This window comes from Capra hircus, chromosome 11 (genome assembly GCF_001704415.2).
Source record: "Capra hircus breed San Clemente chromosome 11, ASM170441v1, whole genome shotgun sequence".
In the NCBI taxonomy this organism is placed as follows: domain Eukaryota; kingdom Metazoa; phylum Chordata; class Mammalia; order Artiodactyla; family Bovidae; genus Capra; species Capra hircus.
The window spans coordinates 10,172,137-10,423,320 of NC_030818.1; the positions used below are offsets into that span (position 1 = coordinate 10,172,137).

Below are 251,184 nucleotides of genomic sequence, written 5' to 3' on the forward strand. Positions count from 1 at the left end.
TATGATACAGATTCTTTAAAATTTACTAAAGCTTTCCCAAGACCTAGTTTCTGTGTTCTCTTTGTGTGCTCTTTGTAAATATTCCATGTGTACTTGAAAAAGCACACCCCTTTTTTCAAGTACAGATGGAATATTCCCCAGCACATGGCTTCCCTGATAGTTCAGTTGGTAAAGAATCTGCCTGCAATGCAGGAGACCCTGGTTTGATTCCTGGGTTGGGAAGATCCCCTAGAAAAGGGAAAGGCTACCCACTCCAGTATTTTGACCTGGAGAATTCCATGGACTATATAGTCCATGGGGTCACAAACAGTCAGACACAACTGAGTGACTTTCACTTTCCCTTTCCCCACCATACAGTATTTGAGGTTCCTCAATTTGTTTATATGTTCTTTTGTCATAATTTTTTTCATCTGCACTAAGGTCTTCCGCTGTGAGTATGAATTTGACCATTTCTCCTTGAAACTCTACCTTTTTATGTTGTGTACATTTTGAGGTTGTGTTCATCTTTTACTTTATAGATATGAAGGTGGAGGAGGAAGAGGCTGGGGTAGGGAAGCTGGACCCCACTAACTACAGGAGGCGATGTCAGGACCAGGAAGGTAAGCAAGGTCATAGTGAGAAATTGATGCAAATTCTCAGAGGGTCTAGACTTTCCTTGGATAGCTTTATAACAGCCCTTTCAGTTGGGGGAAACTTCAGAGCTTGTCCCTTTCCCCTGACCCACCCACAGTATCTACCCTAGATCTGGTGGGACTAGCTTTAGCCATATCTTAAAGGGACCACGTGGTCAGACTGGAGACCGGTAACTTGGATTTTGCTAGGATTATGGCATAGCTTCCCCAATATAAAATCAAACTCAATTTTACAAGCTCTACAAACCATACTAAATGCCAAAAATAAACATTTTATAGATTTTAAAAATAGCAGCTCAGTTAAAACCAGTAAAAGAGGGTATTGAGTGGTGATATTTTTGTTGCTCCAGAATTTCTTACCCAGAGACCCTAAGTATCCTACATTCTACAGAAAAGCAGCCACAGAGTTTATAAAGAGGCACTACCCCAACCTTTTTGGAAGGAGGTAGCAATCTTACTAACCAGCTTGATGCTCCCTGAGCTGAAGAACGTGTAACACCACTCTGGGGCTGCTGATGGAGAAGAATGGGGTGAGAAGCTGGCAGTCTCCTGAGCCAAACTACAAAATGTTCACAGGGAGAGAACAGGTCGTACGAGCAAAGAAAGAAGATTTGGAGTGGGTTAGTGAGTCCCTACAGTTCACCAGTTGAACAGCCACACTCTGATGATTATAGTAGAAAAAAATAAGACAAGTTAGATCCAGGGCAAAAGCAAAATATGTCTCTGACAACCATCTCCCCGATTTTTTTTAAAAAGGATGCTCTTTGCACGGTTTTCATAATCATGTTCCCATTCACCATTCTATTCTGCCTTCTCAAAAACCATGCCTAGTTAGTAGAGAAAGAATTTTTATTCCTGCAGTATCGGTGAGAACACTGAGTCCCAGGGCGCATGGTCATACAGCGAGGGAAGAACAAGCCAGGGAGCACCCAGGGCAGCTAACACTGGGTAAAGGCCTTTCTGATACATCTGCTGCTTCCCATCTCCATTCCTGGCCTTAGGGCGGAGAATACAATCTCATCATTGAAAGAATCAAGAATGCTAAACCTTTAGAGTAGAACTGCCTGCCTGCCTACCAAGTCACTTCAGTTGTGTCCGACTCTGTGCGACCCTCTGGACTATAGCCCACCAGTATCCTCTCTCCATGGGATACTCCAGGCAAGAATACTGGAGTGGGTTGCCATTTCCTTCTCTAGGGGATCTTTCCAACCCAGGGATCAAACCTGTGTCTCTTTGTCTCCTGCACTGGCAGGTGGGTCCTTTATCATCAGCGCCACCTAGGGTAGAACTGCTTACCTCTAAATATTGGTGTCCGTGGCTTACCTCAAATTCTAGCTTTGCTCAGGCTTAGGGTGGGGGACAGAAGGAAGGAAAAGCATGTCATTCTGATACTGGTTCACTAGGAAGTGAGGCTGCACTGCATAAAAATGTCTACCTCACATTTCTCATTAACCCCATTAACCCAAGGAAGACTGAGGATCCAGAAGAGCAAGCAAGGATGTGGTGGGGTGAGCTGGAATTCTAAAGAGATCTGGACACTAACATCCGGGTAACTTTATTCTCCAGTGCCTAGGACTGCACCAGCCAGAGCAGGCACACACAAATCTGCTTAGCAGAGTGGACACCCAACATGTCTCTAAAAGGTTTAGACATGCTTCTTCAAGGTCAGCTTCATGTGATTTCACTGTGACATGTGCAGTCCATGATGCCCAAGCATCTGGTATGTCAGTTTCAGGAAATTGAATCAAGAGGTAGCCTCTTCTCCAGAAAAAAGCTACAAACAGCAACAACAGAAAAAAAAAACAAAGTTAATGTAGAGCTTGATGTAAGAACACAAAGTCTAATTTCTCAGTCTGCCACAGTCTTTCAAATTTTAGTTGTTGGATTTCCCTGGTGGCTCAGAGTGTAAGGCGTCTGCCTGCAATGCGGGAGACCCGGGTTCGATGCCTGGGTTGGGAAGATGCCCTGGAGAAGGAAATGACAACCCACTCCAGCACGCTTGCCTGGAGAATCCTGTGGATGGAGGAGCCTGGAAGGCTACAGTGCATGGGGTCACAAAGAGTTGGACACAACTGAGTGACTTCACTTTCTTTCCTCCTTCCTTTCTTTCTTGGGCCTCAAAAATAGTCATAATGATCAGCTGCTGATCAATAGTCAGTTGCCGATCAGCCCTAGGGAAAATTTTTATCACAAATTAATCAATGTGATATGCCACATTAATGAAATGAAGAATAAAAATTATATGGTCATCTCAATAGATGCAGGAAGAGCATTTGACAAAATGTAACATCCATTCATGATTTTAAAAAAATCACTCAACAAACTGGGTATAGAGGGAATGTATCTCAATATAATAAAGGCCATGTATGACAAGCGCATAGCTAACACCATAGGAAAGGAAAGGAAATTGAAGCCACTCAGTCATGTCCAGCTCTTTGCGACCCCATGGACTGTAGCATACCAGGCTCCTCCATCCATGGGATTTTCAAGGCAAGGGTACTGGAGTGGGTTGCCATTTCCTTCTCCAGAGGATATTCCTCACCCAGGGATTAAAACCAGGTCTCCCACATTGCAGGCAGACGCTTTACCATCTGAGCCACCAGGGAAGCAAAGCTGAAACTTTTCCTGTAGGATCAAGAATAAGACAAAGATGCTCACTCTTGCCACTTTTATTCAAAATAGTACTGGAAGTCCTAGCCAGAGCAATTAGACAAGAGAGAAACGATAAGAAGAAGAAATTTTAAATTTGAAAGGGAGAAGTAAAACTGTCTGTATTTGTAGATGGCATGATATTATAAATAGAAACCCCCCCCCCAAATTCTACCAAACTGTTAGAACTAAAAAAAATTAAGATTTCAGCATACAAAATCAATATACAAAAAATCAGTTGCATTTCTCTATACTAATAATGAACTGTCAGAAAGAGAAATTAAGAAAATAGTTACATTTACAATTGTGTCAAAACCTAGAAATGAATTTAACCAACGAAATTAAAGATTTGTACACTGAAAACTGTAAAACACTGATGGAAGACATTTAAGACAACACAAATACATGGAAAGATATTCCATGCTCATGGGTTGGAAGAATGAATATTTCTAAAATGTCCATAGTACCCAAAGCAATCTACAGATTCAGTGGAATCCCAAGCAAAATTTCAGTGACACTTTTCCCCACAGATACATTTTTTAAAAATCCACAAATTCATATGAAACTATAAAGGACCTTGAATAACCAACACAATCTTGAGCAAGAAGAACAAAGCTTGAAGATCACACTTCCTGATTTCAAACTATGTTACAAAGCTTTAGTGTTCAACATGATATTGGCATAAAACCAGACATATGGATCAATAAAGATCAGTAGAGAGCCTGGAAATAAGCCCACATGTATAGTCAATTAATTTACAACAAAGAAGACAAAATGTATGATGGGGAAAGATAGTCTCTTCAATAAATGATGTTGGGAAAACTAAACAGCTACACGTAAAAGAATGGAACAGGACCCCTATCTTAAAACATACAGGAAAGTCAACTCAAAATGGCTTGAAGACTTGAAAGTAAAACACGATACCATAAAATTCTTATAAGAGAACATAAGGGGTGAACTCCTTGATGTCAGTTTCAGTGATGATTTTTTAAATTTGATATTAAAAGCAAAAGCAGCAGGATAAAAGATGAGTTAAACTACATCTAGCTAAAAAGCTTCTACATAGCAAAGGAAACTGTCAATAAAACAAAAAGTCAACCTATGTAATAGAAAATATTTGCAAATCATATATCTGATAAAGGGTTAAGTTAATATATATAAAGATCTTATGAAACTCAATTACAAAAAAAAAAAAAAGACTACACCATTTTTTAAAAATGGGAAGAAGGACTTCCCTGGTGGTCCAGTGGTTATGAGACTGCCTTGCAATGCAGGGGATACTGGTTTAGTCCCTGGTCCGGGAAGATCCCACATGCCGTGGAGCAGCTAAGCCTGTGTGCCACAACTATTGAGCCTGTACTACACAACAAGAGAAACCACTGCAATGAGAAGCCTGCACACTGCAAAGAAGAGTAGCCCCTGCTCACTGCAAATAGAGAAAGCCTGTGTGCAGCCAAAAATAACTAACTAAATAAATACTTTTTTTAAATGGGAAGAAGAAATGAATAGAATTCATTCCAAAGAAAACATACAAATGGTCAACAGGTACATGAAAACATGCTCAACATCATTAATCATCAGGGAAATGCAAACTAAAACCACAAAGAGATATCACCTCCCAACTGTTAGGATGGCTATCATCTAAGACAAGGGATAACAAATGCTGGCAAGGATATGGAGAAAAGGAAACCATTTTGCATCATTGGTAGGAATGCAAATTGGTGCAGACACTGTGGAGAACAGTATGGAGACTCCTCAAAAAATTAGTAACAGAAATACTGTATGATCCAGCAATTCTACTTCTGGATATACAGTCAAAGGAAATGAAGTCATTATCTTGAAAATGTATCTGTACTCTCATGTTCATTGGAGCATTATTTATAATAGTCAGTTCAGTAGAGTCACTCAGTCGTGTCCGACTCTTTGCGACCCCATGAATCGCAGCACGCCAGGGCTCCCCGTCCATCACCATCTCCCAGAGTTCACTCAGACTCACGTCCATCGAGTCCGTGATGCCATCCAGCCATCTCATCCTATGTCATCCCCTTCTCCTCCGCCCCCAATCCCTCCCAGCATCAGAGTCTTTTCCAATGAGTCAACTCTTCGCATGAGGTGGCCAAAGTACTGGACTTTCAGCTTTAGCATCATTCCTTCCAAAGAAATCCCAGGGCTGATCTCCTTGCAGTCCAAGGGACTCTCAAGAGTCTTCTCCAACACCACAGTTCAGAAGCATCAATTCTTCGGCGCTCAGCCTTCTTCACAGTCCAACTCACATCCATACATGACCACAGGAAAAACCATAGCCTTGACTAGACTGACCTTAGTTGGCAAAGTAATGTCTCTGCTTTGAATATACTATCTAGGTTGTCATAACTTTTCTTCCAAGGAGTAAGTGTCTTTTAATTTCATGGCTGCAATCACCATCTGCAGTGATTTTGGAGCCCCCAGAAATAAAGTCTGACACTGTTTCCACTGTTTCCCCATCTATTTCCCATGAAGTGACGGGACCAGATGCCATGATCTTCGTTTTCTGAATGTTGAGTTTAAGTCAACTTTTTCACTCCTCTTTCAGTTTCATCAACAGGCTTTTCAGTTCCTCTTCACTTTCTACCATAAGATTGGTGTCATCTGAATATCTGAGGTTATTGATATTTCTCCCAGCAATCTTGATTCCAGCTTGTGTTTCTTCCAGCCCAGCGTTTCTCATGATGTACTCTGCATATAAGTTAAATAAGCACGGTGACAATATACAGCCTTGACGTACTCCTTTTCCTATTTGGAACCAGTCTGTTGTTCCATGCCCAATTCTAATTGTTGCTTCCTGACCTGCATACAGATTTCTGAGGAGGCAGGTCAGGTGGTCTGGTATTCCCATCTCTTTCAGAATTTTCCACACTTTATTGTGATCCACACAGTCAAAGGCTTTGGCATAGTCAATAAAACAGAAATCGATGTTTTTCTGGAACTCTCTTGCTTTTTTGATGATCCAGTGGATGTTGGCAATTTGATCTCTGGTTCCTCTGCCTTTTCTAAAACCAGCTTGAACATCAGGGAGTTCACGATTCACATATTGCTGAAGCCTGGCTTGGAGAATTTTGAGCATTACTTTACTAGCATGTGAGATGAGTGCAATTGTGTGGTAGTTTGAGCATTCTTTGGCCTTGCCTTTCTTTGGGATTGGAATGAAAACGGACCTTTTCCAGTCCTGTGGCCACTGCTGAGTTTTCCAAATTTGCTGGCATATTGAGTGCAGCACTTCCACAGCATCATCTTTCAGGATTTGAAATAGCTCAACTGGAATTCCATCACCTCCACTTGCTTTGTTCGTAGTGATGCTTTCTAAGGCCCACTTGACTTCACATTCCAGGATGTCTGGCTCTAGATGAGTGATCACACCATCATGATTATCTGGATTGTGAAGATCTATTTTTTACAGTTCTTCTGTGTATTCTTGCCATCTCTTCTTAATATCTTCTGCTTCTGTTAGGGCCATACCATTTCTGTCTTTTATCGAGTCCATCTTTGCATGAAATATTCCCTTGGTATCTCTAATTTTCTTAAAGAGATCTCGAGTCTTTTCCATTCTGTTGTTTTCCTCTATTTCTTTGCATTGATCACTGAAGAAGGCTTTCTTATCTCTTCTTGCTATTCTTTGGAACTCTGCATTCAGATGCTCATATCTTTCTTTTTCTCCTTTGCTTTTCGCCTCTCTTCTTTTCACAGCTATTTGTAAGGCCTCCCCAGACAGCCATTTTGCTTTTTTGCATTTCCTTTCCATGGGGATGGTCTTGATCCCTGTCTCCTGTACAATGTCATGAACCTCCATGCATAGTTCATCAGGCAATCTATCTTTCAGATCTAGGCCCTTAAATCTATTTCTCACGTCCACTGTATAATCATAAGGGATTTGATTGAGGTCATACTTGAATGGTCTAGCGGTTTTCCCTACTTTCTTCAATTTGAGTCTTAATTTGGTAATAAGGAGTTCATGATCTGAGCCACAGTCAGCTCCTGGTCTTGTTTTTGTTGGCTGTATAGAGCTTCTCCATCTTTGGCTGCAAAGAATATAATCAATCTAATTTCGGTGTTGACCATCTGGTGATGTCCATGTGTAGAGTCTTCTCTTGTGTTGTTGGAAGAGGGTGTTTGCTATGACCAGTGCATTTTCTTGGCAAAACTCTATTAGTCTTTGCCCTGCTTCATTCTGCATTCCAAGGCCAAATTTGCCTGTTACTCCAGGAGTTTCTTGACTTCCTACTTTTGCATTCCAGTCCCCTATAATGAAAAGGACATCTTTTTTGGGTGTTAGTTCTAAAAGGTCTTGTAGGTCTTCATAGAACCATTCAACTTCAGCTTCTTCAGCGTTACTGGTTGGGGCATAGATTTGGATAACTGTGATATTGAATGGTTTGCCTTGGAGACAAACAGAGATCATTCTGTTGTTTTTGAGATTGCATCCAAGTACTGCATTTCGGACTCTTTTGTTGACCATGATGGCTACTCCATTTCTTCTACGGGATTCCTGCCCACAGTAGTAGATATAATGGTCATCTGAGTTAAACTCACCCATTCCAGTCCATTTTAGTTCACTGATTCCTATAATGTCGACATTCACTCTTGCCATCTCTTGTTTGACAACTTCCAGTTTGCCTTGATTCATGGACCTGACATTCCAGGTTCCTATGCGATATTGCTCATTACCGCAGTGGATTGCTTCTATCACCAGTCACATCCACAGCTGGGTATTGTTTTTGCTTTGGCTCCATCCCTTCATTCTTCCTGGAGTTATTTCTCTACTGATCTCCAGTAGCATATTGGGCTCCTACTGACCTGGGGAGTTCCTCTTTCAGTATCCTATCATTTTGCCTTTTCATTCTGTTCATGGGGTTCTCAAGGCAAGAATACTGAAGTGGTTTGCCATTCCCTTCTCCAGTGGACCACATTCTGTCAGACCTCTCCACCATGACCCGCCTGTCTTGAGTTACCCCGCGGGCATGGCTTGGTTTCATTGAGTTAGACAAAGCTGTGGTCCTAGTGTGATTAGATTGACTAGTTTTCTGTGATTATGGTTTCAGTGTGTCTGCCCTCTGATGCTTTCTTGAAACACCTGCCATCTTACCTGGGTTTCTCTTACCTTGGGCGTGGAGTATCTCTTCACGGCTGCTCCAGCAAAGCACAGCCGCTGCTCCTTACCTTGGATGAGGGGTATCTCCTTACCTCCGCCTTTCCTGACCTTCAACATGGGATAGCTCCTCTAGGCCCTCCTGCGCCCGGGCAGCCACCGCTCCTCGGGTTGCTCCTCCCGGCCACCGCCCCTGGCCTCGGGCGCAGGGTGGCTCCTCAGGCCCACCACCCCTGCCCTCAGGTGCGAGGTGGCTTCTCCCAAATAGCTTGTGTCCATCAGCAACTGAATGTTTAAAGAAAATGTGATATACACATGAATATTATTCAGCTATTAAGAAAGGAAGAAATGTTATCATTTGCAACATGAATGGACCTGGAAAGTATTATGCTATGTGAAATGAGTCAGAGAGACAAGTACGCTATGATTTCACTTACATATGGAATCTAAAAATCCAAAGACATAGAGACAGAGAACAGGTTGGGGGTTACCAGAGGCCGGGGGTGGAAGGTGGCGAATTGGGTGAAGGCGATCAAAAGGCACAAACTTTTATTTATAAGATACCTGAATGTAATGTACAGTATGGTGGCTATAGTTAATAATACCATATTATATGCTTGAAAGTTGCTAAGAGGCTACATTTTGAAAGTTTTCATCACAAGGAAAAACTTCATATCTTTGTGTGGTGATGGATGTTGACTGAGCTTATTGTTGAGGTTGTCATTTTGCAGATACACATATATCAAATCATTATATTATATGCCTTAAATTAATATAATATTATATGTCAACCATATCCAAATTTAAAAATAATAATAGGGAAAATTGTGGAGGTGGCACTATTGTTGAACTTAAGTACATGGAACTTAATGTACTGTCTGCTCAATTATTCTGTAAATCTAAAATTGTACTAAATGAAAGTGAAAGTGAAGTCACTCAGTCATGTCCGACTCTTTGCGACTGCATGGACTGTAGCCTACCAGGCTCCTCCATCCATAGGATTCTCCAGGTAAGAATACTGGAGTGGATTGCCATTTCCTTCTCCAGGGGATCTTCCCGACCCAGGGATTGAACCTGGGTCTCCCACATTGAAGGCAGATGCTTTACACTCTGAGCCACCAGGGAACCCAACAACTAAAATTTTTAAATTGCACTAAAAAGCTATTAATAATTTAAAAAATTGTTGACCAACTCAAGATAATATAGATGAGAAACCAATAGTAGAAGGTCTTTCAGGACTGCTGAGGGGATTCCAGTTGCCTCTTTGAGCACAGATTTAGTAGTGGCTTCTTAGAGGAATTCTGAATTAGGGTCCTTGCTAGCTCTTGAAAATTCTAGCTTACAAAATCATTTTTGAGAAATCCTTAATAACTCGCTTCTCTGATAAGTAGTAGTTCACATGGTCCTTGGTTGTTAGTAAACATGGCCTTGATGGAAATGCATATGATTTTCCTATTAACAATCAAAGCTGAGACTTGGCATTTTGGACTAAATACATGACCTTCTAAAGGCCTCTCTCCTGGCCCATGTGTCACAAATCATATGTAGTTATTGCTGCTCTGGACTAGCAAGAATGGGGAGATGGGAATTCTGTTCATTCTGAAAGAATTCTATCTATAGTCCCAAAGGTCCCCCTTTCAGCAACTGCTGAGTTGGTTCAGAATTGCAATTCTGTCAAGCCCAGTGGCCCCGTCCAGGAATCCCATGTCTTCTGATCTTTTCCGGTGGCCTCAGCTCTCTGTAACTGGAGGATATTAAGAAGAAATGCCAGCTTTCAGTCACTTTGCCTACCCTCTCTTTTATTCTGTGCCCACAGACTGCCGTTCCATTCACATCGGGCTTTCCGTTCCCAGTTACCCTCACAGGAAAAGAGACCAGAAGGGACATCTTCCAGGCCTGCAAAAGGCCCGCTGGGGCTTGCGGCCAGACAAGCCTCAGCAGGGGCTGGCCAGTGCGGGCAGCGGTGTGGACCGTGTCAGCAAGACGCGTGAGTTTGGGGAACATTCTGGGAGCCATCTGCTGGGGGGTCCAGACAGGGCAGGGCAGGGGAGGGGGGGGAATCTCAGGAGAATGTGAGGAATGCCCCTTGTGGCTCAGGCCTCTTAGGCGCCTCTGCTCTGCTGCCACAGGAGACCAGCCCCTGCTCAGAGAATCCCTTCAGGCAGGCTGAGCCCCTGTCATCTCTGGTAACTTTGAGACCTCTGCTCTGCCACATTCCACCTTGATTTCATGGTTTAATTCTCAGAATTATTTCCTGTTTCTAAATTCCCAAGGGCAAATTTCCAGCCGCCCTAAGAACCAACAACAAACGTGACTGGTGTGAGGTGTTGTGCTCAGCAAATCGAATTCTTTGTTGCATTATCTCCACCCTCTCTCTTCACCTGAGCTTGAAGGAATGGTCTGGAATTGTCTGGGCGCTCTGCATCACAGTTTCCAGAGTCCTGGAGGCCTTCTCCCAGGTCAGCAGAGCCCCTGAAGCATGCCTCTGCTGCTGCAGGAATCAGTTCTGGGCTTGTTAAAAAGCAGTCTTTTGTTCTTTCCTGTGGAAAGAAAAATATCAGTCTTGAGAGGAGCGAAAAGACTAGAGCACAGCTGCTGTGACATTTTATCCCTTAGCGTCTTCCCTGTTTCTAGGGATATGACTTCACCTGCAGCACATCCCAAATCTGTGAAATAAATAGCATCTAATTGGTTTCTGCTATACATTTCCATGGTCTTGAACAAAGCAAAATGAGCTGTCTTACCATCTGAACCTTCAAAGGAATGTCAGGCAGTAGCAGCCTCTTAACATTCCTGTAGCAGATGGTGACATACACACTGGCAAAGACCATCTGAGTCACCCCCATCCCAGCACTGCCCTGAACAACTGCGGTTATTGGCACCAAGTCTGCCAAGGCCTATGACTTCTCCTGTGCCTATGTGGGAGAGGGATTAATGGGGAGTCCTTTGGCAGTGTCTAGTGTAAGAAATGAGCTCTGACACACACGTACACACAGACGTGCATACACAGGCGTGGGCACACTTACCTATTTGGGGGTTGGCATATCTGCGACCCAAAGGAGGGCAAGCCTGACAGGGAGGCCTGCTCCCCAGGTTGGGTCTGGATGCCCCCCACTTACTCTCTGGAGCATTCCCCTGTCACCCCACCACATTCAGGGATGCAGTCACCCTTTACAAGTGGAGTCTGCTGGGTCCTTCCTCAGTCAGGAAAGAGGAAAGTGGGTTAGAGCTGGTACTCTCTGCAAATGATATTTATTGATGCGACGCGGTACTTCACAGAAGTGGTCATGAATGGTGGATTTTGTGTTGTTTGGGTGGTTTCTGGTTGAGTTAAGGTGACACTGGTTTTAACTGGAAACCAAAGGGGAGAGAAAGGAGAATCCTTTGGTACATTTGCACATTCAGTCCATCCCTTTACAGCCTGCCCTCCTCACGCGCGGCACGTGGCATGGCTGTGGAACAGGGGAGACAGTGGGAAGGCACAGGAAGACAGGGAACTTCAGGCCACGTCTTTCAAGCTTGGGTAAAGTAAGAACTTCTTTTAAAGGGAAAATAACTTATTGTAGATTCATGAAAGTGCATTTGTATATTTGTAGAGCCCCAAGGGACCATAAAATCCCAGTTTGAGAAATAATGTATTAATTCATTAAGGCTTTTTCCCATAGTATATCTTATAATTTTGAATTATAAGTTTTATCCTTATAGCTAATAAAATAAATCTTTTAAAGATTATCTCCAAAATGGAAACATTAACTTTAACAATTCTGATAGAACCCACCTACCTCTAAGAATACTTTCCAGGCCCCAGTTACAGATATTCTTGATTTGAGGGAGCCAAAAAGCCTGCAAGCCAAGTCAGCAATCACAGTGAGTTTTCACCCATGGCAGCTGAACTTATTCCAGCCATTCTGTTAGGGGTGGTAGAGGTCCACCCCTCTGTCCTTCACTTGTTCCAAATCAGAGGGGGCATTGTGTGTGTGATGCAAATATAAACCCTACTCTATGGGATCCCCGGGTCAGTGACAGTGACCTGGGGAAAGGAAAACAAACCAGTGCCCAAATCATTGCACAGCTTCATCTAGGTGACCACCTGAATCTGCCACTTTGCTTTGCTGCAGGGCAACTGACCAGATATGTTTTTCCTCTCTGAGTGCCTCGTCTATTCTGTGAATCCATTCGGACATTTCAGCTGGCCACAAAGTCCAAGAGGACCTAGCTTTACAGAAGAGAGGAATTGTGCAGAATGGGGTCGGGGGTGGGCCAGGCACGGTGGCTAGACATAGCTAGGCCTGAGAGTAAAGCAGGCTGTGTAGTTGAAGGATTGACAGGTGACTCCTTCAGTTCCTGCCTCACAAACAACAACAGGAATCCAGCAAGGTGATGTGTGTGAAAGAGATGTATACCATGAAATGGCATTTCATTACAATTTTGTTTACTGAATGTGTCACATTAATAAAAAGGAGATATTATTATCCTCATCTTCAGATTGGGAAATCAAGTTTCAAAGAGATGTAGTGTGGCACAGCAGGAATCAGTGAGGCTAACAGTTGAAAACATCAGTAGACTCCAAAACCCTTGTGTGTCTCTTCCACTACGCTTCTGCCCTTTGTAAGTCATCACCAGTCAGTCATGACCAGTTGGACATGGGCTAAGAATTATATTTTTTCAAGCAGCCAAACTACCTTATGATGAAAGGGATAGGTAGATAGTACATACCCCAGAATATAATATGCCATAGCATAGGGTTATTTGTCCCACCTCCACCCCTTCCTCCAATATGAATATCATTTTGGCCACCCCTTCCTCCAGTTTTGACTCTAGCAGAACATATACAGGGAATAGAACCATCAAGCTGTGTTGAGAATCAGTAAAAGCCATGCTTCCTTCCCTTGAAAGAATGCATTCTCTGGCTCTGAGAGCCTCTGGAGAAGCTATTAGGAGAAAGGGGGTGAAGAGCAGCTGTAGAAATATGACTGCTCTTTGGCTTTTCTTGGCTGGTGCTAAGAACTGGAGCCAAGATCTAAGAGAAAGGAGATGGGCCAAGCCCAGCCTGGTGTGTAGGCTCTGATGTGTGAAGGCCTCAGTGCCTTCATCTGTAGAGTGGAAGATTGTTGTAGGGTGACAAACTGTTGCAGTTTGCCTGGGATAGAGGGCTTTCCCAGGACAAGGGACATGGAACTGTCAGTGCTAAAGGCGGTCAGTTCAAAGAAAATCAGGATGTTGGTCACGTTGAGCTGTGAGCTCCTAGATGGAATAAAAACAGACACAAAGTCCTTCACACGGTGCATGGTACATTACAGGCACTTGACATACATTACTTCAATTGGTTTGTGTTAACCCAGTTTCAGAGCAAGGAGCCCAGATCTTTTTTCCTTTATGAGTAGACCTCTAATTTGGCTGTTCTCACTGGTACTGAGAAGCTAATGAGATCCTTCCGGTGGGAGGGGTGTGAAAAAGTATTAACGTTTTCTGCTACTTGCCGAGCTCTGAACAACTCTAGAGTCACTGAAAGATCAAAACCACCAAGACGAGCAGTAGGGGAGAAAACAGCTGTTTTCTCACCAGGTGTTTGAGACTCATGTGACTTTAAGACTTTTGGACCAAAAATAGATTTCATATGGTCTTTCCCATTTCTGATAAGGAAGGTGTGAGGGTTGGGACAGAGAACAAATTTATCTCTAAAGCATCTCCTGCACTAAGGGACTCCTGAGACAGGCTTTGTTTCCAACATAGGAACAAAGACAATTGGATTGCTTTTATTTCCTGGAATTATCAACATATACAACATTCAAACAAACACAAACCCCTATTGGAAGAGAATCCTGAGTTAGTGAACTTTACACCTTAAGGGGAAATTAAGGTTGAAAGTTCAAGTTTGCAAGGGAACCCATTAAAGTTCTGATAAATACAAAGTGATCAGGGCTTTCCTGGTGGCTCAGTGGTAAAGAATCCGCCTGCAAATGTGGGTGACACGGGTTCGATCCCTGATCCGGGAAGATTCGCACGCATGGAGCAACTAAACCCCTGTGCCACAACTATTAAGCCTGTGCTCCAGAGCCTGAGAGCTACAACTACTGTGCTCACATGCCACAGCTTCCGAAGCCCAAGCGCCCTGAAGCCTGTGCTCCACAACCGGAGAAGCCATCGCAATGAGGAACCCGCACACTGTAGCTAGAGAGTCTCCCCTGGCCCGTGCAGCAAAAAAAAAAAAAAAAAAAAATTATATATATAAAGTTATTATAACACATATGGTACTTGGATTTACCTTATTCCTTGAGAGTTAGTGTCCTCGCCTCTGCCTAAACTTCTGTGAATTTCCAGAGGTGTCCAGCCCCAGTAGCACTCCTGCTACAAGACCTGTGTGCTGGGCTCACAGTCTCACTGTGTCTCACTTCTTGTACCTGTTATCTGTTCTCACCTCCAGGCAAGCTACAGCTCAGGAATGGTGTTCAGTCCTCATTTGGTCTCCCCCAAATTGGTCACATACCACATGTAAGTGAGGAGCAGGCTTTCTTGAGGTTCTGAACCATGGAGCCTTTCACCTTGCAGAGATACACAGTTTTTAAAGAGAGATACTAAATATTTGGGCTTCCCTTGTGGCTCAGCTGGTAAAGAATCTGCCTGCAATGTGGAAAACCTAGGTTTGATCCCTGGGTTGGAAAGATCCCCTGGAGAAGGGAAAGGCTACCCACTCCAGTACTCTGGCCTGGAGAATTCCCTGGACTGTATGTCCATGGGGTCACAAAGAGTTGGACACAACTGTGTGACCTTCACTTCATTCACTAAATATTCCCTTTCTTAAAAATCCCCTTGTCACTTGAAATTTCCTACTGGCTGCTTTTCTCTACCATATTTTTAGCAACTCCCACCTCCCTCACTGTGCCTCACCAGTCCCATCACATCTGATTCTCTTCAGCCACCTCCAGCCCAGCTTCTCCCTTCCCTCTCAGTACACTCACTCCCCTCACTCACTTTTTGGTCACATCAGTTTCCCTCAGCCCCACCTTAGCTCACCACCCACTTTTGCACAGCTGAAGACACACAGAGTTGGATACAACTGAGTGATTGAGCACACACACACACACACAAAGTATTAACTAAACACAAAATCTGTCTCATCTAAGTTTAGCCCTTTAGCTAGACTTAACATCCTTTTATAACTCTAAACTTGCCGTTTTTGAGAAGGAATACAGAAGAAAATCTCCATGCCCTAGAATTTCGTATGAGGGAGACTCATGATACGGAATTTAGAAAGATGGTAATGATGACCCTGTATGCGAGACAGCAAAAGAGACACAGATGTGTAGAGCAGACTTTTGGACTCTGAGGGAGAGGGAGAGGGTGGGATGATTTGGGAGAATGGCATTGAAACATGTATACTATCATGTAAGAGACGAATCGCCAGTCTAGGTTTGATGCAGGATACAGGATGCTTGGGGCTGGTGCACGGGGATGATCCAGAGAGACGATATGAGGTGGGAGGTGGGAGGGGGGTTCATGTTTGGGAACTCATGTACACCCATGGTGGATTCATGTCAATGTATGGCAAAACCAATACAGTATTGTAAAGCAAAATAAAGTAAAAATAAAAAATTTTTTTTTAAAAAGTAATTTGATCTCAAGTATCAGAACCTCCTGGAGAAGGAAATGCAACGCACTCCAGTTCTTCCCTGGGAAATCCCATTGACAAAGGAGCCTGGCAGGTTACAGTCTATGGGGTCTTGAAAGAGTCAGATGCAACTTAGCGACTAACCAACAATCAGAAACCTACTTGAGCTGTCTTGAGCAGGGAGGGAGTGAGGGAGAGTAAAATTTCATACTGCATGAGTAAAGGAGTTTCTCACAGTCCCAAAAGAACAACCAACCAGGCTCAGCAGGAGGATGAATACCCTCTCAGTCCCCTCTTTGGGACTCATGGCCTTCCCCCTGCTTCTTCTATAAGTCTGCTTCCTTTTTCGATGTGTATAGCCTTTACTGCCTCTCCGTGCCTTCAGCTTTCAGTTTATATGCTCCTTCCATTAGGAAACACCCAGCTATCTCGGAAACCAAATTCAAAATTCCCAGGCTACAGTCAGGTGTCCAGTTAACTGTTCCTGGTTCAGTTAACCGTGGCCAAGAGGCGCAGTTCGAGTACTCCACAAACGCAGCCACCAGAGCGTCATCCCTTGGGTGAGGGAGTGTGTGGGCCAGCAGATGACCCGAAGCTACGGACAGGACGATTCCCATAAACACTACAGGTTCGCAGATTCTCTTCTCTGCCTTCCCAGAGAGCACATTTTGAGTTTATGGACTGCTTTCTAGGAGAAAAAGAAAAAAAATCCCTACTGTCCATGAAACGAGGACTTGGGGCCTTCCTGTCTTCTCTTGAAGACCACCTCAGATGGATGCAGGCATGACTTTGGAGCCTCTGTTTCTGTCTCCCCCACTCCTCAGAACTTGGGGTCCTTGAATTGTTCTTGATCCCCTTTGTTGCTGTTGTTCAGTTGCTCTGTCATGTCCAACTCTTTGTGACCCCAAGGACTATAGCACACCAGGCTTCCCTGTCCATCACCAACTCCCAGAGCTTGCTCAAATTCATGTTCATTGAGTCGGTGATGCCGTCCAACCATCTCTTCTTCTGTCATCCCCTTCTCCTCCTGCCTTCAATTTTTCCCAGCATCAGGGTCTTTTCTAATGAGTCAGCTCTTCGCCAAAGTATTGGAGCTTCAGCTTTAGCATCAGTCCGTCCAGTGAATATTTAGGGTTAATTTCCTTTCAGATTGATTGGTTGGATCTCCTTGCAGTCCAAGGGACTCTCAAGAGTCTTCCCCAACACCACAGTTCGAAAGCATCAGTTCTTCGGTGCTCAGACTTCTTTATGGTCCAAATCTCACATCCATACATGACTACTGGAAAAACCATAACTAGCTCCATTTCCTTGTTCCCAGCTTCTTTCCGCTGAAGCTGGTCCTTGCTGATATACTCGTGAGTGTTAAGCAGTGAAATTCATTCACCTAGCAAATGTTATTGAATGCCCATGCTGCGAACCCTTTTCTGGGGCCAGTAACCAACGTAAGCAAGACAGACCTTGACCTCACCAAGCTGGGTGTCCAGTGACTCATGTGGAGCCTGGGAGAGGGTGCTTCTGAAGAGACTCTGAGCTGAGGACCCCAGGCCCTCACACTGAGGTCTTAAACACCTCCTGGGTCTTCTAGGAGTTGAATACCTGCAGGCTGCAGTCCAGCTGCAATCCATGTGATTTTGTGCTTTGCTCAGCTAATGACTAGACAGATGCCCCCTCCCTGCCACCAGTAAAAGCACGATTCTGTTTGCTTCTTTTTGTGTGTTTCCTCAAGCTTGGTCCTGCCAAGGTTGGATTTCTTCCAGAAACTGCTAGTTTAGTCCACTTGGGCCATCACTGTGTAACTGTTGCTGTGAGCTCGTGACCAGAGGGCCTCTCATCTGCAGCCTCTCTCATTTGTGGATGAACTTGCGTATGGGACCTGGAGTGCATTGGAGAGGCAGTGAAACCCTGAGGCATGAACCCAGCACATCACTGGGTTTCTGAGGACCTGAGGGAAGGGAGATGGGGAGGGGTAGCATGGGAGTAGTAGTGTTCAGAAGCTGAGAAGGATTGAGCTCTTGGAATGTTTAAAAGAGCTGTTATGAGGGAGGAAAATGTCAGGCCTGTTGGCAACATCAATCATAGCAATGTTTACTGGGTGACTGGCATATGCCAAGCACTGTGCCACTCATATCACATACATCATCTCATTTGATGGTCACCATAATCCGGTAAAGCAGGAGTGACTATTCTCACTTTATAGATGGAGAAACTAAGACTCAGACTGCTTAATGCTTTGCCAAGATCCCACTGCCAGTAGTTATCAGAGTCAGGAGTTGAACCCAGGTCTGAGCTCTTAAAGCACCACAGGAATAAAGAGAATCCTCTGGCGTCCTTGGTGATCTCTCTGTGGGTGTTCCTCTGGGGTTTCGAGATCAGACACAGCCCCTGACTCAGTGTGGCGTGCAGGGTCTGCCTAGTGGTGTTCAGAAGGAGATGGGCTGGTGCCAGCCACAGTGCAGTACAAACAGCAGCCGAGACCCTTTAGGGGCCCATCTCTTCACCGCTGCCGCTACCGCTGCTGCTGCTAAGTCGCGTCAGTTGTGTCCGACTCTGTGCGACCCCATAGACGGCAGCCCACCAGGCTCCCCCGTCCCTGGGATCCTCCAGGCAAGAACACTGGAGTGGGTTGCCATTTCCTTCTCCAATGCTGAAAGTGGAAAGTGAAAATTGAAAGTGAAGTCACTCAGTCATGTCCGACTCTTAGTGACCCCATGGACTGTAGCTTACCAGGCTCCTCCGTCCATGGGATTCTCCAGGCTAAGGAGCCCGCCAAAGCCAGAACTCCTTGGTGGTGGCATTTTCTTGGGGGGTCCGACCTAATCACACAGCCCTGAGCCTCTGCTGCTATGTTCTCGGGTTTAAAGTGGGCACACTTGACTTTGAGTCTCAGGCCTGAAGATGTGGTAAGGGAGCCGGTGGCAGAGGCAGGGGCTTTGGGGGTTGCAGTGCGGGCTGAGGGTGTCAGCAAACTGCTCTCCCCTAGGCTCCCATAACTGGGGGCCCAGTTGGGCCTTCTGCGCTATAAACCAGTTCTCAGATTTCTCATCCGTTAAGTGTTTGGATTCAACCATCGCTCAGCTTTCTCCCAGCTCTGAGACTTGGCAAATTCAGGGTTCAGAGCTTCTTGGAGCAGCAGCCACTCATGACCTCTAATCAACCTTGGCACATTCTAAGTACTCAGTAAGTACTTGTTGAACTGAACCCAGGAGATTAGGAGTTTCTCAGCAGAGCAAAATAATTCCCCAGGGGCGTTCACCACTTACCCTGAAGTGACCAGCTCCCCTGTCCATGGGCTCTCAGAAAACACCCACCAAGTGATATTTGGCATTTTGTCTTAGAAGCAGACTTAGATGGAAAGGATCAGGACTTGGGTTGTGAAGTTGGGGAAGGGAAGAAACCAGCTTCAGGGGACATTATTGACCAAGGGCAGTTGCTGTGAAACTTGAGACCCCATAGCACCTCTCCTCATACCACCCCACCTCCACCCTGGGGCTGGATGACTGAGAAAGGCTGGGCCAGAACCTGCTCCAGCCAGCTCACCTGCAGCCAAGGCCCTAAGGAAGCTCCAGGGAGTCTCAAGGAAAATCCTACCTCTGCCTTTATAAAGGGGCCTGAGGAGAGGTGCCTGGGCTCCCCTAGGGCCCCCAGGCTTGGTGGGAAGGGCTCATGGGGGAGGGGGCAAAAGGGCAGTCCTGCCAGGCCTCTCAGCGCCGGCAGGTGCCACCCCCCTGCTGCTGCGGAGACCTGGCTGCCTGCGAGAGGCTCTGCCTCGGCCACCACCGAGACCTTCTCTCCCCAGTGCATCTGAGAACCTGAGTCTTTCCTCTCTTGCTCACTGCTCACTTGCTCTTTCTCTCTCTCACACGCGCGCGTGCGCGCACACACACACACACACACACACACACACACTTCTCTTATACTTGGAGTATCTTTAACGCACTCTCGGTAGTTTTTCCTCTCCCGTTTACTGCATCTTCTCACATAACGCTCTCCCCACTTCCCCAGTCTTTCTCATATTCCTTTTCTCTCTCTCTCTGTCCCTCCCTCTCTCTCTCCCTTTCCCTCTCTTTCCCTCTCCCTCTTCTCCTCTCCCCTACCTCCCCTGGTGCTTAACTGGAAACAAAAGTGAGTTTGTTGAGCCCTGCTGGTGGGGAAGAGGAGCAAGCGGCAGCAGCCAGGGTGGCAGCAGCAGAAACAGGCTGGGGCCAGAGGCAGTGTCCACAGCCGGAGACCCCAGCGCTCAGCTCTTCCGGGCAGCAGGTAATGCCTCAGACAGAGCTGGCTCAGGGGTCCTGCTCTTTGTCCTGTCTCATCCTCTCATACCAGCTCCACTTATCTGCCTTCTAATTTGGCCTTGAAGGGGGAGGGGGATTGAAGATTTAGGGAATGGTACACAAAAGGTCCAGGGAGTCACGTGCTCTCCTCCTCGGTTCTCCGTGTGTGGTCTGATGTGGCTGGAATCCAGGGCATGTGGGGTCAAGCAAGGGTAGCTGAAGTTAGGTGGCTGGGGTGTCTGGATGAGGGGAGTGACAGAACCTACCCAGGCAGGTTAGGGCCAGATCTTGATGGATGTTTAGAGCCAAGTCATAGACCCTAGGCTTTAGATCCTAGAGAGCTATTGAATATTTTTCACCTGAAGAGTAACATGACCAAATCTACATTTGAAGGGAGTAGTACTTGAACTCTCATCCCACGGAGAACTGCTTTACCCTCTCAGAATAAAGCAGTCCTGGTCTTCTCCCAATTTAAGGAAAAAATAAGGTTATTTGTTCAACTGTTAAATTTTCTTCTATAAAATTTCTGTAAACCTTTGATGCCTGCCAACAAGTATCAATAATCAATAAAAAGGATGTAAGTTTAAAGTAGTAGAAAAATTGAGAAGTAAAAAAATCATTTAAGTAAATGCAGTCCTTTAAGCTATATACAGATAAATTGGTAGTATTTTCTGCTAGTAAAATTATTTCTAACTCATATGCACAGTATTTTATGGTGCTGCCCCCCAGAATACCATGACTCCCAGGAGTTTGCCAAAGGAGCAGTCAGTTAATGCTAACTCTGCTGCTACCTAGGGCATGGGATGGATGGGGCAACCAGAGACAGTGGGAGCAGTAGGTGGTTATTGTGATGACAGGATATGAGACAATAAAAACCCGAATAAAGGTGGTGGCAATGGTGGGGAAAGGGAAGGGAGCCAAAAAAATAGTCAGGAAGTGAGTGAAAGAAGTTAGTGTCTGATTAGACATGGATGATGAGAGAGAAGGAGGCTTCAAGAGTGAGCCCCAAATTTCTCCTCTAGATGGCTGGATAGCTAGGGGCTGCTGCTGCTGCTAAGTCGCTTCAGTCATGTCCGACTGTATGCAACCCCATAGACGGCAGCCCACCAGGCTCCCCCGTCCCTGGGATTCTCCAGGCAAGAACACTGGAGTGGGTTGCCATTTCCTTCTCCAATGCATGAAAGTGAGAAGTGAAAGTGAAGTCGCTCAGTCATGTCCGACTGTATGCGACCCCATGGACTGCAGCCCACCAGGCTCCTCCATTAGCTAGGGGCTCTGTCGATCAAAACGGAGGAGGATGAATCTGGGGTGACAGAAGAAGAAGAGGCAGAGCTGCCTTGAATATGTTGAGGCTGCCCTGAGAAGACTGCCACAGCCCCAGATGGAGCAGGACAGTTGGCAGTTGGAAATGCTCAGTACCCTTAGGACCTAGAGACGCTGGTGACCTCGGTTACAGAATGATGCCAGAAGCAATATGAGATGGTTCAGGAAGAGTGTAGAAAGAGGGGAGACAAGAAGGCCCAAGAGGAATCCTGAAGAAGACCAAGATTTAAGGGAGACCTGCAAGAGGAGCCAGGTAAGGACACTGAGAAGGAGTCCTCAAAGAGATAGGAAAAAATATCTAGAAAGTACTGCCTTAAAACAACCACGAGCATCTCAGTTCAGAGGATGCAGTCAGCATCACCGATATCCCAGAGAGATAAGCCAGACCATAGCTTCACAGTGCTGTTGATTATTTTATCTTATCGACTTACTGATTTGAGAATAAGACAAAAAAGAGAGAGTTGAGAACAGAGTTAAACTTGGGTGCTTAGCATAAATGAGATTAGCGGTATAGTAGGGAGTAGTGGGGACTGTGGCAAAGTAAAATGCATATGCTTATCCATCACTCAGCTCTAGCTGATTGCTGCCAAGTAGAAATACGGGCACTGTCATCAGGGGGTCTGAATTTTCAAGAAAGGTCTCTAGATTTTTACATGAAATCTCATAATTCTTTATGTTATCAACAATTAAAAAAAACTATTGTCATCTATGAGAGCTGAATTAAACACATCTTTGCGCTGCCAGTTTAAAATCTCTGCCTTAGTCAATGTCTTTAGTGTGGTGGGGATGAACCAGTTGCAGCATATTGGGAAGTGATTGGTAAGGAGGAAGTAGAGACAGTGAGTGTTAACCACCTCTTCAAGAAGTTCAGGGGAGAGAGGGAAAAAGAGAACAGGATCAGGTAGGAAGAGCTGTTTACAGGCTGAGAGAAAAAGGGTGGAGGAGAGAAATTGAAGACCCAGGTAAGGAAAGGCTGGTTGAAGAAATAAGAATTCAGTAGAAGGGAACAGATAGGGCCAGAGATGGGCTAGACGAAGAATTCTTTTGTTCAGAGATAGACTGCAGCAATGGTAAGGACACAGAAGGACTGGAAGGGAGGAAGTTGATGGATTTCATGCCTGGAGGCCTTATTTTCTAGGTGAAGTGAGGTAGGAGATGCATCAAGAGGCTTGCTTAGAGGGACATGGGAAAGGTCACTGACAAGAATGAATGGAAGTGACTGTACTCCTGAGACCTGATAACAGTGGAAACCCTCATTGGTACAGCTGGGGGCGGGGGGGCTGGGTTATGCAGAGGGGCTCATGAGCCTGGGTGCTAGCGTTGGTGGCAAGGGTAATTAGCACCTGTTATATTCCAGGCCCTGTGTCTGGTGTATTATTCTCCCTATCTGATTTATTGGGACAACAACCTTGTTCGCTCAGACTGAATTCACTCATGAGTAAGTAGCACCTCTGAGATTTGCACTGACATCTAGCTAGATTGAAAACCCAGTGGGCACCTTGCATCCACCGTACCATTGTGTACCACACTGCCCCTCCCTGCACCCCAGGACACCCTGGCAGAGGTAGAGACTGGGTCAATTAGTTCTTGTTTGGGCATCAGCTGTCTGGTGTTACTGGGAAGTCAAAGAGTAAGAGGGTAGAGTCTGTGATGAAAGAGTAGCTAAAATTATTGACAGTTGGGAGTCAATGCAGAAATGAGTGAGGGCCAAAGGGGATGATAAAACTAAAGAAACAAAAGCTTGGAGGGAGAGGAAGACTTGATAAAGCCCAAAGACAGTCAAAAGCAGAGACATTACTTTGCCTACAAAGGTCCATATAGTCAAAGATACTGTTTTTCCAGTAGTCGTGTACAGATGTGAGAGCTGGATCATAAAGAAGGCTGAGTGCCAAAGAGCTGATGCTTTTGAAATGTGGTGCTGGAGAAGACTCATAAGAGTCTCTTGGACTGCAAGGAGATCAAACAGTCAATCCTAAAGGAAATCAACCCTGAATATTCATTGGAAGGACTGGTGCTGAAGCTGAAGCTCCAATACCCTGGCCACCTGATGCAAAGAGCCTAAAGAGACTCTTTAGAAAAGACCCTGATGCTGGGAAAGACTGAGGGCAGGAAGAAAAGGGGGTGGCCAAGGATGAGATGGTTGGATGGCATCACTGACTTAATGGACATGAGTTTGAGCAACCTCCAAGAGCTGGTGAAGGACAGGGAAGCCTGGTGTGCTGCAGTCCATGGGGTCACAAAGAGTCGGACCAACTGAGCAGTTGAACAGCAACAGCAAAAGAGAGTCAGTGAGAGACTGAACCAGGGCAGAGGCAATGGAATTGGTGAGGAAGGAAAGGATTCTCGAAAATTTTTAATGTGGGAGTGGAGCTAAGAGAAAGAGGTGAGGTGAGGATGATCCAGGGTGTCCACCTATGCAGCTGGGTAGACAGTCATGCTTGTGATGTCACGTGGTACGTCTCTCTGTCTCTGGCTCATCATGCTCTGGGTACCCTAACCAGCGCGCTCTACCTCAGACCTTAGGCACACTCTCAGCACTTGTGGAAGTGGCTCATTCTCATTTTTCAAGTCACAGGTCAAATATACCCTCCTCAGAGAGGCCTTTCTTGATCTTGCTATCTAATGTAGCTTCGTGGTCTTTTCTTTTTTCTCAGAACACTTATCACTGCCTGCAATGACTGTTTCTAGATTTGTTTACTTGTTTATTGTCTGCATCTGCCACTGGAGAGGCTCAGGAGATCATGGATATCTGGGCCTTCTTCACAGTTTTGCTTCCTTGCACCTAGACCAGTGCCTGACACACAGTAGACATTCATCATATATTAAGCGAGAGAAAGAAGGTAGGGAGGGAGCATGGGAGAGAAGGAGGCAGGGAAGACTGGAGAAGTACGTTTGGGGAAGGGCACGTATTCTGTGTTTGAATGCCGACCTGAGGTGCCTGAGAGATCCCTGAGGCAACACCCGCTGGGCAGCTGGAGAGCACACTGGGAGGTCAGGGACAGACTGTCATCGTGCTGTGAGGAAGGTGGGCCCGCACGGCCCACTGGTGCAAGCACATCGTTTCACAGGGCTGATCGCCCCTTTAAGGCCGGTGTGGGAGGTGACTCTTTGGGGCCCAGTGGAAAAGGGATCCCTCCGTTATGCTGAAGTTGGGACAGAGTTTTTCTCACCGCTTATCTGTTCTGTTCCCTATCCTCGCTGCTGCCCTGGCTTTGGCTATTTTCCATCTTTCTTCAGTGTTGGCTCCAAGTCCCTGGAGTCTGAATACAGACTAAATCCTCTCATCTCTTTTATCTGGGAGAATATCCCACCCACATCCACCCACATCCAACTCTAGCTTCACCCGGAAGGTGGACTTAGTCTTACTGAATAGGAAATACTTTCCCCTTGCCCTTGGCTTCTGCTCCATTTCAAGGGCCTTCACCTCCCACAGGGCACTCAGCCGAGCTCGCTGCCCTCCTTTTGCAGGGTCTCCAGCTGCTGAGCAGCTCCAGGACATCCTGGGGGAGGAAGATGAGGCTCCCAACCCCACCCTCTTCACAGAGATGGACACTCTGCAGCATGATGGAGACCAGATGGAGTGGAAGGAGTCAGCCAGGTGAGTCCCTCCCTGGAGGGTGGCAGAGGGGGCTTCCCACGGCAGTCTGCCTGGGCCCTGAGCTGTCCAGCGGCACCTTGAGTCCTGCCAGGGCACTTCCTGGCCCCCAGAGACCCACCTACCTGCCTTTCCTTGGTGTCCAGAATTGGTGTGGACGCTAAGGAGCAAACAGAGACTTATGATTGTCTCATCCTCGAAGAAATGAAAATCCAAGTGGGAAAGTAGAACAGACACCCGTGAAGCTTTGAGAGAATAACACAAGGGCATATGTCCTTTCACGTCAAACTGAATGTTGTGAAAGGGAGAGCACCAAGCAGGCTGGCATAGGTGTGAGTGCTGCCTGGAGGAAGGAGAACATGTCCCAGGAAAAATTCCGTCGGGTGCTCCAGTGGGCACTGAAGCAAAGGAACTTGGTCGAGTCTGTGGCAGGACAGAGTGGAGCTATAGAGGTACACGGGGATCAGGAGGAGCTGTGTGTAGGGGCAATAGAAGAGAGAGGAGAGCCAGACGGCTGGAGGGGACCCACACAGTGAAGTCGCAGAGCCAGCGGAGAATCAGGGTAAGGAATAGTGCTGACCGTGCCCGTGCCTGGGGCACAAAGGCCTCTGAATTAGACCAATTAGCAGTGCCAAATGCTGCCCAGGGCCCAGGGAGAAGGCAGGATATAGGAAGGGGCAACAGGAAGGGCTGCGGAGAAGAGGAGGAGCCCTGGGACAGAAGTTGAGAGTCTAGAAGACAGGATATAACAGTGTCCTCCAGCTTTTTTGCACTAACGCCCCACACCCAAATTTGTAATTAAAATTAACTTTGCTCAAATAGAATTAATTTTTTTTTTCTAATGAGACAAATGCAATGCTAAGAAATTATATTTTTTCAGGTAGGGTTGAGCTTTGGAGCCCCACAAACAATATTTTAAACTTTTTTGCTCCCTTAAGAATGCATTTTTGCCCCCCTGGGGCTGATATTGCCCCAGTTGAGAATGTCTGGACTTTACTGCCAGCTGTGCCCAAGGTGGCTCTGCCTGGAGGCCACCACAGTACCCAGAACGTGGCTGCACCAATCAGAGCCTGGGGCCCATCCTCACCTACCACACTCACTCACCTCAGTAGTTGTTCTATAGAATGACGGGCAGATTTTGACATTCCCAAGCTTCCCCCGCTCCAGTCTTTCCTGGGAGGAAAAAGAGGCCATTGAGTGACTAGCAAATTCCTGCAGGCTTCAGAAGGATTGAATTCCTAGCCTCATGGCTGGGCCCAATCCCTGTCCGGAAGGTATGGAGCCTCTTCTTATCAGCCTGTTCAAGGAGCCCTTACTGCATGCTAACAATTCACAGGCTCCTCTCATTCAATCTGCACAATGACCCTGGGGAGGCAGGAAATATTATTATCCTCATTTCGTAGTGGACGATAGTGAGATTAATAGTCAAATCAATGCGAGAGTCAGAGCCTGCAGGTAGCCAAATCTGGATGCCAGTCCAGGCCTGTCTGAGTCTCCAACTTGAGTGCTTCTGTGCTTCCTTCTGTTTTCCCCATTTTCCCAGCCACCTCTCTCCCCTTCCTTCAACTTCTAGGAACTCTGTTCTGATTTCCAGGGGAGGACTTAAGTCTGGAGGGAATTTGACTGCTGTGAGAGAGAAACAGGGACAGCCACAGAGCCCAGGACATCCATCTGGGGCTGATAAGTGAGGAGACGATTTTTCAAATGCCCAGGGCCCAGTGTGAGCTATTGTGGCTTAATGCTTCTGAAGGACTTATAACTCCCTGGGCAAATGCCTTTCTTGCCCAAAGAAGGGTATATTGAGAGAACAAAAGTTGAGGAAGGCCTTCTCCAATGCCCAGTAGGAAGAGGGTGACTTCTCCCCATCCTGGGCAAGGTGTGGATTCAGAACCCTTGGCAATAATTGCCAGGACCAGGCCCCTGTGAGTGCCTGTCACTCACATACACAGAACCTTTTCTGAGAAGGCCTGAGGCCCTCAGACACATGGCTGTTGCCATAGATGAGATACCCAGTTTCTAATCCGAGTGTGGATCCTTAGAGCCTTGCACACTATAGACCCTGAAGGAGAGTGATAAACTGCAGATAATGATGTTTCTGGAAGAAGGCCCCTTATAAAATATAAAGGGGCCTGGCATTGCCACTGCAATGGGTGTGGGTGTTTTTCCACAGGCAGCTTTCCAAGGACAGGATTTGAAAAGACCTGGGAAGGACCCCCAGTGTAACCCGAGCAGCTCCTCACACCCACAGTGAAAGGAACCTGGAAGCTGGAGGAAGTCTAACAGCTGAACCCAGTGCCAGGCTGATGGAAAGAGTAGCATCTTGAGGGTCATTTTTGAGGAAGGAAACATTCGGGGGAGAGCCACTCAGTCCTCCTTCTCTTGAGATCCTTTCTCCAGCCTTCTTGCTATTCCCTTCTCCAGGGGATCTTCTCAATCCAAAGATCAAACCTGTGTCTCCCACATTGCAGGCAGATTCTTTATCATCTCTCCAGCTCACTCTGGCTGGTTTGCAGCTCACTGTTGGAGATCTGGGCAGCAGGCCTCTGCAGAGTTCAGAGACAAGATTTGTTTGCTGGCCAGCCAGTCCGCCTTGGCCTGGGCAGCTGTACTGGAGGCTCCTCCTGGCAGGCTGCAACAGGAGAGGTCATGGGGGCCTGTTTGGGGCCTGTCACCCCCACCAGAGAATGGTAAGAATTGCCCTCAGCTGACAGGCTGTGCAATCTACTTAGGGAAGCCAGAGGTCTCAGAAGTTTCCAGAATCTAAGAACCAGCAAATCCCAGTAGGTTCTGAGACTCCTTGGAATAACAGGAAAAAATGATAGGAAGCAGGAGCGACCTCTCCCATGGACACTCAGACCCTGAGAGGGTTGCAGGTCTGTACCCGCATCAAAGAGATTGCAGGAGGGCACCCTTTAATAAAAGTATTTAATTTGTTGGGAGAGTGCTTGCTTTATTGAGTTAGGAGATTAACAGAGTGAAAATCTCAAATCCGCAAGGAATTTTCCCCAGCACTGCTTTCTGGGGGTTATTAATTTGGGGGGATGTTTTGGGCCCTTAGAGAAGGAATCACCACTGGACAGATTTAAACGGCTTTTTGAGCTCTGCTGAGCCTGGTCTGTGTGCGTGGTTGGGAGTGTGCATGTGGGCGTCATTTCTAATGTGATCAATGCTGGTAGGTCAGGCTGTTAATAAAATAGATTTTTATTAAGTTTGTCTCTTTAGGGTTCCCGGGAGGGGAGTGCAGCTGGCTCTTTGCTGATACTGACCTTGCCTGAAGGGAGGGTTGGATGGATGGGCTCGGGGGGACTCCCTCACTGTGAGCAAACAATTTACCCAGGATTCCATTGTCTCTCAAGCTTGGATCTGCCTGACCACAGGGGAGGAAGGGAAGGAGGATGATCTGGGCTGGAAGCCAGGCAGCTCGTGGAGGGACTTTTGGGGTTACTCAAAAAATAGACATCGGAGCCTTCCCTGAACTCTGAAAGCGAACTCCAGATCCAAGCTGCCTCTGATCTCAACTCAGCAAACCTTGAGCTGAACTTTCCAGAATGTTCTTATAAGGCACATACACTCTGATAATATTCCTGCCATGATCAGGAAAAGGCAGAAAGAGGGGCAGGAGAAGTAGGTCAGCTTAGTTGCGTCAGACCAGATCAGTACATTTTCAAAAGCCCTGAATGGTTCTCCACACACAGGCAGAGATGCTTTCTCACTCTGTACCTGATGGAAAAGGAAGCCTGAATTTTGCTTCAACCCTGAAACTGCTCCTGCTTACAGCCTTGTAGAATATTCTCCTAACATCATCTGCCCTCTTCGTCTGCACCCTAGTCCGCTTGGTCTTGCCACTCACTTGGAATCACCCTTAAAGGGCCTGAGATGCCTTCTCTATGTAGAAAGCAGAGAAGGGAGCTGAAAGTTCTTAGCACAGATATTGACAAATGTCACTCATTCATTCAACTACTATTTAGTAAGCATTTACTGTCTCTAAGACGTGAACCACATGCTTAGAGGTCCGAAAAACATGGCAGATGCCGTGCCTGTTCACTCAGACTCTCAGTCTAATGGAGCACGGAGGCAAATAACTAGACGCTTGGTGATGGGGTGCTAAGAAAGAGCAGTGTAGGGGCGCCTAACCCAGACAGAAGGGACCAGGGCAGGCGTACAGGAAGAACAGCTGTTCACATAGACCCCTGAAGGACGAGTCAGGTTAGCCAAGAGAGGCACAGAAGGGGGAAGGGGCCCCCGGAACAGGTGGAGCAGAAACAGGGCAGAAGTTCCCTGTAGCTGCCCTAGAGAGAGTGGCCGATGAGGCAGGCCCTGCACAGACTGTGCTGTGCAGTTTGAACGTGATGCTGAGAACTCTGGAGGACTGCTGCGGGAGAGGGACTAAACTGTCTGTCTGAGAGAGATCACTCAGGTGTCAGTGTGAGGCAAGCCTGGGCTGGTTAGGAGGCTGGTCCGGGGAGAAGTGATGAGGTGGTGGGGTGAGGTGAGGTGGTGCCATCTGAACCAAGACGGTGATCATGGAAATAGAAGGTGTGGACTTGAGACATATTTTTTGAGTATATATCTGCATTTCCTTTCAAATATACTTTATTTAGAGCAGCTTTAGATTCACAGCAAAATTGAGCAGAAGGTAGAGTTCCCATGTGTGCCCTGCCGCTACATATTCATAGCCTCCCCCATTATCAACATCCTCCACCAGAGTGGTACACTTGTCTCTATTGATGAACCTTGCTGTTGTTCAGTCACTAAGTCATGTCCGACTCCTTGCAACCACATGGACTGCAGCACACCAGGCTCCTCTGTCCTCCAGTATCTCTTGGAGTTTGCTCAGATTCAGTCCATTGAGTCAGTGGTGTTTTCTAACCATCTCATCCTCTACCTCTCCTTTCTACTTTTGTCTTCAATCTTTCCCAGCATCTGGGTCTTTTCCAATGAGTCAGTCCTTCACATCAGGTGACCAAAATGTTAGAGCTTCAGCTTCAGTTCTTCTAATGACTATTCAGGGTTGATTTCCTTTAGGATTGACTGATTTGATCTCCTTGCAGTCCAAGGGACTCTCAAGAGTCTTCTCCAGTACCACAGTTCAAAAGCATCAATTCTTTGGTGCTTCTTCATCAAGCCTTCTTTATGACCTAACTCTCACACCCATACATCACTGGAAAAACCATAGCTTCGACTATAGGGACCTGTGTTGGCAAAATGATGTCTCTGCTTTTTAATACACTGTCTAGGTTTTGTATTACATATATAAATTGTATATGTATGCTGCTGCTGCTGCTAATTCGCTTCAGTCGTGTCTGACTCTGTGCAACCCCATAGACGGCAGCCCATGAGGCTCCCCCATCCCTGGGATTCTCCAGGCAAGAACACTGGAGTGGGTTGCCATTTCCTTCTCCAATGCATGAAAGCGAAGAGTGAAAGTGAAGTCACTCAGTCGTGTCCGACTCTTAGCGACCCCATGGGCTGCGGCCCACCAGGCTCCTCTGTCTATGGGATTTTCCAGGCAAGAGTGCTGGAGTAAATTATATATCTACCAAAAGTTCTTATGAAAAATTTCAAACACAAAAAGTAGAGAAAATAGGGTAATAGTGAACCCCCATGTATCCATCATTCAGCTTCATCAGTGATTAATATTTAGTCTCCAAAAGCAAAATATTTTGTTTGTTTTTAGGGATTTTGTTTTGTTGCTTATTTTTGCTAGAATGTTTTAAACAAAACCCCAGATGTTGTAAACATTTTAGTACACATCTTTATGAAATTAGACTTCTTTTGTAAACACAATCACAATGTCATTATATCTCCTAACAAAATTAAGAATAGCTCCTTAGTATGATGGGAAATCCAGTCTAGATTCAAATGTCCCCTCTTGTGATGGACAGGGAGGCCTGGCGTGCTGCAATTCATGGGGTCGCAAAGAGTCAGACACAACTGAGCAACTGAACTGAACTGAACTTATCTCAAAAACATCTTTTCACTGTTGGTTTATACAATTTAGAATCAAAACAAGGTATACACACTGATTTGGGTGGTTCCATCTCCCATCTTGTTAGGATCACAACCTTCAGACTCAAGAGGTGCTAAAGGAATTGTCCTCTCTGGAAATCCTTTGTCAGGAGTTCTAAAGTCAAGAGCCCCCGCCCACCCTCCCAATCGGATATGTCCACGTTTGCAACTACAACCCAAACTCAGGTGAGCTGTCGGAGCCTGTGTATGATGTTCAAGGGAAAGAGAAGTGCCACTTCATTGGCAGGATATTTTAAATGCTACTGTCATTGTCAGGAAATTTTAGGCTGTAAGAAACAGAAGCCCATTTAAGCTAATTTATGCAAAAACAGGGAGCGTCAGCAGAACACGGGATAACCTCATGAAACGCAGGGACAGTCAGATCTCTCAGGGGCTGGACCTGGGAAGTCAGGCTGTCCTCTATCTCTGCTTCTGGTCTCTGCCTCTCTCCGGGTATCTTTTTTCAGTCTGCTGCAGCCAGCTTCTTCACTTGTCCCTGCCCTAGGCCATTCCTCAGCCTCTGTATTCACATCTACTCTACTCAAGGGTCCATCCTAGAATGTGTTCCTTAATCTATCAATTTGTAATTCTTCAGAGATAATCTAATTTGCCCAACTTTGGCAATTTGTCCCATCATTGTGCCTCAGATCAGAGTTACAGGAAAGCATGAGAGGGCTGACCATAGCCTGGAGACTACATCCATAAGGGTGGCAGCAGAGCAGACACCCCAAACATACCTTTTACACATATGTGATAGTAAATCTATGCACTTTGTGTTATCTCTTCATTGGCCACAGCTGTGCTCCTCATGACAAACAGAACTTTCAGAATTCTTCAAGTTTCCCATGAGAGTATAGGTAGTGGAGTCTTGCAAACCCTTTCGGACGGGAACCTTAGGGGTGATGCCCTGTCTTTGAATGGACACCAGTGATGTCACTACAACACCACACCAGTCCCCAGGGTAGTGGAAAAGTGGAAGCTCTAACCTGTGTGTCTAGGAGGACTTCAGGAATCTTGTCTTATCCACCACACACTTCTTCTTTCAGTCTAAAAACATTTTAGGGGCTGTTATGTTAGGTTCTGTGGTTGAATTAAAAGGATTAAAATATGAGACTGTTCTCGAAATGCTTCTTCTCTGGTATAGGTGTCAACAAATTTTTCTGTTAAGGGCCAGACAGCAAATGTTTCAGGCTTTTGCTTATACATGATCTCTTCTTCTTCTTGCTTCTTCTTCTCCTTTTTTCCCCACAACTCTTTAAAAATTTTAAAAGCATTCTTAGCTAGCTGGCCATATAAAAAACAATACAGGCTAGATCATCGTTTTCCCAGCCTGATCTAGAGTAAAAGGCAGATAGGACTGAGCCACTTGAGCTGGAAACCACAGTTATATCTCTGGTTCTGCCCTCTTATTTCCCCTGCATACCCAGTCAGTAAGTTCAGAATGCACCCATGTATGCTAAGTCACTTCAGTCTGTATGTGACTCTGCGACGCCATGGACCAGCCAGTCTCCTCTGTCCATGGGGATCCTCCAGGCAAGAATACTGGAGTGGGTTGCCATTTCCTCCTTCAGGGGATCTTCCTGACCCAGGGATCTAACTCACGTCTCTTATGTCCCCTGCACTAGCAGGTGGGTTCTTTACCACTAACACCACCTGGGTAATAGTCAGTCTTAAACAAAAGCTGCTAAAATGTTCTCTCCATTCCCATTTTCTCTCCTGTATTATTGCTGCATTCTCCACAGGTCTCCTTTTTTCTAACCATTTTTGCTGCTGCTTAATTTTATCTTTCCAAACCATATCTTTGGTTTTATGTCTTACTACTACTTGTTTTGGGCTTCCCTGGTGGCTCAGACGGTAAAGCATCTGCTTACAATGCAGGAGACCCGGGTTCAATCCCTGGGTCAGGAAGATCTCCTGGAGAAGGCAATGGCACCCCACTCCAGTATTCTTGCCTGGAAAATCTCATGAACGGAGAAGTCTGGTAGGCTACAGTCCAGGGGTCCCAAAGAGTCGGACACGACTGAGCGACTTCACTTTCACTACTTGTTTCAGAGAACAGTGCCTAAAGTGTTTTTCATCCTAGGTTACCACCCATTACTATAGATCATGAAGTCAATTTAGGGGGTTAAATTAGCCTTTGAAAGTTCAGTCACTCAGCCATGCCTGACTCTTTGTGACCCCATGGACTGCCGCACACCAGGCCTCCCTGTCCATCGCCAACTTCTGGAACTTGCTCAAACTCATGCCCATTGAGTTGGTGATGCCACTAGCATTTAAAAAGCTAAGTAAAACAGAATAGAGTGCATGGCACATGGACTGGGAAGTATTCTTTAAGAAACTTAAGTTTTAAGCACATAATCATGACTATAGATATATATTATATAAGGATAAAAACAACAAAAGGGCAGTACATGTGAAATGGTGAGAGAATGGCTCTCGTGAGGGCAAGAGGCTTGCCCTCAAACCCTGTCTCTTAGAAGCTGCCTTACCAGCCCCTCATCTTCAAAGAGTCTCCCTACCTATACAGTTAAAGTAGTAACAGACCTCAGGGATTGGCTTGCTGATTAAAGGAAATAATATATGTAGTGTCTAACATAGCGTCTGGCACATAGAAGGGACTCAGTAAGCTTTAACCATTGTTGGTATTATTGTGCATGTGACAAAGTGAATGGGAATCAGAGGAAGGAGAGGTCTCTTCAAGCTGGGCCCCTGGGACACCTTGGTCATGAAGGAGGTGGCCTTTGAATCAGGCCCTGGAGAGCAGAAGGGGAACGGGTTTCCTCAGTGGCTCGGTGGTAAAGCGTCCGCCTGCAGTGCAGCAGATGCAGGTTCGACGTGTGTCCCGCATGGACATGATTTAGTGATTAAACAAGCGAAAGTGGAAGAGAGAGCGCCCAGGAGGAGGAAGGGGCCTCTTCTTTGAGGCAGTGAGGAAAAGGCGCTGGCTGACTCTGAGGAAGAGTCTATAGACACTGACAAGTCTATAAATGACAGAACCATGAGGTAATTACAAATACCCCCGGACATCCAGACGAGTAGCCTTCAGAGAAGTTTGGCTCCAGAAATCTATCCTGAAGGAGCTAGTTCAGAATTTGCTGTAGCTTTTTCTGTTGGCATTCACTTAGCCATGGCCTCCTCCTTACCCCTGAACGAAGATGTAATGTACAGCAGGATGGGCCCTTCACCAAATGCATGAGCTGGGTGCAAGTCCCCGAGCCCCTTTCAGTTCTTCACACCTCCTAAAATTCCACACCTCTGCCCCATCCCTGCCACCTGTACTACTGGGTACACTTTTGGGGAAGAAGCAGTTCTCCAGTAATGCCTGAATTGCACTGCATAACTGAGGATCCTTAGAAGAGACTCCCAGGTTTGCAAGAGGAAAAACTTTCAATCACCAGGAGTTAGTTGGCCATGGAAGCTCATAGGTTCTTTCCAGAACAGCCTAAGACAGAGTCTGCCTGTCTAGACCCAGTCCCAGGCAACTCTCATAGAGGATTCCAGGCATCTTATTCTGAGTCTATCAAACGTTTGAATCACTTAGCTAATGTGCCTCATTGTGACTGTATGATTTTCTAATGATAATTTGACTTTGCATGTATGGCTGCCTATAAGGAGAGAATGCAGGGGCTAAAAGATAAGAATAACTAACCCTTCATTATTGTTGTTGTTCAGTCGCTAAGTAGTATATGACTCTTTGTGGCCCCATGGACTGCAGCATGCCAGGCTTCCCTTTCCTTCACTGTCTCTGGAGTTTGCTCAGACTCGTGTCCATTGAGCCCATGATGCTCTCTAACCATCTCATCCTCTGCCACCCTCTTCTCCTTTTGCCTTCAGTCTTTCCCAGCATCAGGGTCTTTTCCAACGAGCCGGTTCTTCACGTCAGGTGGCCAAAGTATTATATCTGTTGTAAATCCTATTGTAAATTAAATAAATTGGCCTATGGGTTTATATAGCAACCCTTGTGAACTTGGTTATTGTTTGTCAGTATCTCTGGACCTAATCATCTCTGGGACAATGTAAAGGCAAATTTCTGAATCTAGTCTGGAGTGGATATTCCAAGAAGCCTGTGGGGACTTTCTGGTGCCTTCAGCTCCTGTTTATACCTTCTAAATTCCTACATATGCTTGTTGACCCTTGACTCATACCTCCTTGCTCAGTCTTACATAATTCAGTTCACTTCAGTCGCTCAGTTGTGTCCGACTCTTTGCGACCCCATGAATCGCAGCACGCCAGGCCTCCCTGTCCATCACCAACTCCCAGAGTTCACCCAAACTCATGTCCATTGAGTCAGTGATACCATCCAGCCACCTCATCCTCTGTCGTCTCCTTCATCTCCTGCCCCCAATCCCTCCCAGCATCAGAGTCTTTTCCAATTGAGTCAGCTCTTTGCATGAGGTGGACAAAGTACTGGAGTTTCAGCTTTAGCATTGGTCCTTCCAATGAACACCCAGGGCTGATCTCCTTTAGAATGGACTGGCTGGATCTCCTTGCAGTCCATGAGACTCTCAAGAGTCTTCTCCAATACCACAGTTCAAAAGTATCAGTTCTTCAGCACTCAGTTTTCTTCACAGTCCAACTCTCACATCCATTCATGACCACTGGAAAAACCATAGCCTTGACTAGATGGACCTCTGTTGGCAAAGTAATATCTCTGCTTTTTAATATGCTATCTAGGTTGGTCATAACCTTCCTTCCAAGGGGTAAGCATCGTTTAATTTCATGGCTGCAATCACCATCTGCAGTGATTTTGGAGCCCCCCAGAATAAAGTCTGACGCTGTTTCCACTGTTTCCCCATCTATTTCCCATACAGTTGGGACCACATGCCATGATCTTCGTTTTCTGAATGTTGAGCTTTAAGCCAACTTTTTCACTCTCCTCTGTCACTTTCATCAAGAGGCTTTTTAGTTCCTCTTCACTTTCTGCCATAAGGGTGGTGTCATCTACATATCTGAGGTTATTGATATTTCTCCCGGCAATCTTGATTCCAGCTTGTGCTTCTTCCAGCCCAGCGTTTCTCATGATGTACCCTGCATATAAGTTAAATAAGCAGGGTGACAGTATACAGCCTTGACGGACTCCTTTTCCTATTTGGAACCAGTCTGTTGTTCCATGTCCAGTTCTAACTGTTGCTTCCTGACCTGCATACAGGTTTCTCAAGAGGCAAGTCAGGTGGTCTGGTATTCCCACCTCTTTCAGAATTTTCCACACTTTATTGTGATCCACACAGTCAACGGCTTTGGCATAGTCAATAAAGCAGAAATAAATGTTTTTCTGGAACTCTCTTGCTTTTTCCATGATCCAGCGAATGTTGGCAATTTGATCTCTGGTTCCTCTGCCTTTTCTAAAACCAGCTTGAACATCTGGAAGTTCACAGTTCACATACTGCTGAAGCCTGGCTTGGAGAATTTTGAGCATTAGTTTACTAGCATGTGAGATGAGTGCAATTGTGCAGTAGTTTGAGCATTCTTTGGCATTGCCTTTCTTTGGGATTGGAATGAAAACTGACCTTTTCCAGTCCTGTGGCCACTGCTGAGTTTTCCAAATTTGCTGGCATATTGAGTGCAGCATTTTCACAGCATCACCTTTCAGGATTTGAAATAGCTCAACTGGAATTCTATCACCTCCACTAGCTTTGTTCATAGTGATGCTTTCTAAGGCCCACTTGACTTCACATTCCAGGATGTCTGGCTCTAAGTGAGTGATCGTGATTATCTTGGTCATGAAGCTCTTTTTCTGTGCAGTTCTTCTGTGTATTCTTGCCACCTCTTCTTAATATCTTCTGCTTCTGTTAGGTCCATACCATTTCTGTCCTTTATTAAGCCCATCTTTGCATGAAATGTTCCCTTGGTATCTCTAATTTTCTCGAAGAGATCTCTGCTGCTGCTGCTAATTCGCTTCAGTCGTGTCCGACTCTGTGCGACCCCATAGATGGCAGCCCACCAGGCTCCCCTGTCCCTGGGATTCTCTGGGCAAGAACACTGGGGTGGGTTGTCATTTCCTTCTTCAATGCATGAAAGTAAGTGAAAGTGAAGTGCTCAGTCATGTCTGACTCTTAGCGACCACAAGGACTGCAGCCTAGAAGGCTCCTACATCCATGGGATTTCCCAGGCAAGAGTACTGGAGTGGGGTGCCTTTGCCTTCTCCTTGAAGAGATCTCTAGTCTTTCCCATTCTGTTGTTTTCCTCTATTTCTTTACATTGATCGCTGAGGAAGGCTTTCTTATCTCTCCTTGCTATTCTTTGGAACTCTGCATTCAAATGGGAATATCTTTCCTTTTCTCCTTTGCTTTTTGCTTCTCTTCTTTTCACAGCTTTTTGTAAGGCCTCTTCAGACAGTCATTTTGCTTTTTTTGCATTTCTTTTCCATGGGGATGGTCTTGATCCCTGTATTCTGTACAATGTCATGAACCTCCGTGCATAGTTCATCAGGCACTCTGTCTATCAGATCTAGTCCCTTAAATCTATTTCTCACTCCCATTGTATAATCATAAGGGATTTGATTTAGGTCATACCTGAGTGGTCTAGTGGTTTTCCCTACTTTCTTCAATTTAAGTCTGAATTTGGTAATAAGGAGTTCATGATCTGAGCCACAGTCAGCTCCCAGTCTTGTTTTTGTTGACTGTATAGAGCTTCTCCATCTTTGGCTGCAAAGAATATAATCAATCTGATTTCAGTGTTGACCATCTGGTGATGTCCATGTGTAGAGTCTTCTCTTGTGTTGTTGGAAGAGGGTGTTTGCTATGACCAGTGTGTTCTCTTGGCAAAACTCTATTAGCCTTTGCCCTGCTTCATTCCATATTCCAAGGCCAAATTTGCCTGTTACCCCAGGTGTTTCTTGACTTCCTACTTTTGCATTCTAGTCCCCTATAATGAAGAGGACATCTTTTTTGGGTATTAGTTCTGAAAGGTCCTATAGGTCTTCATAGAACTGTTCAACTTCAGCTTCTTCAGTGTTACTGGTTGGAGCATAGACTTGGATTACTGTGATATTGAATGGTTTGCCTTGGAGACAAACAGAGATCATTCTGTCATTTTTGAGATTGCATCCAAGTACTGCATTTCAGACTCTCCTATTGACCATGATGGCTACTCCATGATATCTACACAATAGTAGGTATAATGGTCATCTGAGTTAAACTCACCCATTCCAGTCCATTTTAGTTCACTGATTCCTAGAATGTCAACGTTCACTCTTGCCATCTCCTGTTTGACCACTTCCAATTTGCCTTGATTCATGGACCTAACATTCCAGGTTCCTATGCAATATTGCTCTTTACAGCATCAGACCTTGCTTCTATCACCAGTCACATCCACAACTAGGTATTGTTTTTGCTTTGGCTCCATCCCTTCATTCTTCCTGGAGTTATTTCTCCACTGATCTCCAGTAGCATATTGGGCACCTACTGACCTGGGGAGTTCTTCTTTCAGTAGCCTATCATTTTGCCTTTTCATACTGTTCATGGGGTTCTCAAGGTAAGAATACTGAAGTGGTTTGCCATTCCCTTCTCCAGTGGACCACATTCTGTCAGACCTCTCCACCATGACCCGTCTGTCTTGGGTGGCCCCATGGGCATGGCTTAGTTTCATTGAGTTAGACAAGGCTGTGGTCTGTGTGATCAGATTGGCTAGTTTTCTGTGATTATGGTTTCAGTGTGTCTGCCCTCTGATGCCCTCTTGTAACACCTACCATCTCACTTGGGTTTCTCTTACCTTGGATGTGGGGCATGTCTTCACAGCTGCTCCAGCAAAGCGCAGCCACTGCTCCTTACCTTGGACGAGGTCACATACTTCACAGTCCTTCAGATTCAATGTCATGTTTGGTTTATGAACATATTACTGAACTCAGATTCGGCTGCTCAGTACTCAAAGGCCAATACTCAAAAAGACAAGTGCTAGTAGGAATGGAAAAGTTGCTTTATTCGGGAGGACCTGGGGAGATGGCAGACTCCTGTCCAAAAGCCTGTCCCAACCCCAAAGATTCTGATCATGAAAGTTTTTTTTGTTTGTTTGTTTGTGTTTGTGATCATGAAAATTTTTAAGTGGAGAATCATTTGGGAGGGGTATCAACATCTTCATTATCCTCCACTGTGTGCAGACTTTCTTCTGATTGGTTGGTGGAAAGGTAAAAGGAATCTGGTGCTCACCCTGAAGTTACCGTCCTCCACTTGAGTGGAGGCTTTTGTTCCTACAGAAGAGCTTAAAAATATTGTTATGTATATTCATTGGGGCTTCCCAGGTGGCTCAGTGGGAAAGAACCCACCTGCCAATGTAGGAGACACAGGAGATGCCAGTTGGATCCTTGGGTTGGGAAGATCCCCTGGAGAAGGAAATGGCAGCCCACTTCAGTATTCTTGCCTGGAGAATCCCACAGACACAGGAAACTGGCAGGCTATAGTCCATAGGGTCACCAAGAGTCAGACATGACTGTTGGAGGAAGGGGAACCCCTTCTATGATCTGAGAGTGGGCTCTTATCTAACACTTGGAAATGAATTGTCCAAGGAGACACACATGCTGACGAAGCAGGAGACTTTATTGGGAAGGGGCTTCTAAGTGGAGAGCAGTAGGGTGAGGGAGCCCAGGAGGAACCCAGGACAGAACTGCTCTGTCTCATGGCTCACAGTCTCAGGTTTTATGGTGATGGATTAATTTCCAGGTTTTCTTTGGCCAAGCATTATGACTCAGAGTCCTTCCTGGTGGTGCACGCCTTGCTCAGCCAAGATGGATGCCAGAAAGGATTCTGGGAGTTGGTAGGATATATAGTGATTCCTTTTGACCTTTTCTGAACTCTTCTGGTTGGTGGTGGCTTATTAGTTCTATGTTCCTTACCAGGACCTCCTGTCATAAAATAACTCATGAAAATGGTTACTGTGGTGCCTGGCCTGGGTGGATGGTTTCAGTCAGTGTGTTTCCCCTAACATGACTGTGGCTGAGCATGAGCACAGAGTTGCACGCATATTTCTTGAGGAGGAGCCAGGACCCTGCCTTACGGTTGTACTATTGTTTCTTGTCAATTCCTCCTTAGTTTCTGCATTCTTTCCCTCCCCTAATAAACAACTACTTTAATCTGCTCTGTGGAATTCAGAGAAGGTCAAGGATACTGAGTGAAGCTTATTCCCTGTACAAACAAGAAATGGGGGACAAAGAATTTGTACCCAGGAGGGCCCCACAGGGTCCTGCTCTCTTTTGTCAGCTTAAAAAATGTTCATAACCTAAAAGTTGAGGATTATGTTTTATTCATCGGGAAATTTTAGGACTTCAAGTCCAGGAGATAGCATTTCAACATCTCTCGTTTCTCCCTGAGAGATGCTCTGAGATCACAGATATTCTCCTTCCTGAGTGCCCTTTGGGCTCACCAGCTCCAATTGCAGGGCTGCAATCACTGAGACTGTGACATCCTTGTTTACTGATATGGCAGGAAATATTCCATTTTTCACTTTTAAAAATACACATTATATGTGTAGTTCTAATCAGTTGTGTAAATAACTTTTACATTATTTCAAATACACATTTTAATGCATGTGCTTGTCATCATGTAGCATGAATTTGCCAAATAAACTGTAGGAATGGGTTTAGGAATTCCTCTTTCAAAAAGCTTTTCCTCATCTCTTGGTGCTCTGTCAAAGACTGAACCTAAGAAATATCTAACAGTTCCTCAGATATCGCTAGGAAAGCTCTTCATTGGCCCATATAAGAGAATTAAAACTGGCTTTTGGTTTCTGCTGGAAAATTCAAGGTGCTGGTTAAGACTCAGTGTTAAAGAGCTTTGCTGGATAGTGGGGAAAAACTGGTTACTTTTAAGAAATGAATCTGTTAGAATCACAAAATTTATTACAAATCAGCACAGGCAGAAACTGACAACACTGTGTTTTGATACTTTGTAACTAATACATGTCAGTCAAGTTTCAGGAGGATGGATGATGGGATAGGGATGGAAGACTTACAGGATAAAAGTCAATGAGGCCATGTAGATAGAGAATTACCACACTGTGTGTATGTACTTTACACCTTTGAGGTGAGTAAACTTCATCTGAGAAATAAATTTATATAGTTTTAAATCTTAAAGCAAGTGTTTAGAGGCTATGTAACCTTATCATTAAAGATTGCATTCTATAGGAAATTACATTTTTTTTTTAAAAAAATCTTTAAATCAGGATGTCCTAAGGGGAAATTTTCAACAACTTAGCCAGGGCAAACTTTAATGATAGTTATATGCAAAATAAGTGCAGAAGAAAGGGACAATCGCTCTAATTGATTTATGTATATACACACATGGCAGATTTTACTCTGATTGAACCACACATAAGAGCTCTCCTGGTGGCTCAGTGGTAAAGGTCTGCTTGCCAGTGCAGGAGATGAGGGTTCAGTCCCTGGGTTGGGAAGATCTCCTGGAGAAGGAAATGGCCACCCCCTCCAGTATTCTTGCCTGGGAAATCCGTGGACAGAGGGGCCTGGTGGGCTACAGTCCGTGGGCTCACAAAGAATTGGACCCGACTTAGCAACAAAACAACATCATCAAACACACTTAATGGTCCATTCATTGCTTTGTCTTCTCAAAGGCCTGTGTGTCCCTTTTAAAAAGCATTGGTATCTGATTCTCAGCCCCCTAGATTCTGATGTCATTAGTCTGTAGTCAACCGGGATGTTGGAATTTCTTAAAAATTCCCTGATGATCCTATTGCAGCTGAGGGTGACGGCCACGATACACACGCTAGTCAGGGCAGGGCCAGTGAAGATTATAATTTGTTTCCATCTGAGCATAGAACTAGTTTAGGTTTGTCAGTTTTCTGCCCTTTCTGGTTCCTTAAAAGGAGACTTTCCTATCTGGTGATTTGGCAGTGCTTAATAGCTACCACTCTTGGAATTAAATGAAAAACATCTTCCACTAATCGTATAGTGACCGAGTTACTAGTCACAGAAAAGGCCTCAGTTCTGGACCTTAGTTCAGTCACCTTTGCGTGACTGAGAACTGCTTTCTGTGACATGTGACTCTTCAAGCTTCCATTCTGCTCCATCCCAGCTGGGAGGGGCACTTTGTGCCTACCCTGGCCTGGACAAAATCTCTGAGAGTTCCTTTCCAGCCCAGAGATTTTCTTTCCACTTGACCTGCTTCTCCAACTCTAATTCCCCACTTTTGAAGCCGACCATGGTATAAAGGTCACTTTGCAATGAGCTGCTTGGGATTACACATTAACCATTTCATCAGGCTTCCAAGAGTTTTTAAGCCCAGCTTTGGCCAGAGGCTTTTTAGAGTCGATTCCTTTGAAACCATGTGACTCAGATTGGGATGTGAATCCACACAGCCAGGACTCAAACCCAGCCAAAACCCAGCTTGGGACTTGAATTCACAATCTTTTAACTGAGATCACATACCTGGTTTCAGGACTTAATGAGGCTCAGGTTCTACATGTCTTATTGCATAAAAAAATTCAGTGCGAGGCAAAGTGATAGCTAAGAAGTACATTTATTTAGAGTGAAACACTCCACAGAGTTGGGCCATCTCAAGAGGTGAGAGCAGTCCCCAAATATGGCTTGGTTAGTTTTTACGGGTTGGGTACTTTCATAGGCTAATGAATGGGAAGATTATTCCTACTATTTGGGGGAAGGGGTAGGGATTTCCAAGAATTGGGCCACCACCCACTTTTTGATCTTTAACATGCAGCCTTGGAACTGTCATGGCACTGGTGGGTATGTTACTTAGCTTGCTGATGTGTTATAGTGGGTATACACTGAGGCTCAAGGTCTAGAGGAAGTCAACTCATCTTGGGCCTATTTGGTTGTAATCAGTGTATGCCATGTCCTCAGACTATATCATTCTTTGAAAGTTTGTGCCCTGCCCCATTCCCTCCTGTTTCACCTTTATTCAGTATAAAATGTGAAACTTCCCTGGTGGCTCAGACGGTAAGGCATCTGCCTAAAATCTGGGAGACCTGGGTTCAAACCCTGGGTCAGGAAGATCTCTTGGAGATGGAAATGGTAACCCACTCTAGTATTCTTGCCTGGAAAATCCCATGGATGCAGGAGCCTGGTAGGCTACAGTCCATGGGATCACAAAAAGTCTGACACGACTGAGCGACTTCACTTTCTTTTCTTTCAGTATGAAAAGCAATTAAATGTTTTATTATGGAAAATTCAAATTTACGCAAAAGTGATTTGTAGCCGAATGACCTCCCTCAATGTACCCATCACCCAGCTTTAATGGTTACCAGCTAATTCATGCCTAATCTTGTGCCTCTATTTCAACCCACTACTCCAGATACACACACCATGTTATGCTGAATCAAATCCCACACACCATATCAATCCATCTGTCAATATTTTAGTAGGCGACTCTGAATGATAAGGCTGTTTCTTTCTTCCCTCATTTTTTTATTATGGTAAAAATATGCTTAATATAAAATTTACTGTCTTAACTACTTTTAAGTATGTAGTTTAGTGGTGTGCATGCTCAGTAGCTTCAATCATATCCAACTCTTTGTGACCTTCCAACAACACAAGAGAAGACTCTACACATGGACATCACCAGATGGTAAATACCAAAATCAGATTGATTATATTCTTTGCAGCCAAAGATGGAGAAGCTCTATACAGTCAGCAAAAACAAAACTGGGAGCTGACTGTGGCTCAGATCATGAACTTCTTATTGCCAAATTCAGACTTAAATTGAAGAAAGTAGGGAAAACCACTAGACTATTCAGGTATGACCTAAATCAAATCCCTTACAATTGTACAGTAGAAGTGACAAATAGATTCAAGGGATTAGATCTGATAGACTGCGTGCCTGAAGAACTATGGATGAAAGTTCATGACATTGTACAGGAGGCAGTGATCAAGACCATCCCCAAGAAAAAGAAATGCAAAAAAGGAAAAATGGTTGTCTTAGGAGGCCTTATAAATAGCTCTGAAAAGAAGAGAAGTGAAAGGCAAAGGAGTAAAGTGAAGATATACCCATTTGAAAGCGGAATTCCAAAGAATAACAAGGAGAGATAAGAAAGCCTTCCTCAGCGATCAAATGCACAGAAACAGAGGAAAACAACAGAATGGGAAAGACTAGAGATTTCTTCAAGAAAATTAGAGATACCAAGGGAACATTTCATGCAAAGATGGGGACAATAAAGGACAGAAATGGTATGGGGCTAACAGAGGCAGAAGATATTAAGAAGAGGTGGCAAGAATACACAGAAGAACTGTACAAAAAATATCTTCATGACCCAGGTAATCAAGATGGTGTGATCACTCACCTAGAGCCAGACATCCTGGTATGCGAAGTCAAGTGGGCCTTAGGGAGCATCACTATGAACAAAGCTAGTGGAGGTGATGAAATTATAGTTGAGCTATTTCAAATCCTGAAAGATGATGCTGTGAAAGTGCTGCACTCAATATGCCAGCAAATTTGGAAAACTCAGCAGTGGCCACAGGACTGGAAAAAAGTTAGTTTTCACTTCAATCCCAAAGAAAGGCAATGCCAGAGAATGCTCAAACTACCACACAAATTACACTCATCTCACACACTAACAAAGTATTACTCAAAATTCTCCAAGCCAGGCTTCAATAATATGTGAACCATGAACTTCCAGATGTTCAAGCTGGATTTAGAAAAGGCAGTGGAACCAGAAATCAAATTGCCAACATCCACTGGATCATTGAAAAACCAAGAGAGTTCCAGAAAAACATCTACTTCTGTTTTATTGACTATGCCAAAGCCTTTGACTGTGTGGATCACAATAAACTGTGGAAAATTCTGAAAGAAATGGGAATACCAGACCACCTGACCTGCCTCCTGAGAAATCTGTATGCAGGTCAGGAAGCAACAGTTAGAACCAGACACAGAACAACAGACTGGTTTTAAATCAGGAAAGGAGTATGTCAAGACAGTATATTTTCATCCTGCTTATTTAACTTATATACAGAATTCATCATGCGAAATGCTAGGCTGGATGAAGCACTAGCTGGAATCAAGATTGCTGGGAGAAATATCAATAACCTCAGATATGCAGATGACACCACCCTCATGGCAGAAAGTGAAGAAGAACTAAAGAGCCTCTCGATGAAAGTAAAAGAGGAGAGCACACAAGTTGGCTTAAAACTCAACATTCAGAAAACTAAGATCATGGCATCTTGCCTCATCACTTCATGGCAAATAGATGGGGAAACAAGGGAAACAGCAACAGACTTTATTTTGGGGGCTCCAAAATCACTGCAGATGGTGACTGCAGCCATGAAATTAAAAGATCCTTGATTCTTGGAACAAAAGATGACCAACCTAGACAGCTTATTAAAAAACAGAGACATTACTTTGCCAAAAAAGGTCTGTCTAGTCAAGGCTATGGTTTTTCCAGTAGTCATGTATGGATGTGAGAGTTGAATTATAAAGAAAAGGCTGAGTGCCAAAGAATTGATGCTTTTGAACTGTGGCGTTGGAGAAGTCTCTTGGGAGTCCCTTGGACTGCAAGGAGATCCAAACCGTCCATCCTAAAGGAAATCTGTCCTGAATATTCATGGGAAGGACTGATGCTGAAGCTGAAACTCCAATACTCTGGCCACCTGATGTGAAGAACTGACTCAGTGGAAAAGACCCTGATGTTGGGAAAGATTGAAGGTGGAAGGCGAAGGGGATGACCAAGGATGAGATGGTTGGATGGCATCACCGACACAATGGACATGAGTTTGAGTAAGCTCCGGGAATTGGTGATGGAGTGCTGGCATGCTGCAATCCATCGGGTCGCAAAGAGTCAGACGACTTAGCGACTGAACTGAGCTGAACTTACGTATGGAAAGATGAAAGCATTTCGACTCACAGAAATCATTCCCTTCATATGCATCTCAGCTACCTGGGACCAGCGTCCTGCTTCTTGATTTTTTAACATCCTTTGTTCCTCACCATAGGGAGTGGTGGCAGCCAACAACTCTTGGATCAAAGACATGGTTCTCACACTTGGGCACTCTCTTTTTAGAAACTCATATTCGGAGGCCTGAAATCACTAATGGCTATGACATCCTTGTTTACTGATAAGGTAGCAAATATTCCATTTCACAGTCCACACACTCTATTTGGGAGATTTATCTTCTACATCTTTTTCAATCTACAGGTCCCTTCTCTTTTATTTTCCCCTTGCAGTAGTCATTATTTCTAAAGAAACTGCGTTGTTTTTCCTATATGGTTTTCTAAATACTGGATTTTGTTAACTGCATCCCTGCAGCTGAGTTTTCCATGTTCCTCTGTGCCTGTTTTTCCTGAAAGTGCAGTTGAGTTCAGACTTATTTGATTCCTAATTGACTTTTCCACAAGACTGTTTCACAGGTGGTAATGTTTGCTTCCATCAGAAGGCAGCTCCTGTCCAGCTGACCTTTGTGTGTATGTCTGTGATGTTACTAGACTCTGATGATCATTGCTTAAATTATTTTGAAAAATCTTTTTAAAAAGGTGGGGGGCACTTCTCTGGCAGTCCAGTGGTTAGGACTCCACGCTTCCAATGCAGGAGGTGTGGGTTCAGTCCCTGGTAGAGGAACTAAGATCCCACATGCTGCTCAGCATGGCCAAAAGTTTATTTTAAAAAAAACAACCCAGTTAAACCCCATGATTGTTGAGAGCTCTTTTTCCCAGTCATTTCCTCATAGCCAGACTTCACCCAAAGTAATCATTGAGGCCTCACTACCTCAAAGAGGAAGGAGCAAGCATTTAATGGAGCTACTCTGGGTAGGAGACCAGAAAGGACAGCAGGGAAGAAATGATGGTCCCTGTTCTCAAAAAGCCTGATGTCTATTTGGAGGGGCAGGTATACACTGAAACAATGAGCAAAGATGGCTGACTAAAAATTAAATGTCATTTTAGCCTCTGGGCCCTGGAAGTCAGGAACTTTACTTGGAACAATCTGTAGCAGAGTTGCCTGTATCTGACCCATATATTCTGAGGTAAACTGGTCTAGGATAAGACCTGGACATCAAGATTTTAACACATTATTGACTGAAGGAGTTTTTGCAGAAACTTACGCCTGTGGCATTAACATGTCTCTAGTCACTAATGTGTTAAAAGTATTCGAAGGGACTTCTAAGGTGGCGCAGTGGATAGGAATCCACTTCTCAATGCAGGAGACATGGGTTCAAACCCTGGTTCGGGAAGATTCCATATGCCTCAGAGCAACTAAGCCTGTGTGTCACAACTACTGAGCCTGCGCTCTAGAGCCCGTGAACTGCAGTTGCTGGGCCAGCCTGCGGCAACTACTGGAGCCCGCCCGTCTAGATCCTGCGCTCCGCTATGAGAAGCCTGTGCATTGAAACAAAGAGAAGCCCCCGTTTGTGGCAACTAAATAAAAAGCCCATGTGCAGCAACAAAGCCCCAGTGCAGCCCACAAAGGGTATCTGAGGGGTTTTGTTTGTTTATCAGCTCGGGTCTTCGTTGCAGCTTGCGAGCTCTTTTGTTGCAGCGTCCTGACTTAGTTGCCTCATGGCATGTGGGGTCTTAGTTCCCTAACCAGGGATCAAACCCACCTTCCCTGCAATGGAAGGCAGATTCTTAACAACAGGACCACCTGGGAAGGCCCATCTCAGGTATATTTATATGCAACTAAGTTTAAGAATCATCATCCTAGGATAGCAGTTCTTAAAGTATGGAATATTACTCAGTCATAAAAGAGAATGAACAGCAACATGGATGGACCTGGAGATTATCACACTAAGTGAAGTCAGACAGAGAATGACAAATAGCATATGATATCACTTATATGTGGAATCTAAAAGAATTATACAAGTGAACTTATTTACAAACCAGAAAGAGACTCACAGACATAGAAAACAAGCACAGTTACCAAAGGGGAAAGCGGGTGGGGGTAGGGGATAAATTAGAGCTTTGGGATTAAAAGATACACACTACCGTATGCAAAATAGAAAAACGACAAGGACCTAATATATAGCACAGGGAACTATAGTCAATATCTTGTAATAACCCACAACTACACCTACAGTGTGTTTCCACCTACAGTCGAAAATAACCTAAAAAAGAATCGCTTTGCTGTATACCTGAAACTGACACAACCTTGTAAATCAGCTATACTTCAGTAAAAAACTTTAAAAAGAAATGCCGAATTTGGACCCCTTCCCAGACCTGCTGAGTTAGAACCTGCATTCTAACAGGATCCCCAAGGTACTTGCATGCTCACTAGAGTTTGAGATATGCTAGTGTAGAGGTATGCACTCTACTTTAAAAATCAGAGAAAAGAAAGTATAGAATGACCAAGCTGGAAAAGAGCCTTCAGAGATCCACTCGACCTCTTCAGCTGGGGTTCTCAGAGCCATTCTAAGGGAAGAGGCCATATTCCCTTCCATATAAAAAGAATGGGATCCATGTGCACAGAGCTCTCTACCAGCATTGGGACCTCAGACAAGCCCAGCTATCCCTGAGCCACGCAGTTCTATATGACTGTAGGGTAGAGGCTCATGCAGGGCACAAATAACCTAGGAGCTTCTATGGCCAGGCTACCCTGCTCGTGGTGTGTACTGAGGCAGCAGGAATTTTAAAAATCTCTTTGCTGCTGCTGCTGCTAAGTTGCTTCAGTCGTGTCTGACTCTGTGCAACCCCAGAGATGGCAGCCCACCAGGCTCCCCTGTCCCTGGGATTCTCCAGACACCTCTTTAGGCAGTTCTAATAAACAGTCAAAGTTGAAAACCAAGCTACAGACCTTGGGTTCTCTCCATGTTTCTATGTTCTACTCAAGGTGAAAGGGAGCTTAATTTCTAGCTGTAGTCATTAAAAACGCAAAATCAAGTTCAGGTCTTGGGCTTACTGTTTCAATATCTGGATTCCCAAAATAGTAGCAAGGACAACTGAAGACATATCCATAGTGAAGCTGTTGAGTATCCTGGACTTTTTTAAAAATTAAGTTCTCAAGGGATTCTGGTAGCAGGAGTCTAGTTCTGACATTGCCTTGAACCTGGAAACAGATAATTTTGCTTTTCTGCAGACTGTGCTCAGGTTGGTTGAGACCTTGTCTGCATATAGCGCTTTTTTAAAAATGAAGGTAATTTTTGAGATAAAAATTGGCAATATGAGTGATTAAATAGGAGAAAGACTCTCAGGAAGAAGGGAAACCATCTCCTCACCAAAACATTTGGACCTGTCCTTTGATTTCTTCCTTGCAAACCCTTATGTTTAGACAACTTTTAGAAAAACTTTGGAGGGATATCATAGAGGCTTGGATCTAGCATAATTTAAATAATGTTGTCCCAAACATATTTCCCAGTTAAAGATGTCCGCTATACCTTTGTGAGTCTCCAAGGTAAGTCCTTGAGTCTCTGCTCCAGCCCCATGTTTTCAGTCTTCACCTCCCAGGACTCCTCTAGTCAAACTTTCCCATTCTTCAGAGTTTGAAATAGTTAGCAGTTGCAAGCTATCATATATACAATGGATAAACAACAAGGTCCTGTTAATAGCACAGGAAACTTTATTCAATGTCCTATAATAAACTATAATGGAAAAGAATATGAAAAGTTTATATATATATATATATATATATATAAACCCCATGGATCACAGCACACTAGGCTTCCCTGTCCATCACCAACTCCTGGAGATTGCCCAAACTCATGTCCATTGAGTCAGTGATGCCATCCAACCATCTCATCCTCTGTCATCCCCTTCTCCTCCTGCCTTCAATCTTTCCCAGCATCAGGGTCTTTCCCAATGAGTCAATTCTTCACCTCAGGTGGCCAAAGTATTGGAGTTTCAGCTTCAGCATCAGTCCTTCCAATGAATATTGGATCTCCTTGCTGTCCAATGGACTCTCAAGAGTCTTCTCCAACATCACAGCTCAAAAGCATAAATTCTTTGGCATTCAGGTTTCTTTATAGTCCAACTCTCACATCCCTACATGACTACTGGAAAAACTATAGCTTTGACTGTATGGACCTTTGCTGGCAAAGTAATGTCTCTGCTTTTTAATATGCTGTCTAGGTTTGTCATAGCTTTTCTTCCAAGAATCAAGCATCTTTTAATTTCACGGCTGCAGTCACCGTCTGCAGTGATTTTGGAGCCCAATAAAATAAAGTCTGTCACTGTTTCCATTGTTTCCCCATCTATTTGCCATGAAGTGACAGAACTGGATGCCATGATCTTAATTTTTTGAATGTTGAGTTTAAGCCAGCTTAAACAGTCAACAAACACATGTATATTAGGAAAAAAGTCCTCTTCATCCTGTGTCCCTCTAAGCCCCTAAGGTCCTTCCAGGCTCCCAGTTAACTATTCTCAAATGAATGTATTGAATCAGGATGTTAAACATTGATATAGCAAAGTACTCACACAATTGTGTGAAGAGGAAATCTGACAAAGGAAAAGATATTTAACCTCACATGTAGTCAAAAGAATGCAAATATGATATAATTTTTCAATTACTAAATGAGCAAAGTTGAAAAGGAATGACAATATTAGAGTCTGAGAGACTTGAGAGAAATGTGAGGTCTCCTGTACTCTAGTGGAAATAAGAATCGGCACGGCTTTCTGGAGAACAGTTTGACAATGTATGTCATACACGTAAAAATGTGCAGACAGGGGCCAAGGATATTCAAACCAACCTTATTTACAATACAGAGTAATTAGAAATCATGTAAATGTCTACCAAATTAGGATTATTCACATAAATTTTGGTCTGCTCATACAGTGGCATGCTAAAGAGCCTTTAAAATGATATGAATATTTATAGGTTTTATAGAGATAAAATGTCTAGCAGGTAATACGGTTCTTTAGCACTGAACATGGACTTCCCTGGTGACTCAGATGGTAAAGAATCTGCCTGCAATGTGGGAGACCGGGGTTTGATCCCTGGGTGGGAGGAAAGCATGGCAACCCACTCCAGTATTCTTGCCCTGGAGAATTCCGTGGATAGAGGAGCCTGTCCATGGGGTTACAGTCCATGGGGTTGCAAGGAGTCGGACGCGACTGAGAGACTTTCATTTCATTTCATAGATGTGAAAGGGTATCCATTAGATACCACGTCCTTAATACTGTCATTAATGTAAAATGTGTGTGTGCGTGTGCATGCTCGCATACACAGAGATCTAATATGCAGGTCATCATAATATCAACCATAATGTCGTCTGGTTGGAAGAGCCTTGAATGCTTGTACTTTCTTATTTGCTTATTGTCTCTCAGTTTACAAAAGCAATGCTCTTTCCTTTTACATTTGCAAAGCTGACAGAATGTGCATTATGTGCCAGGCGCTTCTCTAATTGCTATAAATTATTATTATTCCGGAAGGAAACAAAGGTGGTAAGAGATTGAGTAACATGTTCAAAGTCCATAGCTAGTAAATGTGAAGCTGGGATTCAAAACCTGGTTGTCTTGTTCCACAGGCTGCACTCTTACTATACTGAAAGTGAAAGCGTTAGTTACTCAGTTGTGTCTGACTCTTTGCAACCTCATGGACTGTAGCCCACCAGGCTCCTCTGTCCATGAAACTCTTCAGGCAAGAATACTGGAGTGAGTAACCACTCCCTTTTTCAGAGGATCTTCGCCACCCAAGGATCGAACCTGGGTCTCTTGCCTTTCAGGCGGATGCTTTACCATCTGAGCCACCAGGGAAGAAAAGTCCATAGCTGGTGAATGTAAAGCTGGGATTCAAACTGGTTGTCTTGCTACGTAGGCTGCACTCTTACGATACTAATTAACACAATAGAGTGAAAATGTCTTAAATCTTGCCCCCAACAACCTCATACCTCCCTTCAGAAGTAATCATTTAACCATCTGATAGGCATCCATCCAAAAGTGCTGCCGGATTTGTTCAGACACAGGTGTAAAGACCCCCATGCACACATGCATGTGTTTTTCTTCTTGTTATAAAATGGGGTGATATTGTCCATCCTGTCAGTACATAGTTCATCCTCATACTTTTTATCTCTGAGGGGTATTCCGTGGCATGGACATATGGAACTGATACGACAAAGTCCTTACTGAACACTGGTGGTTTCCAATTCTTCACCCTAATGGACAAAGCTGAAGTGAGTGTCTCCTAGTATCCACATTACTGTGTGCAGATGTGCGATGCTACTCCTGTGATAACTTCCTAGAATTTGAACTACTGGGTTGAAAGACAAAAGAGGCTCCCCAATTCCTCACCCCAAGAAGGCTGTGTGGCTGCACTATATATATACACACACGATATATATATACAAACACACATGATATAAATATGCACACATACTATGTACCTACATACAGTATATGAGTGTCCACCTCCCCATGTTTCCACCCACACAGGAAGTTGTCAATCTTTTAAATTTCTGCCAATATGAGAAGCAAAGGATGTTGTTTCATTTGCAACACCATTCATTTTAAATTTGTCCATTTTGGGTAGTGCTGGGTCTTTGTTACTGTGCAGACTTCTCTCTAGTTGCGGTGATCGGGGGCTGCTCTCTAGCTGTGATGCCTGGGCTTGTCATGGCAGTGGCTTCCCTTGTCGCTGAGCATGGGCTTAAGGGTTGCATGCTTCAGCGGTTGCGGTAGGTGAGCTCAGTAGCTGTAGTTCCTGGCCTCTAGAGCACAGGCTCAATAGCTATGGCACACAGGCTAGCTGCTCCTCGGTGTGCGGAATCTTCTGGGATAAGGGATCAAACATGTGTCTCCTGCATTGGCAGAAGGATTCCTACCACTGGGCCACCTGGGAAGCCCCCACAACATTCTCTAAGTGTTCTCGATTAGTAGGAAAGTTGAACATCTTTTCAGAGGTTTATTGCCCACCTTCATTTCTTTTCAGAATTGTTCACTTTTCAGTTGGGTAATTTGAGTTTTTCCTATTGTTGTGAAGAAGCTTCGTGGATTTCCCTGCCAGTTCAGTGGTGAAGACTTGCACTTCCAATGCAGGGGTGTGGGTGTGATCCCTAGTCAGGGAACTAGATCCCACATGCCATGGGGTGCAGCCAGAAAAAAAAAAGCCTTTGATGTCCTGTTTGCGGCAAATATTTTCTGAGTATATTGCATTTCTTTGAACTTTATTTATGTCTTACTGTGTTATGCACAGGTTTTAGTATATTTTTGTATAACAAAGTGCCCATTTCTTTTCCTTTATGGTTTTACATACTGTTTAGGAAGTCTTTCTCCCCAACCAAGGATATAAGAATATAATATTATAATAAGAATTATAATATATTATATTATATAATAATATATAATATGTATTATATAATGTTATAGTAAGAATATAATATTCCCCTATATTCTCTTCTAGTATGTTTATATTTATGTTTATAGATTTTCACATTGTTATTTAATTGTGGCAAGATAGATATAACATAAATTTTACCATTTGAGCCATCTTGAAGTGTACAGTTCAGTGACATTAAGTACATTCACATTGTTACAGAACCATCACTACCATCCATCTCCTGAATGCCTTCATCCAGCAAAACTGAAACTCTATTGCCCTTAAACAGCAATTCTTCCACCCGTCTCTCCTCAGCCCCTAGCAACCACCTGTCTCTATGAATTTGACTACTCTATGCCCCTCATATAAGTGGAATCTTACAATATTTGTCCTTTTGTGGCTGGCTTATTTCCCTTAGCATAATGTCTTCAAGTTTCATCCATGCTGCAGCATGTGTCAAGACTTCCTGTTTTTTTTAAGGCTCAACAATATTCCATTATAGATTAATTTTTTGTTTAGCCTTTAATCCATATAGAATTTAGTAGTGTTTGGTAAGAAGTAGGGACTTCATTTGTTTATACTTAGGTTGGTTATCTTTTACTTTTTATCATTGTATTTATTTATATATTGGCTGTGCTGGGTCTTCATTGCAGCACGTGGCCTCTTCATTTCACACAGGCTTCTCTAAAAGCATTGCATGGTTGTGGTGCATGGGTTTAGTTGCCCACTGGCACATGGGATCTGAATTCCCTGAGCAGGGATTGAACCCTTGTCCCCTGCATTGGAAGGAGTACTATTAACCACTGGACCACCAGGGTAGTCCCTGCTGCTGCTGCTGCTGCTGCCGAGTCGCTTCAGTCGTGTCCGACTCTGTGCGACCCCATAGACGGCAGCCCACCAGGCTCCCCTGTCCCTGGGATTCTCCAGGCAAGAATACTGGAGTGGGTTGCCATTTCCTTCTCCAACGCATGAAAGTGAAAAGTGAAAGTGAAATCGCTCAGTCGTGTCCGACTCTTAGTGACCCCATAGACTGCAGCCTACCAGGCTTCTCTGTCCATGGGATTTTCCAGGCAAGAGTACTGGAGTGGGGTGCCATTGCCTTCTCCAACGCATGAAAGTGAAAAGTGAAAGTGAAATCGCTCAGTCGTGTCCGACTCTTAGTGACCCCATAGACTGCAGCCTACCAGGCTTCTCTGTCCATGGGATTTTCCAGGCAAGAGTACTGGAGTGGGGTGCCATTGCCTTCTCCAAGGTAGTCGCTAGTGGACTTTTAAACAACTCCTCCATCAAAACCCAGACCCCCATGGGGGCTCAGGTATATTTCTGGGCTGTTTTCTAGATCCCTTTGTCTATATCTGGGCTGGAATTATAATGCTTTAATTACTCAAGGTTTTCAGTAAGTTTTTATATCTGCAAAAGGCATGTCCCATCCCCATTCTTCTTTTTTAGACTTTCCCTAACTATTCTCTGACATTCCCCAACTATCCTCTTTTTCAGAGGAACTTTAGAGTTAGTCACAGCCCAAAAACATTCCCATAGGATTTTGACTGGAATAGTTTGAAGCTACTCAGAAATTTGAGGTCAATATTTAATAAAACTGAGCTAGCAGTTCTCCAGCCAGGAGTCTCTGCCTCCTTGTGGCTCTACAGGCTGTCCAGTGCTGCCCTCTGCAGAGGAGTTACAGGCCAGCGCTGCCTCTGCCAGTGGCCCGAGGCCTTCCCACGTGGCCACCCCCTCAGCCTATGATCCCGAGGCTTCTAGAAAGGACAAATTCTTACACATCTTTGGTTTAATTTCTTTCCTCCCATAAATTACATTTGGATTTTACCCTGAACTTTCAGAACCAAAATCTGAGTGTGATTCATGGAAACCTCAGGCCCTACAGTGGAACTGTGGGGAAACGATCCCCTCTCCCAGCAAACCATACCCTCATAAGACAGGCACTGAAAACACATGTGACTGGTAGACAGGTAACTAGGATCCAGTGGATGGTTTGTTTTTTAAAGAGCTCTATTATTGTAGGATACCATAAAGCTCCCCTGTTTTAAGTGTATTAATTAAACGATTTTTAGTAAATGTGCAGAGTTGTGCCACCATCACCAAATCCAATTTTGCAACATATCCAATAAAGCAATTATCCTCCAATTAGAAAATAAATAAAAGGGGAAAAAAAAAAAGAATAGTTTTCACACCCATTTATGGTCATTCTCTGCTGCCACTTTGCCCTGAGCATGGCCACATCAGGAGTGAGGGATGAGTCCCCAGGAGACCCTCTGCCTGTGAGTAGAGGGCCAATGCCCCCACAACGTGCAGAGCATGACCTGCAAGCCAGCATCCCTCTCCTGAAGAGGCCCAGCTTGGGGCGTCTCCTGAGGGCAAAGGCCATGCTCAGCCCCATCCTTACCTCTCCAGGTGGATAAAGTTTGAAGAAAAGGTAGAGGAAGGAGGCGAACGCTGGAGCAAGCCCCACGTGTCCACGCTGTCCTTGCACAGCCTCTTTGAGCTCCGCACCTGCCTGCAGACGGGAACCGTGCTGCTGGATTTGGACGGTGGCTCCTTACCACAGATCATAGGTGAGGCAAGGACTGCTGTGGCCCCCGCAAACCAGGCAACATCCCCCTTCCCCTGCCCCATCTCTTGCCCACCCTTGGTCTAGGTGGCATGCCCACCTCTGATGCCTGCCTAATTCTGCGGAGACCAGGTTTTGGGTCTGATGCTCCCAAAGCAGCATCACGGTTGCTCCTAGTTTCAGATGCCTATAGAGAGGGCAAGATCAGCCTCTGAAATGCCATTCAGCAATGGAACGAAAGGGAGAGCGCTTCTGAGCCTGGTTGGAGACACCCATTGCCATGGCAACCTGTTTCTTATCAGGGTAAATGGATCATCACTCATCTTCAGGAAATTAGCTCTCGTTTGATGGAGTGACAAAGGAAGGGAGTAGCTTGCCTTACTGTCCCTGAAACTCCTTATGAATTTTGTTTTAGCACATTCAGTTTTACCAGAAGTATGCTGCCCCAAATATTTTTCTAAAAAGAATTCACACTGGGACTAAAACCACTTGGCATAGTACCTTGTGCTTCTTAGGGTCTTTCATGGCTATAATTTCATTTACTTTCCACAATATTATTGATAGAGCAGAGAATCCTATACCCATACATGCGTGCACACACGTGCCCACAATGCACTCACATGAACCACATCTGCACACATGCACCCACGTGCACACACATGCACGAACTCCCACAGACACACACTTCTACCTATAAGGAGCCTGAAGGTTCATGACTGGTCCAAATTTTCAGTTTGTGGCAAAGGTTGGGACTGTTTCTACCTTCCATGCCTCCTTTAGTTCACTTTTAATCCCATAAATAACAGGTGAAACTGAAGACCCCCGCACCCCTGGTCATTCTGTCCCCTGTGGACAAGGCATGTTTGTTTCCCACTTAGACGACGTCATTGAGAAGCAAATTGAGGATGGCCTCCTTCGTCCAGAGCTCCGCGAGAGGGTCAGCTACGTCCTCCTGAGGAAACACCGCCACCAAACCACAAAGCCCATCCACCGCTCCTTGGCCGACATAGGAAAGGCAGTCTCCTCCACCAGCAGTGAGTTGGGCCATAACGCTTGTCCTCTGCATGCATCTCAAATCTCCAACCCTCCACTCTTGATATCCCAGAGTCGAGATGCCCAGACTCGAGCCTCGCTGGACCTGTCAGATAAGTGCTGGAATCAGTACAAAACTGATAATGCTGCTAGCTGAAAACAGTTGAGGAATCTCTGTAGATCAATTATTTTAAAGTGGAAAACATTTAGCCTGCAGCAGGTACATACCAGCACTTACCCTGCACCAGGCAGGAGTGCTCCCTAGGTGTAAACTCAGTCATCCTCAGGAGAGGCCCCAGACCAGCAATTGTTCTCACCACCCCCAGGGCGGGAGGCTGAGGCATGGAGAGGTTACGTTACTTGCCTCGGGCCCAATGATCAGTAGTTGTGGAATCAGGAGTGAACCTAGGTCATCTACAACACCTGATGCCTATTTAATCAATTGTGTAGCTATCCCACTTTAAACAGTACAGGTATTTTCTCTAATCACAGTCACACTATCCACTTGCTTCAAAAGATTCTGAAAAACAAAAACAAAATCCAAAACAACCGAACCATCCTTTCTTCCTCGAAGGGGAAGAGATCTGTCCTGTAGCCTAGCTTTATTCAGGTAAAGTGATTGTAAATGAGGACTGTGCTAATGTGCGTCACTGCAGCAGGTCTGCTGGAGTTAAATCCCTCCGTGCCTCCCAGGTCGAAGCCCAGCCCGGAGCCCCAAGGCCGGCCCGAGCCTACACCACTCCACTGAGGACCTGAGGGTGCGGCAAAGTGCGAATTACGGCCGTCTGTGTGAGTTTCTCCGCCACGGTGCAGCCCCTTCGTTCTGGCTGGGGGCACTCTGAAGTCAATTATCACACTTGTCATAGCAGAGGGGGTAAAGACCAGGGTCTGTCTAGAATTCTCAGGTGTCAGAAGAAATCTAACATTCACCCTAAACCCTGGGCTGCCCTCATAGTCTAACTTACTACCAAAATTTTCTAAATAATTATTCCAAAAAATGCAACTCTGAATCAAGCCCTGTCCTAAAACCCAGTCCCATGTGCTCTGAAGCAAGCCCTGTCCTAATACCAGTCCCCTGTGCTCTGAAGCAAGTCCTGTCCCATGTGAAGGATCTGGGCACCCTTCACTTGGTCTAAGGCTTTGTCGTCACACTAATCATCAATCCCGTTTTTGGTGACAAGTCTTCCTAGAAACAGGATTTAAAGCAGGCTACATCTGTCTTGCAGCCCAGCTTTTCCTCCAGGACAGTCTGAGGATGTTCTCATCCTGCCTGACAGTCTTGGCCCCCCGTAGTGAAACACTGGGGGAGCTGCAGCCCCCACAGGGGCCTGGGCGGGGCACGGCCACAGGCCACGCTCTGTCAGGCAGTTTGTCAGGATGGACAGACGGGTGAGCCATGAGCCAAAAAAAAAAAAAAAAAAGGGAATTTGGGAAGTGAAAATAAAAAGCAGTGCAAAGGAGTATTTTCCTTTACGCGCTTTCACTAAAATGACAAGGTATGAACAAGCACAGCCCAGGGCTGTGCCGCTGACCAGGCCAGGGGAGTGCTTTGGGACCGCAGTGGCGATGTGACCAGAGCGACAGCTGGGCTGTGCCGCGGTCGTTTCTGAGAACAGTCTCAGTGACCCCAGGATGTGCTTAGTCTCCCTGGTCTTGGTTATTCCGCAGAGCAGTGCTGGCAGTCAGAGGCTGTGAGTGGCTTTGGCATATGAGCCTTCTGCTCATTTATTCACTGTGTATGAAGTCGTCCTGTGCCAACGTTGTCGTGGTGGGAACCTGGATAAAAGGCATGAATAAGCGGTTACAGCTTTGTGTGCACACACCGCCCCCCTGCCCCACCACAGGACGGCACCTGGGAAGGCTCAGAGAGGAGGAGACACTTGCCTGAGTCTTGGAGAATAAATAGAAGTCTTCCAGTAGCATGGTCTTTAGAACAAAGGAAACACACAGCAGGGGAAGGGAAGGCGCTGGGAAGGGCACCGCATGTATGGGGAAACAGAGTGATTCTGCTCACCAGGGATGTAGGATATAAAGGAAAGAGGGTCCAAATCGAAGGGGGCCTATGTGTCTTGAAAAAGGTCCCGGCCTTTATTCTGAGGGTAATGAGTTCTCCTGGGAAGTCTGATGCGGGCACATGTCATGATCAGAAATAAGCTAGAAGGGACTGAATGACTGGGAGCAAGAGATGAGGGCCGTGTTCAGGCAGCCAGAGCGAGAATGGAAAGGGAAGGACGCTGGTGGAATTCAGCGAATGGTGGGAAGTGGGAAAAGGGAAGAGAGGGGAGTTGAAGCTGGCTCCAAGGTCTGCTCTGATTGCCCGTGAACACGTGGGATAGGGCACTGGGGGATCTAGCGTCGATAGAGGGAGTGTGATTTGATGGAAGACAATGAGTTTTGTTTCCTACTGTGCAGAGTCTGAGGTGCCAGACGGGGCTGCTCAGAGAAATCTGGAGCTTAGGGGAGAGATCTGGGCTGGAGATACAACCTGGGCACCCCCGGCACAAATGTAGATGGGGAAGAATCGGAAGTGGATGGGATTGAGCAAGGAGGAGGGGGTCAGCGCTCTGAAGGGTTTGAGTGCAAAGCAAGGCCCTGAGAAAAGCCCAGCCTGAGAGGATCCTCGATGGAAATAAAGGAAAGCAGAGTCTGGCAGTACAGGGACTCCAGAGGCCACAGAAAGCCTGAAGGGGCTCGCTGGATTTGGCTGCTGGTGGGAAATGAGAGGTGGCCTTCTCCTGCCTTCATGCAGCAAGGAACTGTCGGCCCTGGGGAGCCCCACCTACCTCTCCTCTGCCAGCCCAAATCCCAGCCCTCTTTAAAGACTCCCATGGGTCAGGGCAGACAGACGTGAAACTGCTCTCCTCTCTCCAACAGAGACGAAGCTTGCTGACGCCTGGCTCCTCACCCAGTAGCGCGTCCGTGTCCCTCCCCACCCTCAGGGCCTGTGCAGAGCAGATATCTTAGTCTCTAAGAAGACAGGGCAGCGGGCTGGGACCAGGGAGTAGCATATTGAGGAGTGAGAAGAAAGCAGTAGAACCTGGGGTCCAGCAACTCTTCTAAGAAAGCTGCCATTGAAAGGAAGAAAAGAGAGAGGATGCTAGCTGATAGGGGCTGCAGGATAACGGGGGAGTTTGCTTTGGTTGTGAAGATGGAACAAGCCTGTGTAGAGACCAAGAGAAAGGGTTCTGCGAGAACCCGTCTCCCCTGATGGACTTCCTTTTCCTTTTCTCCTAGGTCACGCCCAGAGCAGAAGCATGAATGATATTTCTCTCACCCCAAATACCGACCAGGTACAAAACCCCTGCCCTTGGCTGCAGCAGAGGGCCAGGGCGGGAAGAAGTCTTTGGTTTTAGGGGTGGGGAACCCCATGGGCAAAACTCTAGTCCCATGAAAAAGTGGGGTCCCTAGTAAGGACACAGGTGGGGCTCTGGGCAGCCATGGTGACTGACAATCCTTCACTGGGGCTGTGTGCTAGGCCCTGGGGACAGAGAGATGTGATCAGATGAGGTGTCAGCTGTCCTTGAACTGGGGATTTATTGAAGAGACTGCCACACAGAGTCTGCCTCTGCCATGACCCCCACCCACAAGCACTCTGAATGGTGAAGTGGGGACTCGGGTGGGTAGAGAAGCAGTAAGGCCTCCCCATGGAGACATTAATGATAGTGGATCAGCTGGACTGCACAACAGTGTGTCTTCTCCTTGGCTGGTGCTGGATAAAGTCAATTCTTGTTTCTCACCAGCTTGGCTGAAACCTTGACAAGGTCAGAAGCCCGCAAACAGCCCGGGAGCCCCATGACTATGCCCCTGAGGGAAGCGCACAGGCAGTTGCCCTCAGTTCCAAACACTCACACCTCAGGGGCAGAAGGTCTCAAGGTCCCCTTGCCTGTGCCCCCAGGAGTGGAAAGGAAGGTGAGGAAGGGCATCTGAAAGTTGGTACCAACTTCTCAAGAGCTCGGGCGACTTCCGGGGCTCAGGCAGCCCCAAGTTTGGGAGAAGGGAAAACAAAAGCATTCCCTCAAGTCAGTGAAGTCAGTGTCTGGATGGCCTTTTGGTGGCCAGAATATTTATAAAACAACAATAACAACATCAACCACCACTTGAGGTCCACATATTGGATGCACTACACGGTGCAGGGCGTTTCCTGTGCATCATGAGGGTACTATGCCATGTTCCCTCTACAGATGAGGGCATAAAAGAGTGAAATAATATGCCCAAGTTCACGCAGCTGAAAGGTGGCATGGCCATGATTTGATCCAGACAGTCTGACTCTAGAGCCCTTAATTTGGGGCTGACTTAGGAACGAGTGCCCTAGAATATTATTTAGAGAAGAACCCCACTTTACTATAGGCATGGGCAGACAGTTGAGCAGTGACAAGAAAGCACTGGCTAGTGAAAGTTTTCCACAACCTATTTTTTTTCTGCCTAAGTGGTGACAAGAATACTATCCACTACTTTCCCCAAGCAGAGTTACCTTTAACTGAGGGACTGGAGCCCAACACCAGGCACCAGCGTCCAGTTCTCCTAAGCGGTTGTAGGATGCTGCTTCTCGGTGTTTGTAGCAGCAGTTGACTTGTTGTGGGGACAGCAGTTTTGTACAACAGAGGGTTTCTTTAGGTGCATCTTTTTTTTTACCACTCCACATTGGCCCTGAGTTCCAGTGAGTTCCCAGTGGGCAGAGATGGATTCAGACAGTGTGGCCATGTGCAGTGACTTGGCAGAGCTGGACTAGAGTCCCCCGGGTTTAGGCAGTGGGGTCAGCAGGACCCTGGTTAGACAGGCCCACGTCCAGACCATCGCCCAGCCAGAACGCTCTCACGGTCCATTGCTGGGGTACTACCACCCCCGCCTCCTTACTGGGACCACAGGCTCTGTTTTCGCTCCTCTCTGCTCCTGGTTACACATGCTACATGGGCTATCCCAGAGCACTGTGGTTCCAAACCCTTGTTCTCCAGGACACGCCTACCACCGACCTCTCCTCCAGTCCCCTAGAGCTTCTCCCTGCCTGGTGCCCAGGGACATGAGTTGGCAGGGGCACAGTGGCTGCCCTGGTATCCTCAGCCCTCCATCCTGAAGAGCCTGCTTATGAATCAGCTGACAGAGCTTGGGACAAAGGGACCTTTTGAGTCCTGGGGATTCTGGCCTTCCCATTAACACCTGCTGTTGCTTCTTCTCACTACATTAGGGTCCTTGGTGCTGTTCCTGGGTGGTTATAGACAGTTTTATGTTTCTGAGTGGTTTTAAGAGATTATAAGGGTGTAGCCCTTATTCACAGAGCCTTATCGAGTGCTGGCAGGGCCCCAGCCCAGTCTGTATCACACACTCCATGAGTCAAATCAGGAAATGGCTGTGGGCCCAAAGGGGTAAGACCTGTTGGCCATGCCCATGCCTACAGCTGACCCCTCTCCAGGGACAGTGGAACTTATCTTCACTGAGCTTCTGGGCTCACAGGAGAGACTCCCATCAGGTGGGGAGTGGGTGGCAAAATTGTGGCACCCAAGGATCTCTCTGAAGCACTTGCCTGCTCCTCCTGGGCCCTTTCTTCCTTTGTCAGCTACTATGGACTCCCACCAGCCCTGTGCAACCCAAACACCCCTTCCCACCTCTTTCTCTGAAACTGTATCTGTCCCTTGCCCACCTCTTGCTACCTAGAGGGAAAGTGATCTGAAAAACTAATGCACCCTAAGATGTTCAAGATGAAGAAGAGCATGTATGTGACCACCCCTGGGCGTTTTCTTCGTCTGAGGGGTCTTGGGAGGAATCAGTGTCTTATTCATAGAATGGAAGTTATAACCACAGAGAGTGGGCAGGCGGCTTGTCTCCAGCACCTCTCACATCAGACCCCACTCACTCTGCCTATTTGACCTTTCTGCCCTAAATAAACACCAGCCAGAGGGACTGGCTGGAGGGCACTTCAATAGTCTCAGCTGGAAAGGCTCAGAAGCTATGAGTTTCCTGGGAGGTTCCCTGGGGGTGACTTGGGGGCACAAAAGTCTCCCATAGACTTGGATCCACAGGTACAGGGATTCCCATCAGCCGGAATGCTGGTGGCAAAGAGAAAACAAAGTCCGTCCACTCTGCCCATCAGGATGGTTTTCTTCCTCCCATAGCCACTAGGGTGAAGGAAAAGACGAAGGGCTACGCAATGGAGTAAATGAGCCAAGACCCCCATCTGCTTGAGCTGCAGCTGGGGGATGAGACCTGCTGTCCAGCAAGCCTGGCTCTCTTCTCTGACCCCTCAGCTCATACTTCAGTAGAACAAGGAAGTATGGGGGGGTCAAGTCATTGCCAGCTCCTTCCCATCTACGAAAGGCTTAGCTGGTCCCTGGGGTTAACCAACTTTGAGTTTCCTCATCTGCAGACTGCAGGAGAGTGTTGGGCTATTTCCTTCGGTCTCTAGAGAAACGCTGGGAGAATTTTGTAAGGTTAGGCCTCCAGAGTAGTCTGAATGAGCTAAGTAAGAGCCAAAACCACTGCGTATGAGTACCCATGGGTATCTCATGTCCCCCTCACTGACCAGCGGAAAAACAAATTCATGAAGAAGATCCCCAAGGACTCAGAAGCCTCCAACGTGCTTGTGGGCGAGGTGGACTTCCTGGACCAGCCGTTCATCGCTTTCGTGCGTCTCATCCAGTCAGCCATGCTGGGAGGTGTGACCGAGGTGCCTGTGCCCACCAGGTGAGAACCGTTGACATCCGCCCACGACACTCACCCTTGGGTGGCCGGCTGTCCATGCAATTAGCCAGCAGTGCTGCTGGAGACACCCCTAAAATGAAGAAGGAAAACTAGGGAACTGGCTGGGGAGGGAGAGCTGACTGGGGAAGAGGTTTATAGAATTTATTTAAAATAATCATAGACAAGAAGTAGCCAACAAGCGGAGAAGGCGACGGCACCCCACTCCAGAAGGCAGTGGCACCCCACTCCAGTGCTCTTGCCTGGAAAATCCATGGATGGAGGAACCTGGTGGGCTGTGGTCCATGGGGGCGCTAACAGTCAGACACGACTGAGCGACTTCACTTTCACTTTTCACTTTCATGCACTGGAGAAGGAAATGGCAACCCACTCCAGTGTTCTTGCCTGGAGAATCCCAGGGATGGGGGAACCTGGTGGGCTGCCGTCCATGGGGTAGCACAGAGTCAGACACGACTGAAGCGACTTAGCAGCAGCAGCAGCAGCAGCAGCCAAGTGGAGGGGGGTTGTTGGGTGAGTTCTGGGACACCAGGGCATGGTGAGGATGCCTAGGCAGAAATGAAGAGGAATGTATCTCCAAAGCAAATATGGGATTCATGGGAGCGAATATGGGAGATGTTTATGGTCAGTTAAAAAGCTGAGAATGGATACTATTTCGGACCAGAAAATCCTCTCCATCTGGTTTTATTTTTCCTTCTTGCTTTCCTCCTCCTCCTCCGTCTTCTTTGCAGATTTCTGTTCATACTGCTGGGACCCTCTGGGAGAGCAAAATCCTACAATGAAATTGGCCGTGCCATTGCAACCCTCATGGTGGATGACGTAAGTGCCACGAGAAGCAGGTACTCCTGAACGTCATGGCTCCTGCATCAGACATTGTGCCTTCATTCATTCACTTATTCAACAGTCACATTTGAGCATCTCCTGTGTGCCAGGTCCTGCACAGGTGTGAGGAGTATGACAACGAGGGAATAGTCACTGCCCTTTAGGAGCACCAATCAAGTGGAGACACAGCCCGACAACCCGAGAGTGAACCACATACCAACTGCCCAGGCAGTCAGGGGGCCCTTCACACACGATGGAGCTTCACAGTTAAGGATGAGCACAAGCTTAGGAGGCAGGCATTCCAGGCAAAGGGAACCAGGGCCACGGCTCAGAGATGGAGAGCTGGATGGGAGTGGTTTGATACAGGCTCAGTGGAAGGGTTTCAAGAGCAGAAGGTGACACCAAAGAGAGGAGCCAGGGCCTGTAGGCAGAGCTGAGAGTTGACCATCTGTGATGGGGAGACTAGGGGAGTTTAAAAACCAGCATGACCCAGTCAGATCTGTAAAGTCAGAAAGAACATGCTGGAGACGGTGCGGAATGATGCAGCCTGACCCTCCAAAGATGAAGGGCTGGGATGTAAAACAGAGTTGAAATACCTGAGCTCCTTTGATTGGGCTGTCCACAGGTTTTCTGATGAGCTTGCTCTGTGGGAAACTGAGAGCAGGAAGGTAACTCAACTCAGGTCAGATGACTGGAATACAGAGACCTGGCTTTCAGGCCCAGGAGGCACCTTTCTTTGAAAGTATATGCAGTGTGCCCCAAGGAGGTGGATGAGACGGGGACGGCAGCAAGGCAGCGGCCCTCTCTCTCCCTACACCTCTCTCCCTGCCAGCTTTTCAGCGACGTGGCCTACAAGGCCCGGAATCGAGAGGACCTGATCGCGGGGATCGATGAGTTTCTGGACGAGGTCATCGTGCTTCCCCCGGGAGAATGGGACCCGAATATCCGAATTGAGCCACCCAAGAAGGTGCCTTCTGCTGACAAGAGGTGTGTGAGAATGAGCGGCGGCAAGCGGGGAAGTCGTCCAGAGGGAGCTTTCAGTCTGTTCCTTTCTTATTTGGGTTTGAAAAGAGACGTCAACATACACAGGTTTATACTTTTTTTTCTCCAGTTTTATTTCTCTAAAAAAAAAAAAAATATATCAGAAGCAAATATGCTGAATGTGAGCATCTGTAAAACCTGGGTGACCTGTGAGGGGTATTGCTGGATCCTTTAATGTATTTTTCTCTGTATTTGAAGATATTTGATGATTGTAGCTGAAGAGGTTAAGCCTGATGAGGCCAGTCCTGGGGGTGCTGAGCTCTTCGTAGGATTGGGAGCCCTACCTGCCCCCTGTCCCCCTTCTCCTTCCAGGAAGTCCGTGTTCTCCCCGACTGAATTAGGCCAGATGAACGGCTCCGTGGCGGGAGGCAGCGGCGGGGCTGCTGGAGGCGGCGCTGCAGGCGGTGGCGGCGGCGGCGGCGGCGGCGGCGGGGCCGGCGGAGGGAGCGGCGCGGCTGATGGAGAGATGCCAACCGCGCATGAAATCGGGGAAGAGCTGATCTGGACAGGAAGGTGCCCACTCCAGGCCTGCCGGCCACTCCAGCTGTCTCAGATTTCTCTGCTCCTTTCAGGAATCTTCTCCTCCTCTGTCTGCTGCACCCACTTCAGGCCTTGGGGTCTGACAGCTGCACGCTTTTCCTCCCCCGCCTGCAAAGCTCCTCCAGGATCCGACAGGAAAGGGGAAGCACGCATAAAGTGAAGGAACCCAGACTTTTCTTAGAATACCCTCTGTTAACTGTATTCGTTTTCTAGGGCTGCGGCAACACATATCACAGACTAGGTGGCTTAAACAATAGAAATTGATTCTCTCGATGTTTTAGAGTCTAGAAGTTCCAAATCAAGGTGCCAGCAGGGCCAGGCTCCCTCTGACTCCTTCCTTGCCTGTCCCGAGCTGCTGCCTGCGGCCAGCAGTCATTGCTGCTGCTTGCCTTGCATCCTGCCTGTGTCCTCGCATGCTGTCCTGCCTGTGTTTCTGTCTTCATATCGCATTTTCCTCTTCTTCTGAAGATACCAGTCATATTGGATTAGGATCCCCCTAACGACTTCGTCTTCGGAGAAGGCAATGGCAACCCACTCTAGTACTCTAGCCTGGAAAATCTCAGGGACAGAGGAGCCTGGTAGGCTGCAGTCCATGGGGTCGCTAAGAGTCGGACACGACTGAGCGACTTCACTTTCGCTTTTCACTTTCCTGCATTGGAGAAGGAAATGGCAACCCGCTCCAGTGTTCTTGCCTGGAGAATCCCAGGCACGGCAGAGCCTGGTGGCCTGCCGTCCATGGGGTCGCAAAGAGTTGGACACGACTGAAGCGACTTAGCAGCAGCAGCAGCAGCAGCAGCAACGACTTTGTCTTAACTTGATTTCATGTGCAAAGACTCTGTTTCCAAATGAGGTCACATTTACAGGTTAGAATTTTGATACATCTTTTTTGGGGACACAATTCAGTCCATAACAGTACCTTTTGAATTTTTCAACCTTATGTTACCTAGTCAAAAAACTTGTTTTAAAAGAAAACAATAGATTTTCCTGGCTTGTTTGGGTTTCTTTGCCAGCTTTTAGAATAACTTGGTTTGATCTGAATTTAGGAAAGGACAGAATCAGTCCTGCAAAGCTGTGACTTTGAGAAAGGAGTCACGTTTTATATGCCTTTGGCTGTCTGCCAGCCAGTGTTTCCCAACTTTACCCATTCCCTACCCTGATCCTTACCCAGGGGACATCTGGCAATTTTCAGAGACATTTTTGGTTTGTCCCAATTGGAGGGGAGACGATACTGTTATCCAGCAGATAGAGACCAAGGATGCTGCGCAGTGTCCTCTGATGCATAGGACTGCCCTCCCCATTAACAAAGGATTATCCAGCCTAAAATGTCAGTAGAACCAAGGTTGAAAAGCCCTGCTGTATGCTAAACCCTGCTTACTGTGTTTGGAGCTTTGGAGAATAGCGTCCCCAATAAACACTCTCCTAAACCTTAAATTTTTCCCACTTGTTTGTTCCACGAAGTGAATAAAATAAAATAAGGTTCAGAATCTGTGCTTGATGAATCTGCTATAAACCAGGATCTCTCCATCTCCTCCTAACACTGGACACACATTTTCCAAGCACAGAAATCCTGCAGATAATCAGGGACACAAGGAAGATAGCCATCATTGGACCCCAGGAGTTTCATTCCCTGTAGAATGTTAGGTCTGCCCCTAAGACATGATCCCATAAGGCCTTCCCTCTCCCACTCGGGCTGTCTGTGACCACCCTTCCCAGTGGAGATGGTGGGTCTAAGGAGATAATTCTTTCCTGGTGTGAAATGTTCTGGTGAAAAGATCCCTTCCTCTATCCATCCCTAGTCAAGTTCCCTTCCTTGCCACAGGCCCTGCAGGCTCCTGGGACTAGCTCTGCCCCTACACTGGTGTTTGTGGTGAGAAAGCAATCCCTGGGCCTGTCTTGAGCAGGTTCTTCGGTGGCCTGTGTCTTGATGTCAAGAGGAAGCTGCCCTGGTTCCCAAGTGACTTCTACGATGGCTTCCACATTCAGTCCATCTCTGCCATCCTGTTCATCTACCTCGGCTGCATTACCAACGCGATCACCTTTGGTGGGCTTCTGGGAGATGCCACTGACAATTATCAGGTGCGTGCGTAAGTTGGAGACGTGAGTGCAAATCTCAGAAAAATCTGTTGCCACAAGGTGGTGGTAAGGAGCTACAAACCATAATCCCGGAACCAAGGTAAGGATTCCATCTACCATTCAGGGGCAGTTCATCACTTTTTGCAATCCTTTACACTTCAAAAAATAGTAATAATAATAATAGCAAGCTGACATAATTGAAAAATCTGAAGCTAAGTCATATTACTAAAGACAAAATTTAAAGATGACGTAAATAGATCAAATGTTTAAGGGGAAATCATCTGCTTTGGTATTTGATATTTTTCCTACCGATGCTTGAATTTAATCATCACAATTAATTGAGTGGCTAATTGTGACCTTCTTCCTGTACTTAAAAAAAAAAAAAACCTCACCTTAAATTATTAGCTTGAAGTTAAGATATTTTTAGAAATGTCTATCATGACAATAAGACAGGTCTCCCTGGGGAAAACAGTTCAACAGCGACACTAGACTGAGACCCAGACAGGGGCCTTCTCTAATGGGGGCCTTCAGGATAGCACCACTGGAAAGCTCGAGCACCAAGGTAAAGACCCATTTTCCTAGATAAATTGAAATGAGTGCCTATCTCCAGCCCACACCACGCTCCTGAGCAGCAGGTTCAATATCCAACTGCCTCCTGGGCATGTCCATATCGCTGCCCCTTGGGATTCCCCAACTCACAGGACCAACATTCCATCTATTGTCTTCCCTCCAGACCTGATGCTACCCCAGCCAACGAGCAAGACCATGGTTGACCCAGATATTCACACATCATCCTTGACTCATGAATCCTGGGGTTGCCCCGTAGGTCTCATGATGTGGTCCTGCTTGCCTTTCAAGCCCCATCCCCCATTTATTCCCCTTCTCAGGTTTCTGTCCTCGCTCATCTGCATTGTTTTCCATCAATCCTGATCATCTTTCAGTTTTTCAAAGCCAGGCTCCCTTTCAGCTCCAGCCTCTGTACACTCTGTTCTCTTTTCCCAGACCACACTCTTTCTCATCACTCCACTTATCCTATGCTCCTGGTCTATTCTCGGCCCAATTTTGGGGTCTCAGCTTCGGTCTGTCTACCTCTTGGGAGGCTTTCCTGACCACCCTTCACTCCTGCTGTGTGCTCCTGTGACACCCTTATCTTATCCCAGCTTATCACATCCCTTGGCAGTGGTTCTTAATAAGAGACGATTTTGACCCCTAGGAGACATTGGGTAACATCTAGAGACAATTTGAGTTATTATAACTGGGAGGTGAGGTGCTACTGTGATGCTAATAAACATCCTACAATGCACAGGGCATCCCCCGCCTCACCCCACAACAGAGAATGATCTAGCCTGAAATGTAAGTAGTGCTGAAGTTGAGAAACTCTTCTGTATGGAAATTGCCTAGTTACTTGTCTGTATCTCTCACTAGAATGAAGATGTATTTTCTTGTTTGCCCGTGGGTCCTCAATACCTAGCACAATGCCTGATGCATAGTTGGCCCTTAATGGATTTTGAATGAATGAATGATCTGATCTCTAAAATCACCTACTAGATCTTTGAATGAAAAAATGATTGGGTAGATGAATGGGCTGTCCTCTGGGAGTAAAACGGGTATGGGGTACAAGCACAACCACTGGCAGCCCTGTTTTTGAGGCCCTGCTGCTGCTGCTGCTGCTGCTAAGTCGCTTCAGTCATGTCCGACTCTGTGCGACCCCATAGACGGCATCCCATCTGGCTCCTTGGTCCCTGGGATTCTCCAGGCAAGACTACTGGAGTGGGTTGCCATTTCCTTCTCCATTTGAGGCCCTAGCGTGCCAAAAGGAAGTCATATGGGGCCTAGAATTAGGGAGAGTGATGCTGGCAACTGTGGGAGGTTGTGGAGTCAGAGATGGGGAGCAGAATTTGAGGAGGAGAAGACCTGGGACAAAGGACAGGCACTATGGCCTGAGCCCTTGCCAAGATAGCTGGGTTCCAGCTTGTTGGAGAGGCCCCTTCTCATGCCTGTACTGAGCCTCACAGTCCTTGTGCCCCCAGGGAGTGATGGAGAGTTTCCTGGGCACTGCCATGGCTGGCTCCTTGTTCTGCCTCTTCTCGGGACAGCCTCTCATCATACTCAGCAGCACGGGACCCATCCTCATCTTTGAGAAGCTCCTCTTCGACTTCAGCAAGTAGGTGCCCTTCCCGCCCCACCCCGCCTCCCAACGCACCTGCTCCTCACTTGCTGCAGTTATGCGGCGGGTGGGGTAGGGGAGGAGCCCCGAGAGGGAGATGGGCTGAGAAGGCACCCAAACTATTAGGAGGTGCTGCGAGGCGGTCCATCCTGACTCCCCTCCGCTACCTGCCTTAAAGCCATTCTAGTGCATATTAGCAAAGCGCATAGGGAGAAATCCAGGCAAGACAAGAAGAGAGCATTCACACCACTAGCAGAGTGAGCAATTATGACTTGAAAGCCAATGCAGTGTATAAAATGTTTCAGGCTGGAGGCTGGAAGGCTATACCCTGACTCGGGCAGCTCTGGGCTCAGTCGCTGCACCTACAGCCTGAGCCCATTTCTAAGGCCTGCTCCAGCTCGATCATTCTGAAATTCCCTGTTTTCATTCGGTCTGGCTGTTTGTTACCAAATGTTTCAGAACGGAAGTGTGTGAGCACCTTTTTGCCACGCCATGAGATCCTTGCCCCAGAATTCTCTCAGGCCAGACAACCCCACCCAGGACCTGCCCACAGTCCCAGTCCTCTTGCAGTTCCTAGGGGGATATCTGTGCCACAGAAGGAGCAGATGAGCCCCCCAGGGTGGGCCTGGGGAGCTGAGCACAGCCCAGAGCCCGGGCTGGAGGTCTTCGCTTCCCTCTGCCTTCCAGAGGCAACGGCCTGGACTACATGGAGTTCCGCCTCTGGATTGGCCTGCACTCAGCCGTCCAGTGCCTTATCCTGGTGGCCACGGATGCCAGCTTTGTCATCAAGTATATCACCCGCTTCACTGAGGAGGGTTTCTCCACCCTCATCAGCTTCATCTTCATCTACGATGCCATCAAGAAGATGATCGGTACCTTCAAGTACTACCCCATCAACATGAACTTTAAGCCTGACTCTATCACCACCTACAAATGCGAGTGCGTCGCCCCTGACACAGGTGACCGGTAACCCCAGAGGTGCTCTGGGCCCTCACCCACCACCCACTCCCCGACAACATCCAGACCCCTTCTGTCCCCGTTTCTCTACTCAAATGCAGGAGAGTGAAGCAGCTTGGGAGGGGCAGTTCAGCCAAGGGCTTTCTATCCCAAGGGAGCAAGTACAGGAGCTTAAACCAGTTTTTGGAAGGAATCCAAGGGGACAAGAGCTCTAATGAGGGTCAAAATCCCAGAGCCTAGGGTTATAATCAGGAGGGAGCAGTGGTAGTGATACCCCGGGAGAGGAAGAAGGCATGCTTGGCCTCAGCGTGGGGTGATGCGCAGCGTCAGGAGTGCTGCTCAGGGGTTCCTGCGTCAGGCCAGAGGTAGACTTGATGGGACCTCAAGTCCCTCCCAGTTACATGAGTTCATGACACTGTGAGCTCTTCCTGACACATCTCTGCACATCTCTGCTCATCTCATGCCGAAGGATGAGCATCCCTGCAGATGGTGACATGTCCAGGGTAGAGGGCCAGTCAGGGTGAGGAGAGCCTGGTAACCACGCCACTGCAGAATGATTGGAGAACCTGGGGCTAACCAGATCTTAGAGTGGTATGAGAGGAGGACTGTCATGTCACAGAGGGGCCAGACTCAGCCTGTGTAACTATAAGATGCAGAAGGAAGGCTGAGGAATGAAAGCTCCAGGAAGCCAAATGCTGGCTGAATTCAAGGTATAACTTACAGAGGTGGGAGCCACCCCCCTGAGAGGTACGGGTCCCCTCGGGTAGTAGCAAACAGCTTGGACACTACCTGGATATCCATCTGCCAAAGGTATCTTAGAAAGGACCCCCGCTCTGGGTGGGAGGCTAAATCAACCAACGTCAGTCCGATAATACTCAGTGCCACTCCTGCGAAGTTCCTTTCTGACCAAAAAAGCATCATCCGTAATGTTAGGACTTTCCATTCGTGGACCACTGGCCTCCTTCACAGTCGTAATCACGCCCCTAGCAGCCCTCAGAGGGATGCACCCAGAGTGCCCAGGATGCTATAGAGCAGTGCCTAGAGGGACATCCACGTATCTCCTAGCACCACCAGGCTGGACTCACAGAGCAAACTGAGGTCCAGAGACACCCAAGGTCACACCAGTTTCTTAGCTGTAAAAGACGGGTATCAGTGCTGCTGGTCTCACGGGATGCTTGTGACATTTTCATTTCTATACTCAGATTGGGTTGGAATTGCACGTAAGTAGACACTGTTGTTCAGCACCTTAATACATATGATTGATTAAAAATAATTGATCATAAGTCAACCAAAATATTTGTTGCACAATTGCCATGCCCTCAACTTTAGGCTAGGGATTCCCTGGTGGCTCAGACGGTAAAGCGTCTGCCTGCAATGTGGGAGACCTGGGTTCAATCCCTGGGTCAGGAAGATCCCCTGGAGAAGGAAATGGCAACCCACTCCAGTACTCTTGCCTGGAAAATTCCATGGATGGAGGAGCCTGGTAGGCTACTGTCCATGGGGTCGCAAAGGGTCGGACACGACTGAGTGACTTCACTTATAAAGATAAAGTTTTCTGACCTCAGAGAATGTGGTTTTGGTTGTACACTCTCACCTTCTGTCACTGCACTGAATTTGTAAAGCTGTCTAGACCTAATTTTTTCTTTTTTTCCTCTATCATTAATTTTGAGGTATTTCATTAAAATCCAGCAGGAGGTGAAGCTGTCCTTCACCCTGAGCCAGGGCATGTCGCTTGCCCAGGAGACTGAGGAGATCCTACCTGCTGGCTCTTGTCATCATGCCCAGGAGCAAATCCTGCCTCTGTGGGCCAAAGCCCCACTGGGGCACTTTCATTTTCTGCTCACACCCTTTGAACTACAGATCCATTGCATTAAACACACATGTTCCCACAAACATGGCTTTTAGAACTACACGTGCTTGATTTCTTTCAGAAATGATCCAAATTCTGAGGTCATATGGACATTCTGGGAATCATCTATCCACAGGAGAAACCAAATATAGGGGTTCCCTAGGAACAGGGGACCCACTCCAGTGTTCTTGTCTGGAGAATCCCAGGAACGGGGGAGCCTGGTGGGCTGCCATCTATGGGGTCGCACAGAGTCGGACACAACTGAAGCGACTTAGCACAGCAGCAGCAGCAGGAACAGGGGATGTAAGCATGAAAAGACCTATAAGGTAGGATTTGAGAACCATTTTCGAATCCACCTAACTCCAAATAGCATCTGGCCTGGCCTGGCCCAGGTCCCTGATGTCACTGCATTCTTTCAGGTCATGCTATTGCCTTGGTTCTCAAAGTTGGTCCCTAGAAGCATCATCAATACTATCTGGGAACTTGTTAGGAATGCGGATTCTCAGGTACCACCCCAGACCTGCTGAATCAGAAACTGGGGGGATAGAGCCAGCTGTATATTAACAAGCCTTCTGGGTGAGTCTCATGCTTAAGTTTGAGAACCTAAGGATTTAGCTCTATTAAACCAAATCATTATTAGCAACTAGCCCTAGTGAGATTAGGTTTTCCGTTTCTTCCTGAAAAGTAAAGGAACAGGAAACAGGACAAGTTAGTTTTGATTAGGGGAATATGAAAGGGAAGATTCTAGATGTTTAACAGGCTGGAGTGAGGGAGATAACTAGGATGGTTTCTTTCCCAGTCCATGGGCCACTCATTTTCTAATAGTTCCATAATCCTAGTGGTACTGCAAAACCCAGTTTGACCATGGCACTCTCACTCTTTATCGTAAGAGCTTGTTTGGGGGCACTATTTTTAATTTAATCTTGTTTCCATTGTAACTGATTTGTATTCTATTTATGGATGCTGCATACACTGACTTGGCTGCTTTCAATCCCAAGTGAGTACCACTTTGTAAACACTGGAATTTAAAACTAGTTGACAGTTGGACCTTTCCTGGGATTTTCCATGTTATAGTTCTACCTTCATCTCCAAGTGGCTTTCAAATAAACCTTATATTGTTCTCAATATCAAAGAATGATAAAGCCTAAGCAGAAGACATCAAAGGAAAATCTGGTCTGACAACTCGGGCAATTGAACGGCGCTGCACTCCCCAGCTCAGGTGTTAGCTGGGAGTCCTGCAGCATTTGTGCGAGCAGCCCTGAGTCAGCCTTCCTGCCTGCCTTCTCTGCTCCGCTGTTAACTGTGCATCATGTTCTTTCGGTCAGTCATGTGAGGAAAGGCAGCAGCTGTCCTTGATTTGCCCTGGGTTTGTAGAACTTCTCAGAATATTCTGCTATGGGTCAAGACTGAATTCCTTAGCCACTCCCAGCCCCAAATGCCCAATTATGGGCCACATTAAAGGGTCCTTGATCACATCCACCCCATGACTGTTTATTGGAGGTTGCAGGATGCTTCAAGAATAGCCTCTTCTTCCCTCTGGGTTCCTAACCAGAGCTAGAAGGAGCCAAATGGGGCTTATGATGGATTTCAGGTCATTGCCAGCCAGCTGGCTGGGCCTCCTTCCTTCCTGCTCAAGTCAGCCACAGAGGAAGAGCTGAGTCAGCCTTCATTTGGAAGGCAAGGAGGCTCCAGCCCTGCTCCTTCATCTGTGCGGTGCAGGAGCAAGAGAGATGGCAGCAAGCAGCCCTCCAAAGCTGCCTTTTAATAAATGGCCACATCTCATGGCCCCTGAAAGGAACCCTCCTCTGCTCCACTCACTCAGGGACACTGAGGCTGGGGCAGGGGAATGCGGACTAGGGATCCAGAGTGAAGGCTGAGAACAGCACCTCTGGGGTCCTAATTCTCCTTCAGGTCCTGGACCCAGCTTTAATTTTCCTCAGCAAGCATTTAAGGGGAAGATTAGGAAAGATATCAAACAAGTTCTTGCAGGCCCAGCTGACCTAAAAAACCAAAGCAAAACACATATGGAGAGCGCAGGAGAGAAGGGAAGTGTAATTTGAAAGGGAGCAGAGCAGGAAAGGAAGCTTGCTGTCTAGAGCTGGGAGGTGTGTCGGCTCCAGCCAGCCTGTCTGGGATAGATAGTGGCTCCTTCGAGTAGGAATTGTGTGACCTTGGGCAAAGGGCAGGTTACTTAGCCTCTCTGGGCCTCAGTTACCTCATCTTTAAAATGGGGAGATTTCTTGGGGATTTAGGAACTTAGCAAGATGATGTGTTTAAGCGTTTGGCATAACGCATGGCAAAGAGTAAGTTCTTTGAAAATGTTTTTTAAAGTCTAAGAGCAGAGACATTGGTCAGGTGAGTGGTAGGGTTCCATAAGGCAAATTATTTACCCACTTGTGTCAGAGTTTTGTCTTGGCAGCAGTTTTTAAAGCCAGCCCTTTGAGATCAGACAGGATCTGTCCTAACCCGATGCAGCTAGTCTATCAGAACTGTGGCCTAGGGTCTCTCCTCAGGCAAAGTGAGAAGAGTGAAGCGGGGCAGCTACCCTCACAATGAAAACAGTCTTTGGCCCTAAGGAACTGGAAGGAAATATGAAAGGGCGGGGCCTGGGGTGGGGTGCAAGCTCCCCACCTGGCAGTTGATGACCCTTCCCCATGCCCTTTGCTCATCCGCAGTGAATACAACCCTGTTCAATGCTTCAGCCACGCTGCCACCAAATACCAACACTTCTCTGGTAAGTCCTTTCCTCTTATTTCAGACATTTAAGGGTTTTTGTCTGTTAGAGAACTGTGGATATCACATTGCAAAGGTGTGTGAACATAGGGTGGCCTGATTCATTGGGGACCTTCATTATATCAAACTACCACACGTCTCAATACAAACATACAAAATGGCTAGTGGCAAGCATCTGTGTAGTTCATTATGCGGGTTCCTGAATATTTGCACATTAGTTTTTCAAAATATAAATTTTTAAACAAATTACTCTCCTTTTATTATGCTTAGAGACATGTATATGGATGTGTGTACACATACATACTTAGGAACATATATATATATGAATAAGTATAGGAATATATATTATATACACATATGTAATTGTTTTGTGTGCCCTGGATTTTAAACCTCTGGGACACCAAAGGTCAGGTGACTGAAGTGACTAACCTTACAGAGGTCTGACACAGGTGGAGTGTGAGCCCCAGTATGTGAAAGGGTGTTCAAAGAGGAAGGAGAGGGGAGGGTACATGTGAGACACTCCAGGAAGGCGGTGTGCACAGGACCCATGGTTGACTGGCTGGGATGGGAGCCAGACCTGCACTTTCCTCCTAACACAGCAGTACCTCCTAGAACACAATGAAGAAGCACGTGTCAGCTTCTGACCTTCCCAGGGAGCCTCCTGCTCGTCATTCCTTGAAACAGCCTGTCCCCAGAAGCATAACTCTGTTGCTGGGCACCAATATGGGGCAGGAGAGCTGGGCCCCCCAGCCCCCGTGAGCATGGGAAGGCTGTGTGGGCTGCCTGGAAACTGCAGGTGGAGGGACGCAGCTGACCTGCCAGGAAGGCCCTGACTGTTTCTCTCCTGTCTTGGTCTCCAAGTACAACCCCTTTAACCTCACAGCGCTGGACTGGTCCCTGCTGAGCAAAAAGGAGTGTTTGAACTATGGTGGGCGCCTACTTGGGAATTCCTGCCAGTTCATCCCAGACCTGGCACTCATGTCATTCATCCTTTTCTTCGGGACATACTCCATGACCCTGACCCTGAAGAAGTTCAAATTCAGCCGCTATTTCCCCACGAAGGTAACTTCACCCTGCAATTAGAAGGGGGCCTCTAGTCAGACAGTCCACGTGGCAGCCTCTGCTGAGTCCCTGAGAGGGTTCTGGTCTGTGTGATGGGTCCACATCAGCGCTTGCTCACTGAGGGGTTTTTTGTTAAGAGCACAGACTTTGTAGTCGGAGAGAACTGGGTTCCTTTGTTGTCAATGACAATGTCGCCATGACAACACTTGATATTATCAGACTTTTTGCTTTAGCCTAGTAGTATATTGTGGTTTTCTTCATTTTATTTCCCCAGCAACTAATAAGTTGAAAATCTTTTCATGTGTTTATAGGCCATAAGACCATTGACTTTCTTCTTGTAAGAGGCTGTTTCCATTTCTTGCATATGTTCAACCGGATTGTCTTTTTCTTTCCAATTTGCAGCTCTTTATACAGTCTGGATAGAAACTTTTTTGTGATCATGTATCTTCTGCTCTGTGACTGGCCTTGCTACTTTGCTGATTGTATCTCCTTTCTGTTTTTGGCTGCGCTGGGTCTTCATTGCTGCACAGGGGCTTTCTCTAGTTGCAGTGAGCAGGGGCTACTCTGTAGGTGTGGTGCACCGGCTCCTCACTGTGGCGGCTCTTATCGTGGAGCATGGGTTTAGCTGCTCTGGCGGCATGTAGGATCTTCCCGTGTCCCCTGCATTGACAGGCAGACTCCCAACCACTGGACCACCAGGGAAGTTCCCTAATGGTATATTTTGATTAATGGAGATTCTTAGCTTCACATTTTTCCTCAAAGAAAATATTGGATAGGAAATATTCTATGTTATCTTCTAAATGCTTCATTGTTTTTCCTTTCATGTTAAATCCGTAATTTTCCGGGATTGCTTTTGATGTTACGTGTGAGAGAGTGGTTTTATTTTGATAGCCAATTGCTCCAGCACTCTTTTTTTAAAAGAGGCTATCCTTTCCCCACTGCTCTGCAGTGCTTCCCTTGAAAGTGTGTCCAGCTCTTTGCGACCCCATGGACCGTAGTCTATGGAATTCTCCAGGCCAGAATACTGGAGTGGGCAGCCTTTCCCTTCTCCAGGGGATCTCCCCAACCTAGGGATGGAACCCAGGTCTCCTGCATTACAGAATTCTTTACCAGCTGAACCACAAGGGAAGCAGTGTGTCCCTTGCCATATACCAAATGTTCATATGTGATGGGATCTGTTTCTAAGCTTTTTATTCTGTTTCACTGATTTATTTTATGTCAATATCAGTCTTCATTTCTAAGACTGATTAATACATATGTATAGCTTACAGACCAAACTTTCCCTCTTTGTCCTTTTTTTCCAATAATGCCTTGGCCTTTTGCATTTCCACATAAACTGTAGAATCTTAAATCCAAAATAAAAACTTGTTGGAATTTTGATAGAATTATGTTGACTCTAAATGTCAACTTGAGGAGAAATGCTGAGTCTTCTGATCCATGTATATGGTATGCTTGCTGTGCTTAGTCACTCAATCGTGTCTGACTCTTTGCAACCCCATGGACTATAGTCCACCAGGCTCCTCTGTCCATGGGATTTTTCCGGGAAAGAATACTGAAGTGGGTTGCCATGCCCTCCTCCAGGGGATCCTCCCAATCCAGGGATCGAACCCAGGTCTCTTGCATTGCAGGTGGATTCTTTACCAGTTGAGCTACCAGGGAAGCTCCCGTGAGTGTGGTATGCCTTGCCATTTATTAAGGTCTCTTTTCTCATCATAGTGTTTTATAAGTTTTGATCTTGAGGTCTCGCACATTTTTTATTAGATTTATTCTTAGGTTCTTCTTCTTCTTCTTTTTTTTTTTTTTTTACCTATTTACTCTTTCTAAAGAGTCTTTTATTTGGCCTTTACAAAATACAACTTGAGTAAAAAGTAGTGTACTTGCAACATAAATGCATTAAAACAAAGTCCTGGGACGTCCCTGGTGAACCAGTGGTTAAGACTTTGCCTTCCAAGGCAGGGGGTGCAAATTCAATTCTTGGTTGGAGCTAAGAGCCCACATGCCTTGTGGCCAAAAAACCAAAACATGAAATAGAAGCAATATTGTAACAAACTCAGTGAAGACTTTTAAAAAATCACCGCCTTTTCCGCTGTCAAATTACTTACAAACCACCACATTGCCCCTTGAAATTCAGTGTTGCAGAGAAGAGTGAAAACATACCATTTCACAGCTGTCAGATTTGTAAAAACACAAAGGTTTTAGAAAACCAAGTGTTGGAGACAAAAAGCAATGGGCGGGAGTGTCACCGGGACCATCCAGCCTAGAGAGCAGCTGGCCCTCTCTGAGACAGCTGAAGGTGGGTGTTCTGACTCTGGAGCTCAAGCTCCCAGCAGTTCTCCTCTTTGCTGCTGGAGGATGATATCTGCCTGGAGTGAGCAGGAGCTTCTCTGACTTGCTCTTCTCTCTTTTGCAGATTCGCGCCCTAATAGCTGACTTTTCCATCATCTTCTCCATCCTGCTCTTCTGTGGAATTGATGCCTGTTTCGGCTTGGCAACCCCCAAGCTGCTGGTGCCCAGCGAAATTAAGGTTTGCTCTGGAACCCTGCTCTGGGCATTTTTTCTGCCTGCCCCCCAGCTGCAAATCTCTTGCCCTCTATGCTGATCAAGTTTTTAATGTACTCAGCCAAGGGGCCACATCAGTTCTCTGTATATGCTTCACACTTTCACTACATAGCCTCCTGGGGGCAGTCCTTTGCAGTGGTGGCTTGCAGATATATCCATGATGAATTTCTGCTGTGTAGCCACAGGATAAAGGGAAGGTGCTGGAATCCACCCTCCAGTCCAGCTAAGGCCGCTTGATTTCCACTTACAGGTCTACAGTTCCCTCTGAGTGAACTCTGGGAGTTGGTGATAGACAAGGAGGCCTGGCGTGCTGCGATTCGTGGGGTCGAAAAGAGTTGGACACGACTGAGCGACTGAACTGAACTGACAATTCCCTCACTCGTGGTAGTCTATAAGATGAGCCACTTGGGATCTGTTGAAAATGATCCTTTAAAACAGTGATCCTCAAGAGTTCCCTGGTAGCTTAGTGGTTGGGATGGTGGGCTGTCACCACCATGGCCCAGGATCAGTTCCTGGTTGGGGAAATGAGATCTTGCAAGCCACAAGGTGAGCAAAACAAACACAAACCAATGATCCTCAGAGTGTGCTCTGAAAATCTGGGGGTGGTGTTCAGCACTCTGCATTTTAACAAGTCCTCCAGGAGCTTCCACGGCCTGCTTAGTTCAGTTCAGTTCAGTCGCTCAGTCATGTCCGACTCTTTGCGACCCCGTGAATCGCAGCATGCCAGGCCTCCCTGTCCATCACCATCTCCCGGAGTTCACTCAGACTCACGTCCATCGAGTCCGTGATGCCATCCAGCGTGCTTAAGTTTCATAAATTTCCCATTGGTAGTGGTGGTTTAGTTGCTAAGTCGTGTCCAATTCTTGTGACCCCAGGGACTGTAGCCCATCAGGCTCCTCTGTCCATGGGATTTTCCAGGCGAGAGTTCCTTCTCCAGGGGATCTCCCCACCCAGGGATGGAACCTGGGCCTCCTGTGCTGCAGGCGGACTCTTCACTGACTGAGCCATTGGTCCAGAGTTGGTGCGATTTGCCTGTAGCTCTGCTTGAGCCCTGCTCCCCCACAAGGAGCACAGCCCACCTCAACTGAATTGGGAGGCAGAGGTTCTAGAGCTGACCCTCCCTACTTCTGAGGGCTTGACTTTTGCAACATTATTTCAGCTTCAACATCTCATAAAAACTCACATTGGCCTTGAAATTTAAAGCACTTCTTTCTCTTAAATAAGCAGAATATAAACTCCACCCCAGCTCCTGCACAGATAATGCCTTATTCTCAATGTGCAAGTCTGAATTAATGGTTGGTGTTTTACAGACAACACTATAACACTCCCCAGACAGATGACCCAGAGGAGAGGCAGAAAGTGCCAGGCACTGGGCCTCTCATTTTCTTTTTTCTTGCTTTTAGGCCTCATTCCCATTTCTTGTTGGCATATTTTGCAATTAGTGACCACAAACTCTCTCCCAGTGTCCTCTGACTCTCACCACCCTGTTTTCCAAACAAGCCCAGGGCAGCTGCAACAAATCATCTCCTTTGTTCTGTAGACACCACATCCTTCCCAAGACCCCTGTGCCTCCTGGATCTCCTTAAAGTTGCAGGTGCCTAATGGCTTTAAGGAGAAAGAATATACTTGAAAAGTACTCCAGGTGTGGGAATAGCAGAGGTCTGGGAGAGTGGGCCGGACAACAAGCGCTCCAGGACAAGGGAGCGAGGAAAGGGCCCTCTCCTTTGCTCTGTTCAGCCCACACGGCCTGACCGAGGCTGGTTCGTGGCCCCCTTTGGGAAGAACCCGTGGTGGGTGTACCTAGCGAGCATCCTGCCCGCCCTGCTGGTGACCATCCTGATCTTCATGGACCAGCAGATCACTGCCGTCATAGTCAACCGGAAGGAGAACAAGCTGAGGGTAAGCCTGGCGCTAGCAGGCAGGGGCACAGCCTCTTCCCACAGAGTCAGAAGGGACGAAGGAGGGAGGTGTTGCTTCTTGCAGAATGTTGGGCCATTTGTGAAGCAAGTTTGGGGGCAGGAGACTGGAGTTCCGGGGGCAGGGAGGGCAGGGGGAATGTAACCTCCAGATGTGGATAAAGCCAGAGGGCCAGGGGAGGCTCCAAGAGCCAGGGCCAAACCCAGGTTGGGCCCCTGGGCATGCGCTTCTCACTTCTCCCAAAGTGACTCTCCCAGCTCTGTCTCCCGACATTGAACTTGGAAGTCTGAACAAATCCTAACAAGGGGCTTTTGATCCAGAACCATAGACAGAGGAGCATTCTTCACCTTCCTGGCCCCTCCAGGCTCCTCTCCCTGCCTCTGGGTCTGAGGAGACTCCAGCTATCCTCTCCCTCATCCCAATCTGGACCACTCTAGGCCTGAGCTAGACATGCCCCATTTGGGGCCTCTCATTAGGGAATTGTAGAAACATTGCTTTGCTGGGTAGAAGACCCTGCTTCCCAAGGACCCAAACCCAGGGCCTCTCCAAGCCTGAACACCTCTCTCCTCCCTGACCTGCATCAGTTCCCTGGCTCACCAAACTCTGGGGGTGGTAAGGCCTGACCCCCTTAGAGTGGCAGTCCTTGCAGAGAACTGTCTAGAAGGCTGAGGAGAGCCCTCAAAACCTCTTCCGCAAAATGGCTGCTTTGGGAGAGTTCTGTCTCTCCCACCCCACCCCAACAGGTGGCTGGGAGCAGGCTCCCTAGACAGCTTCCTCCCTCCCATTGCCTCTGCAGAAGGCGGCTGGCTACCATCTGGACCTGTTCTGGGTGGGCACCCTCATGGCCCTCTGCTCCTTCATGGGGCTCCCCTGGTACGTGGCTGCCACGGTCATCTCCATCGCCCACATTGACAGCCTCAAGATGGAGACAGAGACCAGCGCCCCTGGGGAGCAGCCCCAGTTCCTGGGGGTCAGGTAGGTGAAGGTCAGGGCCTGGTGACCACCCGAGCAGGAGTTGGGGTCAGTCTGGGGGGTGGGGAAGTGGGTTTTTCTTACCGTCGAGGTATTTGGGTGAATAGGGCCCCTTCTCTAACAATCCAGGAACCACAGGGATGGGAGTGATAGCTCTGAAGGGAGGGAAGGGGGAGACAAAACTTCAGCTGTCGTGGGGTTTTTTTAACAGATTCCCAGCAGTGCACCCCAGCCCCTTCACACGCTCTCACTTCTTGCCTATATAGGCCACTCAAGGGTTCCTACAGAGCACCTTCTGACCTGGTTTTTGCCCCCTCTTTAAGACTCCCTGCCATGCCGTCCCTCAAACCCCCAAATCAGGGTTCACGTCTTCCTCAATCTCACTCCTCCAGAAAGCCTTTCCAGGACCACGTCTGCCCCTGGGCTGTAGCCCATGGCCTGTCACTTCTGTCCCTTCCCTCGCCCCTCCGCTCATGCCCAAGTCAGGTCCCTAACCTGTTTCAGGCAGGGAAGTGCATCTTCCAGCCCTTAGGAGCTCTGGGGTGAGCCCACATCAGACACTGATGTTCTCATACATGGCTGTCCTAAGAACTTCTGCCCATGGCCTGAGAATACCTGGGCCACCCAGCAGGTCCCAAGCGGTTCCTAGGGTCAGGGCAGCGTCCTCTCTTGGATCCCCAAGCCCCAGATGTCTGGGCCTGAGCAGTCTGCCACAGAGCCCCAAGCTCCCTCCAGGCTTGTGCCTGGGTCTGAGCACTCCAGAAAACACACCTGTCCTGCAGCGCCCACACCTGTTCTGCCAGCAGCCTGGTCCCCTTCCCCTACATCCTCATCAGTCATGTCCCACAGACGTGAGGTCCTGTTACAGTTGAAAGGCAGGGATAATGAGCACTTCATCTCCCACTTGATCCTCACAGCAACCCCTCAGGTGGGCGCCATGAAATACATTCTCCTGATGCTGAAGACGTTTAGGACCTTGACTGATGCCACATGGCTAGTAAGTGGCAGAGCCAGGATTAAACCCAAGTCGGTCTGGCTCAAGCACCCCCTGAACGGCCTCCTGAAGGCCCCTACAAATGCCCTCACCTCAGTCAGATTCACTCTCTACACATGTGCTGGGCAGCTTGTCCTCAGGTCACTGGTTTACTCTCTGGAATGGCAGAGCAAGGCAGAGCCCCGGGCCTTGGACACAGCCTTCAAGTGCCCAGACGGCTGGGATGCCATGGAGCGCCTCCCAGCCCACCCTGACCGTGTGCTCTTCTCTGCCAGGGAACAGAGAGTGACTGGCACCATCGTCTTCATCCTGACAGGGATCTCCGTCTTCCTGGCTCCCATCCTGCAGGTGAGGCTCCGTACCCTCTGCGAGGGCCCTGTCCGTCTGAGAAGGTGCTGGCCTGATGCTTCAGAGCGTGGAACAGGCTCTCCACGTGGCCCCTAGCAGGCCAAAGACATCCCATCCTCGCTGCTGTTTTCTGTAATATCTCACCCTTTACATCTCTGTTCCCTGGACCTGCCCGGTGGCTCAGACGGTAAAGCGTCTGCCTACAGTGTGGGAGACCTGGGTTCAATCCCTGGGTCGGGAAGATCCCCTGGAGAAGGAAATGGCAACCCACTCCAGTACTCTTGCCTGGAGAATCCCATGCACAGAGTGAGCCCGGTAGGCCCCAATCCATGGGGTCACAAAGAGTCAGACACGACTGAGTGACTTCACTTCTACTATCAGCACCAGCACTATCTTACCCCTCCCAGGGTCCACCCTCACCTTTCTGGAGGACACTTCCTTCAGAAAGTTCTGCCAAGTTCCATCCTTGCTTAAATCAATGGCTTCTTAAGTTGGTTTTTTCCATTTTGCGGGTTTTGGCCTCCTTGTTAGCTTGTTTTCTGAAGCTTAAAACTTGCAGGGGGAGGCTTCTGTCACTGCTCTTGGGCCTGTTTTCCGCTCCTCTGTCTTGCATGTCTTGGGCATATAAGTGACTTTTTCCTCGTACTATAGCTTCAAATAGTCCCTTTAGATCAGCCGGAAGAGGTGATAGCGATGAGGAATATATTTGGAGCATATATCTCCCAGAATGGCTCATTCAGGGGTGAGCTTGTGGAAACAAAAAAAAAAAGACTAATGAACCATGATGTTAATTGATTTATGATGGGAAAAATTTCTGGCTTGAGAATTGGTGCTGAACACAACCAAAAAGTATTGAATAATTTTTTAAGGGATGTTTCCATTTTGCAGGAAACAGATTACATACAATGGGGGAGAGAGGGACGTTTTGTTAATTTAAAAGAGTATTCTAAATGGTCGGGGAATATTTGCTTTTACAGAGAGGCTCCCAAAGAACCGTTGTGCCTGTCAATCCCAATACTGTCTAACAGCTGAGTGTGTGTGTTAAAAAAGCTCCAACAGGCACTGTAAGAGCCAAACGTTCCTACGAACGCTGCAGGTGCAGTGTCTGCCTCCCTGAGAGGCCTGCTGCCCCAGCTGTTGAGTGTTCAGCTATTTAGTCATTTCTCACAAGCTCTTGTTTGTATTTGAATGGAACATAAAGCAATTAGAAAATTCCACTCATTTCCCTCCTTTTGTTCCATTTGCACTTTAATCAGTTATCTTATGGACACATTATGAGTATAAATCTTCCAGGGTTTTGTACTCATGTTTGCTGTGGGCTGTGCTTAGTCTCTCAGTCATGTCTTACTCTTTGTGACCCCACAGACTGTAGCCCGCCAGGCTTCTCTGCCCATGGGGATTCTCCAGGCAAGAATACTGGAAGGGGTTGCTATGCCCTCCTACGGGGGATCTTCCCAACCCAGGGATCGATCCCAAGTCCCCCACATGCAGGCAGATTCTTTCCCTGACTTTAGTAAACTTTTGTTTTTGCACTAATATTGTCTATCTTCTTAACATAAATATCAACAGCATGCCCAGGGAATACACTTAAAGTATTTGGGATGAAAATAGTTCTGTGCATAAGATATGCTATTGCCAAGGCCTTTGATGGTCATACTTTAAACGATGTGTAGTCATTGCTCATTCTTTGGCAAAATAGAGTTTCCTATTCTAAGCAGTAATGGAAACTCCTTTCTGCTGCAATTTTCCACACAAAAAGCTTGTGGACTGAATTTATTTATTAATTTATGCATCTTATAAAAACAAATGAGGGGACTTCCCTGGTGGTCCAGCGGGTAAGACTCTGGGGCTCCCAATGCAGGGGGCCCAGATTCAATCCTTGGTCAGGAAACTAGGTCCCACACATGCCGCAACTAAGACCCAGCACAAATAAATAGATATTTTTAAAATGAGGGACATTCCATTGTGTGTGTGTGTGTATATATATACATCTCCACAATTTCTGTATCCATTCATGTGTCAGTGGACATCCAGGCCACTTCCATGTCCTAGCTCTTGCCAAAAGTGCTGCAACAGACACTGGGGTGCACGCTTCTCTTTCAGTTATGGTTTCCTCAGGGTACATGCCCAGTAGTGGGATTGCTGGGTCATATGGTAGTTTTTTTCCTAGTTTTTTAAGGAATCTCCATACTGTTCTCCATAGTGGTTGTATCAGTTTATATTCCCACCAACAGTGCAAGAAGATTCCCTTTTCTCCACATCTTCTCCAGCATTTATTGTTTGTGGTACATATATACAATGTGTATTACTCAGCTTTAAGAAAAAGAATGCATTTGTCAGTCCTAATAAGGTGGATGAACCTATTATACAGCCTATTATACAGAGTGAAGTCAGAAAGAGAAAGACAAACGTTGTATATTAACGCGCGTGCATGGAATCTAGAAAGATGGCTCTGCTGAGCCTGTCTACAGGGGAGCGGTGGAGCCGCAGGCCTTGAGAACACACATGCGGCACTGTGGGGGAGGAGCGGGCGGGGCAAATGGAGAGGGGAGCGTGGAAACATACATCACCACGTGTGGAATAGCCAGTGGGGATTTGCTGTGTGACTCAGGGAGTTCAACCCAGTGCTCTATGCCAGCCTAGAGGGGTAGAAGGGGGTGGGAGATGGGAGGGAGGTTCAAGGGGGAGGAGACATATATATATCTGTGGCTGATTCATGCTGATATATGGCAGAAGCCAGCACAATATTATAAAGCAAGTATCTTGCAATAAAAAATTTCTAATAAAATTTCAGCCCTGGTGGGGGGAAATGAGAAAATTCCCTGGCAGTCCAGTGGTTAGGAGTTGCAGTTTCATTGCTGTGGCCTGGGTTCGATCCCTGGTTGGAGAGCTGATCTCACAAGCCAGGCAGTGCAGCAAAAAGAAGAGAAAAACAGGCTCTATAAACAGGGTAAGATGCCATCTATGGGGAAATGTTCCTTATTGCTTTAGCTGTCATGAAAAAGTTTTTATGGGGTTTATTATAGCTCCAAATGCTCTGATACTGTTATTGCATTTTCTCACAGAAGGATTTGAAAAATCTGGCTGCCACCCTTTTATAATGAGTTGAAATATACACATATATAAAATCATTTAATCTTTTTGACACATTTTATAACAGGAAAGACATCTCAAGTCTTATTGACCATAAGATTTAAGATTTCTGATTTAATTATATCAAGGTCTATATCAAGGATTTCAAAATTGTTAGATGATTAAAGCATTATCACTAGTTTGTAGCTGTTGTTTAGTCGCTAAGTTGTGTCCAACTCTTGTGATCCCAAGGACTGTAGCCTCCCAGGCTTCCCTGTCCGCGGGATTTCCCAGGCAAGAATACTGGAGTGTGGGTTGCCATTTCCTTCTCCAGGGCATCTTCCTGACTCAGGGATCGAACCCACATCTCTTGCAATGCAGGCAGATTCTTTACCAGTGAGCCACCAGGGAAGCCACTGGTTGACACCAGTACTAAACATGAGATTGATTCTAGGTAGAGATATTTGGTATAGCCAGTTCAAGAAAAATACAATTTTAAAACAGATTTGAGTTACTAGATACAATCCCAGAATTTATTTCCAATCAAGAAAATTTTCCATGAAGCTTGTTTAAGTTTTTGCAACTCTAAATTTTCCTACTTCTATCAACATAGGCAAGTACTAGACTCATTGAGAACTTACACTAGAGAACTATTTACCCAAGGCCATGCTTTAGTTGAAATTTTTAGTTTTTATTTATGTAGCCAAAAGAGAAGATGCTGCAGATTTTGAGGGTGTAAGTTAGATCCTAGTTGTTAGTGTTTCTATTGTTATTATTGTTTCTATATTATTTATTAACCTCACCTATTTCTGGACCAGTTCCTCCCGTAGAGTTCTGTTCCAGGACTTCTCAAACTTTCGTGTGTATTAAAAATCATCTGGAAATTTTGTTAAATGAAGATACTGATTCAATAGCTGTGTGGGGGCCCCCAAATTCTGCATTTTTAACAAACTCACCAATGGTACCAAATCATGCTGGTCCAAAGACCACACTTTGAGCAGCAAGGAACAAAACCACCTCCTACCCATCTCTCTGAATCAATGAATGGTTAGACTGACATTAGATACAGTGATGTTTATTAGAGTATCAGTGATAATTTTCAGTCCTTCCATCACCAGTTTGCAAATATTTGGTTATCTTGCCAAACAAGGGCACTGGGGGATGAAGTGGCTGTGTATCTGATGGGCAGCATAAATGTCTTGCATACTCAGTTCTGCAGATTCTCAGTTCATTCCAAGCCCCAAAGGGTTTTTCTTGTTTTACTGTTTTCTTTGCAACTCACCGCAGCTTGTCAGGATTGTGAATTTCTGCATACTGCCTCAGAGGAACTCCTGATCATATCAGAAGCTTCCCCTTTTGTCCCCATATTGTTCTCACAGTCTCAGACTCAAATTGTATAGGAAGGCCTTATGTTTGTAGGACTGTGATCCTTGTTCTTTGCTTTAGCAAGTGGTATAAAGCTGACACCAGAGGCACCTTTTTGCCACTTTACTCTGTCATTAATATTTGAGAAAAACTCCTCCCTGGATATCCAAGAAAGATTGGCATCAATTAATCTAGAATTCTAGATCACAGCCCCGTCACTGGTCAGAGTGTAATGTCACAGGCCTTTCAGATTTTCTGAGAAAGCTCTTTCAGCCTGCAAATGACAAGATGTTCAGTTGCTAAGTGGTGTTTGACTCTGCAGTCCCAAGGACTGCAGAACACCAGGCTTCCCTGTCCTTCACTATCTCCTAGAGTTGCTCAATTTCATGTCCATTGAGTCAGTGATGCTATCTTACCATCTCATTCTCTGCCACCCTCTTCTCTTTTTGCCTTCAATCTTTCCCAGCATCAGGGTCTTTTCTAATGAGTCGATCCTTCACATCAGGTGGCCAAAGTATTGGAGCTTCAGCTTCAGCATCAGTCCTTCCAATGAATATTCAGGTTTGACTGGTTGGATCTCCTTATAGTCCAACAGACTCTCAAGAGTCTTCTCCAGCACCACAATTCAAAAGCATCAGTTCTTTGATGCCCAGCCTTATTTAGGGTCCAGCTCTCACATCTGTACATGACTACTGGAAGAAACCATAAGTTTGACTATACGGACCTTTCTCAGCAAAGTGATGTCTTTGCTTTTTAATACACAAATGGCAAGACTGGAGACAATTCCCTAGGCTTAATAATGAGGTGATGATAATCAGTCACTGGTAACTGCAAACTAAGACAGTCCAGTTCTTCTGTTTGATGTGGTTTTCACACTCGTTAGAGCAAAACAGAAGTTTTAAGCCATATTAAATTTGTGTCAGGCTTCCCTGGTGGTCCAGTGGTTAAGAATCTCCCTGCCAATACAGGGGACATGGGTTCGATCCCCAGTCCCAGGAAGATTCCACAAGCTGTGGGGCAACTAAGCCCATGTGTCACAACTATTGAAAATGTGCTGAACAAGAGAAGGCACTGCCGAGAGAAGCCTGCAGCTGCAACCAGCGAGTAGCCCCACTGTCCTCAACCACATGCAGCAACTAAGACCCAGTGCAGCCAAAAATAAATTAGTTAAAAGATTTGTGTTACAGATTATAGCTTAATCTTTTATTTAAGATTTCATTTCTCTCTTCATTGCCCCCACACTATGAGGCTGATTAGGCCAGATTTTTTTCAGACTATTTTCCATTATAAGTTATTACAAAATATTGGATCTTGTCTGTGTTGTACTGTAGATCCTTGTTGTTTAAATGTTGTATATACAGTAGTGTGTATCTGTTAATCCCATACTCTAACTTATTCCTCCCTCTCCCTTCCCCTCTGGTAACAGTAAATTTCTTTTCTTCATCTGTGAGCCTTTTTGTTTTATACAGATTCATTTGTATTATTTTTTAGATTTCACATGTAAGTGATGTCATATATTTGTCTGACTTAGTATGATATTCTCTAGGTCCATCCATGTTGTACAAATGGCAATATTTCATTTATTGCTGTGTAATAGGATAATATTCCATTGTATGTACGATGTATACATATCTGTAGATATATAGAAATATACCCACATTTATTAAACCAATTGTCTGTTGATGAGTTGAAATTTTTACCTTATTTAATAATAAGGCAAAAACCTCCTAAGTCATATACAAATGGAATGATGTCATGGACCCATGTTTCCTTTAAGTTCAAATGTTGTAGAGTAACGTTTATAGCATGCGGGTCCAAATCATGCTTTGTGTTTAAAAAATGAACACAGCCTAGTTTATTTTAAATGAGAGGCTGCTGATTTGTTTGGATTTGCCAGCATTCTTAAATGGACTTCTAAAAGTTGGATATAGGACTTTGTGTTCTTGCAAGTGTTCAGCACAGCAGCCCTGGGAGGGAGCGAACCAGCCTTGTGCAGGTAAAGAGAAGGAGAAGAGAAGGAAAGACTCAGCTTAGACAGTGGAGACGTACCTCAGAAATCTTCTAGAGTTACAGTGCCCACTGTAGACCAGTATGAGTGATATGATCCCATGTTTGAAAAAGCGAACTGCCCGAGAGCATGATGGGAAGGACAGCTACCCACAAAACCATCAGCAGTTGGTTGTCGCCCAGTGGCGGTCACCTCATACACTCTGTTCTGCTTCTTTTTTACCTGATTGTATACATTGCATGAGTTTTGTTCCTCAGCAGGTACTCCCCACTAATAGGTAAGCTCATCGAGTGTCACCAGCCCCCTGCAAGCCGAGCAGTGCAGTTTAGGGGGGCCCTTAGCTGGGGCTGGAGGTGGGAAGGGGCTGGCACGAACGAGCAGTCTGTAGAGATTTGCCATGTTCCAGAAGGTTAATCTTCAGCTGGACTACACGGCTTCTGTAGGGCATAAAGATGGTGGGGGGTGGGGAGGCTGGGCGAGCAGCTGCTCACTGGGCTGGAGAAGGGGCAGCAGAGCCCCAGAGACCATCTCCTCCCCCACGGACACTCTGGCTCCAGATGTGCTCACAGACGCTTCGTTCCTCCAAAATTCCAGCTCTTCCAACACTTGGGGGAAAGCCGAGGTTGACCAGGCTGCCTCCGTGACTTGGCAGACACTCCCATCCTGAACAGAGTGGCCAACAGCCTGCTGTGGGCGCGGCCCGGTCCAGAGCTCTGCCTCCCCTCTCGTTTCAGTACATCCCTTTGCCGGTGCTGTATGGAGTCTTCCTCTACATGGGTGTGGCCTCCCTGAATGGCATACAGGTAAGGACCCTTAGGTCCTTAGGTCCTCAGTCTACAGGTGAAGAAACAGGCTCAGAACTCAAAACCCAGATCACGCTGATTCCTACGAGCATTTCCACTACCCCTCTCTCTTCGCTAAGGCAAGCTGCATGGAAGAAAACATTTTGTTACTTACCATGATATACCAGATGTCTTGGATAGCTTGTGTTGCTTTCAAGTTGCATTTTCCTTGAAAGTGGAGTGTTTTTTGGGGCCTGCACCAGGGCTGTACCCCTCCTCAAGAGCTCAGCAGCCCCCCATAAAATCTCATGATACCTCCTCCTAGACCTCCATTCCCCCTCCTTTGCATCCTCGAGACCTGACCAGGGGCTCCCCTCAGTGAGACCCTGCTGTGGCACCCATTCTACCAGATCCAAGCCCCCAGCAGGGCCAGCAGGGTCCCCAAGGCCTGGCTGAGGCTCACACTGTCCTCACCAGTTCTGGGATCGCTGCAAACTCTTCCTGATGCCCGCCAAGCACCAGCCAGACCATGCCTTCCTGCGGCACGTGCCGCTGCGCCGGATCCACCTCTTCACCCTGGTGCAGATACTCTGCTTGGCTGTGCTCTGGATCCTCAAGTCCACAGTGGCCGCCATCATCTTCCCAATCATGGTAAGATGGGCACAGGCTTCTCCCTCCTCGCTCTGCAGGGTCAGCCAGGGAAGGTGTCCACGGGGAGACCCACCCTAGTCTCCTCCACAGTGACCTGACTCTCTTGGGGTCACAAAGGCAGGCACGGATCAAGATTCGGGTTGTGACTCCAGGCCAGATGGAGCTGGGGGGTCAATGGTGGAATGCAGAGGCTTAGAGGGGGCAGAAGTTGTGTGTGGTGGGTGGATACTGTAGTGACAATGCACACGCCTGCCTCCACCCAGCTCAGGTCAGGGCCGCTCAGTGAGAACGCAAAAGCCACCCAAACTCCCCTTCTCTGTGGTGTGATGGAGCTGGGCACATTCAGCAGGGAGACTGAGAGCCCCACCGCCAAAATTCAAACCAAGTGCAGAAGTAGAGCTATGCTAAGTCCACCTTTCCATATAACTGAATTTGAAAAAATGAAGGGGGGGGATAGGGAGAGCTAGAATCAGAGATTTAGAACTTCAAAGTTTAATGTCATTAACATGTCATTGTTTGGAGAGGCTGGGGAAAGTATGTGAGAATTCTTTGGCTATTCTTGAAATTGTGGGTAAGTTTTAAATTATTCCAAAATTAAAACGGAAAAGGAGAAAAGCCCACAGCACATTGCATCTGTCCTCGTGGGGAGCAGTGGGCTCTGCCCCTGCTGGGACCTGGGAAACGGAGGGGGTTACCGTGGGCTAATGCTCTGGGGAAGCCCTAGGTAGGCCCCAAAGCCTGCAGGGCTGGAATAGGGGCCAAACTGAGGACACAGAGGAGATCGGAAATATCCTGGGAGGGCTCTAGTCAGTGCTTCTTGACCCTGGCTGTTCATAAGAGTCACTTGGGAACTTTATAAAAGTACATGTGGGCCTCACCCACAGATCAATTAAGACAGAATCTTAGAAAAACCCAGGCATTGGTGTTTGTAGTAAGTTTACAGGTAAGCATAAATCTGCATCCAAGGTTGAAAACCACCACTCCAGGGAATGTGAAATGGATCCTCTCCAACAGTGGGGAGTTCAAGAGTGATGAAGGGCAGGGACTGAGTGCTGTTTCATTTAGTTGTCACTGGCCCTAAGAACTACTAGTAACCCCATTTTATACGCTGGAACCCTGAGGCTGTGAGTGACTCAAGTCATACAACCAGAAAGGACTAGAGCCAAGACTCATCCCTTCCCCCACATTGATGCTTTTTAATTCACATGCAGTAAAATTCACTCTGCTATTCTATGAGTTTTGATAAATCACAGAGTAGTGATTCCACCACCATAGTCATGAAACAGAACAATTCTGTCACCTCTAAAATTCTGTGCTGTCCCTGTGAAGACAGCCCTTCTTTCCACCTTTGCCCCTAGTAACCATGATCTGTTTTCAGAGCCAGGATATTTGAAAACCAGGTCTGTCCAACTCCCCAGCTCTGCTCGCTCCCGAGACACAGGACCCAGTGTTAAATGTGGCTGGATGGTTTTCTCCCTGACCTCATTTAATGGCCAGTTCTTGGGGGTGAAGGGACAATATTCAAAAGTAGCTACTTGGACCCACTGCGTTTATTAAAAGGTCAGTGTTTAATCTTCTCCAAAGAATGCATGTTTTGCCTTTGTTTATCCTGAAAAAAAACACAAACTTTCTAGCCTTTCCTTTAAATATGGCAGCATCCAGCTTCTGTTAGCAGAGAGATTGGCAGCTCTTAGAAATGGGGACATAGGCACAGTTGATCTCAGAGTCTAATTCCTGAATCTGCAGCATGAACACCTCTGCCAGGAGATGCAGCCTCTTGTCAGAGATGCAGATCTGTGTGTTAACTGTCCGCCAAGTGATCTGATGCAAGTTCAAGTTTGAGAACCACTAATTTAAAGAATAACTAGTTCTCCACCCATGGTCCCCCTCTGGCTTCCCACCTCAGCTGTCCCTCAACTGAGGAAGGGCCAGATGAGAGGAACCAAGATGGGTGGGAGGGGAACCATTGTTTGGGGGAAGTTTTGAGAAGGTTCCAAAGATACCAGCAAAAGTCCCTAAACATAGCTGACTGAGGGAGGGGGAAAAAAAAAAATACCGGAGTGTGGGGCCTTGAACCCATGGTTTTCTCTGAACTCTCACCACAGATCCTGGGTCTCATCATTGTTCGAAGGCTTCTGGACCTCATCTTTTCCCAGCATGACCTGGCCTGGATTGACAACATCCTTCCAGAGAAGGAGAAAAAGGAGGCGGATAAGAAGAAGAGAAGGAAAGGGGGCCATGAGGACAGTGACGAGGAGGTGGGGAGGATGGGAGGCCTCAGCTGATGGGAGGGATCAAGACCCTCCCTCCACCTCTGCCATGGCTGGGGAGGGGTGGCTTCTCAGGGAGCCAGGGGGCACTGCCCAGGCCCAGCTTTGGTCTGATGTGCTGAGATCACGTGTCTCTGTGAATACCATTAGTGTAGGCCAGAATGTATGAGCCCCCTCACCCAGGGAAAAGGTGGGCCAGGCCTACTGTCTCCAATTCCTGTGGACCCCTGGGCTCACTGTAACACCAATACAGGCCCCAGAGGGGACAGCGCAGAAGCCTCAGGAGGCATCATCAAGGTTATGACTACTGACCTCCAAAGGACACAGCAGGCCTGGGGGAGGGTGCTAATGGGGACTCATTAGTAGACTGGATTCCTGGGCAAGTGGAAAGACTGGGGCCGAGTCTTGCTCGGAGCTGTCCCTAGGGTCCTGGGGAGGGAGGTGGGGGAAGAGGCACAGGTCCTCACTGAAAGAGTAACCCGTTCCCCAGATGTCTGGGACCTCTCAGTTGTCCCATCAGCCCCTCTCTTCTCCCATGTTCTTCCCCATCTCACCCTAAAACAGTGAGTCAACAGACGAGAAGCCAGTCCTGAATTTATAGTAAATCACAAAATATTTGGGGATAAGATTGTCTACTTCAAGTGTTCATTACAAATGATGAAACTGTCCCCAAAATGGAAGTGACTCATCCAAGATGGTCATGTGTAGGAGGGAATAAGAAAACCATTCCCCACTTTGATCATTTCCCATATACTAAGCTGCCCATGCCATTCCTAATAACCATGTCTGGCTCCCATTCTCCCAGTCTGAACCAAACCCATATCCCTGCCTCTACCATCAACTATTCTAGCAACCCTGCCTTTTGCAGATCAAAGTTGCTCATAGGCAAGCCCTTGCTGACTGACTGGTGATGATTAAACCATCTTCTGATGATAGTGATAGGCCCAAACTCCCCTGGTCCTTGATTACTGTCCTCTTCCAGGAAGGTAAGAGGCCCATAATCCCTGTCCACATGTTTTTCATTGATTTCCACCCCCCCCCCCCCCCCCGCCGCCCCAAAGGGCTATGCTGCACAGCTTACAGGGCCTCAGCTCCCCGACCAGGAAATTGAACCCGGGTCACAGCAGTGAAAGCCCAGAATCCTAACCACTAGGCCCCCAGGGAACTCCCCTGTGTGAATGAGTTAGATGATTTGAAAGTTAGGTTCTGCAAACAAAGAAACCGGAGTCTAAGTGCCTTTTAAAGACAAATATTCTTTCATTGATTCATTCAGTAAATATTTGAATACCTACCACATGCCAGGAATTAGTTCAGTTCAGTTCAGTTCAGTTCAGTCGCTCAGTTATGTCCGACTCTTTGCGATGCCATGAATCGCAGCACGCCAGGCCTCCCTGTCCATCACCAACTCCGGGAGTTCACTCAGACTCGCGTCCATTGAGTCAGTGATGCCATCCAGCCATCTCATCCTCTGTCGTCCCCTTCTTCTCCTGCCCCCAATCCCTCCCAGCATCAGAATCTTTTCCAATGAGTCAATTCTTTGCATGAGGTGGCCAAAATATTGGAGTTTCAGCCTCAGCATCAGTCCTTCCAATGAACACCCAGGACTAGTCTCCTTCAGAATGGACTGGTTGGATCTCCTTGCAGTCCAAGGGACTTGTAAGAGTCTTCTCCAGCACCACAGTTCAAAAGCATGAATTCTTCGGTGCTCAGCTTTCTTCACAGTCCAACTTTCACATCCATACATGACCACTGGAAAAACCATAGCCTTGACTAGACAGACCTTAGTTGGCAAAGTAATATCTCTGCTTTTTAATGTGCTCTCTAGGTTGGTCATAACTTTCCTTTCAAGGAGTGAGCGTCTTTTAATTTCATGGCTGCAGTCACCATCTGCAGTGATTTTGGAGCCCAGAAAAATAAAGTCTGACACTGTTTCCCCATCTATTTCCCATGAAGTGATGGGGCCTGATGCCATGATCTTCGTTTTCTGAATGTTGAGCTGTAAGCCAACTTTTTCACTCTCCTCTTGCACTTTCATCAAGAGGCTTTTTAGTTCCTCTTCACTTTCTGCCATAAGGGTGGTGTCATCTGCATATCTGAGGTTATTGATATTTCTCCCAGCAATCTCGAGTCCAGCTTGTGCTTCTTCCAGCCCAGCGTTTCTCATGATGTACCCTGCATATAAGTTAAATAAGCAGGGTGACAATATACAGCCTTGATGTACTCCTTTTCCTATTTGGAACCAGTCTGTTGTTCCATATCCAGTTCTAACTGTTGCTTCCTGACCTGCATATAGGTTTCTCAAGAGGAAGGTCAGGTGGTCTGGTATTCCCATCTTTTTCAGAATTTTCCACAGTTTATTGTGATCCACACAGTCAAAGGCTTTGGCATAGTCAATAAAGCAGAAATAGATGATTTTCTGGAACTCTCTTGCTTTTCCATGATCCAGTGGATGTTGGCAATTTGATCTCTGGTTCCTCTGCCTTTTCTAAAACCAGCTTGAACATCAGAAAGTTCATGGTTCACATATTGCTGAAGCCTGGCTTGGAGAATTTTGAGCATTACTTTACTAGCATGTGAGATGAGTGCAATTGTGCGGTAGTTTGAGCATTCTTTGGCATTGCCTTTCTTTGAGATTGGAATGAAAACTGATCTTTTCCAGTCCTGTGGCCACTGCTGAGTTTTCCAAATTTGCTGGCATATTGAGTGCAGCACTTTCACAGCATCATCTTTCAGGATTTGAAATAGCTCCACTGGAATTCCATCACCTCCACTAGCTTTGTTCGTAGTGATGTTTTCTAAGGCCCACTTGACTTCACCTTCCAGGATGTCTGGCTCTAGGTGAGTGATCACACCATGGTGATTATCTGGGTCGTGAAGATCTTTTTTGTACAGTTCTTCTGTGTGTTCTGCATTAACAGTAAGCAAAACACATGGTGTCTCTCCCTTCCCACTTACTACTAATCTTCCACCTCTTCCTCAAAGGTTTTCATGTTTAACTCAGATCTATTGGTCTTAGGACTCCTGTGCTAGACATAATTCAAAGAGAACTAGGCTATAAGAATTGGGACTCCAACCATATGGAAGCCCCAAATCAGACTATATAGATTTCAGTGATCTTCACTTTAGTGTGGGCAAACCTCCTCTTTCCTTCCTTACCCCCTATGCCCCTAGTGCCCCCAGTTGCCCATGCCACCAGCCTGCCCCCTCTTGCATTGTTTCAGATGCACTAATCCAAACATAACCTGTTGAGCCTCGGACGTTTTCCCGTGATTTTTGAAATGATTGAGAGCTCAGATCCCAGCTGAACTGCTCCCTTTGGGAGAGCAAGTAGCATCACACTAGGATTATAAATTAGTCAAGGTCTTAGGGGTTGGTCCCCAAGATTCTGAATGAGTCACAAGCACCTTCCACATGTTGAAAGGGGACCCACCCCGGAAGGATCAGATGTGGCTTATGAAGAGCCTGGGGGATTTCTTTTGCTGTCTTTACCCACTCCCAACCTCAGCTTCCTATCGGTGGACAGTCCTGTCATCAAGGCAACATAGTCTATCCTGGGCATAGTCTGAAAGATCGCAACATGAGTCCTGACCCTGGTGCTCCTGAGGGCTTGCCACTTTCCCATTTTAGGGATCCTGCCAGCCCCCACAAGGGCCTTCCAGCAAAGGGGCTTCCCATTATGTTCTCCCACAGAAGCGCTTCTTCCTTTTGCATTTCGCATTCTCCCCTCCTCTCTGTATACGTCCACCTCCCTTCCTCATTTCCCCCTGGCCCTTGCCGTGCCTCCCACCTACCTCCGGGTGAAGGAATAACTGAAGTGGAAGCCACCCATCTCCGGGGTCCCTGCATTCATCTTGTGTAGCACTGGCCATGGGGTCAGAGAACAGAAAGGAGAGGAAATGGGGGAGGGAAGCACTGGAGAAACAGAGTGTTCTCCAGGATGGTTCTCAACCTGCTCCAATCTGACACTTCAATTTTCCTGCCAGGACAAAGATCTTCCAGTTGGAGTTACTCACTCTGATTCTTCCTTCAGTGATTCAGAACTTGACCGAAGGTAATAGCCATGAGACAGACTCTTTGGGTGTTAGCTAAGAGAATAAGCCATGGCTTGAACGACTAGGATTTCTCAAGCCAGTGTCTCAGTAAAGGGCCTTTGCTGCTCCACCACAGGACGCAAAGGCACAGACCTGATGAACTATCAGATAACAAATCTGTCCTCTTACTGACATAATGTGATGACAGCACACAAGGGTATTCAAGTTTGGTAAAGGAAATTATTATAAAATAGTAAGTAGAATGAAAATTGAAAGTAAATATTGAAAAAAAGACAATAGAAACTAGACATGATTTGAGTATATATTATTGAAAGCCAGGATAAGTGAACTTTAAGGATCAAAACACCAAGCACTTTAATACTCTGTGGAATAAAATAACAGCATGGTTAATTAGCAAAGGTGAGAAAAGGTATCAAGGAAAATAAATATCAATGATCAAGTGGATATAAAAATAGTCAAGAAAGAATTCAAGGCTCAGCAACTCGCATGCCAACAATGTGATTCCTTGCTGTTTTTAATGAGAAGCCACCCTCAAAACAGGTGGGACTGCTTGATGACTGAAAACAAGGAAAGGGATCAAAAATGGAAAAGAGGAATTGAGGGTCAATAGAGTCTGCCTCAGTCATCACTATGGAAGACGGTGAGGGCAGTCATAATCCCACAGTTCACCCTAAACCGGACCGGAGGCACCATGCTAGATCCAACGGGACAAGCATGGGCTGTCCCAGGACCAGAGGCAGCTGACTCCAGATATAGATGGCACCCACCCAGAAGACTGTCAGACACATGTACCAGAGAGTGTAGATCACCCAAGGGATCTTCTGAGTTATAAGTCAAGCTGTTATCACATTGCCCAGACGAGATTTATCACCAGTACAAGCGTTAGGCCCAAGGCTACTGCAGCCCAGGAGTGTCAAGTCCAAATGACATATCTGCCTGCCACCTCATCCCACTTCCTGAGCCAGGGCTCCTGTGCCCCTCATGCCACTGATCTCTATAAACAAATGTGCTAGGAGAAAAGCACTCTGTCTACCTTGATTTATTTTCATTTTAAAGTAGCCTATAGAAAATTGAATCTCCAATTGCTCCAATTTCAGTTAATGGAGAGAGAATTTGGATCAGGATAGAATATCTCCAAAACCCTGTCAAAGCATAGGACAAGGTCAAAAATGCAGAATATTTCATAAATGGTAATGGTACCTCAACTACACTGGTATTTTACTGAATCTATGAAAGTAGATGGAAGCAAAGATGACTAAACAGCAGGATTCCATTTCAGTGAAGAAAAGAAACTCAGCAACACGACCTAGTTTAGCAGGTTAGCATCCATGATCTACCAGGCATGGTGCTTAATCCCTGGGCCTAGAGAAAGACAGACGTATGAACAAAGATATACACCACCCTGTGCCAAGAACAACGGAGCACACCTCAGAGAAAGGACAGGAATCTAAGGGAGGGATCAGCCTTACCCAGAGAATCTGGGAACAATAAATAGGAGTCTACCGGGTGTGCACAGAAAAGGGAAAACGAGAGAAAAGGCCCTGCAGGTACCGAGAAGAGGCCTGAAATACTACAGAGACACAGGGCAAAGAAGAGGGCAAACTGCAAGCAGAAGTTTGAGCAGAGAAGGTTCTTGTCTCACCAGGCTAAGGAGCATGAATTCTCTCCTTTGAACAATGGGGGACCAGTCAGGTTCATGATCCAGAAGTTCACTCTGGCAACCATGTGGAAAATAGGTTGAAGTAGGGCAAGAGCAGTAACTGTGACCGCTGAAGGCCGAGCAGATAGGATACTGCTAGTTCCTGTGATGTGCTAAGAGATCAACAGCAAGACAGAACCGTTTGCCCTAGAACCCTGTTCTGGGAGATAGCATTTAAAAACACCATACCCTAGAAAAATCATTCTTCCCTCCTCTCTTTCTCATTCAGCATCACCCTGCACTTCAAAATCTCCTGTCCAGCCTCACCTGCCTTCAGCTACTCACAGAGCCCCGTCTTCATGGTGCCACAGGTGAAAATAGAGATGGAGCCAGAGTGTGACTTCACAGACATGGACAGATACGGGAGAGAAGCTGACGGCGAGACCACCCTCTAGGAGGAGGAGCTTCCCCTGGACACGGCACCGTGAGGGCCTGTGTTAGTCTTCAGCGTGAGGGTCTGGGCCAAAACCCTTCACTTTTCCAAGCCTGTTCCTGTATTTACCAAGCAGAGAGAGTCATCCTGCCTGATCGGTGAAAACTGGAGATCTGTCGTGCAAAGACCTTTCCTTCCCTTTGTAGTTATGAAAATAACGAAAGCTTACTGGTACACCTTATTTTAAAATGCAATCCAGCATAGAAATGATAACATTTCTTTTGAGATGAAAAAAAATGCTTGCCTCTCAAAACTGTAGATAAGGTAAAGGGGCACTAGTCAGTTTTTATTTAAAACAAATATCAGTTAAGATTTTTTTTTTAATGCTTAGATTTTAAATTATCTAGATGGTCTTAAAAGAACTGTTAAAATACTTGTACTTCAATAGACCAAGGTTGGAAATTTTGTTTTGCATATTAAGAAATGCGAAAAAGGTCCTCTTATCTCTCCATCCCATTCAGTTTTCTATGAAGAGTTTGAACCATCTGCATTCTGGGCCTTGTGCCAGCACAGAAGTGTGACTGGGGCTTTCCCAGTTTGACAGCTAGTTCTGAAAGTCTGGCTATGAAAGAACCAACACATTCGAGTGGATGTTTTAAAAACAAGTGAAATTTCAAATCACATGGCAAATCAACCAAATGATCCTTTAAATTAGTATCACTGGTTTTTCAAGCACAGAATCACATTTCCTGATGCATTTGGGTAGCTCTTTCCTGAAAGTTTTCAATGGCCTGATTCCCAAAGTCCAACTAGCATTCACATGAACACTGCATGTTAGGCAAGGCTAACATGAAATTTTGGAAGATTATAACTCTGTAGTACTAGTCAGACTAGTACTTTAAGGAATAACTGGAAACAAACTGGGTAGATTAAAACTCATTAAATCACAGACCTTGCTTAAGAGCAGTCTTTTTAACTTCAATTCACACTTAACAAACACCAACCATGTTTATTTACCACCTCTGTGTGCCTGATAGCCACAGTGCATCTGACATTTACCTTCTCCAAAACGACTATGGATTTGAATCTTGGGTAAATTACTTTAGTTACAGTTACCAGACTTACTCAAGATGACAAATGCAGGTGCTTTTTCTTTATTCCTTTCTATTTTTTAAAGGTACAAATGACACTAGACTCATTAACCAACTTGAATATGTGGATAGCTAATTGCCTCTGATCCCCAGAGCCAGTATAGTGCCTAGTCCATAGAAAGCTCTCAGTGTTTATGAAATGAAATATCAGAAGTCCCTTCTAAGGATACTGCCATGAGGTAGAGCTCTAAACCTCCACCACTTTTACTGAGAGCAGCAGAATCACTTAGCTGCTCACTAATCCAGAACCATTGCCTGAGTTTAAGTATAAATTCTTTGTCTTCATCTACACCAATTCTGGGAGAGCTGACAAGCCACTCTTAACATTGCAGTTTTAAAACCTGGCTGATTTCCAATAGCACTTTGTCCAACCTGTGTTGTAGAAATGGTATGGATTCAGGATTAAATGTGCTTGATTAATCAAACAAGCTGGAAAGCTAAAATGTTGATTCTTTTTTGTTGTAAATTGATCACTGTAATTTTTACCTTGTATGTTATTTGCATTTTGTATACATACACAGGAACATTTTAATTTTAATAGCTTTTAACAGGTTGACATATTGTTACTTCTTCATACAGGTAATACTTTTTTCCACTTGTAACTACAATTCAATAAAACTTAATCCCATTTGCTCATCTTGCTCCACGTTTAATAATTTAGGTGAGTCAGTAGGTATGATGTACGGACAGGAACTATACCTCACTTACAAAAACATCTCTAGAACTATCACCCCTCTTCATCTCCAGAAAACTGTCAAAAGCATAAAGGCAGCAAAGGAACAAGCAGGGGAGAAGGGCGGCTTTGCATTGCTCTCCTTCCTCTCGCTGCCTCGAGCAGCCTGGAGTGGGAGCTGCTCCTGCCTTTATGAAAGCCAACTACTCAGCCCTGAGCAGAACACACAGGACCTATCCGAGCCGCAAATATGCCTGCCAGGCAAATACTTTCTGATCTGTGCAATCAAACTAATGTCTTAAACACACACACACTGGAAAAAAATCTGTATATATAATGTGGAGGAGGGGGAGATTTGGCAAAACATCAAGAAGTCCTGCGTACATTGAACATATGGTTTAAAATACTCAGAACAAGACTAACCACTGAAATGAATCTTACAGAGGAAACTTCTGGCTTGGGATGTACAATTAAAAGGACTAGGCTGGTTTCTCCATAGCTCTTTACACCAATTTGTTAAAGGCATAGGATTAGATGTTACCAAATACAGGAATATTTAAATTGATTACATCCAATGAGAAAAATTAGGTCACAAGAAGACAGTAGAGGAAAGATGAAGTATTTCAGAAACTCATTCCATATCAGTCAGAAGTGTTTTATTTAAAAAATCAAAATGATGCAAAAAAAGTCCCTTAATAAAGTCTGATTAAATTCAGTATTAACTCTCATTATCAAAAATTGATCAAGGAAAGCCAACAGGTGCAGCCGAGAAAAGCTGGCAGCTGTTGACAGTTCTTTGGTGGAAAAGTAAGTTGCATACTTATACATAGCTGCCCTAATGATTATCAAGCCCAAGTTATGTTTTCCAAAAATAGGTTTCAAGATACACTAAAGAAACCATACAGACACCTCTAACAGTATAAAATTTGACAATGAAGTTTGAGGATATAGGAAAACTCAAATATGACAACACACACGAGTAATTTATAAAACAAGCCTTTCAATCCTAGGAAAGTAAAATGGGGAGATCCCAAGCGCTAATGAACATAAAACAAGGGCTAACAGCAAATGGGAAAAACCCAACCATTTTCCCAATGACTGAGTCACAAAATGATAGCTTAGGAGACTATTAACATGCAGTTTTCCTTCTGTTTATCATCAACACATATATAAATTAGGGTAAAGTTTTTTCTACTCAATTACCATCATTTCTTTCTTTTTTAACTTTTCCCTAATTTTCTCTAGCAACATTTTTCCTTTGGTTTGACCAGTTGAACTCAAAAGGTTTGGAACCTAAAGTGAGTATCAACTCATTATTGGAATAGCACTTGGGAAATGTAATCACAGAAAAGACAAGTTTGGGCAGCATTGGTGGTATAATGGTGAGCACAGCTGCCTTTCTAAAGAAGACAGATTTCAACTGAAGCGGACTGACGGAGTTAAGCAGCCATTCTCAGTGTGACAGGGTTCTCCCTGTTCATCTCTAGGGTAATGTTTCTCTTGGTTGGATCGCATGACCCAGCACGATAGTGGCATGCTCCCTGGTAGGTTACTGCAGAGCTATGTGTGCAAACACACACTCATTTAAGCTTACAATAAATACGAAGTATTGTTTAAAGCCATGTAAGTAAAGAAAAAATATTGCATTTCTATTGACCTGGTTTTCCTCTTGAACTGGCTTGGAGTCCTGTTCATGACACAGAAGACACAATAGTTAATTACTTGCTGCTCCAAGTTCCTTAGACTTCAGTACTTCCCGTTCTTCGAGCCTCAGCACTTTTTTTGCAGCAATAATGGTATTCTTCATCAGCATTGCCACAGTCATGGGACCAACACCCCCAGGGACTGGAGTGATGTAACCTGCTTTCTTCTTGACTCCTACACAGAGATCAGACAGGCAAACTCTTTAATTATGGCAAAGGAACTCTAAGGACTTTAACATATCATGGAAGAAGCATTCAAACAAAAAGCCATAATATACACAAGCATCTCAATAAACCTCAAACTCATTAAAAAAAATCACATCTACAATACCCAAGAACAAGGGCTTTTGAACATATTAACAAAGTAACACACATTTAGGGATTTCCCAGGCGAGCCAGCAGCTGGGACTCTGAGCTTCCACTGCAGGGGGTACAGGTTTGATACCTGGTCAGGGAACTAAGGGCTTTCCCGGTGGCTCAGTGGGAAAGAATCTGCCTGCAATGCAGGCAACACAGAAGTCTTGGGTTCAATCTCTGGGTCAGAAGATCCCCTGGAGGATGAAACAGCAACCCACTCTGGTGTTCCTGCCAGGAAAATCCCATGGAGAGAGGAGACTGGTGGGCTATAGTTTATGGGGTTGCAAAGAGTCAGACACGACTAAGCAACTGAGCGCTCACAGGGAACGAAGATCCCACATGCTGTGCAATGTGGCCAAAAGAAAACCAATAATAGAAAAACATGCATATAATAAGCAGAGTTGTTCAGTGAATATACTTAAATAACCAGCCACACTTTTCCTCCATATTCAGTTCAGTCAGTTTAGTCGCTCAGTCGTGTCCGACTCTTTGCGATGCCATGAATCGCAGCACACCAGGCCTCCCTGTCCATCACCAACTCCCGGGAGTTCACTCAGACTCACATCCATCGAGTCAGTGATGCCATCCAGCCATCTCATCCTCTGTCTTCCCCTTCCCCTCCTGCCCCTAATCCCTCCCAGCATCAAAGTCTTTTCCAATAAGTCAACTCTTCGCATGAGGTGGCCAAAGTACTGGAGTTTCAGCTTTAGCATCATTCCTTCCAAAGAAATCCCAGGGCTGATCTCCTTCAGAATGGACTGGTTGGATCTCCTTGCAGTCCAAGGGACTCTCAAGAGTCTTCTCCAACACCATAGTTCAAAAGCATCAATTCTTCAACGCTCAGCCTTCTTCACAGTCCAACTCTCACATCCATACATGACCACAGGAAAAACCATAGCCTTGACTAGACGGACCTTAGTCGGAAAAGTAATGTCTCTGCTTTTGAATATGCTATCTAGGTTGGTCATAACTTTTCTTCCAAGGAGTAAGCGTCTTTTAATTTCATGGCTGCAGTCACCATCTGCAGTGATTTTGGAGCCCCAAAAAATAAAGTCTGACACTGTTTCCTCTCCATCTATTTCTCATGGAGTGATGGGACCAGATGCCATGATCTTCATTATATTAAATCAATTTAAAAAGAAACATCTCAGTAGTTAACTGTATGGAAGTGTAACTATAATAATAATAAGGATTACTTCAATTAAAACCTGCTTACAATATTTTCTTAATTTTATTCTATTTATTTAACTATACTGTTTGCCCAAAGCACCAAGCAAAGTAATTTTCTGAAAAGTAAAAAGATTTTTTAAAATCCTATCTAAAGGGAAAAATTACTTAGATACCTAGGCTTGGGTCTGACTGCTTGAGAATAGAAAGCTAGAAATAGAATTATCAGCATAAAATTCAGATAAATTCAGACCTGAAAGGAGAAATCTATCAGTGAATTCTAAAATTTTAGTAATATGGCTTTTTCCTGGACTTTTAATATTGCAAGTCTGGATCTCTCCTCTCAATAGGAAAATGAGAAGTGTGTAATACTTTTTAGGAGACTCAATGGTTTAGAAAAATCACTTCATTAAATTTTCAGACTTATTAAAAGTCTTGTTTTCTTAATAGAATAACCCTAAAGAGAAGAAAGAAATTTCCTGAAAACTGTTTTGTTCTCCATAATTTGATGATACAAACACCTAAAATTCTAGAATGACTAAAATTTTTTAAAAGATTTCTCTTAATTATCATGGAAAGCATGATAATAAATGGTAATAATGATAATAATAATGGTAAAAATGATAATAAACGGTAATAATCAAGGTAATATAAGTTTAAAAGCTAAAGAAAAAGTAAATAGTCTGCCCTGATTGTCCAATAAAAGTAGTATTTATTGATTTTTATATTTTAAAAAGTTACCTTCAAAATCCACATCTCCAACCAACTTGGGTTTAGCAGTTGTGGGATCTTGAATCCTATTTATTCCCACATCAATGACAGCTGCTCCTTCCTTGATCATATCTGCTGTGATCAGATTTGGAATACCTAAAAGAGGAGATAGGAATGATCAATTTAGTACTGAAAAGAATATTCCACCTGTAAGATTCTTATCAATTTCAAGATACCTGCAAGAATGAATTAGCTTGTTTTATAAAAACTCATAAAAAATATTAACCAGGGAAACAATTAAACTTCATATAGTGAACAGAAATATTTTGAGGCTGTAGAAATAACATTTATCCATCAAATATATAATGGAATGCCAGAAATCAGTATTCCAACCACAACTCTCATCTTTGTAAGCAGCTTTGACATTATGGTCAAACCTAGGGGAATATGAAATAAAACGACAGGGCAGCAGGCAAATTCGAAGATAAGAGGTCCACCTTCATCCTCTGAGCAAGGTACTTCCATGTCCTCCCTGGTGCTCTTACCTGCAGCAGAGATCACAATATCTGCAAGAGCCGTATGTTTCTTTAGCTCCTCCTTAGGAGTGTATCGATGAGATATTGTGACAGTGGCATCACCTATGAGTTAAAAAACAGATGTCTTGATTTCTGAATCAAAGGTAGGAATGGATTAGATCTCAGTTAGGCAAACCATGCCAGAAATCCAAGACCTCTGAAAAAATAGTGGACAAATCTTACACCATATTTTCTGGGCAGCCAATTGTCATTAAAAAACAACAGCAACAACTAATACTCAATTTCTTGTAACTCTTACCTGTTGGTCCTAGCTCTACCCTTCGGAGTCCTATATCATTAGATTTATTCCTTATCCTTCTTAACAGTCTTTCTGAACAAAATGTCACTAGAATTACTCAAGGATTTTTCTTAAAAGTGTGCTGAAAGATATGTGGAAATATTTCATTCTGATATATTTTATCTCTCATATAATCATGTATGGTCATATTATGATAATCATATAACTTTGATTTGAGAGTTTTTCTCAAATTAACAGAATTTGACAGGATGATGACACATCACAGTCATATGAAGTTAATCCTTTGCAATGGTCTAAGATCTTTTTTTCCTGTCAAATGGCACAGATCAGGATACTAATTTTGAATAAGTTATACTTCTTAACTCCAACTGTCAAAGCCATAACTGAAAATTCTAATTGTCTATAACCATGCTTACACTCAAAACTCAAATTTCTGAGACATATCTATTTCTGAACTAGTTCCATACTAGTGAATATAAATTAACTCATCTTCTTCCACAAAGATTACTCCCAAAGTACCTATTAACAAAATTATAACAAAGACAAATAAAGCTTAACAAACACTTCCAAGCATCCACAGGGCAGTCTCTCTCACAAGGGAGAGGAGGACACCCTCCTGAGAGCAATATTCTTACCTCCAGGCCGTTCATGTGCCCCATCTGTGTGCAGTAACATTGCAATGGGCATTCCAACATTTTTTGACCTTCCGGCCACAACCACATTCTTTCCTAGGGTTGGAATGCCTATGAAAAATAAATATATTTGCGTTTCACATAGTGCCAGATTATCTTAGAGCACCTAAGAAAAAGGAAGACTGACACCTTAAGATGTGACTCTAATTGTGATAATGAAGGAAATCACCAGCTTATTGACTCTTCAGTCAACTGAACCATCACTTGCTACCCATAGTGAAAGCTGAAAGGGAACATAAGCTGCAAAATGTTATATGAATGTGCACTATCAACACTATCAAAACTTAAGTTTCCTTCAGAGTTTTCTGGATCAAGCAGCAAAAACAGTTGTAGGTAATTGCTAAGGGAGTTAGGCTCTGGGGAGTAGGACTAGATGATCTGAGGTGGGGGTTTCCACTGTTTGTTCCGTAGGAATGTTTACCATTTCGTTAGTATGTTTTGATGATACTGAGATGGATATACCTACCAGTTCGCTTAATTATTTCCCACACTCCCCATGGAGTAGCTGGTAACATGGAACACTGGTCCAAACACATTCGCCCTACATTAATTACATGAAAGCCATCGACGTCTTTGTCTGGAGAAACGGCATTGCAGACCTTTCTCTCATCAATGTGCTCTGAAAAAGAAATCAGAGCAGTGGTCAACTCACCGCTACATAGTTAGCACTGCTTGACTCCAGCTTACCCGGTTTGTGGTAAAAACCCATTCCCCGTCTAGAACTCACCCCGCAACTTATTCATCTGTGCGTTGGGAACACACAGCAAGCAAAGCCAAATGCCAAGACCAAACCAGTGTCCTCTTGTCCTCCCCAAACTGCTTCCCTCCACTGTCCTGTGTATTAAGATCTCAATACCAAGTCAGGGAGTAATTGGTATTCTGAGTAGGTCGGTCCCATATCTAACAACATACTCACTCTCTTGAGTTTACCTCCCCTTTCTTTAAGACAAATACACATGAGGAGCCAATTGTATAAACTAAACAAGCCTCTCCGCGCCTCAGAAATCATTTTAAATAGTGCTATATAAATCTCACCTGGAAGAGGCAGCTGAACAAGGAGGCCGTCTACATTATTATCATTATTTAGTTTATTGATTAAATTCAACAGTTCTTCCTCTGAAATTGAAGCTGGTTTCACAATGGTCTCACTGTTAATTCCTATAAGAAATTTTCAATGTTAAAAAAAAATAGATTATGGAAGATGGCGGAGTAGAACACGCAGTTCGCGTATCCTCACGGTGTGTCAGAAGTGCGTCGGAGAAGTTCTTATGGAGCGCATGCTGGACACTGGTGGAGGGCCTTGGACACCTAGGGGGATGGGAGGAGTCCCAGCGCAATCTTTTTTTCAGGAAGGAAAAAAATTTTTTTTGCTTTTCTGTTTAGCGCCCTTCCCAGGTAGGGTGTGGGAAGGAAGTGGAGAGCAGTGGAGGCAGGATAGGACCGGCACCCCTGGGGGAAGCTGGGGGAGAGGAAACAACCCCACTCAGGGAAGCATGCTCACAGTGGGGGGTCAGCAGGGAAAGGCAAGGAGCTTAGGGGGACCTCAGGATGGGAGGGGAATGCAGCAGCCAGTGTCGGGGTGGGGCAGGATGGAGTGAAGCCTGGGCATGCGGTCCGTGCTGCAGCCCTTCGCACCCCAGTCTGTGTGTCTCATGGTGGGGAGGAGGGCTGGGTGCTGCAGAGTGGGATTCGGGGAGTGGATCCAGGGAGGGGACAGCAGTTGGGGATGGCCTGGGGTGTTGGTGGGGGCAGGGTCTTGGGCCACACTGGGACCAAGGCACCACTGTTGAGTGGCACATGAAGGGTGGGGCCACCACTGCAGAACCTTTCCTGGCCCGCCAACCCAGCTTCCTCGGGCGGTGATGGGAGCACACGCCTGCCCAGCAGCCTTGGCTGGGTGAGGTATGGCAGGCTCCCTGACCCCTCAAGCACAGTCTCCCAGTCTGCTCAGGCCCTGGCAAGCCTGCTGGGGTTCCAGGCTGAGCCCCACCTCCACCAAGGCCTCTTCTGGCTGCTGGGGTCCCAGTGGACCCAAACACCACCCCTGCTCAAAGCCTCCGTGAGTCATGGGTCCAGGCAGGCAGAGGGCTGCCCCCTCCAAGGCTTCTTCCAGTTGCTCCAGCCCCTGCGGACATGCCCACGGAAGCCTATGCTCCAGTCAGCCTGTGCTGACACGTGTGCTCTGGGCCAGCTTCAAGAGCAGACCCTGGTGGAAGGAGCACACACCGAGCTTTTATTTTAGTTTGTTTTTTTAATTTATTTTTTCTTTTCTGTTTAGCTTTCAGTTTCAGTTTAGTCACTCCCTACTGTCCGACACTTTGTGACCCCATGGATTTCAGCACACCAGGCTTCCCTGTCCATCACCAACTCCCGGAGCTTGCTCAAACTCATGTCCGTCGAGTTGGTGATGCCATCCAACCATCTCATCCTCTGTCGTCCCCTTCTCCTCCCACCTTCAATCTTTCCCAGCATCAGGGTCTTTTCCAATGAGCCAGTTCTTCACATCAGGTGGCCAAAGTATTGGAGTTTCAGCTTCAGCATCAGTCCTTCCAATGAATATTCAGGACTGATTTCCTTTAGGATGGACTGGTTGGATCTCCTTGCAGTCCAAGGGACTCTTTAAGAGGCTGCTCCAACACCACAGTTCAAAAGCATCAATTCTTCGGCATTCAGCTTTCTTTATAGTCCAACTCTCACATCCAATACATGACCACTGGAACAACCATAGCTTTGACTAGATGGACCTTTGTGGGCAAAGTAATGTCTCTGCTTTTTAATATGCCATCTAGGTTGATCATAGCCTTTCTTCCAAGGAGCAAGTGTCTTTTAATTTCATGGCTGCAGTCACCATCTGCAGTGATTTGGGGACCCAAAAATATAAAGTCTGTTACTGTTTCCATTGTTTCCCCATCTGTTTGCCATGAAGTGATGGGACCAGGGGCCATGATCTTAGTTTAGGTTTGTTTTTATCATCAGTTTTGGTTTGGGGGTTCTCCTGTTTGTCTTTTTGTTTTTTTGCTCTCCTTGTTTTTTTCTTTTTTGTTGTTGCTGTTGTTTGTTTATTGGTTTGTTTTCTGGTTACTTGGATTTGTTTTTATTACTTGTTGAGGGTTGTGTGTGTCTGTTTTCTTTTTTTGTATATTTGTTCCAGTTTTGTTATTATCCACCTTGGGCTTTGCTTGTCTGGTTTTTTTCCTTTTTCTGCCACACCACACAGCTTGTGGGGTCATGGTCCCCAGGCGGTGGGTCAGAAGCTCCTGTAGGGGGAGCTTCAAGTTCAGGCTTCTGGACCACCAGAGATCTCCAGAGAATACTAGTTGGCATGAGCTCTGCAGAGGTCCTCATTCAGCACCAAGACCCAGTTCCACCCAACTGCCCACAAGCAACAGTGCTGGATGCCTCAGGCCAAACAGCCACCAAGAGAAACACAGCCCTCTTCATCAACAGAAATGAGACAACAGAGAAATATGTTACAGATGAAGGAGCAAGGTAAACACCTACAAACCAAGTAAATGAGAAAATAGAATCTACCTGAAAAAGAATTCAGAGAAATAATAGGAAAATGATCCAAAATATTGGAAATAAAATGGAGGCATGGACAGCCTGGATGGGAGGGGGGTTTGGGGAGAATGGATACATGTATATGTATGGCTGAGTCCCTTCACTGTTCACCTGAAACTATCACAGCATTGTTAATCAGCTATACAGCGATACAAAATGTTTTTGGTGTTAAAAAATTAAATTAAATTAAAAATTTTAAAATGGAGGCCTGGATTGAGACAATACAAGAAATGTTTACAAAGGACCTAGAAGAACTAAAGAGAAAACAAACAGTGATGAATAACACAATAACTAAAATGAAAAATACAGCAGAAGGTATCAATAGCAGAATAACTGAAGCAGAAGAATGGAAAAGTGAGTTGGAAGAGGGAATGGTGGAAATAACTACTGAGGAGCAGCATAAAGAATGAAAAGAAATGGGGACAGTCTCAGAGATCGCTGGGACAACTTTAAATACAACAACATTCAAATTATAAGGGTCCCAGAAGAAGAGAAAGAGAAAGGGTTTGAAAAAAAATTTGAAGAGATTACAGTCAAAAACTTCCCTAACATGGGAAAGGAAATAGCTACCCAAGTTCAGGAAGCACATAGAATCCCATACAGGATAAACCCAGGGAGGAAGCACACTGCGACACATATTAATTGACCTAATGAAAATTAAATTCAAAGAAAAAACAGTCAAAGCAGCAAGGAGAAAACAACAAATAACATACAAGGGTATCCCCTAAAGTTATCAGCTGATCTTTCAGCAGAAATTCTACAGGCCAGAAGGGAGAGGCAGGATATATTTAAAGTGATGAAAAAGAAAAACCTACAACCAAGACTACTCTACCCAGCAAGGATATCATTCAGGTTCAGTGAAGAAGTCAAAAGCTTTACAGACAAGCAAAAGCTAAGTGAATGCAGCACCATCGATCCAGCTTTACTGTTAATGCTAAATGACCTCTACGTGAGAAACTTAAGAGAAGAAAAAGACTTACAAAAACAAACCCAATGGGCTTCCCAGTTCAGTGGTTAAGAACCTGCCTTGAAATACAAGGGACACGGGTTTGATCCCTGGTCCGGGAAGATCCCACATGCCATGGGGTAACTCAGCCCATGCACCACAACCACTGAAGCCCACAAACCCTAGAGCCCGTGTTTTGCAATGAGAGAAACCATTGCAATGAGACACCCACGCACAGCAAGAGAGTAGGCCCCACGCACCACAGCTAAAGAAAGCCTGAACATAGCAATGAGGACCCAGCATACCCAAAATAAATAAAACCCCAAACAATTAAGAAAATGGTCACAGAAACATACATATTGATAATTATCTTAAATGTAAATGGATTAAATGTTCCAACCAAAAGATACAGACTGACTGAATGTATACAAAAATAAGACTCATTTATATGCCAAAGAATACTCAAACTATCCCACAGTTGCACTCACCTCACACGCTAGCAAAGTAATGCTCAAAATTCTCCAAGCCAGGCTTCAACAGTACATGAACTGTGAACTTCCAGATGTTCACACTGGTTTAGAAAAGGCAGAGGAACCAGAAATCAAATTGCCAACATCCGCTGGAGCATCGAAAAAGCAAGAGAGTTCCAAAAAAAAACATCTACTTCTGTCTTATTGACTACGCCAAAGCCTTTGACTGTGTGGCTCACAACAAACTGTGCAAAATTCTTAAAGAGATGGGAATACTAGACCACTTGACCTGCCTCTTGAGAAATCTGTATGCAGGTTAAGAAGCAACAGTTAGAACTGCACATGGAACAATAGACTGGTTCTAAATTGGGAAAGGAGTACATCAAGGCTGTATATTATCACCCTGCTTCTTTAACTTATATGCAGAGTACATCATGAGAAATGATGGGCTGGATGAAGCACAAGCTAGAATCAAGATTCCTGGGAAAAATATCAATAACCTCAGATATGCAGATGACACCACCCTCATGGCAGAAACTGAAGAAGAACTAAAGAGCCTCTTGATGAAAGTGAAAGAGGAGAGTGAAAAGTTGGCTTAAAACTCAACATTCAGAAAATGAAGATCATGGCATATGGTCCCATCATTTCATGGCAAATAGATGGGGAAACAATGGAAACAGTGACAGATTTTATTTTTCTGGGCTCCAAAATCACTTCAGTGGTGACTGCGGCCATGAAATTAAAAGACGCTTGCTCCTTGGAAAAAAAGTTATGACCAACCTAGACAGCATATTCAAAAGCAGAGACATTACTTTGCCCACAAAGGTCCATCTAGTCAAAGCTATGGTTGTTCCAGTGGTCACGTATGGATGTGAGAGTTAGACTATAAAGAAAGCTGAGTGCCAAAGAACTGATGCTTTAAACTGTGGTGTTGGAGCAGACTCTTCAAGAGTCCCTTGGACTGCAAGGAGATCCAACCAGTCCATCCTAAAGGAAATCAGTCCTGAACATTCATTGGAAGGACTGATGCTGAAACTCCAATACTTTGGCCACCTGATGCGAAGAACTGACTCATTGGAAAAGACCCTGATGCTGGGAAAGACTGAAGGTAGAAGGAGAAGGGGACAACAGAGGATGAGATGGTTGGATGGCATCACTGACTCAACGAACATGAGTTTGAGTAAACTCTGGGAGTTCATGATGGACAGGGAGCCCTGGCGTGCTGTGATTCATGGGGTAACAAAGAGTTGGACACGACTGAGCGACTGAACTGAACTGAATATGCTATCCACAACAGACGCACTTCAGACCTAGGGACACATACAGATTGAAAGTGAGGGGGCGGAAAAAGATATCCCGTGCAAATGGAAATCAAAAGAAGGCTGGAGTTGCAATTATCATGTAAGACAAAAGAGACAAACAAGGACACTACATAATGATCAAGAGATCAATCCAAGAAGGTATAACAATTATAAATATCTATGGCCCCAACACAGGAGCACTTCAATACATAAGGCAAATGCTAACAGCCATACAAGGGGAAATTGACAGTAACACAATAATCATGGGGGACTTTAACATCTTATACCAATGGGCAGATCATCCAGACAGAAACTAATAAGGAAACACAACTTTAAATGACACATTAGGCCAGAGAGACTTGATATTAACAGGACATTCTATCCAAAAGCTGCAGAATACACTTTCTTCTCAAGTGCACATAGAACATTCTCCAGGATAGATCACATCTTGGGACACTGATCAAACCTCAATAAATTGAAGAAAATTTAAATGGCATCAAGAATCTTTTCTGACCACAATGCTATGAGATTAGAAATCAATTACAGAAAAAAAAAAAAAAACTGTAAAAAATTCAAACAAATGGAAGATAAACAATATGCTACAAAATAACCAAGAGATCACTGAAGAAACCAAAGAGGAGATGAAAAAAGACATAGAAACAAATGACAATGAAAACGCAGTGACCCAAAACTTACGGGACGCAACAAAAGCAGTTCTAAGAGGGAAGTTTATAGCAATACCACCATACCTCAAGAAATAAGAAGAATCTCAAACAACCTAACTCACACCTACAGCAACTAGAGAAAGAAGAACAAACAAAACCCAAAGTTAGCAGAAGGAAATAAACCATAAAAATCACAGAAGCAATAAATGCAATAGAAATGAAGAAAACAAACGCAAATATCAATAAGACTAAAAGCTGGCTCTTTGAGAAGATAAACAAAATTGATAAACCTTTAGCTAGACTCAAAGGAAAAAAAGGTAGAGGACTCAAGTGAATAAAATTAGAAATGAGTAGGAAAAATTACAACTGATACCACATAAATACAAACAGTCATAAGAGACTACTACAAGCAGTATATGCCAATTAAATGGACAACTCAAAAGAAATGGACAAATTCTTAGAAAGGCACAACTCTCCAAGACCAAACCAGGAAGAAACAGAAAAATTAACAGACTAAGCACAAGTAATGAAATTGAAAATATGATTAAAAATCTTCCAATAAACAAAAGTCCAGGACCAGATGGCTTCACAGGTGAAATCTATCAAACACTTAGAGAAGTGTTTGATAACACCCATCCTTCTCAAACTCTTCCAAAATACTGCAGAAGAATAAAAACTGCCAAAATTATTCTATGAGGCCACCATCACCCTGATACCAAAACCAGACAAAGATATTACACAAAAAAGAAAATTACAGACCAATACCACTGATGAACATAGATCAAAATACCAGTAAACAATCCAATAACACATTAAAAGGATTATACATCATGAGCAAGTGGATTTTATCCCAGGCATGCAAGGATTCTTCAATATATACAAATCAATCAATGTGATACATCATATTAACAAATTGAAAGATAAAAATTATAATCGTCTCAACAGATGCAGAAAGGACTTTTGAAAGAACTTAACACGCATTTATGATAAACTCTCCAGAAAGTGGGCATGAAAGGAATTTAGCTCAACATAATAAAAGTCATATACAACAAACCCACAGCCAACATCTTTCTCATGGTGAAAAACTGAAAGCATTTCCTCTAAGATTGGAACAAGACTCAGATGTCCACTCTCGCTGCTATTATTTAACATAACTTTGGAAGATGCAGCCATGGCTATCAGAGAAGAAAAAGAAATAAAAGGAACACAACTGAAAGAAAAGTAAAACTGCCACTGTTTGCCGATGACGTGAATCTATACATAGAAAATCATAAACAGGTCACCAGAAAATTACTGGTACTAATCAATGAATTTGGTTAATTTGCAGGATATAAAAGTAATGCACCAAAATCTCTTGCTTTCCTATACACTAGTAAAAAGTTCATGCATCAAACCTGGACTAGTGATTCATTTCTTATATGATATTATACATGTTTCAGTGCCATTCTCCCAAATCATCCCACCCTCACCCTCTCCCACAGAGTCTAAAAGACTGTTCTATACATCTGTGTCTCTTTTGCTGTCTTGCATACAGGGTTATCGTTACCATCTTTCTAAATTCCATATATATGCATTAGTATACTGTATTGGTGTTTTTCTTTCTGGCTTACTTCACTCTGTATAATAGGCTCCTGTTTCATCCACCTCATTAGAACTAATTCAAATGTATTCTTTTTAATGGCTGAGTAATACTCCATTGTGTATATGTACCACAGCTTTCTTATCCATTCCTCTGCTGATTGACATCTGGGTTGCTTCCATGCGCTGGCTATTATAAACAGTGCTGCAATGAACAGTGGGGTACACGTGTCTCTTTCAATTCTGGTTTCCTCGGTGTGTATGCCCAGCAGTGGGATTGCTGGGTCATAAGGTTTGATGCATGATACTGGATGCTCGCGGTTGGTGCACTGAGACGACCCAGAGGGATGGTACGGGGAGGGAGGAGGGAGGGGAGTTCAGGATGGGGAACACGTGTATACCTGCGGCGGATTCATGTTGATGTATGGCAAAACCAATACAATATTGCAAAGTAATTAACCTCCAATTAAAATAAATAAATTTATATTTTAAAAAATAATAATAAAAATAAAAAGTTCAGAAAGAGAAATTAAGAAAACAATCCCATTTACCACTGCAACAAAAAGAATAAAACACCCAGGAATAAACCTACATAAGGAGGCAAAGACTTGTACTCAGAAAACCATACGATTCTAATGAAAGAAACCAAACACCACACAAACAGAGAGACATACCACGATCCTGGGATGGAAGAATCAATATGGTAAAAATAACTATGTTATCCAAAGCAATATACAGATTCAATGAAATTTCTTTTAAATTACCAATGGCATTTTTCACAGGATTAGAATAAATTTTACAGTTTGTATGGAAACAAAGACACTGAAGAGCCAAAGCTATCTTTAAAAAAAGAGTGGGAGGAATCAGGCTCCCTGACTTCAGTATATAAACAAAGCTACCATAACCAAGATAGTATGTATGGTATTGGCACAAAAACAGAAACACAGATCAATGGAAGAGGCTAGAAAGCCCAGGGATAAACCCATGCACCTATGGTGACCTAGTGACAAAGGAGCAAACCATATACAATGGAGAAAAGATAGTCTCTTCAGTAAGTGGTGCTGGGAAAGCTGGACAGCTACCTGTTAAAGAATGAAATTAGAACACTCCCTAACACCAGACACAAAATAAACTCAAAATGGTTAAAGACCTAAATGTAAGGCCAGACACTATGAAACTCTTGGAAGAAAACATAGGCAGAACACTGACATAAATCAAAGCAAGATCTTTTTTGACCCACCTCCTAGAGTAATGAAAATAAAAAGCAAAAATAAACAAATGGGCCCTCATTAAACCCAAAAGCTTTTAACAGCAAAGGAAACCATAAACAAAGTGAAAAGACAACCTTCACAATGGGAGAAAAGATTTGCAAATGAAGCAACTGACAAGGGGTTAATCTCCAAATATACAAACAGCTCCTGCAGCTCAACATCAAAAAAACAAACAACCCGATCACAGAACGGGGTGAAGACCTAAACAGATATTTCTTCAAAGAAATAAAGATAGCCAAGTTCAATTCAGTTCAGTTGCTCAGTTGTGTCCGACTCTATGCGACCCCATGAATTGCAATGCAACATCACTAGTTTTTAGAGAAATGCAGACTAAAAACTACAATGAGGTATCACCTCACACTGGTCAGAATGGCCATCATCAGAAGATCTACAAACAATAAATGCTAGAGAGGGTGTGAAGAAAACAGAACCCGCTTACATTTTTAGTGGGAATGTGGATTGGTGCAGCCACTATGGAGAATACGGTGGTGGTTCCTTAAAAAACTAAAAATACAGCTACCATATGATCCAGCAATTCCATTCCTGGGCATAATTCCAAAAGATACACTATTTACAATGTGACCAAATGCAGCACTATTTACAATAGGTGGGCTTCCCAGGTGGCCCTAGTGGTAAAGAACTTGCCTGTCAACCCGAGAGATTTAAGAGACATGGATTTGATCCCTGAGTTGGGAAGACCCCTGGAACAGGGCATGGCAACCCTCTCGTATACTTGCCTGGAGAATCCCGTGGACAGGAGCCTGGGGGGCTACAGTCCATAGGGTCGCAAAGAGTCAGACACAATTGAAGGAACTTAGAACATTTTACAACAGGCAGGAAATGGAAGCAACCTAAATGCCATCAACAGAGGAATGGAAAAAGTAGATGTGACACAAATATACAACAGAATATTACTCAGCCATAAAAAGGAACAAAACTGTGCCATTCGCAGAGTTATGGATGGACCTAGAGACTATCATATGAAGTCAGTAAGAAGAGAAAAATAAATACTGTATAGCAAGGCATATAAGTGGAATATAGAAAAATGAACCTATTTGCAAAGCAGAAATACAGACACAGACATAGAGAACAAACCTATGGATACCAAGCAGAGGAAAGGGGAGGTGGAATGAATTGGGAGGTTGGGATTTACGTATATACAGTCAGTTCAATTCAGTTGCTCAGTCATGTGTCTGACTTTGCGACCCCATGGACTGCAGCACGCCAGGCCTCCCTGTCCATCACCAACTCCTGCAGCTTGCTCAAACTCATGTCCATCGAGTCAGGGATGCCATACAACCATCTCATCCTCTGTTGTCCCCTTCTCCTCCTGCCCTCAATCCTTCCCAGCATCAGGGTCTTTTCAACTGAGTCAGCTCTTCGCATCAGGTGGCCAAAGTATTGGAGCTTCAGCTTCAACATCAGTCCTTCCAATGAATTCAGGACTGATTTCCTTTAGGATTGATTGGTTTGATCTTCTTGCAGTACAAGGGACGTTCAAGGGTCTTCTCCAACACTACAGTTCAAAAGCATCAATTCTTTGGTGCTCAGCTTTCTTTAAGGTCCTCTCAAACCCACACATGACTACTGGAAAAACCATAGCTTTGACTAGACAGACCTCTGTCAGCAAAGTAATGTCTCTGCGTTTTAATATGCTGTCTAGGATTGTCATAGCTTTTCTTCCAAGAAGCAAGCATCTTTAAATTTCATGGCTGCAGTTACCATCCACAGTGATTTTGGAGCCAAAGAAAATAAAGTCTGTCACTGTTTCCATTGTTTCCCCATCTATTTGCCATGAAGTGATGGGACCAGATGCCATGTTCTTAGTTTTTTGAATGTCGAGTTTTAAGCCAGCTTTTTCACTCTCCTCTTTCACTTTCATCAAGTGGCTCTTCAGTTCTTCTTTGCTTTCCACAATAAAGGCAGTGTCATTTGCATATCTGAGGTCATTGATATTTCTCCCAGTCAATAACCTCAGATATGCAGAGGACACCACCCTTATGGCAGACAGTGAAGAGGAACTGAAAAGCCTCTTGATGAAAGTGAAAGAGGAGAGTGAAAAAGTTGGCTTAAAGCTCAACATTCAGAAAACAAAGATCATGTCACCCGGTCCCATCACTTCATGGGAAATAGATGCGGAAACAGTGGAAACAGTGTCAGACTTTATTTTGGGGGGCTCCAAAATCTCTGCAGATGGTGATTGCAGCCATGAAATTAAAAGATGCTTACTCCTTGGAAGGAAAGTTATGACCAACCTAGATAGTATATTCAAAAGCAGAGACATTCCTTTGCCTACAAAGGTCTGTCTAATCAAGGCTATGGTTTTTCCAGCAGTCATTTATGGATGTGAGAGTTGGACTGTGAAGAAAGCTGAGAGCCAAAGAATTGATGCTTTTGAACTGTGGTGTTGGAGAAGACCCTTGAGAGTCCCTTGGACTGCAAGGAGATCCAACCAGTCCATTCTGAAGGAGATCAGCCCTGGGTGTTCTTTGGAAGGAATGATGCTAAAGCTGAAACTCCAGTACTTTGGCCACCTCATGCGAACAGTTGACTCATTGGAAAAGACTCTGATGCTGGGAGGGGTTGGGGGCAGGAGGAGAAGGGGATGACAGAGGATGAGATGGCTGGATGGCATCACTGACTCAATGGACATGAGTATGAGTGAACTCCAGGAGATGATGATGGACAGGGAGGCCTGGCGTGCTGCAATTCATGGGGTCACAAAGTGTCGGACACGACTGAGCGACTGAACTGAACTGAACTGAATCTTGATTCCAGCTTGTGCTTCATCTAGTCTGGCATTTCACATGATGTACTCTGCATATAAGTTAAGCAAGGTGACAATATACAGCCTTGTCATACTCCTTTCCCAACTTGGAAACAGTCACTTGTTCCATGTCTGGTTCTAACTGTTACTTTTTGACCTGCATACAGATTTATCAGGAGGCAAGTAAGGTGGTCTGTATAAAAGAGATACTGAATGAGAACCTACCATGTAGCACAGGGCTTCCCTAGTGGTTCAGTGGTAAAGAATCCACCTGCCAAAGCAGAAGATGTGAGTTTGACACCAGGGTAGGGAAGATCCCCTGGAAAAGAAAACGGCAACCCACTCCAGAATTCTTGCCTTGGAAATTCCATGGAGAGAGGAGCCTGGTGTGTTACAGTCCACAGGGTTGCAAATAGTCAGATACGACTTGGTGACTAAACAACAACAAGAACAACTGTCTAGCACAGAGAACTCTACTTAATGCTCTGTGTGACCTAAATGGGAAGGAAATCCAAAAAGGAGAGGATACATGTATACATACGACAGCTCTACAAATAGCTGAGGAAAGAAGAGACGCAAAAAACAAGGGAGAAAGGGAAAGGTATAACCAACTAAATGCAGAGTTCCAGAGAATAGCAAGGAGGGACAAGAAGGCCTTCTTCAATGAACAATGCAAAGAAACAGAGGAAAACAACAGAAAGGGTAAGACTAGAGATCTCTTCAAGAAAATCAGAAATATCAAAGGAACATTTCAATTCAAAGATGGCCACAATAAAGGACAGAAATGGTAAAGACCTAATAGAAGCAGACGAGATCAAGATGAGGTGGAAAGAATACACTGAAGAATTGTACAATAAAGATCTTAATGACCCAGGTAACCACGATGGTGTAGTCTCTCACTCAGAGCCAGATATCCTGGAATGTGAAGTCAAGTGGGCCTTAGGAAGCACTGCTGCCAATATAGCTAATGGAGGTGATAGAATTCCGGCAGAACTATTTAAAATCCTCAAAGATGATGCTATTAAAGTGCTGCACTCAATATGTCAGCAAATTTAGAAAGCCCAGCGGTGGCCACAGACTGGAAAAGGCCAATATTCATCCCAATTCCCAAGAAGGGCAGTACTAAAGAATGTTCAAATTACTGGACAGTTGCATGTCCCATGCTAGTAAGGTTATGCTCAAAATCTTCTAAGCTAGGCTTCAGCACTATATGAACCGAGAACTTTCAGATGTTCAAGCTGGGTTTAGAAAAGGCAAAGGAACCAGAGATCAAACTGCCAACATTCACTGGATCACAGAGAAGGCAGGGGAATTCCAGAAAAAATCTATCTCTACTTCATTAACTATGCTAAAGACTTTGACTGTGTAGATCATAACAAATTGTAGAAAACTCTTAAAGAGATGGGAATACCAGAACATCTTACCTGCCTCCTGAGAAATCTGTACCCAGATCAAGAAGCTACAGTTTGAACCAGACATGGAACAAGTGACTGGTTCAGGATTGAGAAAGGAGTATGACAGGCTGTTTATTGTCACCCTTTTATTTAACTTATACACAGAGTACATTATGCAAAATGCCAGGCTAGATGAAGCACAAGCTGGAATCAAGATTGCCGGGAGAAATATCAACAGCCTCAGATATGTGGATGATATCACTTAAACTGCAGAAAGCAAAGAGGAACTAAAGAGCCTCTTGATGAAGGCAAAGGAGAGTAAAAAAGCCAGCTTAAAACTCAATATAAAAAAAACTAAGATCATGGCATCCAGTCCCATCACTTCATGGCAAAGTGAAGGGAAGAAGACAGAAGCAGTGAAAAATTTCCTCTTCTTGGGCTCTAAAATCACAGTGGATGGTGACTGCAGCCATAAAGTTAAAAGACTACTATTTTTTGGCAGGAAAGCTATGACAAACCTAGACAGTGTGTTAAAAAGCGAAGACATCACTTTGTTGACAAAGGTCTATATAGTCAAGTGTGTGGTCTTTCCAGTAGTCATGAAGAGATGTGAGAGCTGGACAATAAAGAAGGCAGAGCACCGAAGAACTGATGCCTTCAAAATGAGGTGCTGGAGAAGACTCAGAGGCCCTTGGAAAACAAGGAAATCAGACCAGTCAATCTTAAAAGGAAATCAACCCTGAATACTCATTGGAAGGACTGATGCTGAAGCTCTAATACTCTGGCCACCTGACGTGAACAGCTGACTCATTGAAAAAGACCCTGATCCTGGAAAAGATTGAGGGCAGGAGGAGAAGAGGGCAAAAGAGGATGAGATGGTTGGATGGCATCACCAATTCAATGGACATGAAGCTGGGCAAACTCTGGGAGATGGTGAGGGACAGGGAGGCCTGGAGTATTGCAGTCCGTGGAGTTGCAAAGAGTCAGGCAAGACTGGTGCCTGGAGAACAATGACTGATTCACTTTGCTATAACAAGAAAGGAATACAACACTGTAGAAAGAATTATACTCCAATAAAAATGTCTTTAAAATTTTTAAGCAAAAGTATCTGAAGAATAAAAGAATAAAATAAAATAGAGGCATTTACTGAGGCAAGGCTACACTGCTTGCCACACTATCAGCAAGGCTTTTAATCATCACAACTGTCCTGGTAGCTGGAAAGTTTGAACAGGCTCACAGGTAACCTTGAGTAACTTCTCAACACTAAAAGAGTACTAGCTTGATACTTTCTATCTATTATGCTACATAATTATCATTAACCTCATCTTATAGACAAGGCTCAGAGAAACTGAAACATAAGCCAGCTAGTGACAAAGCCAGTCTTTGTGGTTCCAAAGTCCACCTTCTTTCCACTATACCACGCTACCTCCCATTCCAAGGTCTTAGAAAGCCATAGCTTACTAGCTTCCAGACGTTCTAAAGGTTTTCCTTTTCTAATTTTGTTTATAATTACTTTGGCCGTGCTGGGTCTTGGTTACTGCGTGGGCTTCTCTCTAGTTGTGGTCAGTGGGGTCTGCCCTCCAGCTGCAGTGCACAGGCTCATTGCAACAAGGCTTCTCTTGTGGAGAAGCTCAACAGTTGCGGTGCATGGGCTTACCAGATCCATGGCACATGGGCTCTTCCCAGATCAGGGACTGCACTTGTGTCTCCTGCATTAGCGGGTAGATTCTTTACCACTGAACTACTAGGGAAACTCTAAAGGTTTTTCGATGAAGAGGGCAGGGGGCCTCAATCCTCAGTGATAAAAAACAGAGTATGCCAAGGGCTCATGGTGCAGTGGTCTCACAGCCCTTCAGAAGGGCGGGCACACAGTGCTCAGAACACTGACCCACAGAGAAGCCCCAAACCTCCCATCACTCAGACCTACTCCTTCTGCATCCAAACTTTCAACCATGTCTAAACTGTATGATTTAATTGGCTTTGGAACCCATTGGTGGAGAAACCACAGCCTATTTCAAGGAAGCTAGAGTCATTTCCTGCAAATCCATGACTGTATTCTAGGCCACATCACTGAGGTCTCCTCAACCAAGTGCTCAGATAGTTTAGCCACAGACTCATTGCTCAAGGAAAGCAGATGTAAACAGTGGTCAAGGTTACTTATCAAAGTGAGCCTGTAACAGAATTTAAATTACATTCCAGAAGACACCGAGAAACCAACCATATTCCTCCAGTCCTAGTCTATAAACCTCCTCCCCAACATACAGCCTGATTTCTTTCTGACAAATATTTGGATTCAGTTGAATCACATTAGTCTCCTCTGTTTGGGTTTTCTGAGCAGAAAAAAGAGCAGAAAAAAGAAGTGTAAGTTACAATAGAGTTCGCCTCAGATTAAATCTCAATTTAACAGTAGTTGGGGTCTGAGAGTGACACATACCCACGCTGGCAGCTGCTCTGGTTTTGTTGAGGACATAGGACTGACTTGCAGGATTCTCTCCAACCAGAACCACACTCAGGTGTGGCCGCCTGTTGCCTGACGCCACCCATTCTTCCACCTCCTGCCGCACTTCCTGCTTGATCTGCTCAGCAAGTTTCTTTCCAGAAATGATAACAGCTTCATTTCTGCAGAAGGCAATAGAATCACAAAAACAAATAGCTTGAATTTTTGTAAAGAATAAAGACTACAAAAGCGTTATTAAGTACCAAAAACTTTGGGTGGAAGGGGAGGAGGAATTGGAAGACGGTCAAAAGGCATAGTGGGCCCTTCTATTTATTGGTCCCCCATTCAAGGATTCACCAACCCATGGGTTGAAGATACTTGGAAGGAAATTCCAAAAAGCAAAACATGAATTTGCCCTGCACCTAGCAACTATTTACATAGCATTTACATTGTATTTATAACTATCTACACAGCATTTACATGGTATTAGGTATTTTAAATAAATAATCTAGAGATGATTTAAAGTATTTGGAAGGATAGGTTATATACAAATACCATGCCATTTTATATAAGGGACTTAGAGCATCTGGGAATTTTGGTATCCTTGGGGTTCCTGAAACAATCCTACTCATATAATGAAGGATGACTGTACAAACTTCTAGTTATAAGATTAATAAGCACTAGGGACATAATGTACTATATACAGTGAAGACTTTAGTTACCACTGCTGTATAATATATAGAAAGCTTGTTAAAATAAGAGATCCTAAGAGCTCTCATCACAAGGAGAATTTTTATATTTTTTATTTTTATAACAATATCTATATGAGGGTTTCTCTGGTGATCAGTGGTTAAGAATCTGCCTTGCAATGCAGAGGACACAGGTTTGATCCCTGGTCCAGAAGATCCCACATGCCACAGGACAACTGAGCCCATGGGCCACAACAAGACAAAAGCCACCGCAATGAGAAGCTGGAGCACCACAGCTAGAGTAGCCCGGCTTGCCAAAACTAGAGAAAGAATGCGTGCAGGAAGAAAGACCCAGCACAGCCAAAGATCACATAAATATTTTTTAAAAACATACATCTATATGAAATGATGAATTTTAACTAAACCTATTGTGGTAATCATTTCACAATGTATGTAAATCACACCATCAGGCAGTATACCTTAAACTTACACAGAGATGCATGTCAATTGTTGTTGTTAAGTTGCTAGGTCATGTCTGACTTTCCTGAGACCCCGTGGACTGTAGCCTACCAGGCTCCTCTGTTCTTGGGATTTCCTAGACAGAATACTGGAGTGGGCTGCCATTTCCTTCTCCAGGGGATCTTCCTGACCCAGGGATCAAACGTGCGTCTCCTGTATTGCAGGCGGATTCTTCATCACCGAGTTACTAAGGATGTGATGTATGTCAATTACTTCTGAGTAAAACTGGAAAAAACTAACTTTCCCAAACTAAAAGTTTAGATTAGACTACATAGTTCCTAATCAAGGGACAACTAAAATCTGAAGGAGAGGTTCAAGTGGTAAATCTGTGTCCAGCTACATATTTAAGAAAATAAAATTGATTGAAATAATTACTACCATTAATTCTAAACTTGGAGAATTTAAGTAACTGATAACTACTACTTGACATAATGTCATGTCACTAGATGTCATGTGTAGCTCTTCTGAATCCAGAGTCTAGGTTCTTAATGCTATACCATCCTGCCTCCTGATGTCTGACAACTGTAGGCAAAAAAAAAAAAAAAAGTTGCTAATTTGCAATGTTGTTAATTTGTTTGATCTCTCACCACTATGATGTTAGTTTGTTCTCTATGCTTATATGCCATTTGTAGTTTATATTTTGCCCATGTTAGCATCTAGTCATATGTTTTGAATCATTTCCCAGTTAGTGAATTGGCTTTTAATCTACATGTACTTTAAAATATTTAAATAATATTATGCAGTTAAACCAATAAACAATATACTGGACAATACCTACTGTAAAATTTCAGGCTAAAATTTAAGAAAATCAGGAAAACCACTAGGCCATCCAGGTATGACCTAAATCAACCCCCTTATGATTACACAATTGAGGTGACAAATAGATTCAAGGGATTAGATCTGGTAGACAGAGTGCCTAAAGAACCATGGATGGAGGTTTAACATTGTATAGGAGGCAGTGATCAACCATCCCAAAGAAAAAGAAATGCAAGAAGGCAAAGTGGTTGTCTGAGAAGGCTTTACAAATAGCTGAGGAAAGAAGAGAAGCAAAAAGCAAGGGAGAAAGGGAAAGATATACCCGACTGAATACAGAGTTCCAGGGAACAGCAAAGGGAGCTAAGAAATTCTTCTTAAGTGAACAATGCAAAGAAATAGAGGAAATTAATAGGATGGGAAAGACTAGAGATCTGTTCAAGAAAACTGGAGATATTAAGTGAACATTTCATGCATGATGGAAAGTACAAAGAACAGAAAGGGTAGGGGACTCAACAGAAGCAGAAGAGATTAAGAAGTAGTGGCAAGTATACACAGAAGAACTATACAAAAAAGGTCTTAATGACCTGGATAAAGTGCTACACTCAATATGTCAGCAAATTTGGAAAACTCAGGAGTGGCTACGGGACTGGAAAAATTAGTCTTCATTCCAATCTCAAAGAAGGGCAACACCAAAGAATGTTCAAACTACCACACAATTGCACTCATTTCACATGCTAGCAAGGTAATGCTCAAAATCCTTCAAGCTAGGCTTCAGCAGGATGAACTGAGAACTTCCAGAGGTACAAGCTGGGTTTAGAAAAGGCAGAAGGACCAGAGACCAAACTGCCAACATTTGTTGGATCACAGAGAAAGCAAGTGAATTCCAGAAAAACATCTAATTCTGCTTCATTGATTACGTACACTAAAGCCTTTGACTGTGTGGATCACTACAAACTGTGGAAAATTCTTCAAGAGATGGGAGTACCAGACCATCTGACTTGCCTCCTGAGAAATCTGTATGCAGGTCAAGAAGCAACAGTTAGAACTGGACATGAAACAACAGACTGGTTCCAAATCAGGAAAGGAGTATGTCAAGGCTGCGTATTGTCACCCTGCTTATTTAACTTATATGCAGAGTACATCATGAGAAATGCTGGGCTGGATGAAGCACAAGCTGGAATCAAGACTGCTGGGAGAAATATCAATAACCTCAGATATGCAGATGACACCACCCTCCTGGCAGAAATTGAAGAAGAACTAAAGAGCCTCTTGATTAGGGTAAAAGAGAAGAGTGAAAAAGGTGGCTTAAAATTCAACATTCCAAAAACTAAGATCCTGGCATTCAGCCCCATCACTTCATGATAAATAGAAGGGGGGGAAGTGGAAACAGTGACAGATTTTATTTTCTTGGGCTCCAAAATCACTGCAGATCGTGATTGCAGCCATGAAATTAAAAGACACTTGCTCCTTGGAAGAAAAGCTGTGATAAACCTAGACAGCATATTAAAAAGCAGAGACATCACTTTGCCGACAAAGGTCCGTAGTCAAAGCTATGGTTTTTCCAGTAGTCGTTTACAGATGTAAAAGTTGGACCATAAAGAAGGCTGAATGCTGAAGAACTGATGCTTTTGAACTGTGGTGCTGGAGAAGACTCTTGAGAGTCTCTTGGATGGCAAAGAGATCAAACCAGTCAATCCTAAGGGAAATCAACCCTGACTATGCACTGAAAGGACTGCTGCTTGAAGCTAAAGCTCCAATACTTTGGCTACTTAATGGGAACAGCCGACTCATTGGAAAAGACCCTGATGCTGGGAAAGATTGAGGGCAGAAGGAGAAGCGTGCCATAGAGGATGAGTCAGTTAGATGGCATCACCGACTCAATGGACATGTTGCTGCTGCTGCTAAGTCACTTCAGTCGTGTCTGACTCTGTGTGACGCCATAGACGGCAGCCCACCAGGCTCCCCCGTCCCTGGGACTCTCCAGGCAAGAACACTGGAGTGGGTTGCCATATCCTTCTCCAATGCATGAAAGTGAAAAGTGAAAGGGAAGTCACTCAGTCATGTCCGACTCTTCGCGACCCCATGGACTGCAGCCTACCAGGCTCCTCCATCCATGGGATTTTCCAGGCAAGAGTACTGGAGTGGGGTGCCATTATGAGCAAACTCCAGGAGATGGTGAAGAACAGGGAAGTCTGGCGTGCTGCAGTCCATGGGGTCACAAAGAGTCAGACACAACAATGACAACTCCTCTCCATAGTCCTTCCTCGAAAAGATTTTTCAGAAGGATAGGGATTGTGGACTTCCCTGGTGGTACAGTGGATAAGAATCTACCTTCCAACGCAGGGGACACAGTTTCAATCCCTGATCCAGGAAAATCCCACATACCTCAGGGCAGCTAAGCCCATGTGGCATAGCTAGGAAGCCATCGCTCTATGGCCTGTGAGCTGCCCCTACAGAAGCCCACACACCTAAAGCCTGTGCTCTGCAGCAAGCCATGCCACGCAATGAGAAGCCTGTGCACCATAACGAGGAGTAGCCCCCACGTGCAGCAGCTAGAGACAGCCATCGCACAGCAAGGAAGACCCAGCACAACCAAAAATTAATTAAAAAAGAATAGGGATTGGAAGGGGGACTAGGGCGAATACATCTCATCGATGGCAGTGTGCTCTACCACAAGACCTCAGTTCCCCATCCACAGCTGACACACCAGGAGTATCTGATGCCCAGAACAATTTCTAGGCTGGCCTACAGTCTAGCTGGTGCAAAAGCTTATGCATCAGGAGTAGTGGTAGGGAACCAGATCAGTAAGAGCCTCTCTCTGACCTACATTCACATACGAGAATCACAGGGATGAGAAACTGCTTCTTAGGGGACAGACAACAAGACAACTCAGATCTAGAAGAACCTGTAGTCCCTCAGATATGTTCAAATCTCTGAAAGTCTGTCTCTCCCTAATCACAACTGATTATGCAGCTCTTCCTGGGTTCCAATGTGGAAGATTCCTGGCTTTCTTATTTCCACATATATCTGTACAGTAAAGTTCACATGACTTCAAGTAGAACAAGAAAGTGTACATTAAGAAAAAGAACCCCCACTGAAAACAAGACTTTCCCTTCATATTTTTGTCCCCAGTGTCATAAGGAATGCTACAACTCAACATTAATTGAGAATATAATTCTTTGAAACACTGAAACAGTCTATTTCCCCTTATAGCACATAATTTTTTTAACAGCACATATTTAACACTCAGGGATGACATCAAGGTACTGGATATTTTGTGTGGTCAGATAGAATTAATTTGCCAGGCCACTGTTAATTAAAAATGTTAAAGCTAACGCTCTACCAGTCTAAGTCTTCAATGCCTGCTTTTAAGTTGCATTGTGATTAAATACCTACTTTAAACCAAGTCTCAGTGTCTTACATGTAATGCAGTAATTTTATACCTAAACCTTATATTAATCTGTATTTCCATCTTTTGAGATATTAAGATGGTATCAACGGACTTCCCTGGTGGTCCTGTGGCTAAGAGGAACCCACACTACCAATGCAGGGGCCCCGAGTTCAATCCCTGGTCAGGGAACTACATCCCACATGCCACAACTAAGAGTTTGCGTGCCACAACTAAGATCCCACATGTAGCAACTAAGACCTGGAAAATTAATTAATTAATTAAATAAACATTTTTAAAAGATACCACAATTTTATAGCAAACCAAATGCTTTTACCTAGATTTTACTTGATAATACTAGTGGATTGTAAAATATATAACATTTCTAATATATTCATGGGAAATTAAGGAAAACACATTAATATTTACAAATCCATTTCAGATTTAGGGTTGAAGGGAACTTCTTCAAAAGGGCTTTGCTGATACAAGTACCCCTGGCAACATTCTTGATCTATGATAATACCGAAAATATCTGTCCTGGGACAGAAATAGAGTGAAAGATTAGTTTAAAAGGGCTTAGGACAGTAATTTATATTGAATGAAATAAGATATAAAGTACTAAGCATATATGTTAACTAAAAATTAATTTCTAACTCTCTTCTGTTGGTTAGATTTACAGAGACACATCTTTAACAATACAATAGATATATTTATTTATTTATATACTCATAAGGATCTATAAAAAAATATTGAGTGAAGTTAGATTTCACTTCATTAAAAAGTTCCTTTTGAAAGTAGTAAACGTAAGAGAAAATGGTAGCAGCACATTTGGGCTAAGCATGATATAATAAGGCTAAGGACACAGGGTTCTGGGAGAAACCAGTGTTCCAAATTTCAGAGGCTAGTTCTGGATGTTATGCCAATTTGCTTTAAAAAAAAAAAAGAAAAAGAAAAAGTCAAACAGTAACAAGAGCCAAAACAAAGCCATAGTGCAATAAGTATTGTTCATAATACAATTGTTTTAGCTTTCCTCCTTGGACCACAGCTCTGCCAAATGTGAAACACAGTCCTATGAGGGCTTCATTACCTAATTTCCCAACTTTTTAACTTTTTTTGCTGAAAAGCAGATAAAGTTACTGCTGCTGCTGCTAAGTCGCTTCAGTCGTGTCCGACTCTGTGCGACCCCGTAGACAGCAGCCCACCAGGCTCCCCCATCCCTGGGATTCTCCAGGCAGGAACACTGGAGTGGGTTGCCGTTTCCTTCTCCAATGCGTGAAAGTGAAAAGTGAAAGCAAAGTCACTCAGTCGTGCCCGACTCTTAGCGACCCCATGGACTGCAGCCTACCAGGCTCTTCCAGCCATGGGATTTTCCAGGCAAGAGTACTGGAGTGGGGTGCCATTGCCTTCCCCGAAAGTTACTGCTACCCCAGAATAAATGGAAATGGAGACTGAATTAGTCCACAGGGAATCCAAAATGTATTAACCATATTAGCTAACATTTATTTAGAAGTGCTTTCACAAATGTGTTTAGGAAAATTTCCCTTAAAATTATGAATCAACAGACTAGAAAGGACTGAAGGACTGTCCAAATAAAATTAAAAACCAAAATCTGTCAGTGGCATCTTCACTCTCCTAATTTAATAGATTATAGTACTAGATTTTCCATGAAAAATTAGTATCAGATATAATTTACAATTCATGATCATGACTTATTTTGGAACGAGTTTTGTTATCTACTAATTAGTCAGTAATGAGTGAACAAAGACACAGAGGGAGATGGAACTCTATATTTATTAAACACTAGACATTTCAGTTAGAGCTTTACATACATTACTCTCAGTTACTTCAGTTCAGTTCAGTCGCTCAGTCGTATCCGACTCTTTGTGACCCCATGAATCGCATCACGCCAGGCCTCCCTGTCCATCACCAACTCCCTTAAATTAGTTCACTTGGTCACAGAAATAATTGTATTGGTCTCAGTTACTTGGGACTATTATAATAAGCCCATTATACAGAACAAGAAACTGAAACAATAGTAACAAAATTCAAACACAAACTTCTGCCTCCAAAGTTCTTTTTTTTTCCTATACCCCATGGTCTACAATACTATCTAACCATGAAAACTCTCACACTACCCCCACCCACCCACCCACAGGAACACATGCAGACCTATATTTTTAAAAGACATTTTATTTTTACCAACTAGCAGTAATCAAAGCAATACATCAGAAGCCTGAATACTAAATGTACTTACTACCTTTAGAGATGTGGAAACCTATTCATCCAGAAAAGTGAAAGGAGGACAATGGTTAATAGACAGCGTGAGCAAACTGTTCCAGTTCTTTAGATTACAAATTGGAAGCTCCTTATAAATCTCCTTCCAATCATGGAACCATATGCGGCCAGAACTCAGGAAGGGAGTAAGAGGGAGGAGAACAGAGAGTAATAAAACATGGGGCTGGAAAGGCAGATCAGGGTCAGACTAAGAAAATCCTTGAACGTCTCCTCGGAAATCTTCCAACAATGCATTAGAGATTTCCCTGATGGTCCAGTGGCTAGAACTCGGACCTCCCAATGCAGGGGGTCAGTTCCATCCCTGGTCAGGGAACTAGATCCCACTTCCCGCAACTAAGACCCAGTACAGCCAAATAAATTAATATTTTCATGTTAATGAATTAGTTTTATTTTTGGTTGTGCTGGGCCTTCATTGTTGCCTGCGGGCTTTCTCTGGCTGCGGCAAGCAGGGGCTACTCTTTCTTGCCAAGCACAGGCTTCTCACCGTGGTGGCTTCTCTTGCGGCCCTGGGAGCACAGGCGGCCAGGAGCACGGGCTCTAGGGCTTGTGGGCTTCAGTAACTGCAACTGGCAGGCTTAGTGTTTGTGGCACATGGGCTCAGCTGCTCCACCGCATGTGGAATCTTCCCCGACCAGGGATCCAGCCTGTGCTTCTTCGTTGGCAGGTGGATTCGTATCCATTGTACCACCAGGGAAGTCTCAATTTTTTTTTAAAATGCATTAATCCCCATTCTGTGTTCCAACAGCACCTTGGAAAACATCTCTAACAGCATTTTTACACTGATTAGAAATTACACTGTTCTGCCCCTTGACAGGTAGGGAAGTTCCACTAAAGAAAGAGCCGTTCTTTTACCATCTCTGAATAATGCACAGCCTAGCACAGTACCTGGATAAAGGGGCTGCTGTTACAAATAAGTTCTAAAGACTGAAAGGAAAGAGGGTGCATATATTTAGGGAACTGAAATCACAGCTCTCCCTCCCCCCAAAACTCTTCAATCTATGTTTAGAATGGGAATTTGTGGTCCAGAAAGATCATGAAATATGTATAACCTCCCAAGATGCTGGGAGGGATTGGGGGCAGGAGAAAAAGGGGACGACAGAGGATGAGATGGCTGGATGGCATCACCGACTCGATAGACGTGAGTCTGAGTGAACTCCGGGAGGTGGTGATGGACAGGGAGGCCTAGCGTGCTGCGATTCATGGGGTCGCAAAGACTAGGTCACGACTGACCGACTGAACTGAAGTGAACTGAAGAAAACTCAAACAGAGCTTTCCCTCTTCTCTTCCCGGGTGTTCACCACCTCAGTTTACTTGATCTGGCACTGACCAACTCCAGGCGGGCTGCAGTCAAAGTCCCGGTGACCACTGCACATTGATTATTCTCTTGGAAGGGAAAGGAGCAGCTTGTAGAGCAGCGTGAGCCACATCCACAGCCTGGAGGAAGAGGGAAGTGCTGGTACCGGGCTAGCAAAGCTTGTGGATTTCATCAGACTGCTTTAACCCTCTCCGCCGCTAGGGTTCCGGGAAGGGGCGGGTCGCAGAAGGCTGCTTACTTACAACTCTCACTCGCGCTCGCCAAAACGTCTCGGCTTTCCAGCTCTCGGTTTCACGGCCAAGGTCGGTCCTGGCCTGTGACTTCTGTATGCTCCCACGTAAATCGTGGCGCCCCAGAGCCCGCCTGCACCTCTGCTCCACACCGTGGGCGCCGTCCCACCGGCGGACTGGCCTCGGGACAGGGCAACGCCCGGACCTTGCCGGAGACCGGCTCCTTCCCGAAAGGCGGGCTCCCGGGCTCAGCCCACACGCCGAGAGAGCCCGAGCGGTACACTGAGGCCGCGCTGAGCTGCCGCGTCGCCCCGCCACACCCCTCTCTGTGACCACCACCACCCGGGACCGAGATGCTCCAGAAAGGCGTACCTAGGCGGGCCGGCTCTCAGCTCCCCTCGGTTTTCCGCACTGACCCAGCCCGCCGACCCTCTTACCGCACTGCCGAGAGGTGGAAAGGGCGTTGATGGAGGCGGCCACTCTGCGCGGACCGGAGCAGTCGGGTGACCAGAGTGGTTATAAAGGAGGCTGCGGCCATCGTCAGCGCGGGGAAAGATAAGCGCGCTGACCGCACGGTTATACCGCTGCAGCGTGGCAGGCCTCGCCTCCTGCCGGCACCCATTGGTCCCTGCCGCTCTCCACTTGCAGTCTGTTGGGCCGCTGGAGCTGAAGGAGCCAATCGTTGCCTTCCTTTACCTTGGAGAAGCCCCGGCGTGACTCTGAAGACTGGAGAGCTTGCCTAGACTGGCTGAGCAAGGCAAGCGCCCCTGGCAAAAGTCGTCAGGGATGCCCGGCCTTGTCATTCATTCATTGAGCAAATATCTTGAGTGCCTACTGTGTGCCAGACGCTGTTAAGAGTGGATAAAAAGATAGGAAGACGGAATAGCAGCTAGTATATGTAGAAGAAAGGTGCAGTTAGAAAACAACTATTTGGCAAAATCATAGTAAAAATTGAGACATCAGTGAATGTCAAAACAACTGAAGTTGGATGAGGAACAAGTGATCTATATTATAGATTTGCTAGATCTTGCAAACAAAAATACAAGATGCCCAATTAAACTTGGGAGGACGAGTCATACTTTACTAAAAAAGCTTTCATCTGGCGACTTCCCTGGTGGTACACTGGTTAAGAGTCTGCCTTCCCCCCGCAGGGTGCCAGGGTGCCCATCCCTGGCCCAGGAGCTAAGATCCCATGTATGGCAGGACAACTAAGTTCGTGCAGAGCAACTACCAAAGCCTGCCAGCTCTGCAAGAAGAGAAGCCAACGCAATTAGAGAGTAACCCCTAGCTCACCTCAACTAGAGAAAGCCCTTGCCTAGCAACAAAGAACCAGCAGAGTAAAAAAAAACAAAAACAGTATTTATCTGTTATCAGGAATTCAGATTAAACTTGGCTTCCTGTATTTTATCTGTCTGGCAGCCTTATTTGCATAGTCTCAAAGTATCTCTCCCACAAAGTATTTTTATTAATAGCAAACGTGGGAAATGGCACATTTACAGTGGAGAAACCTGACAGTCATTACCTTAAACAAGTGATCAAAATTAACACCACCAGTAACAGGACAAGCACACATTATATGAAGGAGGACACATCACTTTATAAGTCATAGCCAGCCTGAATATTGAATGGAGTGATTTTCTTAAACCATTGAATTCCCTAAACTCATTACAGATTTCTTATTTACACACATAGAGGAGAGATCATAGACCTGGAATGTTAAAACAGGAAAAAGCCACAGTCCTGAAATTTTGGAAGGTATTAGCAAATCTAAACACAAGAAAGTATCAGACAAGTCAAAACTGAGAGAGGTTCCACAAGAAAAGCACCCAGTACTCTTCAAAAACGTCAAAGTCACGAAAGACAAAGGATGAGGTATTTTTCTAGATCAAATGACCCTGAGCATGATACTTAACTGTAACACGTGATTCCAGCCCCACCCCACCCCCACAATTACTTTTCTTTTTCCTTCATTCTTCTTTTTCTCTCTTTTTTTCCTATAAAGGACACAGCAAACTCTGGGAGATGGTGAAGGATAGGGAAGGCTGGCATGCTGCAGTCCGTGGGGTCTCAAAGAGTCAGACACAACTGAGCAACTGAACAAGAACCTCGATATTCCACGTTCCAGGATCTACTAAGGCTTCTACTTTAGCTTCAGATTTTCTTCCTTTCCACTTTCTGTTAGAATCATTAGATGATGAGTGTGGTTCTCTCACCCATCCAGAAACAAGAGCGGCTCCTAACATAGTTAATAAACCTCTTCCCTTTAAAGGGATGGGAAAATCAGGCACAAACAGCAAGGAATGTAGAAACCATTGGCCACTGATGTTGCACATAAGGCATTCCAGGAAAGTGAACCCCTGCCTCTTCCCTGACACCCCCTCACTCCTTATGATTGCTAAGGTTTCCAGTTCTTCAGGTTAAGACTGAAAATGTTGCACTGTTACAGGAAAGAAAATCCTTTCTAGGGCCCCTGTGTGGGCTCTTAGCGAATACTCAGAAATTGTCTAAGGAGACACATGTACTGACAAGTCAAGAGACTTTATTGGGAAGTGTCTCCAGTCAGAGCTTCAGGGTAAGGGAATCCAGGAGAACTGCTTTACCATGAGGCTCACAGTCTTGGGTTTTATGGTGATGGGTTGTCTCTGGCCAATCATTCTGACTCAGGGTCATTCCGGGTAGCGCACAAATCACTCAGCCAAGAGGGATCCAGTGAGAAGATTCTGGGAAACTGGTAGGACATATGAACTAGTGTCTCTCCCTTTGACCTTTCCCGAATTCTTCCGGTTGGTGGTAGCTTGTTAGTTCTAGGTTCCTTACCAGGACCTCCTGTTGTAAGTGGTTAATGTTGTGTCCAGTCCAGGCAGACAGCTTTTGTCAGTGGCTCCCCTAACAGCACTAGTATCTGTAAGGAATTCTTTCAAGTAGCCTGCTACATCAATGACCACCTCAGGCAAGGCATTAGTTATGTAGATGGTATCTCTAGGCAGAGTCTCTTTTGGCCTTGGGCCCCCTCAGTCTTCTGATTGCAAAACCCTCAATGGCTACGGGCCCCGGAGGCTCTCTGGTGTTTGAGGCATTCCCTCTTCCAACTCCCCACAGGGCATGTTTATTACTATCCTCCCTCCCGTGCCCCTTGTGTCCACACAGGGTACACTGATCCTATCCAGGTACCCATGGGACTAAGGGTCTGCAAGGATCAAATCGGTCCAGAAAAACCAGTTTCCCCTTTGTCGGCCTTTGAGTGATCAAAACCACTGCCATCATCTGGGCCTTTTGCATATTTCTCTGGGTGTGTTCAGTCTTTTCAGCCAGATCCCTATTATTGAAAAACAACTAAGCCAATTGGAAGAAATCATTCATCAGGAGTCTGGGGATCAGCAGTTGTTTTCTGAATTTTGTGCCTAATGTCTGGGGCACTGTGGGCTATGAAATTCATAGCCAAAATATTTTGTACCTCAGGGAGGAGGGAGCTTTGTTTGTATGGGATCCTGACCCTGTAGGCTGGGTCAGTTAATATGTCCTCTGTGTCCTTCCTAAAGTTATACCTCTGAGCTACACATGCCTTAAATTCCTTTTGGGTTCCATTGCCAAGATACAAAATTTGAATATCTCACTCCACTTAAATATCCTAACTCATATTGTGGCCAAATCAGATTACATAAGCTAGTAAGTTTTTTCTGTTTTAATTCCTGTTGTCTTAATTTTTCCCAATCCCATCCCAGAGTATACGGCCCAGAGGGGACAGGATTGATACAGCCTGACCCGTTTCAGGCCTGAACCTGAGGTGATTTGCTAACTCCTGTGCTACCTAGAGGTTTCATTCTGCCGTCAAAACTCACCATTTCCTTCCCTGGCAGTCTAGTAGTCAGGACTCCACACTTGCGGTGTAGAGGGTGCAGCTTCAGTCCCTAGTTGGGGAACTCAGATCCTGCAAGCTGTGTGGTGTGGCAAAAAAGAAAAAAATCCACCAGGCACTTATGAGTTTAGATGTTATCCCTTCCAGGGTAGTCTCCCAATCAGATGTTAGTGCCCAAAAAGTTGTTGCAAAGGAATGGTACAGAAGCTATCACTCAGTGTGGATGATCAGCAGGAGTTGACCTAGCTGCAAGTTGGAAATAAAGGGTCAGCACTTGTCAACAGAGGGCTTCCCAGGTGGCGCTAGTGGTAAAGAATCCACCTGCCAAAACAGGAGACATAAGAGATGCGGGTTCGATTCCTAGGTCCTGAAGATTGCCTGGAGGTGGGCGTGGCAACCCACTCTAGTATTCTTGCCTGGAGAATCCCATGGGCAAAGGAGCTTGGGCTACAGTCCATGGGGTCACAAAGAGTTGGACATAATGGAAGCAACTTAGCACACATGCACTTGTCAACAGAAAGTACATCTTGGTAGCCACGCCAGTGTTCTGGGGTTAAGAAAAGAAAGAAACGGAATAGGAATGAACACAGAAGAAAAAGTTCAGAGTCAGAAGAACAGTATAAATTATCAAAACCTCCAGCAATATTTCTGTCCTAGACCTGCTGTTGGATGTGCATAAGCATAGCCATTCCACACCATCTTTCTATAATAAACCATGTTAATTGCCATCATTCCTCTAGTCTGGACCTAGGTTCTGCATTAGAGCCCCAAAGCATTCTCGGTTGACCAGCCTGATAAAATGGGTACACATCAGCAGAGCGTCCTCCCTGGTACACCTGGCTCATGTGTCCCACAAGCCCATCTAGGACCAACCCCCAATTCTCAATATTTTCTTATCTTATTATTGTCCCTTCATGGCTTGCCAGCTGAAAACCTGCAAGCTAGATTGGGACTTGAACCCATGGTCTTTTTTCTTTTATTTACTTATTTATTTTTATTTTTGACTGTGCTGGGTCTTCATTGCTGTGCACGGGCTTTCTCTAGTTTTAGCAAGTAGGAGCTACTCTTCATCGCAGTGTACAGGCTTCTCATTGTGGTGGCTTCTCGTTTCAGAGCACATGCTCTAGGGTGTGCAGGCTTCAGCTGTTGCAGTTCAAGGGTTCTAGAACGCAGGCCCAGTAGTTGTGGTGCACTGGCTTAACTGTCTTGCAGCGTGTGGTCTTTTTGGACCAGAGATTGAACCCATGGCCCCTGCATTGGCAGGCAGGTTCTCAACCACTGGACCACCAGAAAAGTACCCCATGGTCCTTTAATTGAGATCACACACCTAGTCTCAGGATCTAATGAAGTTCAGGTTCTTGATATCTTGTCACAGGACAAATTCAGTGAGACACAAACTGATATGTAAGAAGAGGACTTATTTAGAAAGCAACAGACTCCACAGACAAGGTGTGGGCCATCTCAGAAGGCAAAATACAGCATGATTGGTTTTTATGGGCTGGGTAATTTCATAGGCTAATGAGTGAGAGGATTATTCCAACTATTTCAGGGAAGAGGGGATTTCTAGGAAATGGACCCACTTTCGGGCCTCTTCCAGTTGGTCTCAGAATTGTCATGGCACCTGTGGATGTGTCACTTGACATCCTAATGTATTACAATGACTATATAATGAGGCTTAAGTTCCATTGGAAGTCAAATCTTCTGCCATCTTGGACCTAGCTGGTTCTAACCAGTTTTTCTCATATCCTATGGCTATGTCAGGGCTCCCCTGGTGGCTCAATGGTAAAGAATCCACCTGCCTATGCAGAAGATGTGGATTCAATCCTTGGGTTGGGAAGATCCCCTGGAGAAGGAAATGGCAACCCACTCTGGTATTCTTGCCTGGGAAATCCCATGGACAGAGGAGCCTGATAGCCTACAGTCCATGGCGATACAAAAGTGTCAGACAGGACTTAGCAACTAAACAACAACAGCAACATGGCTATGTCATTCTTTTAAAAGTTGTGCCGTGCCCCCTTCCCTCCTGTTTCAATATGATGTGGGCTTATTAAACCGAGACCATTCATATCTCCTGACTCATTTCATTTATGCAAGTACAAACCTCCTTTATAACCAAACATCCATTAACAATCCTTCTAATAATAACTAAGCTTTACTGAATACTTGCAATGTGTCAGGCACTGTTTTATGACCTTTGCATATATTATCCTATTTAACTTTCACAGTAACCCTATGAAGTAAGTGCCATTATTACCTCCATCTTACAGATAGGGAAAATGAGGCATAGGAAGTTTAAGGAACATGTCCAAGGTCAGGGAGCTAGTAAGGGGAGGGCAGAGATTGATGCCAGACAGACTGGCTCCAGAGCCCATGCTCTGCTATTAGCTACAATTTATTGAGCACTTCTTTGGTGTCAGACACTGGGTTCTCTTGGACTGCAAGGAGATCAAACCAGTCCATCCTAAAGGAAATCAGTCCTGAATATCCATTGGAAGGACTGATACTAAAGCTGAAACTCCAATACTTTGGCCACCTGATGCAAAGAACTGACCCACTGGAAAAGACCCTGATGCTGGGAAAGATGGAAGGCAGGAGGAGAAGGGGACGATAGAGGATGAGATGGTTGGATGGCATTACCGACTCAATGGACATGAGTTCGAGTAAGTTCTGGGAGTTGGTGATGGACAGGGAAGCCTGGCATGCTGCAGTCCATGGGGTCACAAAGAGTTGGACATGACTGAGCAACTGAACAGAACCGAATTGGGTTCAGAAGCATCTTCTTTGATCCCAACAATCCTGTGGGGTATATATTATGCGGAAAGAGCTGAGACTCAGCTCTTGCCTGAAGTCATTCACCAGCAAGATAAGCTAGATGGGCCTGACATGGAAGCCTTGCCTCTAGCCCTCCACTTCATGTGGCCTGAATATTTAATAAACAGATAAGGAGAAACCCAGACTACACCCAGGCAAAGTAACTTAGAACAATAAAGGGGTGAGAGAGAACAGTGGGGCAGACAAGGCCATTGTGGTAGAACCCACAGAGTTGGTAGCTAAACTCTAACAGTGTTCCATGTCTAGAAGGAACCCACAGAGATTATGAACACCAACCCATTCCACCACCCATCAAACCTCCAGCGTAACTGATTTACTTGAAGAAATCAAGGACTCATTATCATCCCAGAGCAATTTCTAAGTAAGGATTATGCCAGGCATCCCTCGTGATCTGGAACTCATAATGGCACCAGAACAGCCACTACAGTTGTGAAACATTGAAATATTTCTGTATCAATCAGTGAAACCTGCTCTCCTAAGCTCTCTGATTGTCTACCACACCCTGGCTTCTCTCCCTAGGGAAATCAATATTGACACCCAGACCATGATCCTGTTTTCACACTAGGCCAGTTTAGAACACGTCTATCCATCTCATATCCCCTGAATTTCTCTCATCTTGGAACATACTATTTTTTGGCCAATGTACCTTCTATTTTAATACCACTAAAGTAGATAGCACTAAGACAGGCAGACCAGTCTCTAGAACATTCGACCAGAGAGAGCCGTGAATTTTTTCTTACTATGACAGCAATGTGTGTTCTTTATTTAAAACACACACACAGGTGTAGAGTTAGGTTGTTTATTTGACTTTTTTCTTGTTTCTTGAGGTATGCCAGGATTGCTATGAACTTTCCCCTTAGCACTGCTTTTACAGTGTCCCACAGGTTTTGGGTTGTTGTGTTTTCATTTTCATTCATTTCTATGCATATTTTGATTTCTTTTTTGATTTCTTCTGTGATTAGTTGGTTATTCAGCGGCATGTTGTTCAGCTTCCATATGTTGGAATTTTAAATACTTTTTCTCCAGTAATTGAGATCTAATCTTACTGCATTGTGGTCAGAAAAGATACTTGGAATGATTTCAATTTTTTTGAATTTACCAAGGCTAGATTTATGGCCCAGGATGTGATCTATCCTGGAGAAGGTTCTGTGTGTGCTTGAGAAAAAGGTGAAATTCATTGTTTTGGGGTGAAATGTCCTATAGATATCAATTAGGTCTAACTGGTCTATTGTATCATTTAAAGTTTGTGTTTCCTTGTTAATTTTCTGTTTAGTTGATCTATCCATAGGTATGAGTGGGGTATTAAAGTCTCCCACTATTATTGTGTTATTGTTAATTTCCCCTTTCATACTTGATAGCATTTGCTTTACATATTGCGGTGCTCCTATGTTGGGTGCAAATATATTTATAATTGTTATATCTTCTTCTTGGATTGATCCTTTGATCATTGTGTAGTGTCCTTCTTTGTCTCTTTTCACAGCCTTTGATTTAAAGTCTATTTTATCTGATATGAGTATTGCTACTCCTGCTTTCTTTTGGTCTCTATTTGCATGGAAAATCTTTTTCCAGCCCTTCACTTTCAGTCTGTATGTGTCTGCTGTTTTGAGGTGGGTCTCATGTAAAAAACATATATAGGGGTCTTGTTTTTGTTTCCATTCAGCCAGTCTTTGTCTTTTGGTTGGGGCATTCAACCCTTTATGTTTAAGGTAATTATTGACTAAAGACCTATATATAGAAAACTATAAAACACTGGTGAAAGAAATCAAAGAGGACACTAATAAATGGAGAAATATACCATGTTCATGGATCAGAAGAATCAATATAGTGAACATGAGTATACTACCCAAAGCAATTTATAGATTCAATGCAATCCCTATCAAGCTACCAACAGTATTTTTCACAGAGCTAGAACAAATAATTTCACGATTTGTATGGAAATACAAAAAACCTCGAATAGCCAAGGCAAACTTGAGAAAGAAGAATAGAACGAGAGGAATCAACCTGCCTGACTTCAGGCTCTACTACAAAGCCACAGTCATCAAGACAGTATGGTACTGGCACAAAGACAGAAATATAGATCAATGAAACAAAATAGAAAGCCCAGAGATAAATCCATGCACCTATGGACACTTTATCTTTGACAAAGGAGGCAAGAATATACAATGGAGTAAAGACAATCTCTTTAACAAATGGTGCTGGGAAAACTGGTCAACCACTTGTAAAAGAATGAAACTAGAACACTTTCTAACACCATACACAAAAATAAACTCAAAATGGATTAAAGATCTAAATGTAAGACCAGAAACTATAAAACTCCTAGAGGAGAACATAGGCAAAACACTCTCAGACATAAATCACAGCAGGATTCTCTTACTACCCACCTCCCAGAATATTGGAAATAAAAGCAAAAATAAACAAATGGGATCTAATTAAACTTAAAAGCTTCTGTACAAAGGAAACTATATGCAAAGTGAAAAGACAGCTTTCAGAATGGGAGAAAATAATAGCAAATGAAGCAACTGACAAACAACTAATCTCAAAAATATACAAGCAACTTATGCAGCTCAATTCCAGAAAATAAATGACCCAATCAAAAAATGGGACAAAGAACTAAATAGACACTTCTCCAAAGAAGACATACGGATGGCTAACAAACACATGAAAAGATGCTCAACATCACTCATTATTAGAGAAATGCAAATCAAAACCACAATGAGGTACCACTTCACACCAGTTAGAATGGCTGCGATCCAAAAGTCTACAAGCAATAAATGCTGGAGAGGGTGTGGAGAAAAGGGAACCCTCTTACACTGTTGGTAGGAATGCAAACTAGTACAGCCACTATGGAGAACAGTGTGGAGATTCCTTAAAAAACTGGAAATAGAACTGCCTTATGACCCTGCAATCCCACTTCTGGGCATACACACCGAGGAAACCAGAACTGAAAGAGACACGTGTTCCCCAATGCTCATCGCAGCACTGTTTATAATAGCCAGCGCACGGAAGCAACCTAGATGTCCATCAGCAGATGAATGGATAAGAAAGCAGTGGTACATATACACAATGGAGTATTACTCAGCCATTAAAAAGAATACATTTGAATCAGTTCTAATAAGATGGATGAAAGTGGAGCCGATCATACAGAGTGAAGTAAGCCAGAAAGAAAAACACCAATACAGTATACTATCACATACATATGGAATTTAGAAAGATGGTAACGATAACCTTGTATGCAAGACAACAAAAAAGACACAGATGTATAGAACAGTCTTTTGGACTCTGTGGGAGAGGGAGAGGGTGGGATGATTTGGGAGAATGGCATTGAAACATGTACAATATCATATATGAAATGAATCGCCAGTCCAGGTTCGATGCATGATACTGGATGCTTGGGGCTGGTGCACTGAGATGACCCAGAGGGATGGTACAGGGAGGGAGGAGGGAGGAGGGTTCAGGATGGGGAACATGTGTATACCTGTGGCAGATTTGTGTTGATGTATGACAAAACCAATACATTATTGTAAAGTAATTAACCTCCGATTAAAATAAATAAATTTATATTTAAAACACACACACACATATGCATGCACACTGGAAACTACCCAAAAAAAGACTAAGAAGGAGAGACAAAATAACACTCCAGCACCAATCAGAAACACTCAGGGTTAGGTAAATGGCACTGTGCTTGGACGTAAGGATATTTTTTTTTTCTAATTTTTGGAAATATTTTTATCTGCATTTTAGTTTTTTTGCCTTATTACTTTCTAATACTTTAAAATTAAATTGGTTTTCATATAATACCTTAAGTTTGAAATTTATTTATTTATTTTTATTTATTTATTTTTTTAATTTTAAAATCTTTAATTCTTACATGCGTTCCCAAACATGAACCCCCCTCCCACCTCCCTCCCCATAACATCTCTCTGGGTCATCCCCATGCACCAGCCCCAAGCATGCTGTATCCTGCGTCAGACATAGACTGGCAATTCGATTCTTATGTGATAGTATACATGTTAGAATGCCATTCTCCCAAATCATCCCACCCTCTCCCTCTCCCTCTGAGTCCAAAAGTCCATTATACACATCTGTGTCTTTTTTCCTGTCTTGCATACAGGGTCATCATTGCCATCTTTCTAAATTCCATATATATGTGTTAGTATACTGTATTGGTGTTTTTCTTTCTGGCTTACTTCACTCTGTATGATCGGCTCCAGTTTCATCCATCTCATCAGAGCTGATTCAAATGAATTCTTTTTAATGGCTGAGTAATACTCCATTGTGTATATGTACCACTGCTTTCTTATCCATTCGTCTGCTGATGGACATCTAGGTTGTTTCCATGTCCTGGCTATTATAAACAGTGCTGCGATGAACATTGGGGTACATGTGTCTCTTTCAATTCTGGTTTCCTCGGTGTGTATGCCCAGAAGTGGGATTGCTGGGTCATAAGGCAGTTCTATTTGCAATTTTTTAAGGAATCTCCACACTGTTCTCCATAGTGGCTGTACTAGTTTGCATTCCTACCAACAGTGTAAGAGGGTTCCCTTTTCTCCACACCCTCTCCAGCATTTATTGCTTGCAGATTTTTGGATCGCAGCCATTCTGACTGGTGTGAAGTGGTACCTCATTGTGGTTTTGATTTGCATTTCTCTAATAATGAGTGATGTTGAGCATCTTTTCATGTGTTTGTTAGCCATCCGTATGTCTTCTTTGGAGAAATGTCTATTTAGTTCTTTGGCCCATTTTTTGATTGGGTCGTTTATTTTTCTGGAATTGAGCTGCATAAGTTGCTTGTATATTTTTGAGATTAGTTGTTTGTCAGTTGCTTCATTTGCTATTATTTTCTCCCATTCAGAAGGCTGTCTTTTCACCTTGCTTATATTTTCCTTTGTTGTGCAGAAGCTTTTAATTTTAATTAGATCCCATTTGTTTATTTTTGCTTTTATTTCCAGAATTCTGGGAGGTGGATCATAGAGGATCCTGCTGTGATTTATGTCTGAGAGTGTTTTGCCTATGTTCTCCTCTAGGAGTTTTATAGTTTCTGGTCTTACATTTAGATCTTTAATCCATTTTGAGTTTATTTTTGTGTGCGGTGTTAGTAAGTGATCTAGTTTCATTCTTTTACAAGTGGTTGACCAGTTTTCCCAGCACCACTTGTTAAAGAGATTGTCTTTACTCCATTGTATATTCTTGCCTTCTTTGTCAAAGATAAGGTGTCCATATGTGTGTGGATTTACCTCTGGGCTTTCTATTTTGTTCCATTGATCTATATGTCTGTCTTTGTGCCAGTACCATACTGTTTTGATGACTGTGGCTTTGTAGTAGAGCCTGAAGTCAGGCAAGTTGATTCCTCCAGTTCCATTCTTCTTTCTCAAGATTGCTTTGACAATTCAAGGTTTTTTGTATTTCCATACAAATCTTGAAATTATTTGTTCTAGTTCTGTGAAAAATATGGTTGGTAGCTTGATAGGGATTGCATTGAATTTGTAAATTCCTTTGGGTAGTATACTCATGTTCACTATATTGATTCTTCCGATCCATGAACATGGTATATTTCTCCATTTATTGGTGTCCTCTTTGATTTCTTTCATCAGTGTTTTATAGTTTTCTATATATAGGTCTTTAGTTTCTTTAGGTAGATATATTCCTAAGTATTTTATTCTTTTCGTTGCAATGGTGAATGGAATTGTTTCCTTAATTTCTTTTTCTACTTTCTCATTATTCGTGTATAGGAATGCAAGGGATTTCTGTGTGTTGATTTTATATCCTGCAACTTTACTATATTCATTGATGAGCTCTAGTAATTTTCTGGTGGAGTCTTTAGGGTTTTCCATGTAGAGGATTATGTCATCTGCAAACAGTGAAAGTTTTACTTCTTCTTTTCCAATTTGGATTCCTTTTATTTCTTTTTCTGCTCTGATTGCTGTGGCCAAAACTTCCAGAACTATGTTGAATAGTAGCGGTGAAAGTGGACACCCTTGTCTTGTTCCTGACTTTAGGGGAAATGCTTTCAATTTTTCACCATTGAGGATAATGTTTGCTGTGGGTTTGTCATATATAGCTTTGATTATGTTGAGGTATGTTCCTTCTATTCCTGCTTTCTGGAGAGTTTTTATCATAAATGGATGTTGAATTTTGTCAAAGGCCTTCTCTGCATCTATTGAGATAATCATATGGTTTTTATTTTTCAATTTGTTAATGTGGTGAATTACATTGATTGATTTGCGGATATTGAAGAATCCTTGCATCCCAGGGATAAAGCCCACTTGGTCATGGTGTATGATCTTTTTAATGTGTTGTTGGATTCTGATTGCTAGAATTTTGTTGAGGATTTTTGCATCTATGTTCATCAGTGATATTGGCCTGTAGTTTTCTTTTTTTGTGACATCTTTGTCAGGTTTTTGTATTAGGGTGATGGTGGCCTCATAGAATGAGTTTGGAAGTTTACCTTCCTCTGCAATTTTCTGGAAGAGTTTGAGGAGGATAGGTGTTAGCTCTTCTCGAAATTTTTGGTAGAATTCAGCTGTGAAGCCATCTGGACCTGGGCTTTTGTTTGCTGGAAGATTTCTGATTACAGTTTCAATTTCCACGCTTGTGATGGGTCTGTTAAGATTTTCTATTTCTTCCTGGTTCAGTTTTGGAAAATTGTACTTTTCTAAGAATTTGTACATTTCTTCCACGTTGTCCATTTTATTGGCATACAACTGCTGAAAGTAGTCTCTTATGATCCTTTGTATTTCTGTGTTGTCTGTTGTGATCTCTCCATTTTCATTTCTAATTTTATTGATTTGATTTTTCTCTCTTTGCTTCTTGATGAGTCTGGCTAATGGTTTGTCAATTTTATTTATCCTTTCAAAGAACCAGCTTTTGGCTTTGTTGATTTTTGCTATGGTCTCTTTTGTTTCTTTTGCATTTATTTCTGCCCTAATTTTTAAGATTCCTTTCCTTCTACTAACTCTGGGGTTCTCCAATTCTTCCTTTTCTAGTTGCTTTAGTTGTAGAGTTAGGTTATTTATTTGACTTTTTTCTTGTTTCTTGAGGTATGCCTGTATTGCTATGAACTTGCCTCTTAGCACTGCTTTTATAGTGTCCCACAGGTTTTGGGTTGTTGTGTTTTCATTTTCATTAGTTTCTATGCATATTTTGATTTCTTTTTTGATTTCTTCTGTGATTTGTTGGTTATTCAGAAGTGTGTTGTTCAACCTCCATATGTTGGAATTTTTAATAGTTTTTCTCCTGTAATTGAGATCTAATCTTAATGCCGTATGGTCAGAAAAGATGCTTGGAATGATTTCGATTTTTTTGAATTTATCAAGTTTAGATTTATGGCCCAGGATGTGATCTATCCTGGAGAAGGTTCCGTGAGCACTTGAAAAAAAGGTGAAATTCATTGTTTTGGGGTGAAATGTCCTATAGATATCAATTAGGTCTAACTGATCTAATGTATCATTTAAAGTTTGCGTTTCTTTGTTAATTTTCTGTTTAGTTGATCTGTCCATAGGTGTGAGTGGGGTATTAAAGTCTCCCACTATTATTGTGTTATTGTTGATTTCCCCTTTCATACTTGTTAGCATTTGTCTTACATATTGCGGTGCTCCTATATTGGGTGCATATATATTTATAATTGTTACATCTTCTTCTTGGATTGATCCTTTTTGATCATTATGTAGTGGCCTTCTTTGTCTCTTTTCACAGCCTTTGTTTTAAAGTCTATTTTATCGAATATGAGTATTGCCACTCCTGCTTTCTTTTGGTCTCTATTTGCGTGGTATATCTTTTTCCAGCCCTTCACTTTCAGTCTGTATGTGTCCCTTGTTTTGGGGTGGGTCTCTTGTTAGCAGCATATAGAGGGGTCTTGTTTTTGTATCCATTCAGCCAGTCTTTGCCTTTTGGTTGGGGCGTTCAACCCATTTACGTTTAAGGTAATTATTGATAAGTATGATCCCGTTACCATTTACTTTATTGTTTTGGGTTCAGGTTTATACACCCTTTTCGTGTTTCCTGTCTAGAGAATATCCTTTAGAATTTGTTGGAGAGCTGGTTTGGTGGTGCTGAATTCTCTCAGCTTTTGCTTGTCTGTAAAGCTTTTGATTTCTCCTTCGTATTTGAATGAGATCCTTGCTGGGTACAGTAATCTGGGCTGTAGGTTATTGTCTTTCATCACTTTAAGTATGTCTTGCCATTCCCTCCTGGTCTGAAGAGTTTCTATTGAAAGATCAGCTGTTATCCTTATGGGAATCCCCTTGTGTGTTATTTGTTGTTTTTCCCTTGCTGCTTTTAATATTTGTTCTTTGTGTTTGATCTTTGTTAATTTGATTAATATGTGTCTTGGGGTGTTTCGCCTTGGGTTTATCCTATTTGGAACTCTCTGTGTTTCTTGGACTTGGGTGATTATTTCCTTCCCCATTTTAGGGAAGTTTTCAACTATTATCTCCTCAAGGATTTTCTCATGATCTTTCTTTCTGTCTTCTTCTGGGACTCCTATAATTCGAATGTTGGAGCGTTTCATATTGTCCTGGAGGTCTCTGAGATTGTCCTCGTTTCTTTTAATTCGTTTTTCTTGTTTCCTCTCTGATTCATTTATTTCTACCATTCTATCTTCTATTTCACTAATCCTATCTTCTGCCTCCGTTATTCTACTATTTGTTGCCTCCAGAGTGTTTCTGATCTCATTTATTGCGTTATTCATTATATTTTGACTCTTTTTTATTTCTTCTAGGTCCTTGCTAAACCTTTCTTGCATCTTCTCAATCCTTGTCTCTAGGCTATTTACCTGTGATTCCATTTTGATTTCAAGATTTTGGATCATTTTCACTATCAATATTCGGAATTCCTTCTCCGGTAGATTCCCTACTTCTTCCTCTTTTGTTTGGTTTGGTGGGCAACTCTCCTGTTCCTTTACCTGCTGAGTATTCCTCTGTCTCTTCATCTTGGTTATATTGCTGCGTTTGGGGTGGCCTTTTTATATTCTGGTAATTTGTGGTGTTCTTTTTATTATGGAGCTTCCTCACTGTGGGTGGGGTTCTATCAGTGGCTTGTCAAGGTTTCCTGGTTAGGGAGGCTTGTGTTGGAGTTCTGGTGGGTGGATCTGGGTTTCTTCTCTCTGGAGTGCAGTGGAGTGACCAGTAATGGGTTATGAGACATCAAAGGTTTTGGAGTAACTTTGAGCTCCCTGTATATTGAAGCTCAGGAGTGTTTTCCTGTGTTGCTGGAGAATTTGCGTGGTATGTCTTGCTCTGGAACTTGTTGGCCCTTGGGTGGAGCTTGGTTTCAGTGTAGGTATGAAGTCATTTGATGAGCTCCTATTGCTTAATGTTCCCTGAATTCAAGAGTTCTCTATGTTTTCAGGCTTTGGATTTAAGCCTCCTGCTTCTGGTTTTCAGTTTTATTTTTACAGTAGCCTCTAGACTTCTCCATCTATACAGCACCGATGATAAAACATCTAGGTTAAAGATGAAAAGTTTCTCCACATTGAGGGACACTCAGAGAGGTTCACTGAGTTACAAGGAGAAGAGAAGATGGAGGGGGTAGTTAGACGTAACTGGAATGAGATGCGGTGAGATCAAAAGAGGAGAGAGCAAGCTAGCCAGTAGTCACTTCCTTATGTGTGCTCTATAGTCTGGACTGCTCAGAGGTATTTACGGAGTTATACAGGGAAGAGGAGAGGGAGGAAGTAGACAGAGGTGACCAGGAGGATAAGAGAGAGGAATGAGAAGGAGAGAGACAAATCCTGCCAGTAACCAGTTCCTTAGGTGTTCTCCACCGTCTGGAACACACAGAGATTCACAGAGTTGGATAGAGAAGAGATGGGGGAGAAAAGAGACAGAGGCCACCTGGTGGAGAAAAAGGAGAGTCCAAAGGAGGAGAGAGTGGTCAAGCCAGTAATCTCGCTCTCAGGTAAACTTGGGTAGTGAAGTTTGGGTTTTTAAATGTACAAAATTGACAACAAAAACCTAAGAGCAAAGATTAAAAATCTAGAGTAGAGGTTGAATTTTCAAAAATACAATATTAAAGAAAAGAAGCAGAAGGAAAAAGGAAGAAAGAAAAAAAAGAGAGAGAGAGAAAAAACAAACAACAATTATTTAAAAAACAAACAAACAAACAAACCACCAACAACCATCCAAAGACTATATATGGTGTTTGCCTTAAAAAAAAAAAAAGTCTTTTTTTTTCTAAATAGTAATAGTAGGTTATAGAAATAAAAATTAGAGGAGAATTAGAAGACTTAACAATTGAAAAAAGTTAGAAAAAAAAAGAAAAAAAAGGAATGATTTTAAAAATAGTAAAAATATATCTAGCCCTTCTCTGATGTTGTGGGCCGTGTGGGATCACTTCCAAGGTGGTTCCCTCTGTTTAACTTCTTCTGTTTGCTGGTTTTTTAGGCTCACTAGTTCAGTCGCGCTGTGGGGAGGGGGGATGCTGCAAACAAATAGCACTGTTGTGTGCACACAGTGTCTCAGCCCCACTTGACCTGTCCCTTCTCGTGGCGCACAAACTGCTCCGGCTCTACGATGCTCAGCCGGGAACCATCTGGGGCCGGCCCTAGGCTGCATGCACTTCCCCGGTCCAAGCCGCTCAGGTTCGGCGCTCAGGCAGCCCTCAGAGGCACCGATTCGGCTGGGACTGCGCTTTGTGCCCTTCCCAGGTCCGAGTAGCTCAGGAGTTTGGCGAGCACGAGCGCAGCGACATGTCACCTTTTCTGCCACTGCCGCTCAGCTCTCTGGGTGGACTGCTGGCGCACCCCGTGAGGCAGACTGTGACTGTCCAGCACCCCCAGAAGTCTTAGCAAAGGAGCCTGCTTGCAGTTAGGTAAGTAAAGTCTCTCCGGGTCTGCAATTGCCTCTTTCCAGTCCTTACGGCTCTGGCTGCCTGTCCCCGGCGGGGGATAGTCTGCAGCTGGCTTTTTCAGTTCCGTCCTTTGTTCTGTGCTCGGTCCTGGCGGTGTCTTATGTTTGAGCTTTTCGGGCTGTAGCTATCCCACAGTCTGGTTTGCTAGCCCAAGTTAGATCGTTCTCGGATATTTTTTTAAAAGTTGAAGAAGTTGCACACTGGTTCTAGCCCAGTGAGGTGGAAGACAAATCATGTTAATAGTTGAGTAGGTAAGTGCCAGAGGTTTGCCCAGGGGTCTTGAGAAGCTGAGTAGAGGGACCCCTGACTCTAGGCAAAGTACTATCCTTGCTTTTAGACTGGAGTCATCTTTATGGCCATAGGGAAAGTGTAGCCTTGGGGAAGCAGGCTGAGGAGCATGTTCAGCCTTTTTGAAAGGGCCATAGAGCAGATAAAAAAAAGGAGAGCTTACAGCTCACAGGCAATAATTCACCTCAACTCATAAAAGCTGAGAACTTTGTACAGAAGACTGCACAGAAGGCTTCAGTGATTTACAGGCCCACTTTGCATATCTCCTTCATGAACCATTATGGGGTGAAAGGCATCTGGTTAAGGATCCTGTGGCTGGAGAATACCAATCTCAGAATTTCCAGGATTTAGGTTGTTTCTTCAAGTCTTCTCTTTCTTATCTTTGAACTGGGGGTGACTTCTGTAAGGCATTCCAGATACTGGAGGAGTATGTGTCGCACCCTGACTATTACAGAGAGGAGTCTATTCTTACTCTATGATGGATCTGTTCCTTTGACTTTAACCTTTGCTTTTTGTTGCTTTTGTTATTATAATCATACATAATAGCCTGCCTTTTCATGCTGTTCATGAAGGGAACACTGCCCCTCAGCCTGGCTGTAAACTAATTGTTCAGCTCACAGGGAGATGATCTGACCCTGCCACCTGTGAATGACAGTAAGAATGAAGAGATTAACACATCCTCTCCCTGAGGCTGGCCATTCCAGGAGGTATTGGCAAGATAATGGCTTCTACTTTACTTCCTCAACTCATCCCCCTCTCTGTTCTATAAGAGAAACTGGGATCCAGACCCCCCACAAGATGGTTACCTTGAAACGTTTGTCTGCCATCTTTTTGGTCAGTTGACTAAAGCCGTACTACTTGCCTCAACAGCTCATCTCTCGGATTTATTGACCTGCTGAGCGGCAAGCAGAGCGAGCTTGGACTTGGGTAACATGAGGAGATGCAATTCAGTTTTCTTCTGATTTCAAAAGGAAGCAAGGAACCTTATTTGACAGGATGGGAAAGTGGGCAGAGAGTCAGAGTGTGGAGAAAAGGGAACTAAATTTGTAGACAATTAACCATGTGCAAGGAACTGTGCTAGAAACTTCCCCTATATCTACTCATATAATCCTAATATTTCTGTGATGTCAATATATTATTATAACTATTATAAAAGAAGCAACAAACTCACAAAGTTAGTTTGTCCATGACCACCAGCTAGTAATGGCAGTGCCAGGATTAAACATAGGTCTGTCTCCATCCAAAATTCATGTTCTTTCACAAAATGTGTCAATCACAGCTGTGTGAGGTCAGTTTGAAGAGAGGTCTCTTGTCAGAATGCAGTGGTTGTGTGAGAAGAAGCACACTGACTAAAACCATCCACCCTGGTCAGGCACCATAATAAACATTTGTGTCAATTATTTTACTACAGGAGGTCCTGGTAAGGAACACGGAACTAACAAGTCACTACCAACTGGAAAAGTTCAGGAAAGGTCAAAAGGAGACACCACCTCCCACCTACCAGAATTCTCAGTGGCATCCATCTTGGCTGAGCAATGCGTGCACCACCTGGAAGGACCCCTGAGTCAGAATGATTGGCCAAAACAACCTGGAAAGAAATCCCATTATCATAAAACTTGAAACTGCAAGATACGTGGCAGAACAGTTCTCCTGGGTTCTGCTAGCCTATTGCTCTAAAGAACCCTTCCCAGTAAAATCTCTTGCTTTGGCAGCACGTGTGTCTCCTCTGACAATTCTTTCCCAAGTGTTAGACAAGAGTCTACTCTTGGGCCCTGGAAGTGGTCCCCTTTCCTGCAACAGTCAGAAGGGAACAACTGGAACAAGGACGGCTGACAAGCTTGTGGACCATTTAAGGACATGATCCTCCATGAAGGTTGTATTAGTACTTTACTAGCCTGCCTGCCCTCTCGACTTCTTCTTTTCCTTCTCATCTTTTTCCTCCTTTTTCTTCTTTTTGGCCTGCCAAAAAGAACTCTTACTAAATGTTTACCATTTACAAAAGTTTTGTATGGTTTTTTAAAGGAGAGAGATGATTTTTAATCACTTTAACCAAAGTGGTTAAAAATTCATGTTTCTGACAGCAGTACTAAAACTTGTTATGAAAAATATTGTTTTCCATTTTTTTAGACTTCAGTACTTATTGCCAATTCATCATGTTCTTGTTTATTATCTCCTTATAATTAATTACAAATAAATCAAAACATTTTATCATGAAAAAAATTCTACACATTCTACTTGTCCTCATTTTATTACATTCAAGATTAAACGTGGTGGTAATAATGAGGGAGATGATTAGCTGCAGACAGCAACATAACTAACAAGTAGCACTTACTATGTGCCAGCACTGTTCTAAATGCTTTATGCTTCATAACTCATTTAATCCCCACCATAATCCCATAAAGCAGTATACTGATATTATCCTCATTTTGCAGAATATGAAACTGAGGCACAGAGTGGTTAATAACTTCCTGAAGATCACACAGCTAGTAAATGGCAAATCTAATTTTCAAATCCATTTTCTTTCTTAAGAAACTAGAAAAATGGCTTTTGAATTTTAGTGAAAAAAAAGATGTCAGCAACACAATGTTTAGTTTCTGAGACTAATAATAATAGCCAACATAGACTAGCACTGTTCTGAGTATTCTGCATCTATTGACCAGTCCTCTTATCAGTCCTATTATTGTCCCTATTTTACAGACGAGAAACCTGAGGTACAAAGAGATTAAATAACTTGCCCTAGGTGCATAGCTAGTAAGTGGCAGAGTTAAAAGAGCAAACGAAAAGGGCAAAAATAGACGAGAAAAGGCATTAAAAACTTTATAGAGTCATTGGGGTCTCTGTGACTGAGGACAATATGACCCAAATTCTTGTCACCTTGTCTCACTCAGGAGTACACTTTCAGTGGGCTTATATGAGACCATGTATATGAAATTTTTGAAATTGTAAAGAACTACAGAATTTAAAGAATCTTTCGTGTGATTAAAAAGACTGATGCAAAAAAGAATGCACTTTCAGAGAAGGCTGCTCTTCACCGCAGGACATGCCTGGGTGACAAAGGTTTTCATCGGTACATCTGGTTTCTGCCTGACTCTCTTCCCCCTCACTGATGGCATTTACACAGCCTCTCACCTAATCACCACAATGGAACAAGAAGATGAAAATGCACTCAAAAGATTTCCCCAAGGTCACCACATTTATAAACTCTCCGTTTGGTTCTCTTCCTGGAACTTTCAAGATTAGTCATAAGTTGGGATTTCTCTTTCACCACTTGTGGTCTGAGTCCTAAGATAACAGGTAGGGACAGCTTAGCTACTTCACTGTCTTGTCTTTTTTCATCCACTTGTGACAGGGACTAAAACACAGGCTGTCAAGAGCACAGACATGCTGGGAGGGGTAGGAACTTTGCTGTGACCAAAGAGGGAAGGCAGACTGGCTTGAGCAAGGTTGTGTTCAGGCAAAGCTGGAGTTTACCAAATGATGAGACAGGGCATGAAAATGCAAGGTTGCAAATCCTGCCCGAGGGAGCTGGAAAGGGGAACTGTGTGATGAATAGGGGTGGGCAGGGGAGGTGTGGGAGAGGTTCAGAAAAGGCAATATTGGCTGCGGTATAATTTGCTGCTTAGCTTCTGCTTTCAGCATCTGCTGTGACCAGATGGTGTGCAGTGATCTCTCTGGCTAACTGAGCCAAGAAAGGAGGAAAACCTCACCAGTATTTGTAAACTATAGACTGTGTCTGCGGGGAGCAAATTACCCTGTAGCAATTAGAAATTTCTATTTCAATATTTTACTCTTTCTCTCTCTCAGAAGTCTTATCATTTTTTTAAACTTTTTTACATTTATATTTTATTATTTTTGAAATTGAAGTGTGATTGCCTTATAATTTTACATTAGTTTCAGGTCAATATTTTTATACATAAATGATCACCACCATAAATCTAGTTACCAAGCAAAGTTATTAAAATACTATTGACTATATTCCTTATGTCCTGCGTTACATCTCTATGACAAAATAAATTATTTCGACTGGAAGTTGGTATCTGTTAATCTTCTTCATCTATTTCACTCATCTCCCCCTACCCTCACCCCTAGCCCTGGCAACCACCAAGTTGCTGTGTATATGAGTCTGTTTCTGTTTCATTATGTTTGTTCATTCCGAAATCTTATGTTTGGTCCCTAAGTGGTCTATATTGATATCCTGGTCAAAGTTTGACCTGGGATGTTTCCCGAATTCTTAAGGCTCCCCCACCTCCCCTCTGCTCTCAAATCTAGCTATCTGGAAAGGTTTTCTAATAAATGGCTGGCTTTTCATATCCTCAGTGATTCTCCAACTTAGAGAACAATTCCAGTAAAAGGGAGAAAAACTTTCATGAATTTCCTTCTCCTCATGTTGTCTGGAAATATTTTTAACAACAATTACATTATTTAAATAATACAAATTATTATGAAAGTATAAATTTCCAAATGTACTTACGGTTATAGCTTTTAAACAGTTATCAAATCACACAGTTATAAATTAAACACCAACAAAGCTAATAAAGGAAAGTTAATCAAATCAAAATAACATCTGTCGACTAAAAAAAAGGTGCAAAATGAGGACTGCAGCCCAGGAGATAGCACCTCAGATAGCGCTAAGAAACTGCTCCAAAGAGGCCGCCAGGGAAGGTCAATATCAATATAAGTGGTGAAGGGGGAGGTTCAATGCAATCAAGCATATATCTTACAAAAGATTTTTTTGCTAGTCACGAGGAACAGATGTCACTATGAAGGGATTTACTGCTTTTCTACATATGAAGAAATGCAAGGATTGTGAAATCATGATCATGAAACTGATCATGAAATCAGTTCCTGAAATATCTTAACTATCTAAAGACCTGTTCCACCAGTTTTCCTGACACACAAAGTGCCTCATTCTCCACCCTGAACCCCCTTCAGGGCATGCCAAAGGTCAACAGCTGCAGCAGCATAGGATTCAATCCCCTAGAGGCAGATGGCGACTGTCCTTGGCAAGTGCCAATTTGTAGTTGACACATCATTACTCAATGTGACAGGTAATATTTGGGTGAAATAAAATCACCTGCAATAAGAATGCAATAGTGATAGGTACATAACAAACACTTTTGCACTGGGCATCCAGAACCACTATTTGCAGAGCTATCCTTCAGTTCAGTTCAGTTCAGTCGCTCAGTCATGTCCAACTCTTTGCGACCCCATGAATCGCAGGACGCCAGGCCTCCCTGTCCAACACCGACTCCTGGAGTTCACTCAGACTCACGTCCATCGAGTCAGTGATGCCATCCACAATTATCCTTTTTCTTGATTTCTTCATTCCATGGATTGTCATGTGGCTGTCCGTTGGTACTGAGGCATTGTTTTCCCATTGTTTGCTTCTGTTAATGTTTCATTAGGTCATAACAACTTGGTACTTTGGTACCAACAAAAGCAAGCACAAACCAAAGTATGCTATGAGAGGGTCAAGCAGAAGATCTAAAACTTTCTTGTCCAACATGGCAGCCATTAGCCATATGTGGCTACTGAGCACTTGAAATGTGGCTAGTCCGAACTGAGCTATGTGTAGAGGTAAATACATCCATATCATGCTTGCAAAAAGAAAGTAAAACATCTTATTAAAATGATTAAACTGACTCCATGTTAAAAACAATTATTTTAGATACATTAGGCTAAATAAATTATCGAGATTAATTCCACTCAAGTTTTTAAATTTTATTTTTGCCTTGTATATATACATGTAATTATATATATATTTTTTTTTCTACTAGAAAATTTAAAATTACATATGTGGCTCAAACTCTATATACTAGACTGCACCTTTCTAGAATAATTGTGTGTGTGTGTGAAAGAGAGAATGTGTACAACAAACTGAAAATACCATATTAAAAAATTCTCACAGAAAACACATGGGTAATGAAGAAGTTTCCAGTTTAAACCACTGCTCTACCATTTAATCCTTGCAATCTTTCTCAGCAGCCAAGGTTACAGAACCAGCATGGGAGTTTCCCACAGCTCTCACTCTAGTAGCTTACTGGTAATAATATCTCTGTTGTTTTCCCACATGGCTTCTTATAAAAAAATATTTGGGGGAAGGATCCAGGTACTTCCGTCCCTTCCAGAAAATATGTACCCCCTTACCTGGTTATTTCACTACCATTTGATCAAAGATTGTTCTCCACTGAGGAAACCTGAGGTAGATAAAGAACAACAGAAAAAAGTGAGACTGTATTCTTTGGGCAAGCAGATGCAACTACTACTTCCCAAGGTACACAAGAACTGCTGCAATCTAGGGGCTGTATCAGTTTTTTAAAAAACCAATAGAGTAAGGTTAAAAAAATAAAAAAATTTTAAAAAGCAAAAAAAAATTGGTCTAATATAATCTTTATGTACAGCAGAAACTAATATGACATTGTAAAATAACTATGCTCCAATAAAAATTAACTTTAAAAAAGTAAAATAATATTTAGCTGGGAATTCCCTGGTAGTCCAATGGTTAGGACTAAGCACTTTCACTGCTGAAAGCCCAGGTTGGATCCCTAGTTGGGGACCTACGATTCCACAAGCTGTACATTCTGCCAATAAGTAAATAAGTAAATAAATAATACCCAAATATTCAGTTACATTATTTAGCAAATATCTGCTAAATACCTGATACACATCTCCACAATAGGCATGATTAAAATACAAAGATAAAGAACTCAAGGATTTGCTTTCAGCAAGCTGGTCATCCAATAGAGGTAATAAAACACGTCAAAATTTCTTCCTTTTTATGTAGAAAATATTGATTGAGTAAATCTATGTTCTAGAATTGTCTAGGGGCTTTTCAGGTGGCGCTAGAGGTAAAGAATCTGCATGCCAATGCAGGAGACATAAGAGACCCGGGTTAGATCCCTGGGCTGGGAAGATCTAGAGGAGGGCAGGGCAACCCGCCCCAGTATCCTTGCCTGGGGAATCCCATGGACAGGGGAGCCTGGTGGGCTACAGCCCATGGGGTCGCAAAGAGTCAGACACGGCTGAAGCAATTTAGCACATAGCATAGAACTGTCTAAGAGAATTCTATACCTTAATTTATTTAATCATCACAACCCTATGAGATTGCCCCATTTTACAAATAAGAAAACTGAGGCAAAAAGTGATGAAAATACTCAAGGTTATATGGTTATTGAGTAGCATTCAGGGTTCAAATACAGTCATCTCCAGAATACGAGTTCTTTAGTCACTATTCTATCTTTCATTTCTTTTCAGAAAAAAAAAAAAGAAACTAATATCAGTATTGTCTTCTTAGAGAAAAATTAGAATTATACAGAAAAATAGAAAAGATACTCTCAAAGTCCTACCACCTAACACAACAGGTGTTAAATATGAAAATACTACTCTTTAAAAAATGTTTATTTACTTATTTGGCTGCACCAGTCTTAGTTGGAGCACCCTTCGACCTTTGTTGCTGCAGTTAGGATCTTTAGCTGCAGTGTGTGGGGTCTAGTTCCCTGACCAGGGATTGAAACCTGGCCCTGTGCACTGGGAGTTCAGAGTCTCACCTACTGGACCACCAGGGGAGTGTCCACAAATACTACTTTTTAACTTGAACTATAATAATATATTATAAGAAGGATATAGATAAAGGGCTACAAGAGTTCAGAGGAAGTAAAGAGGATTTCTGCTAGATCTTGAAGGACAAAGTAAGATCTGGATATTGGGGCATTCCAGGCAAAAAGAACTGCAAGAACAGGAGCGTGGCCTGAAGGAGGTCCAAGGGTTATTGGAGAAACAGCAAGAAGTAGTTTGGCTGGAAAACCACCTTGAACAATGAAGCTAGAAAACTAAAGGGCAAAAAATAAAAAGACTAGAATTCCACTACCTGTCATCTTATCAGTACTGGTAATACTGTACTAATTACCATTGATCCCTGTGTCTATTTCCTTTATTAGCCTGAGAATTCCAGTCTATATCTCTCTTTATTCACTGAGCATTTATTGTGTGCCAAGTACTATGCAGAGCACTGGGGGTGACAAGAAAACAAGGTATATCTTTGCCTCCAAAGGAAATTCACAGTGTAGCGGTAAAGAAAACAGCTCTATTGTGAATATAAACAGTGTGGTTTTCTGTCAGTTGCTACCAAGTCTGGCTAAAGTAGACTATTACCAACGTATCTGGCCATGATCTCCTCTTCTCTGTACCCTACTTGTACCTTGTAGAAGCCTGGTTATGGGGAAAGACAACCAGATGCTTGGAAAATAGAATCACTGATCAAATCAGGAGTCTAGCAGAATGGGCTTGGAGAAGGCAATGGCACCCCACTCCAGTACTCTTGCCTGGAGAATCCCAGGGATGGTGGAGCCTGGTGGGCTGCTGTGTATGGGGTCGCACAGAGTCGGACACGACTGAAGTGACTTAGCAGCAGCAGCAGCAGAATGAGCCAGATAGAAGTAAATGGCAAGTAAGAGAATGACTGAAAAATGCCTATGGGATCTGAAAACTGACACTGGAGAGCTTGGCGAGAAACATTTCCGTGGGAGGGCCGGCACTCTGCAGAATGTGGACTGGTTGGAGCTGAGCAACAAAGGAATTGGTAATGTTGTGAATGAAGACTGTGATTGGACCAGGACCCTTTTTCAGATGGTTTTTGGGGGGTCTAAGTTAAGGGACTTTACTTTCAGCACCAGACACATCCAAAACTGAACATCATTTCTGCTGTGGCTGAGCTGCTTCATTCTTTCTGGAGCTCTTAGTAATTATCCTCCACTCTTCCTCACTAGCAAACTGGACACCTTCTGACCTGAGGGGGCTCATTGTCCAATGCCATATCTTATTGCTTTTTCATACTGTTCATGAGTTTTTCCTGGCAAGAATGCTGGAGTGGATTCCCATTTCCCTCTCCAGTGGACCATGTTTAGTCAGAACTCTTCACTATGACCCATCCATCTGGGTGGCCTTACATGGCATGGTTCACAGCTTCATTGAGATATGTATGCCCTTTTGCCATGATAAGGCTGTGATCCATGGAGGGAAAGTAAATTCTGATGCTATAAAGAACTACACTGCATAGGAACCTGGAATGTTAGGCCTATGTATCAAGATAAATTTGATGTAGCCAAGCAGGAGATAGCAAGATTAAACACCAGCATCTTAGACTCAGTGAACTAAAATGGACGGGAATGGGAGAATTTAATTCAAATGACAATTATATCAACTACGGTGGACAAGAATCCTTCAGAATAAATGCAGTAGCACTCATAGTCAACAAAAGAGTCTGAAATGCAGTACTTGGGTGCAATCTCAAAAACAACAGAATGATCTTGGTTCATTTAATCCAACACTATGCCCCAACTACTGATGCCAAAAAGCTGAAGTTGACCAGTTCTGTGAAGACCTATAAGACTTGCTTGCTGCTGCTGCTGCTGCTAAGTCACTTCAGTTGTGTTCGACTCTGTGAAACCCCATAGACAGCAGCCCACCAGGCTCCCCCATCCCTGGGATTCTCCAGGCAAGAACACTGGAGTAGGTTGCCATTTCCTTCTCCAATGCATGAAAGTGAAAAGTGAAAGTAAAGTAGCTCAGTCACGTCCAACTCTTAGCGACCCCATGGACTGTAACCCTCCAGGCTCCTCTGTCCATGGGATTTTCTTCCACAAGACCTGCTTAAACTAACATCGAAAAAAGATGTCCTTTTCATCATAGGGGACTGGAATGCAAAAGTAAGAAGTCAAGAGATACCTGGAGTAACAGGCAAGTTTGGCCTTGGAGTATAAAATGAAGCAGGGCAAAGACTAACAGAATTTTGTCAAGAGATCACACTGGTCATAACAAACACCCAAGAGATGACTTTATACATAGACATCACCAGATGGTCAATATTGAAATTAGATTGACTATATTCTTTGCAGCCAAAGACGGAAAGCTCTACACAGTCAGCAAAAACAAGACCTGGAGCTGACTGTGACTCAGATCATGTACTTTTTGCATAATCCAAGCTTAAGTTTAAGAACACGGAGGAAATCACTAGGCCATTCAGGTATGACCTAAATCAAATTCTTTATGATTATACAGCAGAGGTGATGAATAGATTCAAGGAATTAGATCTGGTAGACAGAATGCCTGAAGAACTATGGATGGAGGTTCTTAAACTGCACAAGAAGGGGTGCCCAAAACCACTCCCAAGATAGAGAAATGCAAGAAGGCAAAGTGGTTGAGGAGGTTTTACAAATAGCTGAGAAGAGAAGCGAAAGTCAGAGGAGAAAAGGAAAGATAAACCCAACTGGATGTAGAACTCCAGAGAAGAGGAAGGAGAGATAAGAAGGCCCTCCTCAATGAACAATGCAAAGAAACAGAGGAAAACAATAGAATGGAAAAGACTAGAGATCTCTTCAAGAAAATTGGAGATATCAAGGGAACATTTCCTGCAAGGATGGGAATGATAAAGGACAGAAACAGTAAGGCCCTAACAAAAGCAGAAGAGATTAAAAAGACATGGCAAGAATACACAGGCAAACTATACAAAAAAGGTCTTAATGACCCAGATAACCACAATTGTGTGGTCACTCACCTAAAGCCTGATATCCTGGAGTGTGAAGTCAAGTGGGCCCTAAAAAGCATTCAGTTCAGTTCAGTCACTCAGCTGTGCCTGACTCTTTTCAACCTCATGGACTGCAGCAGGCCAGGCTTCCTTGTCCATCACCAACTCCCTGAGCTTGCTAAACTCATGTCCATCGAGTCGGTGAATGTTCATCGAGTCAGTGATGCCATCCAACCATCTCATCCTCTATCGTCCCTTTCCCCTTCTGCCTTCAATCTTTCCCAGCATCAGGGTCTTTTCCAATGAATCAGTTCTTTGCATCAGGTGGCCAAAGTATTGGAGTTTCTGCTTTAGCATCGGTCCTTCCGATGAATATTCAGGATTGATTTCCTTTAGGATTGACAGGTTTGATCTCCTTGCAGTCCAAGAGACTCTCAAGAGTCTTCTCCAACACCACAGTTCAAAAGCATTAATTCTTTGGTGCTCAGCTTTCTGTATAGTCCAACTCTCACATCAATACATGACTACGGAAAAACCATAGCTTTGACTACAGGGACCTGTGTCAGCAAAATAATGTCTCTGCTTTTTAATATGCTTTCTAAGTTGGTCATAGCTTTTCTTCCAAACAGAAAGCGTCTTTTAATTTCATGGCTGCAGTCATAATCTGCAGTGATTTTGGAGCCCCCCCAAATAAAGTCTGTCACTGTTTTCATTGTTTCCCCATCTATTTGCCATCAAGTGATGGGATCGGATGCCATGATCTTAGTTTTTTGAATGTTGAGTTTTAAGTCAGCTTTTTCACTCTCCTCTTTCACCTTCATCAAGAGCCTCTTTAGTTCTTTTTCACTGTCTGCCATAAGGGCGGTGTCATCTGCGTATCTGAGGTTATTGGATATTTCTCCCATAATCTTGATTTCAGCTTGTGCTTCATTCAGCTCAGCATTTTGCATGATGTACCCTGCATAGAAGTTAAATAAGCAGGGTGACAGTATACAGCCTTCTCGTACTCCTTTCCCCATTTGGAAACAGTCACTTGTGTCACGTCCGGTTTTAACTGCTGCTTTTTGACCTGCATACAGATTTCTCAGGAGGCAGGTAAAGTGGTCTGGTATTCCCATCTCCTGAAGAATTTTCTAGTTTGTTGTGATCCACAGAGTCAAAGGCTTTGGTGTAGTCAATAAAGCAGTAGATATTTTTCTGGAACTCTCTTGTTTTTTGATGATCCAACGGATGTTGGCAATTTAATCTCTGGTTCCTCTGCCTTTTCTAAATCCAGATTGAACATCTGGAAATTTATGGTTCACGTACTGTTGAACCCTGGCTTGGAGACTCTTGAGCATTACTTTGTGCAAAGGACAAAGTTACTTTCCTTTGAGCATTACTAATGCATTACTAATTAGGAAGCATTAGTATGAACAAAGCTAGAGGAAGTGATGGAATTCCAGCTGAGCTATTTCTGATGGAGGTGATGGAATTCCAGCTGAGTTATCTCAAATCCTAAAAGATGATGCTGTTAAAGTTCTGTACTCAACATGTCAGCAAATTTGGAACACTCAGCAGTGGCCACAGGACAGGAAAAGGTCAGTTTTCATTCTAATCCCAAAGAACAGAGATGACAAAGAATGTTCAAACTACCATAAAATTGCACTCATTTTACATGCTGAGCAGGGATAAGCTCAAATCCTTCAAGTCAGGCTTCAGTAGTATGTGAACTGACAGCTTCCAGATGTTCAAGCTGGGTTTAGAAAAGGCAGAGGAATCAGAGATCAAACTGTTAATATTTGTTGTATTATGGAGAAAGCAAGGGAATTCCAGAAAAACATCTACTTCTGCTTCATTGAATCTGTAAAACCATTGACTGTGTGGATCACAACAAACTGTAGAAAATTCTTCAAGAGATGGGAGTAACAGATCACCTTATTTGTCTCATAAGAAACCTGTATGTAGGTCAAGAAGCAAGAGTTAGAAACAGATGTGGAACAAGTGACTGTTTCCAAATTGGGAAAGGAATATGACAAGGCTGTATATTGTCACCCTGCTTATTTAACTTCTATGCAGAGTACATCATGTGAAATGCTGGGCTGGATAAATCGCAAGCTGGAATCAAAACTGCCAGCAGAAATATCAACAATCTCAGATATGCAGATGACATCACTCTAATGGCAGAAAGCAAAGAGGAACTAAAGAGCATCTTGATGATGGTGAAAGAGGAAAGTGAAAAAAGCTGGCTGGAAACATTAAAAAAAAACATTAAGATCATGGCATCCAGCCCCATCACTTCACAGCAAATAGAAGGGGGAAAAGTGGAAGCAGTGACAGATTTTATTTTACTTTTGTTGGCCTTCAAAATCACTGCAGATGGTGACTGCAGCCATGAAATTAAAAGATGCTTGTTCTTTGGAAGGAAAGCTATGACAAAACTAGACACCGTATTAAAAAGTACGGGCATCACTTGGCCAACAAAGATCAGTATAGTCAAAGCATGGTTTTTCCAGTAGTCATGTACAGAGGTGAGAGCTGGACTATAAAGAAGGCTGAGTGCTGAAGAATTGATGGGTTGGAACTGTGGTGCTGGAGAAGACTCTCAAGAGTCTCTTGGACTGCAAGGAGGTCAAACCAGTCAATCTGAAAGGAAATCAACCCTGCTTATTCATTGGCAGGACTGATGTTGAAGCTGAAGCTTTAACTGACTCATTGGTAAAGACCCTGATGCTGGGAAAGATTGAAAGCAAAAGGAGATGAGGGTGGCAAAGGATGAGATGGTTAGACAGCATCACTGACTCAATGTATAGGAATTTGAGCAAACTCTTGGAGGTAGTAGAGGGCAGGGAGGCTGGTGTGCTGCAGTCTATGGGGGTCTCAAAGAATTAGACAGGACTTAGCAACTGAGTAGTTAGACATGACTGAGCGACTTCACTTTCACTTTTCATTTTCACGCATTAGAGAAGGAAATGGCAACCCACTCCAGTACTCTTGCCTGCAGAATCCCAGTGACGGGGGAGCCTGTGGACTTCTGTCTATGGGGTCACACAGAGTCGGACACGACTGAAGTGACTTAGCAGCAGCAACTGAACAAAACAAACTTGAAGATAAAAATACACTTTTTTCAAAGATCAATAAACACATGAAGATTCTCAACATCCGGCAACAGGGAAATGCAAATCAAAAGCAAGAGAAAGTACTTCACACACACTGCTGCTGCTGCTGCTGCTGCTAAGTCGCTTCAGTTGTGTCCGACTCTGTGCGATGCCATAGATGGAAGCCCACCAGGCTCCCCCGTCCCTGGGATTCTCCAGACAAGAACATTGGAGTGGGTTGCCATTTCCTTCTCCAATGCATGAAAGTGAAAGTGAAGTCACTCAGTCGTGTCCAACTCTTAGCAACTTCATGGACTGCAGCCTACCAGGCTCCTCCGTCCATGGTATTTTCCAGGCGAGAATACTGAAGTGGGTTGCCATTCACTAGGCTGGCAATAATAAAAAAAAATACATAATAGCAAATGTTATCAATGATGTGGAAATATCAGAATCTTTGGATATTTGCCAGTGGGAATGTAAAATAGTGCAGCTAACGTGGAATACAGTCTGTCAGTTACCCCAAAGGTTAAACATACAGTTATCTGTTTCTGCATGACACAGACACTCCTAGGCATATACCCAAGAGAAAGGAACACATTCATCCACACAAAAACTGTAGCAAGAGTATTCATTATAGCCAAACAGTGGAAACAACCCAAATGTGCATCAATAGATGAATGGATTAAAAAAATATAGTATATTCATGCAATGGAATAGTGTTCATTTATAAAAAGAATAAAGTACTGATACATACTACAATGTGAATTAAACTTAAAAACATTATGGTAATTGAATGAAGGCAGTCACAAAACACCACATATTGTATGATTCCACTTATATGAAATATTCAGATTAGGCAAAGTCATATAAAAAGAAAGTAGATCAGTTGTGCCAGGACTTAAGAAGAGGGAGGCACAGGGAGCAACTGCTAATGGGTACCTGTTTTGGGGGGGACGTATTGGGGAAAAAAAAAAACCTAGGACAAGATAGGGGTTGAAGGACTCTGAATACTCTGTGATAAAAAACACAAAAGCGTACTTTTTAGAAGGGTGAATTTGGGGCTTCCCTGGTGGCTCAGTGGTAAAGACTCCACCTGCCAATGCAGGAGACACAGGTTCCATCTCTGACCCTGACCCAGGAAGATTCCCATATGCTGAGAAGCAACCAAGCCTGTGTGCCACAACTATTCCGCTGTGTTCTAGAGCCCAGCAACCACAACTACTGAGCCCAGGTGCTGTAACTACTGGAGCTGGTATGCCCCAGAGGCTATGCTCCCTCCACAAGAAAAGCCACCACAGAGAGAAGCCTGTGCACCACAACTAGAGAGGAGGCCCTGCTTGTCACAACTGGAGAAAACTGGTGCTCAGCAACGAAGCTGCAACACAACCAAGAAATGATAAAATAAATAAAATTACTCAAAAATAAATAAAGAGTGAATTTTCAATCTCAACTTAAAAATCAAATTAAAATTTAAAACATTTTTTTTAGGGAATGAAGACTCAGGGCTTTCTATGCCTTGAGCCCAGGTTCCATCCCTGGTCAAAGAACTAAGATTCCACAAACTTCACACCACAATGGAAAAAAAAAAAAAAAAATTAAGGTTTCTGCGCTCACAAAGGCCTCTTGCCACCTAGGGAGACAGGAGGCACACAACAGCGACAATCAGAACCAAGCACAAGGTCAGCCATTCTTCCAGGCCAAGGACCGTGAACCCACCACGACTTCCGCAGCGGAAACCCGACCTTAGAGGGCTCTGATTGGCTGAGGTGAAGCAGCGGGCGGTGCAAAAAGGGGTTTGTAGATACGCTCTAGAGGTAGGGGGCGGCGCCTAGATGGGGGAACGAAGCCTTAGATCGCGAGATTTTGCTGGTTCCGCATTTTGGGTCTGGAAGGTGGGGGAGGGGTACTAGGCGGGCTCAGTTGCTCACACCCGCTTGCACCGGCTCTGCCTCGGTTCCACCCGGGCTTGGAGCTGTGGCGGCGCCGGCTTCGGCTGTCCGCCGGCTTCGGACCTTCCGCTCCTTCCCGGTTCCGCGCGGACTCCGAGTCCTGACCGCGGCGGGGGCCAGCGGCCCCTCCCCTCCGAGGACAGAAGATGAGCTTCCTCTTGTGAGTGTGGCCGGGGCTCCAGGGCTGAGTGAGGGCCGGAAGGGGCGATGGGGCGCCTGAGGCGAGGGCAGCCCCCCGGGCCGGGGCAGGGGTGCCAGGTGGTTGCTCTCCTAGCGCTCGGAGTCTTGGGGGAGTCTAGAATGTGGGCAGAAGCCGACGGAGATGAAGGTCGAGGCAAAGGAAGCGGAGCGAGAAGGTTGGGGTGTAGAAAGGCCCCGAGGCCGGTAGCGCCTCGAAACTTTTCCGCTCGAGTGCGCCTGAGGGCAGAGAGACGATCCGGGGCTCCCGATTTCTCTCAAATCCCCAGCCTTTTAGAAACGACGCATGCTGACTAAGCTTTTTATTCCACCGTACGCCAGCTTTATTATCGTCAGGATTAAATTTCCCCCGCGGAAAAATGCCGCCCCTGGAAAATGTGGGAGTGTCTCTAAAGTTAAGCTGCGGCCTTTACAAACAGTTCTGATTCAGCCCACTTTGTGAATTTGTGTAATTAACTAACATCTTTTCAACTCAGTAGAATCCTGTTTTAGAGATAGCTGTTGGACCCAAATGAGCCTTCAAGTGGGAAAAGTTTGTAAATTCTCTGATGATTCTTAAGCACATTAACGTTTGGGAAACATTGCTGTAACACTTTTTTTTCCTCGAGTGGCCCTCTCTACCTAGTGTACTGCTTAAATATCTATTGTATGAGCGAATCCATTTTTAGTTATGGGCATCACCCACATACTTGTATCTAAGTGTATCATAAGCAGAGTTCACCCCGTTCCTTATTGTGAGAAATTTGGATTCTTTTTTAGTATTTTGCTATTGTAAAATAACGATTACAAAGCTTTGACTAACAATCGCTTTTCCCCTTTGGATTATTTTTTAAGCGAATAGCCTTCAAAGTGTGATTACCATGTCAAAAAATCTATGTGACCTATATTTTAATTGAAAGTTTCCTTATTACCAGAACAACCCCCCCCCCCATAACCAGTCTTTTTTTCTTATGTTAATGTTTAGTTGGTGGTTTGTTTGTGGATGCACAGTTCTTATTTGTGTTTTGGACCTAAATATGGCTCTGTTTATTTCTTTTAAACTGTATTTTGTTGATAGACAATTGAGTTTGCGCTTTTTAGCTATTATGAATAATGATGCTGCAAAACTTGTGTATAGATTTTTGTTTTGGATGTATGTGTTAATTCTTTTGAAAATTTCCCCATAGCCTCTCTAGCACTTGTTAATTGAATTTTTGATTATAGCACATCCTAAGTGGATGTGAAATGGTATCTCATTGTGATTTTAATTTGTTTTTCCTTAGTGATTAATGATGTTGAGCACCTTTTTGTGTGCTTATTGGCAATTTGTGTATATTCTTTCAAGTAATATCTATTCAAACACTTCGACCATTTTTTAAATTGGCTTGTCTTTGGTTTTAAGTTGTAAAAATTCTTTATCCTGGGTATGTCCCTTAATCACATGAGTTTTACAAAATTTTCTCCGATTTTGTAGATTCTTTTCACTGTCTTGATGGTGCCATTTGAAGCACAGACGTCTTCATTTACATGAAGATCATACAGAACCTTGAGACATCTTTTCTTGCTAGTTTTCCATATTTAGCTTCCCGTCATTCACAGCTTGTTTTTATTGTAAAGGGCCATTCCCTCTAATGTAATACTTCCCTATTAAATTTAGCTCTTTATTATGTTAAACACAAGCTTCCCATGTTAGATTTTTATTGTTTTCATAACTCCTTTTTACTTAACAATCAGTCTTATTTAAAATTCAGATTACTCAGGTAAAGTGAAAGTCCTCAGTCTTGTTTCCTTCCCTTCCTGGAAGTAATCACGAGTATCAGTTTGATGGGTGGCATTTTCTATGCATTTACAAAATAGACTTCTGCTGTACATTTCATATTGTAATATGTGTGACCATGTATTGAAATCTATGTGAATTCATGTAGCTCTGTCTTGTTGTTCTTAATTGCCGTGTGGTATTCCGTGATACAGATGTGTCATACTCATTTCTCTACTAGTAAGCTTTAGGATTGTTTCCAGGTTTTTCACTATTAAAAACAATCTTGGAAAACACATCCTTATCAAGGACAGATGCCTAGAAGCAGAAGGGATGGATTGAGGAGCATTTCACATCTGTTCATTTGTCACTGTTTTTCTTTCTGAATTATATAATCATCTCTTTAGCCCATTTTTCTAAAGCCTTTTCTTAACCCATTATAAAAGCCCTTTATTATGTAGTTCATACTTTGTAATATGTGTTACAAGTACTTTTTTTTCCTGAATTACGGAAGTTTTAATTGTTATAGTTAGAAATCTGTCCATTTTTTTCTGAGCTTTGTGTCATATTAGGAAGACCTTATGAATGGTGTGAGAGAGGAATAAAAGCTTGCTTTTCCCCTCCAAAACCTGTTGTTTATTTTCCCTGCCATAAATTCCAAATGTTAGTGATTCTTTTGTAGTTTGCTTTGATGGCACCACAGTATTTTGATACAGAAAACTGGATTTTTAAGCTTTAAGAGCCTTAGAACTACCACTCTCGCAGCACTGCTTTCTGTAGATGAAAACAGGCCAAAAGGAGGTTAGGTGTCTCAAGTCATCACAGAGTTAGTGGCAGATCAAGAACTAGAATCCAGGTTTTTTCTTCTTTTGGTTAGGTTGCCCTTTCTGTTATACCAGACTGCTTTGTGCAGCTTAATAAAATTGCCCTTTATGCGAAATTGTGCTGCTATTCCTGTTTCTGTATAGGGGAAACTTTTTAAAAATTTTAAGTCTTTACTTTATTGTGTGTCCCCCACCCCCACATTGTCACACTTTTCAGGAAATGTTTTTTAATTTCAAAACAATTTATATGCCTAAAATGTTCATTCTATGTCCGGTCCTAAAAATGGATATACTCTTACTTTTAACCTAACAGTAGTAGCCGCTCTTCTAAAACATTCAAACCAAAGAAGAATATCCCTGAAGGATCTCATCAGTATGAACTCTTAAAACATGCAGAAGCAACTCTAGGAAGTGGGAATTTGAGACAAGCTGTTATGTTGCCAGAGGGAGAGGACCTCAATGAATGGATTGCTGTTAACAGTAAGTTTTTAAATAATTTTCAACATTACTAGTTGATAAGATTTTGCTAAAATCTTTTTGTTAATGAATTTTCTTTTATGCATGTGAGTGAAAGTCACTTAGTCATGTCCGACTCTTTGCGACCCTATGGACTATACAGTCCATGGAATTCTCTAGGCCAGAATACTGGCATGGGTAACCATTCCCTTCTCCAGGGGATCTTTCCAAACCAGGGCTTGAACCCAGGTCTCCCGCATTGCAGGCAGATTCTTTACCATCTGAGCCACCAAGGAAGCCCTTTTGAGTGTTTAAGTATCATAATAAAACATTATCTGTGAAGAAACATGTAAGTGCAAATATGTCCAAAGTGTTTTCTCTTCAGGGTGTAGTTGTGTGGTTGAGTAGAGAGACCTGAGGAGAAATGAAGTGTGCTTTGGGGTAATCTCTGAGAATGGTCTGAATTGCTGAGTAAGGGCAAATGAAAAATTGATAAAATACAAAGATCCTACCTGTGATGGACATGACTTTGTAGGGATCCATCTTCACAGTTGTGCCCCCACTCCCAGCACCTTTCATTTGCCGGTGTATACAGAAAAGTCAAGTGTAGTTGCTTTGGTCTGTCACTTGATTATTGTGACTTTGGAGTAGTCAGAAGGAAATTGAGAGACTGGGAGAAAGCAGAGTGATCCATGAGCTGAAAGTCACTCTGAATTCAGGAAGGTAAGGGCATGACATGGGAGGATATGCTGAGACTGGAGCATCATTTTGGAGTCCATGATTTTTGAGATGAGATCAGTCCTGGATGGTAGAGTTTAAGTCTATTAGGGATTTTTGTTGTTCTAGGAATCTTTAAAACTTTTTAATGGAAATTTTCAGACATATAAATGTAGAGAAACTAGTAGAATGAATTCCCAGGTGTCTGTTATCCAGCTTCAGCAATTATCAATACATGGCCTTATGCTGTTTCTGTATACTACCCTGATTATTTTGAATGAAATCCCAGACATATTTCTGTGATAATAAAAATGTGTATCTTCACTATGGCCATTTAGCACTTGAAATGTGGCTACTGGGACTGAAAGGGAATTTTAAATTTAACTTCATTTTAATGTAAATTGCCCTGTGTGTCTAGTGGCTACCATGTTAGTACAGATTTGGAGCTTTGGTCAAATTCAGGTTAGATTTTGTTTAAGACTACTTCTCAAGTGGTGGTACATACTTCCAACAGTGTAGATGCTTCTGGGTTGATAATCATTGCCTTGGTCAGTGTGGCCTAGTAGGAATATATTGTAAGTTATAAATGTAATTTAAAAATTTCCAGTAGCCACATTAAGAAAAATTTTATTTTATTCAACTCATTAAAAAATGTTATTCATGTTACTAAGAGAAAAAAAAAACAAGGTGCAAAGCTATATAATGCGTTTTCTTTTGTGTTAGATGGGATAAGGAAACTTACAGGGCAAGAGACAGAAAATTAGTAGTTACCTGTGTGTAGGGGGGAAGTTGGAATGGTTGGGATTTGATCTTTTTTAAAATTTATTTATTTATTTGGGTGTGTTGGATCTTAGTTGTGGCATGCAGGATGTTTCCTTGCCACTTCTCTCTAGTTTTGGCGCGTGGGCTCTAGAACTAGTGGGCTCAGTAGTTGCCCAGTGGCATGAGGGACCAGGGATTGAACCTGCATCCCCTGCATTGTAAGGTGAATTCTTAATGCCTGGACCACCAGGGAAGTCCCTAGATTTTTTTCTCTGTATATTTTTATCTCTCTTTTGTTATGTGAACCTTGTTAAGTATTATCTATTCAGAAAGGACCCCTTTTTTATAATCTTATTCAAATTATTATCTTATTCTTTTTTAGATTTTTTAATTGAAGTATAGTTGATTTACAATGTTGTGTTAATTACTGCTTTACAGCACAGTGTTTGTTATATATACATATATTCAGTTATATATATGTTTTTTATATTTTTCAGTATTGTCATAGGATATTAATTCTCCCTACTATTAGTAGGACCTGTTGTTTATCTGTTCTATATATAAGAAGCTTACAGATGCTAATCCCAGCTTCCTAACTGATCCTTCCTCCATCCCCTCCCACCTTCCTTGGCAACCACCAGTCTGTTCTCTGTGATATTTGTGATATCATATAGTATTTGTCTTTCTCTGAGTTACTTCATTTAGTGCGATAATCTCTAGGTCCATCCATGTTGCTGCAAATGGGATTATTTCGTTCTTTTTTTGCGGGGAGGGGGCGGAGCCAGCATGCAGGATCTTAGTTCCCCAACCAGGGATTGCACCCATGCCCCCTGCATTAGGAGCACCTGGTCTTGACCGCTGGACAGCAGGGACGTTCCGTATCTGTTCTGTTTTATGGCTGAGTAATAGCCAGCCGTTGGGTATACGTGCCACATCTTCTCTATGCATTCATTTGGACTTTTACGTTATGTCCATGTCTTGGCCATTGTGAAGTGTGCTACTGTGAACATAGGGGTGTGTGTATCTTTTTGAATTATAGCTTTGTCTGGACATATGCCCAGGAGTGGAATTGCTAGATAATATGTTAATTCTATTTTTAGTTTTCTGAGGAACATCCATAATGTTTTTCACTGTGGCTGTACCAACTTACATCCCCACCAACATTGTAGGAGTGTTCTCTTTTCTCCACATCCTTTCCAGCATTTGTTATTTGTTGACTTTTTAATGATGGCCATCCTGACTGGTGTGAAGTGGCACCTCATTGTAGTTTTGATTTGTGTTTCTTTAATAATCAGTGATGTTGAACATCTTGTTTGTTGTTGTTTCTCATCTTCATCTGCATTTATTTCTTTGTTTTGGGCTGCCCTGGGTCTTTATTGCTATGTGTGGGCTTGCTTCGCTGTGTGTGGAGAATGGGGGCTACTTTGTAATTGCAGTGCTCCAGCTTCTTGCTGCAGTGGCTTCTCTTACTGCATAGCACTGGCTCTGTGGCGCACAGCTTCAGTAGTTGTGGCACATGGGCTTATAGTTAAGGCATGTGGGGTCTTCCCAGATCAGGGATAGAACCAGTGTCCCCTGCATTGCAAGGCAGATTCATAACCACTGTACCAGCAGGGAAGCCCCAATGTTGAACATCTTTTCATTTGCCTATTGGCAGTCTGTGTATCATCTTTCATTCTGAAAGAATCTGTTGGCCTTCTTCAGCCTTAGACTTTTCTTTGAGACTTACTGCTCTAATCAGCTAGTCTCAACCTTTTGGTTCCAGGATCCTTTTATTCTCTTAAAAATTATTGAGAACCCAAAGAGCTTTTAATTATATGAGTTGTGTTTAATGATCTTGTGTTAGAAATTAAAACTGAGCAATTAAAAATATTTATTTTAAAATTCATCTAAAAATAGCAATAATAAACCCATTACATTACCCATTAACAAATGTATTTTTATAAACATAGTTACTTTCCAAAATAAATGTTAGTGAGAAGTATGGCATTGGTTGCAAATCTTATTTAATGTCTGATGGCTGGATTCTCATACTTGGTTCTGTATTCAATCTGTTGTGGTGTCACACCACGGAGCCTCTGGACAGCTCCACCGTGCCTCCTAAGAGAATGAGAATTCAGAGCAATTAAAATATTTCTGACCTCACAGTTTCCCCTATGAAACAGGGAATCTCTGGACCATATTTTGAGAACAGACCAATATAACCAGCACTCCATCTAGGTGCATTCTTTGTTTTGAAAGAGTACTCAATGTATTACTTTCCTAGAAAACATGACTAATTTAAGAGGAAAGTTTGTAAGTGAGGGGGTTTTGTATAAAACTCCTTTTGACATGGTGCTTTTTTATACATTTGTTTTTTAAGAAACTTGGAAAAGCCCTAGTTGCGTTTAGGTAGTCTTTTAGACAGGGAACTGAGACATTTTAACAAATCTTTCCAAGGCTTATGTGGTTTTCTCTGTGCAAAGCAGTATGTTTCAGTCAGTTAAGCCTGAGTTTCTTACCCCTTCCTCTTCTATTTTCTTAAAGAAAAGAAAAAAAAGCTGAAGCTCTTTAAGAAAGTACTCCTTGACTGTCTCAGCTTCCCAAGATGTTACTTTTTCTCTGAATTCTTCTAGCACTTTTTGTTGGCCTTTGGATGCTCTCTTATATGTTGTATTATCCCTCTCTTGATTTTGTCCTTTTTGTTAGCTAGAGACTCTAGGACAAGGGACTTTATCTCATGTATTTTTTATGTCCTCAATATGTACTGGGTCTCAATTTTTTTATAATAAATTAGATTTTTTAAATGCCTGATATAGCTGAAACACCTCCCTCACAGTATATTCACAATACTTTTCTTCTCTTTCCTAACACAAATGGTATTGTCTGGTCAAGACTGATAAGAAGGTATGGCTTTTCATTTGCTTGGATATCATCAAATTGTATATTCTAATGTAATAATTACCTTTACGTTAGAATTTTTGTTTTTAAATTTATTTATTTTTAAATGAAACAAAGATGAGCGTTTTTAATGATAAAAGGTACAATTCACAAAGAAGATAGACATCATTAATCATTAGTCACCTAACAGCAAAGATACATAAAACAAAAATCAGAAGATACATAAGGGAAAAGAAAAAATATATAATCATAGTGAGACATATTAACATTTCTCTGAGAATATCAAGTGCAAAAAAAATAAGAATAGGAGCATCTTGAATAATGTCATTAATAATTTAAATACAGTAGATTTTATTTACATTAATTTGAACATTTCATACAAAGATAGGCACAGTAAAGGACAAAAATGGCAAGGACCTAACAGAAGCAGAAAAGGTGGCAAGAATACACAGAAGAACTGTATAAAACTCTTAATGACCCAGTTAACCACGATGATGTGGTCACTCACCTAGACCCGTTCATCTTGGAGTATGAAGTCAAGTGGGTCTTAGGAAGCATTATTATGAACAAAGCTAGTGGAGGTGTTGGAATTTCAGCTGAGCTATTTCAAAACCTAGAAGATGATGCTGTTAAAGTGCTGCGCTCAATATGCCAGCAAATTTGGAAAACTCAGCCATAGCCGCAGGACTGGAAAAAGTCAGTTTTCATTCCAATCCCAAAGAAAAGCAATGCCAAAGAATTTTCAGATTACCATACAATTGCACTGGTTTCACATGCCAGCAAAATCCTTCAAGCTAGGCTTCAGCAGTACATGAACTGAGAAATTCCATAGGTACAAGCTGGGTTTAGAAAAGGCAGAGGAACAAGAGATCAAATTGTCAACATACCCTGAATCATAGAAAAAGCAAGGGAATTCCAAACAAACATCTACTTCTGCTTCATTGACTGTGCTAAAGCCTTTGACTGTGTGGTACACAACAAACTGGAATATTCTTAAAGAGATGGGAATACCAGACTACCTTACTTGCCTCCTGCAAAATGTGTATGCAGAATAAGAAACAACAGTAAGAATTAGACATGGAACATTGGATTGGAATCAAGATTGCTGGGAGAAATATCAACCACCTCAGATAAGCAGATGATAACCACGTTAATGGTAGAAAGTGAAGAGGAACTGAAGAACCTCTTGATGAAGGTGAAAGAGGAGAGTGAAAAAGCTGGCTTAAAACTCAACATTCAAATAACTTTAAGATCATGGCATCCAATCCTATCACTTCATGGCAAATAGATGGGGGAAATGTGGGAACAGTGTCAGATTTCATTTTCTTTGACTCCAGAATCACTGCAGATAGTGACTGCAGCCATGAAATTAAAAGATGTTTGCTCCTTGGAAGAATAGCTATGTCAGTACTAGACAGTGTTTTAAAAAGCAGAGACATCACTTTGCTGACAAAGGTCCATCTAGTCAAAGCTATGGTTGGTTTTTCCAGGAGTCATGTATTGATGTGAGAGATGGACCATAAAGAAGGCTGATCGCCAAACAATTGATGCTTTTGAACTGTGGTGCTTGAGAAGACTCTTGAGTCTCTTACATCAGAGATCAAGTCAGTCAATCCTAAAGGAAGTCTACCCTGAATATTTGTTGAAAGGATGAATGCTGAAGCTGAAGGTCCGATACTTTAGCTACCTGATGCCAAGAGCTGACTCATTGGGAAAGACCCTGTTGCTGGGAAAAATGGAGAGCAGAAGGGGGCAACAGAGGATGAAGTGGTTGGATGGTATCATTGACTCAATGGAGATGAGTTTGAGCAAACTCAAGGAGTTAGTGATGGACAGAGAAGCCTGGTGTGCTGCAGTTCATGGAGTCACAAAGAGTCAGACATGACTTAGCGACTGAACAATAGCAATCTTATATTCTAGACAAATGTATTTAAAATTTTGTATCTCATACATTGGTACTAGATGTTCATAGGACATTTAGAAAAACTGGTAAAAAGATAAATGTTACTAAATTTCAAAAAGTAGAATGTTTTTTGTGATTGTTATATATGTATACATATTAATTTTGAAATTGTTTTCCATTATAGATTATTACAAGATATTGACTGTACTTTGCAACACAGTCAATAATCCCTGTGCTGTACAGTAAACCTTTGTTGCATATCTTTTTTTTTTTAATTAGAAATCTAGCATTCTATTCATGCTGAATCAAACAAGTAGAATCAAACTAAACCAAGTCAAACAGACTAAATTTTTTAGTTAGGCAAAAATTCAGAAGTTTTCTAAAATTTATATGTTATGCACATTATATATATGAATATAAGAGTTTTCTACTATGTTTGATAAAGGCTTGAGAAAGAAAAATTAAAAAAAAAGAACAGATGGAGAAATTGGAAAACATTAACTAAATGGGAGCACTGAATAAGAAATAGAAAAAGTGAAACAAACTAGATAAAAGTAAAATTTCCTCGTATGGTCCAGTTGTTTTTAAACATGGTTGCACATTAGAAACATATCTGGAACTCTGGCGCAAAAAAAAATCTATACCTATGTATTTGTATTTTTCAAAAAATTCCAAATTAATTCTGATAATGCGTCCGGATTTTAAGAAGTGATTATAGGTTTTCCTATTAAATGGTAATTTTGGTAATACAGAATTCTGTTATTTTTCTTTTGACCAATCATGATACAGTGGTATTAAATAAGAGATAGTTACATAATCACGATAGTGGGAGATGTTTATCAGTTTTCACACTCAATAGCCAGACAAAAACGATAATTACAATTGTAAGCCATAATGGGGACATAATTAACCTAAGAACATAATTACATACAATTTGAGGGGTCAAGCAGAGTGATGTGGTGAATGGAAGTGCATACATGCACATGTTTTCATCCACCCAGCCAGTCTGTCTTTTTGTTGGTGCATTTAATCCATTTACATTTAAGATAATTATTGATTGTGTATGATCCTGTTACCATTTTCCTACTTGTTTTGAGTTTATTTTCTGTAGGTTGGTCTTTTCCTTCGCTTGTTTCCTGCCTAGAAATCTTCCTTTAGCATTTGTTGTAAAGCTGGTTTGGTGGTGCTGAATTCTCTTAACTTTTGCTTATCTGGAAAGCTTTTGATTTCTCCATGAAATCTGAAGGAGAATCTTGCTGGGTGGAGTATTCTTGGTTGTAGGTTCTTCTTTTTCATCACTTTAAATATATCTTGCCATTCCCCTCTTGCACATAGAGTGTCTGTTGAGAAATCAACTTGATAGTCTGATAGTAGTTCCCTTGTATGTTATTTGTTGTTTTTCCCTTCTTGCTGTTAATGTTTTATCTCTGTCTTTAGTTTTTGTCAGTTTGATTACTGTGTCTTGGTGTGTTCTTCTTTGGGTTTATCCTGCCTAAGACTCTCTGTTTTTCTGGACTTGGTTGACTGCTTCCTTTCCCATGTTAGGGAAGTTTTCAGCTACTGTCTCTTCAAATATTTACTCAGTTTTTTTTCTCTCTCTTCTCCTCCTGGGACCCTATAATCCGAATATTGGTGCACTTAAATCCCAGGGATGGGGAAGCCTGGTGGGCTGCTGTCTCTCGGGTCGCAGAGTCGGACATGACTGAAGCAACTTAGCAGCAGCAGCAGAGGTCTCTTAGGCTGTCTTCATTTCTTTCCTTCTTTTTTCTATATTCTGTTCTGCAGCAGTGATTTCCACCATTCTGTCCTCCAGATCATTTGTCCGTTCTTCTGCCTCAGTTATTCTGCTATTGATTCCTTCTAATGTATTATTCATCTGTTTGTTCTTTAAATCTTCTAGGTCTTTGGTAAACACTTCTTGCATCTTCTCAATCTTTGTCTCCATTCTTTTTCTGAGATCCTGAATCATCTTCACTATCACTCTGAATTCTTTTTCTGGAAGGTATCGTGTCTTGATTTAGTTGTTTTTCTGGGGTTTTAACTTATCCCTTCATCTAGGACATAAATTTCTGCTTTTTCATGCTAATTAACTTCCTGTAATATGGTTTTTGTTTTAGTTGCTGGGGGACTGTGATTCTTCTTGCATCTTCTCTCTGCCCTCTGATGGAAGAGGCTTAAGAGTCTTGTGTAAGCTTCCTGATGGAAGGGACTTGTGGCGGGGAAAAAGTGGGACTTGGTCTGATGGGCAGGGCCTTGCTCAGTAAAGCTTTAGTCCAATTATCTGCAGATGGGAAGGGTTGCCTAGGGAGACCTTACAAATAACTGTGAAAAGAAGAGAAGCGAAAAGCAAAGCAGAAAAGGAAAGATATAAGCATCTGAATGCAGAGTTCCAAAGAATAGCAAGGAGAGATAAGAAAGCCTTCCTCAGGGATCAATGCAAAGAAATAGAGGAAAACAACAGAATGGGAAAGACTAGGGGTCTCTTCAAGAAAATTAGAGATACCAAGGGAACATTTCATGCAAAGATGGGCTCGATAAAGGACAGAAATGGTATGGACCTAACAGAAGCAGAAGATAGTAAGGAGAGGTGGCAAGAATACACAGAAGAACTGCACAAAAAAGATCTTCACGACACAGATAATCACAATAGTGTGATCACTCACCTAGAGCCAGACATCCTGGAATGTGAAGTCAAGTGGGCCTTAGAAAGCATCACTATGAACAAAGCTAGTGGAGGTGATGGAATTCCAGTTGAGCTCTTTCAAATCCTGAAAGATGATGCTGTGAACGTGCTGCGTTCACTATGCCAGCAAATTTGGAAAACTCAGCAGTGGCCACAGGACTGGAAAAGGTCAGTTTTCATTCTAATGCCAAAGAAAGTGAAATTGATCAGTCGTGTCTGACTCTTTGCCACCCCATGGACGGTAGCCTGCACCAGGCTCCTCCGTCCATGGAATTTTCTAGGCAAGAATACTGGAGTGGGTTGCCATTTCCTTCTCCAGGGAATCTTCCTGACCCAGGGATCGAACCCAGGTCTCCCACATTGTAGACAGACGCTTTACCATCTGAGCCACCAGGGAAGTCCAGTGCCAAAGAAAGGCAATGCCAAAGAATGCTGAAAATTCTCCAAGCCAGGCTTCAGCAATACGTGAACCATGAACTTCCTAATGTTCAAGCTGGTTTTAGAAAAGACAGAGGAACCAGAGATCAAATTGCCAACATCCACTGGATCATGGAAAAATCAAGAGAGTTCCAGAAAAACATCTATTTCTGCTTTATTGACTATGCCAAAGCCTTTGACTGTGTGGCTCACAATAAAGTGTGGAAAATTCTGAAAGAGATGGGAATACCAGACCACCTGACCTGCCTCTTGAGAAACCTATATGCAGGTCAGGAAGCAACAGTTAGAACTGGACATGGAACAACAGACTGGTTCCAAATAGGAAAGGAGTACGTCAAGGCTGTATATTGTCACCCTGCTTATTTAACTTCTATGCAGAGTACATCATGAGAAACACTGGGCTGGAAGAAGCACAAGCTGGAATCAAGATTGCTGGCAGATGACACCACCCTTATGGTAGAAAGTGAAGAGGAACTAAAAAGCCTCTTGATGAAAGTGAAAGAGGAGAGTGAAAAAGTTGGCTTAAAGCTCAACATTCAGAAAACGAAAATCATGGCATCTGGTCCCATCATTCCATGGGAAATAGATGGGGAAACTGTGGAAACAGTGGCAGACTTTATTTTGGGGGGCTCCAAAATCTCTGCAGATGGTGATTGCAGCCATGAAATTAAAAAATGCTTACTCCTTGGAAGAAAAGTTATGACCAACCTAGACAGCATATTCGAAAACAGAGACGTTACTTTGCCAACAAAGGTCCGTCTAGTCAAGGCTGTGGTTTTTCCTGTGGTCATGTATGGATATGAAAGTTGGACTGTGAAGAAAGCTGAGTGCCGAAGAATTGATGCTTTTGAACAGTGGTGTTGGAGAAGACTCTTGAGAGTCCCTTGGACTGCAAGGAGATCCAACCAGTCCATTCTGAAGGAGATCAACCCTGGGTGTTCTTTGGAAGGATTGATGCTAAAGCTGAAACTCCGATATTTTGGCCACCTCATGGGAAGAGTTAACTCATTGGAAAAGACTCTGATGCTGGGAGGGATTGGGGGCAGGAGGAGAAGGGGACGACAGAGGATGAGATGGCTGGATGGCATCACTGACTCGATGGACATGAGTTTGGGTGAACTCCGAGAGTTGGTGATGGACAGGGAGACTTGGCGTGCTGCGATTCATGGCGTCACAAAGAGTCGGACACAACTGAGCAACTGAACTGAACTCAACTCAACTGTGCTCCCTTCTTGGAAGCTTTTTGGCTTGAGGCAACCCAGCCCTGGGTTTTAAGACTCTATGGTAGGCTCTACTGGGGGATTCCTAGAGCGTTTACGCCAAGGGGGCCCTGCCAGTGCCACCGACACTGTAGTGAGCCCCTGCTGACCTGTGCCTCCTCAAGAGACCCTCCAACACCAGCAGGTAGTTTTGGTTCAGTCTCCTGTGGGGTCACAGCTCCTTTCCTCTAAGTCTGGTGCACACAAGGTTTTGTTTGTGCCCTCCAAGGCTGGAGTCTCTGTTTCTCCCAGTCCTGTGGAGGTCTTGTAATCAAATCCTGTTGGCCTTTAGTCAGATTCCCTGGGGATTCCCAGCCCCTTTGTCGGATCCCCAGGTTGGGAAGCCTGATGTGAGGTTCAGAATCTTCACAACAGTGGGAGAACTTCTGTAGGTCACCCACCCAGTGGCTGTGGCATTTGATTTTATCATGATTGCACCTCTCCTACCATCTTGCTGCAGCTTCTTTGTCTTTGGACATGGGGTATCTTTTGGTAGGTTCCAGCATCCTCCTGTCTATGGTTGTTCCATAGCTAGTTGCAACTTTGGTGCTCTTGCAAGAGGAGATCTAAGTGCACGTTCTTGTACTCTGCCTTCTTGAACTGAAAGCTCAGTTGCCATTGTTATTAATATCTCTAATATTTTCCTGCTTACAGGCTGTTTAAAAGCTTAGTATATTAAAAATAAGTGTATATTAAAAGTTTACTTAAGGGAGTTCCCTGGTGATTTCAGTGGCTAAGACTCTGAGCTGCCAGTGCAGGGGGCTCAGGTTTGATCCCTGGTCAGGGAACTAGATCCCACATACTGCAACTAAAGATTCCACATGCTGCGACTAAGACCTGGCACAGCCACATACATAAATAATTTTTTTTTAAGTTTACTGTAGGTGTGACAATTAAAAAAAGAGAATTTATAGTGCCCCTGGATTGTTGAATCTCCTGAAGATTCTTGACTGAATCCTCCAGTTGAGAGATGTGATGTTTTATTGTGTTTACATAAACATTTTAACACAATTCTGCTATTAATTTTCCAGCTGTGGATTTCTTCAATCAGATCAACATGTTATATGGAACTATCACAGAATTCTGCACTGAAGCAAGCTGTCCAGTCATGTCTGCAGGTCCAAGGTACTTATACTGGCTATTATATAGGTGTTTGAATTACTAAATAAAGCTAATCATCAATTGATATAAATTAAATAGTAAAGACTTATTGTTTTTCTTGCCTATTCGCTTGTGAAAACAAAAGCTTACCTTTAGCCTTTTAGTTATTAAATACTTTGGTATGTGTTTCCCAGTGTTTTGATTGTTTATAATTGCATTGTAGTAAGTATAAATGTCCAGTAGGATCGAAAGTAAAGAAATATAGGTTTATCTTGCTTTTGCAAAAGTTATTTTTCAATTTTGTTAAATTTATGGTTTTGTTTCTGTTTTTTAAATTAATTTCATAGAATTTTTAGTTGACCCTTTAATATTTGATTTTTCTCCTTGTGTTTATTTGGTATTAATTACTTCCAAATTGTGCTGCTTTAGTTGCCTGGCTTAAAGATGCTAGATTAAAATTTTTTGACTGTAATAAATTTCTAGAAATATTGACAAAGAGGTAGAACCCTTTATCACCCACAAGATTAAGATGTTATAGAATTAACGTTTTAGTATCCTTCCAGTCTTTTTTCCTATAACAATTGCTTTTATGTGATAATAGATGGTATTAAGATATTTACCTCTTGGGAAAAAATAGTCCTTTCTGAATTTGCTGTCGTTTTTATGTAAAGGTGAAAAAGGTCCCCAGTGAATTTGAGTTACATTATTTTAAGAAAGATGTGTTTTATTTTGTGAAGTGTTGCTTTAGTCCTCAAATTTCCTATTTTCGGTTTAAATGATTCATAAAGTGAAGTTTTATTATTAGTCATTCTAGCTTAGGAAAGGTGAGGTAGAAAAAGATGCATGCATAAGATTTATTCTTTAGAACCCTCTCAAAGAAACAGGCTCTATTGATAATTACTTAATGGCCAACAAGCTCAGAATATGGAGGATCCGTCAGCACCTTACCCACTCCTCAGCACCCTCTGTCTAACTGACAGGAACTCAGTTCCTTGGCCTTTCTCAGGGCTATGTTGTAAAACAAATTCCGGCACAACCAGCTGACAAACTTTTTTCTTTTCCATTTGTTACCATCATATTTCAGAATATTGTGTAAGTTGAGTTGGCCCTCCATATCCATGGTCCCTCTGCATCTGTGGATTCAACCAACTGTGGATCGTAGAATTTACTATTGAAAAATATCTGTGTATAAGTGGACCTGTGTGGTTCAAACCCATGTTGTTTAAGGGTCAGCTGTCTTTCTGCAGGGAGCTCCCAAGTAATCTTCAGTAGAACTTTGGTTAATTTACTAAAATTATATGTGTGTGTATGTGTGCGTGAACACACTTAACAATGTAGACAAACTGTGAACCTACTATAAGTTGCAACATGTTTTTTAAAACTTTATTACTAAAACTTTTTTCTCTCCAGATATGAATATCATTGGGCAGATGGTACTAATATTAAAAAGCCAATCAAATGTTCTGCACCAAAATACATTGACTATTTGATGACTTGGGTTCAGGATCAACTTGATGATGAAACTCTTTTTCCTTCTAAAATTGGTGAGTTAATGTTGTAGAACTAATATTGTTTTTAAATGATAAATGTGTTGTGTTCTTTTTAATGCTCTGTTAGTGTAACAAAATCTAATAAAGATTGCCAGATTTCTCTGCAAAAAGGTGGTAGATGTATACTCCTTCCAGCCATGTTTGTGTCTGCCTGTGTTTCTTCATCAGTACTAGTTGCCTCTCAGTTTTTCTTTTCTAAAATGGGTAAATAAATTTCTAGCATAATCTTCATTTTACAAAATATTGAAAAGATTGAGCATATTTTGGTTTATTGATCATTGTTTTCTGTTTATATCCTTTTTCTGTTTCTTTATGTTAAGGATATATTAGATCTTCATTGTGCATGTTGTATTTTTCTTTAGGTTGTCTTATTGACTTGTTTTGTTTATGAGGGTTTTTTGGCTATGTATGTTATCTTGACATATTAATCTTTGCCTTTATGATGATTGGATTTTAATACAGTGATCAGAAGGGACTTTCCTACTTAAAGATCATAAAAATATTTGTCGATGCTTTTATTTAGTACTTTTGTGGTTTTGTTTTTAAATTTTTGTTCTGTCAGGAATTTTTTCCCAATTATAAATGCGAGTCAGTTTGTCCAGTACCATTTATCAAATACATGTGTCTTTTATCCCCTGATTTTTGTGTGTGTACAGCAAATTGACATATGTTTTGGAGTCTTTAAATGTCTTTATTCTTATAGAAATTCCACACTGTTTGAACTACCACAGCCATGTATCTTTGAACATCTTGTAGGGCTAGTCTCTCTTCCTTGCTCTTCTTTTTCAGAATACTCACGGCTATTCTGGAAAGTTTGTTCTTCCAAAGAATTTATAAACATTTTGTCAAGGTAAAAAGAAGACCTGTGAGATTTTTTATTAAGATTTCATTCAGTTTCTAAATTAATGTAGGGATTCTTGTTCTCTAGACAATACTGAGTCTTTCTATCCAAGAACAGTCTTTTAATTATTTCTTATTCCCTCTTGGAAAAATTTTGTATTTTACTTTAGTCCTTCATGTTTCTTAAGTCTATTCATAGGCCCTTAATGTTTTTATTGATAACCTGGTTTCTAACTGCTTCTTGTTTAGTATATAGGAAAGCTGTTGATGTATCTATGAATTGTATAATTGACCATCAGTTTCTGACTATTTCTTTTGGATTGATTTTTTTGAGTTTTTAAAGTTTATAGTCACATCAGACTAAGATAATACTAATTTCATCTCTTCTTTTCTGATAAATATACTGCTTGTGTACTCTTAACTAATTGCAGTAACTAGTACTTTCAGAGTAGTGCTGAGTAAAGGTGATGAAGGCAAACATCCTTTTCTTTCCTTTCATGTGAGTGCTTCTAGTCTTTCAGCATTAAGCAGGAATCTTACTTTTGGTTAGAGGTTTGTGAATTTTTAAAAATCAAATTGATTGTAGGGTTTTATCAGATGCTTTTCTATTTTCTGTTGTTGATCATATGGTTTTCTCTTTTTTTCAATGTTCTGCTGCAAGAGGTTTTTTTTTTTCTGGATATTTCGATTAAGATTTTGGCATTGATATTCATAGATGTGATTGGTCCCTGTCATTTTCAGTATAAGGTATCTAATGAACAACATATTGTTAGATTCTGTCATATCTGTTTGGGTTGCTATAACAAAAAGTACCAGAGACTAGAGGTCTTATAAGCAATAGAGATGTGTTTCTTAACTTCTGAAGTCTGGAAGTCCAAGATCAGAAGCCAGCATGGTCAGGTTCTGTCATAGGTCCTATTCCTGGTTTACAGATAGCAAGAAAACGGTCTTTTTGTTGTATCCTCACATGGCAGAGAGGGAAACCATCTCTGTTTCTTCTTATAAGGGCACTAATTCTAGCCAAAGGGGCAGAGGCCTTATGGCCTTAATCACCCCCAAAGGCCCCACCTCTTAATACCATTGTCTAGGGTGTTAGAATTTCAATATGATTTTGAAGGAGGCACAAAGCCTGCAGTGTGGGAGACCTGGGTTTGATCCCTGGGTCAGGAAGATCCTCTGGATTAGGGCATGGCAATCCACTCCAGTATTCTTGTCTGGAAACTCCCCATGGACAGAGGAGCCAGGTGGGCTACAGTCCAGGGAGCTGCAAAGAGTTGGACACACCTGAGCAACAAAGTGCGTGCACGCGCATGCACACACACACATTCAGAACATAGCAGATTCCCTTTTGAAAGCTAATCAGAGGCTCTTAGGAGAAAAATTTATGTCATGTTGTTAGATTTGGTCTGTTTGCTGTTGGTCAATTTTTCTGTTCTATAAAGCCTTTTGTTTCCTTTCTCATAGATCCTTTATTGTGTATTGGCTGTGCTTGAATGTTAAATTCAGCTTGGAAAGTGCTTAGATTAAAATAAATCACTTGTATTTATTGAGAAGGCAATGGCACCCCACTCCAGTACGGAGAAGGCAGTGGCACCCCACTCCAGTACTCTTGCCTGGAAAATCCCATGGACGGAGGAGCCTGGTAGGCTGCAGTTCATGGGGTCTCTGAGGGTCGGACATGACTGACTGACTTCACTTTCACTTTTCACTTTCATGCATTGGAGAAGGAAATGGCAACCCACTCCAGTGTTCTTGCCTGGAGAATCCCAGGGACGGGGGAGCCTGGTGGGCTGCCGTCTATGGGGTCACACAGAGTCGGACACGACTGAAGCGACTTAGCAGCTTAGCAGCCCTCTTATGGAGGTAAAGAATACTTTTGTCATTATTCTCTTTTTTCAGCTTCCCAGTTCTTCAATATTTTATCCTAGTGTTCTGGAATTATTTCCCCCTTCATTAGACTATTATCCAGATCTTAACTTATGCCATTATGTATTGTTTTAGACAAAACTTGATTGTCACTCATTTTTAAGCTAATATATCTAGCTTATTAATATTCTTTTTAAGAGCACGGTGCCCATTTGCTAATTCTGAGAGAAAAAGGATTTGACTTAAATATCCATCTCTTCAATACATGAATATAAGACCAAATCCAGAAAAACATGTCCATAACTCTCAGAATAATGTGAGAAAAGGCAAGCTGTTACAAAGACTGGGGATGAGGGGTGGAGGAACACATACGCATACATCAGCTTACAAGAACAAAATACACTAAATTTCAAACTGTTAAGGACTGGTGGAGAAGTCAAGAGTACAGAATGCAGGGAAGGAGAAAGTGTTTTAACTTTTGTTTTCTGAAAAATTAGAGAAGGGACATGTTCAAGAGTAGTATAGTGTTATTAGGCCAATTATTCTAGGTTATTTGGGAAGCAGTTACCTTCTTGTGTGTTTGTCAACTGTACTCCGTGCCTGTTGTATTGTCTTCTGTGCCTGTTTCCTAAGAAACATTGATCTTGTCAACCAAAATTCTCAGAAATGCAGCCAGTCAGATCCCCACCTGCACTGCTTGGAGAGAGATGACTATGATGTCACCCAGTTCTTTTATAAGGAGATATTTATTTTCTTTGAAAAATAGGGAGGTGCCATTCTTCCCTTTTATTGAAAGTATTATTCCTCTTCTTACACTACAGGAAAATGGAAATAACACCTTAAAAAATTAAATATAAAGTTGGGGACTCCTAGTCTAAGAAGGAAGACTAGATTTTCAGAGTACTTCAGAAGATAAAATAATTTTTATTTGTAGACAGTAGATAATAATGACTCAGGTTGTGCCTTTTTCTTTTGCTTGGGAAAGTTTCCAGTCCTGGTAGAGAGTGTGTGTGTGTAAAATCTTTTTAGAGTTATAAATTCCCAAAAGTAAAAGTTTTCTGTTTATAGCCTAAACTGTAAATAGAACTTCCTGGGAGTTCCCTGGCAGTCCAGTGGTTAAAACACGCTTCCAATGCAGGGGCTTCGAGTTCGATCCCTGACTGGGGAGCTAAGATTCCCCACAGGCTGCATGACAGGGCCAAAAAAACAAGAAACAAACTTGTTGCCGTTAATTTTAGGGGGAAATTCTCCAGTGTTAAACAAGTAAAATTCAACTTTGATTTAGTGTCATCTTCCATAACTTGTCACTTGTGCCTGCTGTTCTAAGGCAGTCAGCAAAAGTGTGGTATAAAGATACCTCACATACTTAGGTTTGGGTGGTTTTTTCCCTTGCATTTTTGAAATATATATATATGGATAGAAGCTTGTATTTGTGAATTTGTGTATTGGAGATGTTCATGGCATTGTCTAAATTTTTCTGCTATTTATTTTCCTCTTACTGATAAAGACTGATTGAGACATATATATATTACAGGTGTCCCATTTCCTAAAAACTTTATGTCTGTGGCAAAGACCATTCTAAAGCGTCTGTTCAGGGTTTATGCCCATATTTATCACCAGCACTTTGATTCTGTAATGCAGCTGCAGGAGGAAGCCCACCTCAACACCTCCTTTAAGCACTTTATTTTCTTCGTTCAGGTAAGTTGAATTTGGTGTGTCCTTTGACATGGACGTGTTTGAATCGGTAATTAATAAAGAGTATTTATAATGTCTTATTTATAGATATAGAGGTAAGCATACAGAGTTCTTCTGTTTTATTCCCTTTTTCTTGTTTATTTCTTTGATGTACATAACAGAATAGAGGGCCTCACCCCCATTTGGGGCCTTTTGCCTCTGGAGAGACCTGCCCTCTGATTGGAATATGGCATGAAGCACCAAACACCCAGGGAAGCTTATCAACACCCTCATGTCCCGTTGCCACCGCTGAATAAAGGGATGCCATGGGGAAAACATCTAGGGTTGTGTCATTTCATGAGATGTCTATGCCTGGAGGAGAAACTTTTGGAAAAACTCGTTAGCTACTACTAAGTTTCCAGAAGTCTACTTCAGGCCGAATCTTACAAAATTAGCAGCTAGAAACGTCACAAAGAACTACCTCCTTCAGAGGTGTGGCCTGTTTCCTTATGGGCCCTTAGTTGAAATTAGAACTTTTTAAAGTAAAAATAATTCACATTGTTTGAAAAAAATGATCAAAGAATAGGGACTCCTTAGCCTAACTTTAGAAATATCTCTCTATAGCTATTTTGATGGGAAAATCAGTAGCTTTTAGAGTAGATACTATATATCCAATTCTGTGTACCACACATAGGAGAATGTACTGTGGTTTCTTTTTTGTCTTTCTTAGAGATTGTTGCCTGTCATAGATAGTATGTAGATGTAGGTATGGAGGCCACTGTCAAGTCCCTTGTATTTTAAAATAGGGAGTAAAAATGATCCTATTTTAAAATATTCATAGAGATTATTTCATCATTCTTTTGGATTTCAGAAAGCTAGAGTTGGGAATCCTTTCTCTGAGTGACAGAGTTTTAATTTTAGATCTACTTTCTAATTTTATTTTTCTTCTTTTTTTAGGAGTTTAATCTGATTGATAGGCGTGAGTTGGCACCTCTTCAGGAATTAATTGAGAAGCTTGGATCAAAAGACAGATAAATTTTTCTTCTGGAACAGTACCTTCTTGCTTCATCTACTGCTAGAGCTATCTCATTGCTTTCTGTTATAGACTAGTGATACAGACTTTAAGACAGGATAAAAAGACACCAATTGTCTGTGTCTACTGATAAAATTGTCCCAAAGGTAGGTTGGCCTAATACCTTCAGAGAGAAATTCAGGACATGGCTGAATTCGAGGCACTGTATGATCACTGCTGTTACTACCACAGAGTCATTTTTGGTTGTAGTATATGTGGACTAACTTGTAGTTTATTAGTTTACTTATTCATTTACTGAAGAAGATGACTGAAGTCTGATTCAGGTAACAGCATGATGGATATAAAATATTTCTACCAATAATTTGTTAACAAGCTTCCAGAACAAATTTCCTAATAATGCAATCAGATCAGTTTTATTCTGCTTTTATTTTACAAACAGAAGAGGCATTTTGAAATTTTCTTTAGATTAAAAACATTTGTGTTACTTTGGATAACCTTTTAGTTTAAAGTTTGTATGCTCGTGTTTTTATAGGTTATATACATGTATTTTTTTTTCAAAATCCATGATTACAGTTTAAATCGTCGTAAGACATGGTATGGGAGCAACCAGAGTTATTTCTAAAATGACTTTATTTTTTAATCTTTATTTGGGATTTTATTCACAGCCTATCTAGATTTTTAGTGTGTATCAAAGAATTTTTTTAAGGCATCTAAGAATTAATTGTCTTGCAGATTTTTATTTTGAAAAGCTTCATTCAGATTAACTTTAATATGTAGGTTTTGGCTGAGAAAAGGGAGACTTCCAAAACAATTATAACAAATTTTGGTCTCAAAAACCATTATTTTCATTCATGTTTTTGGTTTTGGAGGCCTTGAAATTTGGATAGGAGAATAGAAGAAAGTACTCGAGTACTTGATTATTTTGTTTTGAGTTTTCCCTAAATAGAAACTACTTCTATGTATTTTTATTGTGTCTTGAAACTTAGTTAAGAGTAGTGTAGAAATGCATGAACTTTATCCCAATAAGGTTAAAACATAAGGAAAACCATAATTAAAAACCTTAAAGGTATGCACATTTTATAACCCAGCTAAAAGTTTGGTGTGCTACATGTTCTTTCATGTGTGTGTGTGTGTGTGTGTGTCGGGGGTAGGGGGGTATATGTTTAAAGGACACAAAAATGGGATAAGTAAAAACTTCATTCTGTTAGTAGTCAAAGGATGGATTGGCATTTTATTTGTTTTAATTGTTTTTGTATCAAAACTTGAAATTATTCTGTTGGGGTAAAAAGAATCTCCTTAGTGAAGAAAAGATCTAATTTTCATTAGATTTTTCAGATCTAGACTGAAGTGTATTGAGGCACACATATTACTAAAGACTTGCCGGACTGGCAACACTTGAAGTTCATCAACATTTGTTTCAGAGCTATGATTTTTGCAAAGTACTCACCATGTTCCTTGATACCTTTGGTTAAGGTTAAATTTTGAAGGGTTTTTTTGTTATTTATTTTTATTATTCTACTAGATTGTAAAGAAAAAATGACTTAGAAACTCCATTTTTGTAATAATCAATTTCAATAAATTCTTAAACATATATAGAATTTTAAAGGAAACAAAACATTTTATCTGATTTAGGCTGAAACCATACATCATTGTTTTGGGAAATAGTGGGAAAATCTCTTATTAAAAAAAGTCCTCCAAGAAACATTCCATAATCCTCATTTTAAGATTATCCAAAAGAACCATCAGGCATTCTGTATGTTTATGTTGATCATTTCCAAACAAGAAGATTTTTAGAATGTTAGGATGTTACTGCCTCTTGACTTTGAACATTGTTGGCTTTAATTAAGTCTGCTAGGAATGAAATATTTCTCAAGTAAGATTGTATTTTTATCATTTCTAATATTTCAAGTATCATCAAATAAAAGTGTTCTTACTTTCCTTCATTTATTTTCAGTGGTAGAAATCATCCCTCTCTGCATGACTTAGAGCCCTAAAACTAAGTAACTAAAGTAACAGTAGTAAAGACAGCTTAATAATGGAACAAAAATTTAAAAATTTGTTGGTAATTAAGAATTCAGGTAATTCAAAATGTCCCTTTTTTTAAAAAACTAAAAGCAATACCAAAAAAAAAAAATCATTCCAACAGTGCAACCAAACATTAGTGTTAACATTATTTATTTATATCCAAGGCCAGTAAGTAAACAGGAGAGATGGAGCAAAGGCAGAGAACATGGAGAAGATAGCACCTTCTTGGCTTGGCTAGAAGGCCAGCCTTTGATTAAAGTTGGAAGCAGTCAAGTCTTTGACTCCTCTCAATCTTGATTTATCTCCCTGAGTAACACTCACTCCCCTGGCTCCTCCTAATCAGAAGTCCTCTCTCAGTGTCTCATCACTGCTCTTCATACCTGACTAAAATCATGGGTTGGATAGTACTTGCTGAATTACGTGGTTAATCCTCTGGTGCTTTAATTTCTAGGCCTTAAAAAAAAAACTTTCGGACAATGATGTGCAGATTTTTGTTTAAATGGTGAAACTTCCTTGTTCTACAGTTCTTGTATTGACAACCAAATGGCTCCTTTATTCTTTGCCAAACTGTGAAAAAAGTGGTTTTTAGTAGGCTGCCAGTTTACAAAGTATTTCCTTTCATCTTAAGACCTGTCGATCCTTAGCTCATGTCGCTGCCTACTTGAGAAATGGACATCTGTATTCATCATGACATTGATAACAGCAAAAGGAAAGGTTTTCTAGTAGAGCAGAGGCAAGAGGAGCAGTCCTGGTGGTGATGTTAATTTTTCAGATATTTTTGAGATTTTATGATTATGCTGTTTGGCCCTCTCTCTGAGCAGTGAGGTCACATTAGAAGTGGAGAAGCTTCTGAACATTACATCATTACCTCATATGCATGAACAAACCAGTCCCAAAGAGTGTAAGTCGTAGAAATTTGTTTCTAAGCAGCTTTAGTCATGCTGCTGGTGTCACCTTTGCCTGATTATAGGCGTCTGTCTCTGCTTTCTGTAGAATTCTGGCCTGAAAATATTAGCTGGGACACCAAACTAAGCAGCTTCAACAGGGACATTATTTCCTCTTAATACCAGTTCAGTGACTGGTTCAGGATTTGGTTTTAACTAGTGCACACTTCTGGCAAAGAGGGAAAATTGTAGCTCCTCAGTCTTCCTGTGCTTTTGCGTTAGATTTTGACATTTCAGATTGTAATGGGCTTTGGGGGATGATATTATCTGTGGTAGCAGTAATTGTACTGAAGCAACTGCGTTGAAATTCACTTGGGTTTTCTCTCATCAGATTCTGTTTCAAACAAGTATTCTGTAAATCCAAATGGATTACCAGTGTGCTATAGATTTATTATAGGACAACATTCTATGTTTGGTCTACATTGAAAATAACTTGCTTAAGTTAGTCTTGGTTATCTAAAGTATTTTTAAATGTTCTTTACATGAAAATTTATTTTGTATTTTTAAACCTTTAGGGGCTTTATCTATTTTTCTAAGTCGGTTAACTGTACTTTTTAAAAAAAGTGTTTTGTATCTACTTTTGTAACTTCATCAGAATAAAATATATTGAAAGAAAGAAAGGACTGATGAAAGTATGTCTCAACACATTTGTTTCTATTTAACTGTGAAACTTGAGAATTTTGCAGGGTCTGTGGAAGGTTATATTGGCTTGTCATTTAGGAGTGAAAATGTTTTCTTAACTCTTAGAAGAAAGGGAAGTTCCTAAGTGAACCAAATGTATTATAATACCAGGGCCCCACCCCCAAGAAACAAACTGCCTTGGGATGCAGTGGCTAAAACCCATCCCAGAGAAAAAATAAGTTGTCTCCTTACCACACTGGACAAGCTCTTAACCTCTTTTATACATTGCTGATTATGAGATTGAGAAAAGGGAAGAGGAAAGACTAGACTCATTAATTTTCTGACCTTGAAAGGAGTACTCAGCATATGTGTAAGATACTCCCCCACACCCTAAACAGCCATTTTTCATTATAGGAGAAATACTAGTTATTTTTAGAGGTTCAAATTACAGATGCCTAATTTTAGGTCTATTTAATATAGCATTGCTAAAATTGTTTTGACCTTTTTTGAGTGGAATTAATGAAAATGAATGTGGCTAAATAATATGGCTTAACTCTCATTTTATATAGAGGTATGGGTAAACTAGTAATCAAAATTTGAACTTTCTTTTTTGATGGTTATATTTCTGTAGGCTTGAAACCTGTTGCTAAAGTGTTGAGTTTGTAAAAGTGTCTAGTGGTTAAGTTTGAAAGCACTTTAAACTTCATGAGTGAGTAGAAGAACTCAAATGATATTTGGGAAGGCCAGAGTCTGACTTTGAAGCCACACAGCCAGAAACTGTCCAAACCACGCCTTGGACGTTTTCTAGCAAATACCCCAATGCTATTGGGGTAGATTTGGACCCTATAGCTTACCTTCCTGTTACTGGCCACTAGATGTTAGTGAACCGTGAAAGTGAAGCCGCTCAGTCGTGTCGGACTCTGCGACCCCATGGACTGTAGCCCACCAGACTCCTCCCTCCATGGGATTCTCCAGGCAAGAGTACTGGAGTGGGTTGCCAGTGAACCTTAACTCCTCCCCAAAGCTGGTCAAGCGTCTGCCTTGACCAGAATAAAGGACTTTACTTAGTACCTCCTCCTATTTTGTTCTCTTCCTAATCAACTTGAAATTATTGGTTCTCTTTGGCAGACCCTAGGTCACATAGCTCTCTCCTGGCTGCATGTGGGGCTAGGAAAAATTTCTGGATTTTAACTTGGGGTGCAGAGCTCATAGCAAACTATTTGAAAAATCCTGGATGGTACAAAAGCCTGGACAGTCTGCTGTTGAGTGAACTTTTGTTCCTGTTCTGTGAAAAGATGAGTTTTCACTCTGATGTAAGTATCTGAGTGCACTGTTTAGTTCAGCTGACATTTTTTTGTAGCAGATTTGCTAGTTGAAGGAAGTAGATTATTGATTCACAGATAAGGCCAAGCTCTTTATCTGTGGCTGACCAGTATTTTGAATATCACTTCCTTAGAGGAACTTACTTACCTGGTTTGTTTTTTTTTTTTTTTGGAGCAGGGAGGAGGGGGAATACTTTGAACAGTTTTATTGCATTTAATCCTTACAGTGATCTATTGAGGGAGTGGCAGTTGAGACGTACATTAGGGATTTTCAGTGTTTTGTAGAACATGTCACAAAAGCTCAGACTTCGACTACATAGCAGGTGGGTCTTTTTCTCTTGGCTGCATTTGTAAAAGTTCTGTATGCTCAAGAGTGCTAGGAGGCTCTATAACATAAAATGACTGCAATTAAAAAATCATGCAAATGAGTTAAGGAAAAAGTGAAAGCCCAAGATAGTGAGATTGTTTTGTTTTGAAAATCCTTTTCTAAAAGTTCAAATTTACCCGCTGTCAATCAGTGCATGCTCTTTTTGTCCTGTGTCATGCTGGGCCTTTGACACAGGTTAATAAAGCAAGATCCTGTCATGGAGTTTATGGACCAGTGGATAAAAAAGACATTGGGTTGTCCAAAATGTTCCTTTGGTTCTTAAGTCAAAATACACATTTTTCATTTCTACCAAGAACTTTACTATAGAATGTAGTCACCGTTTTGTTCCACTTCCTTTTGCCATTTTTCAGGCAACTTCATGATTCTATCTCTGAAAACCTTCTATCTTTTTGAGCAAAGAACTATGCCAGCTTCCTTTTACAGTCTTCCAGGGAATTGAAATTTTCTTCCATTCAGAGAATTTAGTAAAGACTGAAATACATGGAAATCTGAAGGTGCAGTATGGTAAATATGGCAGATGAATCAACTTCCCAGCCAATCTGTAACATTTTTTACCTGGTTATCAAGGAAACCTGGAAGATTGAGTTTTCTGTTGACTAAAATCCCGGTTGGTCTAATCATTTGGTTTTCCAGAAACCGCTCATAATAGAGGACTCCCAAGAAGGCTTTTTTTTTTTTTTTTTTTTTTTTGCTTATGTGGAACCCAAACATCAAAGTGATTAACCAAGCTCATGCAAATGATTTCCAATGATTGATTTGGTATTTTGAGTATGTCAACTATGTCCCTCAGGTGTAACATTATTCTCAATTGATGTCTTGATTTGATCACTGTCAACTTCAACTAGTCTACCCAACTGTGGAGTATCGTCCAGGGAGAAGTCTCTAGCACAAAACCTAACAAACCATGTTCAATATTAAAATTGCAAAAATTCACCAATTTTGATAGTGGTTTTTTTTTTTTTTTTAATGCATGCTATAGCTGTCACAATCTAACAAAACTTTTGAATGAAGTTAAAGACAACTTCATGGGTTACATCCTTCTTGTGGCAAAGGGGCTTGCATAACTCAATGAAGCTATGAGCCATGCTGTGCAGGACCACCCAAGATGGGTGGGTCATAGTGGAGAGTTATGACAAAACATGGTCAACTGGAGGAGGGAATGGCAAACCACTCCAGTATTCTTGGCAGGAGAACCATGAAAAGGCAAAAAGATATGACACCGGAAGATTAGCCCCAGGTCAGAAAGTGTCTGATATGCTACTGGGGAAGAGCAGAGGACAGTTACTAATAGCTCCACAAAGAGTGAAACCGCTGGGCCAAGGGGGAAATGACTCAGTTGTAGATGTGACTGGTGGTGAAAGTAGAATCTGATAATGTAACAAACAGTATTGCATAGGAACCTGGAATGTTAGGTCTCTTGGACATGGTCAAGCAGGAGACAGCAAGAGTGGATGTCAACATCTTAGGAATCAGTGAATGAAAATGGACAGGAATGGAAGGGTTTAATTCATATGACAATTATATCTATTACTGTGGACAAGAATCCCTTAGAAGAAATGTAGTAACCCTCCTAGTCAAAAGAGTCCAAAATGCAGTACTTGGATGCAATCACAAAAACAACAGAATGATCTAGGTTCATTTAATCCAAGTCTTTCCCAACCACTGATGCTGAAGAAACTGAGGTTGACCACTTCTATGAAGACCTACAAGACCTAGAAATAACACCAAAAAAAAAAAAAAAGATGTCCTTTTTATCATAGGGTATTGGACTGCAAAAGTAGGAAGTCAGGAGATACCTGGAGTAACAGGCAATTTTGGCCTTGGAGACAAAATGAAGCAGGGCAAAGGCTAACAGTTTTGTCAAGAGAACACACTGGTCATAGCAAACACTCTCTTCCAACAACACAAGAGATGACTCTACACATGGACATCACTAGATGGTCAATAACTGAAGTCAGATTGATTATATTCTTTGCAGCTGAAGATGGAGAAGCTCTGTACAGTCAGCAAAAACAAGACTGGGAACTGACTGTGGCTCAGATCATGAACTGCTTATTGCCAAATACAGACTTAAACTGAAGAAACTAGGGAAAACTACTAGGCCATTCAGGTATGACCTGAATCAAATCCCTTATGATTATGCAGTGGAAGTGACAAGTAGATTCAAGGGAGTAGATCTGGTAGACAGAGTGCCTGACAGGAGGCAGTGACCAAAACCATCCCCCCAAAAAAGAAGTACAAGAAGGCAAAGTGGTTGTCTGAGGAGGCTTCACAAATAGCTGTGGAAAGAACAAAAGGAAAAAGCCAGGGAGAAAGGGAAAGATATAGCCAAATGAATACAGTGTTTCAGAGGATAGCAAGGAGAGATAAGAAGGCCTTCCTCAATGAAAAATGGAAAGAAGAAAACAATAGACTGGGAAAAGACTAGAGATCTATTCAAGAAAATTGGAGATACCAAGGGAACATTTCTTGCAAGGATGGGCACAGTGAAAGACAGAAAGGGGAAGGACCTAACAGAAGTAGAGAGACTTCCCTGGTGGCTCTGGCAGTAAAGAATTCACCTGCAATGCAGGAGACTTGGGTTCGACCCCCGAATTGGGAAGATCCCCTGGAGGAGGGCATGGCAACCCACTCCAGTATTCTTGCCTGGAGAATCCCCAAGGACAGAGGAGCCTGGTGCACTACAGTCCATGGGGTCACAAAGAGTTGGACGTGACTGAGCGACTAAGCACAGCACAACAGAAGCAGAAGAGGTTAAGAAGAGGTGGCAAGAATACACAGAAGAAGATACAAAAAAGGTCTTAATGACCTGAATAACCATGATGGTGCAGTGACTCACAGAGCCAGACATCGTGGGGTGTGAAATCAAGGGGGCCTTAGGAAGCTTTACTACAAAAAAGCTAGTGGAGGTGACAGAATTCCAGCTGAGCTATTTCAAATCCTAAAAGATGGTGCCGTTAAAGTGCTACACTCAATATGTCAGCAAATTGGGAAAATTCAACAGTGGCCACAGGACTGGAAAAGGTCAGTTTTCACTCCATTCCCAGAGAAGGTTAATCCCGGAGAATGTTCAAACTATGGAAAAGTTGTACTCACTCCACATGCTTAACAAGATCATCCTCAAAATCCTTCAAGGTAGTCTTCAGCAGTATGTGAACCAAGAAATTCAAGATCTACAAGCTGGGTTTAGAAAATTGCCAACAGTTGTTGGATCATAGAGAAAGCAAGGAAATTCCCAGCAAAACATCTGCCTCATTGACTACGCCAAAACCTTTGTGTGAATCACAGCAAACTGGAAAATTCTTAAAGAGATGGGAGTACTAGACCATCTTACCTGTCTCTGGAGAAACCTGTATGCAGGTCAAGAAGCAGCAATTAGAACCTTACGTGGAACAACTGACTGATTTAAAACTGGGAAAGGAATACAAGGGTTTCTACTGTCACCCTTTTTATTTAACTTATACCCAGAGTACGTCATACAAAATGCCAGGCTGGATGAATCACAAACTGGAATCAAGATTGTCGAGAGAAATATCAGCAACCTCAGATACGCAGATGATAGCACTCTAATGGCAGAAAGTGAAGAGGAACTAATGAGCCTCTTGAAGGTGAGAGAGTAAAAAAGATGGCTTAAAACTCATTCAAAAAACTGAGATCATGGCATCTGTCCCATTACTTTATGGCAAATAGAAGGGGGGAAAGCGGAAGCAGTGGCAGATCTTATTTTCTTGGGCTTCAAAATCTTTGTGGACGGTGACTGCAGCCATGAAATTAAAAGACGCTTGCTCCTTGGAAGGAAAGCTATGACCAACCTAGACAGTGTATTAAAAAACAAAGACATCGCTTTGCCAACTAAGGTCCGTATAGTCATAGCCATGGTTTTTCCAGTAGTCTTGTACGGATGAGAGAGTTGGACCAGAAAGAAGGCTGATCGTGGAAGAATTGATGGGTTCAAAATGTGGTGCTGGAGAAGACTTGAGAGTCCCTTGGGACAGAAAGGAGATCAAACCAGTCAACCCTAAAGGAAATTAACGCTGAATATTCACTCAAAGGACTGATGCTGAAGCTAAAGCTCTAATACTTTGGCTACCTGAGGGAAGAGCTGACTCACTGGAAAAGACCCTGAGTCAGGTAGCTCCCTGGAGCTGCCTTAAAAGATGGGTGGTTGCAGCATAACAGAATTTTCCCACGGTTTTTATAGGGAAGTGAAGCAGCCAGTATTAGTGAAGGATATGTTTCCATTGGACAGGTAGGTAGAGGTAAGTCAAATGAAAGGACTTGGGTTTTTTGCTTGTAGGTGATGACTGAAGGATTTAAATTCAGCAAATAATGGACAATTTTCATTTCAGGTGGCTCCAACAGCAGTTCCAAAAACAGGGTAGGAGGAAGATACTAAAGCAGATAGTCCAAAATCACTCCCCAGGTGATCCAGGGGTTAAGAAATTGCTTTCTAATGTAGGGAACATGGGTTCAATCCCTTGTCAGGGAACTGAGATCCCAGTTGCCATGGGGCAGCTAAGCTACTGTGCCTGCATGCTCTGTAGCAAGAGAGGTCCGTAGGCTACAATGAAGACCCAGCACAGCTGGGGCGGGGAAGAAAAATGAGCCACTGTTAAGTTATGGGGTGAAGACCATTGGAGCAAAAGTACTGATTTTCAGTAAAGGAAACAAGGAATTTTGCAAATGCAGTTCAGTGAATTTAACACTGGTCTCTTAGTTAAAAATAACCAATTAAAATTACTTTAGTGTTCAGTTCTGGCTCTGCTTGTTTCCAGTTGCACAAACAATGTCAAACATGTCTCTTCTCAGCTCTCCTTTATTCTTTGCCTGCTTCATTTCCACTATGGCACTACCCCCACGGTTACAAAGATGGTCCCCAAGAGTACATCTCTACCAGTTTAGCAATCCAGGTGCAAATGATCCTTTATTTTCCTTAGTTCCCAAAAGTCTCTAGACCAATTCTGATTGGTCTGGCTCAGATCATGTGGCCAACTAAGCCAATCCCTAAATCTGATCAACCTGCCTAGGTCATGGGATATGGTCTGCCTCACTGAGACCACCCTGTTTTGAGTAGTAAAGAGGTGATTCTCCACTGTACTCTGGAAGAAATATCTTTGGCAATTTAGTTACATCTCTGAAGAAAAATTGAAAGTTTGTAAATTATCCCTAATCCCACCAACCCTAATTGTTAAAGAATCAAGCAAAGAAAAAAAAATGAGGCTATTAATAGTAATGCAAAGGAGAAACTGGGGCTTCCCAGCTGGCTCAGTAGTAAAGAATCTGCCTGCCAAATGCCAGAGCTGCGGGAGACATGGATTCAATCTCCAAGTCAGGGAGATCCCCTGGAGGAAGTAATAGCAACCTACTCCAGTATTCTTGCCTGGGAAATCCCATGGACAGAGGAACCCATGGGGTTGCAAAGAGTTGGATGCAACTGAGCATTAGCACTGATGAAAGGAAAAATTACGAGGGTCAAAATAGTAAAAAGACAGAATTCAACAGTAAAATTTAAAGTTTTAATTGGCTTTATTGACTCAATTCAGGCAGCATCTCATCTAGCCAGTAAAGGGGAATTCCAAAGGGCTGCAGAAATGAAAAGCCCTAAAAGGCAAGTAAAAAGGTTATTTCAGGCTTAGGCAACCTACCCACAGGAGACAAAAGGTTTTTCTGTGACAGATTATTTTATTGGTGCTGAACAGAATATGACTGATCAGAAGACAAGGCTTGAACTGACTTTAAAAGATGAGTTGGTTACCACATAAGCCATCTTGTTGCACAGTTTGCATAGGGAGGTACACGCAGTCCAGTAATAAGGAAGGCTATATTTCAGTTGAGAAGGCTAAGTGCCAAAGAATTGATGCTTTCAAATTTTGGTGCTGTAGAAGACTTGAGAGTCCCTTGGACAGCAACGAAATCAAACTAGTCAATTCTAAAGGAAATAAACCCTGAATATTCATCGCAAGGACTGATGCTGAAGCTGAAGCTCAGATAGTTTGGCCACTTGATGCAAAGAGCTGAGTCATTGGAAAAGACCCTGATGCTGGGAAATATTGGGGGCAGGAGAAGGGGGTGACAGAGGATGAGATGGTTGGACGGCATCATTGACAATGGACATGAGTTGGAGCAAATCCGGGGAGATAGTGAAGGACAAGGAAGCCTGCCTGACATGCTGCAATCCATGGGGTTGCAAAGGATTGGACATGACTTAGTGATCAGACAGCAACAAGTAAGGAGAACACAGTATCTCCCCAAGAGCAAAAGTGGAGACATTTTAAGCTAAGGTTATATACACATTCATGAAGGGTCTTGGCTCAGGAGAATTCAGTCTAGAACGGGGGCAAAAGTTGTCAAAGTTTTAGTTGATTCAAGTCAGGAGGGTCAGGAAAGGTCAATATCATTTCTTAGCTTCCAGTTGATGGGTTGGTTGAGCATTCCAGGGGATGGGAGTGGTTGAATTTTGCAAAACAACTCAAGAGTTTGCCAGGCTATGCAAGATCTGTGGCTCAAGTGGCTCTTCCGCTGAGCCATTTCCTGCAGGCACCTTCAATTCAGAGATATCCAAAACTGAGTTAGTCGACCCTCTTCACCCCAAACCTAGTCCTCCTCTGCCCATTTCATTGTCCAAGCCAGAAACCTGAGAGTCATCCGTGACGCCTTCATCCCCTCTCCCGCCAATACCGTCTTCCAGTCCATTCATTCACCTCCCAGGTGTCCGAGTCCACTCTTCCGATTCCTGCTGCTGTTCAGGCCTTTAGTCTCTGGACCACTGCGACTGTCCCCGCTCTTCGCAGGGGCCAGTGATCTTCCTAAAGCTCAAATCTGAAAACGACTCCCCTGCTTAAAATCCTCCCCGAGAAGTCGAAGCTCTTCCGTTTAGCAGCAGGTTTTCTGGTGGAGAGTAGGAATGAGGGCGTTCCACCTAGGGCGCCAGGGTTCTTGGGACAAGGGAAAGTCCGAGCACCGGCTTCTAGGCCGAGGCGGAAGGACCCACTGGGGGCGAGGGTTGGGAGGCCAGGTGAGACTGGGCGTCCAGGGCGTGCCGGGCGGCTGGCGGCCTCCGGACAGCAGGGGGCAGCCTCGCCTGTGCAGCGGCGGCTCTGGTCCCAGACTCCGCGTCTTTCGGGCGACGCGGCGACCTCGGACGGCGGGCCGCGTCGGCCGGGCATGGCGGCGTGGAGCCCGGCCGCGGCAGTGCCTCTGCTTCGCGGAACCCGCCGGGTGAGCGCGGACGGGGACCGAGCCACTCTCCCCGGGGCAGGAACTGCGCTGGGACCGCGGGGCGGGCCGGGTTTGGAGAGAAGGCCTGCGGAGGGCGACGCGCCGGGCCAGGGGCTTCGCCTTCCTTTCTCTCATTCATTGATTTGCTGGTTCAGTTATTCAGTGGCCCCGGCTACGGGTACTGAGAGAAGTGTCAGGGCCGGCGCGTGCTGGGGGAGCTCCCCAACGGGGTGGGGGTTGAGGCCGAGGGGAACGGATACATAAACAGTCTTAATACAGCAGGCACGGAAAAAGCAATGTTGCTTTACCGAGCCGAAGACATGGAGTCAGAGCCTGAAGTCGCGGCGTGCGTGCTGGTTCCTGTGACTGAGTCAGGGCTCCAGAACGTCCTCCTGGCTTCTGTGACCTTGACCCTTTCCAAATCTCACACTCCTGGAGTAGGGAGCCAGTAGAGGGCACTCACCATACGCTCTCCTAATTTTCTCTCCCCTTTGCCGATTCATTCTTCCTTCACTCCATCCATTTCTTTTGCTTTCCTTTCACATTCTTCCTTCTCTTGGACCTGCCTCCCCCAAGCATGAAGGGCACTGCTGCTGGAGACTTTCATTGTGGACAGTCGACATTCCAGGGGTTTTGGCAATTGATTGCTGGTTTAAAGGCCGCTGCCTGCAGATCAGCAGAGATGAGGGAAAGACTTCTCCCAAGGAGTCATAGTGCTAACCCCACTGTCACCCTTTAGTGACTGCTGCGCTGCCTGCCACCTGGCTACCCTCTGCCTTTGCCCCCACCCCCACCCCCAGGGCACTGTTTTCAGAGGAGGTCTCCCGTCCACCCAGTCTTACCCAGGTCCACAACATAGGATTCTGTCCCTCTGAACAGCACTCAGTCTCCCTCCAGATCTTTCTCCTGACCTGCGTTTCAGCTGCCTGCTAGAATCAGGACTTCTTTGCGGGTACCTAGTACATATGCCCGGAGAAGGCAATGGCACCCTACTCCAGTACTCTTGCTTGGAAAACCCATGGACGAAGGAGCCTGGTAGGCTGCAGTCCATGGGGTCGCCAAGAGTCGGGTACCACTGAGCGACTTTACTTTCACTTTTCACTTTAATGCCTTGGAGAAGGAAATGGCAACCCAATGCAGTGTTCTTGCCTGGAGAATCCCAGGGACGGGGGAGGCTGGTGGGCTGCCGTCTATGGGATCGCAGAGTCGGACACGACTGAAGCGACGCAGCAGCAGTACATATGCCGGTTTTCTCTGGTGGCTCAGCCGGTAAACAATGCACCTGCAATGCAGGAAACCTGGCTTTGATCCCTGGGTTGGGAAGATCCCTTGGAGGAGAGCATGGCAACCCACTCTAGTATTCTTGCCTGGAGAATCCTCAAGGCCAGAGGAGCCTGGCTGGGCTACAGTCCATGGGGTCGCAAAGAGTCAGACACGACTGAGCAACTGACCACACAGTACATATGCCCTGAATTGTGTGGATTTTCCCCCCTGCTCATTCATTCATTCATCCATCACTCAAGTTCTCCTGGGGGCCTGCCCTGGGTCAGTTCTGGAAGACTGCAATAGCAGGACAGACCCATGTCTTGGCCTCTAAGACCAATTGTTGAAAGAATCAGTGCACAAGGTATTTTAAAGACTGTGCTCTGAGGTTCTATAACACAGGACCCTGCTCTAGGCCATCAGAAAAGGCCTGAGGATGGGCAAGACTGAGGGGGTGAACGGATGGTACCTTCAGCACCAGCATGTGAGCAGCACTCCGCCCACCATCCTCCTCCAGCCAGGGAGCCTGGTACTACTCCCCTTTTAAGGATACTCTTTGGGAATCTTTCCTGACTTGCTTCAAAAGGCATTGTTACACTGGCATCAGGAAGCCTGTGTAAGAAGTCCAAAGTCTTTATCCTGGCACTGAAGCCCTGCCATACTCTATTTTCTTTTTTTCAATATTTATTTTTACTGATTTGTTTGGCTGCACTGGGTCTTAGCTGAAGCATGCAGAATTTTTTATCTTTGTTGCATCATACAAGAGTCTTAGTTGCAGCATGCAAACTCTTAGTTGCTGCATGTGGGATCTAGTTCCCCCACCAGGGATCGAACCCAGGCCCCCTCCATTGGGAGTGCAGAGTCTTAGCCACTGGATCTCCAGGCAAGTCCCTGCCATGCTATTTTCAGTCTCTCTTTTCAGCATGTGCTTGACCTAGCCAAGGGGCTGCTGACATGATTTTCTGCATCTGCATCCCTAAGAGTTGACACATTCCCAACAGAAGCACTGGTTCCTTAGGGTAGCTATTGGGGGAGGGAAGAATGTTGCTTCCAATGGTAAATAATCTAAAAATGTTCCTCTTTCAGGTCCTTTCATAGAATTCTGTTTCTTCTTTCCAGTAAGGATTGCAGAGAATAGCTGCCTTATTGAGCAGTAGGTCACAGGATTATACCCCACTGGAGAGAATGTGGAATGTTAATCAGGCCTAAAGGGTGGGTGCTATTTGGTCCCATTAGTACATGGTCTGCGGCATGCTTGCCCAAGCAGGGCATGCCTGGCCTCTCCTGGTCTGCATCTTACTAAGGGGTCCAACCTTGGGCATATCACTTGGTGCTTCAGGCACCTCACTAAAACTGTCTTCATGATAGTGTCTCACTATCATGAGGAATAAACATCTGTTGAATTAACTTAGGGACCTTGTTATCTCTGGAGTCCAAGTTAGTTATTTACAATTCCACTTCTCCCTCAAAAAAAGTTTATTCTGCATCCTGGGGAACTTAAATGGGCATCTGATGCCATGCAGTGCCCCCGGTTTGGCCCAGGGCCCTGCCTTGCAGGGGAGGTCAGAGGGGCCTGCACAGTGACTCTCGTCTGTTCTGTGGCAGCTTCCTCTTCTCCACTGGGCCCAGCGCATGTTTGCCTCACAGACCGAGGGGGAGCTCAAAGTGACCCAGATTCTCAGAGAAAAGTTTCCTCGAGCTACAGCTATCAAAGTCACTGACATTTCAGGTAAGGTTTCTCTCAACTTTCCCACAGAGTTTGGTAGGATTTTACTCGCTAGAGGGGAAGAGGGCAGGGGACTTGGAGGATACCCACCACCAGTGGCTTCTCAGGATGTATGGATTTTAGACAGATAGACCTTGGGCTCTTCTCCTGGAAAGGGTGGAGATGGGAATGCAGAGACTTAAGCAGGGAACTACTTAAGGACTCATGGTTGCCAACCCGGTCCGGCTCAGATTAGATTCCTCTCAGTCAGCGTGGGGCTCAGCTCCAGTCTTTAGTTTGACTTTGAGATGAGCCAGACTTTAATTTCCTCACATTCTTCTGATACCCTAGAATGCCAAAGCTGGAACAGATTCCAGGAAGAATGAGTCCAGAGAGGCCAAAGAACTTGCCTGGCCCTTCACAGGGAGGCGGCCGCAAAATCAGGACTCAGGGAGACTGTCCTGAGCCCAGTGACCAGCCCTAGCCAGGCCCCGCCTTTCTCCAATAACCCCTGGGGCCTCAGAAGTTCAGGCTGACTGTGTATTAGGAACAGGCTGGGCAATCAATGTCTGCCCCCTACTGGACAGGAAAGATAAGGCCTTTATCCAGACACGCCTGTGGAAGAGTTGGTGATTTCCCACACTCAGACAGTCTTCATCATTCTCCATTGCTCTAGGGCTCACTGGCTTCTCTGAGAACATAACTTTTACAAGGATTAGGAGAAAGTTCAGAGAGTCCTTTTATCCTGGTCACTATAGGAAATGAACCAATCTAAAGATCTGTTAGAATGGCAGTTTGAGTGAGCCCTCTGCAGGGATCCCAGGGCAATGCTGAGGTCTTGGCGTCACCAGTCCTGTACCTGCCACAGGCCCAGTTAGGGCAGAGCTGGAACTTGACCTCTGGTCTGGCTCTGCCTAGTCCTGGGTAGAGTGCAGAAAGGGGATCGAGGCTGGGAACCTTGCTTTAGCCAAAGCTTAGTCTCCTAGAACATATAAGAAAAGCTTAACAAAGCCTATTGAATGAATGGCACTTTCTTGCTGAATTGTTTCATGCTAGAGCAGCACATTTCATCAGCCCTAGCTCTCAAGCCACATGGAGACAAAGATTGGTCTAGGGGTAGATGGGTCCACACAAACTCTGCCTTGAGAGCTGTCCCTTACCTGCCGTAGCCCGGGGGGAAACCTTTAATTCAGCTTGTAGAGCAGGGGTGCTGGAGAGCCCAACTCTGTGATTAGCACGTCTTCACTGTCTATTGTAATGCTGTGTCCATATCATTCAGCTTTCTGCTGAATGATAGCATTCAGATCATCTCTCACACTTCCTTATTCCTTTACTTTCGGATACTACTGCATGTGGTTTTCAAATCAGATTTTAATGTGTTTTTGCATTTTTAAAAATACCAATTACTGGTCCTTTGGGAAGTGGGACCTTGAAATTCAGTCCCTCCCACCTTCTTCCATGGCATTTGCTGGCGTAATAAAAGGCGCTAGTAGGACAACTGACATTTCTGAGGCTCTGCATGTTTTGTGCCTTATCTTTCCTGCCTGGAAGCAGTAGTGCTGGGTACCAGATACAGGTACTTTGCAGAAGGAAGAGCACATTTGGGATTGAGGCAGCCTGCCAAGGGGAGGCAGGGTCAGATTGTAAGCCATGATTGTCCAACAATCTTAGCAGCTTTCTGCTGCATGATGACATTCAGACCTTCTTTGGATTGTGTGGTACTTATTCAAGGACATAAGTAACTGTGGCTGCTATAACAATAACAGAAACACTTTCAAATGACATTTATTTCAGGAGGCTGTGGGGCAATGTATGAAATTAAAATTGAATCAGAAGAATTTAAAGAGAAGAGAACTGTCCAGCAGCACCAGATGGTAAATCAGGTCAGTAGAGGCAGCAGTGCTTCTTTGTCACGTTACTGCATCTGAGAGGGCCTGCGAGTGGAGACAGAATCGCACTGCCCATCCTAGGAAAGCATAGTGCAGTGCCGCATCGTGTGAGCAGGACTCAGGACCTGAGGAAAACATAAACTGAAACGATCTGGGATTGTATTGTAGGCAAATACGAATTTTATTCAAAATGGAAAACAGGCCACCCAATAGTTATTTTACGTTTCCCTGTATATTACTATCAATGTTTACTGTTATTATTGCGTATTGAATAGTGTTTGTAAACATAAGACCAAAAAAGATACATGTTCTTGTAGATTTGAAGGTTTCATTTAAGCCTCTTTAAGGACTACTTTACAGGTGGGTAAACTGAGGCATGCTGCTCCAGCTGTCCCAGACCCAATGACAACAGCAGGGGGCTGGAACATCAGATTTAACCTGACTAAGGCCCAGTGTATTCATTATCTATGCTTATTTCACTTGAAATTTATACCAGCCTTGACCCTTGCACCTGTGTCTGTAAACTCACCCCTCCATCAGTGTGTTTATTGTTCTGGAAAGTTGGACGTTGTAAACTAGTTTAACTTTTGTAAAGCACAGTTGTGGCCATGAAAGTCAAATCCAGGTGTTCCAAACGACTCTTCCAGGCCTTTCCCACCCTTCTTGGCATGGACCCTCCCTCCGGCCCCGGCCCATTGGTCTCTCCATGCTTCTGGCCCTTTGCCCAGATCAGATCTCCTGCCTGGGCTGCCCCTCCCTCACTTCTTTGCTGGGCTCAAATGCTGCCTCACTTTCCTAATTTGTAACAGGGAGAGTAACAGGATTTGCCTCTTTGGAGGCATTAGTGGTAAAGTCATATAAAGCGCTGAGAAGAGCGTCTGACATATGGTGAGCCCTTCGTAAATGTCAGCTGCCATCACCATCACCATCTTACCTGTAAGCACTGCGAGGAACCTGCACCAAGTCCAAGGGGCAGGACAGCAGTCTCCTCCGCTTGGGAGAATGTCACCTGTATCATCTTGGGCTCAAAGTTTCCTTTGGGCCCCTACTGAACACATGCCTTCTCTGGTCCCATCCTTGCTGGGGAACCTTGCTTATTTGTCTGTCATTGCCCTAGGAAGCCGACTCTGCAGGCCAGCCCTGCGTCTGTTTTCTTTTTTCATAAATTTTATTTTATATTGGAGCATAGTTGATAGAGGGAAAGGAGAGCTGGCCTGGGTTTGGTTATTATTTTACAGAGAAATTAAATGTTTAATGCCTGAAAGACTTTCCACTTCGGAGAAGTCACCTCCTGGTACTGGTGTACTTTTAACCTGGAGCAGCTACATAGCAAGGCCCACACCACTGGAGCAGGTTTGGCAGGGGAGGAAGGCCTGAGCCTGACCTCTGGCCTCATTCAGGTCCTGGTGCTGCAGGGACTAAATATCTATTTGATTGTGGTTCCTCATTTATACTGGGGCCCTGACATCATTTGTGGCCTTAAACAAACCTCCTATTTTACAACTTTATTTATTCTGATCTAGAGTAAAATTGGGGAATTGGTGCGGATGAGCATGGTTTTATTTAAAAAGAATATTTTTACATGAAGCTATCTATATATTTTTTTTCTTTTATTCAAGTAATTTTTAAAAATTTTGGCTGTGCTGCTCAGCTTGCAAAATCTCAAGTTCCCCAACCAGGAATTGAACCCAGGCCTCTGTAGTGAAAGTGCTGACTCTTAACTACTAGACCACCAGGGAACTCCCAGTGTGGGGTTTTTTTTAATATAATCTTTTTCATTTATTTATTTGTGGCTAAGCTGGGTCTTCCTTGCCTCAAGGGCTTTTCTGTGGTCATGGAGAGCAGGGGCTACACTCAGGCTCTGGTGGGAGGGCTCCTCATTGTGGTGGCTTCTCTTGTTGTGCAGCAAGCCTCTAGGGTGCACAGGGGTCAGCAGCTGCAGTCCTCAGGCTCTAGAGCTCACGCTCAGTAGTTATGGTGCGAGGGCTTAGTTGCTCTGCAGCGTGTGGGATCTTCCTGGATCAGGGATCAAACCCACGTCTCCTGCAAGGGCAGGCGAATTCTTTACCACCGAGCCACCAGGGAAGCCTCCTCGGTGTGGTTTTAAAGAACAGCTGTTCTTTGCTCAAAGAGCAAAACACAAGGAGCAGTCTAGAAGCTCTTCACTGGGGCGGTCTAAGAAGTTAGAATATGTATAATGGAACACTGTGCTGATACCAAAAAGAACGAGGGTGTGCTTTATGCCTGAGATGGAAAGACCCTGTGTTAGGGGAAAATGCAGAGTGTGGAACAGTGTGTTTGACATGCCATCATGTGTGTTTTTAAAAGGTAGGGGGGTGGAATATATATTCATATTAGCTTGAATATGCATTTTTAAAATTCTCACAAAGATAAACATGCAGGTAACAAGTTTTATATTTGGGAGGGAGGTGGAAATGGGGGCGGCTGTGGAAGGGAGACTTCAGGACATGCCTTTTTATGCCTTTTGATTTTTGAGCGAACTTAAATAGTGATTCCAAAAAAAAGTGTTTTCCAAAAAAAAAAGGTGAAGATTGTTTAAAGGAAGTGTGTGTGCAAAGTGTCCTACAGAGATAAAGCTATTAATATATAAAAATATTCCAGTAGAGACTTACTGTAATCAGTGTCAAATACAAAACAATGATGATGCTCTTCTGCTTCCTTAGGCACTAAAAGAAGAAATCAAAGGTATGCATGGATTGCGGATATTTACCTCTGTCCCCAAACACTGACCATACTCTGGCTGCGTTGATGCTGCTGCTAAAACTTTGGATGAATCTTACTACCACCGTTCTTTCCTCAGCATATGACAAAAAAATTATCTATTTTGTTCATAGACATTTCCATATTGTAATTATAGAAGAATATGGTATCTATTTAGATATTAAATTAAAGGCAACAGATAAGTAAAAAATTTTTTCATTACAAAATATGTACTGAATCCTGCTGTGTGCCTAGGCAACATTCTTAACGTGGGGATAATGTAATTAATAGAAGCAGACCAAGAAAGACTGTATGAAATTTTTGAAGGGTCATGAGTAATGCTTTTAGTTCCTTTATTTCAGAAACGTGTCCTTTTATTCAAAGTGGTCTTGTCTTTTGAACAGTTCTGTTCTGATGCTAGAGGCAGAATGGACTGCAAGCTTCCTTGTCAAGAAACTTTCTTTTTTCTTCTTCTCTATGAAACTGCTCAGGTCCCTTAATCTTACTGAAAGGAAAGGAAAGACTTTGGTTTTGCTCTTCCCTTAGTTTACCACTCTCTTTCCCTTTCCCTCCAAACTTCGTACCAGAATGATCCTGGACCCTCCAGCTTCTTACTTCCTGGAGTAGACTCTGAGGAGTGTTGGCGGCCTGGGTCAGGGTCTAGAGTCTGAGGATCCCCCACCCTTCGCACCCCCACCTCCCATAACAAGCTGAAAGGCTTGCTTTCCTAGCTCCTTGGCAAGCAAAGCAGAGGTAGATGATCTCGACTCAGCCAGTCAGATCTGCCTTGAACTCGGCACTGGGAGCAAGTGACGCTGTGAAGCAGGGGCAGTGGCCTGTCCGTTTTGGCAGCTGTGGCAGCAGTGTCCAGTGTTCTGGGAGGTGTCTGTGTCATAGGCCACCGTCTCTGGAGTCCGCGGCGGTAGTCACACTGTCTGCAACATGATTTGGGCTTTGTCTTCCTCTTCCAGTCCATTTTCAGAAGCTGCTTCGTCAGTGTTCCCAGAAATTCTACCATTATCCCCATGTCCTTTCACTAAATTCTTTTCTGCTCACACTGGCCTAGTCAGTGTCTGATGCTTGCAAACAAGAGCCCTGATGGGCTCACCTGCCCCGCAACAGTGCCTGCAGCTCCTGCCCGCCTGCTCCCGCCTCCCCGCTGGAAAGCTGAGAAATCACATCCACTACACTGTCTTCCACGTGACCCATCACCACAGCGATGGGAGGTTGACCATCCACTCCTTCTTCAAACTCCTGTGTGTTCCATGGGATTGACCACCAGAGAAATCATTGGTCACTATTAGTTCTTAAGATTTCCCTTACCTCCCTAAGAGTATGTAGGTAAAACAACTTTGTGCTCTGGAGCAGCACAAATGTTAAATATTCCATTCATATACTGCACCCTCATTTTGTGGTTTAAAATTGTTCTCTAACCCCACAGTATAGGGGAAGGATTGGTGTCCTGCCAAGGCAGGACAGATTTTACAGGGAATAGATTCATTCAGTTCTATCAGAGTTGAGAAGAAAGGATAAAAGAACTCCTAAGGGCCCAAGGCACCCCTGAAAGAGCTACACCCTGGAGGACAGCTTTTAGGTGGTGTAGTGAGGAAACACCTAAGTCCCAGAGATAAGGCAGGGGTCACAGAGAGACCACGGAATTAGATACATGTTGATTACTTGTGTGGAGCCTAATTATCCTCTTGAGGGTGGGCTGGACACAGTGATCTGCTTCTAAAGAACAGATTAAGGTGGGAGTGACAGTGTGCAGCTTCAGAGACTAGGTCATAAAAGGCACTGTGGCCTCCTCCTTGCTCTCTAGGCCAGCTTTGCTCTGGGGGAAGGCAGCTGCCATATTGTGAGGACACTCAAGCAGCCTGTGGAGAGGTCCAGGTGATGAGGAACCACGGAGTCTCCAACTGTCAGTGAAGCAGGCCTGCCAGCAGCCCGCAAAGAACTGAGCCTTCTGCTAAGACAAGAGCCATTCATCTTGGAAGTGGATCCTTCCAAGTCCATTACAGTGAAGTCTTCAGAAAACTGTACTCCCAGGTGACACCTTGACTGCAAACAGCCAGAACTACTCGGCTGGGCTACTCCTCATTTCCTGACCGATAGAAACTGTGAAATAATATTTGTTGTTTCCAACTATAACATTCTGGGATAAACTTTTATGCAGCAATAGATAACTGATACACACGTGCATTACTAGGACAACCCTGGGGATTACACATATTAAAGGAAGGGCTGCAAAGCCAAACTGCAGAAAGGACAGGGCTACAGCTAAATGTCAGGACCACCGCCACCACCACTTGGGGCTCCTTGCCACTCCTGTCCGCTCTCTGCAGATCCGCTTTATCGTCTCTCACCGTAAATCAGCGTTCGCCACATGCTGTCAGTATACAACTGACTATACTGCCAGTAGCTCTTAGTTTTAAAACCTTAATGTGTACCTCCTGAAAAGGACAGGAGAAGGCGATGGCAACTGCAGGAAAAGGTGAGTGAGAGACTAGGGAGAGAAAGTCTGGTCAGGAGCATGGTGGCACTAGAGAGACTAGGATCTTCCCTCTGCTTCACCACATCCCTGCCCCAGAGGACTCCCCTGCCCACCCCCAGTTGTTCTTACTCCCAAATTAAAAGGCAAGCTGGGAGAGGAATCACAGTATTTCTTTTTAGCTGACTGAATAGGAAGAAACTGTTGAATGTTAGCAGCCACAGTATATATTACACTGCATCTGATACAGCCAATTCCTAGAGCTTAGATTAAGGGCTACTTATGTAAACTGCTGAATTAAGACGGTACATTTTCTGAGTGAAATGTCCTTTTAAAAACAGTGTATAGTTTTCCTGTGGAAAATCCAAGCTAACTAAGCAAGTCAGCCTAAGTAAGGGACATTGCCAGGTCCACTGGCCCTCCCTGTGTTAAGAGGGGTTCCTGCGGTGCCCCTCTTACTGGGATTAGGGTGCCCAACTAGCAGTTGTGGGACAGGCTGGCCTGCAACCTGGGAGAGGACTAGGGCTACAAAGTCCCACCCAGACAATGGCAGTGCCAGGGGGTCAATAGATTCAATTTCCTTTCTTGGGAATCCTGACCGGAAAAGGTAAGATCAAAGGACAGCTACTGGCTGATGGAAAACTCTGGGCAAATAAATCTAGTTCAAATCGGGAAATATGAAGAGAATCAGTCAAGGCGAAGCGGAAATTGGAAACAGCGGCCTAGGAGCTGTCATGAGGGGCATGCTCCGAGTTAAGAGCAAGTCAACACTAGGAAGTAAAGACGGCGACTGTCAACCTAGTGCAAATCAGAACTACCTCGAGCAGTATTTTTAAAATACCCATACCTGGCCCCTCCCAGTCAAACAGACCAGCTAGCGGATGCCAGAGCCTAAGTTAAATCAGACTCGACGTGAACCGCCACGGACTCCTCAGAGGCCCGGCGTCGGGACCCACCCCGCAGCCCGCTTTGCCTGCTCCCACCCGGAAAGGCCTGCCCCGCCCACTCCCCCGTCCCTCCAGGGAGCTGCTGCGCATGCGTCAGTCGGCCAGCTCGCCTCGCGCGTCCAGGGGCGCGACCCCCAGGCCCCTAACTGCAGCGTAGACGGCGGCCGTGCGCGCCGCGCGCCGAGCCCGGCGCAGCCCCGACCCAACCTGGGCGGAGGCCACGCTGCCCCGCGCGGAGTCAGACCCGGGGCACCCGGGGCCAACGGGCCGGACCTCCACTAGCCTCGACCCTCTCCGGGGAGCCGCAAAGAGCCGCCGGCAGTGGAGCCAGTCCGTGTTCCCGCCCTGCGCTCGCTTGCGACAACTCAACCCCGCCGCGCCGCGGCGCCCGGGGCTGAGGTCCGCGGCGCCCCGGGCTGAGGTCCGCGGCGCCCCGGGCTGAGGTCCGCGGCGCCCCGGGCTGAGGTCCGCGGCGCCCCGGGCTGAGGTCCGCGGCGCCCCGGGCTGAGGTCCGCGGCGCCCCGGGCTGAGGTCCGCGGCGCCCCGGGCTGAGGTCCGCGGCGCCCCGGGCTGAGGTCCGCGGCGCCCCGGGCTGAGGTCCGCGGCGCCCCGGGCTGAGGTCCGCGGCGCCCCGGGCTGAGGTCCGCGTCCACGGCTCAGCGGAGCCCCCGGGCCCAGCCCCGCCCCCTCGCGCGGGCTCCGGACCTCCCCGCGGCTCCGGCGCCCCTCCCCTGGCCGCGGCGGGGTCTCCAGCCCTCGCCCGGGGACCGGCTTTGGACGCCTCTTTGTTTGTTTGCTCTGACAGTGTTGATAGGTGCAAGTCTTCCGTTTGGCACCTCATTTCAGGGAACTGATCCCTTCTTAAGCTGTGATAAAATACTCTGATGCTGTGAATTTAAAGGAACATTTATGTACTTAAATTTTTTGAGAAAAATGTAATATTTATTAGAGAGACAGAAGAGGATACAAGTAAAAGGTGCCAGACGGTTTATTTCTTTTAGAAAAAGAATAAAAAGAAACAATCATCTTGACCTTTGTTCAAACGCAGTTTATTCAAAACCCAGTGTCTATGGTAGCCTGGCGTCTCAGTCAGCAGGCAGCTTCCCTGGCAGTTATGAAAACAAAAAGGTTGTTAGGGAGCAGAATAACCAGATAAACAAATGGATAAACGTGTAAGAAGTTAAAACAACTGAAGTTCAATCAATCACTTTGTTGTTATTCAGTTGCTCAGTCGTGTCCAGCTGTTTGTGACTCCATAAACTGCAGCATTCAGGCTTCCCTGTCCTTCACTATCTCCCAGTTTGCTCAAACTGGTGTCCATTGAGTCAGTGATGCCATCCAACCATCTCATCCTATGTTGCCCCCTTCTGCTCTTGCCCTCAATCTTTCCTAGCATCAGGGTCTTTTCCAAGGGTTAGCTGTTGTCATCAGATGGCCAAAGTGTTGGAGCTTCAGATTGAGCACCAGTCCTTCCAATAAATATTCAGGGTTGAATTCCTTTAGGATTGACTGGTTTGATCTCCTTGTAGTCCAAGGGACTCTCAAGACTCTTCTCCAGCACCACAGTTTCAAAGCATCTATTCTTCAGCACTCAGCCTTCTTGTTTTTACTCTCACATCTGTGTATGACTAGTAGCAAAACCATAGCTTTGACTGTACAGATCTTTTGTCAGCAGAGTGATGTCTGCTTTTTAATACACTGTTTAGGTTTGTCGTCAGGCTTTCCTCCTAGCTCAGTTGGTAAAGAATCTGCCTGCAATGTAGGAGACCTGGGTTCCTAATCCTGAGTCAGGAAGATCCCCTGGCAAAGAAAATGGTAACCCACTCCAGTACTGTTGCCTGGAGAATCCCATGGACAGAGGAGCCTGGCAGGCTACAGTCCATGGGGTTTCAAGAGTCGGACACGACTTAGCAACTAAACCACCACCACCTAGGTTTGTCATAGCTATTCTTCCAAGGAGCAAGTCTTTTAATTTCGCAGCTGCAGTCGCTGTCCACATTGAATTTGCAACCCAAGGAAATGAAATCTGGCCCTGTTTCCACTTTTTCCCTGTCTATTTGCCATGAAGTGATATGCCATGATCTTTGTTTTTTTGAATGCTTGGTTTTAAGCCAGGTTTTTGCTCTCTTTCAGCTTCATAAAGAGGCTCTTTAGTTTTTCTTCACTATCTGCCATTCAAGTGGTATGATCTGCATATCTGAGGTTGTTGATATTTCTCCCAGCAATCTTGATTCCAGCTTGTGAGTCATCCAGCCCAGCATTTTGTATGATGTCCTCTGCTTATAAGTTAAATAAGCAGGGTGACAATATACAGCCTTGTATATTCCTTGTATACTCCTTTCCCAATTTTGAACCAGTCCACCATTCCATGTCCAGTTCTGTTGCTTCACTTTAGGTTTTTGGCTTTTTATAAGCAGCTTCAGAAAACGAAGATCATGGCATTTGGTCCCATCACTTCATGGGAAATAGATGGGGAAACAGCAGAAACAGTGTCAGACTTTATTTTGGGGGGCTCCAAAATCACTGCAGATGGTGATTGCAGCCATGAAATTAAAAGACACTTACTCCTTGGAAGGAAAGTTATGACCAACCTAGATAGTATATTGAAAAGCAGAGACATTACTTTGCCAACAAAGGTCCATCTAGTCAAGGCTATGGTTTTTCCAGTAGTCATGTATGGATGTGAGAGTTGGACTGTGAAGAAAGCTGAGCACCAAATAATTGATGCTTTTGAACTGTGGTGTTGGAGAAGACTCTTGAGAGTCCCTTGGACTGTAAGGAGATCCAACCAGTCCATCCTAAAGGAGATCAGTCCTGGGTGTTCATTGGAAGGAATGATGCTAAAACTGAAACTCCAGTACTTTGGCCACCTCATGCAAAGAGTTGACTCATTGGAAAAGACTCTGATGCTGGGAGGGATTGGGGGCAGGAGGAGAAGGGGATGACAGAGGATGAGATGGTTGGATGGCATCACCAACCATCTCATGACTCGATGGATGTAAGTTTGAGTGAACTCCGGGAGTTGGTGACGGACAGGGAGGCCTGGTGTGCCGCAACTCATGGGGTCGCAAAGAGTCAGACACAACTGAGCAACTGAAGTGAACTGAACTGAAGCAGTTTTTAGCACAGTTTATCCCTGGAGAAGGGAATGGCAACCTACTTCAGTACTCTTGCCTGGAGAGTCCCGACAGACAGAGGAATCTGGCAGGCTACAGTCTATGGGGTTGCAAAGAGTTGGACATGACTGAGTAACAAAGCACACACACAGCACAGTTTGCCTAACTTTCCTATTGCTTTAAAGCTAATTTTATCAAGACCTTTTAGAACTAACACCAAAAAAAGATGTCCTGTTCATTCTAGGGGACTGGAATGCAAAAGTAGGAAGTCAAGAAACACCTGGAGTAACAGGCAAATTTGGCCTTGGAATGCGGAATGAAGCAGGGCAAAGGCTAATAGAGTTTTGCCAAGAAAATGCACTAGTCATAGCAAACACCCTCTTCCAACAAAACAAGAGAAGACTCTACACATGGACATCACCAGATGGTCAACACCGAAATCAGACTGATTACATTCTTTGCAGCCAAAGATGGAGAAGCTCTATATAGTCAACAAAAACAAGACCAGGAGCTGACTGTGGCTCAGATCATGAATTCCTTATTACCAAATTCAGACTCAAATTGAAGAAAGTAGGGAAAACTGCTAGACCATTCAGGTATGACCTAAATCAAATCCCTTATGATTATACAGTGGAAGTGAGAAATAGATTTAAGGGCCTAGATCTGATAGATAGAGTGCCTGATGAACTATGGAATGAGGTTCTTGACATTGTACAGGAGACAGGGATCAAGACCATCCCCATGGAAAAGAAATGCAAAAAAGCAAAATGGCTGTCTGGGAAGGCCTTACAAATAGCTGTGAAAAGAGAGGTGAAAAGCAAAGGAGAATAAGAAAGATATAAGCATCTGAATGCAGAGTTCCAAAGACTAGCAAGAAGACATAAGAAAGCCTTCTTCAGTGATCAATGCAAGGAAATAGAGGAAAACAACAGAATGGGAAAGACTCGAGATCTCTTCAAGAAAATTAGAGATACCAAGGGAACATTTCATGCAAAGATGGGCTCGATAAAGGACAGAAATGGTATGGACCTAACAGAAGCAGAAGATATTAAGAAGAGGTGGCAAGAATACACAGAACTATACAAAAAAGATCTTCATGACCCAGATAATCACGATGGTGTGATCACTCATCTAGAGCCAGACATCCTGGAATGTGAAGTCAAGTGGGCCTTAGAAAGCATCACTACAAACAAAGCTGGTGGAGGTGATGGAATTCCAGTTGAGCTCTTTCAAATCCTGAAAGATGATGCTGTGAAAGTGCTGCACTCAATATGCCAGCAAGTTTGAAAAACTCAGCAGTGGCCACAGGACTGGAAAAGGTCAGTTTTCATTCCAATCCCAAAGAAAGGCAAGGCCAAAGAATGCTCAAACTACCGCACAATTGCACTCATCTCACATGCTAGTAAAGTAATGCTCAAAATTCTCCAAGCCAGGCTTCAGCAATACGTGAACCGTGAACTTCCTGATGTTCAAGCTGGTTTTAGAAAAGGCAGACGAACCAGAGATCAAACTGCCAACATCCACTGGATCATGGAAAAAGCAAGAGAGTTCCAGAAAAACATCTATTTCTGCTTTATTAACTATGCCAAAGCCTTTGACTGTGTGGATCACAATAAAGTGTGGAAAATTCTGAAAGAGATGGGAATACCAGACCACCTGACCTACCTCTTGAGAAATCTGTATGCAGGTCAGGAAGCAACAGTTAGAACTGGATATGGAACAACAGACTGGTTCCAAATAGGAAAAGGAGTACATCAAGGCTGTATATTGTCACTGTGCTTATTTAACTTCTATGTAGAGTACATTATGAGAAACGCTGGACTGGAAGAAACACAAGCTGGAATCAAGATTGGCGGGAGAAATATCAATAACCTCAGCTATGCAGATGACACCACCCTTATGGCAGAAAGTGAAGAGGAACTAAAAAGCCTCCTGATGAAAGTGAAAGAGGAGAGTGAAAAAGTTGGCTTAAAACACAACATTCAGAAAATGAAGATCATGGCATCTGGTCCCATCACTTCATGGGAAATAGATGGGAAAACAGTGGAAACACTGTCAGACTTTATTTTTTTGGGCTCCAAAATCACTGCAGATGGTGATTGCAGCCGTGAAATTAAAAGACACTTACCCCTTGGAAGAAAAGTTATGACCAACCTAGATAGTATATTGAAAAGCAGAGACATTACTTTGCTGACTAAGGCCTGTCTAGTCAAGGCTATGGTTTTTCCAGTGGTCATGGATGGATGTGAGAGTTGGACTGTGAAGAAGGCAGAGCGCCGAAGAATTGATGCTTCTGAACTGTGGTGTTGGAGAAGACTCTTGAGAGTCCCTTGGACCGCAAGGAGATCCAACCAGTCCATTCTGAAGGAGATCAGCCCTGGGATTTCTTTGGAAGGAATGATGCTAAAGCTGAAACTCTAGTACTTTGGCTACCTCATGCGAAGAGTTGACTCATTGGAAAAGACTCTGATGCTGGGAGTGATTGAGGGCAGGAGGAGAAGGGGACGACAGAGGATGAGATGGCTGGATAGCATCACTGACTCAGTGGACATGAATCTGAGTGAACTCCGGGAGTTGGTGATGGACAGGGAGGCCTGGCGTGCTGCGATTCATGGGGTCGCAAAGAGTCGGACACGACTGAGCGACTGAACTGACTGACTTATTTGTCCAAGTGAAACATTTTTTTTTTAATGGCTACACTGGGTCTTCATTGGGGCCCTCAGGCTTTTTCCAGTTGCTTCAAGCAGGGTCTACCCTCCAGCTGCAGTGCGCAGTCTTGCTTCGTGGCTTCTCTTGTTTCACAGCATGGGCTCTAGACAAACAGACTCTAGAGCGCAAAGCTCAGTAATTGTGGCTCATGGGCTTAGCTGCCCTTAGGCATATGGAATTTTCCTGACCGTGTCATATCCTCTGCATTGGTAGGTGGATTCTTTTACCACTGGACCACCAGGGAAGTCCTATATAACTGTTTTTAGAACAGTTTTAGATTTACTGAAAAAAAAAAAGATAGTATAGAGAGTTCTATATCACACTTTCCCCTAGTATTAACAGCTTACATTATTATGGCACGTTTGTTACAGTTAGTAAACCAATACTGATAAGAGTATTACAAGTTAAAGCCCAAAGTATATTCAGATTTCCATTGCTTTCCCCTGATGTCTTAGCCAGGTAGCCCCTCCACCATACCACATTATTTTTAGTCATACTGTCTCCTTAGGCCTCTGTCCCTCAAGACAGTGTCTCAGAATTTCTTTGTTTTTGGTGACTCTTTGAATAGCAGTACATACAAATATATTCTGAGGGGTAAATTATAGATGTGCTTGATTGAAAGCAATTTAAAAACAAAAGCAAAACCACAAAAGCAGTCACAATCCAGTTGGCCAATTGAAAATTATTCTAAACACTTTGGCAAACGTTAGGTAATCACATCTTACACACACACACACACACACACACACACACACACACACACAAGTGCTCTAACATTATTAAAAAGAAAACAAGTGCCCTGAGTTTCAGACCTTAGGAAGTAACAGCTTCACCCAAACAGGATGAGTTTAAAGGAAGGCATTGTCTGGGGTAGGGTTTGATAGATTTATAAACAAGGTTCGAAAGGAAAGACTTTAACACACGCATTGTTAACCGTAAGTGAAACTGCGGAACACATTTTGGGACTTAGAAGAGCATAAGTTCTTCTGTGCTGGTGCTGAAAGAATTCAGTGAAAGGCAGAATGACAGGTAAGAAAAGAGTTAATTAGTATAGGACACTCGTGAGGGGGTACAAATGGGGAGGCAAGGGAGTACCTGGCCGAAAGCTGGGTGAACTGCATTTCCATAATCAAAGGAAAAATGGGGAGAGAAAGACCACCACCAGAATTCTTCCTCATTCTTGATTAGACATAAAACTTCCATCATCAGCTCCTCCTCCATGCCAAGTGGAGGAGTTTTCTTGTCCCTACATGGTCAAACTAGGACTGTCATGGTGCAAAGGAAATGGGCAAAAAGCCTGCAACATATACTAAAACTGGTAAATCATCTCAGGTTTCAGTATAATGTCATCTTTTCCCTATATTTTTGTTTTTAATGTTCTCTGAGGAGCCTGTCCTAGGAATCATCAACTTACTGACCTCACAGGGCAGGATGTGGGTCTCATTCCACCATTGTTTTATTATTCAGGGGCATATCTCATGCTACTGTTACATGGTTTTGTTGCTACACAAGCCTGCTTTCTTGAGTGATCATTAACTTACAGGGGTCTCTCATACTTTTTTTTGTTTGTTTGTTTACCTATAATCCTCTAGCAGGATTAACTATTTAATCACCTACTTTGCCCCTTCACGCTGCACCTATCATAAATGTGTTACTATTAACCTGTAAAATAAAGGAAGAAAACTTTATATACAAGCTGAGATTTTCCTTTCTTTATTTAACAGAGAACTGTTGGAAGAAAATAATACCTTGGGTAGAAATGGAAATTCCTGATGCATTGGAAATTGTTCAGTAATTTTTCCAACACTCAGGCACTGACCAAAGCAACTGAAGCTACAAAATATCTTGAACTACTTACTCACTGTCCCATATCTTCATCTGGTTTTGGTGCAGAGGCTACAGCTTAAAATAGTGACCATAAGTTTATGCACACAACACTTGTTCTGTACAAGCCAATTGAGCTATTTTCTGAATCAAATTTGCAAAGTCCTAAAGAAAAATAAGCTTCAAAGAACAGGATGTTTTTCAAGTCAGTCTCTTTGAAAGCTAATGTTAACTTGCTCTATTCTAGACTTTTTCTGGTAGTTAGTAGTTTGGAAATGAGCTCATAATCTGATATAAGAAGGTCAGATTTTAATATCTTTGGTCTCCATTCATCTGATTAAATGCCAGAAGCAGTTAATATACTAGTTTAATGAGCATGATGGCTCATTAAAACAAATATCCATCATTTAAGTGTCAGCTGATTTTCCCTCTGCAAGACTTAAAAAAGAGAACTAAAACAATCTCCTGAAGAGGTCTGGATCTCTTTTATTGATAAAGTGGCTTTATCAATATCATGTCAGTAAAGGCATAATAGTTCAAAAGAAATGTTAATTATAAAATTCTAGAAATTATATTAAACATAGTTGTAAGTTGGGCTGTCATTAAGTACAGTCCACTACATTTCACTTTGGTAGCCAGTGTAAAAGATAAGCGATTGCAACTAACTTACCTTGAAACACAGGCCACCCTGAGCAACAAGTCTGAGGTCCTCCTGACATCTTCTGGTCCTCTGATGTGTGCTTATGAAATAAGCCCATAAAGTGGAGGCAAAAAGGTAATTTTCCTATCTAAAAGTAAGACAGACATGAGTAAATATTTTTCAAAGCCAGAAAAAAAAATAAAAGAATATGTCTCAACCTAACCCTTCCTTCTGACCCATTTATAACTGGTTCTCTGTGATCTCTGGGTAGATCTCTTTATTGAAAATAAACACTGGATTTGGTAGCTGACTATGCATGTGACTATTTCACTATCCATCCTCCTACTTCAGTGCTAATTTAAGAATGCAAATCCTATGTGGTCAGATTTCTTTGAAGACAGTGAGAAATGTTTATTTTATCCTGGCTAAAGTTAATCACACTTTCTGAAGTGAGCCCTTACATTTACTTCTGTTTAAAAGTTTCAGTAAGCTAAAAAAAAAAAAAAATTAATTTAGGTCTTAACTGTAGTTATCACCACACTGCATTCAAGCTATAGCCCAGGCTGGGAAAACATGAGCTGAACACAGCTGCTTCTGCCGCCAAACTTCCAGCTGAAACAGCACCAAGGTGACTGAGAAGAGGACATACGCTGTTTCCATGTCTAGACTGTCTGATCTACGATTTGGTGGAGAGCTCAGCTGGTGCCATACATAAAACTCAGCAGGTTGATTGACTAAACTTTTACAGATTCCAGTTAGTCATTTGGGATCGCATAGACATGCTGAGAAAATCATGATGAACTAACCATGATCTTCACCACAGTTATCCATTTGGTATCAATGTAAGTATTTTCTTACTTTACTCGAGTAAGATTTTGTTTTGTTCAAGATTTCCTCCAAGTGAATAATGGCAAAGTTTAGCTAACTAGCACAGTTCAATTTATTAAGTTACAAAAAGTAACATTCATGCTTTGATTTATGACAAACTCTGCATATAAATAAAGGAGCAGAAGCACCCTACTATGCTTTTTCATTCAGAAATAATGATTAGGAGGTAGAATCCAACTTTTTGTTATTTATAGATGCTGCCAAAGGTAGAAATGTTTATCATATTTTCAAATACTGTAGGTTGGAAATTGGCACTTGGCAGCTTTGAATGTAAAACTTCATCTTAGCAGGAGAAACTTGACTAAGGGTCAAAATTTAGTCAAGGAATATTAATAAATATAATAATTTATTAATAGTTAATAAAATATGTATTCCGATGCTATCCATCCATCCAGTATTTTTTTTAATTTATTAGTTATTTATTTAGCTGAGCTGGGTCTTAGTTATAGCATGCGAACTCTTAGTTGGGGCATGTGGGATCTAGTTCCCTGACCAGGGATCGAACCTGAACCCTCTGCCTTGGGAGTGTGGAGTCTTAGCCACTGGACTGCCAGGGAAGTCTCTATGCAGTATTTTGAAGAACTTCTAGTAATAGTCACAGTTGTGGGTAGAAAAAATTCCAGTGTTGTTGATTTTTTTAACGTTTTAAAAGTGATATTAAATATAGGCATGCTTTGTTTTTATCTCTCTTCACTTTATTGTGCTTTGCAGATATTGCATTATTTGCAGGTTGAAGGTTTGTGGCAACCTTGCATTGAGAAAATCTATAGGCACCGTTTCCTAACAGCGTTTGCTCACTTTGTATCTCTGTGTCACATTTTAGTAATTCTTACAATAGTTCAAAAAATTTTTTAAATTTCATCATTGCTGTATTTGTTACGATGATCTGTGATCTTTGATCTTTGATGTTACTATTTAAAAATTTTTTATTACAGATTCCAGTTAGTCATTTGGGATCTAATTTTTTATTAGAGTATAGTTGATTTTAAAATGTGTTAATTTTTGCTGTACAGCAAAGTGAACTGGTTTTAGATGTAAATATGTACATTCTTTTAAAACTTATTTTCCAATATAGGTCATTACAGAGTATTGAGAAGGGTTTTCTGTGCTGTAGAGTAGGTCCTTATGAGTTGTCTATTGTATATAATAGTGTGTATATGTCAATAACCTTCTCCTGGTTTATCCCTTCCCCACCTTTCCCTCCTGGCAACCATAACTTTATTTTCTACATCTGTGACTCTTCTTCTCTTTTGTAAATAAGTTAATTTGTACCCCTTCTTTTTAAAGGTTTCATATATAAGCAATTATCATATGAGATTTATTTTTCTCTGTCTGCTTTACTTCACTCAGTATAACAATCTTCAGTCCAGTTCAGTTCAGTCGCTCAGTTGTGTCCGACTCTTTGTGACCCCATGAATCGCAGCACACCAGGCCTCCCTGTCCATCACCATCTCCCGGAGTTCACTCAGACTCACGTCCATTGAGTCCGTGATGCCATCCAGCCATCTCATCCTTGGTCGTCCCCTTCTCCTCCTGCCCTCAATCCCTCCCAGCATCAAAGTCTTTTCCAATGAGTCAACTCTTCGCATGAGGTGGCCAAAGTACTGGAGTTTCAGCTTTAGCATCATTCCTTCCAAAGAAACCCCAGGGCTGATCTCCTTCAGAATGGACTGGTTGGATCTCCTTGCAGTCCAAGGGACTCTCAAGAGTGTTCTCCAGCACCAAAGTTCAAAAGCATCAATTCTTCGGTGCTCAGCCTTCTTCACAGTCCAACTCTCACATCCATACATGACCACTGGAGGTCCATCCATATTGCTGCAAATGACATTATTTCATTTTTTTTATGGCTGAGTTGATGCTACTATTGTAATTGCTTTGGGGAGCCATGCACCTCGCCCATATAAGACAGTAAAGTAAACAAACTAAACGTTGTGTGTCTTCTGATTGCTTACCGACAAGCCATTCCCCATCTCTCTCCCTCTCCTTGGGCTTCCCCATTTCCTGAGACGTAACAATATTGAAGTTAGACCAGTTAATAACCCTAAGATGGCCTCTAAGTGTCCAAGTTAAAGAAAGAGTTGCACATCTATCACTTTAAATCAAAAGCTAGAAATCATTTAGTGAGGAAGTTATGTCAAAAATCAAGATAGGCCAAAAGCTGAGCCTTTTGTTCCAGTTAGCCAAGTTGTGAATGCAAAGGCAAAGTTCTTGAAGGAAATTGAAAGTGCTACTCCAGTGAACACACAGATGATAGGAAAGTGAAACAGCCTTACTGCTGACATGGAGTTTCAGTGGTCTGGATCGAAGACCAAACCAGCCACAAAAGTCCCTTAAGCCAAAGCCTAGTCCAGAGCAAAGGCCTAACTCTCTTCAATTCTATGAAGGCTGAGAGAGATGAGAAAGCTGCAGAAATAAAGTGTGAGGCTATCAGAGGTTGGTTCATGAAGTTTCAGGAAAGAAACCATCTCCATAACATAAATGTACAGGGGAAGCAGCAACTGCTGATGTAGAAGCTGCTGAGTTATGCAGCTCTAGCTAAGATAATTCACTGAAGGTGGCCTCACCAAACAACAGATTTTCAATGTAAATCAAACAGCCTTATCTTGGAGGAAGATACCATCTAGGATTTTCACAGGTAGAGAGGAGAAATCAATGCCTAGTTTCAGAGCTTCCAAGACTCTCAGTTCAGTTTAGTTCAGTCGCTCAGTGTCTGACTCTTTGCAATCCCATGAATCGCAGCATGCCAGGCCTCCCTGTCCATCACCAACTCCCGGAGTTCACTCAAACTCATGTCCCTGAGTCGATGATGCCATCCAGCCATCTCATCCTCTGTCGTTCCCTTCTCCTCCTGCCCCCAATCCCTCCCAGCATCAGAGTCTTTTCCAATAAGTCAACTCTTCGCATGAGGTGGCCAAAGTACTGGAGCTTCAGCTTCAGCATCAGTCCTTCCAATGAACACCCAGGACTGATCTCCTTTAGAATGGACTGGTTGGATCTCCTTGCAGTCCAAGGGACTCTCAAGAGTCTTCTCCAGCACCACAGTTGAAAAGCATCAATTCTTCGGCGTTCAGCTTTCGAAGACTCTAGTTAGGTGCTAATGCATCTGGTGGTTTTATGGTGAAACCAAGGCTCATTTATCATTGTAAAAACCCTAAAGTCCTTAAGAATTTTGCTAGATTTACTCTACCTGTGCTCTGCAAGTGGAACACTTAGGCCTGGATGACAGCACATCTGCTTATTACATGATTTACGGAATATTTTAGGCCCACTGTCGAGACTTCCTGCTATTAAGAAGAAAGATTCCTTTCGAAATATCACTGTTCATTGACAATGCACATGGTCACCCAAGAGCTCTGATGGAGATATACAATGAGATTAACATTGTTTTCATACCTGCTAACCCAACTTGGGACTTCCCAGGTGGCTCAGCGGTAAAGAATCTGCCTGCAATGCAGGAGGTGGGTTCAATTCCTGGGTCAGGAATATCCCCTGGAGGAAGAAATGGCAACCTATTCCAATATTCTTGCTGGGAGAATCCCATGGACAGAGGAGCCTGGCGGGCTACAGTTGGTGGAGTTGCAAAGAGTTGGACATGACTGAGTACACACCCACAATACAACACAACACTCATTCTGCAGCCAAGGGGTAATTTTGACTTTCAAGTGTTAGTAGTTAAGAAATACATTTTTAATTTTATTAGTCATAGTTGATTTTAACTAAACAAGAAAATCTTGGCAATATCTATTAACGTTCAGATAGAAAATAAAAGGAATGCATTTTGTAAGGCCATAGCTGCCATAGTTAGTGATTTCTCTGATGGATCTGGGCAAAGTCAGTTGAAAACCCTCTGAATTGGAAAGGCTTTGCCCTTCTAGATGCCATTAAGAACATTCATGATTCACGGGAAGAGGTCAAAATATCCACATTAATAGGAGTTTGGAAGTTGATTCCAGTCCTCACAGATAGCTTTGAGGGGTTTAGGATCCTGGAGGAAGTAACTGCAGATGTGGTGGAAACAGCAAGAGGACTGGAATTAGAAGTGGAGCCTGAAGGTGTGACTGAGTTGCTATAATCTCATGATAAAACTTCTCACAGATGAAGGATTGCTTCTTATTGATGTAGGTATGTTGTTCTTTCAGACATAAAGCTATTGCACACTTACTAGGCTACAGTATAGCATAAACATAACTTTTATATGCACTGGAAAGCCAAAAAAAGTCTTGTGACTTTATAATCATATTTACTTTATTGCAGTAGTCTGGAACCAAAACTTGCAATATTTGCAAACTTGCAAAGAAAGGGATTTCCTGAGATGGAATCTGCTCCTGGTGAAGATATTGTAAAGACTGTTGAAATGACAGCAAAGAAACTAGAATATTACAGACATAGTTGATTGATAAGGCAAAGGCTGGTTTGAGAGAATTGACTCCAGTTTTGAAAGATGTTCAACTGTGGGTAAAATGCTATCAAACAGCATTGCATACTACAGAGAAATTGCCCATGAAAGGAAGAGTCAATAGATGTGGTTAATTTCATTACTGTCTTATTTTAAGAAATTTCCATAGCCACCCCCCTCTCAGAAACTACCACCCCAGTCAGTCAGTGGCCATCAACATTGGGGCATGATCCTCCACCAGCAAAAAGACCTAACTTGCTGAAGGCTCAGATGATGATTAGTATTTTTTAGCAATAAAGTATTTTTAAAAATTAAGATATGTATGTTGTTCTTTCAGACATAATGGTATTGCACACTTACTAAACTTCAATAGAGCATAAACATAACTCTTATATGCACCAGGAAACCAAAAACAAAATCATGTGACTGTATTATATTCACTTTATTGCAGTGGTCTGGAATCAAACTTGCAATATCTCTGAGGTTTGCCTGCATACATCTTAGCACCTTTGCTATTTTTATCCAAATAGACTTTGGCAAAGTAGGAAAATAATCCTTTTCATATTCATCTCTTCAAATGCAGAATCACTTTCATTTCCTCTATAACATACAGCGTTTCTGCTTCAATTACCGAAAGAATTCCTTCATTCTGAGCTTCTAATATGTAGAATTTCAAGTCCTTGTAGGGAGAAGAGATTCCTATCAAAATTCATGGCCAAACCTGGTCCATGGCCAAACCTGGCCCTCACTCTCCTGACTTTGTTTCTCTGTGTAACTGGTGTCTGCGTTCCTCCAGTCTTGTGCACAGTTATTTGGAACTGTGATTTATGTGCGTTCCACTCTGTTGTCAGGCCTGTTCACTTGGTGCTGGGAGCTTACATTCAACCTCAGTCAACCACACTTTAAGTTTCTGGGCCTCTAATTACAGTCTTCCTGTGTACATGCTTCATATATATATATATATATATATATATATATATGTATACACATATATATACACACATACATACACTCTTTTTCTCTATATAGAGAGAATGTGTTTCATATACATATATACATATATTTAATATGTGCCCCAAACTGGTTGGGTCTCCCATTTGAGGATTTTTTAGACAGTCACTCTTCATTTTTGTTAGGCCTTTTGGATCTCCATTTGGATTTCTTTATTCAATTCACTGACTTTATATAGCTTTTTTCTTCTTTGTTGAAGGGAAAGATTGCTGGAACTCTCTCGTGTTGCATTCCCCCCAACCCCCTACTGCACCATACTTCAGGTTTTTAAAGAAGTGAATTTGAGGTTTGAAGATCATGAACTCATTGGAGCAATGAGTTCCTTTTACTGTATGAGAGATTTACTTACTTTATTTTTGAATACTTTATTATTTTATCAGCTGTGTTGGGTCTTTGCTGCAGCGTATGGGCTCAGTAGCTGCCTCATGCAGGCTTAGTTGCTGGGGACGTGTGGGATCTTTGTTCTCCAGCCAGGGATGAACCCACATACCCAGCATGGGAAGGTGGACGCTTAACAACTGGACCACCAAGGAAGTCTCATGAATAGCCGTGACTTTTCTCTGGATTTGCTATCAGATTTGACTTCTGATTTGCCTTCTCTGCAATTTGAAGGACTGTTATCAGACACATACATGTCATTGGCTGAGTGTCATCCTCAGATGTCTCCAGGAGGCTCAATCTCTGACTTGACAGTTTCTATTATCAACCGTGTCATTTATTTGATCATTGATTCAGCTGGCTTAACTATGGTATCCACAAGCATTTCACATAGACTGCTATTGTCTGTTGGTCAATCTCTGCATGTCTCCATTGATTTTCTGGTTCTCACTATCCTTCTTTCCTCCATCTCTTGTATTTTCTGAAATATATGTGAATACGGATATAAGAGGATAAGTATATATGGATATATGAGTATGATAATATTCATACAAGTCCTGGTCAAATTTCTCTCTTTTTTATTATCTGAAACTGGTCTTTATTTCAATTTGGGTTTTTGTGTGTGTGAACTATGGGTTATTAATTTATTTTTAATTGGAGGATAATTGTTTTAAAATGTTATGTTAGTTTCTGCGATATAACAACAATGAATCAGCCATAAGCATACATATATTCCCTGGTCGAATTTCGTGAAGATTTGGTGAGTAATCTGCCCTGTGTCCTCTGTTATTGAGGAGTTGGTGTGCCTTTTGAGTTTGTTGGTGTGCCGTTTCAACACCTATCTTTTAAAATACAAATGGTGGTATGATTTTTTTCCCTCCCCCAAATACTGCTGTGTTCCGTCAGTCTTTGGGAATCTCACAGATACCGGCTTTTTAAAATTTACCTTGCTTTCAGCAAGTGTCTAACGGTGGCTCTGCCTTCTGTGCACCGCGAAAAGTGCTATTTCCACTCTTCTCTGGTCGTCAGCACAGAGGGCTAGCTCCACAGTGCCCTGCGAGGTCAGGTGCTCCGAGGTAAGTGCATGCTGTCCGGCGGGGCCACTCATTTTCTCACGGGATGAGAAAGGATGCTTTACATGGGAACATACTTGTTTTCTTCGTCCTCCTTCTAGTTTTTTTGTTTGTTTGTTTGTTTGTTTTAGGTTGCTATTTCTTCAGAAGATTCCTGACTTGCTTTGTATAGCTGAGTTCAATCTCTGTCTGACACATGTATTTCTTAAGAACACCAATTCCTCACTGCATATGTTTTTCTAAGTCAAATGGATCCCCGAGTTCGGTGCTCCAGTCCGGGCGTAGGGATCGGGAAGGGGCGCCGAGCCGGTTAAAGCTCAGTCTGCTGCTGGTCTCTCCAGGGACCCCACTCCCCGGAGCTCCGCACCGAGATGGCTGATCCACCGCCTGCCACGGTCTCTGCAGCCTCTTGCCTGCTTTTGTTTGTAAATGACTCGGTTGTTCTCCCAAGTCCAGAAGTCCGAGCTGAAGCTTTGTCCAGGCGAAGGGGCACAGGTTCTGGAAGGAAAGACTGAGGATAGGTAGGTATGGACGTCGCCTGTCAATGCCCTGGAAGCTTCGCCCTTGGCTCCAGAGCCCAGCAGGATGGAGCGCCCCTGAGGGACGTCCTATGGGTCTCTGGGATGCAACATCCTGGGAGGAACCCCGAGGTCCAAGAGGCCCTCTTAGGTAACAAGGGAGGTGGTCCACAGGAGGCCCAAGGGAGGTGGTCCCAGGGCTCCTGGACCACAATTGGGCCTTCTAGCTGGCACTTCAAGCCTAACTAACCTCTACCCCATTCCCTTCTCTCTTGGCCACCCCTAAACCAGACTGTGTCTTGCAAGCTCCTCGCCCTCTTCTGGGTAGAAGTGGACCAAACACATTCAGTCCATATGGCAAAATAAATGTTAAGTCAAAGACAAGCATAAAATGAAATGCCATCATTGGAAAATTAGCTTCAGAGGTAATTATCATCAATAATCTGATACTTTATGATTAAAAATTCAACTGAAAACTTAAAATTATATAATAGGGTGTACAGACAGTATCTCAAATGTGTCAGGCTTAGATTGTTCCTATGGTCCTCATATTACACATTTGTGGAATAAAACAAATGTTTATGTTCACATCATAATATCACATCATTGATCTCATTAACCTTAATTCATGAAGGAAATTTTTTAAGTAAAATATTCTAGAAGGAACTTTGTTCCTAGGATTCATAGCTTGAATTGAAGTTTTTAAAACCCTTCATTTTTTGCTAAAAAATAGTTGACAAATTGTAAGTTATCTTCTGTTTATTTAAAATTGTAGCTCCCACAAGTAGCCAGAAAAGGGCTAATCAAAGAATGAACAAGGAAGTAAATAATAAGCATAAAAGCATAATTAATGAGGTAGGAAACAAGAGATAGTGGAAATAATAAATCAAAATGCTGGTTCTTTTGGAAAAAATTAACAAGATCAACAAATCAATAGCTAAACTAATTAAGGGAAAAAGGAAGTAAGCACAAAAAATACACAATAAGAAGGCACATAGGGGAAATAACCATAGGAACAGAGGAAACTAAAAAAAAAAAAAAGAGAGACTATTTTGTACAACTTTATGTAAACAAATTTCAAACCACAGATAAATAATTTCCAAGGGAAAAAAATTCCCAAAATGGACCCTTGTGGAGGGAGAAAACAGACCAGTCTCCATAAAATAATAGAGACATTTATCAAATAAATACACCTATATATACCATATATCAGACTTCCCTGGTGGTCCAGACTGTAAAGTGTCTGTCTACGATGTGGGAGACCCAGGTTCAATCCCTGGGTCAGGAAGATCTGGAGAAGGAAGTGGCAACCCACTCCAGTATTCTTGCCTGGAAAATCCCATGGACAGAGGAGCCTGGTAGGCTACAGTCCATGGGATCGAAGAGTCAGACATGACTGAGTGACTTCACTTGCAATTTACTTGCAATATATACCATATATAAGGGAATTCTATCAAATTTCTCAAACACCAGATAATCCTAACATTATGCAAATTGTTCCAGGGACTAAAAAATGAAAAAAAAAAAAAGCTAAATCCTTTTGTTAAGCAAGTATATAAATTAATTAATAAAATTAAACTTGTTTTAAAAATCCTGAGGGATCCGCAAAGAACTATATTAGAACCAGTGAATGAGTTCAGCAGGGTTGTAGGATACAAGATCAATATATCAGTTGTATTTCTATACACTAATAATGAATAATCTGAAAATAAAATTAGAACAATTCCATATACAATAGCATAAAAAGAATAAAATATTCAGGAATAAATTTACTTAAATAAGTATAGGATTTGTACACTGAAAACCATAAAACATTATTGAAAGAAATTGAAGAAGATCTACAATAAATGGATAGACACCACCTGTTCATGAGTTAGAATATTGTAAAGATGTCAGTACTCTCCAGATTGATCTATATAGATGCAACACAGTCTCTATCCCTGTGGCTTCCTTTGTGGCTCAGCTGGTGAAGAATCCACCCACAATGTGGAAGACCTGGGTTTGATCCCTGGGTTGGGAAGATCCCCTGGAGAAGGGAAAGGCTACCCACTCCAGTATTCTGGCCTGATAGTTCAGCTGCTTTGGAAAACAGTCTGACAGTTTCTCAAATAGTTTAACATGGAGTTACCATATGACCCAGCAATTCTAGATATCTACCTGAGAGAAGTAAAAGCATGCCAACACAAAATCTTCTACGTGAATGTTCATAGCTTTTCTTCTAGAAGTCAAAAAGTATAAACAACACAAATGTCCATCAGCTGGTGAATGGGTAAACAAAATGTGCTATATTGAAAAGGAATGGAGTACTGATCTATGCAACAACTGTGCATGAACATTGAAATCATTATGCCAAGCGAAAGAAGCCAGAGAAAAAAGACCACACAGGATTCTATTTACATGAAAAATCCTCAATAGACAAATTCTTAGAAAAAGAAAGTAGACAGGATTAGGGATAAGATGTGACTACTAATGGGTATGGAGTTTCTTTTTGTGGTGATGAAAATATCTGTAATTATATAGTGTTGATCCACACACAACTTTGTGCATAAACTAAAAGCCACTGAATTGTACACTTTAAAATGGTGAACCTAATGTTTTATGAATTATATCTCAATAAAGCTGTTAATTTTATAACCTATATGAAAGTGGAGGTAAGAGAATAGGAAAGAACTCTATAAAGTGATAAGAAATTCCTTCCAGTTGATGCTGTTAGAATATAAAAGTGCAATCAACTGGAAGCAAGGCCATGAACTAGCATAAGGATAAGTAAATTGTTCTGGCCGCACAGCAGAATAGTACACAGCAATAGAAAGGAAGAAACAACTAGTGCCGGAGTCCAGCTCCAGCAGCCAGGGATTCAACCTGAAGAGACGAACAATGTCGGCAAATGAGACAGCCTCTCAGCTTTCTTTTGGACTGCCTATTTATTTCAAGTTTAAGATTCTCTTTTATACTTTTATAAAAGCATTAGGTCAGAGGTTTGACATTTTCAGTTCCCCCTCACCCAGATTTATTATCTCTATAAATCACTGTTGCTCTTCACACAGAGTTCCTGCTTCAGTGATTCTCTTGGAATCAGCCCTACCATCTATTATCTACTTCTTCTATAGTTAACTTGTGATTTCATTGTAACTCATGCTACATTCCTCAGTTTACTACTTATCTTCCTAAGTCCTGTTTGCCCCTAACATCCTGAGCTCGCCATCTCTTAATAAGGCTTCTAATAATGAGTGATGTTGAGCATCTTTTCATGTGTTTGTTAGCCATCCGTATGTCTTCTATGGAGAAATCTATTTAGTTCTTTGGCCCATTTTTTGATTGGGTCATTAATTTTTCTGGAATTGAGCTGCAGGAGTTGCTTGTATATATTTGAGATTAGTTGTTTATCAGTTGCTTCATTTGCTATTTTCTCCCATTCAGAAGGCTGTCTTTTCACCTTGCTTATAGTTTCCTTTGTTGTGCAAAAGCTTTTAATTTTAATTAGATCCCATTTGTTTATTTTTGCTTTCATTTCCAGTATTCTGGGAGGTGGATCATAGAGGATCCTGCTGTGATGTATGTCAGAGAGTGTTTTGCCTATGTTCTCCTCTAGGAGTTTTATAGTTTCTGGTCTTACATTTAGATCTTTAATCCATTTTGAGTTTATTTTTGTGTATGGTGTTAGAAAGTGATCTAGTTTCATTCTTTTACAAGTGGTTGACCAGTTTTCCCAGCATCACTTGTTGAAGAGATTGTCTTTAATCCATTGTATATTCTTGCCTCCTTTGTCAAAGATAAGGTGTCCATAGGTGTGTGGATTTATCTCTGGGCTTTCTATTTTGTTCCATTGATCTATATGTCTGTCTTTGTGCCAGTACCATACTGCCTTGATGACTGTGGCTTTGTAGTAGAGCCTGAAGTCAGGCAGGTTGATTCCTCCAGTTCCATTCTTCTTTCTCAAGATTGCTTTGGCTATTCGAGGTTTTTTGCATTTCCATACAAATTGTGAAATTATTTGTTCTAGCTCTGTGAAAAATACTGCTGGTAGCTTGATAGGGATTGCATTGAATCTATAAATTGCTTTGGGTAGTATACTCATGTTCACTATATTGATTCTCCCGATCCATGAACATGGTGTATTTCTCCATCTATTAGTGTCCTCTTTGATTTCTTTCATCAGTGTTTTATAATTTTCTATATATAGGTCTTTAGTTTCTTTAGGTAGATATATTCCTAAGTATTTTATTCTTTTCGTTGCAATGGTGAATGGAATTGTTTCCTTAATTTCTTTTTCTACTTTCTCATTATTCGTGTATAGGAATGCAAGGGATTTCTGTGTGTTGATTTAATATCCTGCAACTTTATTATATTCATTGATTAGCTCTAGAAATTTTCTGGTGGAGTCTTTAGGGTTTTCTATATAGAAGATCATGTCATCTGCAAACAGTGAGAGTTTTACTTCTTCTTTTCCAATTTGGATTCCTTTTATTTCTTTTCCTGCTCTGATTGCTGTAGCCAATCAAAACCACAATGAGGTACCATTTCACACCAGTCAGAATGGCAGTGATCCAAAAGTCTATAAGCAATAAATGCTGGAGAGGGTGTGGAGAAAAGGGAACTCTCTTACACTGTTGGTGGGAATGCAAACTAGTACAGCCACTATGGAGAACAGTGTGGAGATTCCTTAAAAAATTGCAAATAGAACTGCCTTATGACCCAGCAATCCCACTGCTGGGCATACACACCGAGGAAACCAGAACTGAAAGAGATACGTGTACCCCAGTGCTCATCGCAGCACTGTTTATAATAGCCAGGACATGGAAACAACCTAGATGTCCATCAATAGATGAATGGATAAGAAAGCTGTGGTACATATACACAATGGAGTATTACTCAGCCATTAAAAAGAATACATTTGAATCAGTTCTAATGAGATGGATGAAACTGGAGCCTATTATACAGAGTGAAGTAAGCCAGAAAGAAAAACACCAATACAGTATACTAACACATATATATGGAATTTAGAAAGATGGTAATGATAACCCGGTATGTGAGACAGCAAAAGAGACACAGATGTTTAGAGCAGACTTTTGGTCTCTGTGGGAGAGAGAGAGGGTGGGATGATTTGGGAGAATGGCATTGAAACATGGATACTATCATGTAAGAAATGAATCGCCAGTCTATGTTCAATACAGGATACAGGATGCTTGGGGCTGGTGCACGGGGATGATCCAAAGAGATGATATGGGGTGGGAGGTGGGAGGGGGGTTCAGGATTGGGAACTCATGTACACCTGTGGCTGATTCATGTCAATGTATGGCAAAACCAATACCGTATTGTAAAGCGAAATAAAGTAGAAATAAAATTTTTTTAGTAAATTAAAAAAAAAGGCTTCTAGCTATAGTGTCTCTAAAAATTCCTAACTTATATAAGCTATAGTAAAATATGCTAACTTTACAACATTCCTTAAATCTTTAACTTCTAACTATTTTAATTATTTCTAAGCCCCAAATTCAGTAAACTCCTTTGCCATAAACATTCTCCTCACAAATAGGCTTCATATAGCAATCCCTCCCATGGCCTCAAGCTACGTCCTATGTGCTCATCCTGGAACACTGTTTTGTAAAAGTCCTTAAACAAATGTCAATGATTAACTTTATGAATTATTCTCTGAGCACAGCTGCAGAAGGCTTTGTGCCTTCTCATGCTCCTCTCAAGAACAATAAGCACCCTAATATTCCTTTTCAGTCGACTCAGCCGAGGAAAGGAAAAGACAAGTCAGAATTACAAGGCCTAACTCTTTCATCCCGGGATTGTGCCTGCGGAATGAGGAGAGGGTTCTGGGGCCGTGCCTCCATTTCGTCAGTAATGCCTAACGTGTCTCCCGACAAACTAGTATTTTTAACAATTATGAATCTCACATTCATTATGCTATGTGAAAGAGGCCAGAGAATACAAAGGGCTAAATACCATCTGATCCCATTTGTATGATATTCTTTTTTTTTTTTTAAGTCGCTCAATAGTGTCCAACTCTTTGCGACCCCATGGACTATACTGTCCATGGAATTCTCCAATCCAGAATACTGGAGTGGGTAGCTTTTCCCTTCTCCAGGGGATCTTCCCACCCCAGGGATCAAACCCAGGTCTCCCACATTGCAGGCAGATTCTTTACCAGCTGAGACACAAGGGAAGCCCAAGAATACTGCAGTGGGTAGCCTATCCCTTCTCCAGGGGATCTTCCCAACCCAGGAATTGAACTGGGGTCTCCTGCATTGCAGGCAGACTCTTTACCAACTGAGCTATCAGGGAAGCCCATGATATTCTAGAAAAGGTAAAATAATAGAGAGAGGAATTAAATCAGTGCTTGCCAGAGGGTAGGAGTGGAAGAAGATTGACTGCAAAGGGCCAGGGAACTTGTTGGGGTGATGGACGTGTTCTGTATCTTGCCTTTGGTGCTGGTTACTTAGTGTGATACATCAGTATAAATCAAACTATACACTTAAAAAGTAGTGAATATATCATACTTCAATAAACCTTCCTTTTAAAAAAAAGTTTAAAAGTATACTTTATATGCTGACTTTTGTGTAAGGGAAATAAAAGTATATATACAACCCAGCAATCCCACTGCTGGGCATACATACTGAGGAAACCAGAATTGAAAGAGACACGTGTGCCCCAGTGTTCATTGCAGCACTGTTTACAATAGCTAGGACATGGAAGCAACCTAGAGGTCCACTGGCAGATGAATGGATAAGAAAGCTGTGGTACATATACACAATGGAGTATTACTCAGCTATTAAAAATAACACATTTGAATCAGTTTTAATGAGGTGGATGAAACTGGAGCCTATTATACAGAGTGAAGTAAGTCAGAAAGAAAAACACCAATATAGTATATTAACGCATATATATGAAATTTAGAAAGACGGTTAACGATGACCCTATATGTGAGACAGCATAAGAGACACAGATATAAAGAACAGACTTTTGGACTCTGTGGGAGAAGGCGAGGGTGGGATGATTTGAGAGAAGAGCATTGAAACATGTATATTACCAATGTGAACTAGATCACCAGTCCAGGTTCGATGCATGAGACAGGGCACCCAAAGCCGGTGCACTGGGACAACCAAGAGGGAAGGGACGGGGAGGGAGGTGGGAGTGGGGTTCGGAATGGGGGACACATGGTGGATACACTCAAGGCTGACCCATGTCAATGTATGGCAAACCCCACAATATCGTAATTAGCCTCCAATTAAAACAAATTAATTTTTTAAAGTATATTGTGTCTGTTTATTTTTGTAGAAGGAAAGATTGGAAAGATAGACCAGAAATTTAATGAGATTGGCTTACCTACAGGGGCTAGGTGGGAATTCAGAGAGAGGAAGACAGGAAAGAATGAGACTCTTCTGAATACAACTTTTTCGTATAGTTTTGACTTTTAAACTATGTTAAGATTTTACATATTCAAAAAACCAGAGTAAATCAATGAGGATAGGGGAAAATGCTTAACATTTTAAAATGAACTTAGCTGTAAGTCAAATTGGTAACAAACTCATAAAGAAAAAATGATTAGTTCAAGAACTTTGAACACAGTCCTGTTTTTTTTTTTTTTAAAAAAAAAACCTTTCTATTTTGTATTGGGATATAGCTGATTAACGATGTTGTGATAGTTTCAGGTGTACAGTGAAGGGACTCAGCCATACTTACACATGTATCCATTCTCCCCCAAGCTCCCCTCCCATCCAGGCTGCCACATAACATTAAGCAGAGTTCCCTGTGTTATACAGTAGGCCCTTGTTGGTTATCCATTTTAAATATAGCAATAAACACAGTTCTCTTAATTGGACATATTTCTGAGAGTTTAAAAAATCTACAAAGAAATCTTGAATTTTACTTGATATTTTTGTTGTTGACAGTGGTATGTGTGTAACAATTCTGAAATCATTTTGTGTGTATTGTTGGATTGAACAAATGGCCTATATATATTGATATTGTTGGGAGTGAATGTTTTCACTGTGGAAAAAGGAAGATACCGAGAGAGAATTAGCCCCTGGCTCTGGGAGCTAAGCTGTGGAGTTTATTAAAACACTTTTATTATTAAATTATTATAATTAAAAATTGTAAAGTAAACAATTTAAATTAAAAGTAAATAATTTCACAAAACGGCAACATCAGAGAAGGCCACTCTGTGATGGTGATAGACCCCAAAAAAGCAGAGTTGCCTTATAATCATGTCCACCGCTTCCCGATGGCTCAGATGGTAACGAATCTGCCTGGAATGCGGCAGAGCCAGGTTTGATAGCCCTGGTTGGGAAGATCCTCTGGAGACGGGCAAGGCAACCCACTCTAGTATTCTTGCCTGAAGAACTCCCTGGACAGAGGAGCCTGGTGGGCTACAGGCCCTGAGGTTGCAGAGTCATACACAACTGAGCAAGTACACTTCACTTTCACTTATAATCATGTCCAAACACAGACAAAAAAAATTAAAAAAAACAACGTGAAAATTGTTTTTTGTTCTAGTTGGTTTTTAAAAATTATTTATTTATTTATATTTTCGTTTGTGCCGGGTCTTGTTGCTGCATGCAGGCTTTCTCTAGCTGCAGCAAGCGGAGGCTACTCTCTAGTTCTAATGCGGGGGCTTCTCACTGTGGTGGCTCCTTTTGTTGCAGAGCACGGGTCTAGGCCCATGGGCTTCAGTAGTTGCAGCACGCAGGCTCGGTAGTTGTGGCACAAAGGCCTGGTCACCGGCGGCATGTGGAATCCTCCTGGACCAGGGATGGAACCTGGTCCCCTGCGTTGGCAGGTGGACGTCTATCTGCTGGACCAGGGAAGTCCTTGAATATTGCTTAAACCACAAAATGGCCTAACACTGTGATTGGTAGCCTTGTTCCCATGCTTCTCTCTTTCTAGATTAGAATTAAGCCTCCTTATCAGCCATATTCAGAGCAAAACCCATTCCCTCAAACCTTTCTCCATAATAATCCAACACAAGCCTGAATCCTGCCAAGTTCTTCCTGACACCCTCCCCCGGGACATTCCATGGCTCCCCAAGTTGAGCGGTTTCCCTTGTCGCAACAGGTCAATATATGTAACTTTGTTCAACTACAGGAGGGCTTCTGGTGGCCTTTGGCTGATGAAGGAACTTTATAATACAGATGGAGAGCACAGAAATGAGAGGAAAAGTCTTGTGGCGTTAGAGTGAAACTAGGGTTATCCATTCGAATGCCATGATTTTTTTTTTTAATGTGTTCGTGTATCTTCTAAATCTGTCCACTGCGAAATGATACTCCAGTAGCACTGGACATGAATATCTCCCAGATTCTGATTTCTAAATATTTCCCATTTAAAAAGAGCCAGGGCTTTTTGGAGAAATGGTCGATTCCAGGACTGGGGCAGGAAAGTGTGAGGTAAGCCTGGAATATGTTGTGTGACAGAAAACAAGAAAAACACGAGGACATGTCAAAGGTCACAGGCATGAGCTTGAGAGGCTGTCACTGGTTAAACATGAGACAACTTCTGTATCAAAAATGAATAACTTTAAAATATGCAATTATAAATAATCTATGAGTTCACAGTACTAATAACATTAACAATATAAAAGGAGAAGGAAAGATGTTTTTTAAAATAGAAGAATGCCAATCAATAAATGTAGGAATTATACCATTGAAAAATTACCACTTTTGTAACAACTAGGGTTAATGATTGATTCACACAAGAATCAGTGGGAAATAAAACCATTATTCCAGGGTGGGTGCCCTGGAATAAACACTGCATTTTCCTTCACCACAAACAAAACCCTACCCCAGGGTGCAAGATTGTTGGGGAACAGGGTTACTCATACAGTTTCAAAGCATCTCCTCACAAATTACTGATGTATTACAAAGGGGAAAGTCTTCAGGCACCTCTGCAGTGGAGAATTCTCCTGGACACTGCCTGAGCTCAATGACAAGTCTCACATTACCATTAATAGAACAAGAGTACCTCCCCCTGTGAGGCATTGAAAAAGACACATTGTCTGGGTAAGATTCCTGTCAAATGGACTTGGCTTGAATCTAATAACGAAGAAACAGACAAACCAAAATTGAAGGGCATTCTGCAAAGCAATTGACTTGAACTCTTAAAAGATAACAATATCACAGGAAAAAGGGATAGACAGGGCAACAGTGGCAGCAATAAAGGAGATGAAAGAAACATCACAACGGATGCACTGTGCGATTCTGGGTTTACGGGGAAACCGTAGTTACAAGCGACATTACGACAACCACTGGGTATGACCTAATATATGATGTTTATATTAGATAATATTATACTGACGTTAAATTTTCTGAGCGCAATAATTATGTCGTTACGAAGGATAACCTTATTCTTAGTAGACACAGGCAGAAGGACTTAGAGGAGAGTGTCCTGATGTTTGCAATGAATTCTCAAATGGCTCATCAAAAAATATGTATAGGTAAATATATATATATGACAGAAACGGCAAGGACCTAACTGAAGCAGAAGACATTAAGAAGAGGTGGCAGGAAGACACAGAAGAACTATACAAAGAAGGTCTTACTGACCCAGATAATTACCATGGTATGGTCACTCACCTAGAGCCAGATATCCTGGACTGTGAAGTGAAGCATGCCTTAGGATGCACTACTATGAATTAAGTTAGTAGGGCTGATGGAATTCTAGCTGAGCTATTTCAAATCCTAAGAGATGATGCTGTTAAAGTGCTGCCTTTAATATGCCAGCAAATTTAGAAAATTCAGCAGTGGCCACAGAACTGGAAAATGTCAGTTTTCGTTCCAATCCCAAAGAAGGATAATGACAAAGAATATTGAAACTACAGAAAAAGTGTACTCATTTTACATGCTTAACAAGGTCATACTCCAAATTCTTCAAGCTAGGCTTCAGCTGTATATGAACCAAGAACTTCCAGATATACAAGCTGGATTTAGTGAAAGCAGAGGAACTAGATATCAAATTGCCAACATAATGGCCTTTATAAAGGCCATTGTATAGAAGTCAGTTTAGTAAAACAAATGAGAACTTTTCCCAACAGTTTCTCTTTTTATCATATTCTTTATTATGTTTGGATTGAAGCTCACTGAACATGGATAATGGTACATAATCTTGGAGTTTTTCTCCTCGCAATGTTTTGGAGGTAGAAATGTATATTGATGATGTTTTAATTCATCCAAATGTAACCTACAGAATTCCCAAATAGTATTTTCTCTTGAAAGCCTCATGACCTAAATGTGACTAAATAAAATTAATTTAGTTCTTAAAGATTAGCATGTCTAAAGTTACCAATGTTAGTACCAAACAATTCTATAAAGATTAGAATTAAGATTTAATCTTATTTTTATGCCTCACATTATTTCATGTATTTATTTTTATTTATGGCTGCTCTGGATCTGTGTTACTTCGGGTAGGCTTTCTCTAGTTGTGGCAGGCAGAGGGGCTACTCTCTAGTTGCGATGCATGGGCTTCTCGTTGCCACGGCTTCTCTTGCAGAGCACAGGCTCTGGAACACAGGCTTCAGTAGTTATAGCACACGGGCTCAGTAGTTATAGCACATGGGCTCAGTAGTTATAGCACACGGGCTCAGTAGTTGGGATGCATGGGCTTAGTTGCCCTGTGACATGTGGACTTTTCCTGGACCAGGGATTGAACCTGCACTAACAGGTAGAGTCTTAACCACTGAACCACCAGGGGAATCCCACATTATTTTAAAATCATAAAAGTATAAATTTTTTCTTTAAAGTATTTTTTATAAAGACCATTGTTTGAAGTCAGATTAGTAAAATAAAATGAGTAGTTAATTTTTTTTCAACAGTTTCTTTCTCATCATATTCCTTCTTAGGTTTGGATCGAAGCTCACCAAGAATATTCTTTCAGCTCAAAAAGAATATAGGTTCTTTCTAAGGTTATCCAATTAACACTGTCTTTCAGTCTTTGTACTGTCATTAAATTTATAGTTATTTGTAAATTATCAACAATTGATTTTATGTAATTCATAGCTTTCACAACCATTAGTCATTATGGTATATTACTTTTGTAGTAATAAATGTACATTATTTAATCTGCTACATATACATACATTTGTACATATAAAACTTAGAAGTATTTTATATTTCGAAGAAAATGTAAAAAGAAAAGTGAAGTTACAGCACAAAAGAGAAAAAATGGATTAATACTTTTAAATTATAGTAATATATGCCTTTTAGAAAGATGACAAATTTATACCTACATGTTGGTCTATCATGGTAACAAAAAATAACATTACAATTTCTTTTTTATGTCTTTAATTTCTGCAAATTTGTCAAAAAGATTTTCTTTGCATTTTCATGTTTAGTTAACAGTACAGCCAGATATGTCATCTTTAGTCATAACTCATGGAAAAAGAATTCCAATAGGAAGAGAACAAACAAATGACTAAGTGTGGCAGAGATTCATGAAAGTGTCTTTCCACAATGAATTCCAGAAATTGCAATTATATCTTTACCTATATTTTGTCAGGACTGATTCTAGTGGGTTTAATTTGTCTTCAACTGAAAAGTTCTAACATACAAGGCATTTCAAAGTGGCCACACAGAATGACAGGATCGAAATATGTCTATTTCTTCATCTGTACATTTTATTGTGAGGATTTTATTTCAAATGTATGGTTTAAAGAGGTGTATGGTGGGAGGGGTTAGTTAGCAGCATGAAGGAGCTCAAAGCCAGGGCCAAAGACGCAGAACTCACAAAAGTATGTGGTTAATGAAATGTGGTATGCATATTTGTTGCGGTAAGTCATGTCCGACTCTACATACCATAGAATACTATTTGGCCTTAAAAAGGAGTGAAGTATTGACACATTCTAGTCCATGGATGTATCTCTAAGACATTACTACAAAGTGAATGAAGCCAGAAGCAGAAGGACAATCAATGTGTAATTCCACCGGTAAGAGGAACCTAAGTAGTCAAGTTCATAGTGGGGGAAAATAGAAAGGTGGTTGCTAGGAGGTAGGAGGGAGGCAGGTGAGGAGTTATTGTTCAGTGGGCATGGAGTTTTTGTTTGGGATGATGAAAAAGTTCTGGGGATGGATTGTGGAGATTGAACTACAATATGAGGTAATTAATGCCACTGAAATATACATGTGTAAACAGTTAAAACTGTTAACTTTATTTGATGTACATTTTACGGTAAAAAAAAAAAAGGTCTTAAAAATTGCTAAGTAGCAATATAAAAGATAAAATAATAAATAAAATAATTTTAAACTGCTAAGTAAACAGAAGCCAAGGGGGGAAACCACTGTAGCTCAAATAATAGTAATAATTAAAAAAATATATAAAAGCATGCTGCTGAGCATGCATGTCATGGGCTGATTTGGTACTAATTTGCCTGCAGAGTGTAATGTTTATTAAAGAGTAAGTAGTTTTAAAATGTGCTAATCTGAAGGTGCTTTATTGTTAAAAAGAGTAACTATAATTGTTAGACCAACAACGTGGGCTTCTCGTGGAAGAGTTCCCCAAGCGTTCGCTGAAAACAGAGACCCCTCCTGGGGACTCCAGGCCGCCTCTGACTTGAAGTCTCTCTGCAGGGCTTCTTAGGGCTCCCCCAGCCGCCAGGAGCACGCCATCAGCACAGACTCCACGCCGCATCTTCTCGCTAACCCGCCCCTGCCCCACTCCTGGCTCTGCTCTTCAATGCCCCGAGCTTCCTCAGGCCTGGCGCTCTGTCCACACCAAACACTTCACTGCACACCCACAGAAACCACTCTCTTCCCTCCCTTTTTCAACATACACGTTCATGCAATTAATATATGTCAATTCCAGCAATAAAAAGAAATGAACTGTCAAGCCACAAAAACACACGAGGAACCTCAGATGCACACTTTAAGTGAAAGAGGCCAAGCTGAAAAGGCTGCACGGTGTGGGATTCCGACCTTACGGCATTCTGGAAGAAGCCAAGCTGTGGAGACACCAGTGAGAAAAGGTAAGAGACTGGCCGAGGCTGGAGGGGAAGTGGGGATGAACAGGCGGCACAGAGAGGATGTTTAGGGCAGTGGAACTATTCTGTAGGAAGCTGTAATGGTGCATGTATGTCAGCACACAGTTGTTAAAGCGCTTTGAGTATACGGGACAAAGAGTGATGCCTATTGTAAACTGTAGACTTTGGTTCATATTTTTATATCAATATTGACTCATCTGTCATAACAAATGTGCCACACTAATGCAAACTGTTAACAATAGGGAAAATAGCAGGGGATGAGGTGAGTATATGGGAACTCTCTGCTTAGTTTTTCTATAAACCTAAAACTGCTCTGAAATGCTAAAGCCTTTGCCTGTGTGGATCCCAACAAACTGGAAAATTCTTCAAAAGATCGGAATACCAGACCATCTTATCGATTTCTGAGAGGCCTGTTTGTGGGTCAAAAAGCAACAGTTAGAAGCAGACATGGAACAACAGACTGGTTTCAAATTGGGAAAGAAGTACATCAGGGCTGTATATTGTTACCCTGCTTATTTAACTTATATGCAGAGTAAATCATGTGAAATGCTGGGCTGGATGAAGCATAGGCTGAAATCAAGATTGCCAGGAGAAATATCAACAACCTCAGATATGCAGATGATACCACTCTAATGGCAGAGAGTGAAGTGGAACTAAAGAGCCTCTTGATAAGGGTGAAGCAGAGTGAAGAAGTTGGTTTGAAACTCAACATTCGAAAAACTAAGATCATAGCATCCGGTCCCATCACTTCATGGCAAATAGATGGGGAGAGAATGGAAACAGTGACAGACTTTATTTTCTTGGGCTCCACAATCACTGTGGATGGTGATTGCAGCCATGAAGTTAAAAAACGCTTGCTCCTTGGAAGAAAAAGCTAAACAGCGTATTAAAAAGCAGAGACATCACTTTGCCAACAAAGCTATGGTTTTTCCAGTAATCATGTATGGATGAGAGAGCTGGACCATAAAGAAGGATGAGTACTGAAGAACTGATGTTTCTGAATTGTGGTGCTGGAGAAGACTCCTGAGAGTCCCTTGAACAGCAAGGAGATCAAACTAGTCAATTCTAAAGTAAATCAACTTTGATTATTCACTGGAAGGACTGATGCTGAAGCTGAAGCTCCAATACTTTGGCCACCTGATGAGAACAGCTGACCCAGTGGAAAAGACCCTGATGCTGGGAAAGACTGAGGGCAGGAGAAGGGGTGACAGAGGATGAGACTGTTTTGAATAGCATCCCTGACTCAATGGACTTGAGTTTGAGTAGACTCCAGGAGTTGGTGAAGGACAGAGAAGCCAGGTGTGCTGCAGTCAATGAAGTTGCAAAGAATTGGACACAACTTAACAACTGAACAACAAAACCTCACTATAAATAAAATTTATTAATTTAAAAACAAAATGTTAATTAATTTTTCCTTGTTATACCATAATATTACCTCGTTTATTGCCTTACCACTAGACCATTCAGTATGACCTAAATCAAATCCCTTACAATTATAGTGGAGGTGGGAAATATACTTAAGGGACTAGATCTGATAGATAGAGTGCCTGATGAACTGTGGATGGAAGTTCATGACATTGTACAGGAGACAAGGATCAAGACCATCCCCATGGAAAATAAATGCAAAAAAGCAAAATGGCTGTCTGGGGAGGCCTTACAAATAGCTGTGAAAAGAAGAGAAAAGAAAAACAAAGGAGAAAAGGAAAGATATACCCATTTGAAAGCAGAGTTCCAAAGAATAGCAAGAAGAGATAAGAAAGCCTCCTCAGTAATCAGTGGAAAGAAATAGAGGAAAACAATAGAATGGGAAAGACTAGAGATCTCTTCGAGAAAATTAGAGATACCAAGGGAACTTTTCATGCAAAGATGGGCTCAATAAAGGACAGAAATGGTATGGACCTAACAGCAGCAGAAGGTATTAAGAAGAGATGACAAGAATACACAGAAGAACCATACAAAAAAGATCTTCACAACCAAGATAATCACGATGGTGTGATCACTCATCTAGAGCCAGACATCTTGGAATGTGAAGTCAAGTGGGCCTTAGAAAGCATCACTATGAACAAAGCTAGTGGAGGTGATAGAATTCCAGTTGAGCTATTTCAAATCCTGAAAGATGATGCTGTGAAAGTGCTGCACTCAATATGCCAGCAAATTTGGAAAACTCAGCAGTGGCCACAGGACTGGAAAAAGTGTTTTCATTCCAATCCCAAAAGAAAGGCAATGCCAAAGAATGTTCAAACTACCGCACAATTGCACTCATCTCACACGCTAGTAAAGTAATGCTCAAAATTCTCCAAGCCAGGCTTCAGCAATACATGAACCGTGAAATTCCAGATGTTCAAGCTGGTTTTAGAAAAGACAGAGGAACCAGAGATTAAATTGCCAACATCCACTGGATCATCGAAAAAGGAAGAGAGTTCCAGAAAAAAACATCTATTTCTGCTTTATTAACTATACCAAAGCCTTTGACTGTGTGGATCACAATAAACTCTGGAAAATTCTGAAAGAGATGGGAATACCAGACCACCTGACCTGCCTCTTGAGAAATCTGTATGCAGATCAGGAAGCAACAGTTAGAACTGGACATGGAAAAACAGACTGGTTCCAAATAGGAAAAGGAGTATGTCAAGGCTGTATATTGTCACCCTGCTTATTTAACTTCTGTGCAGAGTACATCATGAGAAACGCTGGACTGGAAGAAGCACAAGATGGAATCAAGACTGCCGGGAGAAATATCAATAACCTCAGATATGCAGATGACACCACCGTTATGGCAGAAAGTGAAGAGGAACTAAAAAGCCTCTTGATGAAAGTGAAAAAGGAGAGTGAAAAAGTTGGCTTAAAGCTCAACATTCAGAAAACGAAGATCATGGCATCCGGTCCCATCACTTCATGGGAAATAGATGGGGAAACAGTGGAAACAGTGTCAGACTTTTTTTGGGGGGCTCCAAAATCACTGCAGATGGTGACTGCAGCCATGAAATTAAAAGATGCTTACTCCTTGGAAGGAAAGTTATGACCAACCTAGACAGCATATTTAAAAGCAGAGACATTACTTTGTCAACAAAGGTCCATCTAGTCAAGGCTATGGTTCTTCCAGTGGTCATGTATGGATGTGAGAGTTGGACTACAAAGAAGGCTGAGTGCCGAGGAATTGATGTTTTTGAACTGTGGTGTTGGAGAAGACTTTTGAGAGTCCCTTGGACTGCAAGGAGATCCAGCCTGTCCATCCTAAAGGAGATCGGTCCTGGGGGTTCATTGGAAGGACTGATGTTGAAGCTGAAACTCCAATACTTTGGTCACTTGATGTGAAGAACCGACTCATTTGAAAAGACCCTGATGTTGGGAAAGATTGAAGTGGGGAGGAGAAGGGGATGACAGGATGAGATGGTTGGATGGCAGCACCAACTCAATGGACATGAGTTTGGGTAAACTCCGGGAGTTGGTGATGGACAGGGAGGTCTGGCGTGCTGCAGTCCATGTGGTTGCAAAGAGTCGGACACGACTGAGCAAATGAACAGAACTGAACTGAATGATATTCTTTAGAATTGCATGGTGGCTCAGTTGGCAAAGAATCTGCCCACAATTTGGGAGACCTGGATTCAATCCCTGGGTTGGGAAGATCCCCTGGAGAAGGAAACCGAAAGCCAATCCAGCATTCTGGCCTAGAGAATTCCATGGACTGTGTAGTCATGGAGTTGCAAAGAGTTAGACGTGACTGTGCAGTGAAAGCTCATCTTTGGTTTCAGAGAACTCGACTTTATTCACTTTCTTGAGTAAAACCTTGTTGATCTTTCTATTCTTATTGATAATTTACTTGGAGTAGTTTTATAATTTCTGTAAATATTTTAAGGATTTTGAAAGGAGTGAGCTCAGGGTGGTATTATTTGCCCCACCATTAGCCTGAAAGCACCTTCATGTGTGAGAAGCCACTTGGCTCGAGTGAGGAGGGCCACTGAGGAGATCGTCAGACAGAGAGTGAGCTGGGGCCAGAGCCTGCAGCGCCTCTGACAGAGTTAGGGTGGTGCACCTTAACCTGAGAGCTATGCCAAGTGGAGAGCTTTGAGGAGTGTTATCGGGAAATAGTATCATCTCTTTTGGTTTAAGGAAGATTATCTGGATAAGGAGATTGTCTTCAGTGAGGTGAGTGGAAAGATAAAATGGGGGCTAGAATGCAGACTTTCACGTATTGATACCTGTCGAAAAGCTCTGAAAAGCTCGTCTTCCTGCAGTCTTCCTGTCCTATGTCTCTTGTGCTCGTAGACCCTCAGGCTGCCAGCCACGCCTTAAGCTCAGCTTGCAGGTAGATCCCTGCCAGCGAGAACAATATGTATCCGTTGGATACATGTCTCTTAAGGTACAGAAGAAGCAGGGGTATATTTGCACAGGGCACAGGCTTTTGTATCAGACATACCTGGTTTGAGTCTGGGTTCTGCCACTTCCTAGCTGATGGTCTTGTGAAAGTCACTTAAACTTCCTGAAAGTTCTCATTTTTTAGGCCAGAATGTGAGAGGCCTCTGCCTGGGCCCCTGGCTCTAGAAGGCCCTGCTGTGGTCCTCTCCTGGCCGCGGGAAGTCCATGCCAGTGATCAAGGCCCACATGTTGGTCTATGTCAGTGTGCAGCCTGGGCAACTGCGCAGTGCGGACCGCTAATAATCTTGGAAAGGGGATGCCGGATTGAGGACACTAAGGTGAAGCCCAGCCTTGGCAGGTGTCAGGATGTGGCCAACAGAATGACGGGGCCACCAACAGCCAGAGGAGAACATCACAGAGACTTGAGAGGTCAATTTTATTATTATTATTAGCAATTAAAAAAAACATTTGGCTGCGTTGGGTCTTCATCGTGGCACACAGGCTTTCTTTTGCGGCCACACACAGGTCAGTTGCCCTGTGGCACTGTGGCATGCGGGATCTTAGTTCCCCTACCAGGGATTGAACCTGCGTCCCCTGCACTGGGAGGTGGACTCTTCACCAGTGGACCACCAGGGAAATACAAAGAGGTCAGTTTCAGATGTGTTAAGACTTTGGCCCTGCCAAACAGCCATCCAGAGCTTCTAGATACAACTTTGGCATTAGGGTCATAGTTGAGGCCTGGTGGTTGAACAAGGCCTCTGAGGGAAAGCCTAGTCATAGTGAGGCTTGAACCTGTTCTCCTGGGGGGGCATCTATGTTTAAAGGACATGAGGGGCTGTGAGAAGAGCGGGGGGCTTTAGGCTTCTGGGATAATGAGATGTCACCGGTGGTATTAACACATTCCAGGAGTGGAAGGTTTTGCAAGATCAGTGAAGACAGAATCACGGGCCTGGAAGACAGCTTTTTCTGGAGGGACAAGGATAGAGTGAGTGAGTAGTGTGGATGCTGAAACCAGGAGGTTGTCTATACCTGCAGGAACGTGCTGGTGATAGAAGTGGGGAGCAAAGTGGTGACTTGAAGGCAGAGAAGGATCAGGCTGATGGTCCTGAGAATGCGGTGAGGGAGGAGCTGCGGAAAGAGGATAGTTGAAGAGGTAGGTCCCAGAGGCAGAGCAGAAGATGCAAATCCAGAGAAAATGGCACGGCAGGGTGGGGGGCGAGCAGTCCCAAGGAGCAGGAATCAATGCGCGTGAGGAAAAAAGACAAAATAGAGGATGCCGTTTGAAGGGGAGGGAAGGGGAATTGGGCCTGGGTTTGGGCTTCTTGGAAGGGGAGGAGAGCTAGTATCTGCCAAGGCTTCTGCAGGTGGGAGTCGGGATGGCATTGAAGGATCTAGATTTTGATGGAGCTTTATGTCTCCTATCTGTGGTCCTCTTGTATCTCCTGTGGTGTCCTTGTGTCTCTGACGAGAATGCGCGCTGAGGTCCATGTGTTGAATGTATTTTAGCTGATCCCCCCCGCTCACTAAGGGTCTTCATTCATTTGATGATGAGTGCCTATTGTTTTCAGAGTACACTGGGAGACATTAAATGACTACCAGCTCTTTTAGGTTAAGAAGTCTACAAGAGCATCAGCAGAACTGGTGATAAGGTTGTGAAAAAAGATTACGATTGTTTTAGTTCAGTTGCCAAGTCTAGTCTAACTCTTTGCAGCCCCATGGACTCTAGCATGCAATCTCCTCTGCTCTCCACTATCTCCCAGAGTTTGCTCAAATTCATGTCCACTGAGTCAGTGATGCTATCTAACCATCTCATTCTCTGCCGCCTCCTTCTCCTTTAGCCTTCAATCTTTCCCAGCATGAGGGTCTTCTCCAATGAGTCGGCTCTTCCCACCAGGTGGCCTAAGTATTGGAGTTTTAGCTTCAGCAACAGTCCTTCCAATGAACATTCAGGGTTGATTTCCTTTAGGATTGACTGGTTTGGTCTCCTTGCTGTCTAATGGACTCTCAAGAGTCTTCTCCAGAACCACAATTCCAAAGCATCAATTCTTCAGTACTCAACATTCTTTGTGGTGCAACTCTCACATTTGTACATGACTACTGGAAATTCAAAGGACCATCCCCATGGAAAAGAAATGCAAAAAAGCAAAATGGCTGTCTGGGGAGGCCTTACAAATAGCTGTGAAGAGAAGAGAGGTGAAAAACAAAAGAGGAAAGGAAAGATATAAGCATATGAATGCAGAGTTCCAAAGAATAGCAAGGAGAGATAAGAAAGCCTTCTTCAGCGATCAATGCAAAGAAATAGAGGAAAACAGAATGGGAAAGACTAGAGATCTCTTCAAGAAAATTAGAGATACCAAGGGAACATTTCATGCAAAGATGGGCTCGATAAAGGACAGAAATGGTATGGACCTAACAGAAGCAGAAGATATTAAGAAGACGTGGCAAGAATACACAGAAGAACTGTACAAAAAAGATCTTCACGACCCAGATAATCACGATGGTGTGATCACTCATCTAGAGCCAGACATCCTGGAATGTGAAGTTAAGTGGGCCTTAGAAAGCATCACTACAAACAAAGCTAGTGGAAATGATGGAATTCCAGTTGAGCTGTTTCAAATCCTGAAAGATGATGCTGTGAAAGTGCTGCACTCAATATGCCAGCAAATTTGGAAAACTCAGCAGTGGCCACAGGACTGGAAAAAGTCAGTTTTCATTCCAACCCCAAAGAAAGGCAATCCCAAAGAATGCTCAAACTACTGCACAATTGCACTCATCTCACATGCTAGTAAAGTAATGCTCAAAATTCTCTAAGCCAGGCTTCAGCAATACGTGAACCGTGAACTTCCTGATGTTCAAGCTGGTTTTAGAAAAGGCAGAGGAGCCAGAGATCAAATTACCAACATCTGCTGGATCATCGAAAAAGCAAGAGAGTTCCAGAAAAACATCTATTTCTGCTTTATTAACTATGCCAAAGCCTTTGACTGTGTGGATCACAATAAACTGTGGAAAATTCTGAAAGAGATGGGAATACCAGACCACCTGACCTGCCTCTTGAGAAATCTGTATGCAGGTCAGGAAGCAACAGTTAGAACCAGACATGGAACAACAGACTGGTTCCAAATAGGAGAAGGAGTATGTCAAGGCTGTATATTGTCACCCTGCTTATTCAACATGCAGAGTACATCATGAGAAACGCTGGACTGGAAGAAGCACAAGATGGAATCAAGACTGCCGGGAGAAATATCAATAACCTCAGCTATGCAGATGACACCACCCTTATGGCAGAAAGTGAAGAGGAACTAAAAAGCCTCTTGATGAAAGTGAAAAAGGAGAGTGAAAAAGTTGGCTTAAAGCTCAACATTCAGAAAACGAAGATCATGGCATCTGGTCCCATCATTCCATGGGAAATAGATGGGGAAACAGTGGAAACAGTGTCAGACTTTATTTTGGGGGCCTCCAAAATCACTGCAGATGGTGACTGCAGCCATGAAATTAAAAGACGCTTACTCCTTGGAAGGAAACTTATGACCAACCTAGATAGCATATTCAAAAGCAGAGATATTACTTTGCCGACTAAGGTCCGTCTAGTCAAGGCTATGGTTTTTCCAGTAGTCATGTATGGATGTGAGAGTCGGACTGTGAAGAAGGCTGAGTGCCGAAGAATTGATGCTTTTGAACTGTGGTGTTGGAGAAGACTCTTGAGAGTCCCTTGGACTGCAAGGAGATCCAACCAGTCCATTCTGAAGGAGATCAGCCCTGGGGCCACCTCATGCGAAGAGTTGACTCATTGGAAAAGACTTTGATGCTGGGAGGGATTGGGGGCAGGAGGAGAAGGGGACGACCGAGGATGAGATGGCTGGATGGCATCACTGACTCAATGGACGTGAGTCTGAGTGAACTCCGGGAGTTGGTGATGGACAGAGAGGCCTGGCGTGCTGCGATTCATGGGGTTGCAAAGAGTCGGACACGACTGAGCGACTGAACTGAACTGAACTGGAAATTCCATAGCTTTGACTATACAGACCTTTGTCAGCCAAGTAATGTCTCTGCTTTTTAACATCCTGTCTAGGTTCATCACAGCTTTTCTTCCAAGGAGCAAGCATCTTAATTTCAGCTGCAATCACTGTCTGCAGTGATTTTGGAGCCCAAGAAAATAAAGTCTATCACTGTTTCCATTGTTTTCCCATCTATTTGCCATGAAGTGATGGGACCAGATGCTAAGATCTTGGTTTTTTGAATGTTGAGTTTCAAGCCAGTTTTTTCATTCTCTTTCACCCTCATCAAGAGGCTATTTATTTGCTTCTCACCTTCTGCCATTGTAGTGGTATTATCTGCACATCTGAGGCTGTTTATATTTCTCCCAGCAATATTGATTCGAACTTGTGATTCATCCAACCCAGCATTTCGCATGTTGTACTCTGCCCATAAGTGAGCAGGGTGACAATATACAGCTCTGATGTACCCCCTTCCCAGTTTGGAACCAGTCCATTGTTCTATGTCCAGTTCTAACTGTTCCTTCTTACCTGCATACAGGTTTCTCAGGAAACAAGTAAGATGGTCTGGTATTTCCATCTCTTTTAAGAATTTTCCACAGTTTGTTGTGATCCACCCAGTCAAAGGCTTTAGCTTAGTCTATGAAACAGATGTTTTTCTGGCACTTCCTTGCTTTCTTCATAATCCAACAAATG

The 251,184-nt window shown here is 43.3% G+C and overlaps 4 protein-coding genes and 1 long non-coding RNA gene across 6 annotated transcripts; 4 read left to right on the plus strand and 1 right to left on the minus strand.

The window, feature by feature from the left end:
• SLC4A5 (solute carrier family 4 member 5) lies at nt 521-94,000 on the plus strand. The gene is made up of 23 exons (XM_018054707.1): nt 521-599; nt 10,220-10,390; nt 25,075-25,204; nt 55,748-55,908; nt 56,783-56,935; nt 57,630-57,725; nt 60,171-60,226; nt 63,454-63,611; nt 64,355-64,442; nt 65,278-65,432; nt 65,799-65,999; nt 67,928-68,102; nt 70,130-70,263; nt 70,954-71,225; nt 75,748-75,806; nt 76,667-76,867; nt 79,278-79,391; nt 81,164-81,325; nt 82,140-82,318; nt 83,585-83,657; nt 90,837-90,905; nt 91,362-91,535; nt 93,641-94,000. Exons 1-23 carry the CDS (start codon nt 521-523, stop codon nt 93,818-93,820), a joined length of 3,240 nt encoding a protein of 1,079 aa, XP_017910196.1. The 3' UTR covers nt 93,821-94,000.
• On the plus strand, nt 97,244-101,716 carry LOC108637132. Its single transcript, XR_001918774.1, has 2 exons — nt 97,244-97,856; nt 99,786-101,716. It is a non-coding gene; the product is annotated as an uncharacterized LOC108637132 (long non-coding RNA).
• On the minus strand, nt 102,388-133,407 carry MTHFD2 (methylenetetrahydrofolate dehydrogenase (NADP+ dependent) 2, methenyltetrahydrofolate cyclohydrolase). 2 transcript variants are annotated; one of them, XM_018055019.1, is made up of 8 exons: nt 133,237-133,407; nt 123,605-123,789; nt 108,253-108,375; nt 107,684-107,836; nt 107,161-107,268; nt 106,237-106,329; nt 105,722-105,847; nt 102,388-103,631 (listed from the first exon to the last, which is right to left on the minus strand). In XM_018055019.1, the coding sequence occupies exons 1-8, from the start codon at nt 133,335-133,337 to the stop codon at nt 103,468-103,470; spliced, it is 1,053 nt and encodes a 350-aa protein (XP_017910508.1). In that variant the 5' UTR covers nt 133,338-133,407; the 3' UTR covers nt 102,388-103,467. The 2 variants fall into 2 exon arrangements, with proteins under 2 accessions (XP_017910508.1, XP_017910509.1); XM_018055020.1 differs by lacking the exon at nt 108,253-108,375.
• Nucleotides 166,075-191,671, plus strand: MOB1A (MOB kinase activator 1A). The gene is made up of 6 exons (XM_005686347.3): nt 166,075-166,331; nt 169,242-169,408; nt 181,058-181,151; nt 182,538-182,671; nt 186,918-187,081; nt 188,015-191,671. The coding sequence occupies exons 1-6, from the start codon at nt 166,318-166,320 to the stop codon at nt 188,090-188,092; spliced, it is 651 nt and encodes a 216-aa protein (XP_005686404.1). The 5' UTR covers nt 166,075-166,317; the 3' UTR covers nt 188,093-191,671.
• BOLA3 (bolA family member 3) lies at nt 200,475-208,542 on the plus strand. The gene is made up of 4 exons (XM_018055022.1): nt 200,475-200,608; nt 203,477-203,600; nt 205,371-205,459; nt 208,150-208,542. Exons 1-4 carry the CDS (start codon nt 200,555-200,557, stop codon nt 208,213-208,215), a joined length of 333 nt encoding a protein of 110 aa, XP_017910511.1. The 5' UTR covers nt 200,475-200,554; the 3' UTR covers nt 208,216-208,542.

Coding starts and splice junctions, on each gene's coding strand:
- SLC4A5 (XM_018054707.1), top strand. CDS start 521: ATGAAGGTGGAGGAGGAAGAGGCTGGGGTAGGGAAGCTGGACCCCACT. Junction 56,936..57,629: donor AAAGGCAGTCTCCTCCACCA/GCAGTGAGTTGG, acceptor CGTGCCTCCCAG/GTCGAAGCCCAGCCCGGAGC. Junction 60,227..63,453: donor TCACCCCAAATACCGACCAG/GTACAAAACCCC, acceptor CTCACTGACCAG/CGGAAAAACAAATTCATGAA.
- MTHFD2 (XM_018055019.1), bottom strand. CDS start 133,337: ATGGCCGCAGCCTCCTTTATAACCACTCTGGTCACCCGACTGCTCCGG. Junction 123,790..133,236: donor TTCCACCTCTCGGCAGTGCG/GTAAGAGGGTCG, acceptor TGCCTTCTGCAG/AAATGAAGCTGTTATCATTT. Junction 105,848..106,236: donor TATTGTGATCTCTGCTGCAG/GTAAGAGCACCA, acceptor CTCCTCTTTTAG/GTATTCCAAATCTGATCACA.
- MOB1A (XM_005686347.3), top strand. Junction 169,409..181,057: donor TGAATGGATTGCTGTTAACA/GTAAGTTTTTAA, acceptor TTAATTTTCCAG/CTGTGGATTTCTTCAATCAG. Junction 187,082..188,014: donor ACTTTATTTTCTTCGTTCAG/GTAAGTTGAATT, acceptor TTCTTTTTTTAG/GAGTTTAATCTGATTGATAG.
- BOLA3 (XM_018055022.1), top strand. CDS start 200,555: ATGGCGGCGTGGAGCCCGGCCGCGGCAGTGCCTCTGCTTCGCGGAACC. Junction 200,609..203,476: donor TGCTTCGCGGAACCCGCCGG/GTGAGCGCGGAC, acceptor GTTCTGTGGCAG/CTTCCTCTTCTCCACTGGGC. Junction 205,460..208,149: donor AGCACCAGATGGTAAATCAG/GTCAGTAGAGGC, acceptor CTGCTTCCTTAG/GCACTAAAAGAAGAAATCAA.